Source organism: Leptodactylus fuscus, chromosome 2, assembly GCF_031893055.1.
Source record: "Leptodactylus fuscus isolate aLepFus1 chromosome 2, aLepFus1.hap2, whole genome shotgun sequence".
NCBI classification, from domain to species: Eukaryota; Metazoa; Chordata; class Amphibia; order Anura; family Leptodactylidae; genus Leptodactylus; species Leptodactylus fuscus.
The window spans coordinates 56,972,254-57,260,611 of NC_134266.1; the positions used below are offsets into that span (position 1 = coordinate 56,972,254).

Genomic DNA, 288,358 nt, shown 5'->3' on the forward strand with positions numbered 1-288,358 from the left:
AAGAAATGAGGGTATTTGTAACCCCAATATATTCTTTGAATTCCCAGTCAGACAATGGCACTATATACCAGTAGCAAGAAATGAGGGTATTTATAACCCCAATATATTCTTTGAATTCCCAGTCAGACAATGGCACTATATACCAGTAGCAAAAATTGTGGGTGCACGTAACCCCAATATATTCTTTGAATTCCCAGTCAGACAATGGCACTATATACCAGTAGCAAGAAATGAGGGTATTTATAACCCCAATATATTCTTTGAATTCCCAGTCAGACAATGGCACTATATACCAGTAGCAAGAAATGAGGGTATTTATAACCCCAATATATTCTTTGAATTCCCAGTCAGACAATGGCACTATATACCAGTAGCAAAAATTGTGGGTGCACGTAACCACAATATATTCTTTGAATTCCCAGTCAGACAATGGCACTATATACCAGTAGCAAGAAATGAGGGTATTTGTAACCCCAATATATTCTTTGAATTCCCAGTCAGACAATGGCACTATATACCAGTAGCAAGAAATGAGGGTATTTATAACCCCAATATATTCTTTGAATTCCCAGTCAGACAATGGCACTATATACCAGTAGCAAGAAATGAGGGTATTTATAACCCCAATATATTCTTTGAATTCCCAGTCAGACAATGGCACTATATACCAGTAGCAAGAAATGAGGGTATTTATAACCCCAATATATTCTTTGAATTCCCAGTCAGACAATGGCACTATATACCAGTAGCAAAAATTGTGGGTGCACGTAACCCCAATATATTCTTTGAATTCCCAGTCAGACAATGGCACTATATACCAGTAGCAAGAAATGAGGGTATTTGTAACCCCAATATATTCTTTGAATTCCCAGTGAGACAATGGCACTATATGGCACTAGCAAAAATAGTGGGTGTATATAGCCCCAATTCTATTGCTAGGGGACTTGCAGGGTATTTCTGGGGTGAAGGTGGGGGGGCACACCATTGGAACGGGGATTTGGGGTGTATATATGGGGTATACGGGAATACACTGTCAGTGTATTCCATTCAGGATCCTGGGAAAGCTGGGTTGCGGTGATTGAGCCTGTCAGTGCCACGTTACACTGACAAGCTTCTCCCTGGAATTTAGCTCTTATAAGAGCTGTTGGTTGTCTTCTCCTTCCTATCCTAGCCTGTCCCTGCCTACCCAGAATCTAAGCCCTAGCTAACTGGACGGAAACCTCCGTCCCCGGTGAATTGCAAGCTCAGAATGACGCGAAGCTGGGCGTCGCTGTTCTTTTAAATTAGAGGTCACATGTTTTCGGCAGCCAATGGGTTTTGCCTACTTTTTTCAACGTCACCGGTGTCGTAGTTCCTGTCCCACCTACCCTGCGCTGTTATTGGAGCAAAAAAGGCGCCAGGGAAGGTGGGAGGGGAATCGAGTAATGGCGCACTTTACCACGCGGTGTTCGATTCGATTCGAACATGCCGAACAGCCTAATATCCGATCGAACATGAGTTCGATAGAACACTGTTCGCTCATCTCTAATCTTTATATATTGCTATTAACAGAGATAGGACAAGTAGTATTCAGGCCAATATATTTTCAGGTATTGTATATACTACAGAAGTAATTATATATGGCCGGTTGTCCATTTAATCATTCTTTACGTACTTACCTGGATTTAAGTTTTCCTGAAGTTCATGAGTACTGTGCTCGTGTCTGTTGGAATCAATATAGGGTAGTTTTAAGTTGTGTTGATGTAACCCAGGTTCCTGTATTATGGAGAATAATTCGAGCTACCCCGCATATAACGCGATTAGTTATGTGAGCTCATATCCATAATATATCTCCTAAGGTATTATGACCCCATGCTTTAGGCTTGCATTATAGGTCATGTGTATTGTATGTTATTGTATAGTAGTAGTTGCAGGTTATAGCAATATGATTATATGCAGGTTAAACCATATGATAATATGTATGTTAAACTATATGAAGCAATGATTATTATATATTAGCCGAATTTCTATGTATTTTTAGGGTCTGTTACATATTTGAATTTAGGATAAAAATTTTTAGTAATGTCAGCTAACTTGATTAGAATTGCTTTGTATTGGACAGCAAACAAAGTGCGTTCACTTCTTTTTTTAAGGGTTAATGTAGGGTTAATTTGGGGGCGTACACACTAATTCAGGTGTGTTTTAAAGCTAATGTTCACATATTTTTGACATGCCATGATGAAGGAACTACGTTCTGAAACGTGTAGCAACAGCTTATAGTGGGGCGCTTTGTTTGCCGTCGCTGCATCTTCATGAACATGGAGTGTATTTTTACTGAATGATGAAATAAAGGTTTGAAGATTTTAATTATCCATTGTTCGGAGAGTGCTGGATTTTCTACCTGTGCACTAGTTCACTTGACCGACTGAAGTCCATCGGTGTCCGTGCATCCCAGCAAGGAGTATACATTCATTACAGGGTGAGCTGGATCTATCCGTTTCTTCTATATCATACATTGGATATCAACTTTTATATGGGACCATTGTTTATGTTTTATTTCTCGTTGTATACTAAAACTTTGTTTCCATTTTATTTTGGAGATTCTGTGCCCCAACCCAAAACTGCTCCTATGTAATATTCGTTAAAATGATGTATAATAGCTCTAACATGGAAATATACAGTATAACTCATTACCTTATTTGCAGCCTTGATCAGACATCGAAATCGCCCCGAAGAAGGTCACACAACTGAAACATCTGGGATCCACTGGATGGTTTAATTTTTCATATTACTTACACATTTCATTTTGTTCACATTCTGTCTCTTGGATTTGATTGTCATCTTTAATAAGTTTTCTTAATACTGAATCACTACATTGTAGTGCCTGTGATATATCATATGATTATTTGGCGGTAATAATCTTTCAGGTTGGCACCTAGAACATTGGAATGGAGTATAAAACCATCCACACGATTGGTGATGGGTCAGGAGAATGTAGTAGACTTGTTGTATAATACCGCCTACCCTTCTGGACCATACCAGGTTCACCTGATGGGTCAATCTATTATATGGAGAGTGACTCCCACCTTTTTTCTATAAACTTCTACCTATTATTGTAGCGATTACAGTAGATTTATTCTAATTTTCTTGAGAATTTATAACAAAAAAAAGTATTTTACTAGAATATTTAGTTTTGACTTACCTTTTCTGTTTTCTTTTACTTTTTTGGTAGATAGCCAATAAATATATTTTCATAAAGGTCTGCATAAAAAACGTTTGCATTTTTATATTTATGTTTATTAAGGAGAAAATTATCTGAATAGTAACATAATATAAAACCAAACTCTTTGACTACTGTCCCTGGTGGCCGCCAGTTCCTTCAGATGGAAAAATGAAGCAGTAATACCGTATATACTCTAGTATAAGCCGACCCGAATGTAAGCCGAGGCCCCTAATTTTACCACAAAAAACTGGGAAAACTTATTGACTCGAGTATAAGCCTAGGGGGGAAATGCAGCAGCTACTCGAAAGTTTCAAAATTAAAATGGTCGGAGTTTTTGGGTGCAGTAGTTGCTGGGGAAGGGAAGGGGAGGGGGTGTTTTGGTTGTCTGTCTGCCCCTTCCCTGAGCTTGAGGACTGAGTTTTTTACCCCACTTGGAATTCAGCCTGGCTGATTATAGGGTATCTGCAGTGCTCCTATTAACCCCTTCCCAACGGAACAGGAGCACTGCAGAGACCCTATATTCAGTAGACCGGGCACTTTCAGACACAGGGATACCTAATGTGTTTGTGTTTCACAGTAATTCTCTACTTTTGTATGTATTCTAGGGAAAGGAGTGATTTAGAACTTTTGGAAATTCGGCTTATACTCGAGTATATACGGTAATATATTTCCTGCGCTGTAAAATATTAACAAATTGTCTGATACACGGTCTGACATCTCATGCAGAACCCTACGAAATACATATTATTACAGTACTATAATATTTCCCCTATAACATGTCTGTAAAGTTTTGATTATCTTAGTTAGAATCTCAGTAATAAGAAACTCTCCAGTCTCCTAAGATTCCAACTTAAGCTTTCCGAAATTGCTTATTACATCCAAGTGAATATCTAATGATCTCATCATAATTATTAAGGCCACAATGTGCGTCAAAGGAATAATTTTGCTCTTCATATGAAGCATATTAGTATACCCAAAGCAAGCTGTACATCATAATGAATTCATAGAAGAATCTTCTGAAACAACATGAACACAACTTGCCTGATCTGTTCACAGTTAGCCATTAATATTCATGGCACAGAATTAAAGGACAGAATCCTTCAGGCAAAAGCGGTATATAATCATGTTGATGAGTGAAATTGTACCTTGTACATTATACACAGTGTGAATATTATCATAACTAAAGTCGTAATTTCAGCTATTATTATTATAACAGTCATTTTAATAGCTAAACAAATACAAAGTCTCCCAACAGATTAATGTCACAAATGAATCACGTAATAGATGAAATCCTAATGGTCACATCTGGAAAGCTCGAGTCTATGGATATGAAAGGGTAAGAAGATGACAGATAGGTATAAAGATTTAGGATGGAACAGGAAGGGCGGCCATCTTGCAGCTTTCAGTCCATAGCTTCTTCTGAATTTCTATATTATAGGACACATCAGCAGATTTGATCCTTTCACCATTGTATAAATAGCAGCCTCCGACTCCTTCAAGGTCTGGTGAGACAGATGTGTAAATTGAGGTGACAGCTCCTTCTTCTGAACTCTGTATTGTGATGAAACACAAGGAACATGGCTTCAGTTATGTCTATCAGGATTGATTCAATCAGCATCAATGGAAATAGTATGTAAACTATATTCTGCACATGTAGGGATTGTTATATGGTCTCTTCATAGGAACCCCTCTCAGTTCCTAAATGAAAGAGACACTAAATGCATATTACCTATGGCATCTCTGAAACGTATACCCTCTAGAAAATATAAAAAGAAATGCATCTTTTAGCTCCAAATCATGTTTAGGTCCAAGATTCTGTGTGAATAGTTTCTTAAAGGGGGTGTCCAGGACATTTCTCTTTAAAGGGATTCTATCATAAAAAAGAGAATGTTTTTAAACTAAAAGCACGTAGGAATAACCTTTAGAAATTCTGCGTCGCCATTTTCAAATTTTTCTTCTTTTCTTCACTGTGTTACTTGTGCTCAACTTCGTCATCAACCACTTTGGGTTGGATGGAGCCAACTTAGCATGTTTTGTTGGCCATTTTGCAATGGTCTCGTGTAAGAGGAGGAACAAAGAGGAGGAGACTACATGCTCTTAGTTTAAAAACATTTTTTTTTAATAATAAAATCCCTTAACAGAAGTGAAAACTTTAAAATAAATCCATCGGGGTCCTGCTGGTCTTTGTTCACCTTGTTGCAGTTGATCATGTGCTATCTACTCATGCAAATATTGTTGCCAAACACTGGCCTCAGCGGTCTCGTGCCTTACTTATAGACATCACTGATGAGGCCAATGATTTGCTGAAATGATCATATGGACCCCACTTCCATCCCCAATGGAAGGAAAAGGTTAACCAACTCTACAGATTTGAAGAGCTTTGCAGTTGGGGACTTCCTGTTCATTCTAGCTTCCTCTCCACCTGGGAACCTTGGTACCTACACAACTATCGGGACGCTTAATTCCCCCCCCCACACACACACACACATTTTTTGTCACCTTTTGGATTTGGCTTCTAACAGCCCTTGGTACCCCAATTTCTCACTATATATGGACTTTTTTGCTGTTACTTGAGCCTTTGGTCCATCTCAGCCACCACTGGTGAGATCTTAAAAGCAATCTGTATACTTTGCTATTATTGTGTTCATTGTATATAAGAGATACATTGTTGTTATTTAACTCCACTAAGATTAAAAGGAGTCAAGTGTCAATATGAAATGTCTGTAAGGCTGAGGCCCCACATAGCAGAAACGCAGATTGTTTGTTGCAGATTTTACCATGGTTTTTTAAGCCAAAACTAGGAGTAGATTGAGCAGAAGGGAAAAGTATAAGAACTTTGTTAGGGAATTGCTAGGACAGCAATTCCCCGGTAGTTGTTGAACCCTGGGATGGGACACAAGAGACAGTGAGCCCTAAGCTGAAGCCCCCAACTGTCCCTTCCTATCGCCAGGCCCTATTCCACGTAATATGCGGCAACCACGGAGACGGTCCCTTCCTGGATGTGACACACAAAAAAAAAGCAGACAAGACGGACAACAACAAAGGGAGGTCAGCTAGCCAAGGGTCTGTAAACAGTCGAGCGATGCAGTGCCAAATCGGAGTCCAAAGAATAGTCAGTAGGGAAAGCCAAAGGTCAAGGATTAGAATGCAAGCAAAAATAGTAACAGTAAGGAGCAAGTACGCACAAGGCAATAGCAAGCATTGGTGTGAATGAGAGTCAAGGCTAAATAGGGAGGAAGAACCCACCCCTGGAGTTGACAGGAAGGCAGGCTGTCAATCACACGAATTAACACTTAATGAACAGAGGCAAACAAGGGCAGAAGATGGGTGTGGTGGAAATTCAATCACAGAACTAGAGCCATGTTCACACAGTGCAACCAAATACTGTAAGCCAAGAACCAAACTGCACATGCCTCCTGCACCGCCGCATGCGAGCAGAGGGTAGTGCAGTGACCCGAACAGACAGAGATGTTACAAACTTCCTATATATTTCTATATCCTTTGCAGCCCTTCTTGGCTTTGGCTCAAAAAAAATGCAGCAAAATCTGCAACAAAAAAAAGCTGCATTTCCGCAATGTGGGGGCTTAGACTTATAGACACAATATGGATAGCTTTCAGTTTTCCTGCTGCTTTGACTGCCATGAAAGTGCCCATGAGCGTCACATGAAGTCTCCTTAATAAAATAATCTGCAAAATGCAAAGTCACATTGCTGAAGTCTTGTCTTACTAGCACATATTCCCTATAACAACTTGCTGCATGTCTTTCTCTGAACACCGTGTGGATCGTGTTCTAAAGCAAATGACTGCGCACGCTGCCATGGAAAACACATGAAACATTTATTTTTGGCTTTTAAAACTCCCCTGATAGGAATTTCCCACTGATTCTGTTTACCGTCTTTTACATTTTGCATGACTAAATCTTAGTAACAGAAGATGAGAAGATAATGAAAACATTTGAAGCGCTGTTTAGCTATTTTGATGTTGGTATTAATATTTAGTAGTCCGATAGTAAGCGGGCCTTACACAATTTCTTACTACAGCGGAAACTGTTACAGAAGCTTTAATATATTTTGTTGGGAAAGAAAAACACTGGTGAATGAGAAGATGGCTACACATACAGCGAACGAAATATACTGCGCAGTCTCGGCCCACGGTGTCACATTTTTCTACTACAATATAGGTCCAATGTCATGGATATGGCAATCTGACCTACTGGCAGATTGTCATAAAAAATATGTATGACAATTTTATTTTTAGACTTGGTTCCTCCTGGTTATCTTTCCCTGTAAGTGGGCGTTCACACTACCGTCAGTGTCCGACAGCTAGTGTTCACTGCTAATGTCCGTGCAAAATCTTGTGCGGACATTAGCTGTTTCCATTACATTTTTCATTGATTTAAATGGACATCGGGTGCGTTCTTTTACTGTCTGCGTCTGTCCTTAACTGTCCGTTCTCAAAGATGTGCGATTTTTCAAGTGGACAGCAAAACCCAACATGTAGGTCTTTAACGCTTTAGAAGCTGATCTGTCGTTCCCCTATGTACTGGGAATCACAGACTCAGATTCACCAAACACTAAAAAAGTGTATTTTTGGCGTCTGTCTGACCAATGTATGCTGGATAGTGCACTATTCGGTAACATAAGATATACATATTTTACATGGGAGCCTACATAAGACAGATACAACTGTGGCATCTATTAAATACATGTGTCTGAGGTTTCCATTACAACATCCTAATGTGGACAAGTCACAATTTATATGTAGGTTCTTTAGGTCAGGGATGCAAAACTATTACAATTTTAAACGTTTTTTCGAACCATTAAAGGTCAACTTTAAAATAAGAAACGTATAGTGTCTAATAGCTACAAACAAAATCCATTTGATGGCGGCCATAAAATCCTATACATTTTATAGCTACTGAAGATGCAGCTTGCAGTAGGGGAAAGAGATGCCAGACTCACAGAATAAAGTGTCTTTGTTTAAGATGTAAAGATAACCTCTTAAAAAGGAACACAAATGCACAAAAAAATCCTAATCCTTCTTCCCTCAATCTCCTCCTTTCCTTTCATTCTATTTTTCCCCATATTACAATTAAGACTGATATTCTCCATGAGATCATTTATGTATCCGCCTTCCCTTCACTGCCCCCCCCCCCCCTCCCCGGCTGTAAGGCAACTGGCTGGAACAAGGCTCTGCCTTGTCTACGTGGGACAATGGTCTCCAGCTAATTATGAAACAAATCAATGTGAGATTATCTCATGCCATACACTAGATAAAAATCAAAGAAATCACATTTTTGGACTAATTCAGGCAATGACCATTTAATAAAATAACCAAATACAATGGTTCACCATGAGGTCTGTAGGTCAGTATATAGTATGATCAGGGAAATTTGACTGACCATTTGCAAATATGCTCAGTCTCAGATTTTTGGCATTTGAATTGGTTTTGTTGACTGTGCGATTGTTCATATGATCGATCAGCAGAATCAAGGGCGACTACTAAAAGTAGTCTTTGTTACAGAAACTGCGGAAAATCGGCAGAGAAGACTTTTCTTTTTGCCAGTTTCAGTTTTGAAATGGTGAGCACTCAATGGACCCCATTATATTCAATGGGGTCCACTGTTGTCTGTGTGTAACCGCTGATAGACCAATCCGTCTACACTGATCTTGTTCAAAAACATTAAAATCCTACATGAAAGAAAAAAAATAACAGCAGAACTGAGGCTTAGCACTTATTTCTTATTTATTTTAGTTCACTAATAAAACCGTATAAGAATGTCGCCTTCTGCGCCGCTATTGAAAATCCCTCTGAGTACTTGGATGTGAAGAAAAGTGTGGAGAACGAGATGGAATAAGCTGTACCACACAAATGAAGAAACACCAAGCTGCTGAGTATTAACTGTTCCAGAAAAAAACAACTACGTAGCAGCTTGCTATGCTCAAATGCCAAACTCATTCCATTTGTTACATGTACTCAGTTCTGCTGGATACACAGAATGGCCAATCCTGACATTAATCCAAGAGAATGACTAACTGACACATCTCCAAAATGCTACAAGATGTCCAATGTTCCAACTCATTTGCAGCAATTTTCCTAAAGTCAAAAGGTCATTGTAAAGACACTGTGCTTAAAGGGACACTACCACCAAACAGAAATATGTTTTTCAACCCATAGTACCATTTATACACCTTTTTAGGTGTTCTATAGCTTCAAAAGACCATCACTGGTGACCCAAACCAGGCAGAGCAGATATATGCGAACAGCAAGGATCAAATGAACTACCAGGCTGGCTGTTTAACTCCTTAGATGCCATGGTCAAAATGAGAGATGAGCGAATCGAAGTTGATGAAGTGGAATTCGATCCGAAGTTCATTAAATATTCAATTCACATCGAATCCGGATTTCCTCACTCTTTGTGGTAACGAATTGCATTTTGGCTGCTGCACATTAGGACATGGAGCAAGGAACTTTGGGAATGCGATATCACCCACAATGCCACGCATGCAGCCAATCAGCAGCCAGCCAACCCTGTGATGTCACAGCCCATTAATTTCTTCATGAATGTTCACGGCATCAGGAGTGGGGGTTAGCTGTAACTGACCCTTCTCCATAAGCCCCAGGTGGGTTTTAATCCCTTGGATGCTGCAGTAAAACATGACCGCGGCATCCAAGGGTTTCCGCCATGCTACATGTTCTCTTCAGCACCCCCCGCGTTAAGATGGGGGGGTGCCGATATGCATCTTCTGCAGCCCGGGGTGTGGCCAGTGCTAGTAGCCCCCAGTACCTGGTTGATCCTGCCCAGAAGTGAAGAAGCCAGCCTATGTGTCTGTATATAGTAATATATATCAGTCACTCAAATTGGTTGTGCAAAAGAAATCCATTTTATTTCTAGTACATTAAGAATTAGGATATCCAAGGAGTAAAGAGCAATTACATTCTCACAATTCTATAGAGTATAATTATATAATAACGATAGAATAACTATATCAATAAATATGTCTATATCAATAATGGAGGGAGGACAACGTGAACCAAAACGGAACCCAAATAAATACAATAAGTCACAGAAAAATGTAATAGATCTCAGAAATTGCATATAAATAAGAGATGATAAATGCTAAAATACAGGAGGGAGCCCAGTTTTCTAATTAATAAAGAGAACTGTCTGTACTAATACAAATGATGCCTGTACTCAGTGGATTGCCGTTTTGAAGAAATAAAAGAATTGAAGCAGAATGTTTAAATAACAGGGAAAAGGCTACAAGTGACTTGGATTACCATGCCAAATTCTGATGATGTCATAATAAGGGGACAACGTCTGGCGTTTGTGCAAGCATGTGTGTCAGTGGGGCTAACAAGAAGCAAGAACATTAATCTTTTATGATGGAAGCAGAAGATTTGGCCCTGTATTATATAAAACCAATGCTCCAGTTCCATTAAAATATTATAAAACTAACCTGCGAAGCAACATGCTGATAAGAGGTGCACATTGCTCTGAAAGCATAAAGATGGTTTAAATTTTGGGGGTATTTTGTAAGGGGTGTATAAGTAACTTTTTTGTAATGCAGTTTATTCAAGGAGTTATCCAGGGCTCGAAAACATGGCGGCTTGGTTTCAGTTCCTCTTCTCAGGCAGTGACAGCGCGACTGTTGCTCATATGGCCATGCTCCAGCTCATGCAAATAAATCCTGAGGATCCACTTTATCTGCTTTTGTTTCCTTTTATTAAAAACAAAACCACATAAAAACTTGCATTGAACTGTCATTGAGCCTTGTTACGGAGAGTCCATCCAATACATTGTATATAATACATATAGCATACATGCTGCCTATCTCTGATATTAGATGTAAAAGCAGATTGCTAAGCCTTAGCCTGCCTTTACAGTCCCTGCACACATTATTATCACCATAATATGGTGAAAATGTAATGTAGCTTGTATTTCTCTGTCCCTGCCTCATCTTATCTCCCTTCACAGTGTATCCCTGCCGGCTAGTTAGTGAGAGGAAGGAATTGTGAAGGAGGAGAAGGGTTTAGCAGAGCAATGTATCACTCATTACAGACCATGTTAGGCAGGGCAAGGGAAATACAAGATTGCATCTTATATAATGAGGGCAGGGGCTGTAGAAACTGGCTAAGGAATCTGCTTCTACACCTAAATACTAGATATGGGACGTTTATATACGACACTATAAACACTAGGTGGAATTTGTAAGACTGGTGCTCTGTACACCTACTTAATCCATATCTGCGCTGCCACTAACTGCTTCTGAATTAGCCCCAGCCTTCTAATAATTCAGGTGCACTCCCTTGTGCCAGAACTTAGAGCTATGCAAGTCAGGAACTGGCATAAATTTGTGGTATAACTCATGCCAGTTTTCTGCACATGCCCCAGTCCACCTTGTTTGCCACCCTGTTCTGCCCACTTTAATAAAAAGTGGCTATTAGGCACAGGAAGACGGAAGTGGAACTCCTTTAGCATAAAAAAAGGGTTGAACGCTAAAAATGCATCGCAACGATTCCAATTTACTCTGGTGTAGAGGGAATAGTAAATTCCCCCAACTGTGTACTGGGTGGACTCTCCTTAGCAACCTTCAGGGTCCATTCCCACAGAGTTTTTTGGCAAGGATTTTGGTGCAGAATCCACATAGAAAAAAGGCCTCCCCATAGTGTTCTATGGGTTCCACTAGCTTTTTTTCCACTAGTAGAAAAAAAGCTTCCTTCAGGCGCATTCCATCTGCAAAAAAAAACACAGCCAATGGAAGGCGGAAAATCCATGTGGAATCGGCAAAAACTACATGGAAAAACCGCTAGCCGTTTCTTCAAGGTCCATACACTATGCTGGAGGGAAAAAAAATTTCCTAATTCCTGAGGCGGATTTTTTTCCTCGCCAAAATTCTCGCCAAAAACTCAGTGTGAATTGACCCTCAGAGCTCTTCTAAGGGCTAGTTCACACAGGATTGTGTATATACATTCTGTCGCGACGGGATGCCGATGTAGTGCACTGGCATCCTGCTCCAGATTAGGCTCAAATGAATTTGCCTAGCCCCTTCCCGCCGATGGCATTTTTTGATTTTCGTTTTTCGTTTTTGACTCCCCTCCTTCTAAACCCCATAACTTTTTTATTTCTCCGCTCCCAGAGTCATATGAGGTCTTAATTTTTGCGGGACAATTTTTTCTTGATGATGCCACCATTAATTATTCTATATAATGTACTGGGAAGCAGGAAAAAAATTCAGAATGGGGTGGATTTGAAGAAAAAATGCATTTCTGCGACTTTCTTACGGGCTTTGGTTTTACGGCGTTCACTGTGCAGCCAAAATGACATGTCCCCTATATTCTGTGTTTCGGTACAGTTCCAGGGATAACAAATTTATATGGTTTTATTTACATTTTGACCCCTAAAAAAAATTCCAAAACGGTGTTAAAAATTTTTTTTTCTAAAAGTCGCCATATTCCGACGGCCGTAACTTTTTTATACGTGCGTGTACGGGGATGTATAGGGTGTCATTTTTTGCGGGGCCAGGTGTACTTTTTAGTTCTACCATTTTCGGGAAATGTTATTGCTTTGATCACTTTTTATTCAAATTTTTATCAGAATTAAAACAGTGAAAAAACGGCGGTTTGGCACTTTTGACTATTTTTCCTGCTACGGCGTTTACCGAACAGGAAAAATATTTTTATAGATTTCTAGAGTGGGCGATTTCGGACGCGGGGATACCTAACATGTATATGTTTCACAGTTTTTAACTACTTTTATATTTGTTCTAGGGAAAGGGGGGTGATTTGAACTTTTAATACTTTTTATATTTTTTTATATTTTTTTTTACTTTTTTTTTTTTTTTTTGCATTTATTAGACCCCCTAGGGGTGTTGAACCCCATGGGGTCTGATCACTAATGCAATGCATTACAATGCTAATGCATTGCAATAAATCATCATCTCTTTTGCAGGCTGTATACACCAGCCTGCAAAAGAGAGAATTTGCAGACCGGCTGGGAGCCTTTAACAAGGCTCCCGGCTGTCATGGCAACGTGACGTCGGCCCTGGAGCATGCTCCAGGAGCCGGCGATCCCTGCCAAAATGGCGGCGCCCATGCGCCGCCGGGAAAATGGCGCCTCCGGCGCCTTTGACAGCAGCGCCGGAGGGGTTAATCCACATCAAAATTCTGCTCAAAAAACCGCCTGTCATTGAAATCAATGGGAGCCGGTCATTTCCTTTTTCCACAAGTGGTTTGTTCCCGCTCGCGGAAAAAAGAAACTAGCTGCCCTTTCTTCAGGTGGATTCAGCCACGGATGTCCACCTCGCGACACCACCCTCCGGACTAGCCCCTTCCCGACATGCGCCGTAATAGTACGGCGCGTGTCGGGTCTGTAACTATGGCGACCGCCCGGGAGCCGGGCGGCCGCCATAGCCGCCGGGTGTCTACTGCTTTAAGCAGTAGACAACCGGCTCTGATGCCTCCGATCGGTCCCCATCATCTGAGAGCAATGTACTTTTAAGGTATGTTCACATGTAGGAATTTAATGCTGAATTTAACATGGAAACCGCCTTCATTTCCGCTTGAAATTTGCTTCCATTCATTTCAATGAGTGTCCTGCTTGTTCTTCAAAATGAGAATTTTCATTGGAATGAATTGGAGGTAGAAAATACAGCTTTTCTGTTGACAAAGCCTCCTCTATCTGGTGTCTGTTTCCATTGACTCTAATGTAAACAACATGATAGAATCTTCCGTCATTTTTTGTTTGCTTTTGGAGCGGTAGAAAAAGTCCTACATGAAGGAATTTTTCATTGGTCAGAAAAGTAAATAACATGATACAGATAGACAACCAACAGAGGGCGCTCCACCTGCATTCAACAATTAATGTCCATTTTATCCCATGATGGATGAGATCAATGGACATTAATAACAATAGTGTGCACCTACTCAAACAAGGTAGGGATGGAAGAACAAACTGTTCAGAGTGATTTTCACTAAATGCACATACATGCAAGAGCTGTGACTGTGTATGGAATGTTGGTTTAGCTTATCATGAGATGAGCCCTTTGACAGTAAAACTAGAATATAATGTTGTATACCATATTTAAGATGGCTCTACTTCCCAGAGTGAATTATGATAGAAACAGGTCTATAAATAAGAAAATAGTAGCACTATAGTAAATAACCCTCCTCAAAAAAATCTAGAATGCAAGGTCGGGGGCAGTATTTGGCAGTCTTCGCATTTGGCTGTCATTCCTAAACCGGTAAACAATGCAATCTACGTCTACTTATAATGCTACATATCCATTTTGTGATTGGAAGGTCAGCGAGTAGCGTCTGCAGAGTCGTCTCTAAAGTGAGATCAGAGCTCTGTGATTTTGTGTCACCTTGAAATATTTTTAGGCAGAAATAAGCTTCAAAGCAAGTGACAGAAATGCTAAGTATCCATCAAAGAGAATATGTTAACAAAGGTGCACTTAATTAAATAGATCTTTGTGAGCCAGGATTCATAGGAAAAAGGCCAGCTGTGCGTGTTCATCAGGTAAAAAGCGGATTCGCCACGGTAATTTACATAATTGGTCCTTAGACTTAGCCAACATTAATTTTTTAATAATATGAAATAAGGAAATTTCTTTATAACTCAAGTCACCACTTCAGTATATTGAGGGGTTTTTAGAAACTTTAAATTTGCAATAATAGAAACATAATATGTATTAGGAAAAAAGTGTATACTATTACAAATTTTCTCTTAAGAATACTTAAAATTTTTGACTAAGGGTGCATTCACACTGAGTAAACGCTAGCTTATTTTGTAGAGTAAAATTACACTTGTAAATTTTGCTATCCCATTGACTTCAATGATATTTTTTTACAAGTGTAAAAATACGCCTGTAAAAAATACGCCTGTAAAAAATACGCCTGTAAAAATACGCCTGTAAAATGTCATTGAAGTCAATGGGATAGCAAAATTTACAAGTGTAATTTTACTCTACAAAATAAGCTAGCGTTTACTCAGTGTGAATGCACCCTAACAAGAACAGGATCGGCTTATTTGCTGTGACATAAAAGGTCCATAATTCGTGTGATTTTTATTATGACATGTAAATATTTGATATTTAATTCACAATGTGGAAAATATTTTTTTTTAAAAATCACAAACTCCTAACCCCTAAACACTCTGCTCTGTATATGTATGGCATAGAACGATGATACTTAAAGAAGTCCTTTCCCCATCTCCACCAATTCTAAGTCTTAGTATCTGTGAATAGACCCTGTTCCACTGTTTCCAGCATAGTTGGAATTTTCTCTCTAGCTTCCACCAATCCTGAGCAACAAGTGCAGGTAGTTTTGGTGCCGTATCTATTATTTAAGCTCTTTTATGTCAGAAGGGCAGTGTCAGGCGGGGGGTGTTATTCAGATCTCCAATCACAGGCAGCCAGTGTCAGAGCTCAGAATCGCACCCCTTTTCTGCTCCTGCCTAACACCGCCCTCCTGACAGTACAGAGCCTAAATAATATATCCAAATATAACAGCATTGATTGTTCAGGAACGGTGGGGGCTAGAGAGAAAAACTCAACTGTCACAGAATCAGTGGAGCAGCAGCTATGATGTAAAGAGATAGATTTGTTGGAGATAGTGTAAGGTCCTCTTGAATGCTCAATGCCATATATGTACGGGAAGAGGCTAGGGAAGGTGAAATATAAAAAAAAGAAAATCATACTCACTAGAGATGAGCGAGTAGTACTCAGTCGAGTAGGTATATGATGGAATACTACGGTATTCGAAATACTCGTACTCGATCGAGTACTTCTTGCTATTCGAATGTAAAAGTTTGATGCAGAACCAGCATTGATTGGCCGAATGCTATACAGTCGGCCAATCAACGCTGGTTCTTCTCCTGCCTTTAGAAGTCTTCTCCATGCAGCTTCCCCACAGCGTTTTCCGGCTCTGAATTCACTCTGCCAGGCATCGGGCCTGGGCAGAGCCGACTGCGCATGTCTGCTTGTAGTGTGGGCATGCGCAGTCGGCTCTGCCCAGGACCGATGCCTGGCAGAGTGAATGAAGAGCCAGAAGACGCCGCGGGGACGCTGCAAGGAGAAGACTTCTCGGAGGATCCAGCCCGACCCTCACTCGTGGACTTGGTAAGTATAATTTGATCGAACGTTGCCTACCCCTGAAACGAGTATTTTCCCCCCATAGACTATAATAGTGTTCGATATTCAATTCGAGTAGTCGAATATTGAGGGGCTACTCGAAACGAATATCGAACCTTGAACATTTTACTGTTCGCTCATCTCTAATACTCACCTGTTCCCCCAGCACCACAGTTTGGTTCCTTAGTGGCCAAGGAAAAAAACGGTGATGTCAGAACGGCAGTGGAGATGGACACCGGAGCGAAAAAGGAGTATGATTTTATTTTAAATTTTTCACCTTCTCCTGAGTTATCCAGGACAAACTTTTTAATGTCAAACTGGCTGGCTGGGATTAAAGGGGCATGCTCATCTCAGCCTTCCATGGCTGGTATAAGTATTCCTGTGCCTCTGAACACCTACAGTGGTTGTGAGTTACAATAGTATGGCACAGTGAGACATGCAGTTTCCATTTTACTTCTATGGGAGTTATGGGAACAAAGTAGCATAGCTGCTTCCAGCATCTCCCTAACTCCTGGTCGGGATGTACAGTGGTGTAAAGTACCCCTTTCAATATTGTGATTAAATTAAAATTATAGGTAATTTTCTGACACACCTTTAATTTCTGATGAACACAGTTGTATATGCAACAAAATATATTGAAAAAAACAGGAGGTTTCTGAGATTATTTGTAGAATTAAATTAGATTACTTGTACAATTAGAATCATGGGGGAAAAAAGAATTCCCATTTAGATAAGAATTTAATGTTAAATTAATTTTTCTGTTATTTCCAAATCTTATGATAAATTACTAGTGATGTTAATGAATAAAATAAGTTGGCCATACACTTCAGGTAGCTTGTTTGGCCAACACTATGGTACACCGAGTGCAATGTACATGATGTACAAGCTGTATGAAGAGATGTAGTCATATAGATGATATCACTCAGAATGTGATGAGCTACTTTCTAGCCAACAGAAAATCACATCTTAACATCCAAGACAATCTATGAACCTGCTCGTTCATTTTGCCACAAATGAAATTTATTTCAGCATCTATGAAATGACTCCGAAGAGAACATAATGTTAGATAATATTTTTTCCATTTAGGCAAAAAGTGCCTACGGATGCAGAAAGGAATAAACTATGAGAATATATGCATTATGTAAAGTCTAGCCTTCAGCTTCTCTCAATAAAGTAAAATTAGTCTATGATGGCGACAAGGATAGAAGGCCAGAACTGAACTGACACATTAGAGTCAGACCGGTCATGGTGGGGTCAGTAAATTCTGCTGATGCGTGGACCATATTTCCCAGTCCAAACATTGCTACTAGAGATGAGCGAGTAGTGTTCGATCGAGTAGGTGTTACGGTATACTACGGTATTCGAAATACTCGTACTTGATCGAACACTACTAGCTGTTCAAAGTTTAAGGTTCGATGCAGAACCAGCGTTGATTGGCAGAATGCTATACATTCTGCCAATCAACGCTGGTTCTTCTCTTATTGAAAATATCGGTATAGCACAATATTATATTTGTATGTGTTGTAGACCCCGTAGATTCCATTTAAAGGCAAGGTGTTTTTTTTCCCAATAGGAAAATTTGTCATCTGAGTAAGTTAGGTAGGTAGGGCTAGCTAGGGAAACATTAATGGGTGTGAGAAAGGGAGGGGGAAGGAGTGGGCTCTGAGTGAAGAGTAATGCATCATGCTAGTTGTAGGCTTAGAGAGCAGGAAGCTACACCATTTAAACAAATGTAGAGGATATCGGGAGCTCCCAGAGAAATCCAAAAATCACTCAAAAGGCAGTTTTTAGCTAAGTTCCCCATAGACCTAATAGGATATTCCCATCTTGACATTTATGGTTATATCCATAGGTTTCCATGAATGCCCAATAGTTGAGGCTTCCAGAATTCTTGCTAAGTTATTTACAGATGTCCTGTACAAGTGAATGGACGGATAAACTAGGGCAGTCCTCTTTCCTATTACAGTGGCTGTATCACATTACATTTTTATATAAATATATAGAATATTGTGGGAAACATTGAACATTTTCACTTCTACACATTTATTTCTCAAATGAGACTAAAAGTCTACAACAAAATAAATAAAAAAATATGTAAATGGAAAAAAAACAACAGGCTCATTATATGGCGTCCCAGCGAGCTGCTGAGATGGTGGAACAATCACAGGAACGGCACGAAGAACAAGTTCAGCAGCAGGACAGCTTAAGAGCTGCTGATACGCCGGAGCAGGCAAACCATTGACGGCAGCAATTTGCTTAATATAGGTGGATCATTGACGCCAACAACATGCAGACGAAGTCACGAGCAGAGGCTAGTTGTTTATATTGTTAAAAATGATCTATGAAAAAAAAAAAAACATACATCCTCAACTCAAGGACCACTTTGTGACACCATATAAGTAAAATTTTAGGTTTATTCCTTTCCCTGCCTTCTCAATTGCACACAGCTATGCACACCGCCATGATGGGGCCGCCCTTTGACCCGGTGGTCACGTGATCCGCTGGGCTCAGTGTCTTGCAAGAGCTGCTGGGTCCTACAGGACCCAGATCAGCTCTGTATACTGTGTATACAGCGTGCAGGATGCTGTATTCTTCCTGCAACTGGGGCTAAATGTACCAGCCCCAGTTATAGAAGAAATCAGATGTCCCCAAAGCTCTCTTATGAAAAAATTAAATAAAATAATTTAAAAAATAAGTAAAATACGCCAATAAAATGCTGTTATTAAAGGTTATAGACCCACCTCCGACAACACCATACAAAATATAAATTACTGTAACGGAGAGGAAAGACTGTTTTATAAAGTCTTTCAGTAGCACTTTGTGTTATTAAATAAAAAGAAAAAGAAAGTGAAAACTAGACACAATTTCCCTCCTATTTTGTTTATATTTTCCCGGATATTAAAAAAATTAAAACGCATTCGAAAATAAAAAACAACATAAAAATAAAGACATATGTGTCCCCGAAAAAGGCGCAAAAATTAATTGAATGAGACGTATGAGAAAAACGTTACAGCCCTCAAAACCGCACATACAAAATAAACCTAAAATGTGTCTGGTCCTGGACCACAAATTGGCCTGGTACTGAAGTGGTTAAAATAATCCAAAAAAATCCAATGTTAGATCTCTTCCACTCCCGGCAATGATCAGCAACAAGCAATCTGTATCACATGCAGGCTAAACACTATGACTGAGGTAATGGTTGGAGGTTACCCAAAAAGTAATCAAAGTGAGGGACTTACTACCAGAGGCGATATCCAGAATAGCAGAGTCCAATATCTACAATTTCTCCAGTGCGGACTGACCGTGATCCCCATATGTAACTCTCACACCTACAAGGACAGTGTACGGATATCTTCCCCTATACCCAATTATCCCTACATATATTGTGGCTCATAGGGGGCCATTCTTCAGGAGGCATCTCTCACAGGTAAGACAGAGTTCAAATAACTTCAACCCAAAGTGGTTGGGAGTATGGAACATAAGTCATGGTGCGGTTGGGTTTAATGACCCATTGCCAACATGATTGGACATGTGGCGGAGCTGAGATACTACTAATTCCTTCCCTTCTCCTATACTTCCAGGGATGAAGGGACTAAATTGTAGTGACCCACCTTAGCCAGTGATTGGCTTGGGGAGGGTATTTTCTATGTGTAGAGATGGAACTATGACTTTTTATTAACTGATTGACCAGACACATAACGGTATAATTTTTTCTGCATCATTAAACCATCCTAGCATGCTGTGGTAACCGCAGACAGTTTACTAGTAATTGTTGTCCTTTATCTACTATATATTTCCAGGAATGAAGTGTAGTGTCATAGAGATCAGCAGGGAACCAGTAAACACTGGAATGGGAGCAGCAGGGGATCCAATGGAGGTGAATATGATTTTGAACTGTCTGAAAAAAATGACCTGCAGAAATTTCCTTAAAACACAAACAGAACTACACCTTTTTCTGAATTATAACACAACCCTGTGAAGGATATATGAGAAGTGACAGCTTAAATAAAAGGTCATCTGTATTAGACTACTGATGAAAGTATCCTGGTTCTAGCCTTCTATTTGATTGTAAAGCCTATTATATAAATGATAATTGTAAGTTTGCTACCCTGTAATTTACCGTGTACAGCGGTGACAATCACATGAGAAAATGTAATGATATATATATATAAAAAACCACAAGAATCACATATCGTATTTTCTTAAATACTCAGGACTTTGTCAAAGTGGCATGAATGTTCATTTATCATTAAATGGATAAGTCTCCTCTTGCTCAAACAGCAGGATGGCGACATGGACTAGATAAAATAAGGGAAAGGGAAACAAAGGCGATCGCTGCTGAATATGTGGGCTTATGATATTTCAGTGTTATCAAAGGTCATGATGCAATAGAAATATTTTAAAAAGTAAGACAGAAAAGAATATCTCATATATATAAAAATTTCTGTCTGTCCTTCTGTCTCTTTTTTATGCGCCACCAAACGACTGGACTAATACCAAATCCGGCACACAGGTACATCAGGTGTCCGGGAAGGTTTTAGATCGGGACTCAGCTCTATAGTGTGTACTGTTCCTGAGATACAGCTTTCCCCAAATAATGACCTGCATTAGCCAATACAAACCTGCAAGTCTTTCACTCATATTCCAACTGCCATATACACAGTCACTCCACATGTACAATCCAACACTGATATCCAAACTGAGATACACGCATCAGAGCATTAGATACATAGCTCAGCACACACCATCACACATCAGATGTTTAGATACACAGCTCAGCACACAGTATCACACACCAGAGGATTAGATACACAGTTCAGCACACATCAGAGATTAGATACACAGCTCAGCACAAAGTATCACACACCAGAGGCTTAGATACACAGTTCAGCACACATCAGAGGATTAGGTACACAGCTCAGCATACATAATCACATATCAGAGGATTACATAAACAGCACAGCAGACACCATCACACATCAGAGCTTTACTCCAGGTTTTTATAACAACCCAGCCATTTTTCTTCACTGCTGTATGTCAGCTTTAAATGGGCAGGGCTCTGTAGATGACACTGTTACACAAGTTCACATTCACACAGCTTTACTCCAGGTATCCATAATAACCAATCACAGGCTTTTCACTGATATCCAAACTGAGATTATCATGATCACATGACGCTTATGGACACACACAAACGACATAAAAAATAGACCAGAGCAAAATTGGGCAATTCTTATGGGGCCACTACACAAACAAAAAATGAGATATACCTGTGCGAAGACAGGTCCTCCTGCTAGTGTAATATATAAGACAATATGACAAGGCCAACAATACTTATTAATAATGGATATTGTTAATGGCCAGGTTGTATAACTTTAGTAAGTAATGTGCATCATTAAGCAGTGTCAATGGATTTGGAAGGTTGTGATCTAAGTGATTCCCATCAGCATACCCTACACCTACAATAAAGATTGCATGCTTTATTTATCATGGCACTGCTGATCATGGTGTAAGGCCCGGTTGACATCTGCACATGGGTTTCCGTTTGGGAAGTCCGCTTGGGGCTTCCCGAATGGAAACCTAATCCGCATAAAAAAGTAATTACTTGCGGAAACCCAGGGACCCCATAGACTATAATGAGGTCCGTGTGGTTTCTGCTCAGTTTCCACATGAAAAATGTGGAGAGAAAAGTGCTGCTTGCAAGACTTTTCTCTCTGCATGAAAAATGGCCTGAATGCAGATGTGAACTGGGCCTTAATTGAAATTCCCTGCCAGACAAAGTGAGGCTCATATGAGACACGGGACCCATTAGGAATATTTCTGTTAAGGTGCGGGTCAGAACCTCCAATGCGATGCACCCTGTATGACTTTCCTGCGGTGCTTCCGCCATCCCCTGATAATTATCTGTACTGAATTCAACTCTGCTGACCAGCATCTCCTGTTTCTTCATTCATATAGGTGAGTAGTTTTCGGGTTTTCTGGTTCCACTGCTACTTGGGGTGCGCTGTGTGTGTGACACTCTCTAGGTGGCTGCAGTTCTGGATCCCAAAATTTACCAAGTACAACTCCACCATAAGGAGCTCTGGCGAAGATCTTTGGGGCTGGTCCCGCACCGGTTTGGACAGAGTTGAACACTCAGTGCTGTTTTGCCTCAGTGTGCGGGGGATTCTGGTTACCTGGGACTGACTGTCCATTGTTATTGCACTAGATTCCTAAAAATTTATTTGACCCCTGGTATTGCTTCTTAAACCACACCTCTTCAATGAAGCCACATCCCTTACCATTAAGCCACTCCCCATTATCAGACAAGGCACAAAAAGTAAGGCATGAACATCAGTTTTTTGGCACAAACTAGTGCAATTTCTAGGTAAATCTGTCCCACCGTGTAGTAGAACATGGCATCCTTCTTTATATATGACTGGGCAACCCTTTTACATGGCATCAAACATTGTATGATCTTTGCATGATACATTGTTACAGTCACATCATCGATTGTATGGTCAGGTCATGAATGATTTCATCTGGTTCAAAAGGTAAGACATAGTAAAATGTTTTCTTATCTAAGAGCAGATCCTAGTCCTAAAGGTATTCCATATTCCCTCTGAAGTAGCAGTAGCCCCATAGTAACACAGGATTGGCTGAAGCTCTCCGCATGAGGTTGTGGAAGAGGCAGTTTCAGGATGCATTCGGGAAAAAAAGACATTATTTATTTGCTTTGCCTCGATTCGTTCTATTTATATAGACCTCTGTTTTAATATCACTCAATACTTTTTGTGGTTGGTTCTGGGGCATACATGCTGAGCTAATGCAACTGCTGTACGCTGGCAGCCGCTCTGAGTATGAATACAAAGTGATTTTCATTTTCTTTGTTCCAGCGAGGAACATCATGAACAATAAGATTCACATTGTGCCAGAATAACAGAGTACACACGGTATATCACAGCAAAGGAAAGCAAGATGTCGTACGTGACAGCAGACATTTTTATGGTTAATGCTGGCAAAAGAAGTACACACTAAAGCAGCATGCAAAAAAAAAAAACCATTCTGTGCCACCAGTACTCTTCTTTTATAAGCCTTTTAAAACTGTAGACAGTATATAAAAAGAATGACTTCTAATGATTTCAAGGCAACCATGCGCTACAGGGCTCCGAGGTATTGAATACGAATCCTAGAAATGGTTGCGGAGCTCAGAATTACTGTCTTATCAAGCTTGCTGCCTCCGAGCTGTCCGTTGCTTATTGATTATAATTTAGTTATGCAAGCGTGCTCAGAAGTGAACGCAGGTTTTAATCGCAATTTTAGAAAGGTTCATGGTATAATTGATCTCCTCTTCAATCCGCTAATGAAAAAAGAAATAGATTCTGTTATCAGTCAAAAGCATTTGCTCTGTTTTGGTCGAGGCCAAGATTAAACTCATGTAGGGCTTACCACTTACATTGCTTAATCTGGATAAGGAAGTGTCTACCTCAATAAAAACAAAAAACTTTACAGATATCCCTTTCTCTAAACGGGATTGACAATAAGCCAACGACTTGCCATTATTGAAATTCACGTTCCGTTGTACTTAATTCATTGTAGGTTTGCATGACTTTGGACTTCAAGGGAAGTTCAGAGAAGAAGAGAATAGCGAAAGTTCTTAAAATATACTGTACAGTGTATAAGATGGCGTTGAGGTGAGAAGACCCAATTACAGGGTCACCAATAGTGTTGTACCTCCTTCTCAAGTACACAAGAATGGAGAATTCCAAGTTTGGACAAGGATATACAAAAGTTAAAGAGGACCTTTCACCATCAAGTCCATAACTTTGCATAATTTAATAGGCACTATTCTACTTATTCCAACACAGTTGCAATTTTTTCTCTAGTGCCCACTGTTCCCAAGCAATCAGTGCTTTAGCTATTTAGGCTCTATACTCTCAAGTGCACGTTGTAGGCAGGAGCAGACAAGGGATGTGATTTTGAGATTCTGACACTGACCTCCTCTGATTGGAGCCTGCTTTCTTGCCCCTGCCTGACAACGTCCACCTGACAATACATAGCCTAAGTGGCATATCAGGCATCACACTGATTGCTACTGACACTACACTGATTGCTCAGGAATGGTGGGGGTTAGAGGAAAAATTCCAACTGCACTGGAATCTATGAAGCAGCACCTATTAACAGAGGCTAAGAACGGAAGTTAGTAGAGGTGGTGAAAGGTCCTCTTTAACAGAGCGCTGAGCTTGGCTACTCCGGAGATGCATCCGAGCTGAGCGCACGGCCAGCACTGCTACAACGGAGATGAAGCAGAGCTGGCCGTGCGCAGAGCTTAGCTACTCCGGAGATGTAGCCGAGCTGAGCGCACGGCCAGCACTGCTACATCTCAGATGCAGCAGAGCTGAGTGTGCGTTGAACCCTGCTTCACACTCAGCTCTGCTGTATCTCTGTGTGTGCTGAGCTCTGCTGCTTCTCCGTGTAGCAGAGCTGTGTCAAGCACTGCTACATCTGAGATCAGACCACAATGGAAACTGTTGTGGACTGATCTTAGATTCCGCCTACTCCGGCAGAACCAGCGTTGATTGGCCAAATGCTGTACTCTATATGGCATTTAGCCAATCAACGCTGGTCAATGCATTCCTATGGGAGAAAAGTCAGATTTCGCATATCACAAGCTGACAAGGATCCCGAACAGATAGAGCCCCATAGCGCTGGGTGAGTGACATTCCTCCTAAATAAAGGTAATCCCTAGCTAACCCTGCCTGTACATCTATCCCTGTCTCACAGTCACATAGTTCACAGTCTCAAATTAATCGAATGTTAAATCCACCATTCGTATAAATTGGAGGTCACCTGATTTAGCCAGCCAATTATTTTTTCAGATTTTTTTTCGATGCCTCCGTTGTCGTAGTTCCTGTCCCACCTCCTCTGCGCAGTTATTGGTGCAAAAAAAAGCGCCAGGGAAGGTGGGAGGGCATACGAATTTTTACTGTGTTTGCCTCGTAGTATTTGATTCCAATCGAATGCCCCGAACGGTCTGATATTCGATCGAATATGTATTCGATCGAACAGTATTTGCTCATCTCTATTCAGTATTATTACATATTCGTATTGTTGTTTGTTCTGTTTAAAATTTCTGAAAAACTAATAAAAATCTACAGTAAAAAAAAAAAAAAAAAAACGACTAGGGCTGCAGAGCCACATAGGGTAGCTTATAAGTAGCGGTACATTTTTGACATTTCTTGAATGTTTATCTATGCCGATAAAATGCTTCTTGCAACTTGTGCAGATCATATGACTTGTTATCCCATAGGAAAACTTTGGGGTAATGTATTGTGATACATCATGTCATTGTGTAGTCTTAGCCATAATATTTCTCGTGAGATATGGGGTAAAGCACTAGTGTACTAATAGTACAACTGAATAGGAATGATCATAAAAGAACGTCATAAATGATGTTTAGGCTCCCTACAGGGTCTGCAGGTTTGATAGCATTAACTATTACACCATGTGACTCTTATTGTAATCATCATTGTCTTTTCTGTAATGAATAAGAACTTTATAGCCTGCTATGCTGTATAATACATTACATATAGCGCCATACATCGCCATCAATGAAAATAAAACAAAGACCTCCTGCTCAGCAAAATGGGATCTTGTCCTGTCTGCCCTCTTACAAGCGACAAACAAAAAAACAGCCATCTATGTTTCTAATAATAGGCTATAAAAGAGAAGAACGTACGAGAGATAGGGGTGGAAGAGCATCTGTGTAACAAGAATCAAGATGCAGGTTCAGAGGGCATGTAGAAGGGAAGATACTTGTGGAAGATACTTTCTGTATCAATTCCTCACAGCTTTCTAGATCTCTGCTTGTTGTCATTCATTCTGTTTACTTCCAGTGGATAAAAATCAGTCCAGGGTCATGTGATATACAGTCCATGGTCATGTGATATATAGTCTATGGTCATGTGATATACAGTCCATGGTCCATGTGATAAACACACAGGTGCACAGCTCGTTACCTGGCAGAGGTCTGATTATTCTGCTGTGACTGTAATGACCTTTGCACCTGTGTCCATCACATGACCGGCGAATGATTTTTATCCACTGATAGTAAGCAGAATAAATAGGCAGCAAGCAGAGGAGCTAAAAAATTCTGTGTCATCTTTATGTAGGTGTGTAACAAGATGACCAGATTTTCAAAACAACAAGATTTGAGATATTCCTTTACAACACAACAATCAATATTCTACTAATATTATGTATTAATATTATTATTAATAAATGTGACTGTTTGGATGTTTGTGTGTCAATCATGCAAAAACGGCTGAACGGATTTGGCTGAAATCTGGCACATAGATAGGAACCCCGATTAAAATATAGGCTACTTTTTATCCCGGTAAATGACGTCACTACATGACTTTTAAGCACAAATTTACACACACACACACTACGTTTGAGGACCTCTAGCAGTCGCATAGGATCACGCTATGTGGTGGGTGGAGCTACACGCTAATTTTGGGGCGGAGCTAAACAGGAGGGAGATGGATAGTGTGAAAGCTGAAGACAATGGAGTCTCATAGAAGATCAGGAGACTACAGAACATATAGGCTGTGTCTGAATAAGAGGAGAATATCGGATGTAGAGTTTCAGTAAGTAAGACGGGGAATCTGTTGTTCTGCCTCAGATGGGGGAGGGGGAGAACTGTTGTACATTTCAGCAACATCCGTTCAGCCGTGTCTAACACAGAAGCTTCTCAGACACTCTCACACAACACAAGTCTATTCTAAATCAGCAGATGTAGCAGTGCTGAGGCAGCGCGCTAGCGGTTTGTGTGCGTAACACAGGAGCATGTGGTCTCCGGACTGTGCTGGGGGGGGGGGCAAACTCTGTCAAATTTCACCAGCATTCAGCCGTGTCTAACACAGTATTGCCCAATGTAGCCGAGCTGAGGCAGCGTAGTACCACAGCTTGCTCTGCTCTCCATACGGATGTGCATACAACTGGGCTGCTGCGCATATGTACAGATGTAGAAGAGCCAACACGCGCATGCAGGCGGATCACCGCCAGCCACATTTGCCTAATTATTAGTGGCTCATCGCCAACAACAACCTACAGATGAAGTCGCAGGCAGAAGCTAGTATATCTATATGTGGCCAACCTGTTAAGGCTGTTACTATATTTTATTGAACTTGTTTCATGAGAACAATGAATGTGATTTTTATATGCAGCACGAACTGCTCCATATTACGTTGAAATTCCAGACTGGAATCTCACGTAGCAAAACGCAAACTAAAAAACACAGCTTTTTTTTTTACGTTGCATTATGTTTTTCACTTGCTTTTTTTCTGCAGTTTTTCTTCCTTTATTAAACCTATAGGGCATTGGGCATACTGCATTTTCTGCAGAATTCTTTTTTCTGCAATGTTTGGATGAGATTAATAAAAATCTCATACACTTTGCTGGTACTGTTAAATACAGCGGGTTTCTTTACACAGCAGCCAAAAAAAGTTTATTTTTCCACAACATGGAGCATTTTTTTTTAAATCTAACCCCACAATGTTATATATCATACTGTGTGACATGCAGAACATCATTTTCAATGTACCCTAGAGTGATTTCTGACTGCAAATGTAAGTAGCTGCAGCATTTCAGCTTGCACTTTTCCGAGTTCACTTCTAGCTGAGCCTTTGGCGGAATGTATTTAGGATTCCCGCAGCCTTCTCCACCGTGTTTGCCCCCAGCAAATACTGTATAAATTGCCTTATATCTGTTATCGGTTAAGATTCTGTTTGAAGTATTTGGAAGGATTACTTTTGTTTTATAGTTAAATAATGAGGTTGGTAAAACAGGTTCAAGAGTTTAATGATTTTCAGCACAGGTGGAAGACGAGATGGAAAAAATCCAACTCACACACGACTGGGTGGCAAGAGGAATGGATTTCTTCATCTAATTTACTAAATCCTTTGACTTTTCAATGTTTGTATTCCATTTTTGTCCAGATCTCTCTCAAGCTGCAAATTTTAGAAAAATATGCTTTATATGGCATATGCCATAGCTGCTGGGATACAATTTTACACGGCAGAGACCCATCAGCAGTGTTCACAATAGGAGATTTCTCTGATTTAGGTATTTAACCTTGGATCGGATGGGACCACAGCATCAGAAAGATAACTGACAGACTGAACAGCTTTCACATCGCGAGTTGTTAGGGGGCATTTACACGGAGGGTTTTGGCACGGATTCTGGCGGCGAATCCGCGCGGAAAAAAGACTCGCCATAGAGTTCTATGTGGAGGCTTTTTTTCCGTGTGGATTCTGATGCTGATTCTGCGCGGATTCGCGACAAAATCCTCCATGTGAATGCCCCCTTAGATTGTAAATGTGTCATGGACATAATCATATTTACATTTGTGAACAATGAAAGTGAAACATTTCTGCATATATAAATAATTTCAAAGTTTGCAGTTTTAAAGGTTTTTTCCAACCATCTAAGGCTTGGTTCACACTAGAGCTCAGATTCCATTTGGGATTCCATTGACCATTCTACTTAAAAAATACAGAGAACTTTTCTCTACGCAGTTTTCAGGAGGCAACCCGGCGGACCCCATTATAGTCTATGGGGTCCGTGGGTTTCCACAGGTAACTGATTTTTAATTGGATTGGGTTTCCGTTTTTCAGGTCCCCAAGAACCGAAACCCAAACGCTAGTGTGAACATAGCATCAGTGTAGACAGTCTGTTGTCTTGTTCAGTTGCCAGTGGATATGACCATGAGTGCAGGGACCTTCTATTATCTGGCACGTCTTATGCATGTACAGTAGTATCTCTGCCCCATAACCTGTCCACAATCATGACTGGGTTCCTGTTAAATATCTCTGAAGTTGCAGTGAGACTTGTGACCACGTGTTGTGAGGCCTTATCATGATCGGAGGAGTCAGCTCGTTATGAAAACATGTAGAGTTTCATTAAAATCTTGAGGGAAAACACAGGAACAGAAAATGTCCAAAGTAACAGAAATATCAGTCAATGTCTCAATAGCTTACATCTTCAGAGAAGTTAAAGTTCTTCATCTGGATATCCTGTAGTTACTAGAGATGAGCGAACAGTGTTCTATCGAACACATGTTCGATCGGATATCAGGCTGTTCGATGTGTTCGATTCGAATCGAACATCACGTGGCAAACTCCAAAAAAATTTGATTCCCCTCCCACCTTCCCTGGCGCTTTTTTTGCACCAATAACAGCGCAGGGGAGGTGGGACAGGAACTACGACACCGGAGGCATCGAAAAAAATCGGAAAAAGTCATTGGCTGCCGAAATCAGGTGACCTCCATTTTAGACGAATAGTGGATTTCAAATCCGGGTCATATGAGAATGTGAACTTTGTGACTAAGAGACAGGGATAGCTAGGGATAACCTTTATTTAGATAGGAATGTTATTAAAAATAACTTTTTGGGGCTCTATCGGGTGTGTAATTGTGATTTTTGTGACATAAACTTTTTCCAATAGGAATACATTGGACAGCGCTGATTGGCCAGAGTACGGAACTCGACCATCATCTGATGTAGCAGAGCCGAGTGTGCATCAGATGTGTAGTTGAGCAGAACTGGCACAGCACTGCTAAGTCTCTGCATTCGCATAGGAATGCATTGGCCAGCCTTCGGCCAATCAGCGCTGGCTCTGCCGGAGGAGGCGGAGTCTAAGGTCGGACCTGAATGGAGACTGGTGTGGAGCGATCTTAGACTCCGCCTTCTCCAGCAGAGCCAGCGCTGATTGGTCGAATTCCGTACTCTGGCCAATCAGTGCTGGCCAATGCATTTCTATGGGGAAAAGTTAGCTTGCGAAAATCGCAAACTGACAGGGATTTCCATGAAATAAAGTGACTTTTATGCCCCCAGACATGCTTCCCCTGCTGTCCCAGTGTCATTCCAGGGTGTTGGTATCATTTCCTGGGGTGTCATAGTGGACTTGGTGACCCTCCAGACACGGATTTGGGTTTCCCCCTTAACGAGTATATGTTCCCCATAGACTATAATGGGGTTCGAAACCCATTCGAACACTCGAACAGTGAGCGGCTGTTCGAATCGAATTTCGAACCTCGAACATTTTAGTGTTCGCTCATCTCTAGTAGTTACAGCTTGGTTCATGCTTGTCATCTGGTTGGTGGACTTGGGCTGGTCACGACGTCCTTCATGACTGACCACCTGCCAAGGTCACCCACTCTTGTCTTCCCAAAGAGACAGACTTGTGTATTTGTCACTAATTTATATTCATGAGAGGGGGTGTAGCCTTCCATCTTGTTGCTATGTAAGGAGATTTCTAAAATGATGTACTCTAACCGCACCCATGTACCCAGAATATAGAAGTATGATGTCAGTAGAGTTTAACCCTTTGTGTGCTAGAGAATATTGTATTATTATAATATTTATCAGTTCCTGACAAGTCCCAGACAATAGAAAGTTCCTGCTTTCATGGTTGTATCTATTGGCAGCCAAGCAAAACAATAGACTGTCAACGCTAAGATGGTTAGGGAAAATCTTTAAAATTCTGCAAAAATTTTAATTACCCATTTTTTAAAAAAAATTGTTTAACTTTTAATTGTCTACAAATTTGAGTATTGGTAAGTTCAGGGAAAAATACTACCTGATCCTTGACGAAGACTATGTTAAAGCAAATCCTATATTTTGCCTTTACATTTTTATACCACCTACATTAAGTTTTCTGACTTTGACTTGACACACTGAACAGCAGTGTTTAGAAAACTCAGGAGATTCGAGAACCTCGAGGTTCTTGCGCCGGTATTACAGAAGGCAAGACTTTAATGTCTAGATGAAAGTTGAGAAAATATAGAGAAAGCTTTCCCGCAAGAGTTGTGGTGAAGAAAATAAGGCAGAATGATGTAATATTAATGTAATGGGATTTCTCTCTAATACCCAAGGTATGCAGCCTTGACTGCATCCAAGTATCTAATCCTTTATTGTACGTCTCATTGACATGTGCCAAGGTGACATAAATATATTGTAATATTTCCAGATAAAAGCAGGCATTCATATCCCAATGGGTTGTGTTCATCACCTATAACATGCCTTTAAAAATGAAGTGGATTTCCTCAGATTTCCCCTAGATTTATTCCCTGACCGCAGTCAGTTTCAGAAACAGAAACCATACTTAGAATAAGAATAAGTATATAGATAGAATACGGCTGTCCACACTAACAGGTCCTTAAGCAAAGGGAAGTCATTCTGAAACTGAGAAATATAAGACGCCATATGGCAAAGGTAAAAGGGGAAATCATAAGTCTGGCCCAAGATCAACAATAAAGTTAAGCACAAAAATTCAAACAGTAGTTTGATTTGGTGTGAATTTTGGTATGGAAGTCAATCTGCACCCCATAAGTTTTGGTAACAGAAGATTTCTGGTGGCTGCTTATTAAAGATGGAAAGCCTAAGGATTAGCCCCAACAACAGGGCTAAAACTTGTGAGAATCTGGTGTAAATTGCTACACCACCGTAGCATAAATTTGTAGGCAAGTCTCTACATGGGTGGGACACTGTTCCTAACACTCAGAGGGGCCTAGACAACAATTTGTTGAAACAACCATCTTGCATCTTAGTCCAATAATACATTCCATTTCAAAGTCTGTCAACTGGGCTAAATGTCTTCAAGTTACTGTAGAGGTATCTCTGTCGGTCAATAATCTCTTACCGAGAAGTATACTACCCAAAAGTAACTTCTGAAAGCACATTTACACCCTTTTGAGGAAAGACCACACATGTAATCAGTTACATACTGTATCTGTCTGAGACATGCTGAGTTTTGCAGCAATCTATCAATTTGATCTGGGCCTGGGCATGTTATTTTTTATTTTTTTTGTAAAACTGCAAGATTTTTAGAATTTATTAAATATAAATAACATGAAAAAAAATTCTGAAAAATATGTTTAACATAAAACTTGATTAAAAAAAGGTTATTTTCTTCATTTACAAAGTGTAGAATATACACTTGGTCACACTGAACATCAATATTTTACTCGCTGATATTATTGCATGGTCGTGTTGCATACTTATTATGCTATGACTGAAGATAGTAGCAGCAAAGGTACTATATAATATATTGTACATGATAGACAGAACTGTAAGTCCATAGGTGTAGAGGATAAGTGACGCACAATGATATGCTAAAAAACTGTGACAAAGTAAAAAAAAAAAGAAGCCTGGCAATCAACAGTCTACAAAATAGAAGTGGCCTTTCCATTCCGCTCAATTCACAGCAGATGATGCAGTGCCGAGGGTGAGATAAAACATAATTCAAATGTGACACAAGAAAGTAAAGTCATAGGGCCCCGAATAAATCAATCTGCACAACACATCATAAATCACAGAGAAGATCAAGACGTAAAGGAGATTTTTTTTTTTTTACTCCCTATACTTTTGTCACTGAGGCTACAAATAGGTTTCCGTGCAGGGTCATCTCAGTAGAGGATTGTGACCTTCAGGTATTCCTTGAACTTCCGTTGCTACTCCCCATCTGTGGCAGAGTTTCTGCATTTAGTGTCTACAGGGGGTTATGCATTTCTGCTGCTGCTGCAAAGATAGTAAACATTGGAGCAGATGGAAAGCCAAAAAAGAACTCTGACATTCAAAGACTCCAGCGAAACGTGCTGCAATTTGCTTCTTTACAATGCAAATAAAGATGTTCTAAGCAAGCATTATTGTCTACTGTGCTTTCCATGTGATGTACTAGAGCAGAGTTAACCTGAACTTGTGCAATTGGTTAAACTGCTGCAGCGTAATATCTTATCATATGTTTTTCCAATGACTTTTCATTGGTTTTTGTTGTCTTCTGTCTTGTTGTTTGGGTTAATTGTGATACATCTCTATATTTCAGCACAGAATTTTGGAAATTTTGTGGGCAATTTAATAGAGTATTAATAGCTGATCTTGAGAAGAAAACCCCTATCCATATGCTCTATGACCCCCACTAGCCACACTTATAACAGTTTGAACAGACTCCATGTGGCCTCCCGCAGCTTTACCCATCGATGACAGCAAACATCAGGGATTTTAGAAGCAGGACCTATTGCAATTCTATTTGCCTGTTCCATCAAATACAGTAATAATTCTGGGACATTTTTTTCCTATCTATGCATCACGCCATTATTCTGTTATTCCTCCTGGAAATATATGAATTTTATGATAACTGGCTCTTAATATTTCCCTTGTCAATAACAGAGTGTAGAACTACAGTTTGACCAGTGGAACGGTACAATAAATGTTAATTTTTTAATGCATTTCCTAGGGAAATAAGTGGAACCTGGATAATGTGCCATGACACAAATGTACAAAAAAGTCCTGCACAGACACCATACTTCACAGGCCTGCACAGATGTCAGATCTCAATATAGCACCTGTAGATGTTGTAGGATATGAGATTTGCAGTATGAATGAGCAACCAAAAATCTGTAACAGCACTGCAAGGCGGTCATGTCAAGACACCCTAGATCAATGTATATAAGGAACGCATCCATCACCTTATTTAATCCATGGAATGAAGAGTTAAGGTGGTCTTGGAGGGAAAGTGGCGATCAAATATTACAAAGATGTAGTTAAAGAGGTATTCCTATCAAGTATAGGGTAAGATATGCCATCACCATATGCTTTGTGGTGATCTGACTACTTGAGAATGAAGGGTCTCCGCGCTCAAGAAGCACCATTCCATGTAGTATATGTAACGGTGATATCTATACATGGGAGCATTTCTTCATTATTGCCAACTGTATTTTTTTCTCGTGATCTAAATTCATATTTGTTTATGGGAAAATCTGTTTATTGAAAAGAAATGTGCAATTTATCGTATATACAGTATAATGGTGATAAAATTAAGTGAAAAATGCCATAGTAACCAGTAAATCCAGTGATTAGATTTTGCAATGTACTGTAGACAAATGAAAGCCATAATCTGATTGTTTGGTAAAGGAACTTCCTCCATTGTAGACGTTCTCACAATATTACATAAAGGATCAGACTACAGAAGGAAGTATTAAATAAAACAGAACGGCGCGGCTATACGGTCCCTAAATCAATGTATGGATAGCACAAAATCCAATAATGGCGTCACATACTGGAGTATAAAGTATTCCAATTGCGATCATTTCTTTACAGAACGTTTAGTACAACAGACACTCCCCTGCTGCGACAACTAAGTCTGATATTCCATACATGGCAATTCACACTTTAAGACTCAATGCCATACTGTACAATGATTTATTTGCAAATTGCTTCCCGCTATGCTCTACAACACAAAAGCATTTTATTATACTGGAATACGGTGACTCAGTTCATGTTCTACAATTAATATTAACTTCTATGCAATTAATATTCCGGAGCATGAATGGCGCGGTCTTGCTTCACTCAGCGAGTGATTTAGTACAGTAAATCTGCTTCAATTACAAGTGTAAGTCAAAATGATTCTAAGATTCATTTATTCAGAGTATATGTATATGCCGCAAAGTAGAGCCGAGGGATTACCTGGTATTAGAAATCACCTGCCAGGACATAATACATTCGGCATAACCTATGAACGTATCACTTCTATTTGTAAATTACGGACTCATGTAGCAGAGTTAACCCGAACTTCTGAAGACAACAAAAATCAATGAAAAGTTATTGGAAAAACATTTTTCAATAGCGTTTCATTGCTTTTTTTGTCTTCTGTGATAGGCTATTACACTACAGCAGAATTGCAGAAGTTTGGGTTAACTCTAGAACTGCTACACACAGATCTGTGCACAGATGTAACATTTAAAGGGGTTCTCCCATTTCAGCCTTTCAGCCAGGCTGCCTGCCATGTCTGCTTCTCACTTCCTGTATTTCTCTCCCTCCCCCTCCCTCCTGCTGAACGGGACACAGAACACTTAGGTCAGATAATTTGCAGATTCTTGTACAGAACAGACAAAGTGTTATCTGTGTGTTTACATAGAGAGATAACACTCAGCTTTATCAGCAAACTGCAATTAGCTGAGCTGATTGTCCTGCACTGAGTGAGTGATGTCACTTGTCCTATAGGTCCGTGGTTATAGACAATAGGGGGAATAAGATCACATACAGGCAGGCAAAGCAGCATTTCTAAAGCAATATATTTAGGAAAAGTCTTCAATTTACATAAGCTACCAGTATAGATAGGATCCTTGAGATGGGACAACCCCTTTAACACATTAATGTCATTGACCTGAATGGAATGTGTTAAATGAAGAATTAACTTTTGCTACATCCACAAGTTGGACAATTAAGAAACTGATGAGTGCTGATCCACTTGCCATGTATTAAACACTCTGGAAATGATAAAATATAACCAGGCAAAATATGAAAAAAATATTATGCAGGAAATCAAGATGCTCAAAGGGTTCGCACAAATTAAGGAGATAGACTGGGAAGGAGCCAGATAACATAGCCATAAAGAGCCTGAAGTGGAGTTCAAGACATAGAGAGCGTGCAATGGTGTACCAGAACCCATTGACAGTCCAATTGCTACATGCCTCGCCCATGGAAGAGGAAGACTCCCTTGACAACTGCGAATACACTATAACAGTCAACAATAGAACTGCAAACTGATATAATAGCTAGCAACTTTTTGGAAGATTGTTCTTTTTTTTCCAAATTTCAATAAAGAACATTTGTGAACTCTATTTGGTTGTCCTTACTGTGTCCATCAACTATATTTTAGGCCCGGTTTACATCTGCGTTTGGTATTCCATTTGGGAAGTCCTCTTGGGACCCCCCGAATGGAATACCCAACATATTAAAGAGCAGTAAGCAATGAAACCACACGGACTCCATAGTCTATAATAGGGTCCGTGTTTTTTCCGTGCAGTGTCCACATGAGTCAAGTACTTCAAGCAGCACTTTTCTCTTTACATGATTTGTACGGACACTGCGGGGAAAACATACTTGGCAACTTACCTTAAGGTTATCTTAGGCTGTATTCACACCTACTATGTTTTCATAGGTTATAGTTGCAGGGTTTTTGTAATAAAAAAGGGCCGGTGTAGAAGTGAACATATGGAAAATGACATTTGATACTAGAAGCACTTACCTTTAAAAGTAGCCAGCCTGTCATCCATTTCACAATCTTCCCAGGAAACCATACATGCTTGTAGAGATCGGTATTAACAACCCCGGGGTCCACCGCGTTAGCAGTCACATGACTACCTTCTACCGTCAGCAGATGTTGTAAATAATAGGTGAATAACACAAGGGCAAGCTTGCTCTGAGCATATGCGCCATGAGCCGAATAACAGTGGCTGTGGGCAGACAGAAAAACATGTCAAGTTATTATATATTAAAAAATACATATTAATAATTATTATTATTATTATTATTAATAATAATGTAATTATATTGTCCTATTATTATGTTTTATTGTTACAATTCCACTTGTCTCTGCATTTGCTATTCTGATAGATTTCTAAGACTATCACCAAAAAAAGAGAACAAATGTAAATGTCACCACCCGGGGAATTTCCTTTTTCTCTGCTAGGCTCAAAAATCAGTCATATCGACAAAAGAGAAAAAGCTTCAAGCTTCAGATTGGTGAAAATGAAACAGCTTATACTAAGCCATCAAAGAGTTCTGCAGACATTTAACAGTATTAGGGCAGAAAGTTTGCCATGCTCTGCATTTTATACGGGTGACTTAAGGAGGAAGAGCTATTAAATGTCAGTAACGTTGCTCTGTCATATCCCTGTGCACATTTCTATATTGGTGGGGATGAGAACACTTAAGAGTGGAGATACAGAATGTAGTCCATTACTCTAAATTGTAGGCATGAAACAGGTACCACGGATCACTTTACGGATGGTAAATCTTTTTTTGATGAAGGATCCATGCCTGGCTGCGGAGTATGCTATATCAGGCGCACTGAATTGTAAGTCACATTATGAGTACAATTGTGAATCAACCCAAAAAAATGACCCACATAGGTAGCAGGTAAATTGAATAAGTGTACAAAATCAAATTGCATATCGGCAACTAATCACCAAATTCCCACCTATGTATAATTGTAAAATTTAGCTTTTATTGAGCTACCTAATAATGAACAATATAAGAATTAAAAATGTGTGTGATGGTATGACAAACCAATTGTCACTGTATTTGTCATAAGAAGTACTGTCCACTTCCACTGATACCAATGCCTTAGCAATAGCTAGACAATTCAATCTCTGTTTTCAGAGGGACTCAAAGTATGCAACAAACTGATTCCTGCACACTGCCGCAATGTTAAACTGTACAGTGCACCCGCAGTGCACGCTGCAACAATAGAAGTATGCAGTATGTTACCAAAGAGAGTAGCATTGACATCACTGTGTCCAGTAATGTTCACTAATATCAGCTTTGTTATGCTAGGTTCACACTAGCGTTCGGGTTTTCTGCCCTTTGTGTCCGCTTGTCCCTGGTTCTCCAGTGTCTTCCACTGCGGTCTAATCCTGCTGCTCCGGTGTCTTATTTTGGCGGACGTTCCCACCACATGCAATCAGTGGCCTAAGGAAAGGACATGGATCATCCCATGCCCTTTGCTTTGGCCACTGACTGGCCTCAGTGGTCTTGCGTGGTTGGGACTTCCACCGGAAGAAGACACCGGAGCAGCAGGATTAGACCGCAGTGAACTGCACTGGGAGACACTGGAGCACCGAAGACAGGTGATTATGTTTCTTTTTTCACCTTTCCCGGCCTCATATAAAAAAAAGTTTATCCTGGACAACCCCTGGAACTGACAGCAGTTCCTCAATACAATGAATTTAGAAAGTCTTCAGAACTTTTTTTCAAATTTTGTTATGTTGAAGACTCAATGCCCCTAATCAGGGTATAAAGGCCTAGGTGATGAAGAAGCTCTAGCACTGCTTCTCCATGGTTTGTGTCCGTTGGGGGGCCTGAACAACAGCGAGGTAGACTGGTAAAATAGCGGATACACACAGAGCCAGGCGGACTCCATTGATAAAATTGGAGTCCGTTGTTTTAAAACTGAAACTGGGAACACATGCAGGACTTTTTTGGTGGGCATTGCAACAGAGTTTCCAGTGGGGACTGTGGCGCAGATGTGAATGTAGTTTGATCCCCATAGATCCCAGAGTTTGTAAAAAGCACCAACATTTTCAGAATGTGAGTAACAAGAGTCTCTGGTCTGATGAAACCAAGACTGATCATTTTGGCCTTAATTCTAAAGGGAGATTGGTCAGGTTGAGGGAATGTTGAATGAAGAGAAGTAGTACAAAGATATTCTTAATTAAAACCTGATCCAAGGTGCTCTGGCGCTCAGATTGGCCTAAAGGTTCACCTTCCAACAGGACAATAACCCTAAGCACACAGCCAAGACAACACAGGAGTGACTTAAACACAACTCTGTGAATGTCCTTGAGTGGTCCAGCCAGAGCCCTGACTTGAACCCAATCGAACATCTCTGGAGAGAACTGAAGATGAGTGTTCACCGATGGGCCTCACCCAACCTGACAAGAGCTTAGAGGATCTGCAGAGAAGAATGGCAGAAAGCCCCCAAATCCAGGTGCTAACCTTGTGGCATTATATCCATGATGACTGGAGGTTGTATTTGTTGTCAAACGTGCTTCAACTGTGCTTTGGTGAAAGGGTCTGAATACTTATGTCAGTGTAATATTTTAGTTATCCCTTTGCAATAAATTAGCAAAGATCTCTAACATTCTGTTTTCATGTTGTCCTATGGGTTAATGAGTGCACAATGTGTAAATCCAGAGATAACCGTGTGGTTTACAACAAGGGGGAGTTCACTGCTTTCACCAACTTGAAAACCAGGAAGTGGAGGGGAGAGTACTCAGGAGGGCAGCTGAAATCCTGATATGAGAAAGCCCCTTTAAGCATGATGTGTGTCTCCAAAACTAATGTTTGTCTTAGTTTAGAAATGCAAAAAAAATCCAGCTTCAGTGGATTGCAATGAGTCATACTTCCTTCCCATAAAGATATTTAAATTACAGTAGGTTTCAAAGTATTACGTAAATGATAGGTCATCTGAATTGTCCTTTGTGACAAAAATTGTGTATCTCCGAATATACATTTACATACAACTAGATGAGTAATGAGACATCTGCAGAAGCATATGAAGATGACATATGCAAAATAATATCAGGAGCGGAGCGTCGAAATAAACCTAATGACACTGAGCATGCATGACGAAACCTGACATCCAAGTACTGTAAAATATGCAAAGATGTGACCGGAAGTAAAAATTCTCTAGATTATCTAACCAATGGAATCGTGCATGACACCAATTAAACACATTTTAGTAACATGCTAACAAATGTCTCAAAAGGCTGAAATCCTCCCACCACCACCACCTTGTTTCCACATAGACACAAATAGGATATCCCTTTGTTTTATCTTCTCAGGAGAAAAGGTGTCTTACTTGTAACATACATACTGTATCTGAAGATGTCTGGTCCAAAGCACCTGGTAAGGGAGGACGATGTACTTTCTGGCATATTAGAAGGGTTTTACAAGATTTAGATATTGACGACCCAACACTAGGATAGGCCAACACTAATGGATAGTTGGGTCTGTTGTTAGTCACAGTGTTAGTTTTGACAGCCATGGCACCAGATGTCAGCTGATCAGTGAGGGTGCTGGGTGTTAGACCATTATTGGTTTGATACTGATGACCAATCCTAAGGCATCCAATAAGACCATTAATAACATAACCCAGAATACTGCTTTAAAAGTTCTGAAACACATAAATAGCTGTAGCTAAGATTGCCAGGTTCAGGACCACTAGTACAAGGACATCTTGATGGAGGGCCCCAAACCTGGTCACAGGCTTCGTCTAAAAGTTCGCTTTAAGTCTGTGTTATGGTCTCCATCGTAAACATTAGTCACTTACATGTGGCCTCATTCCTATGTGTCAATGTATGAGACACTCAGGTGATTCCTGACGCATTTAATGTAAAGAGGTAATGATGGCGCCGGCATGGTAAGTGTAAGGGTAAAGATGTCGTAAGGAGAAAAGCAAAGATATTCCAGTCAATGCTTAAAATGAACATCAACCCCTACATAAATGTTAAGCTGAATCCTACAGTAAATTATATTTACTTATGGATTTCTCTGGCTGTGCTTAATATGTAACACTGAGACCTAAATTCTTTGTCTTTGTAATCCTTTGCCTTTCCTAACAAGACTCCAAACAATACAAATTGATCTGCAAAGCATGTACAATACTAAATTGAGAACAGGAGAACTGTCATGTGTAGGATCTGGATAATTGGACAGTTGTACTCCTGGCTAGACAGTGAGATCCAGCTGGACAAGAGCTTTGTTCTCATACAATCTTTAAGTGTATTGTTCTCAAGGGCAGGATATGTTTGACATGTTTGTTTCCAGGTTTGACAATAACTTAATAAAAACCACCTTTGTCTGAATTTGACCATCTGTCTCTTAGAGGTCCTGGGTTTGAATCCTGCCAAGGACAGCTGCATGTGGTTTATATGTTCTCCCCGTGTTTGTGTGGGTTTTCTCCGGGTACTCCGGTTTCCTCCCACACTCCAACGGCATACAGATAGGGAATGTAGATTGTGAGCCCTATACAGGGCAGTGACTGTCAATGTCTATAAAGCTCTGTGGATTGGACCCCATCCCTCATTGTGCACCTCACTTCACACATTTTTCTGATAATGGATGGAGTGGGGCAGCGACATCTCAGTCCGACATACCTTTTAATACCGGCACACCAAATGTCATTTGGGGCCTTTATTAAGCCTGGCATAGGAAACTCCAGTTTTAATAAATTTCCTCCACTGACTGCTCATTCCTAAGGGCTTTCCATTTTCATTCTAAACATTTCTAAGTTGCTTTATCTTGCCAAAACTATGGAGATCAGGAGTGAGTCAACAACGAGAACGATATTTACAACACAGTAAAAAAAAAAAAAAAATCACTTGGAATAATGTAGTTAGCCGCACATCCATTTTCACACACTATATAAATCTATTTACAAAGTGGATACGAAAAGCGATGTTCTTGCATAAAAGGGTCTGTACAAGATCAGATAAGCAAGCTACTTTCTTCAACATGTAGTGCCACACTTGTTCACAGATTGCGTGTAGTTTGGCCACGTAGCCCCATCGACTGTAAGGGGATTACGCGTGTGCACATTCCGTTGTGGCTGCCGTGACTTTCTGCTCCGGATTAGGCCCAAATGAATGGGCCTAGTCCGGAGGATGCTGTCGCTAGGCGGACACCGCGGCTGAGTCAGCTGCAGAATCCGCCTGAAAAAAGGGCAGCTCGCTTCTTTTTTCCACTAGCGGGAACAAACCGCTAGCGGAAAAAAGAACATTAGCGGTCTACATAGATTCTGCGCCAAAATCCGCCCCCTCTTCCCCCATTTGAACTAGCCCTAATAAAGTTGAGCTTCAATACTAGCCAAAACCCATGGATAGCTATGGTGCGGTTTCTGAAAGAAAATAGCAATGTTTTTCTTTTTAACCTGTAAAACTACCTTAAGCAAGAAACTCCATATTTTGAGAAACAAAAAAATGATCACACAATGGTCAAGTTAGTTGTGAGAACAGGGGTTCCCGAGTACCCCATGTAAGAGACACATTCTTGGTCACTGTTCCATTCACTTCTAGGGAAACTGCTGCTTTAGACATCCTCTAAAATATGTAACCACTTTATTCACAAGGGACCCCGAGGACTCACTTCACACAAGTGATATTAGTGAGAAAACCCTTCAAGTCTATGACTCCATAGTGGTGTGAAAGGAAATGATAAGGCGAATGCCATGATGGCTTTCATACTAAAGTATTCTAAGTGATGGGATAACCATCTAAGGGGAACTACTGAATGGAAAAGAAAACAGACCCTTTAGCATACATTAAAAATGAAAAAAGAATTTGCTAACATCTTGGTTCCTTGTGACGATTTATGATTATTTGAAAGCCTATGGTCACATATTTAATAGATTCTGATGGCACGTCTTCTAGACTAATTTTCTCAACCTTTGTTGTCCCAAGAAAGACATAGCATGACCATTCCAAAGGATAGGTGAGAAGTGCTGGAGGTCCCATGGCTGGGATCCCTACTGATCACAAGGAAAAAGGAGGTCCCACGTTCCCTGACTGGATGGAGTGGAAACCGGTTATGAACATTGCTTCCTTTAAAGACTATAGGGTTTATAGAGATACTGAGGCGATTAAACATTCTACTCGCTAGTAACAGGGCTCTGGCTTGTAAGAATTTGATACAAACAGGTTAATCTATTAAAGTATACCAGATTTCTGGGAAAAGTGGGGACACCTTGGCCCATCTAATTTACTATATCTTACATCAAAAAACTGCTAGACCTAAAATCTATTTGACTTCCTGACCACAGAAGGCTTTATTTCTGACTACTGGGGCCAACTGTGGTGCACCACATATTTTGTATGCTGGTGAGAGAGGTGCCAGGATTATTAAAGGGGTTTTCCCATCTCACTGTTTCAGCTTTGCCTGCTGTCTCTTCTTCTCACATCCTGTATTTATCCCCCCTCCCAGCTTGATGAACGACGCTATGAGGTATTACAATACATATGTAGAGCAGATAATATGCAGATGTTTGTACAGAACAGGCTCAGTGTTATCTGTGTGTTTACATAAGAAGATAACATACTCCTTTATCAGAAAACTGCAATTAGCTGAACTGATTGTCCTGTCAGCAGAGCAGTGAGTGACATCACTTGTGCTATCACACAGGTCCGTGTTTATGGAAACTATGTGTAAACAATGGGAGGAATAAGTTCACATAGCAGGCAAACAAAGCAGCACTTCTAAAGCAATATATTTAGGAAAAGTCTTCAATATACATAAGCTACCAGTATAGATAGGATAATTGAGATGGGACAACCCCTTTAAGATCGGCACATGATGCACTGCTCATAATAAAAAAATCTCCAAAGAGGTAATTCAAAATCACGTTGCAGAAAATAACACAGAATCATACAGAATATAAAAAAATAGGTCCTGTACACATGATAAAAGTTTGAAAAGGAACACATTTCATGAAAAAACACAAAAACCTTTTCATCAAAAAATCTAAGCAGCCAAACATACTTGTGTTTTCTCTGCCGCTTGAGTCATATGAGCGAGAAGAACAAATCAATCAGTAGAATAGGATCTAAACAGTACACTCAGGGGGCAGCGCTCTGAGATATTGATTCATTCTTCGATCTGCCCAGATGACAGCATCGCTTAATACCTTTATATACAAATGTTACAATATTTTTGTTCCCCACAGCTCTTACACGTGAAATTACCATCAAAGGCCTGGCCAAGAAGATTGATGCAATCTTGGCTAACACTCAATGCCCCCTATTTTCTCAGAAGGTAACATCAAGTGGATTTTCTGAGCATCTCGTAATCCTTTTCTGCTGAGGCACATTACCCCTGTGGTAATCGAAAACAAGACCTTCAATTTCACAACTATTTTTAGATAAAGATAACATTGCTTTTAGAGATTTATATATTCTATGTTGTATTTTGGATTATATAAAATGTAAAGCAGAGGTTGTAATATGTGCATTAATATGGAGGTGACCCTTGTCCATTCAGTAACCCATTATTATTCTACAATGCGTTTAAAGCGTTAACACGTTTCAGGAAAAATCTGTACAAAGGTCTAAAGAATCGATGTTTACAAAGTAGATAAAGATCATCTGCTCCGTATTTGCAGGAGGCAGTTTATAATACACTGTGTGGACAGAGTCTTAGAAAGCAAGCACATGGCATAGCTACGTGCAGGAGGTCGTATGGCAGTAGACAGGCTGCTGTGGCCCTGTACTTTGTAGCTGAGGAAACTTGTGTACCGCCATATAATGCTCCATCGGACGCCACAGGTACAGTGCTATTTTCATGAAGAAGAATTGATGTTGGAGAGAGAATACTTTTATTAATAATTTTTCTTTGCCTGATTCACACAGAAATGTCTGCCTTGAACTGTCCTCCCTATCCTCATCCACCTCTCTTTTTTTTGTGTACAGTCTGACTTTTCCCCCACCTTCCCACTAGAAAGTCACTAACAATCTGCCAAAACCTTACATTACTCTGTACACTTCCTTTTGACACTTCCTACACCTTAGATGTAGTTGATAACTCCTTATTACAAGTTCCCTCTCACCCCAGCATCACAAACTTAGTTCCAATAAATACCCCCTTATATGAAGAAATTATTGGACTAGTTATTGGGAATGATAATTCCTAGGCCAGGGGTCAGGAACCTTTGGTACTCCAGCTGCTGTGAAACTACAACTCCCATCATGCTCCATTCACTTCCATGGGAGTTCAAAGAACAGCAGAGCAAATATGCATGCTGGGAGTTGTAGTATTACAACAGCTGGAGTGCCGAAGGTTCCCTACTAGAGATGAGCGAGTAGTATTCGATCGAGTAGGTATTCGATCGAATACTACGGTATTCGAAATACTCATACTCGATCGAGTACCACTCGCTATTCGAATTGAAAAGTTAGATGCAGAACCAGCATTGATTGGCCGAATGCTATACAGTCGGCTAATCAACGCTGGTTCTTCTCCTACCTTTAGAAGTCTTCTGCTTGCAGCTTCCCCGCGGCGTCTTCTGGCTCTGAATTCACTCTGCCAGGCATCGGGCCTGGACAGAGCCGACTGCGCATGCCCGTGCTACATGAAAATGGCCGCTTTGACTGTAAGCGGCCATTTCCTTGTAGTGCGGGCATGCGCAGTCGGCTCTGCCAAGGCCCGATGCCTGGCAGAGTGAATTCAGAGCCGGAAGATGCCGCGGTGACGCTGAACGGAGAAGACTTCTCGGAGGATCCAGCCCGACCCTCACTCGTGGACTTGGTAAGTGTAATTTGATCGAATGTTGCCTACCCCTGAAACAAGCATTTTCCCCCCATAGACTATAATAGGATTCGATATTCGATTCGAGTAGTCGAATATTGAGTGGCTACTCAAAACGAATATCATATATCGAACATTTTACTGTTCGCTCATCTCTATTCCCTACCCCTGTTCTAGGCAAATAATTATCTTACATATGGGCAAAAGCTTGTATGTGGTCGCATTGTCCATGTGATATAAGCAATGCTGGACTATCATAGTAATGTACTGCCAACCATTTAAAAGCAGCAAACCAATGACCAATATTCGGGAATAAACATTCCTGAGAAATGTCCATTTCCGGTTATTGTCTCTGGGTCAGCCTATGTAAAAGTACCTTAAAGTGTTCTTCTTATGAACATAACCATAGATGAATTTGTAGACAATCAACTTTGCAAATATAAATGGTTAAAGAGTTGGAAGCTGTAATGATCCACCTTGAAGATGGTAGACCCTGGAAATCAGGGCCATTTCTCCTTACACACTGGTCTGTTACTCGTGATAGGGTTTGGATTATGTTACGACCTAGCCACGAGATAGGTGACAGCCTTATGATTAGTGGGGGTCTGACTGCTGGGATCTCACAATTCCAAAAACGGGGTCCTGTTTTATCTGTTTTAATAGAGTGATAGGTTACGCTACTGAATTTCCACTCCATTATCTCTACTAGGACAGCTGGAGATGGCCAAATCCTGTACTTCAGCTGTTTTATAGAGAAAAATTGACTTGCCACTCCATTCATACAGAAAAAAGGGACCTTGATATTGGATCAGCAAGTTACCCCCTATTCTGTAGATAGGTTTAACATGTTAACTTGGTCAAAATTCATGCTCATTGCGCTTGCTTGCTTTTGCTGTATTTTGTTTGCTTATATTATAAACTGACTTGTATTTCATTTGTAGAAAGCCTTTGAGGCTGATGGTGCTGTAAAAAAACGGAATAGTAATAAGGAGCGCATACAAAGTCTATTCCCTGCAGCCACTGACTCCTAGAACAGCATTCAGCGACACACATCGCACACAAATCATGTTACTAAGATGGAGAATGAATAAAGAGGGCAGGATACAGTAGGAATAGAAAAAAGAACGTTCTGGAAACAGATTCCCTTTTATTCATGGACTGTAGCTTATATGTAAGGAAATAAAGCTGCACTGCAGTACCAAACACAGCCTATATGTAAAAATGGCGCTATTTATGGGGAAAAAAGCTGATGTTTCTTTTTTTAATAGAGACCCTTTAAAGGGATTCTGTCATTAGAATCTCTTTTTGAGGCAATACCAAGTCAGAATAGCCTTAAGAAAGGCTATTTTTCCCCTACCTTTATGACCACCGTATTCTGATGCCTATAATTTTTTACTATACTGTTGATGAAGCTACAGTAGGGAATATAAGTATTTGATATGCTACCAATTTTACCACCTATGAAGAATTGAAAGGTCTGTAATTTTTATCATAGGTACACTTTAATTTTGAGAGACAGAAACGAAAAAAATAATCCATAAAATCACATAGTATGATTTTTAAATAATTGATTTTCATTTTATTGCATGAAATTTGATCATTGTTTCATCATTGTAGGCAACTCATCAGCGTCCTAATAAACTGAAGTTAAGGGAATTTCAGAACAGCATGTGCAGGACTGTCCCGCTTTCCCAAGGGGGCCCCTGCTATCATAGGGCCTAGTGCAAATACACCATTGGCCTTATGGTTGAAGCGGCCTTGACTGTGTGGGGAAAATAGACGTAGCAATACTTAATATGTGCATTATGTTTTAGCTTTTTTTCTTTTATTATTTTTATTTACTAAACATATATAAAACTATTTAGGGGCAACATGGTGGCTCAGTGGTTAGCACTGCAACCTTGCAGTGCTGAAGTCCTGGGTTCGAATCCTGCCAGGAACAACATCTGCAAGGAGTTTGTATGTTCTCCCCGTGTTTGCGTGGATTTCCTCTTATTCTACAAAGACATACTGATAGGAAAAAAGTACTATGTGATCCCTATATGGGACTCACAATCTACGTTTAAAAAAAAAACAAAACAATTTAATTGTACTCTTTTTCTTTATACTATTTATAGCCCCCTTGGGTCCTTGAAATTGTAATCCTTCTGATCACTTACATAATGGTCCCCAGCTGCCAGATAAAAGCATATCCAGGGTTTTATACTGACTGCCAGATTTGGAGTTGGGAAGGAATTTTTTCCCTTGAAATAGGGCAATTGGCATGAGCCTCATGGTTTTTGTTTTTTTTGCCTTCCCCTGGATCAACACTGTAGGGGATTGTAGGGTTATAGGTTGGACTTGATGGACTAATGTCTTTATCCAACCTCATCTACTATGTAACTATGTATTCACAGGAGTGGCACTGCCTATAGGAGATACTCACTTGTCTCCAAAAACCTTATAAATGGTGCGGTTGCTATTGGCAGCAGCATCTAAAGGGTTAAATGTCCAGGATTGGCACTACGGACAGGGCAGCTGCTTCAGACAGTGCGGGAAGCTCTGCAGCAATGGGTTAATTCTTTTTACTGATCTGACTCTATTAGCATTGCCAACTACTACAAGTCTTCATTGATCTTGGTGCCTAACATAACTTATCATCTTATAGACGTCTTTAGCTATAAGATCAGCTGTCTTGGTGACTGTCTACATCCATTGCAGACTAATGTGAAGTGACATGTGATTTTCGTTCTCCCAAGGTCACCAGCTGAGATAGGTGATTATAGGAGTAACAAACACTACAGAGCACATTACCCTTTTTCCTGCCAGGAGCTATTACTGGGCTTGCCATTTTCTCCAGAGTAGCTAGAAGTGACCTAATTTTTCTTCTGATACATTTTCCTCAACAGACATTGCATTCTGCATCTCCGTGATGTCATAATTGATGCCTCGGAAAGATACGGTACTGTACCATTTCCAGTATAAGAGTAACCATTATGGACAGATTTAAAGCAATCTTAGGAAAATACTGTGATTACGTGCAAGCAAAACTTTATTTTTACTACAGAGTATATATTATATTATCACAACCCTATCCATATATCCATAGCATCACACACAGGCAGACAGAGAGACTGAAGCAATTACATAACTTAAAGGGGTTGTGCCACTGAAGACACATCCTCTATCCTCAAGATAAGGGATAGGTATCTGGTCGCCAGGTCCATCTACCAGTTTCCCCAATGATCAGGAGAACATGGGTGAACGTTCCCCTAAAGCCTCCTTGCGAATGGAGCGTCAGTATCACTCTATTTACTGCTATGGATCTGCTGGTGCTGCCACAGATTACAGTCCCAGTATCCCCATAACAGTAAATGATCACGCAAGCTCACTGGCGCTCCATTTACAAAGAGGCTTTAGGGCAGGGGTGCCCAATACGTCGATTGCGATCTACCGGTCGATTGCAAAGGACGTATGGGTCAATCACGGGATACAGTCAGGGATCCCCGGTGTCTGCTTGTTCACAGCGCAGGCTGAAAGTCATCTCCAGACACATGCAGGCGGGGCCGCCGCAGCCCTGACTGCGAACGAGTGCAAGGCCCTTGCACTCGTTCGCAGTCAGGGCTGCAGCGGCCCCGGCCTGCCAGTATCCGGAGATGACTCTCAGCCTGCGCTGTGAAGAAGCAGCACCCCGGCTGTTCCCTCCATCGCTAAGAGCGGGGAGCGCGTCATCCCCCGGAGCTGCTGCTGCCCGACCTGCAAGTGTCCGGAGTGCTTGTTTACAGCGCAGGTTGAGAGTCATCTCCAGATGACTCTCAGCCTGCGCTGTAAACAAGCAGACACCGGGGATCCCTGGGCAGCCACCTTGCTTCCGTGTTGTGGGCATTTTGTGGCTTCCCATCATGCTGAGCGAGGACCGTTACTAGGCAACCACAGAATGCCGCTGCCTCCTGCTCTCACGCTCCGCCCCAACCCCGTCCCCACCCAACGGCTCCCCCGGTCACACTCACAGGCCCCGCCCACAAGACGTGGGTAGTAGATCTTTGGACTTGGTCATGTTATAGAGTAGCTCACATGCTGAAAAAGTGTAAGCACCCCTACTTAAGAGGAACATTTGGTCCCTCGTTCTCCTGATCACTGGGGGAACCCTATGAACCCCAAAACTGGACATCATCTCCAGCACTCGCTATGTCATGTTCTATATTGTACTGCCACTCGTTGCCACAGCTTCCGCCAGTGATATCAATGATTGCTAAATGTGTTTCAGCCGCTAGTTCCACAGCGATTATTAACACATACTTTTCTCTATGAGATATATTGTAGAATTTAACATCGTGGAAGATGTCAAGAATGTGCTCTAAAACTGGCCTGAAGTCCAAACTAGATTTGATAAGATCTGACTCTAACCTTTTCTTATTATACGTCAGTGGCCATCTTATATTTTTCCATTCACAAAGAGGGTGTGTTTTTTGTGGGACAAAATGTACTTTGGAATGGTGCAATTTAATATTCCATATAAAATACTGGAAAACAGGGAGCTGTGCCTTTTTTTATAGGTTTTGTTTTTACGGAGTTCACTGTGTAGCCAAAATGGCGCATTACTTATATTCTGGGGTTTCATTTTTTTTATATATATATTTCTGTATATAGAACTTTGTAAAGTTTCTTTTCTTATGAGGAAGTTTCAGTTTTTAGTAATACCATTTTGGTATTGTCTGACATTTTAATCTCCTTTTTTTGGGAGGCAAAACAGTGAATAAACAGTAGTTTGGCCATTTTATTTTCTACACTGTGGCATTCACTTTATGGGATGTGGTTTTCTTCATATGTGTAGAGCATTTTTAGTCATGGGGACACCTAATGTGCTTAGGTTTTTTGCTTTTTTGTGGGAAAGGAGGCAATTTGAATTTTTTTTTCTTCACTTTTTTTACTTTTATTTTTGCAGTATAATGTAAGACGTGGCCATTTTTTTTGTGGCCGCAAGCAGGCTCTGACCGAGGCCCGATGGTAGACTGCGCATGCGTAAAAGTTTGACCCCAGCACCAGAAGAAGATGCGGAAAGAGGACGTTCCAGATGAAGATGGAGGTGGCGCTGGAGATTTCTCTCACAGCATTAGCGACGCCCCCAGTGCTGTGAGAGAACTCATTTGCATACAGAAGAACACTGGGATTTCTACAGAATGGTGGTGCAGAGAAGACATCTAAAAGTAGGAGAAGAACAGACCTTCTTAAGACTATTCCTACGTGTTAGGGACAAACATGTAATTTTAATGATAGAATCCCTTTAAAGTCCTGATGTCCGCTGATGTGAATAGCACAAATGGGTCTAAATTCTGTCGCCAAAGGTTAATAAGCACAGGCGATTACACATTATTATGCACTTAAATGTGCCAAAAAAGACTAATACACGGATAAATGTGGATGAATATGTGAAGTGTAAAGCCATCTGTACATCCAGGTGCTCAGTGGTCCTCACTAGAATAAATCTGCTGCATTGGTATAGTAGTAGTTTGTAACTTAATTTCTCTTAATTACCTGCTTTGTAGATCATCAAAATTCACCTGCCCAGTAAAGTGGGTGGCCGATGACACTGTGACAACACGAGCATTATAATTATTTGTTCCAGACTTCCTTAAAGTGTCCAGGAGGAGGTTTGTCAGTAAAAAATGACCCATATAATTTACACCAAAATGCTCCTCGAAACCATCTTCAGTCCTTCCTTCTGGGGCGAGCATAACACCAGCTACAAGAAAGAAAGTTACAGCAGATGGTTAGATGCAGAATTTCATACATTACAGTGGGAATAAAAATAAGTAAAATTACCATCTGGAATGTAAAAACATACGTAAAATGCATGAAATGACTTTGGGTCAAATGCAATATTTTTAAAGAGTCAATCCAGCAAAAACAGTTTTTTATGTGCTCCCCCTTGTGGTGCATTTGTCCATACAATCTCATCATACAGGAAGTACTGGTGCCCAAGAAGGTAACCCCAGGAAAGAACAGAGAGACATGTCATTTCCAGGGAGTCACCAGGAGATCACATGAACCAACTAATAAGAGGGATTTCACACATTTTCATTTAAAAGCAAGTAAATAAAGTAATGCCATATGAGTGATATATTGGAGACATATTCACATCAAGGCTGAAGCAAAAACACTGCGGCAAAAAATGATGCATTTTCTACAACCTGCAAAGTGAATGCGATTCTAGCTCCGCAAAAATTGCGTTTTCAAAAACTCCTACTATAGCCCGCCCCCACCCTACATGTTTCACCAGCAATATGGTGTCCTGTGGGGTGCATGGGGCTAGAATGATATTGCACTTGACTAGTAAAAGGTATGTAATCTCTGATGTCAACCCACAAATAATGACCTTGCCAATCATTCCATTATGGGGATAAGATCACCTCCCTAAAAATGCTACATGTCCTAATATTAACTCCCCTCTATGAATTCATACCCAGCAGAAGATATGCACGCAGCATACGAGTTTGCCCATCAAGACCCGCCTCCTGTACATGTTCAGACACTGTCCTGTCATCACCTATGTGTCAGTAGGTGCTAGAATGGAGTGGTTAAAATCAGGTGTTGCCTGGTTTGCTTAGGATACAGTAGGTGGCGCTGCCTCCTGTGACTGTTAGTATGCAGCACCACCTGCTGTATCCACGTCATACCCGTTGGGTTAGGGTTGCATATAGGAGAGGCATAGTTAGCCCCAACTTCAACAATGCAACAGCCGAAAATACAGAGTCTCTGGGTGGATCGCACAATCGTCCTGACTCACACGCAGTTCTTAGCATATACCTAAAGTGTGTATGTATTCAGACTAAGACAATTACAAGTATACAGTGTTGGCCAAAAGTATTGGCACCCCTGCAATTCTGTCAGATAATACTCATTTTCTTCCAGAAAATGATTGCAAGCACAAACTCTTTGGTATTATTATCTTCATTTAATTTGTCTTCAATGGAAAACCACAAAAAGAATTGTCAAAAAGTCAAATTGGATATAATTCCACACCAAACATAAAAAAGGGGGTGGACAAAAGTATTGGCACTGTTTTAAAAATCATGTGATGCTTCTCTAATTTGTGTAATTAACAGCACCTGTTACATACCTGAGGCACCTAACAGGTGGTGGCAATAACTAAATCACACTTGCAGCCAGTTGAAATGGATTAAATTTGACTCAACCTCTGTCCCGTGTCCTTGTGTGTACCACATTGAGCACGGAGAAAAGAAAGAAGACCAAAGAACTGTCTGAGGACTTGAGAAGCAAAATTGTGAGGAAGCATGAGCAATCTCAAGGCTACAAGTCCATCTCCAAAGACCTGAATGTTCCTGTGTCTACTGTGCGCAGTGTCATCAAGAAGTTTAAAGCCCATGGCACTGTGGCTAACCTCCCTAGATGTGGACGGAAAGGAAAAATTGACGAGAGATTTCAAAGATTGTGCGGATGGTGGATAAAGAACCTCGACTAACATCCAAACAAGTTCAAGCTGCCCTGCAGTCTGAGGGTACAACAGTGTCAACCCGTACTATCCATCGGCGTCTGAATGAAAAGGGACTGTATGGTAGAATACCCAGGAAGACCCCACTTCTTACCCAGAGGCATAAAAAAGCCAGGCTGGAGTTTGCCAAACCTTACCTGAGAAAGCCAAAAACGTCTTGGAAGAATGTTCTCTGGTCAGATGAGACAAAAGTAGAGCTTTTTGGGATAAGGCATCAACATAGAGTTTACAGGAAATAAAAAGAGGCCTTCAAAGAAAAGAACACAGTCCCTACAGTCAAACATGGCGGAGGTTCCCTGATGTTTTGGGGTTGCTTTGCTGCCTCTGGCACTGGACTGCTTGACCGTGTGCATGGCATTATGAAGTCTGAAGACTACCAACACATTGTGCAGCATAATGTAGGACCCAGTGTGAGAAAGCTGGGTCTCCCTCAAAGGTCATGGGTCTTCCAGCAGGACAATGACCCAAAACACACTTCAAAAAGCACTAGAAAATGGTTTGAGAGAAAGCACTGGAGACACATTTTTTCATTGCAAGCAAAATAAATGAAGATATTAATACCAAAGAGTTTGTGATTGTAATCATTTTCTGGAAGAACATGAGTATTATCTGACAGAATTGCAGGGGTGCCAATACTTTTGGCCAAGACTGTATATTGATAATATGCATGCCAATAGACTACTTGTTATATATTTATTGTGCATATATATATATATATATATATATATATATATATATATATATATATTCTAACAGTTGTTAGTATCAAAGGTGGGTGGGAGAGAGATAGACTCATTTATCTAGCAGTGGGTACATATATAAATATATGTAGTAGGTAGCACTGAATTAGAGAAATAGTTACATAATGAAAGAAAAAAATGTTGCAAATAAGTATTGCGGGTGATAATATTAAACATTGTAATTTATTTTATTAAAGAAAAATGCTTCTTTCTCTAGTTTTACCAATCCCCTGCAGTGATCACTATAACATAGTTTTTATGTCCATATTCCAGAAGTCCATACACAGAGATAATTTTCAAGGCGATGAAGTATATACAAAGGGGAGGAGGTGGAGAGGAAGGAGAGAGGACAAAGCAGATGAAGAATGAGGTACTAAATTGATAGTAATTTGTGCTTTACTTCTGTGCTGTTTACAAGATGTTTTGACCCTTGTATCTTGTTGCATTGTTGTTTATTATGTCCTTACTTTTCAATAAAAAGAGAATTTGAAAGAAAGATGAAGAATGAGGGTCTCCTTTCAGATTTGGGTTATAAAGTGGAATATTACCTAGATGTGCGCGGACATTAGACCCTGACTTATCTATGCTCTCTGTGCCTGCTCCTTTCCTCCTTAAACTAATCTCTTTGTACAGATATAGTCTGAAACAGTTATGTAACGGTGGAGAAAAAGAAGGCAGATGCCGTTTTCTTTAATAAAATATACAACAAATTTCACATGTAACATTTGGACTACTGGGTTATAAAAAAAAAAAAAAAGTTTAGGTAAACATTGAAACAGGGTTTTGCCAAACATTGCTTGGTCTTATAGAAACATATTATTGGTAATGGAACAAGAAACAGTCCAGGAGAGAAAATTGTATATAAACATATACCAACCTACCAGATAGAAAACAAGAGTAAAATCATTTATCATGTTAAAGAAGGCATCAGTACTATCCAGTATTACACGTCAAAAACATTACACGTCACAATAGTGGCTACTGAACTCAGAGAAGGAGGACGTGATAGAATGTTGAAAGAACTTTCAACCAAATACAAAACACACCGTTACACTTCATGATATTGAACTGTACATCCACCTTTGGGAACCTTCTTGCCAGAAAAACACACCAGCAGAAAGGTAGCCTAATTTAGTTTTTCATACTTTGCCTAAATAGCATTTGTCATTCTATACAATGCCTAGGGAAAATATGTAATGATTCTCACATTTCATACATTGCCTATAGAACGCCTGCTTTTCATACAATGCCTGTAACATATACACTAGTTCACACGTGAACTTTCCGCGCGGGTTTTGACACAGAGAGAGACGCGGCGAGCCGCGGCTCTCTCTTGTCAAAACCCGCCCGCCGCGACCATCGCTGTCGCGGCTTAACCCTCTGCTGTCGGCTCAAATGAATGAGCCGACATAGGAGGGAGCTGCGGGGGGCGGAAGCCGCGCGACTGAGACAGCGCGGCTTCCGCCTGAAGAAAGGACATGTCCTTTCTTTTCTCCGCTAGCAGCAGCTCGCCGCTAGAGGAGAACAGAAGCCCGGCGGTCTCCATAGACCACCATTATAAGGGGAGGTTTTGGACGCGAAATCCGATGTCAAAAACCTCCCCTATTACTCACGTGTGAACTAGCCCTAAGTATGGGATAAAGATACCCTGAATCTGAGTAATGCTTCTTACCAGCAAAAGTAGAAGAAAGTGAACAGCATTGGATATGAGATACAGGTGAGGAAATGAAACTAGCCGGACAGAATAAAATTATGCGCATATTTCATGAATGTTACAATATTACAGTCAGCACAGAGCTTTCCCACCTACTCAAAGCAAAAACTATTAGCATTACCCTTGTACAACCTCATTCAGTGTCTGCCCTTTCCAGATGACACTTCTAAAAATACTCAGAAACACTTAAATTTAAAACACAGATGTGAAGAATTGTTAAAAACTTGATGAAAGAGATCAACTCAAGGGTGTATACAGAGTATTTGTTGGTGAGTAAGGTTTTTTTTTTCAGGTGGAGATATTTTTCTGCAATGTGTGGATGGGATTAGCCAAATCCCATGCACTTTGCAGGTACTGTAAAATGCCCTGGCCAAAAACGGTTTTCCCTTTCCATTACTGGAGCTGATACATTAGCCCCAGATATAGGAGTAATGCAGCCTCCTAACTTGAACTACAGAGCTGATGTGGGTCCTCTGGGGCCCTGCAGCTTTTACTGTTCCCAGACCCTGGTGTAAACAACAATTGGGAAGAAGGGATGTAATCAAATATCCATACCTTCTGTAGAGGCGCTCTCGATGTATTAACAGTCAGCTCTCAGATTTTGCAGTTGCATGACTTCATGTACGTCCTTGCAGGATTAAGAGTCGACAGCTCATATGTATAAAGTTAATGGGTGGAGCAGAATCCCTTTAAACACAAGGGCCTGTGTCTTCACAATAAAGAGCAGTCTTATCCCTCCCCGTATGCATTACTGATATTACTGGTTTCTTTATATGTAATTCTGCCAAGAGTAACTGTACAATAGCAAACAAATAGCTGAGAAACGACCCAGTGATCACAATCTAGGGTGTCCAGGAACAACGAACTGCAAATACAAGGTAAATAAAAGAACTCAGAAGTAGATACAAGTACATAGAAGACACACTGTGAAATCTGCAGAACATTCAGACCTTTGCACAGAACAAAATGTTTGCAGATGTGTGGAGGCTGTGAGGAGAATCAACTCCTCCCCTCTGCGTTGACTATGTGAAGACAGAACAAAACTTACCGACCAGTGTCGTAACTAGGATTGGCGGGGTCCCGTGGCGAACCTTTGACATGGGGCCCCCCTCCAAAGACCCTGACAAACCCCTCCTTTTCCCCCACATTCCTGCAGGCACTATTATGCCCCATAGTGGCCCCTGTACACAGTATTATACCCTATAGTGGCCCCTGCACACAGTATTATGCCCCATAGTGGCCCTTGCACACAGTACTATGCCCTATAGTGGTCCCTGTAGCACAGTATTATGTGCTGTAATAACCCCTTCATCCCCAGGCAGCAGGCAGCTGCCAGAACAGTACTGTGTGCTGACAGCCTGCTCTACACACATAGGTTAAACTCACCAGTCTGCATTCACTCAGCGCCGCTCACTCCATCCTCTGTCACACCTATCTTCTTCCTGCACGATGTCTCCGCCCTTCCCCCACTGTCAGGATCCACTCTGAGGCTCTCCACCTCCTGGAATCCGACACCTTAGGTGGCCTCGGGCCTCAAAAAGTAAAATTTATTGTTTTTTTCTTTTTTTGGCATATTAACTACTGAGGGGGCCCGGGCCCCCTAAGGTGTTGGGCCCTGTGGCAGCTGCTCCCACTGCTACCCTGGTAGTTACGCCACTGCTACCGACCACTCACTGTGAAGATGCCTTGCTTTTGGATGGTAATCATTGGATGGCCCACCCCTAGCAACAGGGAGTGAACTGCAAATTAGCTAGAAGGGAGACACCTAGTGGCAGGACCTGTAGAGATGTTTTTAATTTACATTAAGTGCATTACATTTTGGTCTAGAATCACTAAATCGTTCAAAAAGTTAGTGACTAGAGATGAGTGAGTCCTGTTTGGATCAGCCGATCCGAACAGCACGCTCGCATAGAAATGAATGGACGTAGCCGGCACGCGGGGGGTTAAGCGGCCGGCCGCCGTCAAAGCAGAAGTACCAGGTGCATCCATTCATTTCTATGGAGCGTGCTGTTCGGATCGGCTGATCCGAACAGTACTCACTCATCTCTATTAGTGACTAAAGTTAGGACCAAAAAGTCCTCTGTCTTCTTGGGATGACTTTGCTTATACCACCAAAAATATTTAAGGAACTAAGGAATTTGATTTTCTTTACGTCATTTTCTAAATATACATTCCCATCAATAGTAAGTTAATTGCAAGGGAATTGCTTAGATATTAGGTCATAGCCATTATTACAATTCTTGAATATTTTTAGCAAGTCAACTAAGAGTAAACCCACAATTTAACCTTTAGTTCTGCCTGGAACTCAATATGAACAGGTACACTATTATTAACTTTAAAGAACATTTTTCAAGGGGACATGTTTGGTGATTTTAGATGACCGTAATTCCTGTTCGATATTTTGCAATGTGTTAGTATTCAGTGACTACAGGGTTCCTTCTATAAAGCTGTGTAGCAATAAGAGGAAATGCAAAGAACAGGTGTTAGAGTAATTGCAGATTGTCTTTAAAGTGTTGTTCTGGAGCAAATTAGTCGAACATTGGGCTTTTGTATTACACGGATGGAAATTCAATAAGGCTGTGCAAAAAGCAATCTGTCTGAGAAAGGTTACCTATTCGCTGTGGTGTAACTTAATGTGCTAAGAATATAACGTAGCAATTAGCATAGTAAAGAAATGTGGCAAAACAGTTTAATAGAAAACTTGTGATAAGGATAAAAGATGGAGAACTTTAATGCTGCCATTCTAAATCTATGATGTGAATACAGAGACTGATTCTGAACACAGAGCTAAATGCAATCTATTAAACAAAGGATATTAATACTATTGTTCGGCAACATAGAAATTCCTGTGCTTTGCAAATGTAAATGAATAAATCTATATAATATACTTTAAAACAGGGCTCCACCTTTTTTTTTTAGAAGAAAGAAGTGGGATACCCCTTTAAATGGAGTCTGTCATAAAGGTGAAGTATTTCAAACCAGTAAGGCCTGGTTCACATCTGCGTTGAGAATTCCGTTCGGGGAGTCTGCTTGCATCAACTTTCTTTCCGCATGATTTGTGCGGACACCGTGCGGAAATCGCACAGACCCCATTATAGTCTACGGGATCTGTGTGGTTTCTTAGGTAACCGCTTTTTAATGCGTATAGGTTTCCATTCAGGGAGTCCCCGAACGGAATACCAAATGTAAATGTGAACCAGGTCTAACACAGTTACATAGGTCAGAATTACCCAAATGCAATGCCCCCCTCTTTATAAAAATTTGTGCCTCCATTGCTGAGATATTCATTTATTTCACAATATGCAAATGAGCAGTCTGAGGCATTGAGGGTGGCTTCATTGCTCCAAACTGCTACACCCGACACTTCTCTAATAAACCCTCCTTCCCCCTCCATTCTTTGAGTGACAGGGCGAGAGAGCTATGCTGAAATCTCACCTAGCCCTGTATCCTCATATTACTGTCAGGGTATTAGAACAGTGTGGGGCTTAGCAGTATGGAGCAAGGGAAACGCCCTCAGTTCATTTGCAAATTCTGAAATAATTTAATATCTCGGCAATGGGGGAACGAATGTAAGCCATAAGCCAGACCCATCCTAGATCACAGATAAGTACAGGTTAGTCTGTGAGATCGAATGTAGATGTTAACTCTTCAGGCAACTCGTATACCTAAAGTGACTTAGTCACCATAACTGGACTGCTATTCAATCAGACATTGTATGGAGCCATTACAGGGTTGTGTAAGTACAGTGTGGCCATATAGCCTGAATATAAGGACATGCATTCAGGACTTTTAATCCAGTCTTAAAGGCACCTGTGCAAGACCAAATGGACACCTATGGTGGACACTGGAGCACCAAGGACAGGTAAGTATACCTCATTTTTCATTTTCAACCACCCCCAGCCTCCTGACTGGTTGCTCCATTCCTGGACAACTCCTTTAAAGAGGACGTCTCTGGCTAACTGTCAGAAACGCCCTTCTGACCATAGAAGAGCTACGGTACCGGACCGTAAGCTCTTCACACCGGGCACAGATCGGGAAAGCCGACAGTGTGCTGAACTCAGCACACTGTCAGCTTTCCGGCAGTATATAGAACTGCCTGTGTGCAAAATGGTGAAAGGTCCTCTTTAAGACAAAACCATATGTGAATCCTACAAGTTGAGAACCTATAAAGAACATATGGTCCTTCTCATTTTTTTCAGTCTACTCCTGGGTTTGGCTGTATAGAAAGAAACCCTAAACATCTGTCCTTAATACAGAACTTCTCAAATAAGACGCGCTCATCATCATATAGCATAACCTCATAGCAGCTCCCAAAATTGCACTTGCCCAATATCACTATATTCATACAACAGTGCTAAAAACCAAGAAAATGGCTGAAACCGTCTGTTTTGCAGGTGTATTACATTTCACTGCTGTCTGAATAAGGCTTAGTAGAATCTCTATAAAAATCAGTAAAACTGGATAAAAGATCATCACTTACCAATGTGTAAATCGCATACAGAAGTAAATACAGGTAGTATATAAGTATCACCACCATATAGTAGTATCCACAAGATGTTCTTTTACAGTGAATTCCGGCAATCTGACATATTATGAGAGTAAAATCCGTCTCCTTCCTAGTTTATGAAACTTTTCTTACAAGGAGACGGAAGATTTTGTGTCTTTGTCACTGTAATCAAAACCGTGTACAAAGCCAAGTGAGTGACCAGCAACCACTGGGAAAGATTATTGTAGGTGTGAGCAATCTCCTATATCCGAGGGACATGGCAGAGCAGCCAGCAGACTGTTACTCATAATAATGGCACATTAGCTCCACTACATGGAGAGATGCACACTGTCTACTAAGACAAATAGAAACGCATATGATGGATGACACATGCAGCAGCTTAGTAAAGACAACAGATTGGAACTGTGAAAACATAACGCCCATTCACTTCTAAGATGATACCAACTATTCCCATCAGAAGAAGGTAGATGTGTTTTATTTATTTTTGTATAGAAAACAGTAAATAATAAAATATTGTACTGTAAAGAATTTAACATTCCCTATTCCATACCCTATCAATGAAAATGGTAGTATATATGTAGGGCTTTCAATTCTATATAAGGGTTAGACACTGAATACCAAGCACAGCCCATATACAATGTACTTGATGTTCAATAAACAGCTGATCAGTAGGGGTCTGGGGCATTGGATGCCCACCAATAGATCACCAATCCTATGAAATAATCCCCCAACTGCAGCCAAGACTGTCCAGTATCCATTCTCGCTAATGAATTTTAGAGGGTATCTTTCAAAAGGCCACCATCCATCTACAGGGAACTTTTGCATTTTTAGGCTAAAGCCCCATGTTGCGGAAATGCAGCTTTTTTTGTTGTGATTTTTTGAGCCGAAGCCAAGTGTGGCTGCAAAAGGAATGGGAAATATATAGTAAGATCTTATACTTCTTCCTTTCGCTTAATCTAAATCTAATCCTGGCTTTGGCTCAAAAAACTGCAGACAAAACTGCATCAAAAAAAGCTGTGTTTCTGTAACATGGGGCCTCAGTCTTAAGGTGTCGAACATGATATGTTTATTCCCACTGCAATGTAAAGAAAGCACAGATAGAGAAAGCCATTTATTTCTCATGAACTGAAGGCAATAGAAAACAGTGAGCTAAACACCCCTAACATTTCACCTTGACTAATATACTGTATACAGTGAAACCACTCATACAGACCATCTCAAGAAACAAGACTTGAAGCTTCTTGTTTCTCCTTGCTGAGAGCTTTAGCTCCCCCTGAAATGAAGGGGGCGAAGCAGAGTCCAGGCTGATGTTGAGGTGCAATCTGTTAGGCATCGCTAAGATCATCTTTACACCTTTTACAGCAACAAGGGAAATAGCATGGCTGTCCAATTCATTATCATTACATGAGCACCGCAGAATTAATTTATTGTATTGTACAGTATGCACTAAGAACATATTCACATCTGCACCGTAGTCTTTGTTGGAGTCACAGCGTCCACCTGAAAATCCTGTATAGAGGAAGTAGCCCTGTACAGTATGTAGGACTTTTTGTTCAGCTGGTTTCAGTTTTAAAAAGGACAGACTCTGTGAGTTCCCCCTATTTAATGGTCTGCACCTCCATTGTCCTTGTCCTACGACAGACCAGAACAATGGAGAGATGACGCTAGTGTGAACCAAGCCTATACTGCTTTGTCATAAAATTCTAATGGCTGAAATGTAACTGGTAAGAACCTGGGAACATCAGGCTGTCAGAGTGTTAACCGAAATTTAGGAGCTGCCCAGCAGATCTGTAAGCAGGACGGTTTATGATTCTTTTTATGTGCTGCAGTATAATAACAATGCATGGGGAATGTTTTTCTATCTAGACAAACATCAGAATCAAATAAATCCATTTTTAACTGGATTGAGAACAAAATGCAATCTTTTGTTCTTATGTGGACATTTTGTGTTCAGCAACAGTTGAACAAATCAGAGTAGCAGATGTACGGCATGTAGCTTAATAATCAAAGTGTACTGCCATAGACTGATTGTGATAAGCTGCCAAAGCTCGGGAGAATGACAGCCGGGGAAGTAACTCATTGGGGCTTGGGGAACACCACAATATTCTTATTATAGGATGAAATTAAGATTTTGTTCAAGGTAATCTACTTATGTAACCCCTAAACTAAAATGGCTGCTGCGGCATGTATTGTTGTAAATTATTATACTTTGTGGTCTCTTCAGAACCCGGAGTATAATAGGTAGAAGTCCAGAAGAGGAATAAAAAATTTAAAAAAATCATCTATACTCACCTTTCCTCACCTCCTTTGGGCCTCCTTATGTGTCCGGTGCTCTGCTGGACATGATATACGCCCGGGGTCACTGTTGGGGCCTGTGATTGTGCCACTGCACCGACCACAAGCACGTGACATATGCAAGAAAATTAAGAGCATCAGGAGGCCCAAAATAAGTAAGAAAGGGCACATTTGTAAGCGTTGTAAACATTCCCTTACACAGCTGCAAATTTGTTCTTGAAGATGTGACTCATACCAGGCATGCATCATAGCAGTACCACGCATATGCCAAGTCTGTCAGGGCAAGGCCAGATTAGGTATACAATGCCTGGCCCTGCCAATCAGTATAAGTGATGAGGTATGGAGGACGTACAGGGAGGTGAGAGGCTTACCTGTTTGGAGCAACGGCAATGATCATGTTGCTCCAAAGAGAACATTTGCATCTTGACAAAAATGGCGATATGTTATCAATGGAGACATTTATTCACAAGATAAAAACACAACTTACTTCAGGGGACCCCATCCTATCTGTCTGCAGGGTTGAGTTGATATGTTGGGATCTGGTACCAGACGATTTCACTAAACTGACATATCAGGTGTGTTCTTCATGTGCAATGTAAGTAGTATTAGGGAAATGGACTAGATAAAGGACATTTATAATACTGTCTAAGTCTTGGTACATGGGGGAAGAACATATAAGTCAAAGCAAACTTGTCAGGGGATTTATGGAGACAGATACTTAGGGATATGACGGAATGCGATTATCAGCAGCGCTTTAATGTGTTTAGCTAATAGGTGGAATAGAGTTCATCAATACACATCTGTCACTTCAACCTCTCGTGCCCATTTTTAATTTTAGATTAGAATCATAACCTTATTCACCGAGTTGAATATTAGAGGTTTTTAGTATCTATGCTTTGAAGAATGCTGTAAAATATTGTATATATTAATAGACTAATATATTATAAGTCAAAGTCTTTTAAAAATATGTTTAAGTTTCATACGCTGCGTTCCCAATTATTATGCAAATCAGAATTAAGTCTCTTAAATTCTCATTGCTTAGGGAGAACAGGACTGTGTGAAATGAAGAAAAAATGATGTGGGGGAGGGGGGGTGACTTCTAACCGTTATATCTCAGGCATTATAAAATATAGACTTGCTTTTGATAACAGATGAAAGAAGAGATTCTTGTCTCGTTTCCAGAGATATTACTAGTTAAACCCACAGTCGGGATTGGGATTATTTATATGCAGCTATACATTTCCTAATCCCGTGTTTTCAACCAGTGTTATCTCTGGAAATTCTACAGTAAGAACTGTAACTGGATCAGATGAGAATCTATTCTTTCATATGACACCAAAACCAAGTTTCTACATTTTATAATGCCTGAGCCAATTGTCTTGACCCTCCTTCACCCTCAAACAAGCCCTTACACTGTATCTAATGAGAACATGAGTAGCAGGTTACAACAGAGAAGCAAGAGAAAGAATGAAAAATACAGGATTTCACAGAAAGGAGCCAACATTTGTTACCGAAACAAATGCTGCCAGAAATACAAAAGTTGTCTGAAAGTTTAGTTATGCTTTAGAGGAGTTGTTCTAGATCACACAAAATTGGGAAATAGGCAGGGAATGATGTAAAATAAGTAAATGAGCTTTACCTGTATAATATAGTCATTTTGTTATTTTACACAATCAGCATCCTATGCCCCAATTTTTCCCAATCTTGGAAAAGCCCTTGAATTTCTGAAAAGTTCAGAAGTGACAACAATATGGCTGCACTTCTGTAACATCTCTGCCTGTTCTGGTCTCTGCGCCACCTTCCGCTTGCATGCTGCGGCGCAGGAGGCATGTACAGTTTGATTCTTTGCTTAGAGTTTTTCATTGGACTGTGTGAACACTGCTCTATTACCTATCTCTGTAATTGACTTTCCACCACACCCATATCCTGTACCTTGTTTCCCTATATTCACCAAATAGTTAATTCTATCCTTGCCTGTGTGATTGACAGCCGGTCTTCCAATCAAGCCTAGGTCAGGATTTTGGCTTTCTATATACAGGTGATCAGCCCACACAGGTTTGCTGGCTATTGTGCTACTCTTGTATTACTGATCTCTGACCCTTGGCTTCCCTTGTGATTATTCTCTTGGATTACAATTTTGTATTGCATTGCTTGACTTTTACCAGACCCTTGGCTAGCTGATCTCCCTTTGTTGTTGTTTGTCTTTGTTGTTGTTTGTTGTAATTTATACATATGAAGGGCTTGTCGACCAGTTGTCCTCTGCTGCCTAGGGCAGTGAGGCAGGTAGGGGCAGTGGTGGTTTCAGGTTAGGGTTCACTGTCTTGTCATGCCCCTTCCACTAGGGTTCCAGCAGCTACTGGGGAATTGCTCCTATTGCAATTCCCTTACAACTTCCTGTTATTTTGTCCCCTACCACTGATGACAGTAGTATCCTGTGTACATATTTCTTAAGCAGCACACAAGGAAGCTTACATTCACTAACTACGTTTTTGTCCTAAAATACACAGCACAGTTTGTTATGTTGGCCTACCTCACAGTATGAGAGATGACATTATATACTTGTGATGTGTAAACTGTTTCATTGAAAAATACCTCCTACTGTATTGTGCGTCATCAGATGAGCCAGACATCCTGCCGCTATGAGAAAAGAATCGAGAAATACAGAAAAATAGGAAAATCTGATTTAACCACTATTTACAGATTTTGCTAGTGCTGTAATAAATGATACATCATCTAATAAAATAGATATAATGCTTCTAGAGGTAGATATTACATTATCGCCATATTTATATATTACGGAAGAAGAGTCGACTTCAGCTCAGCAAAGCGTTTCTAAATGGAATCGTTCCTCCTTGTAGAAAATACATTCCCTTCCACCCACACACTGCCTGAAGTGGATTACACCCCCATGGAAATCCTTCATGAAAGAATAATGTCAGCTTTACGCAATACGGGGAAGACAAGGATTCCCCTTCCGTTACTTTCCGCTTTATCACGGCCACACCATTATCGGCACTTTAACATCTTCCATGCTGCGCTGTCCATCAGGCTTGCCTATATCATTTCAAGGTAAAATCCTACACAGAGAAGAAAAAATGGCCCTACTGTATAAAGCACAACGTGCAGATGAAGAGGGAACACATCCCTTTTATCTCACGTCTGGCTCTACAATTAATTTAGGCTGGAAGTGAAAATAATAATTTTAATATGAATTACTAAATGTTAATTTAATTTTTTCTGGCACCGAGGTTTGCGTCTTGTCAGAAAGAAATAGCCCTTGTGCCACTCATCTGTGCCCTTCGTGCCTGCTTTTTATGTGATTCTCAAGAGTTTATTGACCTCCAAGTGACATTGCACAAGCCGTATCTTGGTGGATGTGCACATTAGCTAGAGGCTATGTAGAAACATCCAGACAATAATGTCTGCAGCTGCAGCTCTGGGAAGCAAAGACTTTACATTTTAAATGTTATGACTGGCCTTATCTGCTCTGTGCAGAAAGGCATGGTGATTCTGGATGAATATCCACAGTGCAAAAAACGGTTACGAAATGGAGCAGAGTTCAATGGCTCGATGTTGTGAAACTGAGAGGTTAGATTATAGGTAAACCTTTAAAAATGTTAGAACATCGGGGGATTAATTGCTTGGAAGCTCATAAGTCTAGTGAAACCCATCAGAGGGTATAAGCCCTGGAAGACTTGGAGAAATCACTGTTGCCAGGGAGTATCATTCTTTTTGAACTTTTTATTTTTGTAATAAAATAATAATGTGTGTCTATATGTGTTAGGAACCTGATGCAACAAATAGCTCTATAAGTCCTGAGCAACTAGAATCCCCAAGCGCTGAGGCAAAAACAGTCCTGAGTGTGCTACGCACTCCTAACCGGAGCGGAATCAGGCCCTGGAGTTCTTCACCAGAGCTCCTGATGGTGGAGTTGAACTTGGCAAAAGTCTGAGGCCCGGATCCGCAACCGCACAAAGAGCGACGCACACCCAGCAAACCCCAACCTTAGAGTGGAATCCAAGGGAGTGAAATGGACTGGAGTAACAGATGAGCAGGAGGGTAATCCAGGGGCTACATGCAGAAACCCGAGGAACAAATTCGTGGTCAGGCAAGCCAAGTCGAGGAGGCAGTTAGATACAGGCAGGAAACAGAAGACAGGAGGCTCATTGCGGGGGAAGCTGATACTGCAGGTACACGAATAACCAGTGATGGGCTGCAAACAAAATGAGGCCTAAATAGCCTCACGCCCGCCGCTGAACCCCTGACCCCGGAAGTGCCAGTGCTGGTGCTAGGGGGAAACCGGAACCTCCACACACTCAAGTCGAGGCCTCTGGCTTCCCCCGGCGCCGGGAAAAGCTGACATTCCGGTGCTGGACAGAGGTCGGGTTGGGTGCTGCACAGCGCAAAACAACGGAGGCCCCAGCCCATCCTAACAGTATGATTCCACATGGAACACATGATTAAAAGAATACTCAAAAGTATAAAAGGCACGATAAAACAGTGTTGACTTTCAGGATACAGGTAAAACGATTTAAAAAGGTACAGTATATTGGTTTATAAAAATATGGTTGCTTTCTTTCAAGACCAGCATACAGTACACAGGTTTTACATGGTATTGAAGTTCAGGACAACCCAATGGTGTAGATCTGTGAAGACTGTCTTTATAGCAGCATCTTCCGTTACGACATTTTTAACAAGGAGCACACCTCTTCATAAATGTGGTGCAGCAGGAGAGAACCTAGACTCTCTGCCGCCTGAGGCGATTGACAGAAAAGCACACGGGTGAAGTGAGGGATTGGAATCAAAATAGCTAACTCTGCAATGTTTGGTTCCATGATGAAGGCAGAGTGGGTGTGTGTATATATATATATATATATATATATATATATATATATATATATATATATATATATATACACAGTATATATACTGTTACAAGTGATTTATCTGAATCACTTTATATACAACATCCCTCTATCCTATAGTGATTTTAATCCTCTAACCACACAACGACGGCTCCTACGCACCTTATATCAACAGTTTGGTGAGTCATATGGTTTTATTTTCTGGAGACCACTGTGTCGTTTGGATCAATGGATTTGTTTGTTTACCCGATGAAGCCATTTTAATTAATTATTATATTTATTGGTTCATGTGGTTTTATTGGCGTGCATTAAATGTTATGTTTTAATGATTATTCTTATTTGGATTTCTAAATTATTGGTGAATAATCTTACATTCAAATTATTATTTGGATTATTTGGAATACTGGTCCATGATGAAGCCCCATAAAATAAAATTGTAAGCCACACCCCCAGTTGCAGTTAAAAAAATTCCCTTATTTGACCAACACACAATATAGCACTCCTTTACTCACCCCACAGTATATTATATCCTTTACTGAACCCTAACAGTATAATACCCCCTTTACCGACTCGAATTTTCAAAAACTTTCGGATCTGGTCCAAACTGTATACTTTTGGGTTTGTCACCCATTAAGCACTATTATACTCTGGGGTCTCCTCAGACCATACCATATAATAAGTAGAGGCCCAGCAAAGGTGAGAAAAAAATAACAAATACTTGTTCTCGCCCAAAGATACCCAACACACATGGTACACTTCAGGCCTCCATATGATGCCCCATGCCTCAGGAGTCAACACTAGGGCCTTTGATTTGTCCTCAAAGGTCACATGGGTGCGCTGAGCATCATGACACACACCATGCGCCATATGACTGCTGAGGCCCAATCACTGGCCTCTGCGGTGACACCAAGGCAAACAAAATCAGATGCAGGCCAAAAGAGGACACCAGGGGGACAAATGGACATCCAGGAGAGGTAAGTGTAACTGTTTGTTGTTTTTACTCACCTCCCTTGGTGAGCAGGAAGCTGCCCTGAGGTACATCATCAGCTGCGCTGTACGCCTGGAGGGAAATTTCTGGTGTAAATGGTAAATCTGGTGGGGCCAATGGCTCGTCTTCTGCATTCCCTCTTTTTGGGAAAGTGACAAGGGAGGCACATAAAAGAAAACGCACCAAATTTCCTAAGCAAAATCCTAATTAGCTCCCAAAAATTGAGACTTATTATGCCTTGTACACCAGGCACAATAAAAGTAATAACATATATTCACAATGAAGCTGAGTTGCAAAACCAGACACAATCTGTATCTGAATGTGCAGAATCTCCAGTATGTTTGCATGAAATTCTGCATCCCACTTCTTCCCCTGCCTCCAACATTCCCCTATAGTATCAAAGAATTCACTGCTAAGTGTGGAATCTAGGACACATATATATATAAAGATAAAATAAAACTTTTATTAAATACATTTAAAAAGACTCATTTCTTACTCCATGTGGATTGCTACCACTGATATGCTACCTGACCTATACTATGTTTGGTCTGTAAAATCAAACAATGCAGTCATGTGACCCTTCAAGATTTGTGTATATAGGTCACAGATAAGGCATAGATACCAGTCGTGCATTTAATTGTTTACTAATAGCTTGAGCCCAAATCAGTCAAATATATTCACCTCCATAAGTGTCCATACTGATTAACTGTCCTTTTAGACTTCGAAACATTTTACCCTTCATATACAAGATGCGGGGCACATCAGGAAGTTAAAGGGGTTCTGCAGGATCTTAAGATATTTGCTACTGATGACCTATCTACAGGATAGATCACCAGACTGGTTGATGTCTGACACCTGAACCTAGCAGTAATCAGTTGATGCGGATGTTCGAAGCCAAATACTAAATATACGGCCGGAGGTAGACCTGCTTCTATTCAAGTGAAGGAAAGCTGGGCTGCAGTTCCATGCACCACTGCTACACTGTATGGGGCAGCGGCTTCCAGGCATATGCTTTGTATATGGCTTCCAGTGGCCACATAAGCTGATGTGATAGGGTGCTTGGTTCAGGTGTTGGACCCCCAATCGTTCTCATACTAATGACCTACTCTGAGGATCATATATCTTGAGATCCCGGACAACCCCTTGAATGTATCAAAAGGCAGTACCCACTGCCTAGCTATACTGTCAAAACTACGTTTCTCAAGACCCTGATAGTGGACGCCAGTACTTAGTGGTAAGTCATTTTTGGTGGTGTCACTTTAGGTCCTACATTTTTTCCAACACACACCTCTCCCATAGGAGCACAGTGATTGATATGGGACTCCATCTCCTGCCAAGTGAAATTCTCATCCAAATCATGGAAATGCTTGTATACTCTTCTGCAGATTAAATTGTACATCACATCTGTATACCACCCTCATCCCAATAAGTGTCATTTCCTCTCAATGTACAAGATGATTTTATATATTTTATATACTTTAAAGATACATTTTATAAATTTTATATTTCCAATTCCTTTTCAAGCTTCTTGACTTTGGCTCATAAAAAAACGTGGAGAAATCTGCAACAAAAAAGCAGCTTTTCCGCAAACGTGGGGACTCAGCCTAAGATAAAGTGCACCAGAATTGCAGAAAAATTTGAATCAAACTTTTGGTATAAACTTAGACTAGACACTCCAAATACTTACCAAATTTATCCTCCATCATCAGACACTATAATAAATCTACTGCATTTTTAGACTGTAACTATTGTTGACATGGATAGTAAATCTTCCCCTTTATGTAGATTTCACAGTTTATATTAAAAGTTTCAAAATCAAGTCAATGAATAAATGTGTCCTTTTATCTCCAGCACTTAATATGTACTGCCATTTATCATTGATAGGCTTTCTGAACAGGAACCAGCAAAACATCAAACATAAGTGTCTAGTTTACAAGAACAAATTGCTGCTGTCAATTTTTGTCACCAGTGAAGAGAACAGCAAGGAGAAAACAAAGTAGCCTAAACTTCGCACAGTTTGGCTTCAGAAGTAGAGTCTTTATTTTATTTGCAGATATGCCTCCTATGGTTCTTTATCATATGTTACGCTCAATGCATGCTGGCCTGAGAGGAAAAACTGAATGTAAATTAAACTACAAAAGAGCTATACAGTGGTCCCGGGGCTATGAAGGGGGCCTGGAGTCATGTGCCTGTGTGTGTATATGAAATCCTGCTATCTGGTTATCAGTGATAAATGAAAATTCTTATAAAAACAATCTAATACACAGTATATATAAATGAAGTACTATAGGACCGTGATGGAGAACCTACGGCTTTAGTGAATGCACAATGCATGTAGAGCCCTCTCTGCTGGCATGCATGCCATCAGCCATATTGCTCACTAACTGGGAATCCAGTATAGATTGTCCATTAGTGAGCGATCGCTTCTTTCAGCTGAGTGTGACCTCTGCCCCAACACAGGCACGATGACGTAAGTCATCAGCGCCTGCAGTCAGAAGGACAACGCCCGGCTGCTCTTCATGGGACTTCAGGTAAGTATAATACTGTGTGTGGTGGGGGGCTACTGTGGAGCATATAATATTGTGTGTTTGGGGGGGCGTACTGTGGAGCATAAAATATTGTGTGGGGGGAGGGGGCTACTGTGGAACATATAATATTGTGTGTTTGGGGGGCGTACTGTGGAACATATAATACTGTGTGGGGGCCCAAAGTAGAGCATATAATACTGTGTGCGGGCTACTGTGGAGCATATAATACTGTTTGGGGGCCACTGCAGGGCAGAATGAACTGTGTGGGGGCCCTTTACTATTTATATCACACAGCATCTGTTTTATAGCAGATGTGATATCAGTACAGGCTGTGATAATATTGCACGGTCACTATAAAACAGATCCTGTGCAATGTAAATAGTGAATATTAGTTGTTCCAAAGTACCAAATGCAGAGACCTTTACCTTACAAGCTCTGTAAAACCCCATTCACACAACTGTAATTTGTGGGTCCACAACTATCCGCAATTGTGGATCCTCACAGTTTTAAGGGTAAATTGCCTTTTGGCACTTTGCGATAAGTTAGTGGGTTTTGGGTTGCAGTTTGGGCACTCAGTCTCTAAAAGGTTCGTCAACACTGATATAGGAGCACTACAACCTCTTACAGATTGTATTAGAGAGCCTACAAGCAAATCTACACATTGTCCGTAACACTGACTATTCATACATTCTGTTGATGGTCTTCAAAGATAAAAAATAAATACCCCCACCAGTATATCATAGTTACTAGATCTTAAAAATAACATGATCTTTTAGGATGTGCAGTAAGTAAGTGAAGACAGAGCAGATTGCAGTGAGAGCACACCGAAGCACTGGCGACAGGTAAGTATTTTTATTTCTTTCACCTCCCCTTCCTATTTAAACATTTATTAATTTTTACGTGGACAACCTCTTTAACGCACACATGAATTTGTTAAACAGACATTTACAGTTATATTTAGAGGATGAGATGCTGCTAAAGATGGCAGATCACTGGAGAAATGTAATGTGCTCATTTTGTTGGGAAAATATGAGCAAGCCTTATTCACATTAGATCAGTGGGATTCACAGACATTTATCAAATCTTTATGTTCCAATTGACTCTATCTTCAAAATTCTTACTCTAACTAAATAAAGTAAATATAACCCATGAAAATGGGGCTGCAGTGCTGAATAAGAAAGGCATCTTTGGAAAGTGTAGAAGCAAATCTACAAGGTACATTCATAGTCTGATAATGATATTCCTGCTGATAGACTCCCTTTAAAAGAACGAACACTATATACTTAGCTCTCCATTCATCCGGGTCTTCCTGACCTTTGGTCCGTAGAGAAGTGTATCAGCCAATCATAGGCTGAACTGGCAATTTTGTTCACACGAAAAATTACTGTTCGGCCATTGACTGGCTGACGCCCTTGTGCACAGGCAGAGAGCAGTATATAGTGCTTGTTATTTCATGATGAGGCGTAAACATAAAAACACCCCTTTAGGTTTAACACTTCTGCGGTGTTACTCATGTCGACTATAGGGATAAAAATTTAACAATTTTTCAGTATCATTTTGTAAATCTGTTGTACATCTACTTGACAGGTTAAACACAAATAGACTTTTCAGGATCGGGCGCTGTAAAACCTAACAACCTAACAAGGTGCAGAATTTTTATACAAATAATCTCAAAAAGTCTCCATTCCTTTCACTTTTGACTGTAGAACTCTGGAACGAAAAACTTCATAATTTCTTTTTAATAACAATATGACTTGCAGTTATCCAACTAGCATATACCGTATATACTCGAGTATAAGCCGACCCGAATATAGCCCGAGGCCCCTAATTTTACCACAAAAACTGGGAAAACTTATTGACTCGAGTATAAGCCTGGGGGGGGGGGGGGAATGCAGCAGCTACTGGAAAATTTCAAAAATTAAAAAGGCCGGAGTTTTTGGGTGCAGTAGATGCTGGGTGCTGGGGAAGGGGAGGGGGTGTTTTGGTTGTCTGTCTGCCCCTTCCCTGAGCTTGAGGGCTTTTTTTTTTCCCCACTTGGAATTCAGTCTGGCTGACTATAGGGTATCTGCAGTGCCCTTAACCCTTTCCCGACAGAACAGGAGCACTGCAGATACCCTATATTCAGTAGACCGGGCACTTTCAGTCACAGGGATACCTAATGTGTATGTGTTTCCCAGTAATTTTCTACTTTTATATGTATTCTAGGGAAAGGAGGGATTTAGAATGTTTATTTATTTATTTATTTTTAAAGCTTCCTTTTTTTCACTATTTTATGGGAGATTCGATACATTACTATTGCGGCTGGTCATAGACCCCCACTCCCCTGTGAAAAACTGTGCTGAAAAATTCGGCTTATACTCGAGTATATGCAGTAGTTTATGGTGAGAGCTTATATTGTACAATAAATAGCAATGGGATTCATTTTCCCTTTAGAAATAGTGTCTGTGCACACAATCTCATGTACAGATTAAACAACCTGATTGTCAGAACTGGCTGTAAAGGATCATTGCCACATTTCAGCTCAATTGTCTGAGCCACCTCAATTATGGAGCTTAATCTTTAGTTGTCTGTAACACTGCCTGCAGTTCAGTGACTACCGCCGACCATTAGTCTTAATGTCCTCAGAGGTGCCCGTAATTCTGAAATTGTTTCAGTGTGAGTGATTTTCAAGCCCAAATCCTGGCAGTGAGCAGTTATCAGCCATTACAGCATTTGCCGAGACTGTGTCTGGTTGTTTGGATGCACTTGTACTATATTACCTGGAATAGGAAAGCATATATTAAGTGTGTCAACCTTTTCATAAGTGATTAGTATAGGTGAAGAAACTTTGTAATATATCTTATCAAGGAGATCCGTTTTCTCCTCCACTTATTAAGGCTGGTCTAACACGGCCGTAATGTAAGTCCGCAAATGGTCCGCAATTGAGGGTTTTCAATTGCGGACCATTTGCGGACACATTATATTCAATGTGGCCTCTTACACCACCTGATATTTTATCCATGGTGTGGCCGGGCCGCAACCATGGTCCGCAATTTATAGGACATGTCCGTAATGACCGTGAATTGCGGCACTGCACAGACTCGCCCATAGAGCTCTATGGGCGAGTGCGGCAGGACACTGACATCTGCGGAGTCTATGTTGCTGATCAGCAACTAGTGTTGCTGATCAGCAACTTGCGGACCGTACATTCAATACGGTCGTGTAAGACCAGCCTAAGCTGTTCTACACCTCCTTATCTTCAGTCTGACTCAGTGACGTAAGTGCTGCCACAGCGTCGGTGACCTTAGGGGATCAGTGGGCCCCTGCAGCTTTTTTTTTTTTTTTTTTTAATAGGCCATTACCTGCTGCAGTAACTTCAGCAGGTAACAAGCCCTATTAACTTACCAAAACCCGTTCCTGCTCACTGCCACCTCCGCTTGCCCTCCTGACCTCCATGGAGTCTTGGGCATCCCATATTATGTCGCTGGGGCCCCCTGAGGGGAAGAAGGGGAAGTGTAGGCGGCCGTGAGCAGGAACAGAGATCGGTAAATAAGGATATGGGCCCGCGGAAAGAGCATTTGTTGGGCGCATCCCAAGAAATACTGCTATTAATATACTTGGGAATCTCTTCAGATCCCAGAGTATGATGATCAGAGGCCCAAGGGAGGTGGCAATCACAAAAAACAGTGATACTCACCTCTCCTGGGATACAGTGCGTCTCTTGTCTTTCTTTGGCACTCTGTAGTGATGTCACAGATGTTATGTGGTCAGGCTGGCGTCGCAACGTCTGTGCCATCATTAAAGAGGGCCAAAACTAGGAGGGAGCCCCACCAGATCGCAGGAGAGGTGAGTATCACTGGTTTTTATGTTTTTCACCTCCTTTGGGCCTGAAATCATTATAATATGGGGTCTGAAAAGAGTATAAAAATAGTTCATGGATGGTGAACCTCAGAATTTTTTGCGATATTTGCAATGAAAACCATTGGGGCCACGATGGGACATACTAGTGTGTGGAGGGGCCACTATGGGACATTATATTGGATGGAGGCCGCTTTTTAATCCAGTATGGGATTTTATAGTGTCTGGAGGTCACTTTGGGACATTATAGTATGTATAAGTGGGGTATTATACTGTGTGAGGGTCAGGAAAGAGGGCGCTGTTGTGGGGGGAGGGCCCAAGTGAAAAGTTTGCTATGGGTCCCAGTCTTTGTTAGTTATGGACCTGATCTGACTGTTTGTTTACATAGAGATCCATGTCTGCACCCAGCCTCACATGCAGAACCCTACGAAGAGGGAAAAGGAAAAGGTTGCTGCCGGAAGGTTATTTGATTTATTCTGTGGAGTTATAAAGTCTAATATAGAAGGCATAGAATTATCAAAAGTGCACTGCCTCACTCACTTGTGTAGCAGCAGCAATTCATTGTGTGTGTTTTCCAGCAGCCTCCACCTCCCTCTCCTCTCTTCATAAACTTCTATGTAGAAAGTAACTTAACAACAAAATTAGAGAAGGAAACATTACTTTAATAAGATATATTGCATTCTTATATACACATGCACTATTCACTTATGCAAAACTGTTATAACTGGAGGTATGCTTTAAAGTGAAATGCCAAACAAGTTTTTAGAAGTGGAAAAATTGAACTATTAGGGTCATGGAACATGTAGGGGTGTGAAAGGGGTTGTCAGGACTATCATGCTGAGCAAGTGACCTTATATCTGTTCATTACATGGCCATGCAACAGCTCAGTCCCATTTATTTGCCTCATAGAATTATCAACTTGCGCATGCTCGCGGCCACAAGAAAAATGGCCTCTTATACAGTAAGTAAGCAGCCATTTTCTTCTGGCCTCTGGGCATGCGCAGTCGGTTCTACCTGAGACCTACAAGTTTGACCGCCTGCGCCGAAGAAGACGCGTGAAGAGGACGTTCCAGATGAAGATAGAGGCGTCGCTGGAGAGTTCTCTCGCAGCATTGGGGACGCCCCCAGTGCTGTTTGAGCGCTGGGGCCCGCAACCAGTGCTGCGAGAGAACTCATTTGCATACCAAAGAAAACTGGGATTTCTATGGAACGGCGCCACGAAGAAGACATCTAAAGGTAGAAGAAGAATAGCCTTTCTTAAGGCAATTCCTACGTGTCAACTAGAAAAAAAAGTGTTTTAATGGTAGAATCCCTTTATATATAATAGGCCCCCTTAATTCCTCTTTTATAATAGTGCCCCTTATGTATAATACCCTGTTTCTCCAAAAATAACCCCTACTCTGAAAATAAGACCTAGCTTGATTTTGCAGGACTTGATTTTGGAGTAGGCCTGAAATATAAGCCCTATTTTAGAAATAAGTTCTAGTTACAGTCAGGGCTCCAGCTAAGTCACTGATGTCACAGAGATGGATAATAGCCATATTGCAGCTTCCAACAGTCCTGGACAAGTGCCCCACGACCTCCCGCAATAGCAGGACAATATCCGCTCACAAGTTCCGTCTCCTGAGTCCACCTTCTGGATGCCACCTCCTAGGTCCAGCCTCCCGGCCACTACTGTGCTGTGCACTTGGTTACCTACGTGAATAAACGTTAAGTGGCACCCCTGCTCGCTCCCACACATGCAGACTGTCCACTACAGAACTTCCCCCTTAGCGTAAAGGTGAGGAGATAGTGAGGGCATTTTGTCACTACCAAAGGGTTTAGTAAGACCCTCTGACACTGCACCATCAATTGTGAAGGTAAGTTAGAGTTAGGGTTACTAACCCTAACCATTTTACAAGATTTGTCTGGAGAGAATCAGAAAAGATTCTGATTCGCTCTGGTGCCTGTAAAATAAGCCTTAGTCTTTTCTCAGAGGGAAAAATAATATAAAAACCCTGTCTAATTTTCGGAGAAACACGGTAATTCCTCCATTATAAATACTTATATTTAATTGTTCCTCCACTATAAATGTTAGCCCCCTATGTATAATAGTTTGCCCCTTTAGCAGGTAATCCCTTTCCCAAACCAGGAAACAATAAATTTTTTACTCACCTTACCGCGCTCCCACGATGAGCAGAGCTCCTGGAAATTCTCCCTGTAGTAGTGGTACAGGTGGCGCCATGCAGTGATGTCATCATGGCACCTGCGCTGTGACGTCCTGTGCATTACCGGCGGTCAGAGCAGGGACTTTTCAGCTCATTAGGATTAATCAGTATTGGCGCACACAGCACAGCATGCCGAAACACCTGTGAAGCTCCCAGGATTCAAGCCCTAAGGCTAAAAGCCTGATACGCCAAATCCCAGGGACCCTGGGCAATTGCCCAGTTTGCCCCCGCTAATGTCGGCCCTGCCGAATATGACAACTGAAATATAGAATTAGTGGTTAGGCTAAATACATGACTTGTAATGTTATAAAAGGCAGCTTTATGCTTGCTATCAGCCTCTATATAAATGAATACATGGCCAGTATAAATGCTATTAACTGTTCCGTTTGTCTTTTAATCACAATACCAGCTGGAACAAGGAATTTCCCTCATTTGTCCATGTACATCAGCTTTTACCCATTTCCCATGAGAAACACGAATCTCCAGCATAGCAAATGAGATTGAAGTTCAGAAGGCATTGAATCCTAATTGAGATCCCGCCAAACTCCTATCTTCTGCTAAATATCAGGTTACATTTTATCAGCGAGCGGCAATTATAGTAAATTGTGAATAATACAATCTAAATGGCTTGTTGTTATCCTCTAAAGGTCCAATAGAAAAGTTCTCAATATCTATGTTCTAAAGAATTACGATACAATACAAATGGCAATCGCTTCATGGTTACAAAACAATCCAGAAATAAATTTCAGGACGAATCAATGACTCACCGTTATTAACCAGAACATGGAGGTCCAGATTTTTCGCTTTGAAATTCTGTACACAATTCCGTATGGACTTCATGGAAGCCAAATTGCAGAATACAAATTCCACTGAGAAAAAAGGAAATACATTTATAAAGACATTTCTAAAAGCTTGTGAGAAGCAGTGAAGTTTCTGTTCCATTTTATACCATAGCTATAAAATTAATCATAGACTTTTGGCAGATGAAAAAAGAAAAAGCGGCACTAATATACATCCCATTATTAAGGGCGAGCAATTCAATTTGAGGACAGGAGGTTTTTAGCTATTCTATTCACAGGAATATAATAGATCATGTTCCCGAAACTTTGGGCAATAGTTCTTATTTACGCATAAAAGTGGAGCCCATTTTTTTGCATTACCAATGCATATTTATTCATTTGCTAATGAAGACTTGTATCCTATATCATGGATGGTACCCTACATAGCCATAGTACTGTATCCATACCTACTGCCCTCCTGTTAGAAGCTGCTGCTGTCTTTAGTCCTGTTACCATGTCACAAAATGGGGGCAACAATCTCAAAATAAGCATAGTGTGCTTTCAAAGTCCAAAACACTGTCCCTGGGTAGATGCTACATCATAGTAGGCCAAAGGACCTTTGCTGGTGACACGTGGATAGGTCCTTTGCTCACAAGGATCCAATATCTACCAGGGGGAGTGTCTTAGACTTTAAAGACACTTTAGGGGAGATTTACTAATAGTGTGTGAGTTATAGACGGTGCCCACTTAGGTTTATTAAACAGCATCAGGCACTGTGATAAATCTGGCGCAGTTTAAGACCATCTAGTCTGTTGCATTATCAGGATATCTAGTCTAAGTGTACACCATAGGGGAAGCGGGGGCCCCCAGTAGGGGAAGGGGGTTCATCTGGCATGGCGCAGTACACTGATTTCCTAGTCAAATTTCCAATCATTGACAAGATCAATTTGCAGTTTCATGCCTTGCCACAAGGGGTGCTGTTACACAGCTCAAGAAAAGGGATGCGCATCTACAATATAACCACAGGGACAGGGTATGATACAAGGGAACCTCTAGCACCCACACCTATATTGAGAAGAGGGTCCCACTTGATGTGGTGGTAGCTACGTCAAGTCTGAGATTAAATGGAAGGCTGGTCATGTAAGTGTTCGTATTACACAACTGCAAAAAAACAACTATTTGTTGGCATGAATCGCCTGGCTGCAAATGTCTTATGGTTAATACAATTATCAGGTTTAACATTAAAGTGTGACATTTCCATATTGGAAAGGTGGCCAAAGATACTAAAGCCATTGTCAGATGTGCTGTGATCATTAATGCTTAAATGTCTCATATGAAGACAGCTTCATAACCTTATTTTAAGCTTCAAAGACACATTTCAGTTCAAATGTAGTTCAAGTCAGATAGAAAAAAAATAATATAAAAGTCAAATCCTCTTTCCTTCAATAAAATGCAAAGAAGAAAAATTAATATGACCTACCACCAAGGCAAGGCTATGCTAATACCATATAAACCTCAAGGTAAAACAATAGCTGTCAGATGGGCAAGACTGTGATCGTAAGGTACGATAATGTACAGTGAAATCTCTGAGGGGTCCATTACAAAGTGGTCTTTGTAGAAGGTACATGGCAGAAAAAGAGCACATGGTCCATCTAGTCCGTCCCTAAGTCCTTTCCATTTGAAAAAAATGAGGATAGATTTATGTTACTGTTAATGTAAAGAAAATAACATACATGCAGACTAGATGAACCGTGTGGTATTTTCTGACATCAGTCTTCTATGCTTCAAGAAGACCACTTTTTCATTCAATTTTGGGGGCACTTGCACCCCTGTGCGCTCTGTGTCATTCTGCCAGGTTTCCGTCCTAAACCGCTGTTGTCCGCCCGCAGCCTCTCTGCAGGGAAACCGTTTTTTTCTTTGGCCAGACGCAAAATTGGACATGCAGGACTTTGTGTCTGGCCAAAAAAAAAAAACCAGTTTCCCAATGGAGAGGCTGCGGGCGGACACCAGCGGTTTGCTTTTAAAACCCATTCAAATGAATGGTTTTTAAAACTGACCGCCGGCAAACCGTCTCCTGTCCAGTTTATCTGGGGAATAGGATGGAGACCTGGCAGAATGACAGAGAGCACAGGGGAGCAAGTGTGAACACTCCCTTTCAGTGGTTGTATCAAAGTTTCACAGTCTCTTTCCACATTACTATGTGACCAAAATCATGTCAATACTCAAGGGATGAAGAAGATGGCCAGAATGCATTATGAATGGTCCAACTGAAAAATTGTAACAGGAAATCTGGCATGGGAATAAAAGTATTTCATAAAATAGACCAAACCAATGAAGTAGAGGGCCTGAAGATCATGTGATTGCCTGACTGCTGTCATGTGGGGTGTGATGCCAAAAACTACCTCCTCATTCATTAGACAGGTGGGAGGATCTTCTCCTGTAAATAGCCTCTAGTTTACCAGTTTGTGTGGCTACCATCAATCCAGTACACAAAAATGCTGCCCAATGGAAGGACAACTTAAAGGAGTCTATCAGCAGTAAACTGGTTACAAAGCTAATGCCAATCCCAGAGGTCATTCTACAGTGTCCAAATATGCCTCTGCTATTCAGCTATGGAGTCCCTTTTGCATGTAAATTGCTGTTTTATTCATATGCATGTACTTTGGGGGCATAGCTTAGATTTCTGGGCTTTAATCTCAGCTCTAGATTTCCATGCAAACACTTTTGATCTCATTTACATACATATAAAATTGTTATTTACATGAAAATTGTATATTTGGAAATTTTAGAATGACCTTCATAAGGTACTGTGGTTAGGTTTATAACCAAGTTACTGCTGACAGACTCTCTTTAACTGGTCTACTTTTAAGCTTGCAAGGAAGTACTTGTACACCCTTATGCTGGGTTCACACCAGCCCCCTATATCTGTTTTCAGGTTTCCGTCTTCTGCCGACAGAAGACGGAAACCTGGCAAACCGTGTCCGGCCGTGAGCACCAGCGAGCATTTTGTGCACTCAGTGCCGAAACCAGGGTTTTTTTTAACCGGACACAAAGTCCTGCATGTTCGACTTTGTGTCCGGTTAAAAAAAATGGTTTAGCCACGGGAGCACAAGACTCTCACCGGCGCTCACGGCCGGACACTTTCCAAACCCATTCAACCCAGTTTCGGGCAGGAGACGGAAACCTGCAAAACGGAGACCAGGGCGCAGATGTGAACGATGTTAAGTAACTACATGAAATCGTACAGCTGCAGAACTGGAGAGCCAGCGGTTATTACAGCCAGACCTCCCAAGGCAAGGGCAAGGGCAGTTTAGTACTAGAGATGAGTGAACAGTGTTCGGAACAGCCGTTCCGAACAGCATGCTCACAGCAAGCTCTCATAGAAATGAATGGAAGCGGCCGGCACGCGGGGGGTTAAGCGGCCGGCCGCCGGCAAAGTCTGCGTGCTAAGTGCTTCCATTCATTTCTATGGGAGCGTGCTGTTCGGATCGGCTGATCTTAACAGTGTTCGCTCATCTCTATTTATTACCTACCCAATCGCTGTACTCAGTGAGTGCTCTGCACATAGCTATGGGAGCCACCATGATGCAGCTCCCCTCCAAGTAAAGTGTCAGCACCAGTTACAAGTTCTAATCCCACCCCTGGCGACACAACTTCATGAGTCAACTACATAAAAATTACCATAATGGATAGAGAAAAGTATTATAAAAAGTTTAAAAAAAAAAAACCAAACAACCCAAGAGTCAACCCGGTCAAAAAACAACCCAATAGTCTCAGGGAAAAAACTGGATTACAAAGAGCGCTTATTGCAAACTCTATCACCAAAAAGGGTGTTTAAATTAATTAATTATTTAATATCAAAAGTGATAAAATATACAAGTACTTAATAAAAAATTTAAAAATAAGAAAAAAATAGATATTAATAAATGCTACGTTTCACATTTGTACTGAATGCTTCCTCAGGCAATTTTTATTTATTTTAGAATTTATTGAAAAAAAAATGTTATAGTCCTCAATACCGTGTATGTACATGAAAATTTTTTGAAAATGTGCTTCATTCGGAAGTGGTTAAGTACATTTTAAATAACTATTGACTATGACTACATTATGGGGCTGATTAATCGTGGTTTATGTGCCAGAATACTGCCATACAAGCCATAAAAAAGTCACAAGTGTTTGCGAAAGTCAGAGTTTTTATTCAAAAATTACAACTTTTTCATTTCTTTCCTTAAAGATGACATGATGGACATGTTGGGCCCTATCAGATTTGTTATTGTTTCCACTAAATCTATACCAGTAAGCAACCTCGGTAAATTTCTGTTTAAGCTCACGGACCTCAGAGGATGTGCCTAATTTATGACACGGCCCCACTGTGTTTTTCAGAGCTAACAGAGAACGTTCATAGGGGTAGGAGAGCAAGCTTTTATAGTTAGGACCCGTTCACACAGGCACAGAGGGGGCGGATTATGGCGCGGAATCCATATCATAATCTGCCCCCTCACAATGGTGGTCTATGGAGACCGCCAGAGCTGCCCTTTCTTCAGACGTCCACTTTGCGGCAGCAACCTCCGGAGTCGGCCCATTGATTTGAGCCTACTACAGAGGGAAAAGCCGCGACTGTCGGAAGCCGCGACAGTCGTGGCAGGCGGATTTTGGCCCGAGATTGACGTGGCTCCCTGCGTCACTCTCGGTGCCAAAATCCGCCCTTCCGCCCCCCATGTAAATGGGGCCTTAGGTTCAAGATCAAGATAGGGTTTAGGGTAGGGGACTATGGAAGCACTTTTACTTTTACTATAGACATCTCTAGAAAAGGCCTCATTGAATACATAAGAGTCATTATATTTTAACTATGGCTTTTAAAAGCATCCGTATAAATTTAGAGTTTTAACTCTTTCTTTCCTATTTTTAGGCTAAGGCCCCATATTGTGGAAACACAGCTTTTTTTTGTTGCAGATTTTGCTGCAGTTTTTTGAGCCAAAGCCAAGAATGGCTACAAAAGGCATGGACAATATAAAGGAAGTTCTTATACTTCTATCTTCTTCTTAATCCACTCCTGGTTTTGGCTGAAAAAAAAAAAAAAACACAGCAAAATCTGCAACAAAAAAAATCTGCGTTTCCACAACGTGCGGCCTCAGCCTCAAAGTTAAATTATTTTCAGAAATACCAGTTACGCTGGGTTCACACCAGCGTTCGGCAGTCTGTTTTCAGGAAACCTGTCATGCCCAGTCCGGCCGTGAGTGCTGGTGGGTGTTTTATGCTCTCCGCGGTGAAACTGTTTTTTTTTTAAAAACCGGGCACAGAGTACTGCATGTCTGACTCTCTGTCCGTTTAAAAAAAAAAACGGTTTTGCCGCGGAGAGCATAAAACGCTCACCGGTGCTCACGGCCGGACACCTTTCAAACCCATTCAAATGAATGGGTTTAAAAGAGTCCTGCAGCTTTCCGTCTCCTGCTCTGTTTTGTGCAGAAAACGGAAACCTGCAAAACGGACTCCCGGGCACAGATGTCAATGAGTCCTTAGATTATTTTATGGGCTGGACATCATGTACTCCGTTACACCCCAGAAGCCCATGTCTATGGTAGACATTAAAGTTAGCACAACTTCCCTTTAACTTCGGAATCTTAACCTTGTTTTTTTTTAATCTTGGCCTAATTCTAATGACGCCACATGTACACAGCTTACATTTCACAAAGTACACAATCTGCTGCCAAGTGTAGGCAGAAGAAGCAAATTTTGCGCATCTTGAAAACCCCACTATCCTGGCAGAAAGCCCCGTGTTTTTCATGTAGAAAAGGGCACATTTCTAGAAGATAAAAAGTAGGCATGTGACATAAAGCAAATCCGTTACCTGTTGTCTATTATACGACACTATAGACACTTTCCATTATTCATATTTTGTATTTTATAAAAATGCTACATTGTTTCTAGATTTTAATTAACTTTTTGACATTACTTTACAGAAATAACATCACTTTTGTTAACCATGGCATTTATGTTTATTTGTGCGGTATTTTTAGCCCAGGTCCCTGTATAATAGGTAATTTATCTTCAGATATGCCAAAATAAATCACTGCCATAGTAAGGTGATAAGACAGTATGTCGTAAACGCTACATGCTTGAGGTTTGTGCCGCATTAATCCATCCATACTGTGTACATACATTTTCTTACAGGCACAAAAGGAGGAAATTCATTAATGTCCAAAGTGACGGTTCATGCTGCGATGGACTGGAAACCCCATTGTTTTCACACAATTTTTCTGGCTAAAGAGAGACCACAGAGAGCCTTAGTTTATCACACGAGTCATTTCATTTTGAGCTTAGCTTCTTATCGGCGCTCTGAATGTGGGAGAGGGATATATTTTACGATAACATCAAAAGAAGACAAAATGAATAATGGGCACAGATTGGAAAAACAGACAATACGGCTACCGACTGCTCGCTGGTATTACGGATACATAAATCATCTGGCTACTGTAAAAATATACTCTGTGGACCTGGACATTTAGCATCTACATTGAAGAGGTCAGCAATGGGATCAGGAGGGCACTTGCCCCCTCTAGTCTTTATTATCTTTTAATATACTATCATGGGTGGATGAAAAGTAGGCTTGCCCATGCATTTCCGAAAATTCGCGAGCAGTGGTTATCTCCGTCTGCTTCAACCGGGAAAAATGAGGAGACTCGACTTTGCAAATACTCGTCATTAAATATTTCCTATGGTTTTGTGTCTAACGCCGCTGTGCAGATCTATGTATCTCCATAGCAATAGATCTAATCTATCAAAGTGATGTAATCGAAAAGAAACGGGAGAGATAAACGTATGACGGCAGACTACAAAGGATTCATTTGCGGTCTGTTACCATGGAGATGATCAGATCTGTATACAAGCCACAGACTGTTAAATATTGCAAAGATGCCGTTAGATGCAAATCCATATTTTTTGGCCCCGCTGTTCCAAATGTATGTGAAGGATGTAAATAGACATAATGGGGCAGATTATGAATTTTATGCCAGTTTTCTGGTGTACAGGGCAGGAAAAAGTCACAATTTTTTGTGCATGTCATGTTTATGTGCTAAAAATGTTCTACTTTTTGCTTTTTATACCACCTTTTTCACTTTCCTGAAACGGGACATGGCCACAGACGCCTCCTGATTTATGATCATTCACGCCAGTTTACAAGGATGCTTGAAATCTATGGCAGCTATAAACTGGTGGCGATTTCAGTGCAGAAGAAGCACTGAAGAGGGTATGCCTGATTTATGATGAAGTGTGCACCTACTCATATATGAGGAAGACCATTCTCCAATTCAGGAGGTATTAAGATTGGTGACAGGTCCTCTTTAAGCAAAAAATATTTTGAAAACTGCTTTAGGCTGAGGCCCCACATGGCATCCCACAGCAAGAAAACACTCGGCGGCAATGCATCGTGGTTCTTCCCGCAGTGCTTTAGACAGAAAGTTCACAGAGATTTCCTCTGCGGACTTTCTGTTACAATTAAGCCTAAGGGGAAATTACTGGTGTTTCCGTAGGTATAATTGACATGTTTTGGATATCGCGTTGTGTCTGCACCGCGGTTTTTACCGCAAAGTGGGCATGGGATTCCCTGGAATCCCATTCACTTTGCTCTGACTGTACAGTGCCGCCATTTTTACTGCAGCATGTGCCCTGTGGGCAAATCGTGGCACTTCCCATGGAGTCCAGGCCTTAAGCTAGGGCCCCATGTTGCGGAAACAGATTTTTCTGTTGCAAATTTTATTGTTGTTTTGTTTTGCTAAAGCAAAAACAAATGGGAAATACTGTATATAGAAAGTTCATATACTTATACTGTTTTTTTTAATCCACTAAGGATTTTGGTTCAAAAAACTGCAACAAAATCTGCAGAAAAAAACCTGCATTTCCACAATGTAGGGCTTTACCTGAATTACACTATATACTCACATACTTAGAAATGGCTAGGAGGACCACAAAAATATTATGGTAGTGCTCCTTTTTTTAAGTTTAGTTGCATTGAAGTGATAATGGTTATTAAGATGTAAATGGCTTTTAATCCTTATTTACCCATAAAAGAACATCAAGTCCTTCTCTTATGTAGTCTAGCTTAAATATACCGTATATAAAAAGCCATACAGGGCAGTGTTTGCAGGAATCCCAGGTCATTGGGAGGCTGAGGTTGTCAGATCACTTGAGTCCAGAAGTTCTGCTTGGGTGTTCACACTAATTTTGGCTTCTATACAGAGACTCTGGTGGAGCTCAGAGCCATCATGCTGTCTATGGAGGTGTGAAGCAGCACAGATTGAAAGTAAAAAATGAAATAAATCCCTTTTGACTTCAAGGAGTGATCAAGCTGAATTGGTGTGCATCACACACTGCTTATAACAAACCACTGTTGGTTCTACAACCAAGTCAACATCCACCTAACTGTAGAGGGTGGCCTCATAGTCATAAAGTAACCAGAAATCAGGTTTTTAAAAAATATTTGTTTAAAGAGGATCTGTCGCCCAGTACAAAATAATATACATCAACCTACCAGAGGTCATATCTTTTCGAACAGGAGAACTGGCATGGCAGCCATAAAATGATGTGTATCATTTAGTATTTTGCAGTTGGTGATAGGAAATGGCTAAAGGTAGAGCTAAGGCCCGGTTCACATTTGCGATTGGGGATTCCATTGCCCTCTCCACATTAAAAATGTGGAGAGAAAAGTCCAGCAAGCAGCAATTTTCTTTCCGCATTTCTCATATGGAAACCACATGGACCCCATTATAGTCTATGGGGGCTGTAGGTTTCCAAGTGGACTCCTGAACGGAAACCCATGTACAGATGTGAACCGGTCCTAAGTATTCTGTAGTGCTATACAGAGATAGTCATCACTTCATGTAGAGCTTGTCCTTGGTCCACATGAATGCTATAAATACTGTCTGAATACATAATAATTAAACGTTATGTATACAAAAACTATCTAAGCCATGTAAAAAAAGTTCCAGTTTTCAATTTTTTTTTAGAAGGTATAAAAACATTGCAAATATCATAAATTTGGTATTGCCATGATCATACAGGTAACATGTCATTTTTACCACAAAGTGACCGCCACTACCAGATATTATACTGTGTGGAGGGACCACTATAGGACATTATACTGTGTGTGGGGGTCGCTATGGGACATTATACTGCATGCAGGGCCAACGTTGGATTATTATACTGTACTGAGGGGCTAATCTGGGACATTAATTTGTCAAAAGGATCTTTGGTATCAATGGGGGGAGGTGCACTTTCTAAACAGCCTCATGACTCCTTAATCTACCCCGGTGGTAATTAATTAATGCAGGTTACCACTCGCTCCTTAAATGTCACGAAGCATGGAGGACATTTTATTATATCTGGGGGTCATTATTGTAAATGTAGAGGCCATTATACTGTATTACATGTGGGGACAATGCGGGATCCATTATATTACATGTGTGGCACTGTAGGGGCCATTCTACTGAGTGTGAGGGCCATTACAATACATGTGGGGGCACTGATGGGGCCCATTACATAATTAAAAAAGGCTCTAGATGAGGCCTTATTTTATTAGCATTTATAAGTGATCACTATTTAGGTTTACTCGATTGGGACATTTTCTCACCACGGGGTACTTCGCTTGAAAAGTTGGAAACCACTTTGCTAGGTTATGGTGACAGTTGGTGACAGAAATTTGGTATAACCTACATGCATTGTACTGTGAGGATTAAAATCTGAAGCAAATATCCTTCAGTATGAAGCAATGCAGCCAAAGATGTGGACTAGGGGGGCCACACGGTGGCTCAGTGGTTAGCACTGCAGCCTTGCAGCGCTGGAGTCCTGGTGTTCATATCCCGCCAAGGGCAAAAAACCATCTGCAAGGAGTTTGTATGTTCTCCCTGTGTTTGTGTGGATTTCCATCCCATATTCCAACGAAGTACTGATAGTGAAAAATGTACATTGTGAGCTCTATGTGGGGCTCACAATCTACATAAAAAAAAAAGATGTGGAGTAGGTAGGCTTAACCACCAACTCCAACTCCTTAATTTTTCAACATTTCTACTCCAACTCCGACTCCTTCATATATGGTTGACAGCTATGGTCAGCCAGAACCAGTCAAAATCCGCTAATAATTCATTACAAATCTAGTAATTGAATTCCTATGAAAGTAAAAATGCTAAATGTTTATGTACATAGTAAATTATACAAATACTAATAATTATATAACATTATCAAAAATGATTAATTATTTTATTTGGAAGCCAGAGTCGGTTATTGTTTTTCTGACTCAGACTCAACAGTCCTAAATAGAGATGAGTGAGTAGTGTTCGATTGAATACCTCGCTCCCATAGGAATGCATGTAAGCAGCCGAATACCAACGAGTTAAGCGCATCAAATATTCACTGCGCTTAACCCCTTGGTGTTTGGCCGTTTACACGTATTCCTATGGGAGCGAAGTATTTGATTGAATACTATTCGCTCATCTCTAGCCCCTGAATAAAGCCTCACAGAACTACTATATACTTTGTGTTAGATCCTGTATGTACGGAGATACTGTCACCTAGAACAATGTTTGTAGGAGAGACTAACTCCCTACGCAGGGTGTTCAGAGGAGGATCCTTTTTTTGGCAGACAAGAAAATTTAACAAAAACCTTTTGTAAATTAGTTGCACGGAGGGCAATATGAAATTTACTGTAGGTGTCATTAAATTAAAAGGTATAATCGCATTGACCAATGAACTCTACTATGGCATAAGCAACACATAACAAACCACCAATAACACAGCAAAGCAAAAAAACATGCTATACACGTCGAAAGAAACCCTATCCCTGTTAGTAACATCCTGCTGGTAGAGCATTTCCGCAGAAAAGGTTAGGGAAAGTAGTAAGTGAGATCAATGGGAAAAAAAATCCATCATTGATCTGTGTAAAAAGTTAAATAAATGCACCATAATGTAAAACAACAAAACATAGGAGCACATTTTATAGCCATGTAGAGTATATTGAAATAATCAATACGTATTGCATGTTTGTGACCAAGAGATGCCGCAGGATCATTAATCTAGCAAAAGCTTAAAAAGACCAAAGTCCCATTTAGAAGAAATCACATAGTAACAAATGCTTTTAAGCTAATTAAGAACCCTTTAAGCAAGAGAGAAGAATCTGCAGATGGTAATCCATTCTCCTAGCTCTATGCTTCTGTGGCAAGTAGTTTTGGCTTTTTTACATATCAGTAATTGCAATGAATTTGGCAAGTAGTAATATCTACTGGCACATTAGGAAAGCATTAGACCTGTAAACACTGGGAAAATGACTTGTAGAAAAACATCTTATCGTAAAAAAAATCAATTACAAGACTTGTCTGCCAATTACAAAGGAAATAACTTGTCACTTTAACCATTCCAAGAATCTAATTAGTAATGTTATTAGGATCTGCTATTATATCTAATCATAAGGCTACTAATATCAGCGGAAAGGCAACAGGAATTCATTTTCCTTCCAATCACGTTATCAAGATTACATATTAATGAATAATATTATATAATTCGGTTTTAAACCTTTAAGGACACAGGGTTGTTTGTACGTTAATGGCACTTACTGAACCAGACTAAGGGCCCGTGCACACGGAGTTAACGCGAGTGCATTTTAGCATAATACACATGTATAGAATACACGTGTAAAAAAGGCATCAAAATACGCACCAAAAAACACGACGTGTATTTTGACGCGGTTTTTACATGTGTAAAAAATTTCATTGAGGACAATGGGAGTGTTATTTTTACATGTGTATTCTATACACGTATATTATGCTAAAATGTACTCGCGTTAACTCCATGTGCACGGGCCCTAAGGGACCTTTTTAAACCCTTAGGAAGCTTATGCAGCTGTTTCGGGTTAATTATTCTAATTTTCTGAGATAACGACTTTTGGGTGTAAGCCATAATCATCAACATTAACAGAAAGAAACACTTGAAAAAGTTCACTCTGTCTGTAATGACTCAATATAATATATGGGTTTCACTTTTTTAATTGAATTATTAAAAAGAAATTTTTTTTTTGATGATTCTAATTTATTGAGGTGCACTTGTATATGCTCAGCTTGACATAATAGTAAAGTGCAGAGTAGGAAGGGATTAAACGGATGGTCTAGTTTCAGCAAATAAGGGTGGGTTCACACATGCGCCTGGTCTCCACTTTACGCAATCTGGCGGCTTTCCCTCTTCTGCCCCGAGAAACTGGACAGGGGACGGAAACCGGCAGTCAGTTTTTAAACCCATTAACTTGAATGGGTTTGCAAAGTGACCGCCCATAAGCGTCTTGTGCCTCTCCACGGCGAAACAGTTTTTTTTTTTTAACCGGACACAAAGTCGGACATGCAAGACTTTGTGTCCTGTTAAAAAAAAACCAAAAAACGCTTTCGCTGTGGAGAAGCACCAGAAGCACATGGGCGGTCACTTTGCAAACCCATGAATGGGTTTGAAACTGACTGCCGGGTTTCCGTCCCCTGTCCAGTTTCTCGGGGCAGAAGACGGAAACCTGCCGGATTGCCAAAAGCGGAGAGCGGGCGCTGGTGTGAACCTGCCCTAACTATTATTGTTTGTATAATAAAAAGTGATACTATTTTGCAATATAATTTCCGTATATATTCTTCACAGTTTTCTAGATCTCTGCTTCCTGTCATTTCTTGTTCATTTCTAGAGATAGGCGTACTGTTTCGGCACAAATTGTTAGTTTTTACAAACACATTCCTATCGACATCGATTGCATACATCCACATTCCTATCCTCATTGGTTATATACAAACACATTCCTATTCACATTGGTTGTTTACATGAACATTTTTAGAATTGCCCCTAATTATACAGAAATGGTAAAGAAAGGAAAGTTGTAGCTCAGCATTATAAACAGCTGAAGATGGACCCATTAAGTGAATGTATAGCAATCATCTGCATATTTATAGACACAAATGAGCATGTTCTCCATACAGTACATAGGATTCTGAATATCAGTGCTACGTTCACATGTGTTGGAGTCTTCGTATGAGATTTCATCGCAATGTCCACCTGAAATGGGTATGTCACTGCGATCTAATAACAGGATAAAGATAACACCAAGAAAGAGAAATAGAGAATTATGATGAAGCATAGCCTGTATTGTATCATCCTCACAAAAATGTAGGGAGTATGGCCATGTGTCCTTGTGCTAGGGTCAATGAGAGCTTTGGTGCAAAAGCTTATGGGATTATATTTTTAGATGCCACCACTTTGATACAGATACTATACTGGGGATTTTTTTCCTTTTGTTATGATTTTTTTTTTTGTTATTCCCTTGGCGTATTATTACATCCAGTAAATGTACAACATGAATTATGCCTGGGTCTAGAGATACAGTATGTACCAACATGTCAGGAAGATCAAACACGACGAGTAAATGTGCCCATGCGATCAACAATGTGAGTCTTGCTATGGCAGATCATAGATTGGCAGAGCTCCTGCCATGCATTTTTGATTCCTGCAGTTTTTTATGGGCTAAAAATATTAATGGGTGTACCCATTAATCTAAGGGGTTGGCCATCAAATAAGTTTTATGGCTTATCCTTAGAATAGGGTATAAATATTGGATCAGCGGTGGGCCAACTAACAAGACCCCCGATGTGTACACAATATGCAAGACGGGGCCAGAAGCATGCAATGTTGTGTATAGTGGCCAGGCACCAGTTCTACCAGACACTACATAGGGACTGGAGGTATCTGCTTCTGACCCCATGTTTTATATAGCATGGGTTTTTATTCAGAAGGCCATAAAAAGTTGTAAAAATATTAATGGGTGTACCAGATAAGTGGGGATCCAACACTGAACACCTTCAATGATTAACTGTTCTTAGCCGCTGATAGAGAATTGAGCAGGAAGCAGAAAGCTCCGTTCTCTGTGTAGTGGCCAGACCCGGTACTGCAGATCAGGACACAGGACCCCTCACAGATTATATACTGAATGGTGTTAAAGTAGTGTGGATAAGAGAAATAATATTGAAATAACTGGTTTAGCCAGAGACTGGGATTCGCTAAAAAACAGAAAACACTAAAGGGCTCAATCCCTGAGTATTTGGCCATATAATTATTAGAGCTAATTAGTTGTGACACCTTATTAACCTTGTTACAAATAGTTTGTATCAAAGGCAGAAATAAATACATTAGTGTCACAAATATCTGCCAGCGATAATCTGATGTAATTTCCTTAGATTTAACATATGCAAACAACCTAAATAATAACAATGATGTTACTCATCCAAAATTGTTTATATCATTTTAGGTAACAGTATCAGAAAATATCATTCATCTGTCTTTTCCTATTTACATACTATGGAATCAAAGGAAAACGATGTAATACAATATACAATACATTGTGCTACCCCAATGGGTAAATACAAAAAGAGCATGGGAAGCTCTTTGGAAAAAATGAAATTGTACAATTTCTCTGTAGAAGATACTATCTAGTACATGTATTTTCTTGAAAGATTAGATTTGGTTATAGAATGTCTTTATTTTTTCTCAACTGAATCCAAACTTGTTTTTAGCATATTAAAATGCAAAGTAGAAAAGATCCTACAGAAGTAACATATGTCTATAGGTATTTACTATATAAGTAAAGGCCCCCTAAATCGGATGTCCATCTGTATATTCCTCATCCAAAAAATTACCAGTAAACAGAATCACATTTAGTTTCAAAAATGTGTGCGCCACAACTAAAATGAGTACAGTCCTAAAAGTTGTAGCGAAGCTTGGAATAAGGGGACGTTCACACTACCATTAGAAATGTCCATCATTCTCTTCCGTCATAGGATGACAAAAATGGACTATAAGGGCCCCTTCACACGGCGTAAGCGCTCGGCTCATTCCGAGCCATACACGCGAGCGCTTCTAAACACTTCCCATTCACTTCAATGGGAGTGCGCATAAAGCCGGCTTTACGAGCGCTCCCATTGAAGTGAATGGGAAGTGTTTAGAAGCTTACGCCGTGTGAAGGGGCCCTAACAGTGATATAGTGTTGGATTCAGACAGATCCTACTCCATCTGCATCCATTCCCATTCACTCTAATGTAAAAATGATGGAAGCTTTCTGTGTTTACTTTGTAATGGAAGAAAAAGTCCTGCAAATATGGCTTCTTCCTATAGAAACAGTAAAAATAAACAAATTTGATAGAAGGAAGGTTCCGCCATGTTTTATTATATGAGAATGAATGGGAACACATGCACACCATTAAAATTCATCGCTCTCATCCTGTGAAGGGTGAGGACGGACGGACATTTATAATGGTAGTGTGAACCTACATTATTTCACGTATAACGGAAAAGGCAGAGTCCAAACTCAATGTCACCCAAACATACATTGGTCTTGGCCTTTATTAAAGTATTGTTGACTGCTTTCAAGTGTACAGCATTCAATATACACTTTGCAGGGGAGTCAAGCACAACAAGTGAAACTAAAATTTGACTCCAAGGTTATTTGATATGTACGGATACATCAGTGGAGCTAGTCGTGTCATAGCAAAGATCAAAAAATTACAGTAAAGATCAGGAAAAAACAGTAGTGTCGTACAAGTGAGTATAGACTGATCTTCCGCATTTGATTTCCTTTTCCTTTTCACTTTGTTATCCTTGGCATCAGATATCTGAATGCAATAGACTCAATTCCAACTGCAATGCTCCAAATGAAAGCCCTTTCTTTCGAGAGACGCACAATTCCAGCTTCCATTATATTCCTAATTGAATTCGGTCAGATTGCAAGGCCATACAATATGCTGCTGAGTGAAAAGAGCCCAGATGTGAAGCTGATCAGATAGCAAGAAGAAAATAAAACAATAAGATGATGCAGCAGTCCTAGAAGATGGGTGACCCACGACTCAACTCCCTGGTGTGCTCCTCCTTGTCATTCTGATGAGATGTTGACGCACTTCCCAACTGCTTCTTATTCACTGTGTGGCACAATGTGGCTCACACGAAGGGTGGTATTATATTAAATGTATTCCTGCAGCACACAGGACATATTTAATATGTTACATCTTGAAACTGCAGTCCGTCACTTTTTACCAACTTTGACTTCACAGCCCTGGAAGGCTTTAATAGAAATTTCACTTTTCAGGCGTGGACACAGACTATTTTTAAGACTCAACACCTGCTATGTGGTAATCCATAACTGTACCATTTCCTTCTCTATTTCTCAAGACCTCTTTTTTCCCATCTGAATGTTACTAGTGCAGTTCTGGGAAGGCAGTGAAATGCAAAGGTCATTCTGCTCCATATAATTAACAACAAAGCCTCAGTTTTTAGGCCTTTTCTGAGCATCGACATAGAAATTTTGTAGCCTATAAGAGCATCCAAGTGGAAATAATAAATATCATATATGAAGTAGCACGGCCGTAACTAGAGGAATATTTACTATCACACAACCCTATTGTACTGAAGATCTACAACTGTCTAGCTGTCTGTACTCCCGATTTATCAAAGTTGGCTTTATAAAAAGTCACGAAAATTGTTGCAAACTCACTCCAGTTAGTGGGTGGTGTAAAAAGTAGAGTAACATTTCAAGACAGATGTGTTACTTATAGATGTTTCCAATTTATCAAATATCATGCAAGATTTGAGAAATGTGATGCAAATTATGACACCTCTAGCAAAACTGATTTTAAAATTCCTCTAATGAAACATTTTCTCCATTCTGTTCAAAATGCTTGCATTGTACATTGTAAGTGGAACCAATGGTCATTTATAAACCTCATCTAATCGGAAGAGCTCTACTATGGTGCAGTAGAAAGTAGCGTTCCAAACAAATTGAAAGATTTTGCAAACTTTAAAGGTCCGCTCAAGGGACCACCACTGGGAGTGTCACAAAATGATAGAGCAATGTCGGTGGGAGGGTCATCTTAACCGACGTAATGCGACCTAGTAGGGTAATAGGTAGAGGCCACCACTTATCTAGGGGAGTTCTGAGTTCGCAGAAGTGTAGGGTCACAGAGTGTAGGGTCACATATTTTTGGGTAATGTGAATCCTAAGATAATGGATGGAAGTAGCCCTCTACTCGAATTTATAGTTACTATGAAGGAGAACTAGGAGGTCATGGGGAATGTTGAGGGTAGAGCTTCAGTTTTAGAGGAGTTAATCTTATACCCCGAGAGGCTAATATAAACCCCTAGTACCTGCAATAGGTTGGGTAGGGTGATGTAACTAGAGGTTAGGGTAAGAAGCACATTGTCTGCAATGAGGGAAATCTTAAATTCCCTGTCCTGGGCCCTGAGTCCCTTTACATCTGGATCAATGCATAGAGTGAATATACAAGGAGAAAAGGGGGCAGCCCTGTCTCGTCCTGTTATAGATGTGGACAGGGGACGAGGATGAGTGAAGGAGCTTTATAACTGCTGTGGGCCTGGAATAGAGAGCCCTGATTGCCATAAGAAAGGCGGATGAGAACCCAAAGCTTTCCAGTATGACCATGAATAACCAATCAAGGTGATCAAAGGCCTTCTCGGCAGCCAAACTGAAACGCAGGGTAGGGGTGGAGTAATGGTTGATCCACTAGACCTACAGTCCTTCTCGTGTTGTCACTCCCATTCCGGCAGGGGAGAACAGAATTTTCAGAGTGAACGTCGACCCTCGAATATGACTTCACAGTAGATATATGGATATAATCTATGTCGGAGTAATTTTGTAAATTAATTACATTACTTACCTTGTAAAGATTCTGCATTCCAGAAGAATACTTGGTGATTACAGTAATGAAGCCTTGTGAATTCTGAAGGCAGCTTGTGACTACATTCCTCTATGTCAAATGCTTTAAAAAATAAGTTAAAAGCTAAATATCTGCTGTTTCTTTTGTTGTTTGAATACGGCCTAAATAAATGCTGCTTATGTACAGCGAGTATAATTGTCTCTCCGGGGATTTTGAAGGGAAAGGTCAATGCATGTCTCGTGTTTGCTGCCTCTTGCTTAGTGATCTGATAAAGGATGTCTGTCACCTCACGTCAGACACTCCGTACAGCTCAACACAAGTGAGAGCAAATTCACAGCATCTGGCTATTTGTCAGAAGAGATTGGGGACAGCTTTGTTCTTTACTCCCGATGCCACTTTAGGGCACTTGTAGAAAGGATTTTCCGTTTTTATTTTATATATTTTATCCCAGGTGTTCAGTGAACATTGATGTTATAAAAAGTGCCATAATCCGATATATATATATATATATATATATATATATATATATATATATATATATATTTATTTTTTTTTTCTGATGGTGGAGAATATATATATATATATATATATATATATATATATATTCTCCACCATCAGAAAATCTATCACAATCTACCCCCTCATAATAGAGACATCATAGGCTTATGGGTAGTGGCTATGAACGCAAAACTGCAGCCCATAAAATGTTTTGTAATTGCCTGTTGTCATCCACTGGAAAAGTTTTCAATGCAAGATGTTAAGGAGGCTGCCCTCTAGAGGGCAGCATACAGAGGCACTGTTCTCCTAATTACATCCTGGAGAATAGATTTGCATATTTTTTACCCAGAATCCCTAGCAGAGCAGGAATGACTTGGGTAAAAAATATGCAAATCTAATCTCCTTCCTGCCTATGTAGGCGAACACTCTCCCTAATGTGGACGAGTGCCCCCATACCCAGGAATGACTTGTAAGTCTCCGTACTGCCTATGTAGGCACACACTCTTCCTAATATGTATGATTATCCCCTGACCCCAATGCAAGACTAGTCATTTATTTTTTATAGACACATACAAATATAACGAGCCATTTGTACTTGGAAATTTTCCCTACCTACCTAGCCACATTTCGTGCATTTCCTAATCTACTACATTCCTAATGAAAGCATAAAGAATATACAATTACAATAGGATGCATTTCGCTTCCTTGACAGAAAGTGATTTCTTGCTCTAGTGCCACCTTTTGGAAGGCAGCCCCTACAGATCAATGCAAGGTTTTCCTGAAGCTAGTAGAAAAACTGAGAATATACCCAAGCCAGTATATTCATATGACCTCTCACCCATCCAGTATCTTGCTTTGCACTGATGAGAGTCAATAACCTCTGTCTGCAGATGGAACCATATTCCTTTTGAAGGAGGTATTCTGGCTTAGCTATTGTGATGACCGAAGTTATGTATTATTGCCTAATCATATTAGCCATTTATATACATCCTTAGTGAATGTTGTGTTATAAATCTACCTCAGTGGTTTGTGTGTATTCAAGGGGGGGGATAGGGTTACAGGGGAAATAGTTTTTCTCTAGCTGTGCATAATCATATAATTTTTATGGTTTTACTACATCTGGTTAAGCAGACGCAGATGGGGTTGGGGAGTATAGTTGACCTCCAGAGCAAGCAGAGTCACATAGCTCTCCAAAGAAAGGAAGAAGGATACTTCTTTCCCAGATAAAAACAAGTTGTTCACCTCCCACACCAGAGAGTAAGAGGGGGGCACCCTGGCAGGGAGATGTAGATAAATCCTACATTTAAAGGGATTCTATCATTGGGAAAGCTAAATTTTAACTTAGCATATATTTGTATAGCCTTTACAAAGGCTATTCCAGACATACCTTTTATTTGTTAATCCTCCCAGCCATTTTTGAATTAGCCCACTTTTATTGATATGCTAATTAACAGCACAGTGCACTCCGGAAGTTCACTGAGCACTGAGTGTTGTGTGTAAACAGGAGGAGGTGAGAGCAGGGAAGGCTGATGAGTTATCAGCATCAGCGTCAGCAGCCTTCCCTGCTCTCACCTCCCCCTGTTTACACACAACACACAGTGCTCAGTGAACTTCCAGAGTGCAAAGTTATGATGGAGTTCAGTATGATGCCCCCCGTGATGCACGATCGGTTTTATATTAAATTTGGCAAGTACTTCCTATCCCTTCTCTAGGATTCATACAGTAGCTAATACCACAAAAGCCTATACCTACAGCACACGATGCTACTTCCTAAATCCATGGGGAAATTTCAAAAAACAGTAGGCAGGGAGACTATGGGGGCAATTGTTTGTCTAAATTGTAAGAAAATGTGTAAAAGGGGGGAAATACACTTTATTCTTTGCATGAAAGTTCCTTCAGAAGTCTCAAGTTATACAGTCAGCACATCTTTATGTCTCTTATATAGCAATAACATATTCTGCAATGCTTTATGGGTATTATAATCACTTACTATATATCCAGTAGGTCTCACAATCTAAATTCCCCATCAGTATGTACAGTATTTGGGGTATAGGAGGAAACCCACTTAAACACGGGGTGAACATAAAAACTCCATACAAATGTTGCCCTTGGTCAGTTTCAATTCCAGGACCACAATGCTGCAAGGCTACAGTGCCAACCACTGCGTCACCCTGTTGTGACCATCTAGTCAACTATTACTTTCAGAAGTTGGTAAAAACAATTGGGCAAAGGCAAATCTTTATGCCATAAATTACATTAATGGGAACAGTGTGCAAAACAAGAACTCAATCCCTGTAGCCATGAGTAATGTGTGGTTAGATCTTTTTTTTCCTCTGATACATCTCTGTCTTAGAGAACTTCACGTATTGGGAGAATGGATGTTCCATAAATTTCATTCATTGACACAAAGCGTATACCGGCCGACAGCATCAGACTGTGTGGGAACATACTGTGCTCTATTATACAACAGAAATGAGAACAGCCCAATATAATGTAAAATATATTCATTGGATTCTTTCCAATCCCTCAGTAACAAATATTTAATCAGAAAAAGAAGAAAATAATATCATAATGATTTTTAACAAGATAGTAACAAAATCCCTTTGAATTATATTGAAGTTAAGAAAAATACACAATAATAAATGTTTGATTATGGTCAAAATCCTACTAATATTATAAATGTGAAAGTTTGTATGTTTGTGTGTTTGGATGTTTGGTCCTCAATCACGCCAAAACGGCTGAACGGATTTGGCTGACATTGCACACATACCTAGCTGGTCACCTGGAATGAAACATAGGCTACTTGATATGCCTCTAAGTGCCGGGAATTCCTGACCGCTAGGGCCGAATGTATGCTCTGGTTAGGCTTAAGGACCAGAGATGACGTCATCACAGGTCCTTCAGCCGTTTCCGGATTGGATGGCACTATTGTCTGGGCGAATCTATATTGGCTGAAACCGGGCACTGTGTGAGCTGAAGAAAATGGCGTCGAATGGACGGTCAGCTGCGGAGCGAACATGCAGCCATGCTCTTGGGCCACGCAGTCGTCATCAGGTGTGCCGCTTCGGTTAGTACGACGGGGGATTTTGGAGTTGAAGGTGTGGGGGGCACATGTAGGTAGCCTACGTATGCAGCCTCTGTGTCGTGCCACCTACACTAGCGGGTGTCCAAGTTCTGTGTGCGCAGCGGGGAAATGTGCAATTCCGCCTCTGCCGGTGGGGGGAATCAGTGGGCACGTGGGGGAGGTTGTTGGGGGGGGGGGGGGACGCAGCCTTTTTTCGACTGAGGTCTACTACGTGGGGCCTTAGCCTCACATTGTAGATTCTTGGAAATCTCTCTCTAGATTACGCTTCTCTATATAGACACTGGAATAAAGATTATCTGCAGAAAGATGATTACTAATAAAAATAATGAAACCGCTATAAATGACAAAGGGAGAAACGCATAGAGCTCGGCTAAAGACAGAATATCAAATGCCCTGTTCCTTAGTCAACAAACAGTTTATGTGCTTGAAGAGCGGCTGGTGCCTAATCTTATTATTTAGCCTGGGGAGAGCAGGTACAAGCTGCACCATACAAGCACAGCAGGTTATTTATTAAGCAGCAGTTGAATGACCTTATACACAAGATGGTTTCATATACACATCCCATATATGATATTTCAGCCACATACTATGAAGTAACAAGACAATTTATACTGGTTTCATAAAAAAAGGAATCGTAGCCTGGAAACAATGCAGTTTTATCATTGGCTGCGCTATCCTTTTATATGGTATATAAGGCAGGCTGTCAACACTATAAATCATAAGGACATTTTAATACAGAGAAAATGGCTTTGTCCTATGCCGTCAGCACAAGGATACACTGCTGGGAGCAAGTGAGGAAAGAATTAGCATGAACGTCAGGGCAAAACTACAAATTAATGAAATCTGTCAAAAACTCTGTTAGTACATGACGGGGCTACTGACAGGTCCTTATTTATGCCACTATGTCCTGGCTGTTTGTTAATACTGAGTGATCTGCATAATGTAAACTACTGTTGTGATCCACTGTGGGAATCCTATCTACTACCCATTAAACAGCTGAATTATGACATCGTCTAAAAGTAAGTAAGAGCGGGTTCACATCTGCGCCCGGTGTCTGCTTTGTGGGTTTTTGCGTCTTCTGCCGACAGGAGACGGAAACCCGGCAGTCAGTGTCTGCCCGTGAGCGTCTTCTGGTCTCCACGGCGAAACCGTTTTCTTTTAACCGGACACCAAGCCTTGCATGTTCGACTTTGTGTCTTAAAAAAAACGGTTTTGCCGCAGAGGCCAGAAGACGCACACAGGCGGACACTTTGCAAACCCGTTCAAATGAATGGGTTTGAAAAGTGACTGCCGGTTTCCGTCTCCTGTCCAATTTCTCGGGCAGAAGACGGAAACCTGAAAGCGGAGACCGGGCGCAGGTGTGAACCCACCCATATTGGTGATGACATCAGGTAACATGTATAACCATGATATACTCTAAATCTGTAAGGCTAAATCGACTTATTGCACCCCATAAATAGCTCTCCAAAGATAGATGAATGGGTATGGCGTGTGCCATAATATATTTCATTACAACCTGAGGGAATCCCCAATTCCCCAATTTAAAGTGAACCTGTTGAATATGCAGTCAGTCCTATCTGTGGGATGTGTTATAGAGCGGGAGAACGGAGCAGACTGATATATACTTTTACTAGCATCTGCCCACGACTTTGTCTGCGGATTGGTGTTGGCACCGAGCCGCGTAGAGTTAGCCACTTGCTGTAGTGTATGTTTCGAGGCGTGCACCCCCGCCCCCCTTTCCCCCGCACTCCCGGGGGCCCCCTACCTCCTGCTTGGCCCCGGTTCCCCTACCTCTTCCCCCTCCCCCGTGCCACAGACCCCCTTCACCCATTCCTCCTTTCTCTCCCTTCTCCCCCCCTACGCCTATGCCATCCAACCCCCCCCTTCCCCACGGGCCTGACCATCCTCCCGCAGGCCTCCCCCCTCCCCCTCTTCATTACAAAAACTTGTGCCACACAATCGGAATCACCATTGAGCCTGCTGGCCCGGGGTTCCATTTTTGTGGCAGCCTGAGGTCCTGTCTGTGACCCCGGGTTTGCACATTTCATCTCTATTCTGGCAGGATTGATTAGATGCAGTTCTACCAACATTAAAAAATAATGTCATGCTGTTCAGAAGATAGCAAACATAGCTGATGTTTCCCAAATGTGTTTATCTCGGCAAAATTAGTAAAATGTTTAAAAAAAAAGAAAAACAAATAACTATAAATTCAGTATTGCCAAAATTATACGGAGCATAGAAAAAAAGTAACAGCGTTCGCTATATGGGGAAAAAATAAATAAATAAATATATATATATATATATATATATATATATATATATATATATGTATATATATATATATATATACAGTGCCTGAATCCAATTTAGAATCTGTGGAAAGAGCTGAAAACTGCTGTTCACAAACGCTCTCCATCCAACCTCACTGAACTTTGGCTGTTTTGCAAGGAGGAATAGGCAAAAACTTCAGTCTCTCAATGTGCAAAACTGATAGAGACATACCCCAAGCGACTTGCAGCTGTAATCGCAGCAAAAGGTGGCGCTAGAAAGTATTAATGCAAGGGGGCCGAATAATTTTGCACGCTCAATTTTTCACTTTTTTCTTTGTTAAAAAAGTTTAAAATATCCAATAAATTTCGTTCCACTTCACAATTGTGTCCCACTTGTTGATTCTTCCCCCAAAATTTAAAATTTTATATCTTTATGTAGCAAAAGGTTGAAAAGTTGAAGGGGGCCAAATACTTTCGCAAGGCAATGTATATATTATTTGTTGCTGCATTTATTTGATTCCCCTAGGGGTCCTAAATTCCCAGCGATACGACCATTAATGCTATTCATTATAATGTTAATGCGTTGCAATACATCGCAAATTACTGGCACTTCTATTACAAGCTGCATAGAGCAACCTGTAATAGAAGTGAACTCCAAACAAGCCTGGGAGCTTTAATAGACACCTAGCTGTCATCAAAATGCATCGCCAGCCTCAGATCTCGTCATGGGGACTGCCGAGCCTTCCCAAAATGTCAGTGCCCACGTGAAAATGATTGCAGGCATTAGTGCCAAGTTTTTCAAATATAATACAGCAGAGACTCAGCAGCTATGGAGGCCGCTCAGGAACATATTAAAATACCCGACATCTGCCATAACATAACAGTACAGAAGGATGTCTAATGTGCAACCTCAATATATAGCAGAGACACAGTAAATAATATTTAGGAATTTGAAAAAAAAACATGAAGAAATATACATTTTTGACTTGAATGCTTTCAGGTCACTGTAACTTAATGATTCTATACATGTTCCCATCAGCAAAATGTGAACAGATTGTGTATTTCAGAATGGAAGCAATTATTTGTACAGAACCCCCCTAAAGCTTTATTTAAAGAACCCGGGAAATCCTCTCGACTGAACTTTTAGTGTTTGCATACAGTATATGCCTGTGGTATAAGAATAAGGTTGTCAGCTCCAGGGAGCGATATTTCTCATTGAAATCATTTTATTGCACACAGCGGTGAGCCCAGTCACTCTGCAACCTCAGGCAGTAAATGAAATTATGCCAGTCTTATCTTTTATGTATGCACTTCTAAACATTTATATACAGTATGTTATTTCCGCTGAGAGACAATCATTATATGGCTGCAATATTATGACTACCATAAAATAGTAAAATAGCGTAAGATAGTTTTCTGTATCGAGCATTCAAGTACTGCTACTATAGAGGGCACTGCCATTCTGTGTATTTGTTTGAAGAGGACCTTTCACCATCTGGGGCACATACGGTTTAATACACCGCTAGAGAGCTGACAATGCGCTGAATTAATCGGCTTTCCTGTTCTGTGCCCCAGGTGAAGAGCTATCGGTGCCGATACCGTAGTGTGAAGTGCATTTCTGACAGTCAGAACACAACAATGTCTATTGCGCTGTACTGTGAGAACAGTCGTTGCTCACTGCCCAGCCATGAAGCCCCCCCAACCCCCAATACTCGTCTATGGACACCGCTCACAGAATACAGTGCTATAGGTGCTGCTGTGAGGAAGGGTGTTCCTGACTGACTGTCAGAGACGCCCTTCTGACAGTGAAGAGCTACGGTATCAGGACCGATAGCTCTTCACCCGAGGCACAGAACGGGAAAGCTGAATTCAGCACACTGTCGACTTTCTAGAGGTGTATAAAACCGCATGTGCCCCAGGAGGTGAGAGGTCCTCTTTAATGAAGGTGTACATTATCCTGTACATGAGCAAAGGAGCTTTAACACTGGAGGGGACCACTGACTTCATATTTATAACATCCATTTGGCATATCCATTTTTGCATCTGTGAACTGTGAATAGATGCTAAAAATGTGAAGTCAATTGCCCCTTACTCTAATTTATTTCTCCTTCTCATGTGAATACTGGGGAAAATATTTTTCTTCAACATTGACCTTCTGAAATCTATTTCCCGATTTGTAAGCTTGGGGTCGTTTACATCTGTGTTGTGGAATTTTAATTGTTTTTTTAATTGGATAAAAATGAACTTTTTCCTCTACCCATACATTTATATTTACATTGAGATACATAGAAGATGGATGCAAAGTGAAGGTAATGCATTTGTATCCATCTGCACATTCTTTTTTATTTGTAGCATCCTTTTTTTTTTTAACAATGTGGATGTCAGCTTACACTAGGGTTCACACATGCGATCAGGTTTCTGATCTACAGGTCCGCTTGTGTACACACAAAAAACGGAAACCCAATATGCTTAAAAAGTGCATATTGTGGGGAGGTAGCTCAGTAGCGGCAACGGTGCAAACCCAACCAGTCAGAGACAGGGACACAAAATATTCAGCAAACAGGTTTATTTAGAAAAAAAAACAGGAAAATAAACCTTCACTTAAGGCACAAAATAAGCAAAATAAAATACAGCCTTAAGTTCAGGCAAAAAAACCCAAAAACAATGTGAAACAATATCCTGCTTGTCCGAGCTCTTAACTAAACAGTAACAATAAACTAACTACATGTGTGACTTAGTATCAGCCACATGAACAAATGAATTAGCACGATGCAGTCTTACCAGACTCAGAGTATCAGGACAGACCCAGATGCTTCCTGTCACTCGCGGGATCTGCTCTGAAGTGCAGGTTCTTCAGCCTTTTATGAGCCTATGACCCACACCTGGGCTGAGGCCTACTCTAGACCCACCCTGTAACACACCTGGGGCTGACATAGCGGGACTCCAGCACTCTGCCTGTCACCTTCTCACAATATGCAAAAAACGTGAAGCTTTGTCTACTATAAAGAATAAAGCACATTGTACTGTTTATATATCATCTTTACATATAGAAAGGTATGTTTTAATACATGGCCCCTATAGATTAAACTCTTTCTCTTTATCAATTCAAAGGCAAATCAAAGGCAAGAACACGCTGTTAAAATATTGTTTGCAGAAATTAATGTCATTATTCATGGAGCTAAACTAATATATCCCCAAGAAGCACATTCAATGATAGAATGAAATCATATGATCTCATGTGATTTATTTTTGACAGAGGACCATCTGTGCTGTATTGCTCAGGTTCACAAACATTTTCCAGCCTGCGTTATTAAAATTAATTTATAAGACCCATCATAGTATTCCTCAAGGATTTTACTGTAATGCTTTATGGCGTCTCTAAGGTTTGTGAGCAATATGATAAGAGAACTGAACTTTCCTTATGTGTGTCAAACGTTACCTGCTTGTTACACAGAAGTAAGTGGTGCAACTAGGATCTGGGCAAACGGCCAAGCAATAGTCTGATTGATCTCCGAGCGCATACAAATCTAGTTTAGTACTACTGAACACTTCATCGGCGCAGGAAAACGTCTAGTCAGGGTTACTAAACTACAGAAATGACCGGATTTTAAGGTAATAAAAGTGTTAATACTTACATTCTAGTTAAAAACAGCTCTTAACATTCACTAACTGCTTCCCGCAGTCCCCTGGTAAGTGTGGGTAAGGCCTATCATTGTACCGATTGACTGGTAGGTAACAAAGTAAACTGACGCCAATATATGTAGATAATCAGGGTGGTGGAGATGGAGTGGTAAAATAGTTACCAATTCTGGCTTCAAAATAAAATGATGGGTTTTCTGGCCCTAAATCCACAGAATAGGTTATCAATATCAAATATTTGGGTTATGACCCCTGGACCCCACACAGATCAGCTGTTCTGGCAGCCTCCAGATGCTGGAAACTACTGTAGAGGGAGTGGAAGCAACTCTGCTCCTAAATTTGTGGCACCAGGGTAATGTAGCTCTGCTCCTATATTTGTGGCACCAGGGTAATGTAGCTCTGCTCCTATATTTGTGGCACCAGGGTATTGTAGCTCTGCTCCTATATTTGTGGCACCAGGGTAATGTAGCTCTGCTCCTATATTTGTGGCACCAGGGTAATGTAGCTCTGCTCCTATATTTGTGGCACCAGGTTACTGCAGCTCTGCTCCTATATTTGTGGCACCAGGGTACTGCAGCTCTGCTCCTATATTTGTGGCACCAGGGTACTGCAGTTCTGCTCCTATATTTGTGGCACCAGAGTACTGCAGTTCTGCTCCTATATTTGTGGCACCAGGGTAATGTAGCTCTGCTCCTATATTTGTGGCACCAGGGTACTGCAGCTCTGCTCCTATATTTGTGGCACCAGGTTACTGCAGTTCTGCTCCTATATTTGTGGCACCAGAGTACTGCAGCTCTGCTCCTATATTTGTGGCACCAGGGTAATGTAGCTCTGCTCCTATATTTGTGGCACCAGGGTACTGCAGCTCTGCTCCTATATTTGTGGCACCAGGTTACTGCAGCTCTGCTCCTATATTTGTGGCACCAGGTTACTGCAGCTCTGCTCCTATATTTGTGGCACCAGGGTACTGCAGCTCTGCTCCTATATTTGTGGCACCAGGGTACTGCAGTTCTGCTCCTATATTTGTGGCACCAGAGTACTGCAGTTCTGCTCCTATATTTGTGGCACCAGGGTACTGCAGCTCTGCTCCTATATTTGTGGCACCAGGGTACTGCAGCTCTGCTCCTATATTTGTGGCACCAGGTTACTGCAGCTCTGCTCCTATATTTGTGGCACCAGGGTACTGCAGCTCTGCTCCTATATTTGTGGCACCAGGGTACTGCAGTTCTGCTCCTATATTTGTGGCACCAGGGTACTGCAGCTCTGCTCCTATATTTGTGGCACCATTTACTCATATAAATGTATGTTGTCCTAACAACTTAAGGCTCCTATATAAAACTATTACGGCCGATTTCTTCCTCCATTTCATCCTTGGCTAGTTGTTGAAGGTTCTCATAAGAATCTTCTATATTTCTGCTCAGCTCTGATTTTGTCTGCTCTAATTTGAGGGTCTTCTGTCTAAGATGGCACTGATGCTTTTTTGAGGCCTGTTCCTTTCATGTCATTGGCTTTTCTTTCTCTTGAATTAAAGGAGCTTTTCCTGCTCCAGCCTGACCCTATCTGCCATGGAATAGAATGAAGTATCTGTAAAGCAAAGGCATCACATAGTGGGTTGCAGTAAAAAAAAACACTGTGGAAAAAAACGCAGCGGAAACACATTGTGGATTTTCCTACAGTGCTTTCTGCCTCCTTTCTGCAAACCACCAGCATTTTCGTACATATAATTGGCATGCTGTGATTTCCAAAACCGCAATGGTTTCGGAAATTGCAGCATTTCTGCTGCACGTATTTTTCTGCAATGTTTGGATGGGATTCGCAAGGATTTGCAGTTATCCCGACAGCTTGTAATCTGTCATCATTATTAGTTAGCCATTAAAAAGGTATCAACTACTGAAGACTCAGGTTTTTTGTTATTTTATATTCTTCTTTTAGGCACTCATTCTGTATATTGTCAATCATTTCTGTATAATTGCTTAGCCTTTGTCAGTCAGTTGACACTAGTAGTCATTTATCACCACTTAGGCCACAATAGATGAGTGGGAAAGTATCTCTGCTTCTACGACTTCATACTTTGGAATAGATGAGAATTTAGCCAAAACCGTCATCCATTTATGAAGGAGCTGGAGCAGGAATCAGAGTGGGGAGAAATAAAGGAGTTGGTATTTTTGAGTGCTAGTATAGGTGTGCATATGTCCTGAAGGGTTGACTGTTTTAAAAAAAATGTTATCAGCTAGTAAAGAAATCTAGTAGGTCACCAGAACTTTCAGAATTGTAAATTCGGCACTATGCAGGCTATACAATCTCGAATTTCAGAGATGCTAAAACAATAGCTACAAGTTTTGGCAAAACCACAGTTATACGGTAATTCTGTATACAGTCTGCTGAAGTTATTGCAAAATAAAAAATAAAAAATTTAAATAAAAAAAAACTAGTCCACTCTCAAAGGGTATGCTATAGAGGTTGTAGGGAATTTAGCTCGCTAGAAAGCAGTGGTGTGGACCCAAACAGTCAAGACAGGGACACAAAATGTGCAGCAAACTGGTTTATTTAGAAAAAAAAAAAACAGGAAAATAAATAAACCTTGACTTAAGGCACAAAATAAGCAAAACAAAATACAGCATTAACTTCAGGCAAAAACAAAATAAAAACCTGCTCGTCTGAGCAACTAACTAAACAGAACTGATAACCTAACTACAAATAATCTCAATATTGTCTCATGGGACTCAGGGTTACAGGACAGAACCACACACCTCCTTTCACCTCATGGAACTGCACTGCAAAGCAGTAGCTGCAGCCATTTCTGGCCCAGTAATGAGCCAAGGATCTACACCTGGGTTGAGGCCTACTCCAGATCTGCCCTGGACCACACATATGTCAGAAACCTGGGGCTGATATATCTGGACTCCAGCACTCTGCCTGTCACCTTCTCACAAGGTATATACTATAAGCTCCTGGAACCCAATGAAAAATCTGTAACATTTTTTCTGATCATCATTGGGCAATTAACCATTTCTTTCTCCTAAAGAGTAGAAACCAAAGAGTACAACCACTTGCTCCAACATTTATGTGCATACAATCTCCACTGTGGTGGGCAATGACAGCACCAGCTTGAAGGTAATATCTGAGCGTTATCTGCAAACTCGTGAAGTCAATGGCTACTATGGGTGGTCAGAGGGTTGCCTTAAGTCAGGGGTAGGGAAGCCTTGGCTCTCCAGCTGCTGTGAAACTATAACTCCCAACATGCTCCATTCACTTCCATGGGAGTTCCAAGAACAGCAGAGCAAGTATGTATGCTGGGAGTTGTAGTTTTGCAACAGATGGATGGCCAAAGGTTCCCTACCCCTGCCTTAAGTTATACAACAAACCAAATACATTTCTTTATTTTTGTATCCTGAAAATAAATCCCAAGTAAAATGCCCCAAAACAAATGAACAGTTTGACAGCTTCAAAAAGTTCTTGTTCTGATGTTCTTCAACACTCAAGACTTTACCCTATCACCCAACGGTATCTAAAGCACGAAAAAAAAAACATTTAGTGGTAGAATCCCTTTAATGTGTTTATTTGGTTACAGAGTCATACTGTCTCTTTTTTTATGGAATGGTTCCACCAACCAGAATGGACAAGTAGAACCGGTGTCCCTATTTATAACAATTATGTCGGTTGTTATAAATAGAGACACCGGTTCTAGGTTCACCGCTGGTCCCCTTCCCATCATGTAAAGCCCTGAAGCTCTGCCCCTCTGTGTCTAATGTGATCTGCAGATATGTGAAACTTCTTTCCTTTTAATGTCAGTAAATTAGAAAAAAGTTAAAGAAACTAAAAACTAACATAACTGGGCGATAAGACGGAACGCAGGGATTTTGTAGCCTGTTGCCATGGAGACACATGGGGTTTCATAGTGGCTACAGACACAAACCTATGTACGTGTATATTTATCTTTAAATCGTAGATCAGAACTGTGACTTTGTTTTAGTCTTTCACATTAAAATGGAATGAAATCTACGTAACACTCTCAGCATTTACCTTACAGTAAAATATGTCAACACGGCTAATGTACAATTATTACAGTTGCTCAGCAGCACGGGGGTGACGGCTACCTCATTTCACACATAATTAATCATAGAAGTCTGCGCGGCCGTCCCCAGAATGTTATCTCGCTGGATTATTCACTACTGTCTTAATAGGTTTCTAAAAATGTTTATTTCAGAAAATGTGATGATGATGAAAAATGAGGCCATCTCCAAGAGAAGATAGATTTTCTCTGATCTGAGCTTAGTCTGATCCTCTCTGCGAGCAAGTTACAGCTAGCGTATTTATGAAGTGGCTTCAGCTCTGTTCACATCGTATCAGAGCCCTCCATTAGAGGTATACGTCTGGGGTATTTCCCAAATGTGTATGTAAGCGCTGATATATGGGACGTTAATACAAATGCAAAAAAAGTATAAGCATGCATTGTCCAATGGGCCCCATAGTGCAACAACATATATAGTGAATACAAGCTGAGCTGACATAAACATATCTCCCAACTTTTGAAGAACTGAAAGAGGGACAAAATGTGCTACGCGCGCCGTGGCAAATTTAGCTCCACCCACTTTTATGTTGACTCCGCCCATTCTCATTAAATTTTCATGTGCCCCCACATAGTATAATCCTCCTACAGTCACCAGTAAATTATATTTCCCCCCTCTATCTCTCCCCCAGTTTCATATACACCCTTCATCTGCCCCCAGTTTCACGTCCCCTCCATCTCTGTCCCAGATTCATGTCCCCCCCATCTCTGCCCCCAGATTCATGCCCCCTCCATCTCTGCCCCCAGATTCATGTCCCCCATCTCTTCCCCCAGATTCATGTCCCCCCATCTCTGCCCCCAGATTCATGTCCCTTCCATCTCTGCCCCCAGATTCATGTCCCCCCAAGATTAATGCCCCCCATTTCTGCCCCCAGATTAATGCCCCCCATTTCTGCCCCCAGATTAATGCCCCCCATCTCTGCCACCAGATTAATACCCCCCATCTCTGCCACCAAATTCATGTCTCCCCAAGATTAATGCCCCCCATCTCTGCCCCCAGATTAATTCCCCCCATCTCTGCCACCAGATTAATGCCCCCCCATCTCTGCCCCCAGTGTCATGCCGTCTTCTCCTTCATCTGCCCCCAGTTTCATGTTCCACCTCAATGTCTACACACAAAAACCACTTAAACTCACCTTTTCCTCGCTCCCCCGCCGCTCTCTTCGCAGTCTCGCTAACACAGTTGTAGGTGCGATGTGATGTCATCACATCGCGTCTACACAGCCACTAGCCGGAGCGACACGGCAAAGCAAGGAGCTGAACTGTGACAGCTCCTTGCTTTAGTCACGTATGTATTCATCTCAGATCTGCGTCCTCCAGACGCAGATCTGAGTTGAAGTCGGGACATACCTCCCTCCAAACGGGACCACGGGACACGCCACCGAAATCGTGAATATCCCGCGGAAATCAGGACGGTTGGGAGGTATGTATAAACCTCTAAAAAGTTCCAATAATAGGGTCTTTGTACTCTTCCTTTTTAAAAAAGAATTGCCTTGCCATCTTTTCATAGTTGGAGAAGTTCATCTGTACCTTTATTTGGCTTTAGTTGGTAGAAGTTCTTTAGGATAACAATAACAATTGAGGACCAGTTGTCAGAGGAATACAACATATTCCCTACATTTTTCAGAATGTCTACACATTTCCAATCTAAAAAACTTGAGAGTCTTCAGTAGTTGATACCTTTTTTAATGGCTAACTAATAATGATGACATATTACAAGCTTTCGAGGCCTAGGCCTCAGGTATACTTGAGGAAGAGGCCTAGAGCCTCGAAAGCTTGTAATCTGTCATCTTTAGGGCCCCTTCACACGGAGTAAACGCGCATGTATCTTGGCAAAATACACGTGTAAAAATACACGTGTAAAAATCAGACTCCCATTGACTTCAATGGCATTTTCTTTTACACGTGTAAAAAAACACGTCAAAATACACATGTAAAATGTCATTGAAGTCAATGGGAGTCTTATTTTTACACGTGCATTTTGCCGAAATACACACGCGTTTACTCCGTGTGAAGGCGCCCATTGACTTCAATGACATTTTACATGTGTATTTTGACGTGTTTTTTTACACGTGTAAAAAAAATGCCATTGAAGTCAATGGGAGTCTGATTTTTACACGTGTATTTTTACACATGTATTTTGCCAAAATACACATGCGTTTACTCTGTGTGAAGGGGCCCAATTACTTAGCCATTAAAAAAGACTACTGAAGACTACTGAAGACTCAAGTTTTTTAGATTTCATATCCACTGGCTAACACAGTACAAAAACATTTTATCCTTATACACATTTCCACACAATTCCAATGTACCGTATTTTTCGGACTATAAGACGCACCTAGGTTTTAGAGGAGGAAAATAGGGAAAAAAAATTTTGAAGCAAAAAATGGTAAAATATTTAATATATGGGAGTTGTAGTTTTGCAACAGCTGCAAGGCCACATTGACAGGTGACCCCGCAGCTGTACGCATAGAGTGTTTTTTTTGCGGGGCCAGCTGTACTTTTTAGTTATACCATTTTGGGGAATATCTATTGCTTAGATCACCTTGTATTGAAAAAAAACCCGGTGGTTTATGATATATATATATATATATATATATATATATATATATATATATATATATATATTTTATTTTTTTTTTATTTTTTTTTTTTCTAGGGACAGGAGGTGATTTAGAACTTTTATTTATATTTTTAAAGCTTTTTTTTTTTTTTTTTTACTATTTTGTTCCCCCCCGGGGGCTTGAACCTGCGGTCACTTGATTGCAAGTCCCATAGACGGCAATACAACTGTATTGCCGTCTATGGGACATTCTGTCTATTAGTATTACGGCTGGTCATAAAGACCAGCCGCAATACTAATACAGAAGTGACAGGCCTGGGAGCCTCATTAGGCTCCCGGCTGTCACCCGAACAGGTCGGCTCCTGCGATATCGCCGCGCAGGAGCCGGCCTGCAACTTCACAGGTACGGGGCCGGTGGGGACCGGCCTCGGGGGAGAAGGGGCCACCGATACTGACCCGGCATCCGCTGTACTAGAGAGGCGGATGCCGGGGAGGGATAGACGCTGGCACAGGTGCCGGGCCTGAGACATCGCTGCGCTCCTCTGCCCTGCATGAAGCCAGCGGTGGGGGGACGGAGGAGCGGAATAGCATCACTCCTCCCGCTGCTGGCTTCATGCAGGGCAGAGGAGCGCAGCGATGTCTCAGGCCCCGGCGTCTATCCCTCGCCGGCATCCGTCTCTCTAGTACAGCGGATGCCAGGCGCCACATTCGAACTATAAGACGCACCCTTCTTTTCCCCCCAAATTTTGGGGAAAAAAAGTGCGTCTTATAGTCCGAAAAATACGGTAAATAGAATTAGTCGGCTGTCTACTAATGCCTGGTATAACTTTGCTGATGTTCTTCCAATAAAAAAAATGGATCAATGCCAATCGGTTTTTATTCTGTATTTTATTCGCACATAGCGAAACCAAGCAAAAATAGTGAAAATGCAATATTTAGTATTAGTAAGTACTGTGATTGGACAATTTAGGATTGTTGACAATAACTGTATTGGTGGAATTTTGATCTAATCTGATTGGTTCATTTCTGATATACTTTTAGATTGGTTAATCCTCAATGACAATACTTACTATAAAATAAACTGATTCTGGGCAGAACTTTGCAGAGCTCTGTCCGGACGCACAGAAATCTAACTCATGTGTGTCTGTCTTTAATATCTGATTATATGGTCTACCTGGTCGGTCCTGGGGTAAGGTAAATGACAACGCTAACAACTTGGTGGAGAATGCGGGCATAATGCCAATTAACCCTTTTGTGGACTGGGTGTTGGGGGGGTGCTTTTCTGTCAGAGGAATGCATATATCCTAGGTAAGTGAGGGCAATGCCCCACTGTGCTTTCCTTTGGTAGAGAGTACTGCTCCTATCAGTTCATTGGAGGGACCACAAGGCATTCACCCCAGGTGGATTGTATACTCGGATGTATATCTTCTTTTCTATCTGTCTCTTTTATTCTTTTATGTCTTCTGTTTGTCTGTAACATGTTTTGGTACCATTGTATGTTATTGTGTGATGTGGTTGCATGTACTGTATGTGATCAGAAGTGGTTTAGAAGTTATGTTATGTAGATTGATCAACTTGTCTTGACAGCAGGAAGGAGTTAACTGTTTGATTCGGCTATTGCTGTTTTGATTTAAGTTGGAAAGATTCTACTTACAGACTTGAGTTGAGTAGTGCGTGTTCGTTTGTGCTGTTGCCAATTAGGAAAAAAAACAGTTGTTGCTATTGTATAAGATAAGATATCTTCTTGACTTCTTGTTCTATTTATTGTATGATCATAGGTTGTTTGTTTCATGGACATTAAGACTCCTTGAATGAGACTATGTGAGTGTATGAGAGTCGCCTGAATTTAGGTGTGGTCTCTTGGCAGCTGGCCAAAAGAAAATTTTATGGGTAAACTTGCCACGAAGACATTAAGAACACTCTCCAATATTTGTTTTTTTGATTAAATTCAGTTTTCCTCTTTTTTTTTTGACCTATTTGTCTGGGTCTCCTTCACCTCTTTGTTGAAGAGTTAACTTCTGCAGAGGGGGAGAAGAGGGGAGGATTTCCTCTCAGTCCAGCTTGTCTGTGTCTGTGTTTCATGTCTTGCTGTTTAAAGTCGAAGCAACATTAATGCATGCCACTAACACACTAATATGCATTATTTGTTCCCGGTCTAGAAGGTTTTGCTTTAACAATTGTTGGACTGTTATTATTCAGTACATTTTTAAGCATTTGCGTAGCCAGAAAATGCAGACGCCAATGTGGGATACCATCTATGTTAATGCTGGCCGATTAGAAGAAGAATATGAAAGATTTGTTAAAGTGATAGAGCCAGGATGAAGTTGGAAAGTACTGAATTGAGAATGCTAAACTGTGATTGAGTGATATTGAGGAAAAATAAGTTGTGTCATCTGGTGGAGATAGATTTTAGATGTCCTTAGAATCTTGATCAACTAGAAAATTATACTGAGGCAGAGAAGTGCAGGATTGCCAGTTTTACTGTAAGTTGTTCTGAACGTTTATAAATGAAGGTTGTTTGCTGTGGATTCTACATTTCCAGGTGTCCAGAATCTTAAAGTGCAATTTCAGATCACACTTGTGGGTGAGAATTTGTCACAGGACGTTGCCCTCACCTCGTTGAGAATAGTTGCAGACTTAGAGGCTGCTACATTTTCTCCTCCTCATGACATCCAACAGAACTTAGTTGTACGGTAGCAAACTTTAGTTTGCTAGTACTGACCATAGCGGAACGAATCAGAGACAGGGGTCGCAACCCTCGACTGAGTGCTATGGGAACTGTTCTCACTAAATCCGGAAGGGAAGCCAAATCAGAGTGGATTGGCCCCAAGATTACGATAAGGGATTTAGTCAGAGCAGAAAAAGGAAAGCTGCCATTAAGGATTCGGCAAGGATTCTTAAGAAGGCTGGTATGCCAGCCACAGGTTGCTCTGATGTCTGGAGGTGGAAAAAGTTTGAAGGTGATAGCATGGTGCAAATTTCTCCCTAGAACGGACGTTTGGATACTGAAAGATGAAGTTTCCTAGAGTACCTAGGAGAGTTATAGTACAGGTGTCTAGTACACCAGATGAACATGAAGGAAGATAAGATGTGTACTCTGCATATAAGGGGACAAACCCTGCAGAATGAACAATTTGCAATGACTAGTCTAGTAAGTGTATTTTCTTATATGGTTATATGAAAATCCATCAGGTTTCCAGAAACTTTTGGGAAGGGTATATGTGACTTGTGATTGTGATGTTTCTTGATTGATCATTTTTGTGTACTGGGGGAAGTAGGTGCTCCATTTATAGGCAGAATTAAGAAAGTTCTAACTGATGTGACTACATGAATAGAACAAGTACTAGAATGGAATGAGAGTGGGAATTGTTGTTTATGAGGTTACAGATAGTAATACAGAGTTTGAACAACCAGTTAGTGTTAATCACTGGGTTAACTGATGCTGTCCAAGGGATAGAGGACGCAGGGGATAAGTATTATGCTTGATTGTTTGATTAGTTAGCATATTTATTTGATATTTATTTGATATTACAGTCCTGGCATTCAAGACAAGAGGTTTAAGTATGTTTCCTAAGTTTAGGATGTCAAAAAGATGGAACTCAGAATGTTGAAACATAAAGTGATGTGATAATATGCACATAATAGGATTGTTCCCCATTGTAGGAAAACCGTTATTGAAACTTAGAAACTCAGTAAGGTGTCTGAATTTGAAAATGTGTGTGTGCATGTCGGTAGGGAAAAAAGAAAAAACGTAGCACAGATTATCTTTGTAATGATGTTTTGTTTTTTTTTTAAGAAAACGAGAAGAGAATTATTTTGTTCTATACAAAGTAAATGAGAAGTCACTCCCATATCTGCTGTGTAATGTTTTGTGTATGATTTTGTTGTGTGATCAGGAGATTGATCTGATCCTTCAGTTGATGTTTCTGCTTACTCTGCTGATATATGTATATTGTGAATATTTGCCTAACCTTATTGTATTGATATTATGAGATTGTATGAATGTGTTCCTGTTTCTTTAAGAGAGATTGCTGAGGTCTGTAGTCCTACACAGGACACAGCTATGAGATACAGGGGGGGGGGGATACCCAGCCGCAGCTATGAGTGGGATAGGAAGCTATGTGAGCTGCAGCATGATAAGTAGAGATGAGCGAACACTAAAATGTTCGAGGTTCGAAATTCGATTCGAACAGCCGCTCACTGTTCGAGTGTTCGAATGGGTTTCGAACCCCATTATAGTCTATGGGGAACATATACTCGTTAAGGGGGAAACCCAAATTCGTGTCTGGAGGGTCACCAAGTCCACTATGACACCCCAGGAAATGATACCAACACCCTGGAATGACACTGGGACAGCAGGGGAAGCATGTCTGGGGGCATAAAAGTCACTTTATTTCATGGAAATCCCTGTCAGTTTGCGATTTTCGCAAGCTAACTTTTCCCCATAGAAATGCATTGGCCAGTGCTGATTGGCCAGAGTACGGAACTCGACCAATCAGCGCTGGCTCTGCTGGAGGAGGCGGAGTCTAAGATCGCTCCACACCAGTCTCCATTCAGGTCCGACCTTAGACTCCGCCTCCTCCGGCAGAGCCAGCGCTGATTGGCCGAAGGCTGGCCAATGCATTCCTATGCGAATGCAGAGACTTAGCAGTGCTGAGTCAGTTTTGCTCAACTACACATCTGATGCACACTCGGCACTGCTACATCAGATGTAGCAATCTGATGTAGCAGAGCCGAGGGTGCACTAGAACCCCTGTGCAAACTCAGTTCACGCTAATAGAATGCATTGGCCAGCGCTGATTGGCCAATGCATTCTATTAGCCCGATGAAGTAGAGCTGAATGTGTGTGCTAAGCACACTCATTCAGCACTGCTTCATCACGCCAATACAATGCATTAGCCAGTGCTGATTGGCCAGAGTACGGAATTCGGCCAATCAGCGCTGGCTCTGCTGGAGGAGGCGGAGTCTAAGATCGCTCCACACCAGTCTCCATTCAGGTCCGACCTTAGACTCCGCCTCCTCCAGCAGAGCCAGCGCTGATTGGCCGAATTCCGTACTCTGGCCAATCAGCACTGGCTAATGCATTGTATTGGCGTGATGAAGCAGTGCTGAATGTGTGTGCTTAGCACACACATTCAGCTCTACTTCATCGGGCTAATAGAATGCATTGGCCAATCAGCGCTGGCCAATGCATTCTATTAGCTTGATGAAGCAGAGTGTGCACAAGGGTTCAAGCGCACCCTCGGCTCTGATGTAGCAGAGCCGAGGGTGCACTTGAACCCTTGTGCAGCCTCGGCTCTGCTACATCAGAGCCGAGGGTGCGCTTGAACCCTTGTGCACCCTCGGCTCTGCTACATCAGAGCCGAGGGTGCGCTTGAACCCTTGTGCACACTCTGCTTCATCAAGCTAATAGAATGCATTGGCCAGCGCTGATTGGCCAATGCATTCTATTAGCCCGATGAAGTAGAGCTGAATGTGTGTGCTAAGCACACACATTCAGCACTGCTTCATCACGCCAATACAATGCATTAGCCAGTGCTGATTGGCCAGAGTACGGAATTCGGCCAATCAGCGCTGGCTCTGCTGGAGGAGGCGGAGTCTAAGGTCGGACCTGAATGGAGACTGGTGTGGAGCGATCTTAGACTCCGCCTCCTCCAGCAGAGCCAGCGCTGATTGGTCGAGTTCCGTACTCTGGCCAATCAGCGCTGGCCAATGCATCCCTATGGGAAAAAGTTTATCTCACAAAAATCACAATTACACACCCGATAGAGCCCCAAAAAGTTATTTTTAATAACATTCCCCCCTAAATAAAGGTTATCCCTAGCTATCCCTGCCTGTACAGCTATCCCTGTCTCATAGTCACAAAGTTCACATTCTCATATGACCCGGATTTGAAATCCACTATTCGTCTAAAATGGAGGTCACCTGATTTCATCAGCCAATGACTTTTTCCAATTTTTTTCAATGCCCCCGGTGTCGTAGTTCCTGTCCCACCTCCCCTGCACTGTTATTGGTGCAAAAAAGGCGCCAGGGAAGGTGGGAGGGGAATCGAATTTTGGCGCACTTTACCACGCGGTGTTCGATTCGATTCGAACATAGCGAACACCCTGATATCCGATCGAACATGTGTTCGATAGAACACTGTTCGCTCATCTCTAATGATAAGATCACAACTGGCTCTTCTTGTGATGTCTAGCTTTGACCTTGTAGAGAATCTATATGCCTCTCTCACAGAACATGAAGTGATTTAAGGAGAAAAAAAAGATAGGAAAAAAGATAGGATATTGTTAATGAACATTGAAGTGTAATAAAGTTCATAACTGCATCTGGTTATCAACAGCTTCAAGGGGGGAGTGAGGAAGACTAAGACAACTTAAGAAAAATTTAATCTAAATGAATCTATTGAATCTATTGATATTTTTTTTTTATTGAGTTCTATTATAGATGGTCTTGGATTTGGGAAAGATGGTGGATCCTGTATCAGATATGCCACAGTCACCGAATATGAGGTAAACTAAGCGTAAGGAGACAGGAGACCTATTATGAGACTCCAAGGGTCTCAGCTGAACTTGAAGCCATCGCTTGAACATGGTACAATGTCTGAGGGTAGGTGTTTGATATAGTGGGATTATGGTCCGATCTGGAGAGCGAGAACTTTCTGTATGCTTAATGTTAAGCCTAAAAGGATTTCTAGGCTGTTCAGGTAGTGATGGAGACTGCCACTGCCCCCACACAGGTGGGTATAGTTGGAAGTCATGGCACACACCAAGGCTGATAGGGAAAGTAGAGGAGTAACATGTGGGCAGACATTGCCATTAGCCCAGTTGCACAAGCCTGGGGGACATGTTTTACTGATAAGGGGTCATCATGCTAGACCCAAAACGTTTTAGCTCTCTTTTCAGGTTTTACGACACTGATGCACCGAGAACGGTCCAGGAGGAAAGGAGACTTGGAAAGAGGATGTACAAGTCCTGGTGTCCGGTGGTAAGAGAGTATCTTTTGCTGACAGCATTGTCCCCATTGACGGTATAAGCAGCATTAAGTGCACTGTTTAGTCGTAGCCATGTGTGACCTGGTGAGCGGAGGATGGGCAGCTGCAGGATTTAGCATCACTACGGTCAGATATATATATATAAGCCGCATGGCATGTGTTAGGCCAAAGGGTCAGGCCTGAAGCCCTTGTACCTGTTCCAGGGATTGCAGATTGAGTATATACGATTATTAAAGGTGAGACAGTATAAGTACGTGCTTGTGTGTATAATATCTCTCTTCAGGATGGCTTGGGGCATATCTGGTGAAGAAAACCACCACAAACGGGACTGATGTATTGTAAGTAAGATCCCTGAGACCATCAAAGTTATAATGGAACTTACCATACGGGTAATAAAGAAAATGTATACATGGGGATATAACAAGTGTTTCTTACCCCCATGCTGTTCCCAGAGTATTGGAAAGTATTTAGTGGTTGTCACATGCATTTGTATTCTCTGCAGTGTATATTCCTGACAGGAGAAATTAGCCTTAGCCCTAGATTTGGATTGTATTGTTCATAGTCTGATGTTCTGACTATGTGATGAATCTTTAATAGCATATGATTAATGTATATATGCAGTTTCCCTTTCCCTCCAGATTCTAAGTCAGTGGAAGGAACTTATAAACTAAAACCCAAAGATTGATTTTAATTTTCCACGATAGCTTCAAATCAGACATTCTGACATGGCAGACTATGTAGGGATATGCATGAGAATCTCCCATAGATTCCTAACCGTGGTCTCAGCTCTATTCCAGATCCTGACTCATTGGAGGAGACTCATTCTCTACAGCCTGGAGATTGGGTCACTGTGAGGCGACACATCAGGAGATCCTTGGTGGATCCGCGGTTCAATGGTCCATTCCAGGTCCAGCTAACCATATCCACCTCAGTGAAACTGATGGAAAGACGACTTGGATTCAAGCCTCACACTACAACCGATTCCTCAATCATGAGTCTCAGAGATTATCTGATTTCTTATTCAATATTTTGTTTATGTTTTAGGTTAGAACATATGATACGTATGATGGCAGGCAGATAAAGTAAACTATTAATACTAGTATTTGGTATATAAAGCTGTTAGTTCAAGACACTAGTCAGCATGTTATGATATTAGATTATTTGACTACAGCTCAAGAAGACTTATGTCAGATTGTGGCCCCAGCGTGTTGTCGTTACATTGATGCCCAAGGTATGCTTAGGGTTGCCCATAATTTACTAGAGAGATTGAAGGAAGAGTTCAGGGAGAGTCATTCAGAAAAAGATGCCCCTGGCCAGGATGGCTATTCTGGCTATTCCAGTTAATTGGTTCAGGGGACCAGGAGGATATTTATACTGCAGTTTGTGCTTAGACTTGACTTGATGATTATTTAAAATAGAGCACTAAAGTCTAATTGTTTTTCAGATAAAGTTAATATTGTACCAACTTTTGCACAAAGCTCCAATGTCCATTCCATGATGATATTGATGATCCGAAAATGTACATGTACTCATTGCGGAAAAGAAGCTCTAGACGACCTGTCCAACTGAATATATTGTGGGACAAAGTCCGAAACAGCCACAGCCTACTAAGAAGAAGCTTTTCCGCCATATTGATATATTTGTTGTTCATCTTGTAGCATACTCATTATTACAGTTAGGGCAGCAGTAAAGGAGAATGCTCCCTCTAGTTTGTATCTTTTTGTCCTTTTCTTACACAAGGTCCTGTGGATCAGATTTGATTCAAGTTAGAAGGATAGAGGTGGTGGGACCATCCGGATGGATGCTAGCATCCCTCAATCTGTGGAATTAGTATTCACACACTTTGAGTATGTAGGATGGTTCTGTTTTGCTATCCATGAGAGAAAGGGAGGTAGTTAGGAAATATGGGCCTTGTATGAAAATGATAAAAAGAGGGGAGTTGTTAGAGTAGTTCAATTGATGTGTATTCTTATTGGTACACACAGCAGCCATTTTGTATCCTCTACTCCATATTCAAGTTAGCTAACCCACATCTGAACCTTTGTGCTGGTTAGTTAGCCAGAACAGAATACCAGATGTTCAGGATGTGGTTGTACTCTTGATTCTTGGAAATCAGGAAAGAACTGTCAACGTTTATCATTTTCAGTACAATTAGATAGAAGACAGACTTAATGGAAAGTCTCCAGATTTCTTTGTGTCATATTAAAGGAATGTATTTTTGGCCAGGTTATGCATGACGCCTGACCAGTCACATGTACTATGATTGGACAATTTAGGATTGTTGACAATAACTGTATTGGTGGAATTTTGATCTAATCTGATTGGTTCATTTCTGATATACTTTTGGATTGGTTAATCCTCAATGACAATACTTACTATAAAATAAACTGATTCTGGGCAGAACTTTGCAGAGCTCTGTCCGGACGCACAGAAATCTAACTCATGTGTGTCTGTCTTTAATATCTGATTATATGGTCTACCTGGTCGGTCCTGGGGTAAGGTAAATGACAACGCTAACACTGTATTAGTACCAGACGGTTCATCCCATTGGACCTTTCTCAGAAGTGAGTCAGTGGCGAGAGAAGGGAATGCGTATAATGCGCCTAGTCCCTTAAATGTCCAATACTAACTGAGTGGAACTAAAATGTCTACTAATATGTTATACTAAAGATACAAAAAAACGTACCCATTTCTTTTCAAAAATATTTATGTCAAATACTGAGGTTAATTTCTAGGTATAAAATTAAAGTAATTGCTTTTTTCCTTTTTTTTTTTGCCTTATTTTTCAAGTTCTGATGCACATAAGCTTTACACTCTGCTGAGTTCAGTCTAAATCCCCTGCATGCAGCAACCTCTTCCCGCCGTGGTATCGGTGAAATACTCTTCTGCCTACTCGCCATGCTGTTTAATAAGCAGCTCTGAGCATGTTTTCTGGGAAAGTGATTTTTCTTTTGATTTATAATCCATAAACCTGCAGCCATAATAAAAAAGAAGCTGAATACTAAGGAAAAGTAATAATATTACAACAATTTTTTCTCCTCGGCTCCGCTTATATATGTCAATATGTCCCTAAATCCAGTGACAGCACTGGGTAGGGGGATTTACCATACTAAATTCAGGTGTAATTTAGGCACATGCAGTTTTAGACCTTTTTTTTATTTATTTATTTATTTTTTTTAGACAAGCTGAACAAGAGGCCATGGGTTTAATAAAAATGGAGCCGGGCATGAGATGTCACAATGTGCACCCCAAAATTCTGAGTCCAACTAATAGGTTGTATAAACTTAGAGTACAGATGTCTAAGTTTAGTCTTACTATGCACTATTACTATAGCTGGGTCAATGACTCTAGTGCTGAACATGAAGAAGATATTGTCTAACAGTTATTACCATGATATAAGCCCCAATAGAGCAAATACAGCTGACAGGAAGAAAATAATTATTTTTTGGGGGGGAGTGGGGGTCTATGACCAGCCGCAATAGTATTGTATATAATCTCCCATAAAATAGTGGGGGAAAAAAGAAGCTTAAAAAAAAAAAAAAAAAAAAAAAAAAAAGTAAATAAAAGTTGTAAATCCCTCCTTTCCCTAGAATACATATAAAAGTAGAAAATGACTGTGAGACACAAACACATTATGTACCCCTGTGTCTGAAAGTGTCCAGTCTACTGAATATAGGGGATCTGCAGTGCTCCTGTTCCGTCGGGAAGGGGTTAATAGGAGCACTGCAGATACCCTATAGTCAGCCAGGCTGAATTCTAATTGGGGGAAAAAAACTCAGTCCTCAAGCTCAGGCAAGGGGCAGACAGACAACCAAAACACCCCCTCCCCTTCCCCAGCAACTACTGCACCCAAAAACTCCGACCATTTAAATTTTTGAAATTCACCCCCCCCATCGGCTTATACTCGAGTCAATAAGTTTTCCCAGTTTTTTGTGGTAAAATTAAGGTCCTCGGTATATATTCGGGTCGGCTTCTACTTGAGTATATACGGTACATATATCTAGACATATTAATACACATTAGACCCCAACATTTTCATAACACATGATATTGAGAATGGTCACCTTAAAGAGAACTTATCATCAGGCCTAAAAAGTCTAAAGACATATTGTACATCATCTGATAGGTCTGAGTATATTTATGTTTTATTTATCCAAATCCGTTCAACTATTCCACAGATATAAGCCCTTTTAGTACTGAAGCAAATTAGGGTATACTGGCCAAGTGGGTGGTAACACTGTGGTTTCTAAGGGAGCGGGGTCTCTATGTGCTGTTTATCCTGTTACCTCCCACCTGGCTTGTATACTCTAATTTGCATCAAGGCTAAAAGGGCTTATATCTTTAGAAAAACTGAATAGATTTGGAGAAACATAACACCACAATACTCAGAGCGACAGGTGATGTATGTCAGACTTGTTAGACCTGGCGACAAGTCCGCTTTAAGTATTTGGATCCTAAGTTCATATCAGACAAAACTAATCTGCATGGAGTCTATAAGTTCTCCCCATGTTTGTGAAATTTATATTTGGGCTCTTTGGTTTTCCCACACACTCCAAGAATATAATAGTTATTTGCTTTCCCACAAACTTGTCCCTAGTGTGCATGTGTGTGACAGCAAAATTAGACTGCGAGGACAAAAGGGACAGGGACATATGTGAACAGTGACGGTCTATGGTCAGTGTGGCACTATATGTTGGTGCTATAAGCAAAAATATAAAAAATTATAGCAAACAGTATAGAATTCCCCATACGTGAGACTTTGCAAAGCAATACTATATAGATGATCTCTGTGCAGACACTAGTTTCCACAACACTTCATGGTAATTTATTCTGATCTCATTTGCATTATAAGATTAATCACGCTGGGTGTGACAACAACTTATCAACAGTCTGTAAAGAGCAAAGCAAAACTCAATCGTATACAAAAACAAAAATATACATGTAATATAAAACATAAGGAAAACCTTAAAGGGGTTGCCCGGACCTAAATGGATTTTTCATAGTTATCAGTATCTGATTTGTGGGGATCTGACACCTGGTCCCTGTACAGAACTGCAGTCACAAGACTATGGGCACTACTGCATTTGTGCAAGCTCTTCTTATTCAAGTATTAGGAGCAGATTGTTTGTGCTCCCCGTTCACTGAAGTAGCTTATGGCACCTTGCACTGCCACAACAGCCAGAGGAATAACTGGAAGCTCCTGGGTTGCTCCTGTGTGCCACCTATAATGCTGAGGTCTTCCTAAATTGTAGAGAGGCCTCTGGGCACCCTGAGGCTCTTGGGCCCTGTCTCGATTACTATCTCTGCACCCCCTATAGCTACGTCTCTGGCACTACCTTATCAGTACAGGGTCTGGATGTCAGACCCCTAACAGATCGAATACTGATGACTTTTAAGTAATATGATGAACAAATGAATTGAAAGTACAATATTTCATAAGAATTACAGCATACTGTATAGAGTGCTGCCAATTAGAGATGAGCGAACACTAAAATGTTCGAGGTTCGAAATTCGATTCGAACAGCCGCTCAATGTTCGTGTGTTCGAACGGGTTTCGAACCCCATTATAGTCTATGGGGAACAGATACTCGTTAAGGGGGAAACCCAGATCCGTGTCTGGAGGGTCACCAAGTCCACTATGACACCCCAGGAAATGATGCCAACACCTCTGGAATGACACTGGGACAGCAGGGGAAGCATGTCTGGGGGGATCTAACACACCAAAGACCCTCTATTACCCCAACATCACTGCCTAACAACTACACACTTTCCACATTCAAAAAAACCTCTATCAAAGTGGGAAAATACCTGGAAACCTTCTTTACTCCCCAAATGGATGGACACAAACCCCAATTTAAGCTCAACAAACAGTAACAACCACCCCTTTAAATCACGTTCCCCATGACAACCACAAATGGAATAGGCAATGGGAATTCCAAAAGCCCTCACCCTTAACTGTCATTTTGAGTGTGTGTGTGTGTGTGTGTGTGTGTGTGTGTGTGTGTGTGTGTGTGTGTGTGTGTGATGTGGTCAGACCTTCCAAAATTCACTTTTCTAGCCCTTAACATGAGCCCTTCCAAACAAAGTTACAGGACCTTAAGCTGAGCTACCAGCAGAGATTGAGGCCCTTGGCATGAGTAGAGCCTTGCACCAGCAGTGTTTTTGGCACTTAGGGTGAGTTGAGCCTTGTACCAGCGTGTGTCCCTTAACATCAGGCGGGCCCTAAGTTCTGCGCTTTGCACAAAAGTTCCACATTAACTAGGCTGAATGGTACAAAGATTAGTAGGCCCGAGAACCAGGAACAGGTCTTGCAATGGCTGTCGGATAACGCTTAAAGCACATTGTCCACCAGCCAGGCAGCCTCTACCTCCTCTTACCCAACAGTCTTGTCCTCCTTCCACCCAAAATTCCCAATCTTCCCAGAACAATAACCCCAACTGTCCCTGCTCCCCAGAGCTGTTCTCCCTTCCTTTGACTGTACCACAACCTGCCCCTCCATTTCGCGATTCCACGGACCTAACAGACGAGTATCTGTGTCCAGATGCTCAAACACTAGAGTCTCCTCCATTCCATCTCCGGTCGATTTGGTGGCGGATGACCAGCAACCCACCCTCATCGACGACGATGAGACGCAGTTGCTGTCAGGGCAGCCAGTTGACATGCGCATTGTGCAGGAGGAGGAGGCGAGACAGGAGTTGGAAGAGGAGGTGGTGGACGACGAGGACACCGACCCCACCTGGACAAGGCAGATGTCAAGCTGGGAAAGTAGTGTGGATGTTGAGGCAGGTGCAGCACCAAAAAGGGTAGCTAGAGGCAGAGACATGTCCAGAGGCAGAGGTCAGCTGCTTTGCCGAAGCCAGGCCAGACCCGGAATGTCCGAAGATGTTCCCTTTTGTACCCAGCCCAGAAAAACTCCCCCATCGAGGGCACGTTTCTTGAAGGTGTAGAGTTTTTTCAAGGAATGCGCCGAGGACAGATATAGTGTCGTCTACACAATTTGCCTCTCGAAATCGAGTAGGGGCCCTGAGAAGAGCAACCTGTCCACCACTTCAATGCACCGTCATTTGGAATCCAAGCAATGGAATCAGTGGCAGGCAGCAACGGCAGGACAAACGTCGCCCGCCGTTCATGCCACTGCCTCTGCTCACAGTGCTGGCGATGTACTCCAGAGGACGAGCCAGGACATCACTTCATCTGCCTCCGCCACTTTGTTGACTTCTCCCTCATCCTCCCCTGTTTCTGTCTTATCTCCTTCTCCTGCACCATCAAAGGCACCATCAGGCGCTTCTTTACAACAACCCACCATCTCTCAGACATTGGAGCGCCGGCAGAAATACACCGCTAACCACCCACCCACGCAAGCCTAGAACGCCAACATCGCTAAACTGCTGGCCCAGGAGAGGTTGGCGTTCCGGCTTGTTGAAACTCCCGCCTTCCCGGACCTGATGGCAACTGTGGCACCTCACCATGCCGTCCCTAGCCGTCTCAACTTCTCCCGGTGTGGCGTCCCCGCCTTGCACCAGCATGTGTCACTCAACATCAGGTGGGCCCTTAGTTCTGCGCTTTGCTGCAAGGTCCACTTGACCACCGACACTTGGACAAGCGCCTGTGGTCAGGGATGCTGCAGTGCTTATCTTTAATGACAGGCAGGGTGAATGTGGTGGAGTCTGTTCCCCGGGTGCAAACTGGGGTGGCCTATCTCCTCTCCCAGGCCAAAATTCATGGCAGGAGTAGACTGAAACCCTACGACGCTGCAACCTCCACCACAGCTACTAGCGGCAAACGCTAAAACACTGGTGTGGGGAGACGTCAGCAGGCGGTGCTGAAGCTCATCAGCTTGGGGGACAGACAGCACAGTGCCTCCGAGGTCAGGGATGCCATCCTGGCTGAGATGGCATTTTTTTTTCCCTGCTACACCTGGGGCCTGGCATTTTTACGCCTGTGATAATGGCTGGAACCTGGTAGCGGCTCTGGAGCTTGCCAGCCTCCAACACGTTCCATGTTTGGCCCACGTCTAACCTAGTGGTGCAAAGTTTTTTAAAAACATACCCAAATGTACCGAAGCTACTGTTGAAAATGCGGCGCTTGTGCGCCCACTTTTGCAAGTGCACAGGAGTCGCTGCTAGCCTAAAAACACTCTAGCAAGGCCTACATCTGTCCAAACACAGGCTGTTGTCCGTCATTCACACACGCTGAAACCCTACAATACCATATCTTGAGCAGGGTGTGTGAGCTGCACAGACCTTTGATGGAGTTCCATCTACAAAACCCAAGGGTTCCTCAAAGTCAGCAACCAAAGTTTCTGCACCATGAGTTTCCAGGGGTGGCAGAGTTATGGCTAGGGGCAGAGGCATGGATAGGGATGATGTCTAGGGGCAAAAGCAGTGTGGATGTGGAGGCAAGCTAAGCAGGAAAAACTGGGGGTACAAGCTAAGGCATGGACTGGGGTGATGTCTAGGGGCAAAAGCAGCGTGGATGTGGAGGCAAGCTAAGCAGGAAAAACTGGGGGTACAAGCTAAGGCATGGACTGGGGTGATGTCTAGGGGCAAAAGCAGTGTGGATGTGGAGGCAAGCTAAGCAGGAAAAACTGGGGGTACAAGCTAAGGCATGGACTGGGGTGATGTCTAGGGGCAAAAGCAGTGTGGATGTGGAGGCAAGCTAAGCAGGAAAAACTGGGGGTACAAGCTAAGGCATGGACTGGGGTGATGTCTAGGGGCAAAAGCAGTGTGGATGTGGAGGCAAGCTAAGCAGGAAAAACTGGGGGTACAAGCTAAGGCATGGACTGGGGTGATGTCTAGGGGCAAAAGCAGTGTGGATGTGGAGGCAAGCAAAGCAGGGAAAATGGTGGCTAGAGGCAAAGGGATGTCCATAGGCAGCAAGGGAAAAGATGCAAAACTCTCCCGTTTCAAGAATTTTCCTGACTTGTCTCCCCACAAAACATTCCTGGGAGGAGGGCTGAAACACCACCCTCCTCCTCCTCCGCTGTTAGATTGACCCCAGCTACGAGCTGAAAACGCTGCAACACTGGTGTGGGGAGACGTCAGCAGGCTGGGCTGAAGCTCATCAGCTTGGGAGACGGACAGCACACTGCCTCTGAGGTCAGGGATGCCATCCTGGATGAGATGGCAATTTGTTTATCCCCGCTGCCCCTGGGGCCAGGCTTTTTTGTCTTGTTGGAGGGCTCTGGAGCTTGCCAGCCTCCAACACGTTCCATGCCTGGCCCACGTGTTCAATGTAGTGGTGCAATGATTTTTAAAAACATACCCCAAATTAGCTGAGCTAAGGGTGAAAGTGCGGCACTTGGACACCCACTTTCCCAAGTCTACAGTACCTGGAGCTAGCCGCAATACACTCCAGCAAGGCCTACATCTGCCTGAAGCACCTACTGTTGTGCGAGGTCACCACACGCTCTAACCCTAGATACCGTATGTTCAGCAGGGTGTGTGAGCAGCAGAGACCTTTGATGGAGTACCAGCTACAAAACCCAAGGGTTCCTCAGAGTCAGCTCCCTCACTTTCTGCACCATGAGTTTCCATGGGTGGCAGACTTATGGCTAGAGGCACAGGCATGGATAGGGGTGATGTGTAGGGGCAAAAGCAGTGTGGATGTGGAGGCAAGCTAAGCAGCAAAAACTGGGGGTACAAGCAGCCGGTGGCATCATCACTGACAAGCACAGCTGTCTGTCAGCTGACAGGCTGACTTTCACCAAAATGAACAGACAATGGATAGACTCATCATATACATGTCAGTTACATGACAAATTTAGTGCAATTTGCAAGTCCAAGATGGTTTGGAGATCTGCGGAGAGGAATCTCACCACCTCTTGCGGGTGCCATCATTTGGAAGGCAAGCCCTGGGCTCAGTGGGTGAGAGCAAGCGCAGGATAATCGTCGTTTGGCCTGGCGGCCACTGCCTCTCCCACTGTTGACAGGGCTGGCGCTGCAGTCCAGACCAGCAGCCAGGACACCTCCACATCTGCCTCTGACACTTTGGGGAGTTCACCCTTATCCTCACCTTTTCCTGCCATTTCTCCTTTTGCCCACGCCATCATGCGCCTCTTCCCAGCAACTCCCCATCTCCCAAGCCTTTCATTTCATGCTAAAGTACAGCGCAACCCACCCACATGCCCAAGGCTTCAACGGCCTCATCTCAAGAAATCTGGCCCAGGAGATGTTGGAATCCCGGCTGGGGGACACTCTGCCCTTTTTGGGCAGAGTGTCTACTGCGCCACCGCACTGTGCCGTCCACACCAGCACTTTCCCCCAAACATGAGGCGGTCCCTAAATTCAGCGCTTAGCCCTAAAGTTCCATGTGACCAGTTACGAATGGACAAGTGCATGCGGACAGGGACGCTACCTTTCAATTTGGGCACAGTGGTTGAATGTAGTTGAGGCGTGGACCGGGTCGCAAAATGTGGTGGCCTGACTTGTCTCCCCACACAACATTCCTGGGAGGAGGGCTGAAACACCACCCTCCTCCGCTGTTAAATTGACCCCAGCTACGAGCTGGAAACGCTGCAACACTGGTGTGGGGAGACGTCAGCGGGCCGTGCTGAAGCTCATCAGCTTGGGGGCCAGACAGCACACTGCCTACAAAGTGAGTCATGCCATCCTCGATGAGACGGCAATGTGGTTTTTGCCACTGCACCTGGGCCCAGGCATGTTGTCATGTGTGATAATGGCCGTAACCTGGGATTGGCTCTGTAGCTTGGCAGCCTGCAACATATTCCATGCCTGGGCCACGTTTTTAACTCATTGCTGCTAATCTTTTGAAAAAGGTACCCCAATGTTCCTGAGCTACTGGTGAAAGTGTGGCGCTTGTGCGGATAGTTTTTAAAGTCTATAGTTGCCGCTGCTAGCCTCTATGCACTCCTACAACACCTGTACCTGCTGGAACAACGGCTGTTGTGCGACGTCTCCACACTGCTGGCACTAAACATATCATGTGTTGAGCAGAGTGTGTGAGCAGCACAGACCTTTGATGTAGTTCCAACTCCAAAACCCTCGGGTTCGTCAAAGTCAACTCCCTCAGTTGCTCAACCATGAGTGGCCATGGGTGGCAGACTTATGTGAAATCCCATCCCATCCATTGCACTGGACACGAAACATTAGCATGCGCTCAGCACAACTTCGGATATGGCAGCTGCGTTAAGCAGGGTGCAGGGTACAACACAGACCAGGCCCGAGCACCAGGAACAGGTGTTAGAAATACTGCAGCATCTGCCATTTCCTTCCAATTTTGGGGTTTTGGACCCGCCACCGACTTGTCTGGACCTAAGTGGGGATCATGAGACACAGTTGCCATCAAGGCAAGCTGTGGTCATGTGCGGTTTGCAGTAAGGGGGCAGTGCGCAATTGGAAGAGGAGTTGGAGGATGACGAGGCCACCGACCCCACATGGACAGGGGTGATGTCTAGGGGCTAAAGCAGTGTCGATGTAGAGGGAAGCTAAATCAACAAAAAACCTGGGTAGAAGCAAAGGCATAAACTGGGGTGATGTTTAGGGGCTAAAGCAGTGTAGATGTGGAGGGAAGCTAATTCAACAGAAAAAAAAGGGTAGAAGCAAAGGCATAAACTGGGGTGATGTTTAGGGGCTAAAGCAGTGTAGATGTGGAGGGAAGCTAATTCAACAAAAAAAAAAGGGTAGAAGCAAAGGCATAAACTGGGGTGATGTTTAGGGGCTAAAGCAGTGTAGATGTGGAGGGAAGCTAATTCAACAAAAAAAACAGGGTAGAAACAAAGGCATAAACTGGGGTAATGTTTAGGGGTGAAAGCAGTGTAGATGTGGAGGGAAGCTAAGCAGCAAAAACAGTGGGTAGAAGCAAAGGCATGCAAAACTCTACCCTGTTGGAAGACTTATTCCTAGGTCTGGAACACGTTAATGGCCCCCCTGGACAAATTACTGCCATTCAGGGGCCTAGTGTCACCAGGAAGGACAAGTATAGGCGCATGTTGTGGGAATACCTGGCCGACACCAGCTCTGTCCTCTCCGATCCCTCTGTGCTCTACAGCCTACACTTATTTTCTCATCTTTTTTTCTGAACTGCACATCTCTTGCCTGCTTCCTTTGGGATCTTAGAAATGGTGGTCCACTTCCACAGATGGTAACTTCAATAGACAGTGTAACGGGAGTAGCTGAGGGATCGCTGTCTTAACCACTTTTTGGCACAAAATTAACTTCCAAAGCCAAATATGGTGCAAGTATATGATGCAAGGACACCTACACACCTATCTCTGACACATTGGGGAGTTCACCCTCATGCGCCCTTTTGGCCTGCACCATCATGCGCCTCTTCCCAGCCACTCCACATTTCCCAAGCTTTTCATTGCAGGCAGAAGTACAACACAACCCACCCCCATGCCCAAGCCTTTAACAGCCTCATCGATAAACTGCTGGCCCTGGAGATGTTGGTGTTTGTTTATGTTTCTGGAGACCCAGGCCTTCCGTCAGCAGATGGCAGCTGGGGCACCTCCCTATGCTGGGCCTAGCCGTTACTACTTCTCTTGGTGTGCTGTCTCTGCCTTGCGCCTGCATGTGTCCCATAACATCAGTCGGGCCCAGAGCTCTGCGCTTTGCTGCAAGGTCCACTTGACCACCGACACATGGACAAGCGCCTGTGGTCAGGGATGCTGCAGTGCTTATCTTTAATGACAGGCAGGGTGAATGTGGTGGAGTCTGTTCCCCGGGTGCAAACTGGGGTGGCCTATCTCCTCTCCCAGGCCAAAATTCATGGCAGGAGTAGACTGAAACCCTACGAAGCTGCAACCTCCACCCCAGCTACTAGCGGAAAACACTGTAACACTGGCATGGGGAGATGTCAGCAGGCCGTGCTGAAACTGATCAGCTTGGGGGACAGACAGCACAGTGCCTCCGAGGTCAGGGATGCCATCCTGGCTGAGATGGCATTTTTTTTTTCCCTGCTACACCTGGGGCCTGGCATTTTTGCGCCTGTGATAATGGCTGGAACCTGGTAGCAGATCTGGAGCTTGCCAGACTCAAACACGGTCCACGCATGGCCCACGTTTTCCAACTTGTTGGTGCCATGTTTCTTTGAAACCTACACCATTGTGCCTGATATACAGGTCAAAGTGGGGCCATTTTCGTAAGTGAGAACTAGCCTCTGCTAGGCAGAAAACATTCAGAGCACACTCCTCTCATCTTCGCACCGTTGGCTGGCGGAGGAAGACGAGGGGGTTGGAGTGGCATCTGATGTCCCTATCCCACACGAGGCTAGAGGGTGCACTTCAGTGCATCCCATTGCTTCACCACAAATGGTGTGAAGGGGAGTGGAAAATGGAGGAAATGGAGAGTGACCCTTACAGTTGGGGCCAGCAAAGGCATGCCAAGTAACACACTGGCACACATGGCTGACTTCATCTTGGGTTGCTTTTCAACACATATTTCACATCATGAAGAACAAATAATACTGGATTTTTACAAGCCTCGAACCCCGGTCTAGGTCTAATGTCTGTTCCTTTCTTATATTAGGGGAGAGGGAAAAAAATTACTTCAGTGATACGTTTAGCGTACATAGACTGACTATTAATGTGTATCCCACTTAGTGTTGTTAGGGTTACACACCGTCACAACCTGGCTAAAGCTTCTATAGCTGTTAATAAAGTCAACATAACTTTACGGTATCCAAAAAGACAGCTGGTACCGACAGAGAGCAAGACAAATGTCACCCAAAGCTGTGAGCTCTGAACACCCACAGTGACTTTGGCGTCATCATCATTATAAGGAAGCGGGTGGTAATAAATAACTTGGCAGTGCCTAAAACCCAAAAAGCTTATACAACTATATTTACATTAAGATACACAAATGACACTTTTCAGTAGCATGTCATGAGACAAGCTGATAAGCTCTTCCTTTGTGCAGTGCTATTTGAAAGTTAAACGCTGCCTTTATTTTAATTCTGGAGAAGGTGCAGACATTAGATTTAGAACATGTTGTCTTCATTGTCCAAATCCTCTATATAGGTAACGTGTTTTTCGGGCCGAGCTGTCTGGGAACGAGCTGGTGCAGCACTGACAACCTGGGTGAATATGGCAAGAGCCTGAGATGTAGGGTGAATGAATCCCCAAATTATTTGTGGAATTCCCAGTGAGACAATGGCACTATCTACCAGTAGCAAAAATTGTGGGTGCACGTAACCCCAATATATTCTTTGAATTACCAGTCAGAAACTGGCACTATATGGCAGTAGCAAGAAATGAGGGTATTTGTAACCCCAATATATTCTTTGAATTCCCAGTGAGACAATGGCACTGTATAGCAGTAGTAAAAATTGTGGGTGCACATAACCCCAATATATTCTTTGAATTCCCAGTGAGACAATGGCACTGTATACCAGTAGTAAAAATTGTGGGTGCACATAACCCCCATATATTCTTTGAATTCCCAGTGAGACAATGGCACTGTATAGCAGTAGCAAAAATTGTGGGTGCACGTAACCCCCATATATTCTTTGAATTCCCAGTCAGACAATGGCACTGTATACCAGTAGTAAAAATTGTGGGTGCACATAACCCCAATATATTCTTTGAATTCCCAGTGAGACAATGGCACTGTATAGCAGTAGCAAAAATTGTGGGTGCACGTAACCCCCATATATTCTTTGAATTCCCAGTCAGACAATGGCACTGTATACCAGTAGTAAAAATTGTGGGTGCACATAACCCCAATATATTCTTTGAATTCCCAGTGAGACAATGGCACTGTATAGCAGTAGCAAAAATTGTGGGTGCACGTAACCCCCATATATTCTTTGAATTCCCAGTCAGACAATGGCACTGTATACCAGTAGTAAAAATTGTGGGTGCACATAACCCCAATATATTCTTTGAATTCCCAGTGAGACAATGGCACTGTATAGCAGTAGCAAAAATTGTGGGTGCACGTAACCCCCATATATTCTTTGAATTCCCAGTCAGACAATGGCACTGTATACCAGTAGTAAAAATTGTGGGTGCACATAACCCCAATATATTCTTTGAATTCCCAGTGAGACAATGGCACTGTATAGCAGTAGCAAAAATTGTGGGTGCACGTAACCCCCATATATTCTTTGAATTCTCAGTCAGACAATGGCAGTGTATACCAGTAGCAAAAATTGTAGGTGCACGTAACCCCAATATATTCTTTGAATTCCCAGTCAGACAATGGCACTATATACCAGTAGCAAAAATTGTGGGTGCACGTAACCCCCATATATTCTTTGAATTCTCAGTCAGAAACTGGCACTATATAGCAGTAGCAAAAATTGTGGGTGCACATAACCCCAATATATTCTTTGAATTCCCAGTCAGACAATGGCACTATATACCAGTAGCAAAAATTGTGGGTGCACGTAACCCCAATATATTCTTTGAATTCCCAGTCAGACAATGGCACTATATACCAGTAGCAAAAATTGTGGGTGTATATAGCCCCAATTCTATTGCTAGGGGACTTGCAGGGTATTTCTGAGGTGAAGGTGGGGGGGCACACCGTTGGAACGGGGATTTGGGGTGTATATATGGAGTATACGGGAATACACTGTCAGTGTGTTCCATTCAGGATCCTGGGAAAGCTGGGTTGCGGCGATTGAGCCCGTCAGTGCCACGTTACACTGACAAGCTTCTCCCTGGAATTGAAGTTATATGTAAGCCCAATATATTCTTTGAATTCCCAGTGAGACAATGGCACTATATGGCAGTAGCAAAAATAGTGGGTGTATATAGCCCCAATTCTATTGCTAGGGGACTTGCAGGGTATATCTGGGGTGAAGGTGGGGGGGCACACCGTTGGAACGGGTATCGGGGGTATATATCGGGTATACGGGAATACACTGACAGTGTATTCCATTCAGGATCCTGGGAAAGCTGGGTTGCGGCGATTGAGCCCGTCAGTGCCACGTTACACTGACAAGCTTCTCCCTGGAATTTAGCTCTTATAAGAGCTGTTGGTTGTCTTCTCCTTCCTATCCTAGCCTGTCCCTGCCTACCCAGAATCTAAGCCCTAGCTAGCTGGACGGAAACCTCCGTCCTCGGTGAATTGCAAGCTCAGAATGACGCGAAGCTGGGCGTCGCTGTTCTTTTAAATTAGAGGTCACATGTTTTCGGCAGCCAATGGGTTTTGCCTACTTTTTTCAACGTCACCGGTGTCGTAGTTCCTGTCCCACCTACCCTGTGCTGTTATTGGAGCAAAAAAGGCGCCAGGGAAGGTGGGAGGGGAATCGAGTAATGGCGCACTTTACCACGCGGTGTTCGATTCGATTCGAACATGCCGAACAGCCTAATATCCGATCGAACATGAGTTCGATAGAACACTGTTCGCTCATCTCTACTGCCAATGTAATTCACCCATCCTAGATGTCAATAAAATGTAATATTAGATGACATAAAGAGTATATGTTGGGGCCACACGGTGGCTCAGTGGTTAGCACTACAGCCTTGCAGCGCTGAGTCCTGGCGTTCAAATCCCGCCAAGGGCATAAAACCATCTGCAAGGAGTTTGTATGTTCTCCCCGTGTTTGCATGGATTTCCATCCCATATTCCAAAAAAGACATACTGATAGGAAAAAAAAAAATGTACATTGTGAGCTCTATGTGGGGCTCACAATCTACATTTAAAAAAATAAAAATAAAAAAAAAATAAAGAGTATATGTTAGGGAGGGCCAGGGGGCCGCGGGAGGGGAACTGGGAAGGGAGGCCCGGGGAGCCACTGGATGGGGCCGCGGAAGGTAAGGGGGCGTGGGAGGTGGGAGCCGTGGAATGGGAAATTGGGGGCCGGAGGCACGTGAGACAGAGGACAGCCGGGGTCGTCAAGGGAAGCAGGGGCATAGACGCAGGGGAGGAAGGGGGCAGGTGCGCGGGTGAGAGGGATAAAGCCAGGAGCAGGCGGTAGGTAGAGAGGCCGCGTGGCCAGGCGAGGGGCAAGGGAGGCGTGGGTGCACGGCGGATCATAAACCACACGACTTTGCTAAATAGGTGCTGCTCAGCGCCAACGCCAACCCGCAGGCGAAGTTGCGGGCAGATGCTAGTATTATAATATACTCATACTCAGCACAGTTTTTTTAAGCCTTCCTTGCACCTCGTAGAAGTGTATGTTTATTATGTATGTCATATTAGAGAATATACATACTCTAGCACAGATTTTAGTAGATATATCTATGTTTATTGTGTATGTAATATGAGAGTATACACACACTAAAGCACAGTTTTTATCCTTCCTTGGACCACTTAGAGGGGGTATGTTTATTATGAATGTAATATGCTGTTGCACAACTTAGATGAAAGATTCAGAAGCCTTTTCTTAATTATTTAATGAATTTTGATAATGTCAGCTTTTGTCTACGCTCGCTTCTATCCCTTGTATTGTTTTCGGTGTTTTTTTTTTTCTTTTGACAAGAACAGTGAAAGCTGAAAATAACCACACTTCTCCACTGGGAAGTCGCAACACGGGCTTGTAGGGAGATTGGGGAGGAAAGACTTTGCAGAGAGATTCGCAGAGGATACACTTATGTAACCTAAGTGCTTTCTTTTCCTTTGTAATTCTTTTTACTCGGGAGCCTTACAAAAAAAACCATTAAAGCTCTGACACAAAAAGTACATGGCATGTCACCTTGTACATAAATATTGTTTGCATGGCATTATATGATTATTATTAATTTGCAACTATTATAATATCAATCGTCTCTGTTAATATAGAAAAAGAGGCATGAGGATTTTATATCGGAAGCCATGACGATTTGATGGATCTGAGCAATGATCATTGTATACCATTGACCTAATAATGGGATCTGTCACAATTTTAGTAGTTTTGGTTGCAATTATTGCCAATGTAACAGATACATGAACAGAGACCGAGATGGAGGTTTATAACACATGCATTGCCAAGTCTCTGCTACACAGTCTGGTCATATTAATGCGACCACCGCCTACATCAACGTTAAATAACCAATCGTAGAAGGCACGTGTCATCAGCCATCTGGGTGCACTCATCATTGTGGAAGGCACGATGGATCAACACAAGTATGCATCTATCCTTGCCGACCATGTTCACCCCTATATGCGAATTGTTCTTCCACAGGATGATGGCATCTACCAGCAGGACAATGCGATGTGTCATAAAGCTCGCAGTGTATGTGCGTGGTTCGAGGAGCACCAGGATGAGTTTACCGTACTCCCTTGGCCAGCAAATTCCCCGGACTTGAATCCAATCGAGAATCTGTGGGACCACCTTGATCAGGTTGTTCGCGCCATGGATGCTCAACCGCTTAACCTAACGGAGCTGGACACGACACTGGAGTCGGCATGGCTCAACATCCCAGTGATCATCATCACAACATTCCCTCTCTTCCTGCACATCTTGCAGCGGTCCGTTCTGCCAAAGGTGGTTATTTTGGATTTTGACAGGCGGTCACATTAATGCGACTGGACTGAGTATATGATCTCAGGAGGCATATAATGCTGATACATTTCTTAGCCTTCAGTCATATCATTCTGACTTTGACACTGAGGTTTTGTAATAGTATGACGGTGTCATGATACCGCTGTCATTGGTGCACACCATTGTCTACAGCTGAAGAGCCATAAGAGAACATTGCAGAATAATAGTTGATATGATCTTGCACACTGACTGTTCTTAAAGGAATATGTGAAATGAATGGGCTGTTTTTATATAGTGTACCTGATGCTTGGCAGCCCCACATCTATATGCACATGTTCAGCTGACAGCAAATGCACTGGCCCAGTTTTATACCAACATTTTGCATTGCGATTTTAGTATTCTGGACAAAACCATAAAAGTCATTAGGACACCAAAGTTATCCGAAATCCTTCTCTCCTATTTCACCATAGAACATATGTTTTATAGTACATCGCTGACTGCTAAGAATAAGCCTCAGCCCACCATAATCTCACCATAAAGTGCACAGAGTGATTTTTCCCCCCCCCCCCTATCAGTATGTCTTTGGAGTGTGGGAGCAAACCCACACAAATACAGGGAGACCATACAAACTCCTTACACATGTTGTCCTTGGCAGGAGTTGAACCCAGGACTCCAGCACTGCAGGGCTGTAGTGCTAAACACTGAGCTGCCAGGAGTGATTATTTTCATTCTGAATGGATATGAACTACCAGCTACTAAACCAATTTTTGCCACACTAATAATAGGCACTCATGAGCAGACAAATAAAATATTTACAATTTAGTCCTCAAAAATACAAAAAATAAAGACAATTATATGTATATTTAGCTGATGAACCGTCTGCCAGCGTGGCAACCTACGTTTCCCAATATTCTTTATTAGTCTCATCACACTGCACTTCCAATTCCTATTTACGGGTAGCAAATGCTAAAATAAAGTTCAGTGGTATGTAACTATTAGCTTATACTTATAAAACCTCCCTGACACACACTGCAGAGTCTCTAGTATATTCCTTATTTTCCTCTGCCTCCTGCTTTTAAGAGCAAAGAGGGAGAAGTCTGTCCATCACAGGAGGCAGAGAAGAGAATTCTGAAGCAGCATCACATAGAAATACACTAGAGAGTCTGCACATCCCAAAAACAGGAAAATTGTATAGGAGCTGCCAGGAAGGATTAGATAGATGATACAATCTTGTGGTTTACAGGAAGTCCTACATACAGGAGATACTGACATCCTACCTACACAGGAGAGAAAGATCTGGACTGGTAGACTGGGAATCAGATAATGGAGCTGTTCATAAGGAAAGGGTTAAAATGCATGGAGCTGGGATGAAAGAAAATATACAGCTAAAATACTGTTGGTAAGTTAGAGATCTTTCCTTTCCCCTTGGCTAGACATGCCAATAACTCTATACCACAAGATGACAGCTATGTAAAACAACAGTATCGTGATATTCTGTCACAAAGCCATATTCTATGTGTGTCTAGATGTGATTTGCAGTGTATCATGAGAAATAGGAGACCCTATCCAAATTCAAGCTAAGTTGGATACATCTGTAGCATTATATGTGCAAAAAATGCCGGAGTGCTACTTTAAATAGCAGGAACATTTTTGATAGGGTTAAATGACATCTGAAGCAAAATTACGGTATATGTTAAATACAAGCAATTCCCTCATTATCAGTTGCTGTACTAATGCAATATCATCAAGAAAAATAACATTTAATTGCAAAATTGAGTTTCAGTTACTTATTACACAGAGCAGAGTTCAGATGAAGCATCAGATTTTCAAATTACCACATTGCCCTCTACAAATCTACTGAAGGGCAAGCTATGCAGGATGAACTATCTTTCAATAAATGGTTTCTCAATATCTCACCTTCATTTAAACAGCTTTCCTCTTACCAGTCACCTTGCAACGACAGAGGCAACATCTTTAAATTGTTTCTATTGATTTACAGCACATTTTTAGTAAAAGCCTACATGTTATGGCTTAAATAGGAAATCATATATTAAAGGTAGGTGTGGAAAAGCCTTTCTAAAGGCTATGCAAGTATGGGCTTAGCTAAAAATAACTTTTCCCAATGATAGAGCCCCTTTATTGGCTTATGGTGTGTTTTTCTCAGTTACATTTCTATGCAGCTGCATGTATAGGAAAGAAAAAAAAAAAAAGAATTTAACAGAACGTAGTGAAAATTTGTTACTAAAGTATATAACAAAATGTATTACTGACGCAAATGCTGCCTAAACATCAAAAGATTTGGAGTCAGTGGTTTGACTTATCGACTCCACAGCCAAGTCCGTCAAGTCTGTATTGGCAAGTAGGAAGATTGGACTGTCTGATGTTGTATGATCTCTACGCCCAGCTGACTCTTCATTGGTAATTATCATACAGCACATGATTTTTACCATTTTTGCTGCATAAGCAGATGGGGTTAACAAGAATTCTAATCTCCTGTGCATTTACTTAAGGATGTAGAAACCACATATTAACATACCAGAATATCACTAAGGGCTCGTTCACATCTGCGCCCGGGGTCTCCGTTTTGCAGGTTTCCGTTTCCTACTCTGGAGATGGAAACCTGCAGTCATTTTTCAAACCCATTCACTTGAATGGGTTTGAAAAGTGTCCAGCCCTGAACGCTGGTGAGCTTTTTGTGCTCTCCGCGGCTAAACCATTTTTTTTTTTTAACCGGACATAAAGTCGGACATGCAGGACTTTGTATCCGGTTAAAAAAAAAAAAAAAACGTTTCGCCGCGGAGACCACAAAATGCTCACCGGCGCTCACAGCCGGACACGGTCTGACAGATTTCCGTCTTCTGTCTGCAGAAGACGGAAACCTGAAAACGGAAATCAAGCGCTGGTGTGAACCCAGCGTCAAGGAGTACTTACAACAAATAGTATCCTAGGGGTTCACCCATGTATACCATCAATGTCAAAGTTTCTCAAAACTTTCTACTTACCATTTGTTTCTGCTTCCAAGAGACTTCAATTAATAATCACTTGCTGCCTAGTATATTCTACTCTTTGACAGGTGCCATTATAACAAGATATTCTTGTCACTTTTTTGAGAGTACTGTCACACGCAGCAGATTCTGCTATATGACAGACGGGGTCATGGGCGATTTCACGTTAGAAATGGAAACAGTTATTGATTATTGGCTGCTACTTGTTACCGACCATGCTGTAGCCTGCGAGAATGCGTGGCTGGTAACACGTAGAGGTCAATAATCAATAAATGTTTCACTTTGTTAAGAAGAATCACGGGAGGCCTGGCATGGCGAGTGACCAGAGCCGCCGCCGCACGTGGCTGCGCCCTTAATCTTATTGCAGACTGTCAATCCCTAGAAAATCAATAATAGAAAAATCTAGGCTGGGTAAGAGGTGGTCTTTTATAGAGGTGATATTTTCACTGTATAAATATATCTCAGAGCACAAAATGAATGATTACATCATGCTAGAAGTATATTTTCAGGAAAACCTGATAATATATGACTTGGTTTCTTTGTAAATTGCTGTGAGTCACACATACAGATGGTTACAGCTTTCATGCTATTCCCTCATGGCCACCGAGTCCTGCAAACAAACCTTGTAAAAAATATATATATACATCAGTACAACCTAATATATGGTTATCAAAACATTTAACCCACCAAGAAAGCATGACAAAGACAGACACAGAAACCCTGTAGGATTGGTAATGTTGGCGGGAAACACTCCTGACACATAGTTATTAAGGACAAATGAAAATGAGACACCTATACTGATAAATGATATCCTAAGAACTCTCCTGGAAAATATAGAATGTGGATTTTCCTTCCCAGACGTATTTATGGCATATCCACCTAGTAGAAGAACAGGCATCCTCTGTCCAGTGAAATAGTCTTTGTACTCATGTACAAATGAAGCTTCTTATCTTGTCAACCCCTGCCTGGTAAAGGAGGCCGCCTAACCCTTTGTATCAGGAGTAAGGGTACATGCACACGGAGTTACGCTCCGCTCATTCAGGCACGTAAACACGTGTCAGAGTGACCACTGTAAAACAGAATCCCATTGACTTCAATGGGTTCGGTCTTACGCGCACTACCCATTGAACTCAATGGGAGGGTTTTTAACTATTGCTTTCAATGTGATACGCGGGTATAAATGTCATAGAATAGCTGCATTATTTTTGCTTTTCGTGGCCAACAACATGGTTTACACCGGTTTTCGAAGAAGCATCTGGGCAAAATGACAAGAAACACAGCGGTTGTGGGAAGATGAAGTACTCCTAGTAATGGCGGTTATCACTGCAATAAAACGGTCTAAGCCAGGAGTGAGTGTCAAACTCATTTTCAGCGGGGGCTACTTCAGCCTCATGGGGTACCAAGATTATTTTAGACCTTGGGAGATATTGGTGCCAAAAATAGCAGCACTGATTTCTAATGCCCTGGGGCACCTACTAGGAAAGCCGACAGTACACTGAATTCAGTGCACTATTAGCTTTCTAGCAGTATATAAAACCACATATGCATGAGGACATGAAATGGTGTACAAGCCATTAAAAAAAAGTAACAAGTTTTTTGCACAATTGTGAAAATTTTTGCTAAATAATATTGTGACTTTTTGAGTTTTGCACACACAGTTTAGGGGGAGTTCACACTTGCACCCCTGTTCGATCTCTGGGTTTCCTTCCTAATCCCCAGAGAAACTGCATAGTGGACGGCTTGCCGGCGATCAGTTTAAAAGCCCACTCATTTCAATTGGTTTTTAAAGCAAACCACCTGTGCCTGTATGCAGCCATCGCCTTTTGGTTTTAGAATCCACAGTAGCCATTGATCAAATAAGTGTTCTCTCCCCTCCACTGCCACACCAGCAGGACTAACCCAGCCATCTTCCCAATTACTTACTTCCACTGGCCACAAAGTCTTAGGGAGAGTCTCTGTCCTATTCCCCAGATAAACTGGATAGGGGTGCTGGTGGTCAGTTTAAAAGCCCATTCATTTCAATGGGTTTTTAAAGTAAAGCACCGGTGTCTGAATGCGGCCTCTCCGTAGTGAAACCGTTTTTTTTGCACGGAGAACAAGTCATTGTGTCCGTGCAAAAAAAAAAAAAGTTTCACTGCGGAGAGGCTGCATCTGAAAACTGGCGGTTTGCTTTAAAAACCCATTGAAATGAATGGATTTTTAAACTGACTGCCGGCAAGCTGCCTCCATCCAGTTTCTCCGGGGATTAGGACAGAAACCCAGAGAGCAGACAAGGGTGCAAGTGTGAAAGCCCCCCTTAGCAAGCCTTACAGCAGACACCAGCATAACTATACACTGATTGGCTGGGTTGGGAGTGGGATGCTACTCTTAACAGATGCAGAGGATCTGCAGCTGCTGGGTGTTGTAGCTTTCATTAGGGAAGTTGAAAGATTTGGGGGTAAAATTCAGTGTGTGTCGCCTTGCAGCACACTACTGGTCTGAGCACCTTCTTCTGCAGGATCCCGCCACCGCGTGCAGCATCATTACATGCTGACACTCTGCAACCGCTGTGCAGCCACAAGAATGGCGCAGCGGTTAAGATGGTGGCCGCCATCTTTATTGTTATGTTATTGCCTGAGGCCTAAGTGCCGGGCCGGATAACACAAGGCAGTGGGGGGCCAGATTCGGCCCGCGGGCCTTGTGTTTGACACCTGTGGTCTAAACTGCTGGCATTTCATCTGGAAATGGAAAATGAATTAAAACAATAAATTCACCTAAAGATACAGTCTGTGAAGTCTCGTGTCCATGAAACCTATATTAACATTAACGTATTCTTTCACAAGGGAAATGAAGGTGAACCAAGAGGACAGCTTGTACTCTGCTGGAGTGCTTTTAAGATGAGCTTTGTAGAAGATGACAGACAAAAGATCTGATACATGTGAGTGCAAAGATATTTGCTAACAGTAAAGAACTGCAAATGAAAAAGGTAAGAAAAGATGCACTCATGGAAAATGAGGAATGTGCCACTTTATTTAACAAGGTGTAAATTCCAAGTGCGAGTTTTTGTAATGCAATGAAAGCTTACTGCAGGAAAAAAGCAAAAGTCCACACAGTTTGTATGTAAAGTTGTGCAATATAATTTATTTATCATTACTTAAGATTTAAGCCTTAAGATGACTGTTTATAGTCATTAAGGTATCTGACTATGTGATCACATCACCACTTTCACCATTGTACAAACTATGCTCTTACTCCGGGCCCTATGGCAGCATGGGCCCCTCTGGACAGCAGCATAATCCTACACTTCAAGTGCTCTCGTAGGCACTGGGTCCCTTTTCATATCTGCATCTTCAGGCAGCAGATGGAGTTGAATACAATGGTGCGGCATGGAGCTATCAGCTTCCTGCTCTACCATTCAGGTCTCAACTAATGCTCTTTGAAGTGGGGAGGTGTGATGAGCACCAAGCCCACACAATACTAGAGCTAAAGCCATGGGAACAGGGCTGGGTATACTTTATTTTGTTTATTGTACATTTTCAAGTGTGATGGGCCACTGAGCGACAGCTTAATATGTGATGGGCCACTGTGGAGAACAGATTAATACACAAATGGGTCACTAGGGGGGCAGCCTAATGTGTGAATGGTCACTGGAGGGAAAACTTAATGTGTGATGGATCCCCTATATCCCCACTGAGGGGACATTACATTAAATGGAGCAAGTGCAATGACATTTAACTGTGTGATGGGCCACTGAATGTCATGTGAGGGGCAATAAACTAAGTAGGAGCCATTATGGGCATTATAGTTTTCTAGGGCCACTTATGAGACATTATATTATGTGGTAGAGGAATCATCACTATCACTATATGCTATAAATTAAAGGGCACCATAACTCTCAAAGGGACATGATAGGAATAGGCAGGGTGAATGGGGACCTGAGCGTGGTTAGGAGCACAACATACTGAAATGCACACTGCCACAATAATGTTTTTGTGTCCTCTGGGAGGTATATCTAAGTGTTACTGTTATTTATTTTTAGAGCATGATTAATTCCATAGTGCTGTAAATTTGAGGTTTTAAAAACAGTAGACAAAATACACAAAAACAAGTACAATACTAAAAATGACCAACTAGCACAGTGGGATAGGTGGCCTGATATTAGCAGCACCCTATGTAGAGACTACTTGTAATACCCCCATCTCTCATCAAAAAAAACCCACTCATTAACAAGTCCTGTAGTGTGAAGGACTTCATACCTATTTGCCACTTATTGCTTCTTTAGGTCACCCACACATGCCTCTTAACTGTGTATATCCATTATGTAGGTAAGGGTAGATTCACACTACCATTATTAAAGGTGGACAGGGGGTAAATGTCTGATTACTGGGGGCCTGATCTCTAGGTCCGACAAAGATCAGGAGGACTGGGAAAATAAAGTACCCTGAAAGACTCCTTGTGAATGGAGCCAGTGCATTTGCAAGACCTGCTTCCATTTACTGCTAAGGGGCTACCGGGACTGTAATCTCTGGTACCCCCACACAAAAGAATGGAGAACTGGTCACACAGTCACACTAGCGCTCCATTCACAAAGAGGCTTTAGGGGGACTTTTGGTCCCCCATCCTCCTAATCACTGGGGTTCCCGGTGATAACGGCACATTATGACACAACGTATTTAATGTCCACTCAGGCTTGGTTTTAAACAAAGCCCTGGTTTGGTCCTGGGCAAAATTAAGAGCAAGACCCCAAATGTTGACATGCCGAAAACACAGTCATATTCAGGAAATTTAGAAGGCACTACTATGGTCTTAAAAGATCATGGGTATAAGCTTCAAAAGTATACAGACCCTATCTACAAGCACAAAATTTTTTTTTATAAACATATATATAAAATTTGAAAATACTGCCATCAGTAACACTATACAATTGCATAATAAAACACATCATACAAAGACCATAAAACCAATGGGAGGCTTTATAACCCATTGATTTCAATGTGTAGCGCACGTGAGCCGGCACCCATTGAAGTCAATGGGATCTGTTTTGAAGCGCCTCACTCTGACACGTGTTTACGTGTCTAAATGAGCGCCACGTTACTCTGTGGGAACGGGGCCTTAGATTAGAAAGATCATTTTATCCCAGACAACCTCTTTAAAAAGTGCAAATAAATATCCTATTACAGACTGCGTTTTCAATCAGTAATATTTCCGGAAATAATATACATAGGTACAATCGCCTCTTTTCTATGACACAAAAGCAAGTTTTTAATAAATAAGGGCAAGTTCATAAGAGTAAAGTCACACAAGGGAATGTGGAGCTCATTTTGAGGCAGATTCCTCCTCAGTTTTATTGCTTTCCGCTCACTGCCGTTGTATTACAGTATACATATTTACAACTCACCTTTCAATGGTTTCCATGATATTCATATGAATTATTTCCTATTAACCTGCAGGGGTTATTGATTTCACAGCACTCGAAGAATAACTTTCATCAAAAACAATAAAAGGTTTCAGGTGACAATATAAATAATTTCCTAATGTTACTTTGACCACAATGACAAATGAACCTTGTCAGGATTTATCTCTTAGATACAAAAATCTATATGTGGCTTAGCAGCCCTGCCGTGTGAATACCGCCGTGGGCACCGTGCTATTAGCAGACTCCATTCCCACCTATTTATGAATCATTTTCTTATCAGGTCCGAAGGGCTAAATCCACTTTGGCAGGAATCGTTCAGATGAAATCATTTCTATATAATTCCCTGCTCCGCACTGTTGAGAGGTAATTTCCCCAAAACAGAAGGGGGCTGCCTGCCTTTATAAATCTGCTCCTATGTGTCTTCAGGGCAAAAACATTGTTTTGCTGCATTTTGGCTGTTAGTGGTAAAGACCTGAAAATGGAATTTGCAATCCTTACCCTGAGCTGCATATTATACTGACTTATCCGCTTTATATCTTTCGTTGAACCCAAACTTCACAGTTTAAAACAATGTAATATCTTTCAGTAGTAAATTAATAAACCGGAAGTCTAGAGTAGAAAGAAAGCCCCATGTGGCAAACAACATCAGTTTGCCATGAGCAAATGCTAATAGCCATGGCCGGCATTAGTTTTGTATGGCCTGTTTGGTCACACAGAGTGCCCACCGTCACACGATAAATGGGGCACAAATGGGTCAGGTACAGATGGTGAGTGCAAAACTGTACTACTGGCTGCCCCAAGCTGCAGCCTGCCGATCTCACTGGTGCCCATCACAGGAACCTTCAGGTGCTTCGGCCCCCTGTGCTGTGTTAAACTGCATAATAATGTTCTACATACAGAGTACTAATGCAGCCCGCGGGCGTCTGTGGACTACAGACAGTGTGCCACTTCAATTCTCTTTCTGGATCCTGCACTTTAGTGGTACTGTAGAGTAGGAGCCAGGAGGAGAATAGAAGGTGCACAGTGTTTTGTAGGTAGAAGATAATTATGCACTTCAACAGAGTGGGTTCTGGGGATAATATCACTCCCTAAAGAGAGATCACCTTCCCAGGCGTATGGAGTCTTACAAAAAGCCATTTTAGCTCCACTGTGGGGGATTATGGGAAACATATGCAAATCTGTTTCCCAATATGTAAATAGGAAAACAGTGCTTCTGTCTGCTGTCCTCTACGGGTAGCTCCCTTAACATCATGCCCAACTTTTTCAAAAAGCCTTTGCTGCTATAATGTGGGATTAAGCCAAATCAATATCCCAGCTCCGGACAGCGCTGTTTCGATCTGGTTGGATCTTGGGTCAGTCACAGGGCAGAAAGTGAAGAGAAGCTTGAGGGTGGAATTCTGTCTCAAGTTTCTCTCCATTTATCTTCTAAAATACAACAGTTGCTGCTGTCAAAAACATTTAAGTGGTTGCATGGCCTAGTATTTCCCTGTACCTTCTCTGTCTAATGAGATACATTACCACTTCTTAACCATGCAATCCACATGTGCAAGTTAAAGCTGCAGCAAGCATAGAGGCAGTGATATATCCGCACAATCCAGAACTCTGCCATCTTTGCCAAAGCTCATTCAAAATGGACTGAAGCAAAACGGAAAATTGTTCTGTGATCAGATGAATAAAAATTTTAAACCACGGATGCTAAAGTGCAATTGCCTGTATCTCTTATAGTCCACTTTTACAAAATCTACTGGACCATTTTTGATACATATATTTTTTTATATGAATACGAGCAGACCATGAGCTCAGAGTACCAAGCATGATCTGAACGCCATACGACAAGTACATATAGTAAACACAACACACTAAAGATAAATATGGAAATTGTATTTTACTACAGAAATCTTCTTTACACATAATTGTAGAATATGTAACATGGTATTTAACACATTTGGCTTTTAAGCAATTGCATTTATTACCAGGATTTATGCACACAGCATGGTTATGTTTTAGCTTTTACCTTAATTTTCTGAACATGTAAATAAATCATAAAAAACGTACAATCCCAGGTCTGAAATACTCCAATACTGTGTTAAATTCACTAAACATATTCTCAGCTTTTCTTTTTCAGATGTGACCCCGGGCAGTAATGGGGTAAGTGTTCTTTACTGCAGCGTACTTTATTATTGTGGTAGCTTTTCTTCCTATTTACTCTTGTGTAATGACTTCAAGTATGTTTGCCACTTTTTCCACCGACTCTAAAGACACCAACTTCTCATTGATGACATAAATTGCTATTGATTTTCTTAGATCCAAAATGCTCCGCTAGTGGAGTGTCTCAGTGGTAATCCAAGTTATCAGAAATGGTCAATTCCAGCATCAGTTTTCTGCTTGAGTAAGCAGCAAAGTATTACATGCGACTTACAGTATATATAGAATTCTTATACTACTGTCTAAAAAAAAGAAGAGGAACGTTTATAAAACAGTAATATCATTTACAATAAATATAGGAATTATATGTATTAGATATTATAAATATTGTATGGAATTCATAGAGGGGCAAAATGGGTATATAGACCAAGAACTGCCAATGTTCTATGAATAAGGATGTAAGAAATTCACATAGTCTCTAGGGTATTGCTGGATAGTTCTCTGCATCAATCCTACTAATCCTACGAATATTATAATATGTTTGTGTGTTTGTATGTTTGTTCCTCAATCACGCCATAACAGCTGAACGGATTTGCCTGAAATTTCATACATACCTAGGTGGTCACCTGGAAGGAAACATAGGCTACTTGCTATGCCGTTAAATGCACGGAATTCCCAACCGCTTGTGCCAAACATATGCACCGGCTATGCTCGAGAACCCAAGATGACGTCATCCAAGGTCCTTCAGCCAGTGACCAATAGGTTCGCGGCATTGTGTGGGCGGCCCTAGGGACAGTGTGCGAGCCGGAGAAAATGGAGGCTACTCACAGCTCTGGCGAGACGCGGACATACGGCCAGGCTGTGCGGGCCACGACATGTCTATCGGGTGGGCCGGGTCGGTGACAACCCTGCGGGAACTGTAGGGTTCGGGTGCCCGCACGGGGGTGCGCTGTAGGGGGGAGGCAGGAGAGGGAGTTCAGTGGGCCAGGGGAGCGCCCGGGTCTGCGCAGCAGGCGGGGAGCAGGAGAAGAGTTCGGGGGGGGGGGGCACGTGGGCACGCAGGCGGAAGCGGGCGCAGGAGAGGCATTTGGGGGGCCGCACGGAGGCACACGTGAGGGGTGGGCGCAGGAGAGGAGTTTGGGTGGCGGGGGCAACCGGGAAGGGGGGGACACGGGGAAACAGGAGAGGGATTTGGGGGGGGGAAGGGGTGTGCCCTGGCAGTGGGTACACGCGCATATACAAAAAATGTACCACAGCCGAGACGTGGGCGCCGGCAGATCGTCGCCAGCAATGACAGGCGGACGAAGTCATGGGCAAATGCTAGTAAGTACATATATTGTACACAGTTGTAAAGATATTCCAATGCAACTCTAAGTAAGGGGCAAATACAGCCATTCCATTTAATAGCTATAAGTAGGGGAGGGCCCAGCGTTCCTTCACAGAGGTTTCCTTGACTAGGATATTGATGTCCTATCCTTACAATACACTATCAATATTTAATTGATAATGTGTAACACACAGGACCTTGGCTGACCAGCTGTTTGATGAGTTTTCAGCATTTCGGTGAGCTCCACTTTATTGTATCAGGGCACTGACATCATGTCCATTGGTCATCCATGCTGAATCCCATCCCCATTTCTATAAATGGGTCTGAACTGCAATACCAATTGCAGACAGTATACAATGTATGGTGCCGTGCTTTGTAAGCAAAGAATAAGCCAGTGAACTTCTTCAAAAACTGCAGCACCCTCAATCAGCTGATCTGTTGGGGTTCTGGGTGCTAGGGTTTCACCTATCTGATATTATCATTGTCATGAAAACCCCTTTAAGATCAGAGTCATGTCTATCTAGTGAAGTGCTATGTAGTTGCCAAATCTGCATACGTCTACGATTCAATGCTAGGGTTGAGCGATTGGGATCCGAAAAAAATCGGATTCCGATCGGCGATCGAGTAAATTTCACGAATGCCATCGGAATTCCAATCCAGATTGTTTTAGGCAGGATCTAGGTCGGAGGTTATTTCCCACAATGCTTTGCTACTGGCCAAGCATTGTGGGAAAAGCGAACAATGTTAGGAATGAATGGATGCCGCCGGCACACAGCTTAACCCCCTGCGCGCCGGCTGCATCCATTCATTCCTACGGCATAGCAGGGAGGAAATAGAAGAGCAGGGAAGAAATAGAAGAGTAGATGGTATCTAACAGTAGCGGCAGCTGGTAAGTAGACAACAGGGGGGTCTTAGGTAGCCGGGGGATTTTTCAATCACTACACAGCATGGATTCTAACAATTAAAGCTTTCAATTGTTAGATTCCATGCTGTGTAGTGAATAGGATCATTTTTAAAATCCAATCTCCGATTAGTAAAAAAAAATCCCATTGACTTGCATTGGGCTCATAATTGGGATTGAGAGCGGGTTCGAATGAAAAATGATCGGAATTCGGATATCAAAATTGATCCTGAAAAGTCAAGATCGACTCAACCCTATTCAATACTGATTTATGTGCTTTCACACCATGGTAATGCCTTCAGTTTACCATGAGTGCCAGGAAATTTTACACCAGGTGGATGGAGATTGAAAAGCTCTTGTTGAGTCCTATGCACCCTAACTTTTTTCTTTGGGTTTTGTGCCTCCCCCACACACCTCCTTCTCCTTATTTACTGGGCCCCATACGCTTCACTTGCTCCATTTGGTTGACTTGTAAGGCTCAGTTCTCCCTAATGTCCCCGAGATCATCAATGTTATCCGTACTTTATAACCCCCTCCTCTCTCCCTGCCTGTCTTCCGATATGGTCAAGGTGTGGTATATTCCGTATGGCGGGTATATTCCGTATAGCTGATATGGTGGATCCCGTGTCGTTGGAGCTCAGGCCCTTTGATTATTTTGTGGCTAATGTAGGCCTTCCTAGGTCCGAATGGTTCCACTACTCTCAAGTTGCACACTTTGTCCGATCTCTCCATGGCTCCTCCAAGGTATCCCTCCCTACAGCCTTTGAGAGGACCTGCCGTGCAGGCACCTCTGCCAAGGGCTTTATTTCCTCAGCTTACCAGCTCCTCTCTTGTCAGGTGCTTATCTCCCCCATTCGGCATCATTATATGTCCAAGTGGGAGGAAGGTTAGGTGCGCCCATTTCCCTGGGTCAGTGGCAGATTGTTTGGTCCCGAGCTCAGAAATCCTCTCAGTGCATTACTTTTAATAAAACTTTTGATGCATTGGTACCACACCCCGGCCCTTCTCCATGCTCTGAATCCAGCACTTCCTATGGGATGCTGGCGTAATGCTGCCATGGGCACTCTGTTCCACATTTTTTGGACCTGCCCCCTTATCTTGGGCTTCTGGCAGGAGATTAGAGCATTGACGGATTCACTTTTCCTACAAGGGGTCCCCTTAGATCCCCTCACTTATATTCTGAACCTCCCTCCTAGGCATTTGGGTAGCAAGACCTCCAGGCTATTCCTCCACCTCTGCACGGTTGCAAAGACCCTCATTGCTAAACATTGGAAGAGCCCTAATCCCCCCTCTGGTACAGAGCTTTTAGCCCGAAATTAAGGATGTACGGAGCCATGAATTTATGACTGCCAGCCTTAACAACACTCTGGATGATTTCCACTTCATTTGGTCCCCTTGGGATGCCTACTGAGCCCTACGTGGCCTGTGACCTGGTACCCTCCTTCCCTTTTTCTCTTCCTCCCCCCTTTTGTCTCTGTGTGTCAGTCCCCCCAAGTACTTTTGTTTATTATAATGCCTTTTCATGTCGCCTTTTTGTTTGATAAGTGTCATGGGATTGGCGGTATAGCTTCTCTCCGCTTTTGTTTCTTTTGTTGGAATTGTTTTATTTCTTGTTATGTTATGATCTTAAATAAAAATTATAGTTAAAAAAAAAGTTTGCTATGGCCCAGACTTTTCGAGTTATGCCCCTGCATAGATACAAACATTTACATAGGTAAAAAGCCCTTTTTGAGTCAGTCATGGTATGCTCAAATTTGCTAGGATTGTCCTGCAAATTTGGGATAGATGACTTATGACCATTCAGGTATTTTCTAAAGCAGCATGTCAGGAGAATGAACAGGTCCTCTTTAATTTAAGTCTTTGCAGGATATTTTGAATTCTGCGTCATATTAAAAGGAGCCCAATGAAGCCCAACATATTGATTAACATTATTTTCCAAACTATTATGGATAAAAGCAGGCTGAAATGTACCGTAACTAGATGTCGTATCTAGACAATACCAGTTCATGTACTTGTTAGCACTATAATGTATCCAGCTAGGGCGTACTTCACAATAATAGACATAACTGTAGGGCGTGCAGAGGCCGGGCGACTTGTCCACAATGCTGCTTTTAGGTCAACTTTCTGCTGCTGGGAAATCCCGTCAGTATGTTGTAAATTTGCTGCTTTAGGACGATTTTCTGTTAGGCCAGGGCTATGTGGAATACAAGATGATTTGCTATGACATAGTATTTGATATGACTGCATGGCAATATTGCATCTGACAGGTTGCATGACCTATCAGGAAGGGTCTGTCCCTTATGGGACATGCTACATGTGCATCTCCTGTTAGATTGTCATCAGAAAGACAGATGGCTTTGTAGAGCAGATCCTGCAGGAAACCCTCATCTGACCTGTGTGATATAGGAAAATAGTAATGTACAAACACAGCTCTGTGATCTCCCCGTAAATCTCCCATATAGCTCAGTTTATTAGTCCATTGCAGGACCTGAACGACAGAGAGCCCATCCGCTATAACAGTGATTATCCTCGGACTCTATAGACTATATTTTCAGTATAAACCGGCAGAGAGAAAAGTCGTCTGTGCAGGACTTTTCTATCCACCAACCTTCGTCAGAATCTGTGGCGGAGCCTCCTTGTGGATAAAGTGAACTATGGTAATTTTTATCAGGGTGACACATATTGTTGTGTTGCCAGGGGGTGGGACTAGAACCAGCGACGTGGAGGGTGGGCTATTTTAACACTGCATAAGATCTCGTTACAGGAGAAACGCAGCCTTCTGTGCTATACTGTAGAACACACATCTCACACAGCTCTTTGTCCCTAACCGCTCCCAAAGCTGTGAACACAGCATTGATTGATAATAAACCATCCCTGCCACCTTATGGGAGGTCCGGCTATAGTAAGAGACGGCATCCAGATCCTACAGCTGCAGGATCACACCTGACCTACACCTGAACCTGACCCCCCGACCAATCATTTGTACAGAGAGACTTCCGGTGTCAGTCCTTTAGCAATACAGGACTGCAAGCAGTAAGCTCCGTCTACTGTATAGGGGCCAGGGTGCCTTCACTGTAGCTCAACGCCCACTGATTTCTGCTAAACAATGGACAGAGCTTTCTACTTTCAGCCCCTTATTGTGAACTGGATGGGCGCTAGAAACGGCTCAGTACAATGATCAGTCCGGGGGTCAGTTGTCAACCTCCAGCGATCAGGTATTTATGCCCTATTCCCAATAGGCCAAAAAAAAAAAATCATATATACTGTATATATACAGAATTATGTACTACATTTATTGTACAGTTGTCAATATTAAGGTCCTACCTATCTATCTATCTATTGCAATTGAGGTGCCACTTATTCCTCCTAATTTCTAGTGATGCTGTATGCGCAGTACAGCGTTATGCATGCCGAAGAGACCGGACATGTGCAGCTTATAGTAAGTAGATAAGCGAGAGTTCTTAAAATGTGCAGAGACCAGCTGGGTGGTATTATTACACACACGTACAATATGAGTCTGAAGCTGGGAGTGGTACCTCAACTGTGGAAAACATCTTGTGTGGTACCAGTTCCAAAGAAACCTCATCCGACGGACCTCAACGGCTACAGACCTGTAGCATTGACATCCCACTTGATGAAGGTCCTAGAGAGACTGGTCCTGATATATCTCCGACCTCTAGTGAGTTCTGCTATGGACCTCTTCCAGTTTGCCTATCGGCCAGGCATTGGGGTGGATGATGCCATCATCCACCCTCTTCACAGAGCACTGGAGAAACTAGGGAACACTTTGAGAATAATGTTCTTTGATTTCTCCAGTGCTTTCAACACCATTCAGCCAGGGCTACTGAGGGACAAGCTGGCCCTTGTTGGAGTGGACCATCACCTGTTCAACTGGATCCTACACTACCTCACAAACCGACCTCAATATGTGAGAGTCCAGGGCTGTTTGTCTAACACTTTGATCTGAAGTATAAGGGCACCACAAGGTACAGTTCTGGATCCTTTCTTCTTCACACTGTACACTGCTGACTTAAGGTGCAACTCATCTAGCTGCCACTTACAGAAGTACTCCGATGACTTTGCAATAGTAGGCTTTATCACAGATGGAGACAACAGGGAATGGAGAGACTTAAACTGGGATTTTGTGGAATGGTGTCACGATTAATGCTGGGAAGACCAAGGAGATGGTGGCAGACTTCAGTAAATGGAGAAGTGCTCCGAATTCAGTAGACATCCAGGGGAGAGGCACTGAGATAGTCAAGACCTATAAGTACCTGGGTGTGCTCCTCAATAATAAGATGGACTGGGCTGATCACCTGTATGCGTTGAACAAAAAGGGCTACAGTAGGCTCTACCTGCTCAGAAGGCTGAGGGCCTTTGAAGTCCAGGGGGCACTTCTTAGGACCTTTTTTCAACTCTATGGTAGCATCAGCTAGCTTCTTCGGAGTGGCCTGCTGGGGGGAGTAACATACCAGTCAGGGACAGAAATAGACTTGACAGGCTGATTAGAAGGGCCAGTTCTGTCCTGGGGAGCGCCAGTACATGCTGGAGAATAACTCCCATCCCATGCATGAGACCATGATAGCTCTGGGCAGTACTGTCAGTGACTGTCTGCTTCACCTCAAGTGTGAGAATTGGAGGTCCTTCCTCCCAACCGCGGTCAGGCTGTATAATCAACATCAGGCTAAGTGAAGATCACTCCGCACAGAAAACTAAATGAGCCTGAAGTCTTTCTTTTTCTTCTATCTGCTATGACTCCTGGTATCTTTTTCTATCTGCTATTCTGAGCTTGTATGTGTTCTTTTCTTGTAATATATTACTGTATTATCCATGCTGCTGTAACACACTGAATTTCCCCATGGTGGGACTATTAAACGATTATCTTATCTCGTATCATAAATTCATGAGGTGTTGTTTTCTGGAAGCCTCTTACATGTTTTGGAACATCTGGCATGTCCAATATAGATATTGATGATTCTTGGAATAATCTCATACATAAAAATCTCTCCCGTTTACAATAAGGCTATAATAAGAAATGTATGTAACTGCAGACTTTTAAGAATGAAGATTTTTCCATTGACTGAATTGGCTCAGTGAGTCATTTACAATCAAGTCACTGCAGAAGCTTTTCATACCACGGCCATTGTTCTCCGACTGAAAAGAGCAAATCGGCTCTCGGCAATCTGCAGTCATTTCTACACTGGAACAATATTTATATATGTGCATGGCCAAAATACTATAATTATGGTTTATTTCTATGTATGTAATAACCGTTCATACCAACCAAAATTGCTTCATCAATGTATTGAATGCTTTCCTAATGGCAACCGGAATAAAGAGTTGTCTGCAAGACAAAAAAAAGAAAAAAATCTACGGCTGATTTGCCTCAGCCTGCTATAAAAACACCACAAAAACTACTTTGTAAAGGCATATTTTAAAATAATTGTAGAGTGAACCAGAAAGCCAGATACATGTTATTCTATGTATTCAAATTATATCTAAAATAGCCAAAAATACAGAGTTTTTCCTCTGAAGCAAATATTTTTTTGCAAATTTCATCCCCTGCTTCTACTCAACGGCTTTTCTACAGGATTTCTATAACTTCCCTAGAGATAAATAGGAGTTACAGAAATAGTGAAAAACAGTGAGTTATGCCGTTTCCATTACTTTGGTAACTTACTGTGCTATTCTCTACCCACAACGCCTATTTATGCCTGTGGAAGTTCCAGAATTTCTAGTATAGAAAAGCCACATTTAGCAGTCTCTATGAATCCCAACTAATTCAGGGTCTTGGGGACAGCGTTATTCCCACTTCAGCGAAGTAAAAACAGAATAAAGGGATTTTTCTCCTTCCTTTAGAAGTCTCCTCCGTGTCGCAGTTCTGTAGATATCCCATTTTTTCCGATGGTTTTTTCAGGATTTAAATGTCACGCATGCGCAAAGCCAACTGGCAGAGCCAACTGCTCATGTCTTTGGACATTTTCTTGCGGCCGCTTACACAAGCATACTGTGCATGAAGTACACTCGTGTAAGCAGCCACAAAAAAATGGCTGCAGACATGCACAGTCAGCTCTGCCCGATGGCAGAGCCGACTGCGCATGCATGACATTTAAATCCAGAAGAAACCATTGGAGGAAGACATGGCACAGGACATGGCGGAGAGACGTGCCAGAAACAGATGGAGGCGGCACTGGAGAGTTTTCTCCCAGCACGGGGGTCGCCCCCAGTGCTGTTTGAGCGCAGGCGACAACCCCCAGTGCTGCAAGAAAACTAATTTGCATAACAAAAAAAATAGGATATCTACCAAACAGTGACGCGGAGAAAACATCTAAAGGTAGGAGAAGAATAGCCTTTCTTAAGGCTATCTCTACATGTTAGTCTTAATTAAAGGGATTCTAATGATGGAATCCCTTTAATGCCAAAATAAGGCATGCTATAGTCACATTAAAGGGTTAAACCTATCTTACCAAATCACTGCCAAGATCGGAATAATGGTCCTAAGTCCTGACCTGTATGGCTGGACATATGGGAACGCCTAAGCAGTGCCACACTCCCATAGAGGAGAATGAGAGCTATGGAAACCACATGGCACAGCAGAGCTACACTATTTCTATATCTCTGCAATACTGAGAAGCTAATAATCTTTTAATGCAAGATAAAACAAAAAACATAATTCTGGTATGAAACAATTATTCTAATTCTAAGTGTCAAAATAAGTGAGAATTAATATATTACAGGAAAATAACGCTACAAGCTTTTCAGACATCAGACCAAATTTCCACTGCTTCATTAAAGGGGTTGGCCAGGATAAATTCATATTTCTAAATAAAGCTAAATGCTCTCCCCCGCCTAACATCTAACTTACTCCAAATGTAAGGAGTATTTCTCCAGGAAGAAAAAACAATGGTCAATAGCGCTGGTCCAGAAGATTGAGTTTTAATGGCATACACACAATACCTTTTGGGCAAACACAGGCCCTTTCTGAAGTGTTTGATAGTAACTTTTAACTTGCTCACTTTACCAAAATTGCATATTTACCCATATCGCTGACTCATGATCACATGACTGCACCAGGCACATTTTCATATTTTCCGGTGACATTTAAAAAAAAATAGTAATAATTTTGTCCAGAAAACCCCTTTAACATTAGCAGTATGTGGTAAGGTGCTATGGCCACTAGGTGGTGCTAATTGTACTTTCTGATAACCCCTTCCCAACATCCGCCGTACGTGGTACAGCAGATGCCGGGTGTTTAAAGACGCCGGATCGCAGGCAGAGAGCAGGCACGGAGAGGACCTGCTCTCTGCCTGAGCGTGAGGGGAGGCTGCTGGAGCAGCGCTGCTCCAGTGGCCTCCCCAAACCACCGCTCGGTTCTAAGCCAGTCCAGGACAGCTTGTCCTGGACTGGCTTAGGTAAGCAAAAATGCCGCCCTCCCTGGGGCCCTGGCATAGCGCCACCTGAAGCGGTCGCTTCAGGTCACCTCATGGGAGGTGCGGCGCTGAGCATAGTAATGCATTGCATTAGTGATTAGACCCCTGGGGTTCAAGACTCCTAAGGGGTCTAATAAATGCAAAAAAAGTAAAATAAATAAATAAATTAATAATAATAATAAATAAAAAGTATTAAAAATTCAGATCATTCCCTTTCCCTAGAACACATATAAAAGTACTTAAATACTGTGAAAAACATACATATTACGGTAGGTATCCCTGCGTCCAAAAACACCTGCTCTACAAAATAATTTTCCCACACGGAAATGCCATAGCGGGAAAAAAAAGTCAAAAGTGTCAAATTGCTGTTTTTTCACCGTTTTGCCTCTGATAAAAATTTGAATAAAAAGTGATCAAAGCAATAACAATTCCCCAAAATGGTATAACTAAAAAGTACACCCGACCCTGCAAATAAAAGACGCCCTATACATCCCCGTACACGGAAGTATAAAAAAGTTACGGTTGTCAGAATATGGCAACTTTTAGAAAACAAACATTTTGCCACAGTTTTGGATTTTTGTTAAGGGGTTAAAATGTAAATAAAACCATATAAATTAGGTATCCTCGGAATTGTACCGAAACATAGAATACAGGTGACATGTCATTTTGGCTGCACAGTGAACGCCATAAAAAGGAAACCTGTAAGAAAGTCACACAAATGCATTTTTTCTTCAAATCCACCCCATTCTGAATTTTTTTCCAGCTTCCCAGTACATTATACAGAGCAATTAATGGCGGCATCATGAAGAAAAATTTGTCCCGCAAACATTAAGAACTCATGTGGCTCTGGGAGCGGAGGAATAAAAAAGTTATGGAGTCAAGGAAGGGAGTCAAAAACAAAAAATGAAAATCGAAAAATGCTGGCAGGAAGGGGTTAATACTAGAGATGAGCGAACAGTGTTCTATCGAACTCATGTTCGATCGGATATTAGGCTGTTCGGCATGTTCGAATCGAATCGAACACCGCGTGGTAAAGTGCGCCATTACTCGATTCCCCTCCCACCTTCCCTGGCGCCTTTTTTGCTCTAATAACAGCGCAGGGTAGGTGGGACAGGAACTACGACACCGGTGACGTTGAAAAAAGTAGGCAAAACCCATTGGCTGCCGAAAACATGTGACCTCTAATTTAAAAGAACAGCGACGCCCAGCTTCGCGTCATTCTGAGCTTGCAATTCACCGGGGACGGAGGTTTCCGTCCAGTTAGCTAGGGCTTAGATTCTGGGTAGGCAGGGACAGGCTAGGATAGGAAGGAGAAGACAACCACAACAGCTCTTATAAGAGCTAAATTCCAGGGAGAAGCTTGTCAGTGTAACGTGGCACTGACGGGCTCAATCGCCGCAACCCAGCTTTCCCAGGATCCTGAATGGAATACACTGACAGTGTATTCCCGTATACCCCATATATTCACCCCAAATCCCCGTTCCAACGGTGTGCCCCCCCACCTTCACCCCAGAAATACCCTGCAAGTCCCCTAGCAATAGAATTGGGGCTATATACACCCACTATTTTTGCTACTGGTATATAGTGCCATTGTCTGACTGGGAATTCAAAGAATATATTGGGGTTACAAATACCCTCATTTCTTGCTACTGGTATATAGTGCCAGTTTCTGACTGGTAATTCAAAGAATATATTGGGGTTATAAATACCCTCATTTCTTGCTACTGGTATATAGTGCCATTGTCTGACTGGGAATTCAAAGAATATATTGGGGTTACAAATACCCTCATTTCTTGCTACTGGTATATAGTGCCATTGTCTGACTGGGAATTCAAAGAATATATTGGGGTTACAAATACCCTCATTTCTTGCTACTGCCATATAGTGCCAGTTTCTGACTGGTAATTCAAAGAATATATTGGGGTTATAAAAACCCTCATTTCTTGCTACTGCCATATAGTGCCAGTTTCTGACTGGTAATTCAAAGAATATATTGGGGTTACGTGCACCCACAATTTTTGCTACTGGTATATAGTGCCATTGTCTGACTGGGAATTCAAAGAATATATTGGGGTTACAAATACCCTCATTTCTTGCTACTGCCATATAGTGCCAGTATCTGACTGGTAATTCAAATAATATATTGGGGTTATAAATACCCTCATTTCTTGCTACTGCCATATAGTGCCAGTTTCTGACTGGTAATTCAAAGAATATATTGGGGTTACGTGCACCCACAATTTTTGCTTCTGGTATATAGTGCCATTGTCTGACTGGTAATTCAAAGAATATATTGGGGTTATAAATACCCTCATTTCTTGCTACTGGTATATAGTGCCATTGTCTGACTGGGAATTCAAAAAATATATTGGGGTTACAAATACCCTCATTTCTTGCTACTGGTATATAGTGCCAGTTTCTGACTGGTAATTCAACGAATATATTGGGGTTATAAATACCCTCATTTCTTGCTACTGGTATATAGTGCCATTGTCTGACTGAGAATTCAAAGAATATATTGGGGTTATAAATACCCTCATTTCTTGCTACTGGTATATAGTGCCATTGTCTGACTGGGAATTCAAAGAATATATTGGGGTTACAAATACCCTCATTTCTTGCTACTGCCATATAGTGCCAGTTTCTGACTGGTAATTCAAATAATATATTGGGGTTATAAATACCCTCATTTCTTGCTACTGCCATATAGTGCCAGTTTCTGACTGGTAATTCAAAGAATATATTGGGGTTACGTGCACCCACAATTTTTGCTACTGGTATATAGTGCCATTGTCTGACTGGGAATTCAAAGAATATATTGGGGTTACAAATACCCTCATTTCTTGCTACTGGTATATAGTGCCATTGTCTGACTGGGAATTCAAAGAATATATTGGGGTTACAAATACCCTCATTTCTTGCTACTGCCATATAGTGCCAGTTTCTGACTGGTAATTCAAAGAATATATTGGGGTTATAAAAACCCTCATTTCTTGCTACTGCCATATAGTGCCAGTTTCTGACTGGTAATTCAAAGAATATATTGGGGTTACGTGCACCCACAATTTTTGCTACTGGTATATAGTGCCATTGTCTGACTGGGAATTCAAAGAATATATTGGGGTTACAAATACCCTCAATTCTTGCTACTGCCATATAGTGCCAGTATCTGACTGGTAATTCAAATAATATATTGGGGTTATAAATACCCTCATTTCTTGCTACTGCCATATAGTGCCAGTTTCTGACTGGTAATTCAAAGAATATATTGGGGTTACGTGCACCCACAATTTTTGCTTCTGGTATATAGTGCCATTGTCTGACTGGTAATTCAAAGAATATATTGGGGTTATAAATACCCTCATTTCTTGCTACTGGTATATAGTGCCATTGTCTGACTGGGAATTCAAAAAATATATTGGGGTTACAAATACCCTCATTTCTTGCTACTGGTATATAGTGCCAGTTTCTGACTGGTAATTCAACGAATATATTGGGGTTATAAATACCCTCATTTCTTGCTACTGGTATATAGTGCCATTGTCTGACTGAGAATTCAAAGAATATATTGGGGTTATAAATACCCTCATTTCTTGCTACTGGTATATAGTGCCATTGTCTGACTGGGAATTCAAAGAATATATTGGGGTTACAAATACCCTCATTTCTTGCTACTGCCATATAGTGCCAGTTTCTGACTGGTAATTCAAATAATATATTGGGGTTATAAATACCCTCATTTCTTGCTACTGCCATATAGTGCCAGTTTCTGACTGGTAATTCAAAGAATATATTGGGGTTACGTGCACCCACAATTTTTGCTACTGGTATATAGTGCCAGTTTCTAACTGGGAATTCAAAATGCGCAAGGCTCCCGGAAAGGGACGTGGACGAGGCCGTGGGCGAGGTCGGGGGAATGGTTCTGGGGAGCAAGGTAGCAGTGAAGCCACAGGGCGTCCCGTGCCTACTCCTGTGGGGCAGCAAGCATTGCGTCACTCCACAGTGCCAGGGTTGCTTGCCACATTAACTAAACTGCAGGGTACAAACCTTAGTAGGCCCGAGAACCAGGAACAGGTCTTGCAATGGCTGTCAGAGAACGCTTACAGCACATTGTCCAGCAGCCAGTCAGACTCTGCCTCCTCTCCTCCTATTACCCAACAGTCTTGTCCTCCTTCCTCCCAAAATTCCCAAGCTTCACAGAACAATAACCCCAACTGTCCCTGCTCCCCAGAGCTGTTCTCCGCTCCTTTCATTGTCCCTGAACCTGCCCCTCCACATCACGATTCCACGAACCTAACAGAGGAGCATCTGTGTCCAGATGCTCAAACACTAGAGTCTCCTCCATCTCCGTTCGATTTGGTGGTGGATGACCAGCAACCCACCCTCATCGACGATGATGTGACGCAGTTGCCGTCAGGGCATCCAGTTGACCTGCGCATTGTGCGGGAGGAGGAGATGAGACAGGAGTTGGAAGAGGAAGTGGTGGATGATGAGGACACTGACCCGACCTGGACAGGGGGGGATGTCAAGCGGGGAAAGTAGTGTGGATGTTGAGGCAGGTGCAGCACCAAAAAGGGTAGCTAGAGGTAGAGGCAGAGGTCAGCAGCTTAGGCGAAGCCAGGCCACACCCGGAATCTCCCAAGATGTTCCAGTTCGTACCCAGCCCCAAAAAACTCCCACCTCGAGGGCACGTTTCTCGAAGGTGTGGAGTTTTTTCAAGGAATGCGCCGAGGACAGATATAGTGTTGTCTGCACAATTTGCCTCTCGAAATTGATTAGGGGCTCTGAGAAGAGCAACCTGTCCGCCACTTCAATGCGCCGTCATTTGGAATCCAAGCACTGGAATCAGTGGCAGGCAGCAACGGCAGGACAAAGGCCGCCTGCCGTTCACGCCACTGCCACTGCCTCTGCCTCTGCCACTGCCACTGCTGACTGTGCTGGCGATGCACTCCAGAGGACGAGCCAGGACACCACTTCATCTGCCTCCGCCACTTTGTTGACTTCTTCCTCATCCTCCCCTGTTCCTGTCTTATCTCCTTCTCCTGCACCATCAAAGGCACCATCAGGCGCTTCTTTACAACAACCCACCATCTCTCAGACATTGGAGCGGCGGCAGAAATACACTGCTAACCACCCACACGCGCAAGCCTTGAACGCCAACATCGCTAAACTGCTGGCCCAGGAGATGTTGGCGTTCCGGCTTGTTGAAACTCCCGCCTTCCTGGACCTGATGGCAACTGCGGCACCTCGCTATGCCGTCCCTAGCCGTCACTACTTCTCCCGGTGTGCCGTCCCCGCCTTGCACCAGCACGTGTCACTCAACATCAGGCAGGCCCTTAGTTCCGCGCTTTGCACAAAGGTCCACTTGACCACCGACGCGTGGACAAGTGCATGCGGACAGGGACGCTACATTTCACTGACGGCACACTGGGTGAATGTAGTTGAGGCTGGGACTGCTTCCCAAACTGGCCCGGTGTACCTCGTCTCCCCGCCTAACATTCCTGGCAGGGACACGAGAAGAACACCCCCCTCCTCCTCCTCCTCCACCGCCTCCTCCTCCGCCTCCTCCTCCGCCACCGCCTCCTCCTCCGCTGTTAGATTGACCCCAGCTACGAGTTGGAAACGTTGCAGCACTGGCGTTGGTAGACGTCAGCAGGCCGTGCTGAAGCTGATCAGCTTGGGGGACAGACAGCACACTGCCTCCGAGGTGAGGGATGCCCTCCTCGATGAGGCGGCAATATGGTTTGAGCCGCTGCACCTGGGCCCAGGCATGGTCGTTTGTGATAACGGCCGGAACCTGGTAGCAGCTCTGGAGCTTGCCGGACTCCAACATGTTCCATGCCTGGCCCACGTCTTCAACCTAGTGGTGCAACGTTTCCTAAAGAGCTACCCCAATGTTCCAGGGCTACTGGTGAAAGTGCGGCGCATGTGCGCCCACTTTCGCAAGTCGACAGTAGCCGCTGCTAGCTTAAAATCTCTGCAGCAACGCCTGCATGTGCCACAACACCGGCTTTTGTGCGACGTCCCCACACGCTGGAACTCAACGTTTCAGATGTTGAATAGAGTGGTTGAGCAGCAGAGACCTTTGATGGAATACCAGCTACAAAACCCTAGGGTGCCACAAAGTCAGCTGCCTCAGTTTCTCATCCATGAGTGGCCATGGATGAGAGACCTTTGTGACATCCTACGGGTGTTTGAGGAGTCCACAAGGAGGGTGAGCTCTGAGGATGCGATGGTGAGCCTTACAATCCCGCTCTTGTGTGTTCTGAGAGAATCCCTGATTGACATCAGGGATAACTCAGATCACACAGAGGAGTCAGGGATAGCATCCGATCCGTCACAGCTGGAGAGTAGGTCCACACATCTGTCCGCTTCATCGCGTTTAATGGAGGAGGAGGAGGAGGAGGAGGAGGGGGAGGAGGAAGAAGAGTTGTCCGATGATGTGATGGTGATACAGGAGGCTTCCGGGCAACTTCGAATCGTCCCATTGTTGCAGCGCGGATGGGTAGACATGGAGGATGAGGAGGAAATGGAGATTGAACTTTCCGGTGGGGCCAGAGGAGTCATGCCAACTAACACTGTGGCAGACATGGCTGAGTTCATGTTGGGGTGCTTTACAACTGACAAGCGTATTGTCAAAATCATGGAGGACAACCAGTACTGGATCTTTGCTATCCTTGACCCCCGGTATAAAAACAACATCTCGTCTTTTATTCCGGTAGAGGGGAGGGCCAATCGCATCAATGCTTGCCACAGGCAATTGGTGCAGAATATGATGGAGATGTTTCCAGCATGTGACGTTGGCGGCAGGGAGGGCAGTTCCTCCAGTAGGCGACCAAGTTCTCACCGGTCCACACAAACGAGGGGCACACTGTCTAAGGTCTGGGACACCTTGATGGCACCCCCTCGCCAAAGTGCCGCCACGGAGGGTCCTAGTGTCACCAGGCGTGAGAAGTATAAACGCATGTTGCGGGAATACCTTTCCGACCACAGCCCTGTCCTCTCCGACCCCTCTGCGCCCTACACGTATTGGGTGTCGAAGTTGGACCTGTGGCTTGAACTTGCCCTATATGCCTTGGAGGTGCTGTCCTGTCCTGCCGCCAGCGTCCTATCTGAGAGGGTGTTCAGTGCAGCCGGTGGCATCATCACTGACAAGCGCACCCGTCTGTCAGCTGAGAGTGCCGACCGGCTCACTTTGATAAAAATGAACCACCACTGGATAGAGCCTTCATTTTTGTGCCCACCTGTGTAAAGCACCCCAACATGAAACTCCATGTCTGTACTCAACCTCTCCAATTCCTCCGCATCCTCATACTCATCCACCATAAGCGTTGCACAATTCTGCTAATACTAGGCTTCCTCCACCCTGATTTCCCCCAACTCTGCTGGTTAGAGGCTCCCTCCACCCTGCTTTCCCACAACTCTGCTGGTTAGAGGCTCCCTCCACCCTGCTTTCCCACAACTCTGCTGGTTAGAGGCTCCCTCCACCCTGCTTTCCCACAACTCTGCTGGTTAGAGGCTCCCTCCACCCTGCTTTCCCACAACTCTGCTGGTTAGAGGCTCCCTCCACCCTGATTTCCACCAACTCTGCTGGTTAGAGGCTCCCTCCACCCTGCTTTCCCACAACTCTGCTGGTTAGAGGCTCCCTCCACCCTGCTTTCCCACAACTCTGCTGGTTAGAGGCTCCCTCCACCCTGATTTCCACCAACTCTGCTGGTTAGAGGCTCCCTCCACCCTGCTTTCCCACAACTCTGCTGGTTAGAGGCTCCCTCCACCCTGCTTTCCCACAACTCTGCTGGTTAGAGGCTCCCTCCACCCTGATTTCCACCAACTCTGCTGGTTAGAGGCTCCCTCCACCCTGCTTTCCCACAACTCTGCTGGTTAGAGGCTCCCTCCACCATGAATTGGTCCAAACTGGGCTGTTTAGAGGCTCCCTCCACCATGAATTGGTCCAAACTGGGGTTTTTAGAGGCTCCCTCCATCATGAATTGGTCCAAACTGGGCTGTTTAGAGGCTCCTTCCACCATGAATTGGTCCAAACTGGGGTTTTTAGAGGCTCCCTCCACCATGAATTTGCCCAAACTGGGCTGGTTAGAGGCTCCCTCCACCATGAATTTGCCCAAACTGGGCTGTTTAGAGGCTCCCTCCATCATGAATTGGTCCAAACTGGGCTGTTAGAGGCTCCCTCCACCATGAATTGGTCCAAACTGGGCTGTTTAGAGGCTCCCTCCACCATGAATTGGTCCAAACTGGGGTTTTTAGAGGCTCCCTCCACCATGAATTTGCCCAAACTGGGCTGGTTAGAGGCTCCCTCCACCATGAATTGGTCCAAACTGGGCTGGTTAGAGGCTCCCTCCACCATGAATTGGTCCAAACTGGGCTGGTTAGAGGCTCCCTCCACCATGAATTTGCCCAAACTGGGCTGGTTAGAGGCTCCCTCCACCATGAATTTGCCCAAACTGGGCTGGTTAGAGGCTCCCTCCACCATGAATTTGCCCAAACTGGGCTGGTTAGAGGCTCCCTCCACCATGAATTTGCCCAAACTGGGCTGTTTAGAGGCTCCCTCCATCATGAATTGGTCCAAACTGGGGTTTTAGAGGCTCCCTCCACCATGAATTGGTCCAAACTGGGTTTTTTAGAGACTCCCTCCACCATGAATTTGCCCAAACTGGGCTAGGTAGAGGCTCCCTCCACCATTAATTGGTCCAAACTGGGCTGGTTAGAGACTCCCTCCACCATGAATTTGCCCAAACTGGGCTGTTTAGAGGCTCCCTCCATCATGAATTGGTCCAAACTGGGCTGTTTAGAGGCTCCCTCCACCATGAATTGGTCCAAACTGGGTTTTTTAGAGGCTCCCTCCACCATGAATTGGTCCAAACTGGGCTGGTTAGAGGCTCCCTCCACCATGAATTGGTCTAAACTGGGTTTTTTAGAGGCTCCCTCCACCATGAATTGGTCCAAACTGGGCTGGTTAGAGGCTCCCTCCACCATGAATTGGTCCAAACTGGGCTGTTTAGAGGCTCCCTCCACCATGAATTGGTCCAAACTGGGGTTTTTAGAGGCTCCCTCCACCATGAATTTGCCCAAACTGGGCTGGTTAGAGGCTCCCTCCACCATGAATTGGTCCAAACTGGGCTGGTTAGAGGCTCCCTCCACCATGAATTGGTCCAAACTGGGCTGGTTAGAGGCTCCATCCACCATGAATTTGCCCAAACTGGGCTGGTTAGAGGCTCCCTCCACCATGAATTTGCCCAAACTGGGCTGGTTAGAGGCTCCCTCCACCATGAATTTGCCCAAACTGGGCTGGTTAGAGGCTCCCTCCACCATGAATTTGCCCAAACTGGGCTGTTTAGAGGCTCCCTCCATCATGAATTGGTCCAAACTGGGGTTTTAGAGGCTCCCTCCACCATGAATTGGTCCAAACTGGGTTTTTTAGAGACTCCCTCCACCATTAATTGGTCCAAACTGGGCTGGTTAGAGGCTCCCTCCACCATGAATTTGCCCAAACTGGGCTGTTTAGAGGCTCCCTCCACCATGCATTGGTCCAAACTGGGGTTTTTAGAGGCTCCCTCCACCATGAATTGGTCCAAACTGGGGTTTTTAGAGGCTCCCTCCACCATGAATTTGCCCAAACTCTGCTGGTTAGAGGCTCCCTCCACCATGAATTTGCCCAAACTGGGCTGTTTAGAGGCTCCCTCCATCATGAATTGGTCCAAACTGGGGTTTTAGAGGCTCCCTCCACCATGAATTGGTCCAAACTGGGTTTTTTAGAGACTCCCTCCACCATTAATTGGTCCAAACTGGGCTGGTTAGAGGCTCCCTCCACCATGAATTTGCCCAAACTGGGCTGTTTAGAGGCTCCCTCCACCATGCATTGGTCCAAACTGGGGTTTTTAGAGGCTCCCTCCACCATGAATTGGTCCAAACTGGGGTTTTTAGAGGCTCCCTCCACCATGAATTTGCCCAAACTCTGCTGGTTAGAGGCTCAATCCACCCTGATTTTCAAAACAAATGTTGGTGCCAACCTCAACTTACTACAAGGGCCAAATTCACTGCTGGTGACAAGCTCTCCTCACTGCAAGTGCCAAATACACATGTTTCAAGGTGTTTTCCTACTGTCAGAGAGGTGGTATTGAGTGTGTAAAGTGTGTAGTTGTTAGGCTGTGATGTTGGGGTAATAGAGGGTCTTTGGTGTGTTAGATGCCCCCAGACATGCTTCCCCTGCTGTCCCAGTGTCATTCCAGAGGTGTTGGCATCATTTCCTGGGGTGTCATAGTGGACTTGGTGACCCTCCAGACACGGATTTGGGTTTCCCCCTTAACGAGTATCTGTTCCCCATAGACTATAATGGGGTTCGAAACCCGTTCGAACACACGAACATTGAGCGGCTGTTCGAATCGAATTTCGAACCTCGAACATTTTAGTGTTCGCTCATCTCTAGTTAATACAGTTGTGCTAAAAAGTTTAAATACCCCGGGAGAATTTTAGGGTTTTTGGCCTTTTTTCAGAGAATATGATTGATAACACAATTTTTTTTTTCTCCACTCATGTTTAGTGGTTGGTTGAAGCCATTTATTGTCAAACCTCATTGTTTTCTCTTTTTCTGTCATTATGATTTAAAAAAAGAGAAAACATATCTGAAAAAAGGCCAAAACCCAAAAAATCTGCAGGGGTATTTAAACTTTTTAGCACAATTGTATATGTACAATCTACAGCATGTAGATACTGCTACTGTCCCATTCCTTTAAAGAGTACCTTTCACCATTTTTCACACAGGCAGTTCTATATACTGCCGGAAAGCTGACAGTGCGCTGAGTTCAGCACACTGTCGGCTTTCCCGATCTGTGCCCGGTGTGAAGAGCTTACGGTCCGGTCCGGAACTTCCCCCTCCCGCTCCTGATAATACTCGTCTATGGACGAGCACTGCGAGTAGAGGGAGGGGGCGTTCCTCCTCGCTCCACAGCATAGCGTGATTGGCGCCGTGAGGCAGAAGGACGTCTCTGGCTAACTGTCAGAAACGCCCTTCTGACCATAGAAGAGCTACGGTACCGGACTGTAAGCTCTTCACACCGGGCACAGATCAGGAAAGCCGACAGTGTGCTGAACTCAGCGCACTGTCAGCTTTCCGGCAGTATATAGAACTGCCTGTGTGAAAAATGGTGAAAGGTCCTCTTTAAATGCTGCTTGCAGAAAGCAATGTGCTTCCTGCCAAAACAAGCTCATTCAGATGAATGGACTTTCAGTTGCAGGAGTCTCTGCAACAAACCTGCCTATTTGTAAATTTACCCTAAGATATTACAATATTACAGTATTACAATACTGTCAGGGCCGCTTTAAAGGGGCTCTATCATTGGAAAAAGTCATTTTTAGCTAAGCACATACATACATACAACCTTTATAATGGCTATTCCACGCCTACCTTTTGTATGTAAATCGCCTCAGTAGTTTTTGAATAAGTCCGTTTTTCTTCATATGCTAATTAGGCTCCAGCGTGCACTGGGAGGCTTTTCCCAATGATAGAGCCCCTTTAACCATAGGGCCAATGGTGCACTTGGCAAAAAAAGCAACAGGACCTATCTCCAGATGGATTCTGCCTTGCAAAGCCCATTTTATTAAATAGGGGACAGGAAACAAAACACTACAAAAAAAAAAAAAAAAATACAATTTATTTCAAAGGGATTTGCAAGGTGGAATCTGCCCCAAATAGATGATGACTCACCCATATGAATCCAATACATACCCTTTTTCCTATCAGAAGGAACATATGTTAGCTTTTTTTTTTTTTTTTTTGCTGACGACATTATTTGGAATTGGTGTACTATATTGGTTGGCCCAGTGCAAAGGTTTCATAAATGGGCTCCCATCATCACTCCTTAGAAATACCTAACATACCCTAATATTGTCCTTGTAGTACAAACCTCTACTGCTGAACCAAAACTGTATGTCCAAAGAGGACATACTGGCAGCAGATTAACTGCATCCCTGCACAATCTGACCTATGGTCAGGGGTTTTCAGGTTGCAGCAAGTCAATTTATGCTGCAGCTCAGGGTCAGTGGTTAGCACTGTGGTCTTGTAACACTGATCTCCTAGGCCCAAATCTGACGAAGGACAATATCTGCATGTACAGAAATATACTGATAGGGAGATTAGATTGTGAACCCTATATGGGACAGAGCTGCAGACTATGTTGGCGCTATACAAGTAAGAGAAATAAATATATAATAATACCAAACTGTGTAACTGCCATCCCTAAGATTAACATTGCCTATATAAAGAAGTTCTGACTGCTGGTCTGTAATGTTAGTGATATTTACAAAATCACGAAAAAAGCCTTAAGTGAGAGAAGTGATAATCTAATTCCTGTTCTTTTGCAGGCAGCATGTCCTGTTAATTGTCAGCAAGGCTGGCAGCAAGCAGCATTGGTAAATGAACAGGTTCCAGAGAAAAACACCCTTCCATATCGCGCTGAGTGAACACCCACAATGCTATTCATCCTCTGCTGCTTTAATGAAAAACGCTAAGAAATTAATTAAGTCGTCTTAATCAAACTGTAAATTCTGTAATGTGGGCTGCAATACTGCAGAGGTGAGACAAGGTCACCTAGTCATCCAATGTATTATTAATGAATCAATTACAGTGTATACCTTCTGCTTAATCTACACAGTCAACATTATAAATAGGCAACCAGATTTACAATGCAATATATCAGGACCAGGACGGGTAAGAGTCAACTAAAGGGTTAAATTTCACTAAAGGTTCTTCCTGTAGTCTGCAACCTCAACATGAGATCCTGGAAATTTTGAAAAGTACCTGAAAAATATTTGTCATGCAAAGAATAAACAATAATATGTTGACCAACCAATGTAATCTGGTATATATACTGACCTATACAGTATCCTGTTCTTAAAGAGGACCTTTCACCGATTTGGGCACAGGCAGTTCTATATACTGCTGGAAAGCTGACAGTGTACTGAATTCAGCGCACTGATGGCTTTCCCGATCTGTGCCCCGGGTAAAGCGCTATCGGTCCCGGCACAGTAGCTCTTTACAGTCAGAAGAGCGTTCCTGACAGTCTGTCAGGTACGTCCTTCTCCACAGCAGCGCCTATTGCGCTGTAGAGTGTGAGTGGGTAGGAACGCCCCCTCCCTCTGCTCACACAGCTCATCTATAGACGAATATTATCAGGAGGGGAGGGGGCGTTCCTCCCCGCTCAGACAGTACAGCGCGATAGGCGCTGCTGTGGAGAAGGACGTTCCTGACTGACTGTCAGGAATGCTCTTCTGACTGTAAAGCGCTACGGTACTGGGACCGATAGCTCTTCACCCGGGGCACAGATCGGGAAAGCCGACAGTGTGCTGAATTCAGTCGGCTTTCCAGCAGTATATAGAACTGCCTGTGTCCAAATCAATGAAAGGTCCTCTTTAACGGCACAAATGATAAAGCTTAGCAAAAGTGAAAAAGATAATAATAGTGGACGAGTCCCAAAATGTTAAGGATCTGGTACAATTTCTACTCCTCACAGTAACCCTATAACAATCCGCTACTAGACAGATGAGTAAATGGCCAGAACACTGGATTAAGCCACTCAGTGGATGTGTAATAAGGTCTCATCTGTAGCAGATGGAGGTACAGTATGGCTCCAGAAAAGTCTATAGAGTAACCGTATTAGGACTCCGCACAAGTTTATGTTATATGTAGCCATAATATGCTCATGTAATGTATAGCATCATAGAGGTTAAAGGTACATATACATTTAGTAACTTTTGCTAGACTGATACAGAATTATAACTTTGTTGTATTTTCTTTTGTATTATACCTTAAACAGTAAATAGTCTACTTATTGAATCCACTTGTTTCTTATCTTTGTTCTGAAGACAGGGATGTAACCAGCTGTCTTAAAGGGGCTCTATCACTGGATTTTCTCTATTTTAGATAAACATATGCCAAAATAGCCTTTAAAAAGACTATTCAAGTCCTACTAATCGTTTGTTAAAAGACCCCCCCCCCCCCCCCGTTTTAATGAATTACCTTTTAAACGTATATATAAATGAGCCCTCCGTGCACCGTGGGCGTTCCCGTGCACCCCTCAAACAATTAGCAGGACTTGAATAGCCTTTTTAAAGGCTATTCAGGCATGTGTTAATCTAAAATAGTGAAAATCCAGTGATAGAGCCCCTTTAAGATGCACATAGATATGTTATAGCTGCTTTTTATAGCTCTTCGATAAACATTCAGAGTCAGGATGGTGGCATGTATTTTACTATCATAATGGAGAACAAAGATTAAATCCTACATTTCCAATTGTTTTCTCAGCCCCCACCCCATCATCGTACATTGAGAAGTTAATGCCTAATCGATAGTTCTAGCTGTAACTGGCTTATTCTTATCTGATCTACTATTGTACCTTGCTAACAGAAAATTTTAAGAATTAACAAATTAGTTTTGGAATGTTGATGGAAAAGCAATTCTAACAGATCCTCTAAGTGTGTCTCCACCCAAGAGTGTAAGAGTGGCAGAACCTTTGTTCCTTTTGTCCCACTACTTCTTTTCATCACAAGTTCTTAGGTTCTCCTGCTGCTATTGCGATGTGCCTGTGGAGTGGAGTGGTCCCAACCCTTCATTGTTAACTGGACGTGATACTCCCCTGTTGTGACAATGTCTAATAAGAGGAGCAGCCTCATATCATACAGCCTGACTCTACACTCTGCTCAGCAACAGGAGAACCACAGAAAGAAGAGGAAACCCTGGAGATCATCAGTATAGCAGAGAGAACCACAAAGCAATGCCAGTTCATCATGCCATACAAGGTTGGGCACACATCTATAAACAGTTATTTTACCCACAGATTAAACCAGACTTCCTTTAAAGTTATCAGGAAACTCCTCTCATTGGGCAGGGGACAGGGAAAGTTCATGCCCAGTTGGCAGTGAAGGGCAAGGACCTCCCAAGACATACCAGAGGTCATGCCAGTTGATCATCACTCATTGAAAGGGATTTTTATATGGGCCAATGTAAAGTAGTTTTCCAATGTAGAGTAGTTTTACATACAATTTAATCATTGCTGCCCTTAGGCATTTATCCCATTTATGGAGTATGTAGGACATATACACCAGGGAGACTCCTGGCCTACACAGCAAACCTATTAATAGGGCAAAAGTGACCTGTTGTACGCCATAAAACAACCATTTGGCAAACGTTGCATGTTATACTTCAGCAATCCTTTTTTCAACAGTACTGAATAGCATAGTCATCTATTCTATTCAAAACAGAGGCATCCCACAAAAAATGCATACCACGTTTCGATGTATTGATAAACATTGCCATCTAAATAGACCTGTATTGCTCGGTATTGCCTTTTTATGATTAAGAAGACATCTCTACAGATGAATGTAAATGAAAATCTAGAAGATAGGAGGAATGTTTATTTATGACTTATCAAGCCAACTAAAGCTTAGCATGACAAAGAAAAATCAAACCAAAGCCTTATGGTCTGCTAAGCAGCGTAACTATTCAAGAGACTGCTCCATTAACTCTGCAGCCGTCATGGTACTGACTTCATAGAAAATGCATACCTTTCTCATTCAGGGTGTCTTGTTGTATTCTTGTCACTGCTTCATTGCCATCAGTTTCATTGTTCCCCGCTGTAATGGATCACAGAAGTGTTTACTGCTTGAATTACAATAGAAGGATAACAATTGTTGCATAATGCTGTTTTGATGTTTTCAATAAAATAATGTTCCCTATGTCTTAGGACTATATAGCAGAATTGAAAACAGAGCTCGGAAGAATAACTAAAGTTATATTTGCAGTGTTTGAGTGGAAAACTGCTTTTGGCATTTTCCAATAAGGCTGGAGCGGGGCACATGGAACTTCCCTTTGACTTTTGGAGTTCATTTGTCCTTTCTCCTAGGTCAGGAGAGGAGTAAGGCTAAATAACACAAAATAAATAAATGTGATGTCCTTTCACTGTCCGCATGTAAAGATGTCCGACTTTTCAAGCGGGTTTTTCTGTCCACTTGAAAAGTCGGACATCTTTACATGCGGACAGTGAAGGAAGGGCACGGAGTGCAAAAGAACGCCCCCTAAGTATACATGCTGCAAGTTGTAGTTTTAAAACATTTAGAGAAGTGAGAGTTGCCTATCCATGCCCTAAGGGTCCCTTCACACGGCTGATACGCTGGCTGCTTTAGAACGTGTAAACGTTCCGTAGCAGCGTTGTCTAAAGCAGTTCCCATTGTTTTCTATGGGAGCTGGCATACGTGCGCTCCCCATAGAAATAAATGGAAAAAGCAGCCCATTCATTTCTATGGCGAGCGCGCGTCTGCCGGCTCCCATAGAAAACAATGCGATCTGCTTTAGACGCCGCTGCTACTGAACGTTTACACGTTCTAAAGCAGCCAGCGTATCAGCCGTGTGAAGGGGCCCTAAGTAGTTAAAACTGGAGATGAGCTACAAAGCTCTGGTCATGTCCTATGTGTGTTTGTGACAAAGTCTAGGAAGAGAATTTTCGATGGCTGTCATAGCCACAACCATGCCCATGAGCTTCTGGCCGGAGATGGAGATCTTGTTTAGACCTTTACCCCCAGCTAGAACTGCAGGTATTTTTTGTGGGACTGAAAAGGGAATGAGAGAGCGAGCACACTAGGAGGAGTGACACTGCTGGGCCAGCCCTAGATCCTCACTTGTTGACTCAGGAAGAACCACCTACACAAGTTTTGATCCAGCCCAATGGTATTCAAAAGCTGTATATTTTATAAAAGGCTGTTTGCAAACTCTTTGGAAGTTGATGTGCCTTGCAGAAACTCCAGTAAAGTATTGAAGTTACTTGCTTTATTACCCACAGTTTCCTGAGTCCTGTATCATGCACCTCACCATCAAAGGCTCCCCAACCACCATCAGGCAGGAGACAGTAACACAAGTTGTGTCCCGGAGAAAATTACTACCACTGACATCCACATTGCTGGTTCCATCTTCACTGTAACAGTCCTGGGGACTTTGAGAGCCTGAGGAAAAATGACTCCCATGCTCTCCTTGCTTCCCACCAGGTTTAAAACCTACAGATGTGGCAACAAGCCAAATCTTCCATCCCAGAGAGGATCTTCCTTTCTCAAGGTCCTCTATTGTGCTAGGAAAATCATTGTTTTGATTGCGCCCCCCCCCCATTCTTAGGCATTGGATCACATTGGTTAATATCACACTACCCTGTAAAGGGCTCGTTCACACAGAGTTGTTTGGCAGCGGATTTTGACGCGGAATCTGCTTCAAAATCCGCTGCCAAAACTGGCTCCCCATTGACTTCAATCGGAGACGCTCATTTCTGTTTTCCGATAGCGGATTCCGCAGCTGAATCAGCCGCAGTGTCCGAAGCACGAGGCTCCCGCCCGATTAGGCCCATTCATTTGGACCCCATCCGGAGTGGAATGCCGCAAAGGGATGCCGATGCACCGTACTGGCATCCGATCACAGCTAGCCGTGCGTAATGTTCACACATGAAATGCAAATTCCGCCATGTGAACATAAGAATAGCTATAAAGAAGCTAGTTTCCATAGTATATGGGATAGACAGCTGAATTGTCCACTCATACTTCACTCTTAAATTATGATGAACCATCTTGCCAGTAAGGAATCCAAATCCACATTACCAGTCAAATGGATATTTTGGGATGGGGCTCTGGGTGGGATGTTAGGGTGTAGGTGTATGCACGGTTATTGTTAACTATCGTGTAGTGGTAGTGGAATTTAATTAGTTTTTTTGCTTTTGTTTTGACCTGGCTTGCAAATATATAGGTGAGGGTGACTGTCTAGAGTCCCTTGTTTCTTTTTTTTTATATATTTTTTTTGTTTTTTTGCAATGGTCAACATGCTATGTCTGAGATAATTTATTTTTTTTTTTTATTGGACACTGTTGTGACAGATCTATGTGCTTCTCATTAGAATGTATTCTGCATGTGTTACCTACTTATTATTATGATTCATACAGTATCTCCATTACCTGTGCCTTGTGCAGCCATGTAGCCATCTCTCCTATTTATATTTTCTTTATCTCCTAATAGCCTATTTTAATTTTTTTTTTTAGTTTTTTTAAAAAGTTGTTCACCGGGACATTTTAGTACACACAGTATACAGGTACTTATGGTTTATTTTTACCCACCTTTTGCAAACTCATGACCAATCTTTAGGATCAGCAGGGGTCTGACTGGTGAGGCTCCCCACAGATCAGCCTTTTTGCATAGCTTTACATACTAGATTCTGCACTGTTCACACACCGTGCTTCTAGTAGTAGCAGTTATCAGTATTGAAGCAGTGATCCCTTCAAGTCTAAAGGACGCCATAGCCATACTCATAAAGTATGTTAAGCAATAAACAATGCCAGGATCTGCATGCTCTGGTAAATGGCTGATCGGCAAGGGTTATGACAGTCCTTGCATGTCATCTGCCAAATTTATATTTATACACAGGATTTGGTGCTCTTAATAAATGTTCCTATATGATATAATACTTTAAGGGTCATTTAAGGGTATGTGGACACGGCAATAAACGTAGAATAATTTGAGGGAGACATCTGCCTCGGATTTCTCTTCATTTTTCGCCCTCGGCAAGAAAACATAACTGCTCTATTCCCATTTCTAGCTCAGGGTAATGAACAGTATATAAGCTACACGGTCAATAATCTGTATACCTGACCAGCAGTTCATGCTGACAGATACAATGTTAGGGATTCTGAAGTGTATAGACACTAGTAACGTTAGCAGTGCCGGACACTTTGGAGTTTCTTATAGTCTTCTAATGGTAAGAGAGGGCTGGTCTGGAGTTAGTCTCTTGAGCTCCTTTGACATAAATACAGATTTCCAAGGAGTATTAAGGACGTACCTATTATCACGTGCATCCCAAGACTTGCTAAGTGTTTTGCTGTGCAGTATCCTATGCCTTTTGATCCTCCAGTGACAATGGCTACTTTTCCATCTTGTCGTGAGAAAACTGCAAGAAACCAAACATGGAAAAAATATTTTAGAGCAATTCTACCTGGGTAGAGATATTATCAGAATGTTTTCATGTTGTGACAAACCTGTCTCACAACCTATTCTCATGACGCGGAGTAAATTATTGTGATACACAACACTGCAACTATGAGAATGATAAAGATGCAAGATTATATCTGTATTCTAATGGTCAATTACGGTATCTTACATATCATCTGCAGTGCATATGTTTAACTTCATTTCAAGCTAATACTTATACACAGGATATTCCTATGATACACTACCAACTCAAGTACTGCACATTACTGAAATAAGATACAATGAATAGAAACGTGATATGAATAATACAAACTGATTTTTACTATTTACTTTTCTACATTAGCTTCCACAATAATGGATACACAGCACAGTATACAGAGTATCGACCACCACCAAAATCACTTATAAACCACTGTGGGGAAGGTAGCTCGGTAGAAGCAGTGGTACAGACACTAACAGTCAAAGACAGGGACACAAAATGTGCAGCAAACTGGTTTATTTAGAAAAATAAAAAAACAGGAAAATAAATAAACCTTGACTTCAGGCACAAAATGAGCAAAACAAATTACAGCCTTAACTTCAGGCAAAAAAAAATAAAATCCTGCTCGTCTGAGCAACTAAACAGAAATGTTCACCTAACTATACATGTGGCTTACTACAGCAACATGAAGAAAACAAGCAAAACTTTGTCTCACGGGTTACAGGACAGACCCAGACGCCTCCTCTCACTCCCTGGATCTGCGCTGGAGTGAAGGATCTGCAGCCTTTTCTGGGCCAGTAATGAGCCCAGGACTCACACCTGAGGCTGAGGCCTACTCAAGACCCGCACTAGACCATACAAATGTTAAAAAACCTGTGGGAGATATAACGTGATTCCAGCACTCTGCCTGTCACCTTCTCACACCACTTATAAACCAGGAGCATAGGGAACATATTTTCTTATGTCAAAGTGCAATCTTGCTGTTGGGAATATCAACTTTTAACCAATATACAAATGAGCTGTTCATTACACCCAGGGTGGGGCCACATCCGCCAGAGCACCCCTTTTTACTTGCAGTTGCCACCCAGTGCTGGTCTCAAGATAAAAATTGAGATATCCCGATACAAGGTGACCACAGGTGAAAATTGATGCCCTAGAGAAGGTGGCTATGCTCCAAATGTATAAATAATTCATTAGCATATGGCTTAAAAGTTTGTTTTTTTTCAGTCTTGAGGCCAGAAGAAGCACATTCAAGCAAAATATGTCTTTCGCTCAGATACCAAGTACACATCTTGCTGCTTTTAACTGGCAGGGAATAAAGAAGGGCATATTTTTAAGTACCAGTGTGTGCCGTCTATTCTTTTTCTTATTCATAAAACATTGATGTGATTCTACAAGTAAGCAGATGTACCACTGGGTTACAGTGGTCCATTTACTCCAAGAATTTTTATTTGCACAGCCTTATTTTTCTCGTCGCCTTGAAAACAACCATTTGATTTTTGTGGGCTAAAAACACATGTATATGGATCCTCTGTAATGTACTACATAGTACTATAATGCCTATTAAAATATGTGCATGTAAAAAATGCAATAAAGCCGTTAAAGCAGATCTCCAATTATTAAATAACTTTTTATAAATGTGTATTAAAAGAAAATTTGCAATATAGCTTATTAAAGAAATAAGTCACCTTCTCCACTTTTTAGACTGAGTTACTTTTTATATAATAGTCTATGAAGAGGAGAGGGGGAGGAAGAGACTGCTGGAAAATACACAGATACCAGACATAGATATCATCCAGGCACTACACTGTACAAAATGAGGAAATAAATCAATGAAACAGCCATTGGAAGCATTTTCCTCCCTTCTCCCGACTCCAGAGTTCTGTAGGTGAGGTTTAATATGGAGACAGATCTCTATATAAACAAACAGTCAGAGTGAAAATGAGGAGGAGAATATCTTAGTAAGTGGAGAATGAAACAGATCTCCTTAATAAGATATATTACAAAGTTTCTTATATTCCCCTGTACTATTCATTTATGAAAAGTTGTTTATAACTGGAGGTAGACGGGGGTGTCAGCAAAGGATTAAAGAGGACCTGGCATATGCAAAATGCAGTCTAATCTGCAAGCAACATGTAACTGAGCAGGAGGAGCTGAGCAAGCATATAGCTCTTTGTGAATAGACTGAATTCATACATTTCTATCTCTGCTTTGCTTTCCATGCTTAGAAGTCAAGGGGGTGGTCCTACTTAGTGACTGACAACTATGTCTGCATGCACTGTCAATCAGAGTAGGCTCTCAATCCCTGTCAATACTGCTCCTTTGACTTCTCAATATAAAAAGATCAGAATTAAACATGAATAAATGATCATGTTATACTAAATGTATATATATTTCCATGTGACAGGTTTAGCATATTGGCATGTGATAAGTTTTGATGATAAATATAAACATGTCAAGACACTGCAATAACAAAATTAGATGCACCCAACTGAAAAATAATAACTTCCCTTTAGATCATATCGCAAAAGGCTAGGGCAGACGCCTAATGATTCAGCTTTTTATCATTCCTCCTTATAAATGACAGATGACTTAGTTAAATGTTCTACATAGCTCAGATGTGTGGCATATCAATTTTATACGTTACAAGTGAAGCCCACAAATAGAAACCCCTGAATGAGTAACAGTAGCTGTATGGGTTTGTTTTTTTTTTCCAGAGGGAGTCTGCAACCTTGCCCAAACATTCTCAATTGTCAGCTCTGCATTACAGATCACACTGCAGTCATATGAAACCTATGTTATGTATATGTATATGTCATATTTGTAGCATTGGAGAAAATCAAATTTGACTTTTTATACAAATGAGGTAGTTGGTGCACTGGGGGTGGAGCTTCAGCTCCCGAAGCACTGCTCTTTCTATTCAGGTCCTTACCATGCCACCCAAAGCCCTGTTATGACATCACCCATTCTACCTAAGCAGCAAGACCTGTGCTCCAAAGAACTGAAGGCCCGCCCCCAGTGCACTAACTTTCAGTGACATACATAGCAAAGGTATATTTTTTAAGGTATATTGACAGACTATCTTTAATAAATCAATAGTGCAAGGGAATACAAGAAACTTTGTAATATATGCAATTAAGGAAAAATGCTTCTTTCTTCATTTCTCAGACTCTTCTCCTGCTACTGTTCCTCTACCCTGATCAATCTCAATTCACTGCTCACATTAGTCTTTCGTGAAGACAGGTAAGCAGCTATGAAACGAGAACAGGAACAACAACATTTGTAATGCACTTTCTTCGCAACAGATTAAAAGCCAAGTCCAATTGTTAACTAGGAAGAAGAGCTGCGGGAGAAATCCAGAGGTAAAGACACACACAGATAGTGCCGCGGCTGATAAATGTTGTACGCTCGCTCCCCACAGCTTGATTCAAAGGTAGACTGCTTTGTACTGCTGTTCTTCTGTATGTGCTGAGTATGGGAGACATCTTAGCTGCTAGTTTTCACCCACTAACTCTGGAAAAACTTTTAGGTAAAGATAGGGCATTCAGAGGGAGAAATTGGTGATAAATGCAGTCAGTGATGGGTTTGTGGGGGATGTAAAAAGACAACTAGGGTTTTTTCTTTAGATTTGTTCTTAGAAATTGGCTAGTGGTTATGTTGTGCTATTGCATCTAAATTCCTATTCATTTCAACAGAAGTAGAGAAGCAGTACCCTGGCATAGCCCATACACAGTATACATACCTGTCTGCTTCAGGCTCTGTACACTGTGTAGAACTGTCAGCTGCAGAAGCTGGTTGTAGTGTGCCAAGTGTCAGAGTCCACCAATCTCATACTGATGACCTATCCTAAGGCTAAGTGATCAATAAAGCCTGTTCAACTATCTATCTATCTATCTATCTATCTATCTATCTATCTATCTATCTATCTATCTATCGATATACACTGCTCAAAAAAATAAAGGGAACACTCAAATAACACATCCTAGATGTGAATGAATGAAATACTCTCATTGAATACTTTGTTCTGTACAAAGTTGAATGTGATGACAACAAAATCACACAAAAATCATTAATGGAAATCAAATTCATTAACCAATAAAGGCCTGGATTTGGAGTCCCCCCCGAAAATTAAAGTGGAAAAACACACTAAAGGCTGATCCAACTTTGATGCAATGTCCTTAAAACATGTTAAAATGAGTCTCTCAGTAGTGTGTGTGGCCTCCACGTGTCTGTATGACCTCCCTACAACGCCTGGGCATCCTCCTGATGAGGTTGAGGATGGTCTCCTGAGGGATCTCCTCCCAGATCTGGACTAAAGCATCTGCCAATTCCTGGACAGTCTGCGATGCAACGTGACATTGGTGGATGAAGCGAGACATGATGTCCCAGATGTACTCAATCGGATTCAGGTCTGGGGAACAGGCGGGCCAGTCCATGGCTTCAATGCCTTCATCTTGCAGGAACTGTTGACACACTCCAGCCACATGAGGTCTGGCATTGTCCTGCATTAGGAGGAACCCAGGGCCAACCTCACCATATGGTCTCACAAGGGGGTCTGAGGATCTCATCTCGGTACCTCAGACACAACAGATGAAATATGTAAAATAAGTACACGTCACCAGTTCTCTAAGGGTAAGTTCGCATGGTGGAAAAGATTTTTCGCGTGGCTAGCCATGATTAGGCCGGATAAATGGGCATAATCAGGAGGGAGTCTTGAGCCATGGAATTCATGTGAAGAAAGGTCATGTCCCTTTTTTTTCCCGCTAGCTGAAAAAAAATTGCTAGCGGGAAAAAACTGCTAGAGACTCCCATTGAAAAGAATGGGAGGCAGTTTTGCAGGCGGATTTTGAGGCGGATTCTGCATCAAAATCCATGTGCAAAAAAACTCTGTGTGAACATACCTTTAGTAAATATATTTCTAAAGCTGCTATTAACATACAGGAGATGTCTTGAATCTGTCATCACCAACAAAGGTTTTTGGATGAAGCATTGAATACATTTCAGTAAATGTGTCCAATACTTTTTCCTATGTCATTTCTCATTATTACCCATAACTTCATCTATGGTTTGGTTTCTTTGCCTGTGTGGATTGGATGGGTTGTTACCGACATATGGTGAGAATTTCATGTCAATAGCAACTTTAGAAATAGGATTACTTAGAAAATTGTTGATGTGTTCAATACTTATTTCACCCACTGTGTATATACAGATTTACCTATAGATAAATCTCTACATACAAACACACACACAAATACTACTTTATCCATTCCGAGGCTCAGAGGAAAGCTAGATCTATATTATGACGTGGTATTAGGAAACGTGGAATAAAAATGTATTTGCAAACAGGAGAGCTTTGCCTGGATTCTGAGAGGATAGCAAAGTGAAGTCTTGTTTTCAAGGCTGGGATAACTATAAACATAAAAACAGACTTTCCTTTTTCTTAGAAAACTCAATACTACAGCAAATAATATATAAATGTCTTTTATTTCATCAGGAGTACTAGTTCTAAAGGAAAAACCTTAAAATTACCCCAAAAAAGAAAATAGGTGGAGATAGCGGAAGCAGGGGTGAAACATGCGTTGGTTACGAGTTGGCGGTCGTGTTTCATACACGATATAACCTTTATTTTTGTGCAAGATAGTGTTGCATGTTTGTAATACAGGCTCTCTGTGCTGACACAAAAGCCTTATGGCCGGGAACTTTATGTGGCGTAAGCGGCACGGTTTGGTGAAAAATTACGTGCAGCAGACATGATGCGATTTCCAAATCCGCTGCGGTTTTGGAAATTGCAGCATATCAATTATACCAAAGGAAATGACACTTTATGTGTAAAGTTCTGCAGGATGAACTGCAATGCGTTGCCGCTGTGGGTTTTCCCACAGTGCCTTTGTGCTATGGCCCGCTACGTGGGGTCTTAGCCTAAACTTTATTCCAACAATGCACTGCCTCCTGTTTTAGGTTTAGCATATCATTATATTGTATCAATGTGAATCATTATACTTGTGAATAATACTTTGGGACTTGGGTGTTTTGTTTATTGCTATATTAATTGCATCTTCCCACCTTATATTATTTGCCTTTTATGATACAGACTACTAGATATATATTGAAATTATAAGAGATGAAAAACATATTTATTTTCCCCAATATATCCTCTAATATGAACTGGGGCAATTTATTTTACTGTTTGTGGTACATGTATACACTTCTAATCTCCTCATTGTAAATTAATTTTTGCATATGAATTTATGTAGATATTACCGTATATACTCGAGTACAAGTCAAATTTTTCAGCACAGTTTCTGTGCTGAAAAAGCCCCCCTTGGCTTATACTCGAGTATACTTCTTCTTTTTTTAGGGGGGGGGGGGGGGTCTATGACCAGCTGCAATATCAATGTATAGAATCTCCCATGAAATAGTGGGGAAAAAAGAAACTTAAAAAAAAAAAATTAAGTTGTAAATCCCTCCTTTCCCTAGAATACATATAAAAGTAGAAAATGACTGTGAAACTCATACACATTAGGTATCCCTGTGTCTGAAAGTGCCCGGTCTACTGAATATAGCGTATCTGCAGTGCTTCTGTTCCGTCGGGAAGGGGTTAATAGGAGCACTGCAGATACCCTATATTCAGCCAGGCTGAATTCCAAATGGGGGAAGAAAAAACAGTCCTCAAGCTCAGGGAAGGGGCAGACAGACAACCAAAACACCCCCTCCCCTTTCCCCAACACCTACTGAACCCAAAAACTCAGACCATTTTAATTTTTTAAATTTTCCAGTAGGTGCTGCATTTCCCCCCCTCGGCTTATACTCGAGTCAATAAGTTTTCCCAGTTTTTTGTGGTAAAATTAGGTTCCTCGGCTTATATTCGGGTCGGCTTATACTCGAGTATATACGGTATATGTAAAAATAAAAATCCATTTGATGTAGCGCGATCTCCACTCATTTTATTGTTGGGGTACTTTTAAGGTTTTTAACCGACAACTAGAATTCATGATGAAATAAAAGCGATGTCTGTATTATTTGTCGTAGTACTGAGTTTTCAATGTTTTTATTTGTGGTGAAGCCCATTGTAGGATTAGTATCATGTATTAGATCATTTACCTTTTAGATTTTGCTTATAGCTTGGAGTTATATATGGTAAGGGTAAGATCACACGGGGTTTTTTTGGTCAGGATTTTGAGGCCGTATCTGCCTCAAAATCCTGACCAAAAAGACGGTTCCCATTGAGAACAATGTTCTTTTTTCTGGGAGTCATTTGTTCCAGCTCCCGGAAAAAAAGAAGCAACATGCTCATTCTTTCAAGCGGATTCACCTCGTGACATCTGCCTGAAGACACTCCCTCCCAACTAGGCCCATTCATTTGGACCTAATCCGGAGTGGAGTGTGCAACTGGATGCTGGTGCACTTCACTGGCATCCAGTCGCGGCTACCCGTATTTTGGACTGGAACCTGAGGCGGCCTCCGCCTCAGGTTTCCGTCCAAAATACCCCATGTGAACTTAGCCTAAGAGTCTTTCCTTTTGTTTTGGCATACATTCATGGGCTGTGGATGACAAATATGACCATGTTGCCCTATCCAGATCTCACATACTTAAACAACCTCCTCTGCTTAGCATGAGCAATTACTTGATGTTGCTGTCCGTTATGTCGGGATCTGTCACTTTGTTGCCAGTAAAAAGACAGCAGTGCACGTGTGGAAACCTGACTATTGAAATCAACAGACGTAATAGTAATCTAAGGCTGGGTTAACTCCAGTGCTTCAATTTCCATCCCCAAACTCGCTTAAAAAATGTAGAGAGAAAAAAGAACTGGGCGAACCCCATTGTAGTCTATTTAATGGAAGCAGAAAGTCCACAGAGGAAACCACTGCAGACTTTTTGTGCAAAAGGCTGCAGGAAAAAAACTCAAAATGTTGCCACTGCAGTTTTTCCAGAAGCACAATGTGGAGCCTTACATTAAAATGGCTTAAGGCAAAAATGAAAAACTGTTCTGTGGTCGGATGAATAAAGATATGAACATTTTTTTATGGAAACCATGACCATTTTGGACGTCATCTGGAGCCCTGCATCAAAAGATATTATTTTACTATTACATAAAGCACTAAAGTAGTCCCGACCAATAAAAGTTTGGGCCCTTATTCATAAAAAAAGATATTCTGGAGACAGTGAAAGTTCAAGGAAAGGCAACCAAAGCAAAATGTGAAGCAGTTTTCCCTGATGGGATTACCAGCTTGAATGCACCCTTTATCCTTATCGTACGTTTCCGAGAATATTTCTGCTCATCTCAAACTTGTATTTGTTGGTGAATTAGCAAAAAAAGCTACTTTATCAATCAAAACTAATTATATAGAGAGAATAAGTGTTTCTGTAGTCGCTAAATCACTCAGACGAATACAAATAGCGTACATAAAAGTACCAGACAAGTTAGTACAGTAAGGGAACAAGATGTATCGGAGGTTAATGAGCTGTTAAGAGGACATTCCGATTATACCTCAACATCACATTTCCACTTCATCAGTAATAAATTGGCTGCACTTCCAAAATGTGCAGCATCCAAGAAGGACGTCACCTAGAACCGCATTTTTATTTTTTAAGTTTCATATTAACCATTTATCATGGTAGCAGCAAGATGTACAAGTACGTGTTAGATGGTAAATATTAGAATATATTTACATATGAGAAATCTGTAACAGAAACTTCTACAACTACCACATTAATGTAAATGGGGTCTGCAGAATTCCATGAGCTCGCTGCCAAAACAGCCACAGTCTTACGAACGGCAATGTAGTCATCAAATCTATCCTTATAAGAGGGAAATTGTGTTTATTTTTTTCTTTTTCCGTCACTTTCATGACTGGCATTAGTTTGATTTTTTTTTTTTTATATTTTGAAAAACATTTTAATTCTTAGGGCCCTTTCACATGGGGCAAAATGGCGCTGTTTATGGCGCCAAATTTACTGCGCGTAAAAAAAAAGTGTCCCAATGATTTCAATGGGTGCTGCACGCGCAGAATTTACCCTTAGGCTAGGTTGACATGTAGAAATCTGCCACAGATTTGGCTGATTAGCCGTGGATCCCGTGGCTCTGGAGTCCCTGCTTTATAGAGCCATCCATCGGGGCCTAAAAAGTAGAAGAAAGCAGTGGAAGATGAAAACAACCCCCTCAAATGAAAACCTCCTTGTTGGAAAAAAAAAGCAGTTAACCTAGGGGCAACACGGTGGCTCAGTGGTTAGCATTGCAGAGCTGGAGTCCTGAGTTCGAATCCTGCAAGGAACAACATCTGCAAGGAGTTTGTATGTTCTCCCCATATTTGTGTGGATTTCCTCCCATTCTGCAAAGACATACTGATAGGAAAAAAAAAAAAAAAAATGTACATTGTGATTCCTATATGGAGCTCACAATCTACATTAAATAAAAAAAAAAAATCAGTTAACCTTGGACCCCATAGATTATAATGGGGTCCGCCAGGGCGGAAAAATTAGCGCTGCTTGCAGTACTTTTCTATGAACATTTTTAAAGCAGAATGGGGGACGGAATCCCCCAGTGGAGGCTGGGCGCAGGTGTGAACCTAGCCTTAGAGAACATTTTCTTAAAATCAAGTGGATTTTAATTATACATGTTGAATTCAGTATAGTTTTTTTTTTTTACCATATGGGCATCTCACTGTGTGGCAGACGGCAGGTTTTGTAGCTCAATTTTCAATAAAGAAACCAACAGAACATATATCTTTTTCTCTGCATGTGTCAAAAACACACAGCACAGGTTCACAAAGGGGAATTTATACTTTCAGGTAGCTTTTAAGGCAAAACCAGATGAGGATAATGACGGGGGAAATAGTATAAATGACAAGTGTTTTTCATTGGGTTCAAAAGCATTTTACAGTCTAGAGAATTCTACCCAAACTTTGCAAAAAAATATGCTCAGCAGAAATTCTGCAATTTCCAAAAACGTAATGTTTTTGGAATTTGCAGCATGTCTATTATACCTATGGAAATGCCGGCGGTCTCCCTATAAGTATGATGGAAGCAGAAAGTCCACAGAGAAAATCTCTGAAACGCGCTGCAGAAAAGAATGCGATGTTTCCTTCACGATTTTTCCAGTAGTGCTTTTTGCTGGGCCCGCTACATGGGACCTACTACTATTCATGTTGTTATAAGAAAATAATATTCTTGTACTATAAATATATCACTCTGAAATAATCTGTGCATCAACCTATAAAGCAACAAGTCTATAACAAATCCTCTATTGAAAGTAATACTGCAAGATGCGATGTAATGTATGTACACCTTATACAAGAAGGTGTGTTATAGGGCTGCACCTAATCCACCCATAGCACACAACACCTAAAATGTCTATATATCTATATACTATGTACGTGTCATAGGGGACATGTAAGTATGTTATAAACCAAAGGAAAACCACTCAGCTTCAGCAGGCAATGAAACAAAGGATTGTTAATGAATGTTCTGTTCTACAAGCTCATATAACGCGGTCTACGACAAGGTGATATTAACCATTAGCTGCACGTGAGCTGACTCACAATACAGGTCCTGTAGTAAATCTGCATAATCTGTACACAGCTCTAGTACTTGGAGATTAGGGATGAGCATTATTTCTGAGTATCTTCTTCTGCAATAGTAAAGTTTAACTTGACACTGAAGACTCGCTGCGGAGTGACATCTTATCGGAGAACATTACAGAAGCCACGGTGTACTTGTCACATTAAAGGGCTGCTCCTGGCTCTGTGCTGTACACATCACAGGGCTGCAAGCAGTGCGAGCTAAACTGCAGTGACAGTCCCTAGCCATTACACAGGGACAATGACAAACAAGTGTAATGTGCTTTTCTCACACAAAGGACAGTTGTAATGTAGGGGAGTCCGGGCTGCCATGCAGGTGCACATCCCCTTCCACTATGGTCATGGAAAGCCAATTTACCTACCAGTACATTTTTGCTGGGTGTAACGTAACGCATGCATAGCGAGAATATACAAACTCCACACAGATGTTTGTCAAATTCACCCCCTGGAGCCCCAGCGCTGCAAGCCACCATGCGGCTCTTACTCTAATTGATGAACTGTCCATGTTGTTGATCAATGTGGGCCCCTCACTGATCAGATACTTACAGGATATCCTATGGATTAAAGGGGTTGTCTAGAAAGTTAAAATTACTCTAAGGGTGCATTCACACTGAGTAAACGCTAGCTTATTCTGAACGTAAAACACGTTCAGAATAAGCGGCGTCTAAAGCAGCTCCATTCATTTCTATGGGAGCGGGGATACGAGCGCTCCCCATAGAAATGAATGGGCTGCTTCTTTCACTCCGTGCAGTCCCATTGAAGTGAATGGGGAGTGCCGGCGTATACGGCAAGCTCTGCTCATGCCGGAGCGTACACGCCGGCACTCCCCATTCACTTCAATGGGACTGCACGGAGTGAAAGAAGCAGCCCATTCATTTCTATGGGGAGCGCTCGTATCCCCGCTCCCATAGAAATGAATGGAGCTGCTTTAGACGCCGCTTATTCTGAACGTGTTTTACGTTCAGAATAAGCTAGCGTTTACTCAGTGTGAATGCACCCTAAAGCTGTATTCACACAGAGTAACGCCAGGCGTTTTTTGTGTGTTTTTTGCACATAGCGCCGCGTTTACACCGCATTAACGCCGCGTATACGCCGCGTTAACGCCGGGCAACGCCACCGCTAAATAGCGCGGCGTTAACGCGGCGTTAACGCGGCGCTACGCGGCGTAAACGCGGCGCTATGTGCAAAAAACACACAAAAAACGCCTGGCGTTACTCTGTGTGAATACAGCCTAACTGATCCGGCAGATTTTTGATGATGAACCCAGGGGTTCTTGCCTGTTTCCAACCCCCAAGTAACATGACTGGAACCAGCCCTTGTCCCCCGAATCACTCCAACCCATCTATCCTGCAGATCTCATAGGCAGTTACTTGTGCTATGGGGGCTGAGAGACTATAGTAAAGTCACATAAGATTATCCCATTCAGCTCAGGCTCTGTGCACACTGTGTTTTCAGCCTTATATTTGTCATATGCACTGGGACAAGCTCCTGGCACACACGGCAAACATAGTTTTTTTGGCTCTGATAAGTGTCCTTTAGCCCTCTTTGTGTCGGATGTATAGTTTTTAATACTTTTTATGATATCATATTAGTAGAATTTTGTCAAAAATTGAAAGGAAGTTTGCTTTGTACACCCCGCTGCTAAGAAACAGGACGTAGCTTGCCCCTGTGTGATATTTAAGGAACTCTGCTTGGTTTCTATCTTCTATACATTATATCCATAGAGTGGTTGATCACTTTGATAGTGTAACAGTGTTGCCGCAGTTTTCAAGGCTCTGTGTCTAGCCAAAACTAGGAGATGAACCTAAAGGGATGAGAACTATTATACTTCCATTTAGTGTTGGCTTCAAAACATGCATTGAAATCTACACTAAAACTGCACTGTGCGAACAAGGCCTAAGCCAGGAAAAGAAAATCAAATGAACAAAGTCTTCCTTACATGTTACAAACAATTGACAGCTAAAATGCGAATCAATAGATTTTCTTCACCAATTCCTCAAGGTTTCTGTCATCTCCTATTTTAGTGATTTCATAGAAACTTTCATTGTTCATGATCCACACGCTAAAAATCTGTCCTATAGTGATCACACAATTGCTTGGTTTGTAACAAGACATACCTGCAATACCTGTGCTGTAGTAAGCCGAGTATCTACGGTATGTAAGTACGGTCAGTGTAGACCCCGTAAGTGAGACATTTCACACCATACTGTGATACACCATATTGTGTCATGTTGAAAATGATTTGTACAACAATTAAAATAGAATTTTATAATATTTTAACTAATGTAGAAACCAGAAATCCCATGCTTTCTTCTACAATTTGCTTCGATGGTTTCCATTGGTGTATATCATAGTGAACCGTACCAATCCCTACGGACAGCTGGACAGCTGCTCGCCAACTGGACACCTCCATTTCTCAGGATACTTTGTACCGTCACGGCTCTCCTGCTTTGGCTGCATGGAGGTATCGGACTGCAGAGGCAACTGGTGTTCTAAGGGGAATGGTTCTGCCATACGTTGCCTGCTGATTCAGGTTCATACATCTGTTCTGGTAATCGTTTCTCTATTGCTACTCGTTTGACTCCTGACTTACCCTGATCTGTTTCTAGATATTGCCGATTGTCTGGTACCTCTTGTTATATTCCTTTAAATTCACTTCCCTGATCTGGTGCATGATGTTGATCGACGCCAGATCATGTGATTGGAAGCAGCGCCTCCTCCCCGATCTCACAGATAATTAATTAATTGTGCTATGGAGTTGGTTGATTATAGAAAAGGGAGCCCCTATAGCCCAAGTAATCAATTACCTGTGAGATCAGGAGGGAGGCAATGGGCATAGTGAGCTGGGAGTCATAGGACTGCTTCCAATCATGTGACCCAAAAGTTGTGACCCCCAGGTCCATCATTATCATCTGCCCGATCAGGTAACTGAATAGAAACTTCCCAGACAATCCCTTTAAGGATAAAGACAATCATATCCTTTAGACACTAGCCAGCACCAAATAAAGAACTGCTTAAAGAATTCACATCTTGGGTATGTGATAATAACACCAAGTGACCTTTTATACTTAGATATAGAGACAAGTATGTGGTTTGGCAGTGGTGATATCATGGCACAGTGTATGTGATGTTAGACAAGGTCTCTGCAGGGTAATTGTACACTGTAGCTCAACAGATACTAACAAATCCTAAATAAACTAAAATGTTTCCAAGGATGTCAGTTCTAAAACGTCTCCCAAATTACATTAGAAGCCACAAACCAAGTAGCAATGCAGAGATAAACCTCTTTTACAGATACGCAAATCCAATATCAAATCCACCGGGGTGGGGCCTCATTTGCTATGCTTGCCAAGTGATAGCCACAAGTACTTTGTATGTCCTCTACAATTGCAGCCCCAATGTCACCTCTATGGCAGTGAATGACAATTTGCCCGCATCTCAGCTATCTTTAGGAAAATCTGTAAATCAGGTCCGTCCCCATTGCACTTGAGGCTGATTTTCGTATCCATAAAACGATTATTACCTCTGCATTACATCTCCCGCTTGTGACCATGAAGGTATGTTTCTACAACAAATAAGGGCGCCCTACATGGCAGTATTATTGGTTTAGGAGGCATTTTGGATCTGAAAAACTTCAGTGAAATGTTTTCTTTCTTTATTTCTTAACTAAGGATTTATTGTAGAAATGTGAAACCAGTAAATGGAAACATTAATGCCTGGATAAAGAAAAACAAAAAACCTACAACTTAACTGGGAGCTACAAGTTATGATAAGAGCCCAGCAGGGATCTATACAAAGCTGAAACAATCGCAACTGTAAAATACATCTCAAAATGATTTATTATTGTCATCTTCTATGAAATAAATCATTTTAGTCTTCCACAAGTCAAGTCAACCAACAAATGCTGTGTAATTATCATCATAAATAATAAACTTTAATTTTAACCAATGCAGCAGACATCCTCTATTATCATACCGCTGCAAAGCAACAAACTGGTATGTACCCAGCCGCACAAGTGTCCTCAAAAAGACTATAAAAAAAACCAAAACCCCGGAACACTAAAATACATTCGGCACTAATTTTCGCAAACAAAAAAGACAGGAGAAAATGGTGAAAAAGCACAATGTTTTTTAAAATTTTATATTAACTGTACATAAAAGTGCCAAGGTAATTTAAAGGGATCCTATCATTCAAACGACATATTTTCTAAGTACCACGTCGGAATAGCCTTAAGAAAGGCTATTCGTCTCCTAACTTTCCTTTTCTTCTCCGTGCCGCCGTTCGCCTACAATCCCGATTCTTCTCGGTATGAACCGGGAGCGTACTGCGCATGCTCGAACATGCGGACGGCCACCAAAAACATGGCCACCCCCAGTGCTGTCTGAGCGCTGGGGCCCACCCCCAGTGCTGCGAAAGAACTCATTTGCATACAGAGAACCGGGATTGTAGGCGAACGGCGGCACGGAGAAGAAAAGTAGGAAATAAATAGCCTTTCTTAAGGCTATTCCGATGTGGTACTTAGAAAATATGTCGTCTGAATGATAGGATCCCTTTAAGTATCATGTCATACAGGCTCAGCAGCTCACTGTCACACAGTGAATAGTACAAAATGATGGAATTGCTGTTTTCTTACCCCCAATCGAAAGGGCTAATAAATATGACTTTCTAAGTTTCATGTATCCCACAATAGTGACATTAAAAACACAACTCATACTTGAAAAAACAAGCTTTCAAACAGCTACATCAAGGAAAACTATAACAATTATGGGTCTTAAAATACAACACAAAAGTTACAAAACACTTCTTGGTCCTAAAGCTCACTGTACATGAAAAATATACAGTGGTTCTCCTCTCCTCCAAGATTTCTCATACTCCAGGATCTCAGTTTTCCATCTTCCTCCCCACCTGGGTGTGGCAGTAAGACAACTGGATGAAGCAGGAGCCTCCCTGCTGTGGCCAATCTGTATATTGTTAAACCCCATCCCTCTGTCAGTCTCCAGCCATATATGTGGATCAGCAGGAAATTTAGATCTAAGTTATCTGCAAGATTTATACAACAATGCCATCTTGATTTATACAAGATTGTGTCAGTTTCCTGAAAACAGCAGCAGGAACTAGACTTCTTGCTTTCTTGCATTTTTGTACTTAGGTTTTAAGTGCCTTCAAAGAGGTTGTTCTGGACTGCCCAGGTGGTGTAAATGCAGGACATAAAGTGATATTTAAGAACCCGGCATCCACAAATGTTGGAAAGGGGTTAAACTAGATAGGGATTATTTTTGGAGTAGGGTTTATATTCAAGCCTACTCCAAAAAAAAACTGGAAAATCTAGCCAGGGCTTATTTTGGGGGTAGGGCTTATTTTTGCAGAAACATGGTAGTATGGTATTGTTCTCATTGCAGAAATATTGCAATTATCTGCTTGCAATAGCACCAGTGTTCAGTCTGTTCATGTCACTCTAGAGAGGCTCTGTTCATCAGACATACTATTAGAATACAGTACAGCTTCTGCTGTATCCTCAGTATGAGAAGGGGGTTATAACTACACATAAGCTTCATGCTGCTTCATAGAGAGAACACGCAGCATGGGCAGTATTACTCACAACAATAAAAGGCTGACACCATGATACAAACTCCAAGCAGTGAGAAATACGCAATTATATAATCACTTCCAAACTCCATGGTTTCTCCATCCTAAACAATTATTCCTTACTGAGGAAAGAGTACAGAACAGACCGGTGGTGCAGTAGGGGTGGTGTACTTCTCTTGTTTCATTCATATCTTTAGAGCCTGAGATCTACCTCGATCAGGGCATCTACCTGCTTCATTCACTGGTGGAACCAGCAGAAGTTGTACTGTATTCTACTGGGCATGCATGTCTAACAGCACCTATGAAGAAAGGCACACACATACCTATTGTAAGCCGATGGCTGGTCAGGTAATGGAGAGGATGTACATCTCACCCAGACTACTCAGGTGGGTGAGATGAGAAAACTCCAGGAATGTTTGTTCTCAGCAGACAACTTTCGTCTGCTGAGCATTTTGGTAAATGCTCAGTACTGGGCTGGAATTTTAGGAATGACAGGTAGGATTGGTAGTGGGACCTGTCATTCCACCCCCCTCCAGTCCACACTTTGGGGATGTTCCAGCAGCAACTCAGTTGCAGAGAGTCTCCTCGTCAAGGAGGCTTAAGAAGTTGCTCCAGCAGCAACACTTTGGCCGAGCTTGCATGGAGAGTAAAAAAGAGAGGTATATTTTTAGAGCTGTGTCCTGAATGACTCAAATGGCTTTTGGATTCTTTGTCTAGTTAGAGCCTAGCCGGGCAGGGATTTATTTTTGTATTGTTTCCTTTTGTTACTGCACTACCTTTTTGAGTGAAAATAAACTCTACCTTTGTTTTTGGACTAAAGAATCAGGACTTTTGTGTCTATGCCACCCCACCTAGCAACCCCAGACCCTGACAATTAGTGGAGGATGCGTACATACATACATTGCTAGGGGCAACAACACGTCCACTCCTTGCTGGAGAAACATTTTTTGTTATGTCTTGGGTGAAGGCTGCTGCCGCTATACAAAACCAGACTATGGAGGAGATACTGAAGTATCTTGTACAGTCCAATGTGAAGCAACAACAAACTAATCATTTGCTGATGGAGCAAATTGCGCTCCTTAACCCCTTAACGCTCTGGTCAGTAATAGTACGTCCTGGCAAGTAGCACGTTCGCGCTCAGGTCAGTACTATTACTGACCAGTAATGGCGCCGGCACAGAAGCTGTGCCGGCGCCATTACACCCGGCACTCGGCTGTATTACACAGCCGAGGGCCAGGAAGAGCTGCCCATGTGAACTGCCGGTCGGAGCTCCGCTCCGATCGGCGGTATTAACCCTTCCGATGCCACGGACACATGTCCGCGACATCGACAGCGTTTTCTGTCACATCACCCCCCACTGGGCACCCCCCGCGGCGAGATCGGGGGGTGCCCTGATGAATTGTATGTAGCCCGGGGTCTGGTTAGTGACCCCGAGCTGCTAGGACCCCCACTTACCTGGTGATCCTGCCGTGATGCCCAGAAGTGTGTCTCTGCGTCTGCAGAGACACACTTCCTATATAGCCTGCAATACATGTGTATTGCAGGCTATAGTACTGGACCAGCAATCAGAGTATTGCTGGTTCAAGTACACTAATAGGACAAATAAAAAATGTGAAAAAAGTGTAAAAAATAAATAAATAAAGTGTGTGAAATAAATAAATTAATTAATAAAGCCCCAAAATTCCCTTTTTCTATAGCAAATGAGTTATTAAAAAAAACACCTAAAAAATAATAAAAACAATGTATATTTGGTATCGCCGCGTCCGTAACAACCTGTAACATAAAACTAAAACATTATTTCACCTATATGGTAAATGTTGAGAAAAAAACGGAAAAAAAACGCCGGAAATAATGATTTTTTGCCATCACACCTTAATAAATATGCTATAAAATGTGATCAAAAAGTCATATGTACACTAAAATAGTACCAATGAAAAGCACAGGTTGTCTCGCAAAAAATAATCCCTCAACCAACTCTGTCAATTGAAAAATAAAAATGTTACGCATCTCAGAAGATGGCGATGCAAAAAACATTGATTTATGTCCCCAAATAGGTTTTAGTTCTGCAAAATTACTAACGCATAAAAAAACCTATAAATGAGGTATTGCCGTAACCGTACCTACCCGCAGAATAAAGTTCACATGATACTTATGCTGTACACCATGTGGAAAAACATTTAAGAAGTAAAATGCAATGCCAGAATTGATTTTTTTTTTATCCAGCAAAAAAAGAGTTAATGAAAAAAATAGCCAATAAGCTATAGGCACCCAAAAATGGTGTCATTACAAAATGCATCATATCCCAGAAAAATAAAAGCACTCATATGGCCACATCAACACAAAAATAAAAAAATATAGCTTGAATAATGTAAAGACAAAAAAAACAAAATCGCCAAATGCGTCAGGAGGGGAATATATAAGCGGTGCGAGCGTATATCAGGGTACAGAACAGTTTTGCAGCTTTCAAGAAAAAAAAACAATAGAAGAGACTCCCAAAGTGACACCCCCCCCCCCCCAATCATAAGAGCTACTGGGACATAGTAGGGAATTTGGTGCTCCCAATGTCCTCCGCACAGCTTATATATTACATCTTCACCATCCGCTGTGCATTCACGTCTGGGATACTAATACTCACTACACCCCCTGATAAATTCTTTGAGGGGTGCAGTTTCCAAAATGGGGTCACCTTTGGAGGTTTCCCACTATTGTGGTACTTCTAGGGCTCTGTAAATGCAACATGGTGTCTAAAAACCATCCTAATGAAATTGCTGCCCGAAATCCCTAAAGGTGCTCTTTGATTTCTGAGGACACGTATTGAGTCACGTTGCACAGAAGGGCCACATATGGGATATTTCTACAAACTGCAGAATCACAGAAATAAATATTATGGTATGTTTTGCTGTTAACCCCTTCATTGTTACGGAAAAATGTGGTTTGAAATGGAAAATGTGCATAAAAAAGTGACTTTTGGAAATTTCACCTTCATTTTGCATTAATTCCTGTGGAACACCTAAAGGGTTAATACAGTTCCTATATACAATTTTGAATAGTTTGAAGACTACCGTTTCAAAAATGGGGTCATTTATGGGTCTTTTCTATTATATAGGCCCCTCAAAGTCACTTCACAACTAAATAGGTCCCTAGAAAACAAAATCTTTAAATTTTCTTGAAAATCTGACAATTTGCTACTAAAGTTACAAGCCTTCTAACTTCCTAGAAAAGTAAAAAGACATTGAAGAAACAATGCCAATATAAAAGTAGACATATGGGAAATGTTAATTAGGAAGAATTTTGTGTGATAGGACTGTCTGTGTTTTCACGAGAATATCAGAAACTTTCAAAATTGATAATTTTATGTAATTTTCAGTATATTGTCCTTTTTTTAACAAACAAACGCAAAGTATAATGACCAAACTTTACCACCAACATAAAGTAGAAGGTGTCACGAAAAAACAATCTTGGAATCACCTGGATAGGTAATCGCATTATGAAGCTATCCTCACATAAAGTAAAAGAAGTCATATTTGAAAAACAGGGTCTGAGCCTTAAGGCCCAAAGTACCCTGCGTCCTTAAGGGGTTAAAGAGACTGTTGTCACTAGCCCGCAAAGACCCGTGGAGCACAGGCAGCATACTAAACAACAATACTTTGCAAAGTTGTCTTGATGGCACAAACCCTTAAAAGGAAACATTCTCCTGCAAATCTCCTCAGAGAGGTGCTGTCTGCCTAGGACTGGGTCACTACACACAGTACTCTCTTCCAGACTTGCTTGTACTTTTTATAAAGCAGAATGACTGAAAGGGAACAGGGAGTTGGAAGTATTACTGTTGTCACACAGACCATATGTAAATCTTACAAAACAGATTTCAGGACTTACTGCAAAGTGCGGGATAATACTACTTAGTAAAGATTATACCTTATCGCTAGTCTCCAGGTCAGTAGTTCACAAGTGTATAACAAACATCGCATTACATTTCTTCATTTTACTGCAGTTCCCCAGTTGACTTGCAGAGGTCACAAAACAAGCCTATAAAATTCTCCCACAGAAATCAATAGGGTCTGCTCAAGACATTGTGTCTATGGCCCATCTCCAGGAGACAGGAAGGGACAAACTATTTAGAGTCAAAAATCAGAATTGCAAGATGTTTAAGATTTTTTTTTTAAATGTATAGATAACATGGAAAGTAAAAAAACTGTATAATAAAAAATTCTTTTAAAATAGCTTAGCAGTCCTCCATGATCCCTGGGCAGTTAAGCAGCATTTCTGACTACCCGCTTATCGAGGTGCTCCGCTCGAAGGGACCTGGGGGATTGATCTCTACCATATATGTATATGTACACCTGATCCAGGTCAAAGGGTCCCTATTGGAGACCCCAGCTCTGACATGTTGGCGTTCTGCTATCCCTGCCATTACAGATGAAATGTTTCAAGATGTTCTTGAATCTCCTCAGTAGGTATCACCCCCAGCTAACAACAAACTAATACAAAACAACATCTCTTTAAAATGGGACGAGTATCTCATTTTGGCACATGATGATTACAAAAAACTTCTGGAAAAGGGTCGCGGATCTCTTGGCGGATGTGTTGACTATGCCTGTATCACTAGTACCAGAAGTGTGCCTTTTTGGCATACTAGACGAGATCTGGTAGCATCATGTCAGAGATTTCCTACCGAAGTCTTTATTTTATGCCGGGAAGGTTATTGCACTGCAATGGATGGCTCCCAGCAACATGTTAGAGAGGAGGAGTAGACTAGACTACAGTGAAACACAGTTTTGCAACTTATTTATTGAAATCCCTTCTTTCTAAACTTGGAGATCCAGCGGCATGCTTACAGAGCCGGCTGCCAGTGACCAACTAGGACTGCCCACTGGATTCCTAAATGCACAATACATACTGTATATACACTGTGGGAAAAGCTTCTATCTGCTCAGCTCTTCCTGTTCTATAGCCTCATGCTGGAAGATCAAATTGAAGAATTATTTTATGCCAGGAAGACCATGGATGGCTCTGTGACCGCCATCATTATCGATGTGGAGGAAGTTTATTAACTCTGTTCTTCCCCTTAACCAGATTGTGTACAAGGGGAAAGGGTGTCCTCAGAAGTTCCATACAGTGTGGGGGTCTTGGAACACCTCTCCTGTGACTCAGTACACAGCCCCCTCTTTGAGAACGGCACTACAATCATTTATGCCTGAGGGGTAGCGGCATGCCAGGACTCTATGTACGATCTCTCTAATCTGATATGATGTGTTCTTGCCTATCATACAGACTTAATGTGCATGTGTCTTGCCTATTGCCTACTGAGCAAACAATGCTGTTCGTTTACATCCCTTAGTTAGCATACTTTATTGTGCAAGTTATGCCCTTTTTATACCCATTGCAGTGGGCATACATATTTGGACAAACATTTGAATAAGCATTTTCAATTTACATGTACGGTATCAAAGAGTAATCAGGTGAATGTCCCCTCTTATGACAGCTAGAGTCATTTGTTACGTGGCAAATCAAAGTCCTAGCAATTATTGATTATTTTGGAACATATTATCTTACTTCTCATGTTAGCAGTCGTGACACAAATATTGATAAAGTATACAAGTGTTGAGTACAGGTCGTCATGACATGACTTGATCAGCAGACATAGTCATAAGAGCAGAACAGAAGTATTGCTAAAATATATTGTGAGCAGGTGACAGGCAGAGTGCTGGAGTCCAGATATATCAGCCCCAGGTTTCTGACATATGTGTGGTCCAGGGCGGATCTGGAGTAGGCCTCAGCCCAGATGTAGATCCTTGGCTCAAAACTGGGCCACAAAAAAACTTCAGCTCCTGCATTCCAGGGCAGTTTCATGAGGTGAAAGGAGGTGTACGGTTCTGTCCTGTAACCCTGAGTCCTGTGAGATAATATTGCGCTTGTTTTATTCGTGTGACAGGTAGTAAGCCAGATGCATAGTTAGGTTATCTGTTCTGTTTAGTTAGTGCTCAGACGAGCAGGTTTTTATTTTGTTTTTGCCTGAAGTTAAGGTTGTATTTTGTTTTCTTTTGTGCTTGCATTCAAGGTTTATTTATTTTCATGTTTTTTTCTATATAAACAAGTTTGCTGCATATTTTGTGTCCCCACCTTGACTGTTTGGGTCTGCACCACTGCTTCTACTGAGCTAACTTCCCCACAATATATGTACACATATATTAAATATATTTCCCTATCAGTCTGTAATGCAGCTGTTTTATGACTTCACTATGAACATGCACACATATATTATCCAAAATGCTTTTACCAATTACAGATGTACTTTTTTTTTTACACAATGCAAGCATACCTGATTTGCAAAGAATTTTGTCATTTGTCACTATTAGGATACATTGGCATACTGATTTGCAAGGTTCTAAAATAATTGGTGAATCAATTTTTCTATATTCTCCAGATTAGCGGACCTGAAAATCACTTGAAGCCACTATTTTTCAGATGATAAGAAGTTTTTGACTATAAGACGCAAATTAAGAAAAAAATATTTCATACTAATTAGAGATGAGCGAACACTAAAATGTTCGAGGTTCGAAATTCGATTCGAACAGCCGCTCAATGTTCGTGTGTTCGAACGGGTTTCGAACCCCATTATAGTCTATGGGGAACAGATACTCGTTAAGGGGGAAACCCAAATCCGTGTCTGGAGGGTCACCAAGTCCACTATGACACCCCAGGAAATGATGCCAACACCTCTGGAATGACACTGGGACAGCAGGGGAAGCATGTCTGGGGGCATCTAACACACCAAAGACCCTCTATTACCCCAACATCACAGCCTAACAACTACACACTTTACACACTCAATACCACCTCTCTGACAGTAGGAAAACACCTTGAAACATGTGTATTTGGCACTTGCAGTGAGGAGAGCTTGTCACCAGCAGTGAATTTGGCCCTTGTAGTAAGTTGAGGTTGGCACCAACATTTGTTTTGAAAATCAGGGTGGATTGAGCCTCTAACCAGCAGAGTTTGGGCAAATTCATGGTGGAGGGAGCCTCTAAAAACCCCAGTTTGGACCAATTCATGGTGGAGGGAGCCTCTAACCAGCCCAGTTTGGGCAAATTCATGGTGGAGGGAGCCTCTAAAAAACCCAGTTTGGACCAATTCATGGTGGAGGGAGCCTCTAACCAGCCCAGTTTGGGCAAATTCATGGTGGAGGGAGCCTCTAACCAGCCCAGTTTGGACCAATTAATGGTGGAGGGAGCCTCTAACCAGCCCAGTTTGGACCAATTAATGGTGGAGGGAGCCTCTAACCACCCCAGTTTGGACCAATTCATGGTGGAGGGAGCCTCTAAACAGCCCAGTTTGGGCAAATTCATGGTGGAGGGAGCCTCTAAAAAACCCAGTTTGGACCAATTCATGGTGGAGGGAGCCTCTAACCAGCCCAGTTTGGACCAATTAATGGTGGAGGGAGCCTCTAAACAGCCAAGTTTGGACCAATTCATGGTGGAGGGAGCCTCTAAAAAACCCAGTTTGGACCAATTCATGGTGGAGGGAGCCTCTAACCAGCCCAGTTTGGACCAATTAATGGTGGAGGGAGCCTCTAAACAGCCAAGTTTGGACCAATTCATGGTGGAGGGAGCCTCTAAAAACCCCAGTTTGGACCAATTCATGGTGGAGGGAGCCTCTAACCAGCCCAGTTTGGGCAAATTCATGGTGGAGGGAGCCTCTAAACAGCCCAGTTTGGGCAAATTCATGGTGGAGGGAGCCTCTAACCAGCCCAGTTTGGACCAATTAATGGTGGAGGGAGCCTCTAACCAGCCCAGTTTGGACCAATTAATGGTGGAGGGAGCCTCTAACCAGCCCAGTTTGGACCAATTAATGGTGGAGGGAGCCTCTAACCACCCCAGTTTGGACCAATTCATGGTGGAGGGAGCCTCTAACCAGCCCAGTTTGGACCAATTCATGGTGGAGGGAGCCTCTAAAAAACCCAGTTTGGACCAATTCATGGTGGAGGGAGCCTCTAAACAGCCCAGTTTGGGCAAATTCATGGTGGAGGGAGCCTCTAAAAAACCCAGTTTGGACCAATTCATGGTGGAGGGAGCCTCTAACCAGCCCAGTTTGGACCAATTAATGGTGGAGGGAGCCTCTAAACAGCCAAGTTTGGACCAATTCATGGTGGAGGGAGCCTCTAAAAACCCCAGTTTGGACCAATTCATGGTGGAGGGAGCCTCTAACCAGCCCAGTTTGGACCAATTAATGGTGGAGGGAGCCTCTAACCAGCCCAGTTTGGACCAATTAATGGTGGAGGGAGCCTCTAACCACCCCAGTTTGGACCAATTCATGGTGGAGGGAGCCTCTAAACAGCCAAGTTTGGACCAATTCATGGTGAAGGGAGCCTCTAAAAACCCGTTTGGACCAATTCATGGTGGAGGGAGCCTCTAACCAGCCCAGTTTGGGCAAATTCATGGTGGAGGGAGCCTCTAAACAGCCCAGTTTGGGCAAATTCATGGTGGAGGGAGCCTCTAACCAGCCCAGTTTGGACCAATTAATGGTGGAGGGAGCCTCTAACCAGCCCAGTTTGGACCAATTAATGGTGGAGGGAGCCTCTAACCACCCCAGTTTGGACCAATTCATGGTGGAGGGAGCCTCTAAACAGCCAAGTTTGGACCAATTCATGGTGGAGGGAGCCTCTAAAAACCCCAGTTTGGACCAATTCATGGTGGAGGGAGCCTCTAACCAGCCCAGTTTGGACCAATTAATGGTGGAGGGAGCCTCTAAACAGCCAAGTTTTGGGAAATTCATGGTGGAGGGAGCCTCTAACCAGCCCAGTTTGGACCAATTCATGGTGGAGGGAGCCTCTAAACAGCCCAGTTTGGGCAAATTCATGGTGGAGGGAGCCTCTAAAAAACCCAGTTTGGACCAATTCATGGTGGAGGGAGCCTCTAACCAGCCCAGTTTGGACCAATTAATGGTGGAGGGAGCCTCTAACCAGCCCAGTTTGGACCAATTAATGGTGGAGGGAGCCTCTAACCACCCCAGTTTGGACCAATTCATGGTGGAGGGAGCCTCTAAACAGCCAAGTTTGGACCAATTCATGGTGGAGGGAGCCTCTAAAAACCCCAGTTTGGACCAATTCATGGTGGAGGGAGCCTCTAACCAGCCCAGTTTGGGCAAATTCATGGTGGAGGGAGCCTCTAAACAGCCCAGTTTGGGCAAATTCATGGTGGAGGGAGCCTCTAAAAAACCCAGTTTGGACCAATTCATGGTGGAGGGAGCCTCTAAACAGCCAAGTTTGGACCAATTCATGGTGAAGGGAGCCTCTAAAAACCCGTTTGGACCAATTCATGGTGGAGGGAGCCTCTAACCAGCCCAGTTTGGGCAAATTCATGGTGGAGGGAGCCTCTAAACAGCCCAGTTTGGGCAAATTCATGGTGGAGGGAGCCTCTAACCAGCCCAGTTTGGACCAATTAATGGTGGAGGGAGCCTCTAACCAGCCCAGTTTGGACCAATTAATGGTGGAGGGAGCCTCTAACCACCCCAGTTTGGACCAATTCATGGTGGAGGGAGCCTCTAAACAGCCAAGTTTGGACCAATTCATGGTGGAGGGAGCCTCTAAAAACCCCAGTTTGGACCAATTCATGGTGGAGGGAGCCTCTAACCAGCCCAGTTTGGACCAATTAATGGTGGAGGGAGCCTCTAAACAGCCAAGTTTTGGGAAATTCATGGTGGAGGGAGCCTCTAACCAGCCCAGTTTGGACCAATTCATGGTGGAGGGAGCCTCTAAACAGCCCAGTTTGGGCAAATTCATGGTGGAGGGAGCCTCTAAAAAACCCAGTTTGGACCAATTCATGGTGGAGGGAGCCTCTAACCAGCCCAGTTTGGACCAATTAATGGTGGAGGGAGCCTCTAACCAGCCCAGTTTGGACCAATTAATGGTGGAGGGAGCCTCTAACCACCCCAGTTTGGACCAATTCATGGTGGAGGGAGCCTCTAAACAGCCAAGTTTGGACCAATTCATGGTGGAGGGAGCCTCTAAAAACCCCAGTTTGGACCAATTCATGGTGGAGGGAGCCTCTAACCAGCCCAGTTTGGGCAAATTCATGGTGGAGGGAGCCTCTAAACAGCCCAGTTTGGGCAAATTCATGGTGGAGGGAGCCTCTAAAAAACCCAGTTTGGACCAATTCATGGTGGAGGGAGCCTCTAACCAGCCCAGTTTGGACCAATTAATGGTGGAGGGAGCCTCTAAACAGCCAAGTTTGGACCAATTCATGGTGGAGGGAGCCTCTAAAAACCCCAGTTTGGACCAATTCATGGTGGAGGGAGCCTCTAACCAGCCCAGTTTGGGCAAATTCATGGTGGAGGGAGCCTCTAAACAGCCCAGTTTGGGCAAATTCATGGTGGAGGGAGCCTCTAACCAGCCCAGTTTGGACCAATTCATGGTGGAGGGAGCCTCTAAACAGCCCAGTTTGGGCAAATTCATGGTGGAGGGAGCCTCTAACCAGCCCAGTTTGGACCAATTAATGGTGGAGGGAGCCTCTAACCAGCCCAGTTTGGACCAATTAATGGTGGAGGGAGCCTCTAACCAGCCCAGTTTGGACCAATTAATGGTGGAGGGAGCCTCTAACCACCCCAGTTTGGACCAATTCATGGTGGAGGGAGCCTCTAACCAGCCCAGTTTGGACCAATTCATGGTGGAGGGAGCCTCTAAAAAACCCAGTTTGGACCAATTCATGGTGGAGGGAGCCTCTAAACAGCCCAGTTTGGGCAAATTCATGGTGGAGGGAGCCTCTAAACAGCCCAGTTTGGGCAAATTCATGGTGGAGGGAGCCTCTAACCAGCCCAGTTTGGACCAATTAATGGTGGAGGGAGCCTCTAACCAGCCCAGTTTGGACCAATTCATGGTGGAGGGAGCCTCTAAACAGCCCAGTTTGGGCAAATTCATGGTGGAAGGAGCCTCTAACCAGCAGAGTTGTGGGAAAGCAGGGTGGAGGGAGCCTCTAACCAGCAGAGTTGGTGGAAATCAGGGTGGAGGGAGCCTCTAACCAGCAGAGTTGGGGGAAATCATGTTGGAGGGAGCCTAGTATTAGCAGAATTGTGCAACGCTTATGGTGGATGAGTATGAGGATGCGGAGGAATTGGAGAGGTTGAGTACAGACATGGAGTTTCATGTTGGGGTGCTTTACACAGGTGGGCACAAAAATGAAGGCTCTATCCAGTGGTGGTTCATTTTTATCAAAGTGAGCCGGTCGGCACTCTCAGCTGACAGACGGGTGCGCTTGTCAGTGATGATGCCACCGGCTGCACTGAACACCCTCTCAGATAGGACGCTGGCGGCAGGACAGGACAGCACCTCCAAGGCATATAGGGCAAGTTCAAGCCACAGGTCCAACTTCGACACCCAATACGTGTAGGGCGCAGAGGGGTCGGAGAGGACAGGGCTGTGGTCGGAAAGGTATTCCCGCAACATGCGCCTATACTTCTCACGCCTGGTGACACTAGGACCCTCCGTGGCGGCACTTTGGCGAGGGGGTGCCATCAAGGTGTCCCAGACCTTAGACAGTGTGCCCCTCGTTTGTGTGGACCGGTGAGAACTTGGTTGCCTACTGGAGGAACTGCCCTCCCTGCCGCCAACGTCACATGCTGGAAACATCTCCATCATATTCTGCACCAATTGCCTGTGGCAAGCATTGATGCGATTGGCCCTCCCCTCTACCGGAATAAAAGACGAGATGTTGTTTTTATACCGGGGGTCAAGGATAGCAAAGATCCAGTACTGGTTGTCCTCCATGATTTTGACAATACGCTTGTCGGTTGTAAAGCACCCCAACATGAACTCAGCCATGTCTGCCACAGTGTTAGTTGGCATGACTCCTCTGGCCCCACCGGAAAGTTCAATCTCCATTTCCTCCTCATCCTCCATGTCTACCCATCCGCGCTGCAACAATGGGACGATTCGAAGTTGCCCGGAAGCCTCCTGTATCACCATCACATCATCGGACAACTCTTCTTCCTCCTCCTCCTCCTCCTCCTCCATTAAACGCAGTGAAGCGGACAGATGTGTGGACCTACTCTCCAGCTGTGACGGATCGGATGCTATCCCTAACTCCTCTGTGTGATCTGAGTTATCCCTGATGTCAATCAGGGATTCTCTCAGAACACACAAGAGCGGGATTGTAAGGCTCACCATCGCATCCTCAGAGCTCACCCTCCTTGTGGACTCCTCAAAGACCCGTAGAATGTCACAAAGGTCTCTCATCCATGACCACTCATGGATGTGAAACTGAGGCAGCTGACTTTGTGGCACCCTAGGGTTTTGTAGCTGGTATTCCATCAAAGGTCTCTGCTGCTCAACCACTCTATTCAACATCTGAAACGTTGAGTTCCAGCGTGTGGGGACGTCGCACAAAAGCCGGTGTTGTGGCACATGCAGGCGTTGCTGGAGAGATTTTAAGCTAGCAGCGGCTACTGTCGACTTGCGAAAGTGGGCGCACATGCGCCGCACTTTCACCAGTAGCTCTGGAACATTGGGGTAGCTCTTTAGGAAACGTTGCACCACTAGGTTGAAGACGTGGGCCAGGCATGGAACATGTTGGAGTCCGGCAAGCTCCAGAGCTGCTACCAGGTTCCGGCCGTTATCACAAACGACCATGCCTGGGCCCAGGTGCAGCGGCTCAAACCATATTGCCGTCTCATCGAGGAGGGCATCCCTCACCTCGGAGGCAGTGTGCTGTCTGTCCCCCAAGCTGATCAGCTTCAGCACAGCCTGCTGACGTCTACCAACGCCAGTGCTGCAACGTTTCCAACTCGTAGCTGGGGTCAATCTAACAGCGGAGGAGGAGGCGGTGGCGGAGGAGGAGGCGGTGGCGGAGGAGGAGGCGGTAGAGGAGGAGGAGGAGGGGGGTGTTCTTCTCGTGTCCCTGCCAGGAATGTTAGGCGGGGAGACGAGGTACACCGGGCCAGTTTGGGAAGCAGTCCCAGCCTCAACTACATTCACCCAGTGTGCCGTCAGTGAAATGTAGCGTCCCTGTCCGCATGCACTTGTCCACGCGTCGGTGGTCAAGTGGACCTTTGTGCAAAGCGCGGAACTAAGGGCCCGCCTGATGTTGAGTGACACGTGCTGGTGCAAGGCGGGGACGGCACACCGGGAGAAGTAGTGACGGCTAGGGACGGCATAGCGAGGTGCCGCAGTTGCCATCAGGTCCAGGAAGGCGGGAGTTTCAACAAGCCGGAACGCCAACATCTCCTGGGCCAGCAGTTTAGCGATGTTGGCGTTCAAGGCTTGCGCGTGTGGGTGGTTAGCAGTGTATTTCTGCCGCCGCTCCAATGTCTGAGAGATGGTGGGTTGTTGTAAAGAAACGCCTGATGGTGCCTTTGATGGTGCAGGAGAAGGAGATAAGACAGGACCAGGGGAGGATGAGGTAGAAGTCAACAAAGTGGCGGAGGCAGATGAAGTGGTGTCCTGGCTCGTCCTCTGGAGTGCATCGCCAGCACAGTCAGCAGTGGCAGTGGCAGTGGCAGAGGCAGTGGCAGTGGCGTGAACGGCAGGCGGCCTTTGTCCTGCCGTTGCTGCCTGCCACTGATTCCAGTGCTTGGATTCCAAATGACGGCGCATTGAAGTGGTGGACAGGTTGCTCTTCTCAGAGCCCCTAATCAATTTCGAGAGGCAAATTGTGCAGACAACACTATATCTGTCCTCGGCGCATTCCTTGAAAAAACTCCACACCTTCGAGAAACGTGCCCTCGAGGTGGGAGTTTTTCGGGGCTGGGTACGAACTGGAACATCTTGGGAGATTCCGGGTGTGGCCTGGCTTCGCCTAAGCTGCTGACCTCTGCCTCTGCCTCTAGCTACCCTTTTTGGTGCTGCACCTGCCTCAACATCCACACTACTTTCCCCGCTTGACATCCCCCCTGTCCAGGTCGGGTCAGTGTCCTCATCATCCACCACTTCCTCTTCCAACTCCTGTCTCATCTCCTCCTCCCGCACAATGCGCCGGTCAACTGGATGCCCTGACGGCAACTGCGTCACATCATCGTCGATGAGGGTGGGTTGCTGGTCATCCACCACCAAATCGAACGGAGATGGAGGAGACTCTAGTGTTTGAGCATCTGGACACAGATGCTCCTCTGTTAGGTTCGTGGAATCGTGACGTGGAGAGGCAGGTTGAGGGACAATGAAAGGAGCGGAGAACAGCTCTGGGGAGCAGGGACAGTTTGGGTTATTGTTCTGTAAAGCTTCGGAATTTTGGGAGGAAGGAAGACAAGACTGTTGGGTAATAGGAGGAGAGGAGGCAGAGTCTGACTGGCTGCTGGACAATGTGCTGTAAGCGTTCTCTGACAGCCATTGCAAGACCTGTTCCTGGTTCTCGGGCCTACTAAGGTTTGTACCCTGCAGTTTAGTTAATGTGGCAAGCAACCCTGGCACTGTGGAGTGGCGCAATGCTTGCTGCCCCACAGGAGTAGGCACGGGACGCCCTGTGGCTTCACTGCTACCTTGCTCCCCAGAACCATTCCCCCGACCTCGCCCATGGCCTCGTCCACGTCCCTTTCCGGGAGCCTTGCGCATTTTGAATTCCTAGTTAGAAATTGGCACTGTATACCAGTAGTAAAAATTGTGGGTGCACGTAACCCCAATATATTCTTTGAATTCCCAGTCAGACACTGGCACTATATGGCAGTAGCAAGAAATGAGGGTATTTATAACCCCAATATATTCTTTGAATTCCCAGTCAGACAATGGCACTGTATACCAGTAGTAAAAATTGTGGGTGCACGTAACCCCAATATATTCTTTGAATTACCAGTCAGAAACTGGCACTATATGGCAGTAGCAAGAAATGAGGGTATTTGTATTCCCAATATACTCTTTGAATTCCCAGTCAGACAATGGCACTGTATACCAGTAGTAAAAATTGTGGGTGCACGTAACCCCAATATATTCTTTGAATTACCAGTCAGAAACTGGCACTATATGGCAGTAGCAAGAAATGAGGGTATTTATAACCCCAATATATTCTTTGAATTCCCAGTCAGACAATGGCACTGTATACCAGTAGTAAAAATTGTGGGTGCACGTAACCCCAATATATTCTTTGAATTCCCAGTCAGAAACTGGCACTATATGGCAGTAGCAAGAAATGAGGGTATTTGTATTCCCAATATACTCTTTGAATTCCCAGTCAGACAATGGCACTGTATACCAGTAGTAAAAATTGTGGGTGCACGTAACCCCAATATATTCTTTGAATTACCAGTCAGAAACTGGCACTATATGGCAGTAGCAAGAAATGAGGGTATTTATAACCCCAATATATTCTTTGAATTCCCAGTCAGACAATGGCACTGTATACCAGTAGTAAAAATTGTGGGTGCACGTAACCCCAATATATTCTTTGAATTCCCAGTCAGAAACTGGCACTATATGGCAGTAGCAAGAAATGAGGGTATTTGTATTCCCAATATACTCTTTGAATTCCCAGTCAGACAATGGCACTGTATACCAGTAGTAAAAATTGTGGGTGCACGTAACCCCAATATATTCTTTGAATTACCAGTCAGAAACTGGCACTATATGGCAGTAGCAAGAAATGAGGGTATTTATAACCCCAATATATTCTTTGAATTCCCAGTCAGACAATGGCACTGTATACCAGTAGTAAAAATTGTGGGTGCACGTAACCCCAATATATTCTTTGAATTCCCAGTCAGACACTGGCACTATATGGCAGTAGCAAGAAATGAGGGTATTTGTATTCCCAATATATTCTTTGAATTCCCAGTCAGACAATGGCACTGTATACCAGTAGTAAAAATTGTGGGTGCACGTAACCCCAATATATTCTTTGAATTACCAGTCAGACACTGGCACTATATGGCAGTAGCAAGAAATGAGGGTATTTGTATTCCCAATATATTCTTTGAATTCCCAGTCAGACAATGGCACTGTATACCAGTAGTAAAAATTGTGGGTGCACGTAACCCCAATATATTCTTTGAATTCCCAGTCAGACACTGGCACTATATGGCAGTAGCAAGAAATGAGGGTATTTGTATTCCCAATATATTCTTTGAATTCCCAGTCAGACAATGGCACTGTATACCAGTAGTAAAAATTGTGGGTGCACGTAACCCCAATATATTCTTTGAATTACCAGTCAGAAACTGGCACTATATGGCAGTAGCAAGAAATGAGGGTATTTGTATTCCCAATATATTCTTTGAATTCCCAGTCAGACAATGGCACTGTATACCAGTAGTAAAAATTATGGGTGCACGTAACCCCAATATATTCTTTGAATTCCCAGTCAGACACTGGCACTATATGGCAGTAGCAAGAAATGAGGGTATTTGTATTCCCAATATATTCTTTGAATTCCCAGTCAGACAATGGCACTGTATACCAGTAGTAAAAATTGTGGGTGTATATAGCCCCAATTCTATTGCTAGGGGACTTGCAGGGTATTTCTGGGGTGAAGGTGGGGGGGCACACCGTTGGAACGGGTATCGGGGTATATATCGGGTATACGGGAATACACTGACAGTGTATTCCATTCAGGATCCTGGGAAAGCTGGGTTGCGGCGATTGAGCCCGTCAGTGCCACGTTACACTGACAAGCTTCTCCCTGGAATTTAGCTCTTACAAGAGCTGTTGGTTGTCTTCTCCTTCCTATCCTAGCCTGTCCCTGCCTACCCAGAATCTAAGCCCTAGCTAGCTGGACGGAAACCTCCGTCCTCGGTGAATTGCAAGCTCAGAATGACGCGAACCTGGGCGGCGCTGTTCTTTTAAATTAGAGGTCACATGTTTTCGGCAGCCAATGGGTTTTGCCTACTTTTTTCAACGTCACCGGTGTCGTAGTTCCTGTCCCACCTACCCTGTGCTGTTATTGGAGCAAAAAAGGCGCCAGGGAAGGTGGGAGGGGAATCGAGTAATGGCGCACTTTACCACGCGGTGTTCGATTCGATTCGAACATGCCGAACAGCCTAATATCCGATCGAACATGAGTTCGATAGAACACTGTTCGCTCATCTCTAATACTAATTTAACCCTTCCTGGTGCTCAAATGGAGTAGAGAGTTCAATGTCACCAACTGGTATGCTAGGGAAGATACAGGGAGTTATTAGTCAACCATAAAGGAACACCTACACAAAGACCCATTAGTGGCCTATACATGGTATAATGTCAAATTGTTTTGCCTTCGCACAATATAATGGGTCATTAATTATATTGTATGGGGAGCATTATACAGTATAGGGGCACGAAGGAGAATTTTACTGTGTGCTTCCGCACAATAACATTCTCCTTTGTGCCCCCATACCACCACAAACAAGCAATTATGCTGTGTAGGGGGCACGAATGCAATAGGGGGCACTGCCAGTGCAGTCACTCACTCTGCTCCAGATTAGGCCCAAATGAATGGACCTAGTCGGGTGGGAGTGCGCCACTGAATGCCAGTGCACTGTACCGGCATCCAGTCGCAGCTACCTGTATTTTGGACCGGAACCTGAGGCAGCCTCCGCCTGGTCCAAAAACCCTCTGTGAACTTTCCCTAAGATGAAACTTGTGCTTTATAGTTTGAAGTCAGCGGGGTCCAGTACTGCAAGTTAGCGAGGCGAATCCGCCTGAAAGAATGAGCATCTCGCTTCTTTTTCCAGTTTGTTCTGGTTCCTGGAAAAAAGAACTGACCGGCTTCCATTGATTTCAATGGGAGCCGTCTCTTTGGTCAGGATTTTGAGGCGGATACGGCCTCAAAATCCTGACCAAAAAACTCTATGTGAACCTACGCTTATAGTTCCAAAAATAAGACATTTTTTCCACCCAATTATGATTATATCACTGCACCAATAGGTGTGCCCACGGGCAGTTATATTTTACATTGTTTTATTTAATATTTTTCATATATCATTAGTGTGATCTTATATTGTCCAATACATTATACTAATCCTTGGCGCACATTTTTATTTCTGCTTTGTAGTCCATGACCACGACCTACATCTTACCTAAAATAGAAATACAAATGTCATTATGACTTTGTCTATAAGTATTACTTATAGTGGTAGCAAAAACCGCCAAATAAAAGCCAAATAGCTTTTTAAAGGTTAAATGTTAGAAGCAGCTTTTTATTCTCGGAAAGTGGTGACCGTGATTACCCCTCACCATCTTCTTACATAATGAATAACATTCACAAAGCTATAATGGAAAACAAATTGGAGCCACGGAAAATATTTTTTATGCATCTGCCTGAAAAGGACCTAGATTTCTCCGTCAAATATAAGTATAAATGGAGATCCAAGTCTTCCTCAATAGCCAAGTGCCTGTAAAAGGGGAGGTGGGATGACCATCACTTGCTTACTCAGTACAGCATCTACATGGGGTATTTTTGTAATAGACAACATATAACATTACATAAACCTAGTGAATTTACTCAAAGTGTACATAGGAAATGGCGATAGATTATAGGCGAAAACGCAGCATTTGCAAACAAGCCTTTAACCCCTTCAGGACCAAGGGCCATTTTCGCATTCAAAACAATGTGAATGTTGTGATGTGGGGGATACCATGCATAAGAACACACACATTCTAAGACATTTTAATAGAGGGAAAAAGGTGATATTTCTTCATGTTTAGGAAAACTTTGTTTAAATTTCTTTATTTATTTTAAGGAACAATATGCAACTTGACTAGAAAGAAGTTTGATCATATATAGTACACTGCAATATTTCTATACTTAAAGAGGACCTTTCATCAAATCGGGCACATGCAATTTTATATACTGATGGAAAACTGACAGTGCGCTGAATTCAGCGCACTATCGGCTTTCCCGATCTGTGCCCGGTGTAAAGCGCTATCAGTCCCGGGACCGTAGCGCTTTAGTGTCAGAAGGGCGTTTCTGACAGTTTGCCAGGGACGCCCTTCTGCCCAGCAGAGCCTATCGTGCTGTGCTGTGTGAGCGGGGAGGAACGCCCCCTCCCCTCCTGATAATACTCGTCTATGGACAAGCTGTGTGAGCAGAGGCAGGGGGCGTTCCTCCCCGCTCCACAGTACAGCGCGATAGGCGCTGCTGGGCAGAAGGGCGTCCCTGGCTAACTGTCAGAAACGCCCTTCTGACACTAAAGCGCTACGGTCCCGGGACCGATAGCGCTTTACACCGGGCACGGATCGGGAAAGCCGACAGTGCGCTGAATTCAGCACACTGTCAGCTTTCCAGCAGTATATAAAACTGCCTGTGCCCGATCTGATGAAAGGTCCTCTTTAAGTGTACTAGGCTTGTCAGACTGAGGCCAAATTCACATCTGCTTTGGAGTCTCTGTCTCAAAAATCGTTAGAAATCAGCAAAGAGAAAAGTCCTGCATGGAGTCCCATTATAGTCTATGGGGTCTGCTGATGGCTGCAGGTAACCGCTGTTTTAGCTCTCCAGCTCTCTGTCGCTTAGGTCTACCTGGAAACCTCAGCAATGGAGAGCTGTGCGCAGATGTGAGCCTAGCCTGATTATACAGGATCTAATAGGTTCACAAAGATGGCAGATCACATTAGGCCTAATGCTGCCATGGCAACCCATTGATTGACCTATGACTCTCTTAAATATTACAACCACCTGCGAGTAAGTTGCTTAATTCATCTACTGAAGAACTAATATCACTAATATACGGACAAACACTCATTTTTACTCCAATAGTTGAAAACTACGGTTTTCAAATAATAAAAGGAGACTTCGCTTTTCCACACTGCACCCTAAATTGTGATCAATTTTACATCTGTTGCCTACATAGTCAATGTTAAATGGGCTCTATCATTGGTTAAAGTCATTTTTAACTAATCACACCTTTGCATAGCCTTTAGAAAGGATACTCCACACCTACCTTTAGTATGTAGATTGCCTCAGTGGTTTCCGAATAAGTCCATTTTTATTCATATGCTAATTAGAATTGTTTCCTATGGGTGTATATAGCACAGGCTGCTGCTTATGACTCAGCTTCCTGTTTGCACACACACACATAGGAGATAATAGGAGAGACAAGTGCTGCTGGGAACTTCCTGTGCTGGCTGGAATCTCATTAGCATATTAATAAAAACGGACTTATTCAGAAACCACTGAGGCAATCTACATACTAAAGGTAGGCGTGGAATAGCATTTCTAAAGCCTATGCAAGCATGTGTTTAGATAAAAATTACTTTTCCCAATGATAGAGCCCCTTTAACCACACTTTCCCTTTAATTTATATGCCTGGTAAAAACAGACTGCCAATGTGATGCCTACCTTGAGGCCGTGGCCCCATGAGACATAAATGCCTGAGTTTGGCCAGAATGGAAACGCCACAAAAAAAAAAAAGCAGTGTTATAGTCAATGCAATGTGGATGGATTGTAACAGACTACACACTCAATGTGCAGTATTCAAGTGTTTATTAATCATCAGATTGGTGCAAACACAAATAGATAAATCCAATAATGTCGTTATGGTATGCCACATTCTGCTTCTTCTATAGCAGAATCCCGCACTTATAGCCACAGATACCGCTGATTTAGCAGATTACTGATAATACATCTGCATAATTATCAACTTTGGACCCCTGAAGTACTGAGGGGGGAGAGGGAGAGGGAGTTAAGGAGTAGCTGTTATTTTTTTTTTTTGTAAAACATTAGCGCTTTGGAAAATGTGATATTTTTGTGAATGTTTTATAAGTGAAAAATGCTTCTACCTCCTGTTGCCAGCTCAGCCTTCACTGCAGACTAACAGAAAAATCTAATTAAATAGAAGTCTATGGAGAGGGGAGAAGTGAGAAAGAACCCAGTGAGTAAGAAACAGAGACAGGGAATGGTGCTACAGGAAACAGTAGCAGTTTTATATTCAACTTCAATTCCTCTTCATTTTCAGACGTCCAAACAGGCTCTTACTCTTAACATTGATTCTGATCACTGTATCAAGGTATCATCTATATATTACAGCTAATACCCAATATAGCACCACAGCACTGGGTAGGGGTTGGGGATGACGTTATTTTCTTTTAAATCTACTATACAAGCCCATTTGGATGTGGTAAGGAACAGCAAACAAACTCACTACGTACCATACCTTTTAGTCAATGTACCTGTATGAGGGCTCATTTTTGGCAGGACAAGTTGTAATGCTAAATGGCAACATCTTGGCTTACAAATATCTCATCGAACGATTACATTTTATTAACACTTTCCGGGAAAAAGACATCAATTCTGCCCCTGTCATTTTTACACTATATGTTGTGCCATTCACGGTGTAGCTTAAAGAGGACCTTTCACCATATCTGGGCACATGCAGTGTTATATACTGCCAGAAAGCTGACAGTGCGCTGAATTCAGCGCACTGTCGGCTTTCCCGATGTGTGCCCGGTGTGAAGAGCTTACGGCCCGGTACCGTAGCTCTTCTATGGTCAGAAGGGCGTTTCTGACCATTAGCCAGAGACGTCCTTCTGCCTCGCGGCGCCAATCGCGCTGTGCTGTGGAGCTGGGAGGAACGCCCCCTCCCTCTGCTCACACAGCTTGTCCGTAGACGAGTATTATCAGGAGGCAGAAGGACGTCTCTGGCTAATGGTCAGAAACGCCCTTCTGACCATAGAAGAGCTACGGTACCGGGCCGTAAGCTCTTCACACCGGGCACACATCGGGAAAGCCGACAGTGCGCTGAATTCAGCGCACTGTCAGCTTTCTGGCAGTATAGAACACTGCATGTGCCCAGATATGGTGAAAGGTCCTCTTTAAATAAGCTAATTTATTTATCTCGGTCTATAAAATTACACGTATACCAAACATGTACATTTGTAAAAAGTTATTCATTGTAACATAAAATCCCTATTACTTATAATTTCTTGTTGCAGTTCTACTGTGCTGCTTTCCAAGGCCCATAACATGAGTCTGTGTGTAATTTATTTGGTGTTCAGCATATCAAAAGCAACAATTTTGTCTTTTTTTTTTTTTTTTTAATAAGATTCCTTTCTGCACTACCATGTGGAGAAAAAAAAAAGTTACAGTTGTATTGTTTAGGCCAATATGGACATGACAATATCCAATATGTATGTTTTTAATGTATTTATTTCTTTTTTTGTTTACTGGTACAGCTTAAAATCATATACTACAGGCAACCCTGGGGGCCTTCATTAGGACTCTTTGCCATGTTATGGCATCAGCTCCCCCAGGTGGATTTGCAGAGATGCTGATAGAGTCGCCACCCTCTGGAGCCATTCATATGCCACAATCACCATTGACAGAGCATGCAAAAGGGTTAAAAACCCAGGAACTAGGGTTTTTCAACCCTGGGTACTAGAAGAGTCACGCTGGCTGGGATAACCTGCAGGGTCCCAATGCATGGGATGTAGAAAATCACAGGCACTGCAAAACCGTTAGGCTGCGTTCACTCAAAGTTTTTTGGTCAGGAATCCGCCTCAAAATCCTCCTCCAAAAAACGCCTCACCATACAGTCTTATGTAACCTGCTTTTTTTTTTCCCATTAGCAGATTTTCCACTAGTGGATTTCTTGCTAGCAGAAAAATAGAAGCGAAATGTCCATTCTTCAGGCGTTTTCCACATGAAAAACTCAATGCAAGTCAATGGGAGGAGGAAAAAACGCTACGTTTTTTTCTGAGGCATTCCCTGATGCGTTTTTTGAGGTATTTTTGACAAAAAACGCCTCAAAAAACGCCAGGAGGATTTTCTGCCTCCCATTGATTTTTTCAGGTGGAAAATTCTTAAAAAGAAAAAACATTTCAAAAAATGCCTCAGGAATTTTCCTGAGCAGATTTTTCCTGACCAAAAAACTCCATGTGAACGCAGCCGTAGGGTGAAGCCCCATGTTGCAGAAATGCAGCTTTTTTTTTTTTTGTTGTCGTTGCAGATTTTTCTGCGGTTTTTTTGAGCCAAAGCCAGAAATGGACTGAGCAGAAGGTAGAAGTATAAGAACATCACGTATATTTCCCATTCTTTTGTAGCCATTCTTAGCTGGCTCAAAAAACCGCAGCAAAATCTGCAACAAAAAAAAGCTGCGTTTCTGCAACGTGGGGCCTTAGCCTTAGGCTCCACGTTGTGTAAATGCATAAATGCAGCTTTATTTGTTACAGTTTTTTGAGCCAAAGCGAGGAGTAGATTGAGGAAAATGTAGAAGGATACCGTATATACTTGAGTATAAGCTGACCCGAATATAAGCCGAGGCTCCTAATTTTACCACAAAAAAACTGGGGAAAAACTTATTGACTCAAGTATAAGCCGAGGGGGAAATGCAGCAGATACTGGAAAATTTCAAAAATTAAAATGGTCGGAATATTTGGGTGCAGTAGTTGCTGGGAAAGGGGAGGGGATGTTTTGGTTGTCTGTCTGCCCCTTCCCTGAGCTTGAGGACTGTTTTTTCTTCCCCCACTTGGAATTCAGTCTGGCTGAATATAGGGTATCTATTCTAGGGAAAGGAGGGATTTAGAACTTTTATTTTTTCTAAATCTTTTTTTTTTTTTGTACTATTTTATGGGAGATTCTAAAAAAAAAGGCTGACTCGAGTATAAGCTGAAAACAAAAACTGTGCTTATACTCGAGTATATACGGTAAGTATTTCCTATATATTTCCTATCCCATTCCTTCTGTAGCCATTCTTGACTTGGCTCAAAAAGCCACAGCAAAAAAAGCTGTGTTTCCGCAACGTGGGGCCTCGGCTTTAGTGGGCAAGGTAGAAAATCTATTGGTCGGTCACTAATGGATTAATAGAAATAGAAAATTCTAAGCAATAGGTTTCACTTCTGACATCTATTTTGCTTGGTCTTCATTTGTATACATGTTTGACAACACATGGCATACTACTCACTTTCTGGCAAGAAAAAAAAAAATTATTGATAAGAATTATACAAACTGAAACACGCAAAATGGATGCTAAAAGTGAGTCCTTTTCACTCAGCTTACAGTTCTAGCCAAAGTATCTGTCATAGTATTTGAATATATACCGTATTTTTCGGACTATAAGACGCACTTTTTTTCCACAAAATTTTTGGGGAAAAGAAGGGTGCGTCTTATAGTCTGAAGGTGGCGCCTGGCATCCGCTGTAATAGAGAGGCGGAAGCCGGCAAGTGACAGACGCCATTACAGGTGCCGGGCCCTGAGACATCGCTGCCCTGCCCTGCATGAAGCCAGCAGTGGCAGGAGTGATGCTATTCCGCTACTCCGTCCCCCCGCCGTTGGCTTCATGCAGGGCAGAGCAGCGATGTCTCAGGCCCCGGCGTCTATCCCTCCCCGGCATCCGCCTCTCTAGTACAGCGGATGCCGGGTCAGTATCCGTGGCCCCTTCTCCCCCGGGGCCGGTCCCCACCGGCCCCGTACCTGTGACGTTGCAGGCCGGCTCCTGCGCGGCGATATCGCAGGAGCCGACCTGTTCGGGTGACAGCCGGGAGCCTAATGAGGCTCCCCGGCCTGTCACGGCTATATATTAGTATTGCGGCTGGTCTCTATGACCAGCCGTAATACTAATAGACAGAATGTCCCATAGACGGCAATACAGTTGTATTGCCGTCTATGGGACTTGCGATCAAGTGACCGCAGGTTCAAGCCCCCGGGGGGGAATAAAATAGTAAAAAAAAAAAAAAAAAAAAAAAAAAAAAGCTTTAAAAATGTGAAATAAATAAAAGTTCTAAATCACCTCCTGTTTTTTTTTCAATACAAGGTGATCTAAGCAATAGATATCCCCCAAAATGGTATAACTAAAAAGTACAGCTGGCCCCGCAAAAAAAACGCCCTATACATCCCCGTACAGCTGCAGGGTCACCTGTCAATGTGGCCTTGCAGCTGTTGCAAAACTACAACTCCCATATATTAAATATTTTCCCAGTTTTTTGCTTCAAAATTTTTTTTCCCTATTTTCCTCCTCTAAAACCTAGGTGCGTCTTATAGTCCGAAAAATACGGTATATCTATATTTATTTATTTTTTTGTTTTGGCCTGCAAAAGTATTCCACAACTCACTGCCAAAACATCTTGCAAACTGGACCTTCAATACATAAATAGGTTAAATAAGACAAAGAAAGAGATGGATGAAGAAGAGTGTCAGAAAATTTTTATTTGACACCTACTGCAAAAGTCATTTTTAATTTAAGGAACAATAATTTTTAATTTGGTTGCAACAGTGTATATAGCCAACCCAGCGGAGGATACATTAAGACTAAGAGCTCGGTCCCAAGGGGCTTTCAAGTGACGGACTGTTCATTGGTAAAGGCCATGCAGTTTTACCCATAAAAGTTTAAACAAACTGAAAGATTCACAGACTTTCATGGATCGTGCGATTATTCGCTGAACTATAGGTCCTACATACAACTTCGCTTTAGGCTTCGCTCACACGCTGCTTTTTTTGCAGTTTGAAACTTTACAAATATATTAGGATAAATGCATGTAAAACGTAGGGCTGGGCAATAAATAGGGAAATAACCGGAAAAGAATGTCAGCAAAGATAACCGATGTAATTTTTGATTTGGTTATTACAACATTGCAAGGTTTTATCTTCAGTTTCATTCGGACTGAACACTTCCAAATTGGAACTGGTTTACTATACTATAGAAGTTTCGACTCAAGTGTGTTCACTTCCAACAAAATGGACAGGCAAAATGGACAGGCAAAATGGACAGGCAGTCCTTTCCAGACAAATCTCATGAGGTTCGCCCAACACATACTGTAAAAGGGGTGTGGCTTAAAGGGGTGTGGTCTAAAGAATCACTGTTAATTGTAATTGAGGTAAAATATCCAATTAATTGTGATTTTGATTTAAGCCATAATCACCCAGCCCTACTATGTGTAAAAAAAATTAAAGTGCATATTTTCAAAATTAAAAAAGCATGATGTGAACAAAGCCACGCCATGGTTTTTATATTTCAACAAGCTACAGCTGCAGTCCACAAGAACAAGAGTTATGCCGCCTCAGGTTCCGGTCCAAAATATGGGTAGCTGCAACTGGATGCCGCTGCAGTCGCGCACTCCACTCCGTATTAGGCCCAAATGAATGGGCCTAGTCGGGAGAGTCTTCAGGCGGATTCGTGAGGCGAAATGGCCTGAAGAATGAGCATGTCGCTTCTTTTTATCCGGGAGCCGGGACAAGCGGCTCCTGGAAAAAAAGAACTGATTGGCTCCCATTGATTTCAATGGGAGCCGTCTTTTTGGTCAGGATTTTGAGGCAGATTCGGCCTCAAAATCTTTACCAAAATATCCCGCCTTATATGCTACTCCATGCATTGTATACTGCGGAATGTAGCTGAAAAAAAATTTAAGAAGTCATGCAAAAAAAACCAAAATAAAATCTAGACCCAGGACAATGGCAAAGATATCCTTCATTCAAACACATAAAATAGATGCTGACTAAAACCTGGTCAGTAGCTAAGAGATTATAATCAATAAATCCAAACCTTCAAAAAATAAATTAATAGAAAAATTAAAATTCACAAGAATGGGCACCCCATGTTCCCACTAGAAATGAAGTGATGTCTGTACATGTGTACGCACTGCCACTCCACACAGACAGCTAGGTGCTATACTCCGCCATTTTCATTTGTCCCACAGAGATTGCATGAACCTACTGCAGTCATGTGCAACCACTGCGCCAAGGACTTCCACTTATGACTGGCAGTAGGATTTCAGTAGCCACACTTTGGTTCTTTCTCTGGGATATCCCTTAAAACATAGCATTGGTAAGAATGTACGGTCTCATTATTAAATTAAATAAAGTACATAGAAAGCAATGCCATTACTCTATTGTAAAAGTAAACTTAAACTCTTTAAAGGGAGACGGTCACAGACTCCAACATATCAACCCAGCCCTGCAGATAGGTAAGAGCACATGAATTAAACAGCATGTTTTTTCTTCTTGTGAATCGGTGCCTCCATTGTGGAGACAAAATGGCCTCCGATGCAATTAAGAATTTGCAAATGGCACCAAGACTTTGCAATTTGGGTACCATTTGCAACTATCTCCGCCCCTGTGCTTTCCGGCTGCGAAGAGTGGGAGAAGCACTGAAATCAAATCGGCTTTATTGGCACGTCCGAATGGATATTTGGCATTGCCAAAGCTAGTAAAGTGGGGGGGGGGGGGGGGGAGTTGGAGTCGAGGGTGAGAGTATGGGGTAAGGGGGTGGGGGGGTGGCTGATTTGGGGTATAACAGTCCGTAGAGTCTCATCTTCCTCTTAGTTGGTGACCGCTATATGGGGAGGTGGGGTGGGGCAGGTGGTTTGGGGTATAACATCCTCCAAAGCAAACAGGGACTCCTCTCAGCCAGGCAGTTTGTGGGACTGGGTTTCACCTAGCAGACAACTACAGAGCGGGCCGAGGCTATAAATCACAGAAACGGGCACGGGCAACAAATAGAAGATAGTGAGCTTTGAAAGAATGAACTGTGGGGGAAGGGGGGTTGAAGGTGGTGTAATAAATGAACAGTGAGCTGTAGGGGAGGGGAACATCTAATAAACAAACCGTAAATTACTGTATGTGAGTGGGGTGAAGGGTATAATAAAGTTACAGTGACCTGTGAAAGGGATGTAATCAAGGAACAGCGAGCCTTGAGAGATAGAAATGGAGGAACAGTGAGTCAAGTTGAGGGTGGGGGATATAATGGAGTAATAGGGTGAAATCTAGTGACTTCTTTAAGGGGTGGGTGAACCCAAATCTGAGTAACATTTTGTTGCTTATTTTCTGCAATTTTTCATTTGTCAACTGTTGACAGTCAGCTGTATGGAGGAGAGAGATGTGGACAACTGCACAAGGTAAGACCATATTCACACAGCCATGTCAGGATCCAGCCATTCCCAGAGTTCAAAACTCATTGTGAGTTAAGTTCACACAGCAGTGCTGAGTGAGGGACATATGACTTGCATATGAGCCTTGCTCCTATCTTGACTCGGACTCCAGAGCCCTGTTCAGGTGCCCCTAACCTATGCCTGTGGGGCCAGGTTGAAGTGCTGGGTTCTGGTGACAGACTCTCTAAAATCTGCAATATCCTATAAAGACAAAGGACCACTGCATTAAAAATAAGAGGACACAATTCAGTGTGTACCTTTTGTAATGTACTAATTCTGTGTCTAAAATTGATCCAAAAACTACAGTCGTTCCTACTATCATCTTGACTTTTGCTAGTCCATAAGAGATACACCATAGCTTACAAAATATATACATATACTGTATATCATTAAATTAAAAATGCACCACCAGGGCGAGTCTTAAATGAACCCACTATCCCTAATAGAGAAGAAATTATTGCCGATAGTGACTGATTCATTGAAATTAAAAAATTGTTCTTGTTGCAGTCCCCAATCTCCTTCGTCATCATCCTCCGGCTCTACTTCTGAAGAATTTCGAGCATTTTCATACAAAAACACTTGCTCATCCACGTGAGCGGGAGCTAATCTGTTTCTCTTAGCATTTACAACATTCATCGATGAACTAAAGAGACGTTCAGGGAAGACTCTTGTGGGGACAATGCACCAATATTTTTGGAGAATCTTTGGTAGAAGAGGAAATAATGCCAAGCGATCAGACCACCATTTCAGAGGGTCCTCATTTAGACCCAGAACTTTCTGCGATTTAAAATTGCTCAACTCCTCAACAACCTGCGCATGACATTCTTCTTGGTCTTCTGAAGGTCCCGACTGGCAGAATATTTCTGCTAGCATGTTATTGATGCTGCTTGAAGGTGGAGGAGTAGAGGACATGGCCACTTTTTTCATTGGAGGTTCTTCTGGAATGGTAAATACTTTATCCTCACATCTTGAAGTTTCCTTGCTTCTGTCCAGCAGGGTCTTTGCTTCCTCAATAACACGATTTTCAACTTGGGAACGTTCAAATGCAGACAGGAATGGAAGTCTTTTATACCTGGGATCCAGAAACGTTGCGACATTCAAGAACATGTCTATTTCTGGGGTCTGCTGATAAGTAGTTGACAAGGCTTTGGCAATTACTTCCTTGGCCATGCTGATTTCTTTTAGGTCTGTGTCCTTGATATTTAAAGAGGTGTTAAGCAGCATATGTAGAAGGGGTTTTACCATACTTATGGTGGGATATTTTGACATAGACAACATTTCGGCAACTTGTTTGAAAGGTTGAAGAAGGTCAACAAGTCCTTCAATTGTATTCCACTCACTGGCTTCTAGCATGAGATGATGGTTATTGCTATCCTCAACCAAAACACCTGCTATGGTGAACTGCTGTTCCTTTAGGCGTTGTAGCATTGCAAGTGTGCTGCCCCACCACAAAACACGGTCACTTACAAGCATACAAGAAATTGTGTTTTGCTGTTTTTGTTTCTCACAGAGCATGTACATCGCAACTGTGGATTGCTGGAAATATTCCACCAACTTTCTACATCTCGAAAGAAGGGCAGAGAGTTTGGGGAGCTGAAAAGCTTGCTGTATTCCCTTATTAAATGTCTGACCCACACAAGGCATGTCTATAGGAATATCCAGAAGAGAGCACGCCTTTATAATGTCTTTACTATAGTCAGTCGTAGCTCCAAAAACTTTTGAGCTAATCCCCCATTCAATAAAGGTTTCGTACAGTACTCTAGTAATAGCTTCGGCTTTGTTTTCCTCGGGTACTTCAAGTGTTTTCAGACAACGGGAGCCTATGGAAAAAGTATTAGAAGAACTAGCAGCCAAAAAGTGAACAAAAAGGGTGACATAGGACCTGTTCTGGCTTTCACTTTTCCACATATCAGTGGAAATGCCACACCACAAGACATCCACTAACTCTTTTAGTATAATATCTCTAACAGTGTGGTATTTCTCTGGCAAGACCCTGCTGCAAATGTATTTCCGGCTGGGAATTTCATACCGAGGATCCAGAGTTTTTAAGAGAGATTTAAAAGTAGGCTCATCCAAAATGGAAGCAGGAAACATACCATCGCATATCAGATTGACTACCGCGGAGGAGACTTCCAGTTGTTTCTTGTCAAAGGTATGGCTGCTCTTCATTATTAAAGTTTCTTGTACAACTTGTTGGGATGTTTCTGGCTTCAGCTTCGAGAAAGCGGTGGCGAAGGCCTCTCTCATTTGCTCAGTGTTACTTTTTACAAATTCGCAGAACTCATCTGGGTGATTCTTCTCCAGGTGGTAAGAAAGATTGGAAGTGTTCCCAGAATATGCAATCTGAGCCATACAAATGCGGCAATAGATCTTCTTCCACTGCATGATGCATCCCTCTGCATTTGTATCAAATCCAAAATATTTCCAGACTTTACTCTTTGCTCTAGGATGAGCAACAAGCTTAAGGTCAGACTGGACGAGTTCACCGTTTTTACCCTCCATTGTGTTGCAAGTGCCAGTCTTCAGGTAAGACTTCACTCATGAATGAGTACCTGCTAAAGGCAGGAAGACAAAGAGAAAATGAGGAAGCAAAACTACATCACATTCTGCAAATAAAACTTATGTAAATGGATTACACATCCTATCAGTCTAGACAACAATTCACTGGAATCGGACTTATTTAAAGGGGTTGTCCCATCTCAAGGATCCTATATATACTGGTAGCTTATTTAAATTGAAGACTTTTCCTAAATATATTATTTTAGAAATGCTGCTTTGTTTTCCTGCTATGTGAACTTATTCCTACCAATTGTTTACATAGTGCAGCTATAACCACGGATCTATAGGACAAGTGACGTCACTCACTGCATTTGCTGGCAGGACAATCAGCTCAGCTAATTGCAGTTTGCTGATAAAGCCCGGTCTGTTATCTGTCTATGTAAACACACAGATAACACTGAGTCCATACTGTAAAAGCATCTGCATCTGACCTGCAGAAGTGTTGTATGTCCCGTTCAGCAAGAGAGGGGAAGGGAGAAGAGATACAGGAAGTGAGAAGCATGCACTGCAGGCAGCCTGGCTGAAGCACTGTGATGGGAAAACCCCTTTAAAGGCTAGGGGGTTATCTCTGCATGCTGTATAATGAACGGTGTTTTATTGTATTGTACTGTATTGCATGTATATGTTATTTCGGCAATAAGATATGATTTTTAAAAATTGCACTTCCTGAGTGACTTGGATGCATTTAAAGAAGACCTTTAATGTTCTGCACAGAACGGGAAAGCCGAATTCAGCTGATGTTGTAGCGGTCTGCTTGGCCGTAGTTCAGATCCCGAGCCGGCGTAAACTATGGAAAGCCTGGCACTAGTCTGAAACTAGCATAAGAAGAAAGCTATAAAAACATGTCCATGGCGAATGTGAGTATACAAATACTGGCTTAGATTTACTAAGGTAGCTGGCAAAAGTATGACATTTTGGTGTACAAATCAGGTTAGAGAAATGTATTATCGCTATAATTGCCAAAATACCGCAGATGCTTGCATTTCATTAGATACTTTTCAAGACGGTCTCGATGGGGGGATGTGATAAGTCCTAAAATGGGCCATCTTTATTACTATCGTAAATCAGTTTTTAGGCTTCACATGATGGTCCAAAGTTAGCCAATTAAGACTTTTGGCAAGATGTGCCAAATCTTTCACACAGTGTGGGTCAATGTGACGAAACTGGCACATATTACAACATGTCATTTGCGTATTGCCAAAAACAAAGGTATCTCAGTAACTTAGGCACCAACTAACTATAGGGTCACATCTGCATTTAGGTTTCCGTTCTTTGGGTCCGAGAAATGGAAACCCAATCCGCTTAAAAAGCGGTTACCCCCAAAAAATGCAGGACTTTTATCTCCACATTTTTCAACGGAATCCAAGTACTGCCTTACAAAGGAGAAAACAACATTTGAATGGGGGAAACCTAAGAAGTATCTGCTGGGTTGTGTAGATATGCTGGGTTCTCACAACAGACTCCTTTTAAGGCTTAGTTCACACTGGCATTTTTTTCCATCTAATTTATTATGATTTATTTCCCCCTGCTTACATAGCGCCAACTTATTATACATTGCTTTACATGTATCGTCATCACTTAATGCCCGAAGAAGTTCTCAATCTAAATTCCCTATCACTTGGAGTGTGGGAGGAAGCCAGAGTATTTGAAAGAAAACCACATAAGCATAGGAAAATCTACAACTCCACGCAGACGTCGTCCACAATCGGATGTAAAGCAACATGAATGTCTCCATTCAACTTATTAGAGACCCAGTCCATAAATGCACAGCAGATTCCAGATCTTTAAACATGGAGAAAACTATCAGAATTTTTCCTAGTACATTATATGGATTATGTACCATATTTTCCAGCGCATAAGACGAGTTTTTAATCCCTAAAAATCTTCTGAAAAGTTGGGGGTCGTCTTATACGCCAGGTATACAGTGGAGGAAAGGGGTGGAGGAGTGGGATCACAACATAGCCATGCTCCTGGTGCCGCTGGCTTCCGGCAGCAGGAGGAGTGGAGCGATGCTGCGGCCCCGGCCTCCCCTGTGCTATTACAGCGGACGCTGGGCAGGTGAAGCTAATGGTGGCCATTCTGCTGCAGAGATGGCGCTATAGCAACCGGTAATGCCCATGAACAGACCCCCCAGTGGCCCCATACCTATAAAGTTGCAGGCCAGCTCCAGCGTGGTGAGGTTGCAGGAGCCCTACAGAAGAGGAATAGTCCTATACGGCGAGTATATCCCAAACTCTATATTTTAACTGGAAAAGTTGGGGGTCGTTTTATATGCCGGAAAATACGGTAATAGCGAGATTAGCGAGTACAATTTATCCTGTAAAAAACAAGCCCTCATACAACTATATAAATATAAAAACAAAACAAAAAAAAGTTATTTGTGGAAGGCAATGAACAAAAATCAAAAATGCAAAACTGAAAATAGCTTTGGAAGGAAGAGGTTAAAACGTTTTGTGCTGCGTATTCCTGTGGGTCATGTTTAGGAATAGTCTCTTTCTCTCTCTGGTACCAAACAGAAGGCCGGGATAACACCATAGCAAGGGTGCAAAAACCGCTTGTGTGGGACCCACTACTCAAACACATTACAAAAGCAATGCTAAATAATTCACAATTTATTAGTCAACCGTCTGCCATGTTTTACAGGGAGTCTGTCAACAGAAAAGTCCCTACTGATCTATTAGTGCTTTTTCCTGATACTCTAATGAGCTGATTGATACGAGGGCATCCCCGTTACTCTCATTGCACTAACGAGTTATGCTCATCAGCACCCAGTCCCTCCCTCCCTACATCGAGCAGGATGCTTATTGTCTCAGCATCCTGCTCCAGTGAAAACAATGGGAGGCAGAAACTTGGCAGAATATGATGCGCAATCCACCGCAAAATCAGAGACAGATGATGAACTGGGCCTTAAGCTGCTGTTGTGAGTCAGTGTGCTATCCATGTATCTCACACAGAGAGCACAGTGACCCATCTTTTCTATGGGCCTGTACAAAGGACCATGATTTTTGCGTTCTGACATATCCTATTTTGCGGCCTGTGCTTCTGAGGCTCCTATTCATTTAATGAAAGTAATCGTGGAAACACGGCCCTTACACAGGCAGCACACGAGGACATCCCCATGTCCCCACGCTTTTAAACGCAGCAGTGCGGTCATCTGCAACTGGCCTTAAAGAGAACCTTTCACCACCGTCACCAACTTCAATTCTTTGAATCACTGCATTGCATCTACCAACGCCAGCCCAGGAGTTTTTCTCTAGTCCCCAAAATTCCACCAAAGTGAGTGTTAGTGCCTGATAATTAGGGTAAGTTCACACGGGGTTTTTTGGTCCAGAACTCGAGGAGGAAGCCGCCTTAGGCTCCAGATCAGAATACGGTTATCTGGGACTGGATGGCAGTGCAGTGCCCAAATGAATGGGCCTAGTCGGAAGGGTCTTCAGGCGGATTCGCCTCACGACATGAGCATATCGCTTCTTTTTCTGGGAGTCGTCTTTTTAGGTCAGGATTTTGAGGCAGATACGGCCTCAAAATCCCGACCAAAAAACCCTGTGTGAACTTACCCTTAGGCTTCTACTGTCAAGTGGGTTGTCTCAGGGAAGAGCAGATAAGAGGCATGATTCTGAGTTTTGACACTGTTTGTCTCTGTAAAGTGTCAGAGAGCTCAAAATCTGACGATGGGTTTACACTAGCGCCCGGAGTCCGTTCTGAGCTTTCAGTCTTCTGCACGCAGAAGACGGAAAGCTCTTCTGCATGCAGAAGACGGAAAGCTGTCAGACTGGGTCTGGCTGTGTGCGCCGGTGAGCGTTTTATGCTCTCCGCCATGAAACCGTCTTTTTAAACCGGACAAAGAGTACTGCATGTCCGACTCTGTGTCTGATTTTTAAAAAAAACTATTTCGCGGCGGAGAACATAAAACGCTCACCGGCGCTCACGGCCGGACATCTTTCCAACCCATTAGTCCTGCAGGTTTCCGTCTCCTGTTCAGTTTTGTGCAGGAAACGGAAACCTGCATGAACGGGGACCAGGCGCAGATGTGAACGAGCCCTTAGTCTGCTCCTCCCTAAGATCACCCATTTGACAACAAAAGCTTAATTAGCAAACCAGGCACCAAAATTAACACCCACAAACAAAATCCCAACTGTGTCAAAACTGGAGAGGCTGTACAGAACTGGAATTGGTGGATATGAAAGGTCCTCTTTAAGCTGAAGACTCGGGATAAGGAATGAGAGGATTCAGACATTTTTGGGACACAACAAATGTCTCAGTCAGGACACATTTTACCACAGCGCCACTATTACCTCTCTAGGCTCTGTTCACATGAGTGATGGATGACTACGTTAGCAATACTGTCACATCTGCCTGCCTGGATTACACTGCATGCATTGCTATCCTTACTGTCAAAATGATGACAAGCACTGTAGAACCTGACAGGCGCCATTATAAGTCCCTATGTTATACAGTGCCAGACCTCCCATGAGGCGACCTGAAGCGACCGCTTCGGGCGGCGCTATACCAGGGCCCCAAGGAGGGCGGCATTTTTTCTTACCCAAGCCAGTCCAGGACAAGCTGAACTGGCTTAGCACGGAGCGGTGGATTGGGGAGGCCACTGGAGCAGCGCTGCTCCAGCAGCCTCCCCTCACGCTCAGGCAGAGAGCAGGTCCTCTCCGTGCCTGCTCTCTGCCTGCGAACGGCGCTAAGCCCCGCCCCCTTCGGTCTGTCACGCCCCCTCCTCCGGGGAGGCGCTTTCTGTTGTTCGCCTCGAGCGGCGAAAGGGGTAGGTTCACCCCTGCCTATGTATGACAGACTGGCACATGTACATGTATGAGGCATGCCTTTATCATGCTTGTGCAGATACCAAATACGTAGGATTTGTTTACTCATTATATATCACATATATACATTCACAAGCTTGTTGTGTATAGCCATAAGAATTATATATATATATATATATATATATATATATATATATCCTAATTCCAAACTGTATGGGGGGGGGGGGGGGTGACCCTGATGGTGCAACAGGGAAGCCATGATTTAAAGTGGGAAAATCAGTTTTGCTATTTTATGGCCTGTCCTGAGCATGGAACATAAATGTGTGATTGGTGGAGGGGCGCTGCTTCCGACACCTGTACTAGGCACCGGGATTGTAGCTCAGCTTCCAATTGCCACTATACAGGGAACAAAGCCATCTGCTTCCGGCCCTGTGCTGGGCATAGTAAAGGCACTGGAAGCGTGACCACAATGCTGACCTGTGTACAGGCAAGCTGGCCATTGGCCTCCCACCTATCTGTGACATAAGCCCCCCCCCCCCCCCAAAAAAAAAAAAAAAACACAGGACAATTCCTTTAAGAGAATAAAGCTGAATTGCAATATCAGACTTGGAATCAGCACATCTGTTCTATCCTAAAAAGCTCCCCCCCCCAGCCAAAACCAGAGAGAAAGAAAAAAAACCTATGAGATTTTTTTTATTTTTTTTTTACAGTCAGGCTTAAGCTGGCCAGTGACTGCGGCCATGGCAGGGTGTGTGGCCATAGAGCACAGTAAATGTAAGGTGTCTTCTTCACGACACAACGGTCTGACGTAAAGCATCGGCTTCAGATGTCCTGGGATCTTGGTCACAACAACCGCACTGACTTTTATGACTTGTAGTGAGGACTGTGGCCTATGACTACACAACATGTCGCAGCTAAAGTCAGTGTGCGGCCCTGAGCTATTATGACATATCATTGGCGCTGCCATCACAAAGTGTTAGGTGTAAACTATGCCCATGGCTGGGTGCAATCCCGGTACTGTATCGTTTATTCCGATAGCAGACAGCTGCCGGGCATTACCGGACCCAGGCCCATAATCCGGGGGCGCGCAGTGGGGGTCACACAAGTAGCGGGCGCGCGCTCACTGAGGGGGGCGGGGGCGCTGCAGCTTTCCGGTCGCGGCGGGATTTCCCGCGTCGTTGTCTGAGATAGCAGCACCTCGTATCCGCTCTTATCACCTCCCCCCGGCGACTCTGCGTGACTACGTGAATCCCGAGGAGGCTCAAGGTCGCCACGTTTCCCCCCTCTCGTCTCCGTCTCTTATATCGCGTTTGTAGAATGAAGCAATTATGGCTACAAACCTGTCCCGACGTGCGCGCCTCTCGTCACACTGTCCCTGTGCTCTGACAACTATATGTCGCACACGATTGGACACAGCCCCCACTCAGTACAACAGGGTCATCGAGATATCGCGATATAATGACCGTCATATCTCGACTGTCAAGGCTGGCAGTGATGACGTCACGACATGCGCGATATGCGATGTCTTATGACAAGACTACGAGTTAAATGCAACATTACAGTATTACATAGAGAAGCGAGCGCTCCTCTCCTCATGTCTGACCTGGTAGAAGAAAGGCCTGGCCGAACAGCTGCTGCAGCACCACTTTCATCGCGATATAGTAATTCCTAAGCACCGGCACTAGAAGCTTCACAAGCCACATGGCTGCTGTTGTGTTGGAGCCGGGGATGAAACGTATCATAGACTGGAGCTGATAGTCACACCCACGGAAACACCCGCTGGGTGAAGGTGCAGAGGAGTTCCGCTCCTGTCTCTGTTCTGTCCGCCTGGAGCTCTGTGCTGCGATTGTCGTGACTTCTATTACAAGGGTTTCTCAGTGGAGAGAGAGGACTATCAGAGATGTATAGGAAATGTACATTACAGATTGTTCTTAATAGTAGGTCACTGAATAATTAGGGCTAGTTAACACGTGGGCAAAGGAGCGGATTTCGCTTCAAAATCCGCCCCTTACAATGGTGGTCTATGTAGACCACCGGGTTTTTTTTTTCCGCTAGCGGAGAAAAGAAACGACCTGCCCTTCCGCCCCCGGCAGCTCCCTCCTATGTCGGCTCATTCATTTGAGCCGACAGCGGAGGGGAAAGCCGCGTCTCTCTCGGTGTCAAAACCCGCGCGGGCAGTTCCCGTGTGTGAAGCTGATTCATTGGTTGCTCTTATGCTGGTGGACAATGCACCGTGCTCCCAATTATCTGCGGCCATGTCGTGACTGTCTCAGATGGTAAATCCCATTAAACCCATTCATTGTCATAGTGACAAAACAAAATAAATTTGGTATTGCCGCATACGTTACATCCAAACCTGATGGAATCCATTGACTATAATGGGGTCAGTTAGGTGTCTGGGTTTTTTTGTTTTTTTTAAATGAAAGCTGGACATGCTGAACTTTTTTGTTCGTCGATTTCAAGCAGACTTTGCGACTGAGTATACTGAGCAAATGTGAATGTAGCCTTAACATATCATTTTTACTGCTCAGTGCAGAAGGTAAAAAAGTAGGAGTCAAATTATGATGTATGTTAAATTATTTTTTAAATAGGCTAGGGGCAGTGAAAAAAAAGAAGCATATTCTCCTTTTCCTGTTGCTTCACAGTATGGTCCAGTCCTCCCAGTCTATTGTTGTCTTCTGGCAGAAGTCCCCACTACTCGTGACCGCTGAGGCCAATCAGCGTCTTCAGTGAAGGGTATGTGACATCACTACCTGTGATGGCCCGGGGTCTCTTCCTGAGGCCACTCATTGGCCTTACAGGTCAATGGTACTGTAGAGCCAACATACAGTACCAAATAGTGCCAGTCCGTGTTCATGTAATACACAGTGCCACATAGTGGAGCCAACATACAGTACAAAATAGTGCCAGACAGTGTCCATATAATACAGTGTCATATAGTATTCTTGTAACATTACCATACAGTGTAAGTAGTGTCAACACAGTGCCATATAGTAGAGCCCACATAGAGTCATACAGTATATTGTCATGCAGTAATAGACCTACCCTGGTACCTCCATTGCAGTCTCCAGCCTTACTATAACTCCTAGGCAGTATGCCTGCTGCCTTGGAGTTATGTTTGACTTGGACCTTTCCTTCACTCCCCCCTTCCCCCATATCCAATCACCTATACGCTTATCTCCTCTCTACCTCAAAAACATCTCCAGAATTCGCCCTTTTTTTTTTTTTAACCAGAAATAAAGACACTTATTGTCTCTCTGATTCACTCTCACCTTGACTACTGTAACCCCTTATTAATCGGTCTGCCCCTTACTAAACTCTCCCCTCTACAATCTATTCTGAATGCAGCGGCGAAGCTCATCTATTAGTCTAGACCAGGGGTCTCAAACTCAATTTACCTGGGGGCCGCTGGAGGTAGAGTCTGGGTGAGGCTGGGCCGCATCAGGTTTTCCACAAGCAATGCCGCAGCAAATTTAGCTCTGCCCACTTTTATATTGACTCCGCCCATTCTCATTCATTTTTCATGTGCCCCCACGCAGTATAATCCTCCTACAGTCACCCGTATACTATATGTCCCCACATTATAATGTTCCCTTCCAACTGCCCCACAGTATTAAGTCCCTCTCCTGGTGCCCCAGTTTAAACTGGAGGAAACTAGAGGGGACATGAAACTGGGGCAGCTGGAGGGTGACATTAAATAGTGGGGGTAGTTGGAGGGGGGCAATAAATTAATGGCAGCTGAAGTGGGACATTAAACTGGGGCAGCTATAAGCAGACATTAAACCGTAGGGGTAACTGGTTGGTGACAATAAACTGGGGGCAACTAGAGGCAGACAGGTCCCCATCCAGCTACCTCCACGGTTTAATGCCCCCTCCAGTTGTCCCCAGTTGAAGTGCCCTCTTTCATCTACCCCCAATTTCATTTCTCCCCCAGTTTCATATCTCCCTCCATCTGCCCCCATTTTCATGCCCCCCTCATCTCTGCCCCCATTTTCATGCCCCCCCATCTCTGCCCCAGTTTCATGCCCCCCTCATCTCTGCCCCCATTTTCATGCCCCCCCATCTCTGCCCCCAGTTTCATGCCCCCCCATCTCTGCCCCCAGTTTCATGCCCCCCTCATCTCTGCCCCCAGCTTCATGTTCTCCTTCCATCTGTGGCCCTAGGTTACTGAGAGACACACAGACTTACACAGACAGACACATACACACAGAAACACACATAGACAGACGCACACACTCTCCAGCCTGCATCTAACATTCCCCTCCCCTCTCAGTACCTTTAGACGGCACATCCCTTCATCTTCCGGCCGGCACACTAAGACACGCCTCCCTAGTCATGTGACGTCACACGCAGGTCCTTCAGTTACAGTAGTGCAAGCTTTCCACCGATCACCCATCACTTGTATCACTGTTATAAGAGCGGGGGGTGATCGAAGGAAAGTTTGGTAAGTAAAACAGTAAAGAGACATAGCGGGACATGCAGGGAGCTGCTCGGGGGCCGCAAACTATTGTCCCGAGGGCCGCAGTTGGCCCGCGGGCCGCGAGTTTGAGACCCTTGGTCTAGACGCTACAGCGATGCCTCCGGTCTGTACCGGTCACTACATTGGCTGCCTATTCATTATAGAATCTATATACAGTCCTATGAAAAAGTTTGGGCACCGCTATTAATCTTAATCATTTTTTGTTCTAAATATTTTGGTGTTTGCAACAGCCATTTCAGTTTGATATATCTAATAACTGATGGACACAGTAATATTTCAGGATTGAAATGAGGTTTATTGTACTAACAGAAAATGTGCAATATGCATTAAACCAAAATTTGACCGGTGCAAAAGTATGGGCACCCTTATCATTTTATTGATTTGAATTCCCCTAACTACTTTTTACTGACTTACTGAAGCACAAAATTGGTTTTGTAACCTCAGTGAGCTTTGAACTTCATAGCCAGATGTATCCAATCATAAGAAAAGGTATTTAAGGTGGCCAATTGCAAGTTGATCTCCTATTTGAATCTCCTCTGAAGAGTGGCATCATGGGCTACTCAAAACAACTCTCAAATGATCTGAAGACAAAGATTGTTCAACATAGTTGTTCAGGGGAAGGATACAAAACGTTGTCTCAGAGATTTAACCTGTCAGTTTCCACTGTGAGGAACATAGTAAGGAAATGGAAGACCACAGGGACAGTTCTTGTTAAGCCCAGAAGTGGCAGGCCAAGAAAAATATCAGAAAGGCAGAGAAGAAGAATGGTGAGAACAGTCAAGGACAATCCACAGACCACCTCCAAAGAGCTGCAGCATCATCTTGCTGCAGATGGTGTCACTGTGCATCGGTCAACTATACAGCGCACTTTGCACAAATAGAAGCTGTATGGGAGAGTGATGAGAAAGAAGCCGTTTCTGCACGTACGCCACAAATAGAGTTGCCTGAGGTATGAAAAAGCACATTTGGACAAGGCAGCTTCATTTTGGAAACAAAAATTGAGTTGTTTGGTTATAAAAAAAGGCGTTATGCATGGCGTCCAAAAAGAAACAGCATTCCAAGAAAAACACATGCTACCCACTGTAAAATTTGGTGGAGGTTCCATCATGCTTTGGGGCTGTGTGGCCAATGCCGGCATCGGGAATCTTGTTAAAGTTGAGAGTCGCATGGATTCCACTCAGTATCAGCAGATTCTTGAGAATAATGTTCAAGAATCAGTGACGAAGTTGAAGTTACGCCGGGGATGGATATTTCAGCAAGACAATGATCCAAAACACCGCTCCAAATCAACTCAGGCATTCATGCAGAGGAACAATTACAATGTTCTGGAATGGCCATCCCAGTCCCCAGACCTGAATATCATTGAACATCTGTGGGATGATTTGAAGCGGGCTGTCCATGCTCGGCGACCATCTAACTTAACTGAACTTGAATTGTTTGTCCAAAATACCTTTATCCAGGATCCAGGAACTGATTAAAAGCTACAGGAAGCGACTAGAGGCTGTTATCTTTGCAAAAGGAGGATCTACTAAATATTAATGTCACTTTTCTGTTGAGGTGCCCATACTTTTGCACCGGTCAAATTTTGGTTTAATGCATATTGCACATTTTCTGTTAGTACAATAAACCTCATTTCAATCCTGAAATATTACTGTGTCCATCAGTTATTAGATATATCAAACTGACATGGCTGCTGCAAACACCAAAATATTTAGAACTAAAAATGATTAAGATTAATAGGGGTGCCCAAACTTTTTCATAGGACTGTATATAAAACTCAAAATCTGTAGTAGTCTGCTTTATACAAATCCACAATTCTCGCTCGATGGGTAAAATTTGACACACCCCATCTCCACCAACAGGAGCAAAATACTGCGCATGTTACATCTCGCTAGTGTCCCCTCATCATGAGATTGGGGCCCCTAAAGTTAGGCCCTATATATATAATGAAGATATGTGAAAGTGCTGAGGGGAAAACAACAGTTGTGACTGACAGGAACGGATTATAGCGACGGTGCCAAAGAGTCGCTGCTAAAGGGGCCGCACCACCACACACAAACACCATATAAACATCACACAGACTGCACACATGCACAACACCACACAAACACCAGACCACTCTAGACACACACAACACAAGCACCACCCCAAAACCACAATACCACCTCATACATACCATAATACACCTTAAATACCACACACATACGCATGAAGCACCCACGCACTGACCACAAACGCATGTATATACACTCAGATGGATGCCACTGCGCACATGGATGAACAAAGTACATACGTACTCCCACGCAACTACCACACGCATGGACACTTGCTCTGTGCACACACAAACACATGGATCACATGCGCACATACACGCATACATATACACGTGCATGCATACATACACGTGGATCACACGCATACGCGCACACACATGCACACATATACATGGACCACATACTGTACGTACATGCATACCTAAACATGGATCATGCACACATACATATACATGGACCATACACACGTGCATGCACACACGCATACATACACATACACTCACCGGCCACTTTATTAGGTACACCTGTCCAACTGCTCGTTAACACTTAATTTCTAATCAGCCAATCACATGGCGGCAACTCAGTGCATTTAGGCATGTAGACATGGTCAAGACAATCTCCTGCAGTTCAAACCGAGCATCAGTATGGGGAAGAAAGGTGATTTGAGTGCCTTTGAACGTGGCATGGTTGTTGGTGCCAGAAGGGCTGGTCAGAGTATTTCAGAAACTGCTGATCTACTGGGATTTTCATGCACAACCATCTCTAGGGTTTACAGAGAATGGTCCGAAAAAGAAAAAACATCCAGTGAGCGGCAGTTCTGTGGGCGGAAATGCGTTGTTGATGTCAGAGGAGAATGGCCAGACTGGTTCGAGCTGATAGAAAGGCAACAGTGACTCAAATAGCCACCCGTTACAACCAAGGTAGCCAGAAGAGCATCTCTGAACGCACAGTACGTCGAACTTTGAGGCAGATGGGCTACAGCAGCAGAAGACCACACCGGGTGCCACTCCTTTCAGCTAAGAACAGGAAACTGAGGCTACAATTTGCACAAGCTCATCGAAATTGGACAATTGAAGATTGGAAAAACGTTGCCTGGTCTGATGAGTCTCGATTTCTGCTGCGACATTCGGATGGTAGGGTCAGAATTTGGCGTCAACAACATGAAAGCATGGATCCATCCTGCCTTGTATCAACGGTTCAGGCTGGTGGTGGTGGTGTCATGGTGTGGGGAATATTTTCTTGGCACTCTTTGGGCCCCTTGGTACCAATTGAGTATCGTTGCAACGCCAAAGCCTACCTGAGTATTGTTGCTGACCATGTCCATCCCTTTATGACCACAATGTACCCAACATCTGATGGCTACTTTCAGCAGGATAATGCGACATGTCATAAAGCTGGAATCATCTCAGACTGGTTTCTTGAACATGACAATGAGTTCACTGTACTCCAATGGCCTCCACAGTCACCAGATCTCAATCCAATAGAGCATCTTTGGTATGTGGTGGAACGGGAGATTCGCATCATGGATGTGCAGCCGACAAATCTGCGGCAACTGTGTGATGCCATCATGTCAATATGGACCAAAATCTCTGAGGAATGCTTCGAGCACCTTGTTGAATCTATGCCACGAAGAATTGAGGCAGTTCTGAAGGCAAAAGGGGGTCTAACTCGTTACTAGCATGGTGTACCTAATAAAGTGGCCGGTGAGTGTAGATCACACACATGTACACACACGCATGCACATCATATCTGGTATCCTTGCACACTACAGTACTTTTCACGGGCCTCCGGGCCATGGATTTGGCGGTTCCATAGACTTCTTTGTGCACAAAGCTGTGAATCTTGCAGCTCCATAGAAGTCTATGGAGATGTAGAATCCACGGCCCGGGGACTGTAGTGTTACTGTAGTGTGCAAGCAGCCTTACTGAGTAGCAATATTGGTCAGGGGAAAACTTCCCCATAGTAAGATTGTCAGTATTGCTTACTATACAGGGAACTTTCATCACTGAAGCATTGTAATAGATAGGTGTGTAACTGGAAAACTATTTTACTCTTTTGTCCATGAACTACTTATAAATTACACTGGAGGGAGGGGGGAAGGGCTGTACTATGTTGATAATTGGGTGTATATCAGTGGCATAACTAGGAATGGCGGGGCCCCATGGCGAGCTTTTGACATGGGCCCTCCCCCCAATGCTGAAAACCCGACCAAACTGCCCCACACACACACACATTCCTGCACACAGTATTATACCCCATAGTGGCCCCTGCACACAGCATTATACCTCATAGTGGCCCCTTCACCCAGCATTATGCCATATTGTGGCCCCTTCACCCAGCATTATGGTCAACTATGAACAATTATTATACTCTGGGGGCCTTTCAGACCTTAGAGTATAATAATGGGAGACCCGGGGTTATACAAACATAAAAAAAACTGTTATTTACCTATCCGTGGCTTCACTGTACTTCCCGCTAATAGCGGCCATCTTCAATGACGTTCGGGACGTCACGTGACCCGGGGGCCCTGGGTCGCAATGCAAAGGATGCATGCCCCGGTCATGTGAAGTCAGGGACGTCACACAAGTAGGCCTGATGCCTGCCCAAAGAGGTAAGTAACACAGTTTTTTATGTTCCCTTACCTCTCCTGGCCCTCCGGTCATTATACTTGGGGGTCTTTTCAGACCCTCGAGTATAATAATGTTTGTGGGGCCGCTGCCAGGATCGGTAAGTAAGTAGGGCCTGTTACCGACTGGAGTAACTCCAGTCAGTAATGGCCTCTTAAAAAAGAAAATGCAGCAGTAGCGGCTGTCGCCAGGCCCCCTAATGTCCCAGGCCCTGTGGCAGCCGCTACCGCTGCTACCCCGGTAGTTATACTCCTGGTGTGTCCGGGTTTTTATATGTTTGTGTAAGATGCATAAATTTCAATTTTTGATAAACAATAGTTCAAAAAATAGTTGTAATAGTTTATACTACATAATATGGATTGAATATGTAAAATCAATAAAAATGTTGAAATGAAAAAAAGTTACATCAATGTTACGACAAATTAGTAAAATGCCAAAATAACAAAAATTTAAAGTGGAAAAAAAAGATTTCCTGTAGCTCTGAAAATGTCAATTTCAGTGTGATACTGAAAATTTTACTTTAGCTAGCATCACCAACAATTTAACATGTTTTCCGCGAGTGAAACTGCGGGTATTCTACTAGTACAATATAAACTTATTACCCTCATCCACAAGGCTCTCCACAATGCTGCACCTCCCTCATCTCCGTCTACCGCTCAACCCATGCTCTCTCTTCACTCAATGACCTAAAACTAACATCCGCTGTTATCAGAACCTCCCACTCACATATCCAAGACTTCTCCCGAGTTTCACCACTTCTCTGGAATGCTCTACCCCGGACAATCAGATTAACTCCCAATTTCTACAGCTTCAAGCGCAAGCTAAAGACACATCTCTTCAGACAGCGCTATCACGTGTCGTAATGTAAACCCTTATGTAATTAGAATCCCTATATCCAATCCAGGGACCATCTGCACATTACAGGACACTGGTAACTGCTCAAACAGCTTTATTTTAGCTTTTTTTGTGTAATGAAAGCAACCTATATCACAAAAATGTCAGGACAACTGTATAAGCAAAGCCACCTCCGATGCTGCCCCTACTACCTCTTGTGTCCTGTTGTGTGAATTGACTATTACTCTGTAATGTATCTTTTTGTCTGAACCCAACAAATGGTCAAGTGCTGTGGAATATGTTTGCGCTATATAAATAAAATGTTTTATTACTGTACGGCCTGTACAGCCCCTGCTGGATGCCCCACTCACAGACAAGGAGATTGAGCAGACTGTGCAGCCTCTATCATCTGTGATGATGCGGCATTATATGGCCAGATTGCTGACTGCTATAGAGAGACCTGTTATATTCTTAAATCTAAACTACTTACAACATTTAAGGCTGCCTTGGCTAGTGGTATAATGCCTGATTGTATAAGTAAGGCCCTTATTTAATTTTCCTGAAGCCAGGGATGGATCAATCCACCCCTGATTCATATCGCCCTATCTCACTCACTCTCAATTCTCATGTTAAGATTTTGGCAATGAATCTTAATCACATTATCCTATCTTTGATTCACCCGGACCAGACCGGCTTTATGTTAGGGAAGGGCACTGACATTAATATTCAGCGTCTTTTTCTTAATCTAGATGCCGTATGTCATGACTCCACTCCTGGGCTCATTCTCTCTCTAGACTCTCTAGACTGTAAAGCCTTTGAGCCCATTGAATGGCAATACTTGTAGCTTCAAAAATAAACTTTGGCTGTCAATTTATAGCCATCATTCATTTACTGTGTCAAGAAGTTAGGAATGAGAACGAATCTGGATATACACACGTGGACAAAATTGTTTGTACCCATTGATTAATGAAAGAAAAATCCACAATCGTCACAGAAATAATTTGAATCTGACAAAATTAATAATAAATAAAAAGTCTATCAAAAAGGAACAAATGAAAGTCAGACATTGCTTTTCAACCATACTTCAACAGAATTTAAAAAAAAAAACAACTCATGAAATAGGTCTGGACAGAAATGATGGTTCCCTTAATGTAATATTTTGTTGCACAACCTTTTGAGGCAATCGCTGCATTCAATTGATTCCTGTAACTGTCAATGAGACTTCTGCACCTCTCAGCAGGTATTTTGGCCACTCCTCATGAGCAAACTGCTCCAGTTGTCTCGGGTTTGAAGGGTACCTTCTCCAGATGGCATGTTTCAGCGCCTTCCAAAGATGCTCAATAGGATTTAGGTCAGGGCTCATAGAAGGCCACTCCAGAATAGTCCAATGTTTTCCTCTTAACCATTCTTGGGTGTTTTTAGCTGTGTGTTTTGGGTCATTGTCCCATTGCAAGACCCATGACCTGCAACTGAGACCAAACTTTCTGACAAAGGGCAGCACATTTCTCTCTAGAATCCCATGATAGCCTTGAGATTTCATTGTACCCTGCACAGATTCAAGACACCCTGTGCCAGATGCAGCAAAGCAGCCTCAGAACATAACAGAGCCTCCTCCATGTTTCACAGTAGGGACAGTGTTCTTTTCAAGATATGCTTCATTTTCCCATCGGTGAACATAGAGCTGATGTGCCTTGCCAAAAAGTTCGATTTTTGTCTCATCTGTCCATAGGACATTCTCACAGAAGCTTTGTGGCTTGTCAACATGTAGTTTGGTTTATTGCAGTCTGGCTTTTTTTTAAATTTGTTTTCAACAATGGTGTCTTCTTTGGTCTTCTCCCATGAAGTCCACTCTGGCTCAAACGACGAAGGCTGGTGCGATCTGACACTGATGTTCTTTGAGCTTCAAGTTCACCTTTAATCTCTTTAGAAGTTCTTCTGGGCTCTTTTGTTGCCATTCGTATTATCCATCTCTTTGATTTGTCATCAATTTTCCTCCTGCAGCCAGGTTGGCTACAGTCCCATGGATCTTAAATTTCTGAATAATATGTGCAACTGTAGTCACATGAACATCAATCTGCTTGGAGATGGCCTTATAACCTTTACCTTTAACATGCTTGTCTATAATTTTCTTTCTAAGCTTCTAAGACAACTCTTTCCTTCACTTCCTCTGGTCCATGTTGAGTGTAGTAAACACCATGTCACCAAACAGCACAGTGAGTATCTGTAGCCTGTATCAGGATTAGTTTAGGGATCGTCATCTCCTCAGATAGACGAGCACTTTTTTGTCACAGTAATGAAAGTCTAGTCTAGCCAAATGTGGTGCAACTGGGCGCAACCAGTTTTATTAGAACTTGTGCAAGCAAAACAAATACAACACAAAATAAAATCCTAGCCGTCTGGCTTCTGCCTACAACACAGGTCACCTAACTACTGAGAGCTTGGCCTTCTACACAGCTCCCCAAACACAAAATACAGCAATGTTACAGGTGAATTACCTGGAGCAGAGAGAGCCATATTCCTGTATGCTGTCTATCCTTTTATACACACATTTCAGGCTACAAGGATATAATCCCCACACATCCCAAAACCTGGAGTGGCTGAATGGAGTAGAGGCTCATCCAAGACTCCTTACTCCAGCAGCCAGACCTTTTTACTAGGGCATGCGTACTGAAAAAGTATCCGTACTTGCTGATGGTACACTTTTTTTATAACGTGGATAACAACCCCTCCCTGACTTCTTCATTTTCTCATATCGAAGCATTCGTTCTCTGGCGTGTTGGTAGTCTTCCCTCCGTAATATATACGTCAGGATCTTTCTGCTAAACCCTTGTCCTGTGTGACATTACAAGTGCACTACAAGCTTCTCATTCATTGGTACCATACTCCAGCTTTTCTGCAATCCCTGAATTCCACAATCCACTTAGTATGCTGGAGATGGACACACTCATATCATATATTTTGGTCCTGCCCTTCGATGCGTGATTTTTGGAGGAGGGTTAAGGGGGTTGTCCGGGATAAATTAATATTTTAACAATTGCCTCCCCATGTTCACCCCCTCCAACTTTCTAAATAACATTTATAAATATTTCTTAGTTTACTGTAATATATGTAGGTCATTTGACCTACATATATTACATCTTAGAACTTTTGCTGAAGTTCAGGGTTGTAGGACTAATTGATATCTGCACATGGGACGTCATGGAAAAGAATACCCTCCCCCCCCAGCCCAATTATACTTACCTAATCCTCCTGTGGACATCATTGCTGGAAGGCTGCCTCTTTATTGTGTAGCCATCTACATATGCGCGAATACAGTGGGTAGCTGGCACACATCACAGAGAAGGTTCAGCTGCCAGCGATGTCCCGGGTCATGACCCGAAAGGAGGGTAAGTGTAATGGGTCTGGGGTATGGGTCAAAGAGGAGGTGCACAAACTCTTTGTGACGTGTACCAGCTGGCACTTCCAAAAAGTCATGTTGTTCTGCATCATATGAACTGCAAATATACAATCCATATTATACTGTGCATGGGCCACCGTGGAGCATATTATACTGTGTGGTGCCCCTATGGAGTATTATACTGCGTGGAGACCACTGTTTGACCAGTAAGCAGAATTATACTGTGGCCTCCTGCACAATTTCTGCTCCCATGGCATGATTCTTTCACTACTTCCAATTATGACATGCTTTTATGTCTCAACTAGCTTTTACCCGCGACTTTGTCTGCGGTGAGTTGAGTATTGGGCGGACACAGATGTGTGAAACTGTAAAAGTGCTTTAAAAAGTTTGGTGGGCTAGCAAATGTGATTTGATGTGTTATATTGTGCATTTTGTGATACAGACAATGTGATGTGTTATACAGCCTGTGTACAGGAGTATATATGTATCAGGTACTGTATATAGCAGTGATAGGAGATACATGTAATATATAGTATATACAGTCTGTGTACAGGAGTATATATGTATCAGGCACTGTATATAGCAGTGATAGGAGATGCATGTAATTATATAGTATATACAGCCTGTGTACAGGAGTATATATGTATCAGGCACTGTATATAGCAGTTATAGGAGATACATGTAATATATAGTATATACAGTTTGTGTACAGGAGTATATATGTATCAGGTACTGTATATAGCAGTGATAGGTAATACATGTAATATATAGTATATACAGCCTGTGTACAGGAGTATATATGTATCAGGTACTGTATATAGCAGTGATAGGAGATACATGTAATATATAGTATATACAGCCTGTGTACAGGAGTATATATGTATCAGGCACTGTATATAGCAGTGATAGGTAATACATGTAATATATAGTATATACAGTCTGTGTACAGGAGTATATATGTATCAGGTACTGTATATAGCAGTGATAGGAGATACATGTAATTATATAGTATATACAGCCTGTGTACAGGAGTATATATGTATCAGGTACTGTATATAGCAGTGATAGGAGATACATGTAATTATATAGTATATACAGCCTGTGTACAGGAGTATATATGTATCAGGCACTGTATATAGCAGTGATAGGTAATACATGTAATATATAGTATATACAGCCTGTGTACAGGAGTATATATGTATCAGGCACTGTATATAGCAGTGATAGGAGATACATGTAATTATATAGTATATACAGTCTGTGTACAGGGGTATATATGTATCAGGTACTGTATATAGCAGTGATAGGTAATACATGTAATTATATTGTATATACATCTGTGTACAGGAGTATATATGTATCAGGCACTGTATATAGCAGTGATAGGTAATACATGTAATATATAGTATATACAGCCTGTGTACAGGAGTATATATGTATCAGGCACTGTATATAGCAGTGATAGGAGATGCATGTAATTATATAGTATATACAGCCTGTGTACAGGAGTATATATGTATCAGGTACTGTATATAGCAGTGATAGGAGATACATGTAATTACAATGTGATGTGTTGTATTGTGTATGTATAGTGGAAAGCTATATGTAAAATGTGAGTGAGTAGAGTGAGGGCTACTCCTGAGGTGACAGTAAGGGCTCGTTCACATCTGCGTCGTCGGTCCTTATTGCAGGTTTCCGTTTCCTGCATAAAACAGATGCAGGAGACGGAAGCCTGCAGGAGACTTTCTCACCCATTCATTTGAATGGGTGAGAAAGCTGTCCGGCCGTGCGCGGCAGTGAGCGTTTTGCGCTCTCCGCCGCGAAACCGGGTTTTATAATCCGGACACAGAGTCGGACATGCACTACTCTGTGTCCGGATTAAAAAATCCGGTTTCGCGGCGGAGAGCCTAAAACGCTCACCGCCGCTCACGGCCGGACCCGGTCTATGATTTCCGTCTTCTGCCATGCAGAAGACGGAAACCATAGTACGGAGACCCCAGACGCAGGTGTGAACCCAGCGTCAGGAGTGTGCAGGCAGGTTGAGACAGGAAATGCCAGGCAGTGTGTGTGAGTCTATAGCTGGGGCTAGGAGTCCTGCTTTTGTGAGTCTCCTGCTAGGAAGCCATGTTGTTTAGTGGCACCAAAAGTAGCCTGTGACTCAATCCTGAGGGAAAACTATGTTTGTGGAAAATTGCATGCAAATCCGTCCAGGCGTTCTAGCGTGATTGAGGAACAAACATCCAAACTCACAAACATCCAAACACACAAACTTTCACATTTATAATATTAGTAGGATTTGGCGCTCTCGTTCATAAGTTGGGCCTGTCTAAAATGGAGACTCTCCTTGGGATCCCTGACCTTCCCAAACCTTTACGACCAGCTTACAATTTGCTGCAGTCTGCTGGTCTTTGTCCATATGGCAGGGCTCTGATTGGGTGGCAATGAGACATTCCTGATCTGATGAGTGAAGATTGGAGAGTTTGAGCTCTCTTTTTATCGCACTGTGGTGAGTCCTAGGGACTGTTTAACCCAGTTCTGCTTCATCTTCCTCATTTACTATATACTGATTAGACTACATAGAATGGGGGCCGCCTCTTCCATGAATTGTGGTCCTGACCTAAGGTCTCTTTCTTTTGGTCAGCAGTTCTGTCCTTCCTCCATGAGCACTTTTGTTTCCCTCGGTACTTAATACCAGGTTTATCTACCTCCATCTAACTATTCTCCGTGATAGCCTTTGAGAGCGGTTCTTTACCCAACCACCAGGACATACAGAACTGAATAGTGCTGACAGCATGGTTTAGGCATGTAGTGATCTGCCAGAGTGATAAAAAGGATTCTGGGCCTCTCAGTTTGTGACAAGTGTCGATAACTGGCACATTGATGAACAGGAGGCATCACATGATTATCCCACACTACTTCATCTGATTTCGGAGGTTTCGTGTGGCTAAAAAAACTTTGCTTTCAATCTGGCTTTTATGCATCTCCTAAATGCCACAGATTGTAGCTAGGTGCTTGAAAATTTGACAACTTGCAGATTTTAGCAACACCTGCTGCTTTCTCAATTTGCATATGGCTAGATTTACACAGCACTTTTATTTTTACTGAAGAACTGTATGCAGTTTTTAGTTGCGGTTATGGGCAGTACATTTTTAGCGTGCCAGTAAACCAAAGGTTTTCATTTTAATGGCTGCAAATGCCATGTTAACTGTGACTGTGGTTTTTCAGAATATACAGTACTTTTTATACACTTTTTATACATTCTTTCATTTATTGTGCCTAACATTCTTATCAGTAAGGGGATATAGAAATTCATATATAATTTGGGAGCCCAGGTAAGAGTCCATTGTGTAGTTGTAAGTGTAATGTTGTATAGGGTGGAATTCGTTTTATAGATGCATTGCATGTTCTTGTATAAAAGTTTAAAAAAAGTGCTTATTGAAACAATTTGTCAAAGTTAAGGATAATTAGAGTCTTATAGACTTAACCCTTTCCCCACATCTGCCGTACTAGTATGGCAGAGGCCAGGTATTTAAAGATGGTGACCGCTTTGGAGCCGGGCGGCTGCCATAGCGGCCAGTTGTCTGTTGTTTTATACAGCAGACACCCCGCGCTAATGTCTTCAATCCGTGCCCACAAAAATTGCAGGCATTACACCCTATGGCGCCTCAGTCAACGCTGACCAAGGCGCTATTTTACTGGCGGCGCATAGGTGCTGCCATTTTACCAGGGATTGCAGACACCTGGAGCAAGCTCTGGGGCCAGCCTCCCATTGGCATGACAGCTGGAAACCTTGTGAAGACTGTCTGTAATTATTTTATTTTGCAGGCTACTCTATTTAGCCTGCAAAAGAAATTATCTTTTTTTGCAAGGCATTGTAATGCACCACATTAGTGATCAGTCTCCCTGGGGTTCAAGAAGCCTAGGGGTCTAATAAATGCATTAAAAACAAATGAGAGAAGAGAAACATCCAGCAATCGATCCCATCCGGTTAAAACATAATTTTTAATTTAGGAAAACAAGTTAGAATTAAAAAGTAACAAATGAGTCCATGATGAAAGGTGGCGTCCGGCTGACTTGTTTTGGAGATGTGACTCTCCTTATTCATAGCCTATGAATAATACACATGAAGAAAGGCAGAAAAATGAAGTCCAGCGAGAGGTTCCGATTCTTTAAAAACTCTATTTATTGATAACTTCTTAAAAACATTAAGATGGTCAAGCAAGGAAATAGATGGTCTCCATAAAGAAACGCTCCTGGCTGACGTGTTTTGAGCGAGCATCTGCTCGTAGCTACGACTAAGAATCACAAAGACACAGATGGTGGTATATCAAAATGGATTCTGCTTTATTGGTACAGAGAGGTAGTTTTTATACAAGAGCAGGTTGGACTATTCTAATGACATGATTGGTTATAACATAAGCTGTGGCACATGACTATTGGCCAAGGCCTACTGTAATCTCCATCTCATTATTGCTATCCAAACTGGGATGGACTTTCTGCATATATCATGGCAAGAGAGAGATAATAATCACAGGCTGGTCAGGTTACTCCAGTTTGGGGCTAATATTCAATAGCCTATAGACATCCTGTGTTTACATTCTCCTTGAAGACAATTAGTTAGATAAGGATTCATTAACATTCCATTTCCTTATCACCTAAAGAAGGGTTTCTCTTCTTTGATCTTTTGTTTAAAGTCTCAATAGCGCAGCCCATAGCGTCTCCATGTTAATTAGTCTAACCAATTCCTTTGTGAGACAAAACTACTTATCTTTGATCGGGACAAGATGGCTGACAAAAGGCAATATCACTGGAAGACAAGTAATCTGGGCCCCCACTTCATGTAATTTATCAAATATAATTTTCAAACAATATTGTTAGCCCCCCACATCAATAAACAGAGTTTTTAAGGAATTGGAACCCCTCGCTGGACTTCATTTTTTCTTCCTTTCTTCATGTGACTACATTCCAAGTCGGTGGAATACTCGGAGCCCATGCAATTGAGTCCAGCCAAAGGGATGTGAGTCTACCCTTCGTTTACATTAGAAAATAATATTTTTTCATCTGGGCTGTGTTTTCCCTTCCCTTATTCCCCACATTTTGTATGAATAATACACAGGCTATGAATAAGGAGAGTCACATCTCCGAAACGCGTCAGCCAGACGCCACCTTTCATCATGGACTCATTTGTTACTTTTTAATTCTAACTTGTAAGATGTTTTCCTAAATTAAACGTTACGTTTTAACCGGATGGGATCGAATGCTGGAGGTTTCTCTTCTCGCATGTTTCATTCCTCAGGCCAATGAGGTTCAACTATCCTTGCATCTCCTTACCGTAGAACAACAGGTACTAGTGTCGACAATGGCAGTATTTTTGGGATTGCATTTCCAATTTTAAAAAAATGAAAATAAATAAATAAAGTTCAAATCACCCCTTTCCCTAGCACACATATAAAAGTACTTAAATACTGTGAAACACATATGCATTAGGTATCCCTGTGTCCGAAAACACCCGCTCTACAAATCTATAAAAATATTTTTCCCGTACAGTAAATGCTGTAACGTGAAAAAAAAAAAAATCAAAAGTGCCAAACTGCCATTTTTTCACTGTTTTGCCTCTGATATAAATTTTTATAAAAAGTAATCAAAGCAAAAGCAATTCGCCAAATGATATAACTAGAAAGTACATCCGGTTACTGCAAAAAAAAAAAAAAAAGACACCCTATGCATCCCCGTACATAGAAGTATAAAAAAGTTACGGGCCTCAGAATTTTGGATTTTTGTTAAGGGGTTAAAATGTAAATAAAACCATATAAATTTGGTATCCTTGGAATCGTACTGAAACATAGAATACAGGTGACATGTCATTTTGCCTGCACAGTAAACGCCGTAAAAACGAAGACCATAAGAATTTTTCTTCGAATCCACCCCATTTTGAATTTTTCTCCAGTTTCCTAGTACATTATACAGAACAATTAATGGTAGCATCATGAAGAAAAAATTGTCCTGGAAACATTAAGTCCTCATAAGGCTCTGAGAGCAGAAAAATAAAAAAAAGTTATGGGGGGGAGAGGGAGATGGAGAGGGAGGAGAGAAAAACGAAAATCAAAAAATGCAAGTGGTGGGAAGGGGTTAATGGAGGGATCTAGAGATCCATAGTTACAAGCCAAACATTTTATGACTGACAAGAACTTCCCAAAGTCTTTAGTAGAGATGAGCGAGTATATTCGATGGAATACCTCCGCCGCATAGTTCTTGGTGTCAAAATGCGCCAGGGAAGGTGGGAGGGGCATTAACTTTTTACCTTCTAATCTTTAGGAACGGGTGCTCTGGTTTTTGCTGCTGCATGAATAGCATAACAATATTCAGAATGAAATACATAACTGGGTTATATGGAGGCATAAGGGAGCAAAAGAAATAAAAATATCATTTAATTGTTTTAAACGTAAAATGCATAAACCGTCTGCCATTGTCATACCAATCAGAAGGGATCAAATGACACAATGGTGCCCTCAGGGCTTGTGATGTCACAAGAGCCCATGGATCAATGACCAGGCACACCAAAACTTTCAAAATGGCCAAACCGAACTTCCTAAAATCTGTAGCAAACCCTCCACAAATCAAATCCTTCTGTCTCTTCATGTAATCCCAGACAGACTGGATGATGTTGAGGTCGGGGCTGAGCTGGCGATATCTTCATTGCCAGAGACATATCAAATATTGATGTGATTTAGATTTCTGTTTTGATCATTTACGGAATTTTGTTAATTGATGATGAAAGGAAATACTTCAGGCTTCACTTTTTCAGTGAAAAATAAGGCTTTATTTTGATGTTCTTTTTTTGCGCATTTCTGTCTGTTTTTCACATTAACTTTTTTAATAGCACAAAGTGCTACTAAAAATATTTTAAAATGACTCTCTCTCTATTACAGTAATTGTTATGTAGGTGACATAGTGTTGTGCCGCCAGAGGTTTTTGCTGATTCCCCCTGTAACTTGCGCTGATCCATTAGCCCCAATTACAGGAATACAGCCTTGAGCTACTCTGCAGAGGTGAACCAGCAGCTCCTGTAGTTCCCAGGTGGATTACATGACCACCGAACTAGGAGAGGAGCCACATCATGATCGCTCTCATATGTATGTACCCACCACTGTTCTAATATTGTGCTTCTTGCACACGCTTATTTCAGCAAGGATATACAGGTAGGACCTTGTGGAGATAGATGCCCACCATCTGGCTGTATATAGTCAGTGAGCTGTCTCCATCTGCTTAATCTATTGCTTGAGTTTTGAAAGCTTTAGAAACCTTTTTACATTTGGGAATGTAGAATTGGCCTGCTTTGCAGGGAGCCCAGCTAAATAAATTGGACTAGCAGCAGACTGCAGTTGGTATTTTTTGAAGGAGGGAGGCCAGGGCTTCTAATTATTTACCTCCCTAAACTCCCATAGGCCAGACAGGAAAAGGAGATGTGAAAAGTGAAGCCCATGTGGTTGGGAGTTGCTGTTGTGTGTGCTGCAGGAGGGACAATTCCTGATTCTGAAGCCAGCCAGGTCCTGGTGACATAGAGGAAGTAAACCCAGAGACTCAGAATTGTTTGTTGACTCCATAAAGACTTAAGCTTAATAAGTCTCCACACACGTATATGGTGGTCTCTCCCCAAGGAGTGACAATATCCCCTTAACCCTGTCTAAGCCTCTCACCTCTACCAGGTTATAGTCCTCTCTACAGCGAGCTGATGAGATGCAAGTACATCGAAACGGCCGTCCTTGATTGAGAGACTATACCTGGTAATAATGCCAGCGTCATTGCAAAACAAAGGCATCTTGGAAGGTCGAGCATGATGCGAAAGGGAGCAGCCTCTATTGGGTTATTTCACTGGAATTCTGTCTTCCTAACTACATCAGGGAAGACAGGCTTGCACATTCCAGTGAGCGCCCTCTATTGGTTTGCAATACTGAGGCAGCAGCTGACTTCCTAATTACATCATGGAAGACAGATTTGCATATTCTTCCCATGGTCCATAAAGACTTGTGATTATAACTTTCCCTGGCGTTAGAATACTGGGTGTCAGGCTCGGTTTACATCTGCGTTCTGTATTCCGTTCGGGGAGTCCACTTGGAGACCTTCGGAAGGGAATACTGAACACATTAAAAAGCGGTTAGCTAAGAAACTACTTGGACCCCATAGACTATAATGGGGTCTGTGTGTTTTCTGCGCGGTGTCCACACGAATTATGCGGAGAGAAAAGTACTACAAGCACCACTTTTTTCTCCACATGATTCATGCAGACACCGCGTGGAAAACACACGGACCCCATTATGGGGTCTGAGTAGTTTCTTTGCTAACTGCTTTTTAATGCATTTGGTATTCCATTCCGAGGGTCCCTAAGCAAACTCCCCGAATGGAATACTGACCCCAGATGTGAACCAAGGCTCACACTGGATTTATTTTACCTGCAGATGTGTTGCAATGTTGTGTTTGGACCTTTGGATTTATTCAAGTATTTTTTATAACTCTCCATTCTCATGTTCCTGTGTGTTTTCTTCTATCTACCCCATCATATAAACTATTTACAATTCTATTTCTACAACCATTCTTACCCTGCAGCATTTTTTCCACATCTTCCATACATCTATCACATCTACTACAAGAGTGCATACTCCGAAATATGGACACATGGCAGTCCAGGCGGATGCTGCAGAAGGATTTAGAGCTATTTTTTTGCAGCAGCCAATTTCATCATGTGAAAACGTATCAAAGAACACATTTTTTTTTCCTGTTCTAGGCAAGCAATACAGTGTAGTTGGGTCAATACAAGCAGTTACTAGTAAAGATGCGTCAGTTCATAAAAATGGCTTAAGACATCGTGATCGATGTGACTCGAATTCTTGAACCTGTTTTACTATCCAAATAAATCACTTTTTCAAGAACGTTTCTCAAGAATTTACGCAATTCTATTCATTTACCTGAATGTAAAGATATGTATCCTTCATATCATGAGGATGTGTTTATAGATACAGTAACATTACCCATATTTTATGTGATATCTCCGATGCAAAGGCCTTTTACACTCTTCTCCTGCTTACGCCACTCAGGGCTCGTTCACATCTGCGTTCTTCTTTCCTTATTGCAGGTTTCCGTTTCCTGCATAAAACAGATGCAGGAGACGGAAGCCTGCAGGAGACTTTCTCACCCATTCATTTGAATGGGTGAGAAAGCTGTCCGGCCGTGCGCGGCAGTGAGCGTTTTGCGCTCTCCGCCGCGAAACCGGGTTTTATAATCCGGACACAGAGTCGGACATGCAGTACTCTGTGTCCGGATAAAAAAATCCGGTTTCGCGGCGGAAAGCCTAAAACGCTCACCGCCGCGCACGGCCGGACCCGGTCTATGGTTTCCGTCTTCTGCCATGCAGAAGACGGAAACCATAGTACGGACACATTGAACGCAGGTGTGAACCCAGCGTCAGCTATATTAACCGGGTAGTTGTTGTCAATTTCGGTCGTGGAGGATGTACTAACAGCAGCGTCCTCCGCTCCTATGGAAGCTGGAACACCCATTTGCTGGTCATTGGCTAATGGAGCCCTGTACACATGATGCAAGCGATGATGCCGGGCACCACATGGTGATGGTCATGTTTCAGCAGTGACATGGCACTATCAGATTGGTTCTACCTCATCAGCTGTAGGGGGGCTGGTAAGTATTTGAAGATGGCTACTTAGTGTGGTATGTACCACTAGTATCAATTGCATGCTATCGGCGTGATTCACTATACCACAGACGTCAATATTTTTTCTGCTTCAATCTATTGACCATTGATAATTTAAACGTTTAAGAAATGCGTAGGGCCTTTGCTTTCCTTTGAATGGGTTAACAGTGCTGCCCCTAGCGTGCTCAGTGCTCAGTGAGGTTCCAGGGGAGTGACCCTGTTGGTGTGGGATTCGTCTAGTAACTTCAGGGTGCACTCCTCTGTCTTATTCATCCCACTGAGATCATTGGGTTCTCTATGCATTGCTCAGCAGTACTGTCCCAGTTTTTATGTGCATAAGTAGGGTTCTTCTCCTAGTTTTGAATTAATTTTTTTAGCTAATACATATTTTGTGGTCTAAATTTTTTCATCATTGAGCACACACCAAGAGCAGGAATGTTAACCCACTCTAAGGAAAGGATAGATACTATGCAGTTCTTTAAAACTTTGATCATCAGAAGTTAATAGATCAAAGCAGTAACAACTGCTATTCATGTTTGGTGGTATAGTGAATCATGCCAATAACATGTTATGGTTGCCTGCAATTGATACCAGCAGAACAAACTGTGCTTTGGAGCCACCTTTCAATACTTACCAAGCCCCCTACAGCTGATGGAGGCAGAACCAATCCGCTAGTGCCACGTCACAGCCAAAGGTGTCATCTGTCACACCATGTGCACATCAATCCATTAGCCAATGACCAACAAGGGGGTATTCCAGCTTCCATAGGGCCAAACCCTGCAAAAACAACCCCCTAGCAAGCTATGAGATGGCCAGATAGAGACGTGTGACTTGTCACTTCACACAACACATTTCCACTGCTCCAGCTCCCAGTGCAGCTTTCTGTTGGTGTCAATGCTAGAGAAGATTTGGATCTCAGTTTGCAGTTCAGCAGAGTCAGCAGAGTGTTGGTGACTTATATGCACTATGCCTCAGCACTTGGCAAACCTCATCTATAATTTTACATTGTCTGCAACTTTGTGGTGCTTGTCTCCCAAAATGAGATGTTGTGCTTCCAAAATTCTTCCACTTTCAATAATGCCATTCAAAGTGATTTCTAGGAGGGAAGAAATTTCACAAAGTGAGTTGCTGCAACAGCGGCATCTTATTATTATAACACTAATTCCATAAGCTCTGTAGAATAGATGGAGAGTTGCTGGATTTACACACCTGTGGCAATGGAACTGAATGCTTAAAGCGTACCTGGTAAAATTCTGGAAAGTTGCTATATCTCCCCCAGTTTCCTTACTTGTGTGTCGTAAGTGAAGATTCAGACGTCTTTAAACAAAACCTTAGCGGTGAGAAGGCCTTTTCTGTTCACCTATTTTTGTCCTACTAGGGAGGGGCCTTCCCTCAATAAAGGCCTATAAAGGCTGACAAGACCTCAGTCCTGAGCAGTTACTGGGGGAGTGAGCAGGTGCCGGACTCTGTGCTTTCCTGTGAGGGTGCTAGAAAAGACACTCAAGCAATGGCTGCTGCTACATTCTGCTACTCTGTGCTCTTTTAACACTGCAAGGCTTGTAGATAAGAGGCTTCCAGTGCACAGAGTGAGGCAATAAATCAATGAATATGTTTTAAGCAGCCTCCTACTCCATCCCTTCTTTTTCTATAGAGTTCTTTGTGTGAGACTGGATGCAGAGACAGAAGCTTATGTAAACCACAGTCAGACTAAAGGTAAGGAGCAGCAAAACAACTTAATAAGTGGTGAAATTAAATGGATAATCTTAAGATATATTACAAAGTTTCTTATTTAAATACACTATTCATTTATGAAAAGCTGTTTATAACTGGAGGTATACTGTAAAAAGGTTTTCCAGCCTGAAATGGATTTTTTCATAATGATGACCTACCCTGTGCTTATCTAACACCTGAACTCCGCATAGATCAGCTGTTCGAGTCTTCTATAGGTGCCAGAAGCTGCTGCAGGGGAAAGGGGGAACATGCAGGCTGCTCTTATTCAAGGAGCAGGAGTAGCACAGCAGCCCCATCCACTGTATAGCGATGGCTCCGGGGAATTGTAGTGTCGTTCCTATTACTTGGACAGGTTATCAGGATGAAAAATACATCTGGGGCCATTAAACCCCTTTAAGAGGTTTGACCCAATCATTTTTATCCATATGGTGTATGTTTGTGTGTGAATATACTGTAAGTATATATTTAGTCTACATATATGCAGAAGAAGAATCCGTCAAATGAACATTTGTCATGTTAATGAATGTTAGTTTCATATTTTCCACACTAAGCAGTTTAGCCCACACAAAGTGAATAGCAGCCACTACGTTTTAGTTAGAAAAACCCATTTCTTTTTCTGCATCCTTGTTCTTCTTGCTTGCCTGGCCACAACAGCATTACCCATTCCCACTTCTCCTTCCCTAACCGTATGGACATTTGTACAGTTCTGAGTTGTCTCAGTGGTGAAGCCAGCCCCAAAAAGTATGGAGCCTGGACCAGCAATCATCAGTGCAATACGCTTTTTTTCCATTGTACAATGCTGGAAACATGTGTGAACAATGAAGGGGTGTTTTCTCCGATCATTGCAGTTGCAATCGGAGCAGGACTTAGGACTGTGTTATATCTTCTGTATTGCTGTTGATTTTGCTAATGCCCACTATATATTCATGATGTAAATATACAAGATATAGCAACTGACAGACCCGATAAATTACATTTTAACTAAACAGTCCGGTCATATTAATGTGACCACCACCTACTTTTGACGACAACGTTAAATAACCAATCGCAGAAAGCACGTGTCATCAGCCGTCTGAGTGCAGTCATCATTGTGGAAGGCACAATGGATCATCACAAGTATGCATCTATCCTTGCGTACCATGTTCACCCCTACGTGCAAATTGTTTTTCCTCAGGGTGATGGCATCTACCAGCAGGACAATGAGACGTGTCATAAAGCTCGCAGTGTATGTGCGTGGTTCGAGGAGCACCAGGATGAGTTTACCGTACTCGCTTGGCCAGCAAATTCCCCGGACTTAACCCAATCAAGAATCTGTTGGACCACCTCAATCGGGTTGTTAGCGCCATGGATGCTCAACCACGTAACCTAGCGCAGCTGGCCACGGCACTGGAGTCGGCATGGCTCAACATCCCAGTGAACATCATCACAACATCCCCTCTCTTCCTGCACGTCTCGCAGTGGTCCGCTCTGCCAAGGGTGGTTACTCTGGATTTTGAAAGGTGGTCACATTAATGTGAGTGGACTGTGTAAATTGACCATATTCATGCATATTGACTATAAAAGGTTTAGGAATTAAATATAACATACTGTCTGTCTGGGTGAAACTGCAGCCTTCTATCTATCCCTTCAGCTCTGCGTCTTAAGATCGGCTGCCGTGTATAAACACAAGGTCACAAGGGAGTCAGTACATAGAGAGATGCTTTCTATTACAGCAAGCTTAGAAAGGTTATAAAGTACCAACTAGTGATTCAATTGTAAGAAAAATAACAATTGCTGAACATATAATGACTTAGTAAAGGAGGAGGCAGGAGGTTATTTTCTTCTGTGCTGAGTTTATTTATTGTTATATTTAGGTGTAAGCCAGCTCAAAATGTTAAAAGGGTTGCGACCAAAATGCAGATGCAATTTACTGATATGCATATGTGGTGGCCATACCCTTTGACATTTTATTTTTGGAAGGCGCCATTCCAGTTAATTTTTCCACTATTGTCTTATCAGTTAACCCATTTCCCAATTTAGCTTTCTGCTTTCTTGGCCTAGCAATTTTATTTCTCAGTATACCCTGACTCAGGGCTCTAATTCACACCAGGGCTTGCTATTGCCTTGTGCGTACTTGCTCCTTGCTGTCACTATTTCTGCTTGCATCCTAATCCTTGACCTTTGGCTTTCCCTACTGACTATTCTTTTGGACTCCGATTTGGCACTGCATCGCTCGACTGTTACTGACCCTTGGCTAGCTGACCTCCCTTTGTTGTTGTCCGTCTTGTCTGCGTTTTGTGTCTCACATATACAGGAAGGGACTGTCTTCGTTGTTGCCGCCTATTACGTTGGGTAGGGCATGGCAATAAGAAGGGACAGTTGGGGGCTTCAGCTTAGGGCTCACTGTCTCTTGTGTCCCGTCCCAGGGTTCAACAGCTCTGGAGAATAGCTGCAATTCTCTAACAGGCAGACTGGCAGACTGCTAAAATAGCCTTTACACACAGAGCCCAATGGACCCCATTGATTATAATAGGGACCTTTAGGTGTCCATTGTTTTAAAACTGGAAATGGTGGCAGAAAAAAATCCAAACCAAGCCAGTTTTTGGCACATACTGCGATCGTGACTCCAGTGCCGATGTGAACGTAGCCTTAATAGTTGTTTGTGAACCAATTTATTCTTGCATTTGTTGAGCCTGTGGTAAAACATTTTTTCATTTTCTGGACAAGCACTTTAAGTGCAAGAGGCCTCCGAGGAGAGACAGAGTTACAAGCAATTTCTCTGAAATAGACATTCTTACTCCATAGTGTATGCAGTTCAGAGGTCATACACTTAATCCCTTGTCTCCCAGGGGGAATGTGTTAATATACATGGTAGTTTATGGATTACTTGTGTATGTGCTGGCAGCGTATACGCTCACATGTAATTACACACAATCACACATAGAAATAATCAATAAATACAAAATGCTTTTATTTAAAGAAACATGTAAATTAAGCAGCGGGGACAAATCAGAATAACAGACAACTTTATACAGAGATCAAAGGAAAAGAACACTACTGTACGCAAAACTGTGCAGCCTCTGCTTCTTAAAGGAGATCTCCAGTTTTCATATTCTTTGATGTTACTTACAAATTACAAAAAAATTATATTGAAAGGTGGTCAGGAAATAGGGCAATGCCTTAAACTAAAGGGTCAAGGCTTTGAAGAAATGATCAGACTCTATATGGCTTATTGACACTTGACTTTTGCTTTAGGAGACATCTATAGCTGTATTGAAGGCCCACATATGTATAGCCATGGCTCATTTGAAAGGTGTCTAGATTCAGAAAAATGTCTAGTTTTGACCACAACCAGTGTCATTTGTACCTACCTCAGCTTTATTCATCTCATTGGAGGTGAGCTCCAGTACCAGACACAACCATGGACAGGTGAGGTACCGTTTCTAAAAGAAAACGTGAATGTCTCCATAATCCTAGACAACCACATGTGACACCACCGTCAGCTAACCCTCTGCAAAGTATAGTATCAGGATAGTGGATGGGAATTTAAGAAATCCCTTCTACACACTGCAGCGACAAACCTGCAAAGTGTCTAGTGCTGCGGATTGTGGACACACAGCATGTCAATAATTGCTGAATGTCCACTCATAGTTTTGGGAAGCTTGAATAAGCGGGAAACCACTGCGACAACCACTTATTCTTGGCTGTTTGCTGATATGTGGGACCTTAGCCATCATAGGTTTTGTACCTGTATCAATCTAAGATCCGGTTCATATCTGCACATGGGTTTCCATTTGGACCCCCCCGAACAGAAACCTAATCTGCATAAATAAGCCTTAGGAAGTTACCTTAGGAAACCAACAGACCCATAGAGTATAATGGGGTTCATGTGTTTTCTGCTGAGTTTCCGCACGAAAAATGTGGAGAGAAAACTGCTGCTTGGAGGACTTTTCTCTCCGCGTTTTTCATGCGGAGAGCAGACCGGAATGGCCTGAATGCAGACGTGAACCGGGCCCAAGAAGTATAAATTGAAAAGAACATTATTACAGCTGAGAAGATCCCGATTTTTATCAATTGGTTTTCAGTTTCTGGATCCGTGCAAATGCCAGAATATATTCTAACTGCAAAGCTCCTTTAATTCACAGGGTAACATTTTTCACGCAATGTTATACAACACTTCTGGTAGAGCTGGCATTTATTGCAGGTATGTAAAATGAGAACAACACATGTGGGTACAGTAAATTTGGTAATACCTGCTCACACATAAAAATAAAATAAACAGTAGACAAAATTAAGTATTTCTAAGAAAAATTTCAGTTCACAGTATCACGTTTGTGGCATTCTGTACTGCACATTAGCAGACATGGCGAGTCATATTTTACAGGAATGACAAGTTTGTATTGATGGTGTATTGTTTCCCCTAAAGGGGACATATCGCTGATATACCGCCTGCTGGACTTCATTATTAATGGTCTGACATTGGGTGATTTAGTGACATAAATATAAAAGTGGATGGTGAACAATCTAACAAAACAGTGCACAGACACTCAATACACTAGATATAAGAAAATAAGATATATGTCTCGACTCTGAACATTATAGCAAAGTAATACTTAAAAATAATTGTCTATTTATCTCATTATTCATTTTATATACCATAAACCGTTTTTGTTTTTTTTTTATATAATATATGAATTTCCCCTTAAAAATGAAATTTGGAGGGTACTGTAGTGGCAAAGCTGGGGGTCGGCCGGGATGGAAACATAGTTATTTATAGAATAGTTTGTTTTATATCATAGAGATGAGTCGGAGAAAACGTGTTGGTTACTTTGAAGCGATGTCCTGTTGTTTATCAGTTTAGCGGACAAAACACTCGGCTGATAGCCCTTACGCGGCCTACAGAGACACACAAGCATTTCGATGACTCTGGCTGGAGCATGTAGCAGTCTGCCGCTGCCTGTACGGTGATTTATGGCTTGTGTTATGCAGCACAACATTTTAAGCAAGGTGCTAGCATAAAGACACATTTTATTGGAAACAGCTTCAATAAGCAATGTGTGCTTTCTATATATAACATGTTAAGTGGATTCATTTTAGCGATGCCGTTTTAGTTATGTTTGGTTGAGATGATGATAAATTCTGTTTAGCGGTAACATTCATTAACAAATCAGAACAGACACAATAAAAAAAAAAAAAAAAAACACTTAACAAATTGGAATGAAAACAAACACATCCTTTGTCCGTAGCTTTCTTCGGAACAGTCCTGGCAATCGTATACAAAGACGATCATTCTCCATCATAACGTAGACGTACAAGTTATAAGTGTCCCAGCCGAAAAAAAACTAAAAAATAAAAGGGAACAAAAAAATAATAAGTTATTAAAAAAACTTTGTAGCAGAGATACAAGATCAAAGGAAATAAAAACTTAAGGCCAAGGCCCCACGTTGTGGAAAAGCAGCTTTTTTTTTTGTGGCAGATTTTGTTGTGGTTTTTTGAGTCAAAACCAGGAGTGGTTTGAGCAGCCATGTAGCCATTCTTGGCTCAAGAAAACCACAGCAAAATCTACATAAAAAAGCTGTTTCTGCAACGTGGGTCCTTTGCTTAGGGCTAAGGGTAAGTTCACATGGGGTATTTTGGTCAATATTTTGAGGCCGTATCCACTTTAAATTCTAACCAAAAAGACTGCTTCCATTGAAATCAATGGGAGCCGGTCAGTTCTTTTTTCCGGCCCCTGTAAAAAAGAAGCAACATGCTCATTCTTTCAGGTGGATTCAGCTCGCGACATTCGCCTGAAGACACTCCCTCCTGACTAGGCCCATTCATTTTGGCCTAATCTGGAGCGGAGTGTGCGACTGGATGCCGGTGCACTGCATCCAGTCAGGCCTAAAGGGGTTTTCTAGAATCACTGGAACAGCCAAGAGGGGTCAAAGTAGAATATAAAATAAGTGATCCCCACACCCAGGTGTTTGTCTTTGGTGCTCCTGTTCTATCCAGTGCCAGCACTAGCCAGACTGGGAGTAACAGAGGCTAAGATAACCGCTGTGGCCAGTCACTGATGGGCACCGTGATGTCAATGCTGATATGTCTTCAATACCCAACATATGATTGGCTGATTATCCACAGTTGTTCACCTGAGCCTTTGCATTTCCAGCCTAGTCAGTGCTTTGATGGATGGAACAGAGGATGTGATGGCCCAAACAAGGAACGGGGTAGGGGAGCAGCACTTTATTTTTTATTTTTATTTTACCTCACTGTTGACCCTCCTGTATTTTCCGGAGATCTTCAGAAACCCCTTTAATCACAGGGATACAAACACTCCACAGTCTTATATATTTTATAATGCAGTATATTAAAGGATATGTTTAGCCATACTACTACAGAATCGTACACTATCTTGGCTGATCATACAGTTTTTGCATAAAAATGATACACCAAAAAGTTGTGGAAAAAACTGTTTAACATAATAAAAACATCATTTTAAAAATAGGTAATTTTTTATGACACATTCCCTAAACGTTTTATACAGCTTCTTTGAAAGCTAATTCCAGTTCAAAGCGTCCCTTTAACACAATAACCCTATGTACATTATAACATGTTTTCAGCATATCTGCAATTATTTATTTTATGCATACGCCACAATTTATCCAAGGCTTAGAAGCCATCCTTCAGAATGTTTCTATGCAGTATGATGTATCACTACGTATGCACTGTCTGCAGCGCCTCTGTAATGCCCCTGCATGAACTCACATAACTACCGGCTATATTGCTGTTTATCTTCTCCGATAAAGTGGCTATCTCCCCTCAAACGCTCCCTGAAGTATGAGATGTCACACCTCCTGTTATCATCTCTGCCTGCTACTTCCACTCCTTCCTGCTTCTCCTCATTCCCTGGATTTAAAGGTGCTGTGTATTGCACGAAGGTTAGCAGACAGTACATCGTGTAGAATGGATTTCAATGTGGTGTATGATAAGACAGTGAGCTATAAGAGAATCACATTATACCTTGTATTAGAGGGGCATAAAGGGAGTTTATAATAGAGACAACTGAAGTTTTTTGGCGTAAAATAGTCACAATTTGGTGGCTTGCCACTTTTTATTACCACTTACAACTACGGCTAAATAAAAAAAATCTGTGTTGAAGTCTCTGTCGGCCTAAAATCGGCAGAGAGAAAAGTCCTGGTGGGTGTCCGCAGGTAACTGCTTTTTAAGCGGGGAGGTTCTCCATCTTTTGGATCCCCATTCAGACTTGAACGATGGAGACCCAAACGCTAATGTGAACCTAGTGTCAAGTAATGGAAGTGGCATTTTGCAACAGCTCCTAAACTTTTCTCAAAGTGGCTGGGGCATTCATTTATCCCAAAAGTGGCGTAAATGAAGACAGAAGCATAAAAGACCTAACGGCATAAAAACAACTGTGCTGCGCCTAGATAAGCAAGAGAAGTAATAGGAAAACCCAAACTACTGAGCTATGAATGTATCTTCACATGAGCATTTAGATACAGTCCTATGAAAAAGTTTGGGCACCCCTATTAATCTTAATCATTTTTAGTTCTAAATATTTTGGTGTTTGCAACAGCCATTTCAGTTTGATATATCTAATAACTGATGGACACAGTAATATTTCAGGATTGAAATGAGGTTTATTGTACTAACAGAAAATGCGCAATATGCATTAAACCAAAATTTGACCGGTGCAAAAATATGGGCACCTCAACAGAAAAGTGACATTAATATTTAGTAGATCCTCCTTTTGCAAAGATAACAGCCTCTAGTTGCTTCCTGTAGCTTTTAATCAGTTCCTGGATCCTGGATGAAGGTATTTTGGACCATTTCTTTCTACAAAACAATTCAAGTTCAGTTAAGTTTGATGGTCGCCGAGCATGGACAGCCCGCTCTCAAATGATCTGAAAACAAAGATTGTTCAACATAGTTGTTCAGGGGAAGGATACAAAACGTTGTCTCAGAGATTTAACCTGTCAGTTTCCACTGTGAGGAACATAGTAAGGAAATGGAAGACCACAGGGACAGTTCTTGTTAAGCCCAGAAGTGGCAGGCCAAGAAAAATATCAGAAAGGCAGAGAAGAAGAATGGTGAGAACAGTCAAGGACAATCCACAGACCACCTCCAAAGAGCTGCAGCATCATCTTGCTGCAGATGGTGTCACTGTGCATCGGTAACTATACAGCGCACTTTGCACAAGGAGAAGCTGTATGGGAGAGTGATGAGAAAGAAGCCGTTTCTGCACGTACGCCACAAATAGAGTTGCCTGAGGTATGCAAAAGCACATTTGGAGAAGCCAACTTCATTTTGGAAACAAAGATTGAGTTGTTTGGTTATAAAAAAAAGGCGTTATGCATGGCGTCCAAAAAGAAACAGCATTCCAAGAAAAACACTTGCTACCCACTGTAAAATTTGGTGGAGGTTCCATCATGCTTTGGGGCTGTGTGGCCAATGCCGGCACCGGGAATCTTGTTAAAGTTGAGGGTCGCATGGATTCCACTCAGTATCAGCAGATTCTTGAGAATAATGTTCAAGAATCAGTGACGAAGTTGAAGTTACGCCAGGGATGGATATTTCAGCAAGACAATGATCCAAAACACTTCTCCAAATCAACTCAGGCATTCATGCAGAGGAACAATTACAATGTTCTGGAATGGCCATCCCAGTCCCCAGACCTGAATATCATTGAACATCTGTGGGATGATTTGAAGCGGGCTGTCCATGCTCGGCGACCATCTAACTTAACTGAACTTGAATTGTTTGTCCAAAATACCTTCATCCAGGATCCAGGAACTGATTAAAAGCTACAGGAAGCGACTAGAGGCTGTTATCTTTCCAAAAGGAGGATGTACTAAATATTAATGTCACTTTTCTGTTGAGGTGCCCATACTTTTGCACCGGTCAAATTTTGGTTTAATGCATATTGCACATTTTCTGTTAGTACAATAAACCTCATTTCAATCCTGAAATATTACTGTGTCCATCAGTTATTAGATATAACAAACTGAAATGGCTGCTGCAAACACCAAAATATTTAGAACTAAAAATGATTAAGATTAATAGGGGTGCCCAAACTTTTTCATAGGACTGTACATACATTACATGTCTTTTTATATCAACTTGGAAATTCATTTTTGAATGACCATTTAACAACAATAAAAAGGTTTGCTGACTCTAAACTGCTTTGTCCTTGGTTTATTTGACAAAGAGAAGGCAAAATGAAAGTTTTTTTGAATTTTCTTAAATGAAACAATGCAGTTGTCAGAAATGTTTATATGAACAGTGATTATTCGCCATGGGATTGTCTCAGTGTCCACTTTGTGAATGTTTGACCTTTGGGCTCCTGGCCAATATAGACTCGGATTTCTGTAGACTAATCCTATTATAGCCTATGGGGTCCACGGGTTTCCACAGGTAATCGCTTTTTAAGTGGACATTTTATCTGTCTTTTGGGTCCCCACGCAGGCCCGAATGACGGAAACACAAACCAATCGTTACATGTATTGTCACAGTGCAAACACTAATTAATATCCAAACAATTGGGTGCAAGCGATAGCTATAAAGGTAGTGACAGCAGTCTGTTGGCTCCACTCATCACCTTCCAGAGTCCACGGGGTTAATTTACTAGGTTTGATCAATAAATATATACATACAATACATTTAACGATTGATTCGTGTTTTCATCATTCGGGACTGCGATTACCTATGGGGCAACACGGTGGCTCAGTGGTTAGCACTGCAGCCTTGCAGCGCTGGAGTCCGGGGTCGAATCCCACCAGGAACAACATCTGCAAGGAGTTTGTATGTTCTCCCCATTTTTGCGTGGATTTCCTCCCATTCTGCAAAGACATACTGTTAGGAAAAAAAAATGTCCATCGTGATCCCTATATGGGGCTCAGAATCTACATTTTAAAAAAAAGCGATTACCTGTGGATCCCTTAGGATATTATGGGATTCCGGTTTGATTTTGAAACCAGCAGAGAGAAGAGTACTCCTTGCAAAACTTTTCTCTCCGACGATTTTAAGCGGAATCTGCGGAGGAGTCTCCTACAGAGACTCCAGAACAGATGAGAACCTAGCCAAAGAAACAACGTGCTATATTGCAGGCATATAGGATTGTGCAAAGTTTCACACTGAGATCCAATTATTATTTTATTTGAAACAGTTTGTAAACTAAGCATGATGCAATGTGATAATGCAATACGATACTTTTTTAATACAAGACCTGCCGTAATTATGCCGATGATGGAAAATGAATCCAGGACGATTGCACAAGCACATTAGACTGTCTGCCATTAATATAACAGCAATTGCTGTCAATCGAAGCCAGTAGCATTGCATTGGGTCATTTACATAGCAATTCTACTTGAGGGACAATTGTGATATTTTCTGATGTATACCAACCTTGGTGGTGTTATAGAGCCAAGTAAAACATATTAAAGGGGTATTTCAGTTACATTCACAATTCCTGTGGTTGCCTTTACAAAGAAGCTTGTCATCAGCTTACTTGGGATCAGAGAGATCCCTAACAGCTTACTGACGTCCGTATAATGAAGTAGGCTGCTGCACAGTGTAAAGGCCAGAGTTCATAGAAGGCAAATCATGTATAGAAAGCTCTCTGCAAGCACTGAACTGACAAATATCGCTCATCTTTTTGCAATTCTGGCCAGATTTCGGTACATACGTAAGCCAGTAGAATGATGCTCAAAGATAAAGTTGAATGTTCAGCTAGGTAAAGGGTTAAGTATCTTCAGCTGTATTTAGCTTCTCATATAGCTGTGAAGTAGAATTAAAGGGGTTATCCAGAACTGGAAAACAAGATTGCTTTCTTTCAGTAAGAGTTCTACTTCCTTTTCTCAGTCAGTGACATCACGTCCATTAGTTACATGGCCATATTACAGCTCAATCCCATTCAAATATACCTATACTTGAAAGAGAGAGGCCGTGTTTTTAAACCTGGATAACCCTTTTAACAAACATGATTTTTGATGTATTTCTTAGAGTGGAGTTTATCTCTGGTACATTACGCAGTGTATATAATGTCATTTATGAGTTTAAAAATAAAAACTGCTTTCCTGTCTGCTTATTTAGATGCTCGTGGTCTCTGGTCCATTCATTCCTACAAACACTATTGTTTCCTAGAGCCCTTCCATAACCTTTCACACACTGATATCACAGTACAGCAGATAACTGGTCTAGGGCTGTGATAATGAGAAGCAACACCCAGAGACTGAGCACTAAGTTGTTTCCTAAATTATGTACTCGCATGTACATTTCCATATATATATATATATATATATATATATATATATATATATACACACTGTATATACTCGAGCATAAGCCGAGTTTTTCAGCACAGTTTTTGTGCTGAAAAAGCCCCCCTCGGCTTATACTCGAGTCAACCAAAAAAAAAAAAAATTTTTTTTTTTTTTTGGGGGGGGGAGGGTTCTAAGACCAGCCGCAATAGTAATTTATAGAATCTCCTGCACTATATTGAAAAAAAAAACAACTTTAAAAAATATAATAAAAAAATAAAATAAATAAGAGTTATAAATCCCTCCTTTCCCTAGAATCCATATAAAAGTATAACCCTATATTCAGCCAGGCTGAATTCCAAGTGGGTGAAGAAATCCCAGTCCTCAAGCTCAGGGAAGGGACAGACAGACAACCAAAACACCCCCTCCCCTTCCCCAGCACCCAGCAACTACTGCACTCAAAAACTCCGACCATTTTAATTTTTGAAATGTTCCAGTAGCTGCTGCATTTCCCCCCCAGGCTTATACTCGAGTCAATAAGTTTTCCCAGTTTTTTGTGATAAAATTAGGGGTCTCGGCTTATATTCGGGTCGGCTTATACTCGAGGATATACATATTGGATTTCTGAAATTGTGAAAACAGCTAACAGTATATATAAAATAGCTAGATAAAAACTTTGGGCGTAGGGTGATGTTTTCAGAGTCACTATTGTGAATGATGGCTTATGTAATATAATACCTACCATGTTTCCCCGAAAATAAGACAGTGTCTTATATTAAATTCTCATCCTAAATATAGGACGTCTTATTTTCAGGGGGGGTGTATTATGGAGCGGGGGACAACCCGCTCTATAAGACATGCAGGAGCTTAGGAGAGGGGGAGGTAGGCTACTTACACACTTCTACATAGCAGCACTGGTGATAGCAGCGCTAGTGCTGCTGTTGATCGTGGCAGCGGAAGTGGTGGGCGGGGCTTAGCAAGGCGCGCTGCTTATTAGAAACAGCAACCTAGGGAAAACTGAGATTGAGCCAGGAGAGAAGAAGACTACCAAAAATCATGTACAGGGACACTTTAAGTAATCTAAAAACAGAAAAACCCACTACAATCACAAAAACACTTGGAATATGAAAAAATTATCTACTTGTGTGTTTAAAAAAACATTGATCTCTTATAGAACACTCCATGCCCCATGGGTTCTTTTAGATGCACAGAGATATATACATTATGATACAATATTGATATACGTGAAACATGCTTGAGCCTTAAGGACTGACTCTACTGATGACCTGACTTGTGACTCACAGTTAAAGGCAAAGTCTCACATTATTTATAATCATTCATTAAATGAGAATGGAGGATGATTTACTTGATATGTCTTTCACTTTACAATGACTTATTTAGCTTATCTAATAAATGCTGTTCTTTCACAGACAATAATGTAGACATAAGAAATAACAAGTAAGGGCTAGTTCACACGGGGCAAGAGGGGGTGGATTTTGACGCGGAATCTGCCTCAAAATCCGCCCCCTCACAATAGAGGTCTATGTAGACCGTTAGCATTCTTTTTTCCGCTATCGGTTTGTTCCCGCTTGCGGAAAAAAGAAGTGAGCTGCCCTTTCTTCAGGCAGATTCTGTCCGCCTTGCAACAGCACCCTCCGGACTAGGCCCATTCATTTGGGCCTAATCCAGAGCGGAAAGCCACGACGGAATGTATTCACGCGTTGGGTACCTGCTGTTGTCAACTGGGAGATGTATTATTACAAAACTGGAGAGTGACAGGTTAGAGACTACTGAGAATTAAGATTAAAAAAAATATACTGTATGGTAAATACTAGAGATGAGCGAACACTAAAATGTTCGAGGTTCGAAATTCGATTCGAACAGCCGCTCACTGTTCGAGTGTTCGAATGGGTTTCGAACCCCATTATAGTCTATGGGGAACATAAACTCGTTAAGGGGGAAACCCAAATTCGTGTCTGGAGGGTCACCAAGTCCACTATGACACCCCAGGAAATGATACCAACACCCTGGAATGACACTGGGACAGCAGGGGAAGCATGTCTGGGGGCATAAAAGTCACTTTATTTCATGGAAATCCCTGTCAGTTTGCGATTTTCGCAAGCTAACTTTTCCCCATAGAAATGCATTGGCCAGTGCTGATTGGCCAGAGTACGGAACTCGACCAATCAGCGCTGGCTCTGCTGGAGGAGGCGGAGTCTAAGATAGCTCCACACCAGTCTCCATTCAGGTCCGACCTTAGACTCCGCCTCCTCCGGCAGAGCCAGCGCTGATTGGCCGAAGGCTGGCCAATGCATTCCTATGCGAATGCAGACTTAGCAGTGCTGAGTCAGTTTTGCTCAACTACACATCTGATGCACACTCGGCACTGCTACATCAGATGTAGCAATCTGATGTAGCAGAGCCGAGGGTGCACTAGAACCCCTGTGCAAACTCAGTTCACGCTAATAGAATGCATTGGCCAGCGCTGATTGGCCAATGCATTCTATTAGCCCGATGAAGTAGAGCTGAATGTGTGTGCTAAGCACACACATTCAGCACTGCTTCATCAAGCCAATACAATGCATTAGCCAGTGCTGATTGGCCAGAGTACGGAATTCGGCCAATCAGCGCTGGCCAATGCATTCTATTAGCCCGATGAAGTAGAGCTGAATGTGTGTGCTAAGCACACACATTCAGCACTGCTTCATCAAGCCAATACAATGCATTAGCCAGTGCTGATTGGCCAGAGTACGGAATTCGGCCAATCAGCGCTGGCTCTGCTGGAGGAGGCGGAGTCTAAGGTCGCTCCACACCAGTCTCCATTCAGGTCCGACCTTAGACTCCGCCTCCTCCGGCAGAGCCAGCGCTGATTGGCCGAAGGCTGGCCAATGCATTCCTATGCGAATGCAGACTTAGCAGTGCTGAGTCAGTTTTGCTCAACTACACATCTGATGCACACTCGGCACTGCTACATCAGATGTAGCAATCTGATGTAGCAGAGCCGAGGGTGCACTAGAACCCCTGTGCAAACTCAGTTCACGCTAATAGAATGCATTGGCCAGCGCTGATTGGCTAATGCATTCTATTAGCCCGATGAAGTAGAGCTGAATGTGTGTGCTAAGCACACACATTCAGCACTGCTTCATCAAGCCAATACAATGCATTAGCCAGTGCTGATTGGCCAGAGTACGGAATTCGGCCAATCAGCGCTGGCTCTGCTGGAGGAGGCGGAGTCTAAGGTCGGACCTGAATGGAGACTGGTGTGGAGCGATCTTAGACTCCGCCTCCTCCAGCAGAGCCAGCGCTGATTGGCCGAATTCCGTACTCTGGCCAATCAGCACTGGCTAATGCATTGTATTGGCGTGATGAAGCAGTGCTGAATGTGTGTGCTTAGCACACACATTCAGCTCTACTTCATCGGGCTAATAGAATGCATTGGCCAGCGCTGATTGGCCGAATTCCGTACTCTGGCCAATCAGTGCTGGCCAATGCATTCTATTAGCTTGATGAAGCAGAGTGTGCACAAGGGTTCAAGCGCACCCTCGGCTCTGATGTAGCAGAGCCGAGGCTGCACAAGGGTTCAAGCGCACCCTCGGCTCTGATGTAGGAGAGCCGAGGGTGCACTTGAACCCTTGTGCAGCCTCGGCTCTGCTACATCAGAGCCGAGGGTGCGCTTGAACCCTTGTGCACACTCTGCTTCATCAAGCTAATAGAATGCATTGGCCAGCACTGATTGGCCAGAGTACGGAATTCGGCCAATCAGCGCTGGCCAATGCATCCCTATGGGAAAAAGTTTATCTCACAAAAATCACAATTACACACCCGATAGAGCCCCAAAAAGTTATTTTTAATAACATTCCCCCCTAAATAAAGGTTATCCCTAGCTATCCCTGCCTGTACAGCTATCCCTGTCTCATAGTCACAAAGTTCACATTCTCATATGACCCGGATTTGAAATCCACTATTCGTCTAAAATGGAGGTCACCTGATTTCGGCAGCCAATGACTTTTTCCAATTTTTTTCAATGCCCCCAGTGTCGTAGTTCCTGTCCCACCTCCCCTGCGCTGTTATTGGTGCAAAAAAGGCGCCAGGGAAGGTGGGAGGGGAATCGAATTTTGGCGCACTTTACCACGTGGTGTTCGATTCGATTCGAACATGGCGAACACCCTGATATCCGATCGAACATGTGTTCGATAGAACACTGTTCGCTCATCTCTAGTAAATACAGCTTTTATAAAAAAAATATTATTTGATTTCCACTAAAACCTTCTTTTTGTTAGTCAGATATGATGTTATTCCACAATGAAATGCAAGGTCACTGTATCCAGTGGAGGGGTTATGGGAATATACTGTAAACTGACTAAAATAGCCACAAGCTCACTGTCGTTTTGAAGATCTATTCTTGAAAAAACAAACAGTGAGTCAGTGTCACATGGTTTGTAATAAGCAATTCCCACATACAACCCTGCTTGTGTTGGTGTCAGCAGTTGGCAAGTGTTCCCTGTGAAAAAGGAAACGACTGGAGTAGTTTCAGCAGCTTTTTACAGCTATTACAGAAAACAAACATAACCTCTATCTGTAAGAAATGGTATTTGAAATCCATTCTCGAGAGTGACTACAGTTGAAGTTGTAGGTTTATTTTTAGGTCATCAATATTAGATCTGCGCCGGTCCATCAGCCAAGACACTAGCCAGTGGCGTAACTAGGAATGGCGGGGCCCCGTGGCGAACTTTTGACATGTCCCCCCCCAACCGACACCGAAGACCTCGAACGACCCCCTCCTCCGCACTCTATTATGTCCCTTAGTAAGCCCTGCACACAGTATTATGTCCCATAGTGGTCTCTGCACACAGTATTATGCCCCATAGTGGTCCCTGCACACAGTATTATGTCCATTAGTGGCCCCTGCACACAGTATTATGTCCATTAGTGGCCCCTGCACACAGTATTATGTCCATTAGTGGCCCCTGCACACAGTATTATGTCACTTAGTGGCCCCTTCACACAGTTTTATGTCACTTAGTGGCCCCTGCACACAGTATTATGTCCCTTAGTGTCCCCTGCACACAGTATTATCCCCAATAGTGGCCCCTGCACACAGTACTATCCCCCATAGTGGCCCCTGCACACAGTATAATGTCCCATAGTGGCCCCTGCACAGTATTATGTCCCACTGTGGACACCCATAAACAATTAGTATACTCTGGGGTCTTTTCAGACCCCAGAGTATAATAATCGGAGACCCGGGGGAATAAAAACATTAAAAAAAAAACAGTTGCTCACCTGTTCCTCGGCTCCTATGCTGTCGGCCGCCGCTCTCGTCCTTCTTTAATGATGTCGGACATCACATGACCCGGGAAGCAGGCCGGGTTCATGTGACGTCAGACAAGTATGAAGGAGGCCTGGCAGGATCGTGGAGAGGTAAGTAACAGTATTTTTTACGTTCCCTTACCTCTCCCAGTCCGCCGATCATTATACTCGGGGGTCTGCAAAGACCCCCCGAGTATAATGATAGTATTTGTGAGGCCCTTGGTGTCACTTACCGATCCTGGTGAACATGATGTCATCGGCACAGGTATAAGAGTACACCGTCCATATGAGCACTGCATCCTCTTCAAACTGCTCATTTGTTGCTTCAAACCCCTACTGATCACATACTAAGTACCTATTTTATGGGTAGGTCATCAATATATAAGTATTGGAAAACTACCATCAATTTTACATCATCTGTAATCTCTGTACCATGGCGCCCAGTATTGGTTACATGTAGGGAGATGCAGTTTCTAAAATGAGGTCGCTTCTTGTGGAATTTCACTATACTGGTACTCCCAGTGCTATGCAAAAGGAAGATAGCATTCAATAACCATTCCCTTTAAATAGTCACTCCAAAAGCCGAAAGATATAGTGATCATTTCCTTCTGTGCCCGTTTTGTGCCATAAGACCAAGGTTCCATGCAGCATCCCGCAGTAAGAAAGCGCTGTGGGAAAAACTGCGGTGGCAACGCATTTCCTGCCCTGGCTATGTTTTTCCTACAGCTCTTTTCACAGAAAGTTCACAGAGTTTTTTCCATTATATCCATTATATCTATAGGGAAACTGCCAGCATTTCCGTATGTATAATTGACATGCTGCGATTTCTAAGACCGGGACTGTTTTGGAAATAGCAGCATTTCCACTGAGCATATGTTACCGCACTATGGGGATGGGATTCGCTAGAATCCCATACACTACACAGTGACTGTAAGACTGGCAGCTGTGATTAGATCATCTCATACAGTCATTATGTCCTCTTGAGAAAGGTACAATTTATGACTGAAACGTCTGTTTGGACATGTCTCTCTACCACTAACTATAAAAAAAACTTGAGATTCCTTTATGTTTTTTATGTTTTTTTTGTTTGTTTGTTGTTGTTTTTTTTTTGTTTTTCTTTTATATTTTATACCCACTGGCTAACACGGTACAAAAACATACTTTTTCCTTATACCACTAACTACAACACTACATATGATGCTGATATTGCTAACTGTTTTTGCGAGAAACTATTGGATGTGTGATAAATAAACTTTTCACTTTTCTACAAATGAGACATAGCATCTGAAAAAGATTTCAGCAAAACTTGCCCTCCAAAAGTACATCGGTGCTTCTCCCTACCATGCGCTCAAACAGCAGTTTACGTCCACATATATAGTATTTCCATACTACAGAGAAATTGCATAATAAATTGTGGAATGGATTTGTTCCTTACACCCTTTAAAATGTGTAAATTTTAGGGCTAAATGTAGTGTTATTGAAAAAAATACATACTAAATGTCTCCTCTATTTTGTTTTAATTCCTGTGAATGTCTTAAATGTAGTTTTCAAAGGTTTGAAAGGTTTGAGGGGTGTAGGTTTTATGGGGAGGTTTCTATTATATAAGCTTTTCAAAGACCCTTCAGAACTGAATTTTTGAAAAATTTTTGAAAACTTGAGTTGCAAGCCTTCTAACATTCTAAAAAAAAATTAAAGGATGTTTAAAACAATATGCCAAGAGTTATAGTAAATTATATGTATTAACTATTTTAGTATTATAACAATCTGTGAGAAAAGTACATTTCATACTTTGAAAATTGCAAAAGTTTCCAAATTTTATATTTTTTCATAAATAAATGTAAAATATATAGATCAATGTTTAACATTAGCATAATAATAATTAACATTACAAATAATGATGTTGTGGGGGTCTGACCTTATGAAAGTAGCGGCACCCACCACAAGGGTCCCGCGAACTGCGGTTATGACCGCACACCATTACCAAGGTGTCTAAACCTAAAACCTGAACTTAATAGGCAGGGATCGTGAAGTCTCCTGATGAGTTTTACAGCAAACGAAACGCGTAGAGACTGAGATTAGACTTCTTGTACCGCTAGGAGTTAATAGCTGCTGATTATCTAGGCAGTGACTCTATACATCGGTCAGGTGCCCTTTCACCTAGGGACAGCGTTACAACAGAAAAGGAGAGTTGTCTCTGAAAATTGTAAGAGGCAATTTCCCAGGGACTAGATGTCCTGCTGTCATATAGGTGTCTATGAATCGTTGATTCAGTAACAGGTTCAACTCCATAGTGCTCTTTATGGTCCAGTAATGGGACTTTTAGAGTATGATTAGTATTTCACCAAACAGCACTAGTGGAGTTTCTGTTTTGATTGGTGCTCTCTTTTATAGGGAATAACACTTAATTTTAGGACATTTTTTAATATATCAATAAAAGTTATATTTTACTTTTTCATTTGGGAGGGACACCAAATTGGTTTTGTTGATACTTTAAGTCACCTCTGATCCTATATAGTGTATGTAGTAAAGAGGACCTTTAATATCATCGGGCACATGCGGTTTTATATACCACTAGAAAGCACACGGTCGGCTTTCCCGCTATGTGCCCCGGTGGAAGAGATATCGGTGCATTTACAGATAGCTCTTCACTGTCGGAAGGGCGCTCCTGACAGTCTAACTGGAAACACCCCTCCTGACAGTACTGTCCATAGCGCTGTACTGTCAGAGGGGCGTTCCTTACCACCCAGCCATGATGCTAAGCTGTGAGGATCGCCCCCCCCCCCCTCCTGACAGTACTTGTCCAAAGTCTAGTGCGGGGGGAGGGGGGTGTTCCTCACTGCTCAGCATCATGGCTGGGTGGTAAGAAACGCCCCCTCTGACAGTGTAGCGCTATGGACAGTACTGTCAGGAGGGGCGTTCCCAGTTAGCTATCTGTAAATGTACCGATATCTCTTCTACTGGAGCACATAATTGGAAAGCCAACCGTGCGCTTTCTAGTGGTATATAAAACCGTGAATGCCCGAGGACATGAAAAGTCCTCTTTAATAGTAGCATGCTATACGCTAGGCTTAAAAAAATTGGGTAAGTTCAAGCATTCCAAAGTTATTACTGCATAAAGTGATACATGTCAGATTTGGACAATAGCCTTGAGTTCTTAAGTCATTTTTAGCTCATGTCCTTATGGGTTAATGGTATTATATTGTGTAATTCCCTATAAAGCAAAAGCATAGATTCATATGGAAATGATCTTAAAATAGCAGGGAGTAGCTATAGGGTGCCGAGGTAGCAATCACTTCCAGATTGTGGAGCCAGAGTAACCCCAAAGGCCTCTCTACAATAAGAGAAGACACCAGTATTGTTAATAGCACTTGTTCAGTGGGGGGTGGATTGCAGATTTTTCTTTGGAGTCCAGAAATTTCAAGTCATTCCTCTGTAAAACAACATTATGTTTTCATTCTGTACTGGCTTTATATATTTCTTTATTTAAGGGGGTAATCTTTATATTCAGCTCTTGAAAGCAGTGGTGTAATGTTGTATGGTGCTAACCCACATTCTGACACTGTACATGAAAGGTGAATGTAGCTGTCAATGATATAAAGTTGATTGAAGGTGAAGTTCTCCTTTGACAAGGCTGTTTCTGTCAAGTACCATTGCTGTCTGGTAAATGATGTTTAAATATAAAACAGTACATTGAGGTCATGACTAGGGATCTAATCTGTTACTCACAAGGAAGCATGCAAATATTCCTTAATAACCAATTTCATATTCAGAAAAAAAGATGCTTATCTAGAACACTATTAAATTTTATGCAAATCTTCACTTATCTGGCTCATTATATATTCAGCACATATGAATACTGTGGTGATAGCCAGTCCGATAAACACATAAGAACAATCATCACCTGCTGGAATATGAATTAGTCGCTTGTGCTTGGGTTATGAAATACATGGGAAAGTTAAATAATAAAAGCACAGTGACTGACCAAAAATCAGAATAAATTTTGGATTTGAGCTAAGTACTATTCAGTGTCAGAAAGGTTGTGCTAAATTAAATTACTAGAGGTCATTTCTGGTCTGCAACGTATTAGTAAAATGAAAAGATGAAAGTGAACATTAACATTAAAAATAGCCTACTGTGTATAAACATGATAAAATGGAATATAAATATGTAAGGACCATATGCCTTTTTTTTTGGAATGATAATTAAGGTCCGGCTCACATCTGTGCAAGGGTTTCCATTCGGGGAGTCCCCTAGAGGACCCCCCTAATGGAAAGCTAATCTGCTTGAAAAAGTGGTTAGCTTAGGAAACCCGCGGACCCCATAGACTGTAATGGGGTCCATGTGGTTTCCACATGAAAAATGGGGAGGGGAATGGAATGACCCAAACACAGATGTGAACAGGGCCTAATACTGTTCTATTTTCTGGTAAGTGGCTAAATAATACTTTCATACAGTACCAAATAACAGTGCTCACTTTATACTGCCCTATGCTAGGATTGTAATAGTGCTCACATAGCATTGTCATAATAATATTGCTACATGATGTAGTGTTCAAATATCAAAGTTATAGGTTCTATAGTTTTTTATATATAATATGACACCTGGTGCAAGGATTGTAAGTGAGAGGATTTGTGCCATTGTTGCTGTTATATGTAATTGTATAGAGAACACTCCTTTAAGTAACTTAGCAATTAACACCTATTAATAGTGTTGTGTCATTACACTGATATCCACCTTTGAATGATAAGAATGGTTCCGCATAGCATTACCAGTGCTGCCTGCTTTGTGCATTCGTACATGCTCTCCCTATTGGGTTACTGTGCAGGTGCACACTGCTAAATTGTGCCACATCAGGTCACAATGGTGATAGAACACATGGTACTGTGATAAATACAGTTAGGCAGCGGGGGCGGTATTACCCACCATGCAACATAATCAATTACATTGGACTCCAGAAATCAGGGGACCCCCAGATAAACACATATTGACTGTCAGTTTGGTTTTTTTCCCCTAAATCCTCTGCTTCCCACCAGAATACGTAATGACCGATATAAATTAATATTCACCACCTTCCCCTCCTTGCTCCCCGTCAGCCCCACAAGTTCTTGATCATGATGTCAGCACTGGGATCTTACAGCTGAAGTGACAGGCAAATGTGAGGAACACTACTCTATGAAGAGGGCACTGAGAAGGCATTATACTGTGCGTGGGGGCACTAAGGGGGCAGAATTCTTTGTGTGAGTGCACTAAGGGGGCAGTACTAGAGGGATCCACAGCCATAACATTCCTTGGGAATGAACCTTGCTCTGCTTTAGAGGTTCATCTCTCTTCATGGCCACTTAGACATACTTGATACACAAAGGCCTGTTTTTCCTGAATGTTGTGTCGTCTAAGATGTTATGGCTTACATGTGAGGGGGAAATCAATTAACATATTCCTAAAATGCAAAATGAGTGCTGTCTGTAGCTCACCCTCCTGATGTGAAAGACCCTGGGAAAAAAGGATCTCCAAGGTGTGCACCTACATATGGATGATCGCTTCCATCCGCTCGCTTATATTATGTGTAAATCTGTGGATAAAACTGCAACAATATTTGACAAGCTGAGGGTTTTTAAAGCCGCTGCTTAAGTCACTTTTTATTTTCCTACATCCAGTGCAATAAAGTGAATTTCTAAGTCTACGTCTTATTAGAATCCTGAATGTAATGCTTTGACGCCTCAGCCTCTCTATACTCAGAAATCAGCATTAGGCTTACTTTAATATGCTGTGTGTATGGAAAACCTTCCATATCTACCATTATTGTATAAGAAAGAAAATAGCATTGTGACTATCTGTATGATAATCTCTCTGCTTAGCGGGGAGGCTTTTATTTCACTACTTTCCATATTGTAGCATCGGTAATAAGTGTAACAGTACATATCCTATATAAACAGATTTCAGAATGTATTAAATAATTTGGAAGATGGGCATTTCTTGTTCTTTTATGTGAAAAGGACAAATTTTTCTGAAAATGATATTTATATTAGTTTTTACAAAAATAAGCTAATGCTGCGCCATAGATTCCAGCCTACAGGTAATAGCGTCTACATATGTGGCTGCTGTAAACCATGATAACACACATCAGTCAGGCAGATTGTTGTTTACATGTCACCCACAGGGAAATGAGAGAAATCGCTTCTTTCAATTTTAAATGATACTTTTCCTGCTCAGTTTCCAAATCTGCTAGGGGCGAGTAAACCAATTCAAAGAAAATGCTCATGTATTCTCCAATAGTTCTCTTCTGATTACTCATTTACCTGGAATATAAAGCAGACCAAATTCATTTCAAGGCTGAACTGATTTCTATGCCATATTACTCGCCATTCTCTGTTCTCTACATACCCACAGCCTTACCATCTTAGAATTTAAGGCTTCACTGTGTGCCGCTGCATCAAGCATAATAGATGCCAACTTAAAGGGCTTGGTCACTTTCAGACCAAAGTCTAATGTTATTGGTTGTATAATAATAAGGTATGCAATTTTCCAATATTTTTTCGGTATCAGTTCCTTACAGTTTCTAGATCTTTGCTTGCTGTTATTCATTCTGCTTACTCCCAGTGGATAAAAATAAGTCCATGGTCATGTGATAAACAGTCCATGGTCATGTGATAAACAGTCCATGGTCATGTGATAAACAGTCCATGGTCATGTGATAAACAGTCCATGGTCATGTGATGGACACACACAGCTTGTTACAGTCACAGCACGTTTTCAGACATCTGCCTGGTAATGAGCTGTGCACCTGTGTGTCCATCACATGACCATGGACTGTATATCACATGACCATGGACTGTATAGCACATGACCATGGACTGTATAGCACATGACCATGGACTAATTTTTATCCACTAGAGGTAATCAGAATAAATAACAGCAAGCAAAGATCTACAAAATCATGAGGAATTGATACATAAATTATATAGGAAAATTGTATAACTTTTTATTATACAAACCATAACATTTGTCTCTCAGTATTGGTCTAGAAGTGACCAACCCTTTTAGGCCCCTTACTATATACAAGCTGCTTTTTTATGCAGATTTTGCTGTTTATTTTTTTTGTAGCCAAAACCAGTAGTGTCTTTGAAAAGAATGGGAAATATAAAGGAAGCACTTTTCTGTAAGACTAAGGCAGATATTCATAGAAAATTGGTTGTTTTGGTTTTCAAGAAATACTTGGAGAGTTGTTTGTGTCATGAGACAGTATGTGGGTAGGTAGATAACTATACTGCTAAGAGTCCTTCTCCTGGCATAAGGTCATGGCCAGTAAATCTTGCCATACAACATACGGACTGAGTTTCAATGCTAAATGCATCTTAGACTACATGCACGTGAAAAAACTAATTTTACTGTGGTGCTTATTTATGATGTCGGCGCGTCTCCTTGTTAAATGTTGTGCACTTGTCAGTTAGCGTAGATGTGCCTTTATAGGCCATGTGCACTTTGTCCATTTCTTGTTCAAAAAGGCACAAAAAAGGTGCAATTGTCCCTTTTTAATGCTTTCTAACCTGAAGGCCTCTTTTAGGCTGCCGATGTACTGAAGTGCATTTGCACCAAAGACACAAGCCATAAGTAAAGGATCTTCCTTTAGGCCATGCCCCTTTTTTTGCCAAAAAGCAAAAGAGGAAAGAGCAGCATAACAGCGTGAAAAACAGGCGTAAATGCTTCATAAATGAAGAGTAGGGCAGAAAAAGACCTCAATAAGGCGCAATATTTGCCCAAAAAAGTGCAAGTAACTTAATAAATAGGCACCACTGAATTCAATGTGTTGTCAAAATAAACATGTGACTAATGTTGCTAAAACAGGCGTTACATACGCGCTTTCATGATCATGAGAATAAGCCATTAGACTATTTAGGGACTCACCCCCCAACTGGTACAAGGGTGATGGCACAATGTAGAGTCCTATTAGAACTGGTTTCTATACAGAATTGTTACTTCATAGGAAATACATTTTTACTATTATAGACATATCCGCAGAGAGGTCAGGTCCTATTTAACATTATAATGTGGACTGATTGACTGACCGCAGAGTTTACATTACAATAGGGACTCACTGAATGACTAAAACACTTACAGAAATCTATGTACTTCATGTTCTGGCTCCTTCCAGCTTCCTCTATAAATGACTCAGATATAACACAATTTTCAGTTAATTCTTTTTAGTGGCGACTGCAGACGGACAAAGTTATGTTTTACATCTCTATCCAGACTTCAGGCTAAAAACTTATATGGGCTTGTGTGGCTCATAGGCCAAGTGATACTTTTTTGGTTGCTATTCAGAGACCTGAAACCCCTGCCTGGGTTATAAAGAATGTCAGGCTTACATAGAAGTCTGGTTAAAAATCACCATTGTAGTGTGCAGTCAGTATAACGCACTACTGTTGTTTCATTTGTTTCACTATTTGTTGTATTTTTGTAATATAATTTGTTACCTGATTTTACTTCCCAAAAATCTCTCTTTAGCCATTTTTAAAGAGCACTTCTAAGAAGAGTCTTTATGGAAAGATTTCCTTGCAAGGACAGGCTCATTAATCTGCCTTTACGGTCCCACTGACTCTTTAGGTCATTTTATTGTAATAATAAAGCCTAATCTAACTTTTATTTATTATCCCTGCCTAACACTGCCAGCAATTGCTGTGCACTACATTGCTCTGCTAAGCCCTGTTCTTATTTCCCTTTAGAGCACATCCCTCTACCCGCTCACAGTTAGGACATAAGAGCGCTCACAAAGCGCTCAGTCCATGAAATAAATAGTAAGTTAAGGTTTGATACGCTATGGGTTGTGACCCACCAAGGGTTATATGAAGACTACTCTGGGGTCACAAGCCATCTGTAGTAATTATGCTGTGCAGCGATGCGCTACAGTCCCAAAATGGCTGCTGATAGAGATCAGAGCCCTGTTGGTAGCAGAGTACTGCACGTCTTCAGTGATGGGCCCAGCGGAGAGGAGTAGATAAAAACAGTTATACTCACCTCTCCTAGGTGTCCAGCAATTTCCCGGGATCCTCTTCAGTCCCCATCCAACCTCTAACTGATGTCACATGCCCTGGTGGTCACCACTGAGGACCTGTGATTCATCCTCACATGGGGTCCACTGACGTCATAATGCTGGGCCAATGTGTCATGTTGTCAATGCTCTCTAATTGAGTGCTAAGATTTTCAGAGTGCATAACATCACAAGAGGCCTGAAGAAGTGGGGTGATGCCTACGGACACCAAGAGCATACTGATGTGAGGCAAGGTGAGTATATGTGTTTTTTATGTTTTATAACCTCCCCTGGACCTCCACTTCTAATATTCTAGGGTCCAATGAATATTATACTGTGAGGGCTATGGTGGAGAATTATAAATTTGGGGGCTACTGTGGAGCAATTTATACTGTGTGTATCTACTGTGATGCATTTTATACCATGTGGGGCATTATATTGTGTTGGGAGTGCATTATATATACTGTGTGGGGAAATTCCTGATGGCAGAATAGAATAAAAGGCAATACAAAGTGCTTAAAGGCAGAATAAGAGAAAGGTCACAGAGGGTTCGGGGGATATTGCCACTGCTTAGGGAGAGACCACCATATAGGTGTGTGGAGACTTGTTAAGCCTTTAGCACTCCACTTTGCAAGGAACTATGGGAAGAATATGCAAATCTACCTTCCATGATGTAATTAGGAAGACAGTTGCTGCCTCAGTATTGCAAACCAATAGAGAGCACTCACTGGAATGTGCAAGTCTGTCTTAAGACAGGATTCCAGTGAAATAACCCAATAATGGCTGCTCCCTTTAGCCTCATGCCCGACCTTCCAAGAGGCCTTTGTTTAGCAATGATGCTGGGATTATTACCAGGTATAGTCTCTCAATCGAGGACAGCTGTTTCGATCTGGTTGGATCTCTTCAGCCCAATGTAGAGAGGACTATAACCTGGTAGAGGTGAGAGGCTTAGACAGGGTTCGGGGGATATTGTCACTCCTTAGGGAGAGACCACCATATAGGTGTGTGGAGACTTGTTAAGCCTTTAGCACTCCACTTTGCAAGGAACTATGGGAAGAATATGCAAATCTGCCTTCCATGATGTAATTAGGAAGACAGTTGCTGCCTCAGTATTGCAAACCAAAGGCCTCTTGGAAGGTCGGGCATGAGGCTAAAGGGAGCAGCCATTATTGGGTTATTTCACTGGAATCCTGTCTTAAGACAGGCTTGCACATTCCAGTGAGCGCCCTCTATTGGTTTGCAATACTGAGGCAGCAACTGTCTTCCTAATTACATCATGGAAGGTAGATTTGCATATTCTTCCCATAGTTCCTTGCAAAGTGGAGTGCTAAAGGCTTAACAAGTCTCCACACACCTATATGGTGGTCTCTCCCTAAGGAGTGACAATATCCCCCGAACCCTGTCTAAGCCTCTCACCTCTACCAGGTTATAGTCCTCTCTACATCGGGCTGAAGAGATCCAACCAGATCAAAACAGCTGTCCTCGATTGAGAGACTATACCTGGTAATAATCCCAGTGTCATTGCTAAACAAAGGCCTCTTGGAAGGTCGGGCATGAGGCTAAAGGGAGCAGCCATTATTGGGTTATTTCACTGGAATCCTGTCTTAAGACAGGCTTGCACATTCCAGTGAGCGCTCTCTATTGGTTTGCAATACTGAGGCAGCAACTGTCTTCCTAATTACATCATGGAAGGCAGATTTGCATATTCTTCCCATAGGTTACAGAGGGATAAGAGACAGAATACAGGTGGGGATATTTATTTTTCAAATGTGACAAAAGACAGTAGAGCGGGGTCCCCAGCAAAATTCTTGTTCAAAAGTTGGTCCTGTCTTCAGAAAGTTTGGGAACCACTGCTATAGAATGATATAAAGAGCACTGGGCAGGCTAAGGAAGCTGCCTCTGCAAATAATACTAACTGTAGACATTGTGTATGAAAAATCTCTGTTAGTGTTGCTAAGGAGAGATTTTAGAGACAATTTTAATAAAGAAGTAAAATCAGTTCATAAAACATACTGCAAAATGATTCCCAATACACCCCCCCTTCACATAGAAACATAGAAAATTGATGGCAGAAACTAGCACATGATTCATCTTGTCTACTTGTTATGGAATTTCTAGATGAGCAATTCCCCAGTAACTGCTGCTGAGGCCTGGAAGGAAGGGGAATAACAGAGACAGTGAGTTGTAATAATGACTCCACCCCGAGTCACTGCCTATTTGTCTCAGCTAATCTAGGCGGTAGACAACAACTGGGTGACAGTTCCTTCCTATTATGCGAGTGAACACAGAATACAGACAAAACAAACAACAAATGGGCAGTCAGGCTAGCCAAGGGGTCGGAACTAGTCGAGCAGCGAAGTACAGAATCAGAATCCAAGAGAGTAGTCACAAAAAAAGGCAAGGGTCAGAAATATAATAACAAGCATTAGGGAGTGGGCTGAAAAAGTATATAAGGGAATCCGCCCTAGACTTGATTGGGCAAGAGGAATGTCAATCAAAATCTACTAAGTTAAAAAAAATGACCAAAAGAACTAGAACACTGGCTAGACTGACACACAGCAATGAATCCAATGAATCCTCAGCTGTGCTACAAGTGCAAAGGATAAAAAATGAACCCTGCCTCCTGCGGCGAGGCTTGCGACTGGAGGATGGCGCAGAGGCCCGAACGGGCAAAGAAGTTACATTGCTCTTATATTATTTCCATTGCATCTTAGGATAGACATGTGTGTATCCCAGGCATGCTTATATTCACTTCCTGTAGAATAGTAAAGATATTAAACAGCTACACTTAAATATATGGCTGATGAACAGTAGTATATTCCCCAAACAGTATATTCCATAAAGCCATACAAGAATGCATTTCACCAGTATGAATAAAGACATATTTAACTATAATCAATAAAGATGGCTACCTGTTCTCAGTGGTTTGACCCATGCTATAATATAAAAGTACATTGAAGATACAAGTCCTCTAATCAATAAAGATTGCTTATTGTTCTTAATGGCTTGACCCATGCTTTGATCCAGAAGTACAGAACATGAAGAGAAAAAGCATGTTTTTATGTACACAAGGAACGGACTGCTAGAAAATGTTCTGCCCAATATATTATTCAAAGTCTCGTGAGAGATTCTTCATTGATTTCAAGGAATATATTTGAGACTGTTATGATCTGGGGATTTTTACCATTTTTATCATAATTATTAAAATATAGATTTACCAGGTCTCATAATGGACTTGGTAACATAAAAAATGATACTTTAACCATAGACTATAATGGGTCAGCTGGGTTTCTGCCCCAAAAATGTGGAAAGAAAAGCAAAGTAAAATGGGGAACGGAATCCCAGAGCACTCACCGAGCGCAAATGTGAACTTACCCTTAGTCATTACTTTGTGATGTCTGAACACATATAGGAAATGTCATGGAGATACTTGTTAAGCCAGAGGCTAGCTGAGGCCAGTCTGTGCTCTGGCTAATAATTTGCAAAGTGGGCATTTCTAGGCATTTACTGTGTATCAAGGGACATCAGGAAATACAGCCCAGTAGTGAACCTTGGCAGTGTTGGCACAGAGGTCATATTTTTTTCTCCTAGGAGCCCCCTTTTCTGAAATCTTTTTGTACATTTATTTGCCACACTATTTAACTTTAAATGTAAAATATTTCTTTATCCTTTTTATGGATTTGTGATATAACGTAAATAAATATCAAAGGTTTAAAAAATGTATCTTTTATTAAAGAGGACCTTTCATCACTTGGGGCACATGCGGTTTTATATACCGCTAGAAAGCCGACAGTGTGCTGAATTCAGCGCATTGTCGGCTTTCACGATCTGTGCCCCCAGTGAAGAGCTATTGTTGATTTCAGCACACTGTTGGCTTTCTGGCGGTATATAAAACCGCACGTGCCCCAAGTGATGAAAGGTCCTCTTTAAATGTATTTTATTTATTACTAGAGATGAGCGAACAGTGTTCTATCGAACACATGTTCGATCGGATATCAGGGTGTTCGCCATGTTCGAATCGAATCGAACACCACGTGGTAAAGTGCGCCAAAATTCGATTCCCCTCCCACCTTCCCTGGCGCCTTTTTTGCACCAATAACAGCGCAGGGGAGGTGGGACAGGAACTACGACACTGGGGGCATTGAAAAAAATTGGAAAAAGTCATTGGCTGCCGAAATCAGGTGACCTCCATTTTAGACGAATAGTGGATTTCAAATCCGGGTCATATGAGAATGTGAACTTTGTGACTATGAGACAGGGATAGCTGTACAGGCAGGGATAGCTAGGGATAACCTTTATTTAGGGGGGAATGTTATTAAAAATAACTTTTTGGGGCTCTATCGGGTGTGTAATTGTGATTTTTGTGAGATAAACTTTTTCCCATAGGGATGCATTGGCCAGCGCTGATTGGCCGAATTCCGTACTCTGGCCAATCAGTGCTGGCCAATGCATTCTATTAGCTTGATGAAGCAGAGTGTGCACAAGGGTTCAAGCGCACCCTCGGCTCTGATGTAGCAGAGCCGAGGCTGCACAAGGGTTCAAGCGCACCCTCGGCTCTGATGTAGGAGAGCCGAGGGTGCACTTGAACCCTTGTGCACCCTCAGCTCTGCTACATCAGAGCCGAGGGTGCGCTTGAACCCTTGTGCACACTCTGCTTCATCAAGCTAATAGAATGCATTGGCCAGCGCTGATTGGCCAATGTATTCTATTAGCCTGATGAAGTAGAGCTGAATGTGTGTGCTAAGCACACACATTCAGCTCTACTTCATCGGGCTAATAGAATGCATTGGCCAGCGCTGATTGGCCAGAGTACGGAACTCGACCAATCAGCGCTGGCTCTGCTGGAGGAGGCGGAGTCTAAGATCGCTCCACACCAGTCTCCATTCAGGTCCGACCTTAGACTCCGCCTCCTCCGGCAGAGCCAGCGCTGATTGGCCGAAGGCTGGCCAATGCATTCCTATGCGAATGCAGAGACTTAGCAGTGCTGAGTCAGTTTTGCTCAACTACACATCTGATGCACACTCGGCACTGCTACATCAGATGTAGCAATCTGATGTAGCAGAGCCGAGGGTGCACTAGAACCCCTGTGCAAACTCAGTTCACGCTAATAGAATGCATTGGCCAGCGCTGATTGGCCAATGCATTCTATTAGCCCGATGAAGTAGAGCTGAATGTGTGTGCTAAGCACACACATTCAGCACTGCTTCATCAAGCCAATACAATGCATTAGCCAGTGCTGATTGGCCAGAGTACGGAATTCGGCCAATCAGCGCTGGCCAATGCATTCTATTAGCCCGATGAAGTAGAGCTGAATGTGTGTGCTAAGCACACACATTCAGCACTGCTTCATCAAGCCAATACAATGCATTAGCCAGTGCTGATTGGCCAGAGTACGGAATTCGGCCAATCAGCGCTGGCTCTGCTGGAGGAGGCGGAGTCTAAGGTCGGACCTGAATGGAGACTGGTGTGGAGCGATCTTAGACTCCGCCTCCTCCAGCAGAGCCAGCGCTGATTGGTCGAGTTCCGTACTCTGGCCAATCAGCGCTGGCCAATGCATTCTATTAGCCCGATGAAGTAGAGCTGAATGTGTGTGCTTAGCACACACATTCAGCTCTACTTCATCAGGCTAATAGAATACATTGGCCAATCAGCGCTGGCCAATGCATTCTATTAGCTTGATGAAGCAGAGTGTGCACAAGGGTTCAAGCGCACCCTCGGCTCTGATGTAGCAGAGCTGAGGGTGCACAAGGGTTCAAGTGCACCCTCGGCTCTCCTACATCAGAGCCGAGGGTGCGCTTGAACCCTTGTGCACACTCTGCTTCATCAAGCTAATAGAATGCATTGGCCAGCACTGATTGGCCAGAGTACGGAATTCGGCCAATCAGCGCTGGCCAATGCATTCTATTAGCCCGATGAAGTAGAGCTGAATGTGTGTGCTAAGCACACACATTCAGCACTGCTTCATCACGCCAATACAATGCATTAGCCAGTGCTGATTGGCCAGAGTACGGAATTCGGCCAATCAGCGCTGGCTCTGCTGGAGGAGGCGGAGTCTAAGATCGCTCCACACCAGTCTCCATTCAGGTCCGACCTTAGACTCCGCCTCCTCCAGCAGAGCCAGCGCTGATTGGTCGAGTTCCGTACTCTGGCCAATCAGCGCTGGCCAATGCATTCTATTAGCCCGATGAAGTAGAGCTGAATGTGTGTGCTTAGCACACACATTCAGCTCTACTTCATCGGGCTAATAGAATGCATTGGCCAGCGCTGATTGGCCGAATTCCGTACTCTGGCCAATCAGCACTGGCTAATGCATTGTATTGGCTTGATGAAGCAGTGCTGAATGTGTGTGCTTAGCACACACATTCAGCTCTACTTCATCGGGCTAATAGAATGCATTGGCCAATCAGCGCTGGCCAATGCATTCTATTAGCGTGAACTGAGTTTGCACAGGGGTTCTAGTGCACCCTCGGCTCTGCTACATCAGATTGCTACATCTGATGTAGCAGTGCCGAGTGTGCATCAGATGTGTAGTTGAGCAAAACTGACTCAGCACTGCTAAGTCTGCATTCGCATAGGAATGCATTGGCCAGCCTTCGGCCAATCAGCGCTGGCTCTGCCGGAGGAGGCGGAGTCTAAGGTCGGACCTGAATGGAGACTGGTGTGGAGCGACCTTAGACTCCGCCTCCTCCAGCAGAGCCAGCGCTGATTGGCCGAATTCCGTACTCTGGCCAATCAGCACTGGCTAATGCATTGTATTGGCTTGATGAAGCAGTGCTGAATGTGTGTGCTTAGCACACACATTCAGCTCTACTTCATCGGGCTAATAGAATGCATTGGCCAGCGCTGATTGGCCGAATTCCGTACTCTGGCCAATCAGCACTGGCTAATGCATTGTATTGGCTTGATGAAGCAGTGCTGAATGTGTGTGCTTAGCACACACATTCAGCTCTACTTCATCGGGCTAATAGAATGCATTGGCCAATCAGCGCTGGCCAATGCATTCTATTAGCGTGAACTGAGTTTGCACAGGGGTTCTAGTGCACCCTCGGCTCTGCTACATCAGATTGCTACATCTGATGTAGCAGTGCCGAGTGTGCATCAGATGTGTAGTTGAGCAAAACTGACTCAGCACTGCTAAGTCTGCATTCGCATAGGAATGCATTGGCCAGCCTTCGGCCAATCAGCGCTGGCTCTGCCGGAGGAGGCGGAGTCTAAGGTCGGACCTGAATGGAGACTGGTGTGGAGCGACCTTAGACTCCGCCTCCTCCAGCAGAGCCAGCGCTGATTGGCCGAATTCCGTACTCTGGCCAATCAGCACTGGCTAATGCATTGTATTGGCTTGATGAAGCAGTGCTGAATGTGTGTGCTTAGCACACACATTCAGCTCTACTTCATCGGGCTAATAGAATGCATTGGCCAGCGCTGATTGGCCGAATTCCGTACTCTGGCCAATCAGCACTGGCTAATGCATTGTATTGGCTTGATGAAGCAGTGCTGAATGTGTGTGCTTAGCACACACATTCAGCTCTACTTCATCGGGCTAATAGAATGCATTGGCCAATCAGCGCTGGCCAATGCATTCTATTAGCGTGAACTGAGTTTGCACAGGGGTTCTAGTGCACCCTCGGCTCTGCTACATCAGATTGCTACATCTGATGTAGCAGTGCCGAGTGTGCATCAGATGTGTAGTTGAGCAAAACTGACTCAGCACTGCTAAGTCTGCATTCGCATAGGAATGCATTGGCCAGCCTTCGGCCAATCAGCGCTGGCTCTGCCGGAGGAGGCGGAGTCTAAGGTCGGACCTGAATGGAGACTGGTGTGGAGCGACCTTAGACTCCGCCTCCTCCAGCAGAGCCAGCGCTGATTGGCCGAATTCCGTACTCTGGCCAATCAGCACTGGCTAATGCATTGTATTGGCTTGATGAAGCAGTGCTGAATGTGTGTGCTTAGCACACACATTCAGCTCTACTTCATCGGGCTAATAGAATGCATTGGCCAGCGCTGATTGGCCGAATTCCGTACTCTGGCCAATCAGCACTGGCTAATGCATTGTATTGGCTTGATGAAGCAGTGCTGAATGTGTGTGCTTAGCACACACATTCAGCTCTACTTCATCGGGCTAATAGAATGCATTGGCCAATCAGCGCTGGCCAATGCATTCTATTAGCGTGAACTGAGTTTGCACAGGGGTTCTAGTGCACCCTCGGCTCTGCTACATCAGATTGCTACATCTGATGTAGCAGTGCCGAGTGTGCATCAGATGTGTAGTTGAGCAAAACTGACTCAGCACTGCTAAGTCTGCATTCGCATAGGAATGCATTGGCCAGCCTTCGGCCAATCAGCGCTGGCTCTGCCGGAGGAGGCGGAGTCTAAGGTCGGACCTGAATGGAGACTGGTGTGGAGCGACCTTAGACTCCGCCTCCTCCAGCAGAGCCAGCGCTGATTGGTCGAGTTCCGTACTCTGGCCAATCAGCACTGGCCAATGCATTTCTATGGGGAAAAGTTAGCTTGCGAAAATCGCAAACTGACAGGGATTTCCATGAAATAAAGTGACTTTTATGCCCCCAGACATGCTTCCCCTGCTGTCCCAGTGTCATTCCAGGGTGTTGGTATCATTTCCTGGGGTGTCATAGTGGACTTGGTGACCCTCCAGACACGAATTTGGGTTTCCCCCTTAACGAGTTTATGTTCCCCATAGACTATAATGGGGTTCGAAACCCATTCGAACACTCGAACAGTGAGCGGCTGTTCGAATCGAATTTCGAACCTCGAACATTTTAGTGTTCGCTCATCTCTATTTATTACACAACCAAAGATTTTGAAATATTCAGTTATAGATTTCATATGTCCCCTTCATGTCTCCCAAGTGATGCCAGAGCTACTAGTCGTCTCAGGAGAACATAATTCTAAAATCTATTCCACTGGATGTTACTAGTTAGAGCCTTGAAGATTTTGGATTGGATTTTGGCTGATGGCACATTGGAATCTGTGATGCTCTAGAAGTCATGGTGTCACTCTTGAAAAGCAAAAGTGAGATTTGAATCCTGGGAATATAAGTAACTATATATGTTTTTGAAATTAGTGTAATAATGGTTAAAATACTTATTTCATGTAATAAATGCAAATAAAATTGTACCGTAGACTTTCCATAGCACAGGCTCAGACCTGGTGCAATAGTTACCTATGTTTGACTTTTGCTTGAGTTACCTTTTTATCGTATTGACTCCATGCCACCTGCCATGGAATCACTACACAGTGTGGAGTCTAAAAATTAAAGCGTTCAATTTTTGTCTCCATGCAGTGTAGTAAATAGGATCGTTTTTAAAATCCGATCTTCGATTAATAAAAAAAATCCCACTGACTTGCATTGGGATCGGGATTGAATGGAAATGATCAGAAATCGGATTTTAAAAACGATCCTGAAATCTCAAGATCGGCTCAACCCCAATCAGGACTGATCACTTCTGGATCCACTGTTGACTTTATATCTTAACGCTACAAGCACGTACCTGTACATTCTTGCAGTGTTTAGTAGCTGCAAAAAATTGTAAGACGGACGATTTACTACTGTCCCTGACTTTCCCAATCGCTGGGTACACATTGCTTAGTTAGGACTGCGGGGCCACCATAACATTTTCTCGGATATTAAAATAAAGACAAACATGCAAAAAACCCAAAACATAATAATAATAAAGCCCTATTTATCACCAATAAAAACACGCAAAATGATTTGAATAATCTGAGAAGAAAAGTGTTATTGCACTCAAAACCTCATGTACAAAAATATAAAATGTGTCCGTTCCTGAACCAGGGAAAATGTCCTAAAGTGGATAAAAGGTATGTAACAGGGAAGTACTTGGACAATACTCTCAAGTCATATTCATTCAGTGCCACAGTGGGTCCCTGAATGACACAAATATTTCCTATAAGCCCATCTATAGAGGTCAATCTGGAGCTACATTAGAAATGATATTTTGTATGTGTATGTGCCACTGATATTCATCTAACTGCTTAATATTGTGTTGTATTTCTTTAGCCATCCTTGGCTACTCATAATGTGTCTTTCTACTAACGTTATCATCCTTTACCATCATCTTTTATCATCATAATTTTATTTCACTTCAATAAATTATGTTTTAAACTAAATTTAAAGGGTACCCGGGTACAAACTTCTGGCATGTGAAAATGACTTGTAAGAAGATTAGATTGGCAAGGTGCAGACACTGAGACCCCAACCAGTTACTAAAGTAAAGCGGCAGAATTGTTTAGCTGACTGCTGTGGTCCATTGCTTCTGTTTGTCCTGTGGTTTAATGTGCTCATAGTAGAGTGCGGATATGGGGCCAGTGGTTACTTATTACACCCCTGACTGTATACCTCTGATTTCATTACACATTTGTTCAGATGTGGTATTATTCTTAAGCCGGTTGCACGAGGCAGCACACAGGCAGAAAAAGGGTGTCATCAATGAATAGGAGCAACAGAAACAGAACTGCAAAATCGGGACAGGAATAGAACAGTTCCATATTTTGCAGCCCGGACTATCGGCTCGTACATGTGACTGTTTAATTTATGATCATGTGTATGGACCCATAAAAATTAATGGACCAATGTGCTATTCATGAAAACCTGGATAGCACACTAACCATTCATACGGTCATGTGCAAGGGGGGCTTAGTCTGTAGAACAATATATACTATGGTGCTGCAGTATTCAGAGGCACCATATAGCTGCACATGGATTGCCTTTGGCTCTGTACTAAGGAAACATAGGGACTCTGTGTGTTGTCATATAGCCAAATACATGAGATAAAGGTTTATATTTTTTACATTTTAAATAGGTAAGTTATTTTCAGTAAAGCTCATGAAGCTTCAGTGGAATGGAACTAGGAATGGCTGGGCGAACACTTGACATGGCCCACCACCCCCTGACCTCAACCCTTTTACCCCCATACAAACCACATTCCTACACACACTATTATGTGCCATAGTGGCCCCTGCACACAGTATTATGCCCCATAATGGCCCCTGCACACAATAATATGCCCCATAATGGCCCCTGCACACAGTATTATGCCCCATAATGGCCCCTGCCCACCTTATTATGCCCCATAGTGGCCCCTGCACACAGTATTATGGCGATTGTGGACCACCGATGAGCAATTATTATACTCTGGGGTCTTTTCAGAGA

The 288,358-nt window shown here is 42.5% G+C and overlaps 2 protein-coding genes across 5 annotated transcripts; both read right to left on the reverse strand.

The window, feature by feature from the left end:
- Positions 1–3,254: 3,254 nt before the first annotated feature.
- Positions 3,255–228,514, reverse strand: DHRSX (dehydrogenase/reductase X-linked). Its single transcript, XM_075263860.1, has 7 exons — positions 228,376–228,514; positions 175,413–175,520; positions 172,115–172,183; positions 77,114–77,215; positions 50,688–50,895; positions 36,403–36,610; positions 3,255–4,753 (listed from the first exon to the last, which is right to left on the reverse strand). Exons 1-7 carry the CDS (start codon positions 228,512–228,514, stop codon positions 4,568–4,570), a joined length of 1,020 nt encoding a protein of 339 aa, XP_075119961.1. The 3' UTR covers positions 3,255–4,567.
- On the reverse strand, positions 219,337–228,473 carry ZBED1 (zinc finger BED-type containing 1). 4 transcript variants are annotated; one of them, XM_075263840.1, is made up of 2 exons: positions 228,113–228,315; positions 219,337–221,996 (listed from the first exon to the last, which is right to left on the reverse strand). In XM_075263840.1, exon 2 carries the CDS (start codon positions 221,944–221,946, stop codon positions 219,865–219,867), a length of 2,082 nt encoding a protein of 693 aa, XP_075119941.1. In that variant the 5' UTR covers positions 221,947–221,996; positions 228,113–228,315; the 3' UTR covers positions 219,337–219,864. The 4 variants fall into 4 exon arrangements, with proteins under 4 accessions (XP_075119941.1, XP_075119940.1, XP_075119943.1 ...); XM_075263839.1 differs by having other exon boundaries at positions 219,337–221,999; XM_075263842.1 differs by lacking the exon at positions 228,113–228,315 and adding an exon at positions 227,990–228,056 and having other exon boundaries at positions 219,337–221,999.
- Positions 228,515–288,358: the final 59,844 nt, after the last annotated feature.

Excerpts from the sequence above, each read along its gene's own strand:
- ZBED1 (XM_075263840.1), bottom strand. The coding sequence starts at position 221,946 with ATGGAGGGTAAAAACGGTGAACTCGTCCAGTCTGACCTTAAGCTTGTT.
- DHRSX (XM_075263860.1), bottom strand. The coding sequence starts at position 228,514 with ATGATACGTTTCATCCCCGGCTCCAACACAACAGCAGCCATGTGGCTT. Across the intron at positions 77,216-172,114 it reads AGACACCCTGAATGAGAAAG|TGGAATTTGTATTCTGCAAT; the intron begins GTATGCATTTTC and ends CTTTTTTCTCAG. Across the intron at positions 4,754-36,402 it reads CAGGCTGGCTACTTTTAAAG|AGTTCAGAAGAAGGAGCTGT; the intron begins GTAAGTGCTTCT and ends ATCACAATACAG.